At 45.7% G+C, this 213,962-nt stretch overlaps 4 protein-coding genes across 5 annotated transcripts; 3 read left to right on the top strand and 1 right to left on the bottom strand.

Moving 5' to 3' along the window:
• Positions 1-25,283: 25,283 nt before the first annotated feature.
• On the top strand, positions 25,284-49,116 carry snrnp70 (small nuclear ribonucleoprotein 70 (U1)). The gene is made up of 9 exons (XM_072271940.1): positions 25,284-25,557; positions 27,063-27,125; positions 27,606-27,660; positions 29,334-29,398; positions 31,336-31,398; positions 34,239-34,320; positions 43,944-44,045; positions 46,398-46,485; positions 48,119-49,116. Exons 1-9 carry the CDS (start codon positions 25,411-25,413, stop codon positions 48,846-48,848), a joined length of 1,395 nt encoding a protein of 464 aa, XP_072128041.1. The 5' UTR covers positions 25,284-25,410; the 3' UTR covers positions 48,849-49,116.
• A 15,318-nt stretch (positions 49,117-64,434) lies between these two features.
• On the top strand, positions 64,435-72,238 carry saxo3 (stabilizer of axonemal microtubules 3). The gene is made up of 5 exons (XM_072271936.1): positions 64,435-64,561; positions 65,872-66,072; positions 67,673-67,834; positions 68,851-68,978; positions 71,343-72,238. Exons 1-5 carry the CDS (start codon positions 64,463-64,465, stop codon positions 71,749-71,751), a joined length of 999 nt encoding a protein of 332 aa, XP_072128037.1. The 5' UTR covers positions 64,435-64,462; the 3' UTR covers positions 71,752-72,238.
• A 795-nt stretch (positions 72,239-73,033) lies between these two features.
• LOC140204945 (gonadotropin subunit beta-like) lies at positions 73,034-90,291 on the top strand. 2 transcript variants are annotated; one of them, XM_072271938.1, is made up of 3 exons: positions 73,034-73,416; positions 85,538-85,700; positions 89,495-90,291. In XM_072271938.1, the coding sequence occupies exons 2-3, from the start codon at positions 85,539-85,541 to the stop codon at positions 89,723-89,725; spliced, it is 393 nt and encodes a 130-aa protein (XP_072128039.1). In that variant the 5' UTR covers positions 73,034-73,416; position 85,538; the 3' UTR covers positions 89,726-90,291. The 2 variants fall into 2 exon arrangements, with proteins under 2 accessions (XP_072128039.1, XP_072128038.1); XM_072271937.1 differs by lacking the exon at positions 73,034-73,416 and having other exon boundaries at positions 85,301-85,700.
• Positions 90,292-94,304: 4,013 nt separating this feature from the next.
• ruvbl2 (RuvB-like AAA ATPase 2) lies at positions 94,305-135,750 on the bottom strand. The gene is made up of 15 exons (XM_072271935.1): positions 135,693-135,750; positions 133,985-134,039; positions 133,237-133,292; positions 128,680-128,821; positions 127,145-127,274; positions 125,233-125,299; positions 123,030-123,136; positions 122,524-122,617; positions 121,747-121,870; positions 116,738-116,832; positions 116,512-116,630; positions 114,820-114,939; positions 101,858-101,987; positions 99,512-99,626; positions 94,305-94,465 (listed from the first exon to the last, which is right to left on the bottom strand). Exons 1-15 carry the CDS (start codon positions 135,699-135,701, stop codon positions 94,440-94,442), a joined length of 1,389 nt encoding a protein of 462 aa, XP_072128036.1. The 5' UTR covers positions 135,702-135,750; the 3' UTR covers positions 94,305-94,439.
• Between the last annotated feature and the right edge of the window lie 78,212 nt (positions 135,751-213,962).

The raw sequence follows: 213,962 nt of genomic DNA, 5'->3' as shown, positions 1-213,962 counted from the left end.
CAAGATTTTCCCTTAAGAAAACCATGCTGACTTTGTCCTATCTTGTCCTGTGTCACCAAGTACTCCATAACCTCTTTCTTAACAATTGACTCCAACATCTTCCCCACCACTGAGGTCAGAGTAACTGGACTATAATTTCCATTTTGCTGCCTCCCTCCCTCCTTTCTTAAAGAGTGGAGTAACATTTGCAATTTTCCAGTCCTCCAGAACCATGTCAGAATCCAATGATTTATAAAAGATCATTACTAATGCCTCCATGATCTCTACCACTACCTCTTTTAGAACCCTATCTGGTCTGGGTGACTTGTGTACCTCTAGGTCTTCCAGTTTTTTAAGCACTTTCTCGCTTGTAATTGTAACTGTACTCACTTCTCTTCCCTCACACCCTTCAACACCTGGCACACTGCCACCATTATTCACCATTGTCCCTCTACCAAAAAAGACCAAGGTAACATGCCTGAACGACGCGTCCTGTCATATTCACCTCAATGAAGAGCAAATGCTTTGAGAGGCTGGTCAAGGACTACATCTGCAGCATGCTACCACCCAAACTGGACCCCCTACAATTCACTTACCGATCAACAGATGCAATAGCCACTGCTCTACATACTGTCCTTACACATGTGGAGAAGAAGGATGTTCTTGGACTACAGTTCAGCATTCAACACCATAATTCCATCCAGCTGGACAGAAAGCTCAGCGACCTCAGCTTTGACCCTGCCTTGTGCAGCTGGATCCTGGACTTCCAGTCAGATTGCTGCCAGGTGGAAAGAGTGCACTCCCTCACCTCCACCCCTTTGACTCTCAACACAGGAGCTCCTCAGGGCTGTATACTAAGTCCCCTCCTTTACTCCCTGTATACCCATGACTTTGTTGTCAGCCACAGCTCTAATCTGCGAATTAAATTTGCCGACGACACTGATTGGCCTAATCTCAAACAATACTGAGGTGGCCTACTGGGAAGAAGTCATCCCTGTGACGGTGTCAAGAAAACAACCTCTCCCTCGATGTCGCAAAAACAAAAGCGCTGGTTGTGGATTATAGGAGGAATGGAGATGACTAACCCCAATTGACATCAATGGATCAGGGGTTGAGAAGGTAAACAGCTTTAAGTTCCTCGGTGTCCACATTACCGAGGAACTCACGTGGTCTGTACATTAGCTGTGTGGTGAAAAAGGCACAAAAGCGCCTCTTGAGGAAGTTTGGTATGGGCACCCAAATCCTACAGGGACACAATTGAGAGCATCCTGACTGGCTGCATCACTGCCTGGCATGGGAACTGTACTTTCCTCAATTGCAGGGTTCTGTAGAGAGTGGTGCGGACAGCCCGGTGCATCTGTAGTTATGAACTTCCCATGATTCAGGACATCTACAAAGACAAGTGTGAAAAAAAGGGCTCGAAGGGTCACTGGGGACCCAAGTCACCCCAAACATGGTCTATTCCAGATACCATCTGGGAAGCGGTACCGCAGCATGAAAGCCAGGACCATCCAGCTTCAGGGCAGCTTCTTCCAACAGGCCATCAGACTGATTAACTCGCGCCGATTTGAGTGTATTTCTATATTACATTGATTGTCCTATTTATCATAAATTATTATAAATTACTATGATTGCACATTTAGATGGAGATGTAACGTAAAGATTTTTACTCATGTATGTGAAGGATGTAAGAAATAAAGGCAATTCAATTCAATTGTGTCTCCCACAGCGAAGACTGACGCAAAATACTGTACTCATTTAGTTCATCTGCCATCTCCTTGTCCCCTATTATTATATCTGCAACCTCATTTCCTAGCAGTTCTATATCCACTCTCATCTCTCTTTTTTGATATTTGAAAAAGCTTTTACTATCCGTTTTGATATTGTTTGCTGGCTTGTTTTCATATTTCATCTTTTCCCTCCCCAATGATTCTTTTAGTTGCTTTCTGTGGGTTTTTAAAGCTTCCTACTAATCTTTGCTTTATTGTATGCCCTCTTTTGCTTTTACATTAGCTTTGACTTCCCTTGTCAGCTACGTTTGTACTATTTAAATACATTACATCTACAGTCTTATAGGATTTGAACAAATTTCCCAAACGTAATTTGCCTTTCATTAAACATGTTGACTGGATTTGATTATATTGTATCAGCAAACGATAAGTTGTTCCTTCTTTGATCACTGCCTTGAGCATCTTGCCAGCAATGAATTAACTGACTTGTAGTTCCCTGCCTTCAGCTTACCCCCATTTCAACAAAAGTGTCATATTGCCTGACTTCCAGTCCTCTAACACTGCCACCATCACTCTCCAAACCACCCCCCCCCCCCGCACAACACTTAATGAGTTTTTTTTCCAGCCAACCTCTGCATTCTGCAACTTTAAGGCTTTGGAGAGGGTGCAGAAGAGGTTTACCAGGATACTGCCTGGATTAGAGGCATGAATGACAAAAAGGGGCTGGACAAGCTTGAGTTGTTTCCTCTGGAGCAGCGGGTGCCGAGGGGAGATCTGATAGAGGCTTATAAACTTATGAGAGGCATAGATAGTGTCCTGTAGATGGTATCTTTTCCCAGGGTTGAAATGTCTAATACCAGAGGAGGTATGCATTTAAGGTGAGAGGAGATATGTGCAGGGTAGGTTTTTTTAATGCAGAGTGGTGGGTGCCTGAATGCAATGCTAGGGGTGGTGATGGAGCCAGGTACGATATGAAGAGGCTCTTGGTCAGGCACATCACTGTGCAGGAAATGGAAGGATAGACACTGTGTGGGCAGGAGGGATTAGTTGAGCATTTGAATTAATTGGTTTGGCACAACATCTTGGGCTGGAGGGCCCATTCCTGTGCAGTACTCTTCAAGGCTGCATGAATCTGTGGCCGAAGTGCTGGTGCAGGAAGTAGGGCTTTAGGTTTTCTTCTAGGACAGGATGGGTTGTGCCTGAACTGGAGGAGACCAATATCCTTGCAGGGAGGTTTGCTGGTGCTGCCCAGGAGGATTTCAGTTAGTGAGGTAAAGGGTGGGATGCAGGACGGCTCGTATGGAACAGGCAAGTCCAGTGAGGAGCAGAGATGGGAGGGAGGATATGGCCAGTGTGTCCGACTGCATTTACTTCAATGCAAGGAGCCTCACGGGTCATTTGGATGAGCTGAGATTATGGACTGCTGCAGTCATGGAAAAGTGGTTGAAGGAAGTTCTGGGGTAGAGAAGGTTCAGGTGTGGTAGAGGGGTGCAGACGTGTTGTGAAACTGATTGGAGAGGATATTCTGGAGGGATCAGACAATGACAAGATAGATTGGGATAAAAACAGCATTCTCACCTTACTGGAGTTTAAGATTGAAATCTTCAGGTTAGCTTTCTTGGTTGCGTACATCGAAACGTGGAACCATACAGTGAAATGTATCATTTGCATCAAACGCCAACAGTCTGCAAGTGCCGCCATGCTTCCGGCGGCACCATAGTAACCCGAACCTGTACGTCTTTGGAATGTGGGAGGAAATTCCAAAGGGATACCCAGAGGAAATCCACATGGTCACGGGGAGAATGTACAAACTTTGCAAGTGGTGCTATTAAATGTTACGGTAACTGCTACGCTATTATGCCACCTGTAGGCCTCTCCATAGTCAGTGGGAATTAGAAGAACAAATATGTTGGAAGATCACACTAGGATGTGAAACAATAAGGCTGCAGTGGTGTGGATTTTTACTCTCCTGGTACTGACTGAGACTGCCTTAGTGCCAGGGGCTTTAAGGATGAATTTATAAAATAAATTGAAAAACATTTTGTAGAAATTGAAGAAACTGTCCTTGCCCATTATCATTCTCAAGGTCCTTTGGGAACAGGGACTATAGTTCGGTAAGCTTCACAGTAGTCATGGAAAATTATTAGGTTGGTCTTCAAATTGCGTGAGAGAGAAGAAAATTAAAAGAGATCTCAGAGTAAGGTTTTCAACATGGACTGGTGAATATCTGTAGCTACCAAGGGACCTGGAAGCAGGTATGATGACAATGTATAAGTATTTGGCTGATCTGCTCCAAGCTTCATCCCTTCAGTTCTTAATCCCCATTGCCATCAGAGGTGAGAGAGCGTTGTAAGTTAGCGCCTTGTATGGAAAGTGACATCACGTCGGTACTTGTGCAGAAAGAGAGAGAAAGATCAGATTTTGAATTCACAGAACGCGGAACAGTATAGCAGAGTACAGGCCCTTTGGCCCATGGTGTTAGGCTAACCTTTTAACCTACTTCAAGATCGATCTAACCCTTCCCTCCCACATAGCCCTCCATTTTTCTTTCATCCATATGCCTATCCAGAAGTCTCTTAAGTGCCCCTAATGTATCTGTCACTACCGCTATCCACTGTTGAGGCAAACCCCTAATCAACAAGCTCCAAAATCTGGGCCTCTGCAACTGGATCCTTGACTTCCTCACTGGGAGCTCACAGTCAGTGCAGATCAGAAATAACATCTCCTCCTTGCTGATAATCAACACTGGGACACCTCACCTCAAAGATGCAAGCTTAGCCCACTACTCTACTTTCTCTACAGCCACAACTGTGCGGCTAGGCAGGGCTTAAATGCCATCTATAAATTTGACAATGACACAACTAAATTTCAGATGGTGATGATGAAGCGTACAGGAGTGAGACAGATCACCTGGCTGAGTGGTGTTGCAACAACAGACTTCCACTCAGTGCCAGTAAGACCAAGGAATTGACTCTGCATTTCAGCAAGGGGAAGTCGGGGGAACACACACACCCTCATCGAGGGATCAGCAGCGGAACGAGTGAGCAATTTCAAGTTCCTAGATGCCATCATCTCTGAAGATCTATCATGGGCCCAGCATAGCGGTGCAATTAACAAAGAAAGTGCAAGAGTGGCTATACTACACTAGGAGTTTGGTGAGACTTGGTATAACACCAAGAACTCTTGCAAATTTCTCCAGATGTACCGTGGAGAGCGTTCTAACTGGTTGCATCACCATCCAGAATGGAGGAGCCACTGCACAGGATCAGAAAAAGCTGAAGAAAGCTGCAAACTCAGCCAAGGTCCATTACGGGCACTAGTCTCCCCAGCACTGAAGACATCCTCAAAAGGCGGTGCCTCAAAAAGGTTGCATCCATCATTAAAGACCCCGAGGCTGTGTTCCCAGGGCTAGTAGGTTTATACTTGAGCTGTGTATTTGCATTGAATCTGATCAACCATTTTACATGCTGCCTTCTCATTTAGGAGGAAGTATAGGAGCCTGAAAACATAAATTCAGTGTTTTAGGAACAGTTTTAAACCCCCACCATCAGATTTCTGAATAGACAATGAACCCATGTACACTAGCTCGGTATCTTTCTGCTCTTTTTGCACTACTTATTTAATTTTTTAATGTGTTTCTTATTGAAAAGTATAGTTTTTCAGCAAGGGGAAGTCGGGGGAACACACACACACACACACCCACCCTCATGGAGGGATCAGCAGCGGAACAAGTGAGCAATTTCAAGTATATATATTTCAAGTGTATATATGTGTGCGTGTATGTGTATATATATATATATATATATATATATATATATATGTGTGTGTGTGTGTGTATATATATGTATGTATATTAATATACATGTACATATATGTATGTACAAACCCCATTTCCAGAAAAGTTGGGATATTTTCCAAAATGCAATAAAAACAAAAATCTGTGATATGTTAATTCATGTGAACCTTTATTTAACTGACAAAAGTACAAAGAAAAGATTTTCAATAGTTTTACTGACCAACTTAATTGTATTTTGTAAATATACATAAATTTAGAATTTGATGGCTGCAACACACTCAACAAAAGTTGGGACAGAGGCATGGTTACCATTGTGTTACATCACCTTTCCTTTTAATAACAGTTTTTAATCATTTTGGAACTGATACTAATTGTAGTAGATTTGCAATTGGAAATTTTGTCCATTCTTGCTTGATATAAAACTTCAGATGCTGAACAGTCCGTGGTCTCCGTTGTCTGATTCTCCTCTTCATGATGCGCCATACATTTTCAATAGGAGATAGATCTGGACTGGCAGCAAGCCAGTCAAGCACACGCACTCTGTGTCTACAAAGCCACGCTGCTGTAGCCCGTGCAGAATGTGGTCTGGCATTGTCCTGCTGAAATAAGCATGAACATCCCAGGAAGAGACATCGCCTTGATGCAACATATGTCTCTCTAAGATCCTAATATACGCCTTTTGCTGATAACAATCTAGATGGTCATTTTCATCTTCGGCACAGAGAACTCGGCCCCAGTTTTTTCCGAAAACTAGCTGAAATGTGGACTCATCTGACCACAGCACACGGTTCCACAGTCTTTCGGTCCATCTGAGATGAACTCGAGCCCAGAGAACTCGCCGGCGTTTCTGCATAGGGTTGATGTATGGCTTCCTCCTTGCGTAATACAGTTTCAAGTTGCATTTCTGGATGCAGCGGCGGACTGTATTGAGTGACAATGGTTTTCCGAAGTACTCCCGAGCCCAGGTGGCTATAATTATCACAGTAGCATGACGGTTTCTTAGGCAGTGCCACCTGAGGGCTCGAAGATCACGCGCATTCAACAGTGGTTTCCCACCTTGCCCTTTACGCACTGAGATGTCTCTGAATTCTCTGAATCTTTTCACAGTATTATGTACTGTAGATGTTGAAAGACCTAAATTCTCTGCAATCTTGCGTTGAGAAATGTTCCTTTTGAACTGACTAACAATTCTCTGACGAATTTTGGCACAAAGGGATGAGCCACGACCCATCCCTGCTTGCAAAGACTGAGCCTTTGATGGACGCTACTTTTATACCCTGTCATGATACCTCACCTGCTACCAATTAGCCTGCTTAATGTGAAGTCTTCCAAACCGGTGTTACTTGAATATTCTGTGCACTTTTCAATCTTATTTTAACTCTGTCCCAACTTTTGTTGAGTGTGTTGCAGCCATCAAATTCTAAATTTGTGTATAATTAAGTTGGTCAGTAAAACTATTGAAAATCTTTTCTTTGTACTTTCGTCAGTTAAATAAAGGTTCACGTGAATTAACATATCACAGATTTTTGCTTTTATTGCATTTTGGAAAATATCCCAACTTTTCTGGAGATGAGGTTTGTGTATTAAATAGTTAAAAGAAAAATTGTGCAAAAACAGAAGTAATAAAAAAAGAGATGTAGAGCTCATGGGTTGAATGTCCGTTTAGGAATTGTATGGCAGAGGAGAAGAAGCTGTTTCTGAATCGCTGTGTGTGTGCCTTCAAGCTTCTGTATCTCCTTCCTGATGGTAGCAGTGAGAAGAGGGTGATGGGGATCCTTAATAATGGATGCTGCCTTTCTGACGGCCTTGAAGATATCTTGGCTACTACAGAGGCCAGTGCTCGTGATGGAGATGACGAAGTTCGCAATTGACTGTAGTTTTTTATCCTGTGCAGTAGCGCCCCCACCCCCTTACCAGGCGGTGTTGCAGCCTGCCAGAATGCTCTCCATGCGACACCTGTAGAAATTTTCAAGTTTTTTTTGTTATTATGTATTGCATTGTACTGCTGCTGTAAAAAAAAATCACAAGATATGTCAGTGATATTAAACTTGATTCTAATTCCTGCACAGTGCTAAGAGTCCTGCCAGTAATCCTGTATTCTGCCTTCAAGTTCGATCTTCCAAAGTGAGCTGCTTCATACTTTTTTCGAATTGAACACCATCTTAAACTTCTCAGTCCAGTTCTGCATTCTTTAATCCATTTTTTATTAATTCTGTGGTCTCTTGTTACTTCAAGAGTTCTAATATTAATTGTGGAATCTTACAACACAGAAATGGCCCCTTTCACCCCCTCATCAATGCCAGCTCTCGTGCCACAATAATCCTGATCTCTCACATTCAGCCAGCGTTTCTCTGCACCTCACAACCAGTGCTCCACCGATCTTCTATTCTCCAGCTAAACACAAAGGGTCTCGGGGCTGCCCCCCCCCCCAAGGGCAGAGGGTTCTCACTGTTGCCTCGTTGTCCTTAGATTCAGTTCTGATGAATAAATGGTGATCTGAAACATTACGTCTGCTTTTCTTTCCCCTGTTGAGAATTTCCTGCAGCTTCTATTTACGTAGCTAGTCATAAGACTAGAAGACAGAGGCCATTCAGCCCATCGAGTCTGCTTCACCATTCAATCATGGCTGATTTATTTTCACTCTCAACCCAATTCTCCTGCCTTCTACCTGTAGCCATTGACACCCTGACTAATCAAGAACCTCATTATCCTACTTCTCATTTGCTGAAGCCTAACACAATCCAGAATGTAACTAGTTAGTTATAAAGGGCTTTGGGATGTCCTGAGGTTGTGAAAGGAACCAGATAAGACCATACAACATAGGAACAGAATTAGACCTTTGTCCCATCATGTCTGCTCTGCCATTTCATCATGGCCACTTTAATATCCCTCTCAACCCTATTCTCCTATCTTATAACTTTTAACATCATGTCTAATCAAAAATCTATCAACCGCCACTTTAAATATACTTAACGACTTGGCCTCCACATTCATCTGTGACAATGAATTCCACAGATTCCTCCTCAACTCCATTCTAGATGGACATCCCTCTAATCTGAGGCTGGGCCCTCGAGTCATAGACTCACCCACTATAGAAAACATCCTCCCCACATCAACTCTATACAAACCTTTCAATATTTGATAGGTTTCAATAGCTATCATCTCATTCTTCTGAACTCCAGAAAGTACAGGTGCAGAGCTATCAAATGTTTCTCTTATGTTAACCCTTTCATTATCAGAATCATTCTTGTGCACCTCCTCTGGACTCTCTCTAATACCAGCACATATCTTCTTAGATAAGAGGCCCAATACTGTTTCTGAGTGCAATCTGACCAATGTCTTATAAAACCTCAGCATTACATCCTTGCTCTTATATTCTAGTCCTCTCGAAATGAATGCTGTCAGTTCATTTGCTTTCCTTACTACAGGCTCAACCTGCAGGTTAATCTTCAGGGAATCCTGCACAAGAATTCCCAGGTCACTTTGTGTTGTTTATTTAATATTTCAGTATTTTTGAGTAATTTTGTATGTATATTCTTTGTTGTTTAAATAATTCATTATGGACTATATGTAAATGTTCATGGTGACAATGGCATATGTCACCACATGGCCACGTCATACGTTTGCGCTTCGCTTCAAGGGAAAATGAAGTTAGACTCGTATTCCCGGCTCTCTTGTTTTCCTTTCAGTTAGTTTAATGTTTTGAACATACAGTGGTGATGAGGAAGTCTTAAACAAACCTGAGACAACTACTTTCCTGTTGATGCCCAGTGAGACAGCAGAGTTTTTTTTAAAAAGCACAGCGAGATACAGATAACTTTTTAAAAAACAGCTTGCCCCATGCCTTTTCAGAAGGGAGAGAGAGAAGATGGTCAAGTTTAGAAAAAAGGTAAAAAAAAACGGGCAAATTCACAGGTTCATAAAAGGTGAGTACTGTCTGATGATAATCATAAATAGAATAAAGGCGAGCAGAAATAAATGGCTACATTGGAAAGATAGATGAGTTTGATTGCACAAGATAACTGGACATTGTATATGGAGCCAACTGAGCAGTATTTTAAGACAAATGTAACAGTCGGTGAGAACCAAGTGACAGTTTTGTTGATTGCATTGGGTTTAAAGGCATGCAGTTTGATTTGAGGATTGACTGCTCCAAACAAACCACCTGAAAAGAGTTTTGCTGGCAGTAATGCAGGAACATTTAGAATTGAAACCATTGTTGAATGCAGAACCCTTTAGGTTCCATAAGCAGAATGGAAAGGAAGGAGAGTCCATTGCAGCATACATGGCTGAATTGAAGTAATTGTTTGAACATTGTCAATTCAGTGATGGGCTTAAAGGCACTGAGAGTTCCTTTTGTTTGTGGAATCTTACAAAAAAGCTTTCAAATACAGCTCCTAACAGAAGCAAAACTTACATTTAAAAGAGCAGTTAAAATAGCTGTATCAATGGAAACAACAGACAGAGATGCAATTGCATTGTAGTCAGGAATGAAAGAGTGTGACCAAAATTGCAATGTCAAAACAGAAGCTGGCCTGGCAGAACAAATTGTATTACTATTGTGACAGGTGTTCGCATATGCCAGAACAATGCAGGTTTAAAGACGAAACTTGCAGAAAATGCAACAAGGCAGGATGCGTATGAAGAGCATGTCAGGCAGACGGAAGTAAATGGACTGCAATAACTGAGGCGTGCATATATCCAATGAAGAATTTATACTAGAGGAAAGATAACTTCTGTGCAAATGACTTTTGCAACAGTGAAATACAACAAACGACAAGCTACATTGGGCTTGTAGGTGGTAAAAACAAGAAGGCCAGCATTGTGAGGACGTGAGTGGCTGAGACAAACACAACTTCATTGGAGATCCATACACCATTTGCATGCCACATCCCCATGAAACAGAGTCAACGGAAAGTGAATTACGAAGGGTATTGGATGATGCCACAGCAGTGTTCAAGGATGGCATTGGAAAACTCAAACGTATCAAGGGTAAAATAGTATCAAATGAAAATGCCTCGCCCAAGTTTCACAAAACCTGATAGTTTCCTTACATCATCTGTGATAAAGTAGCCAGTGAACTAAATCGCATGGAGGCTGAAGAAATGTTTCCAAAGTTGAGTGGAGCCCATGGACAATGCCAGTGGTCCCAGCAGCCAAGAAGTATAGGACTGTCAGGACCTGTGGTTATTTTAAGGTCACATCAACCCAGTACTGAAAGTAAATAAATACCTTCTCCCCAGGATAGAGGATCTCTTTGCAAACCTGTCTGGAGATAAGCACTTCGGCAAAGTGGACTTAGCTGAGGCCTACCTACAGATGGAGATTGAAGAAGAGTCCAAAATGTTTCTCACCATAAACACTCACAGAGGGCTTTATTGCTATAATAGGTTTATTTTTGGAGTGGCATCTGCACCCGCACTCTGGCGGAAAACCAGCAGAGATGATCCACAGGGAAACCAGGTGAGACCCCACACTGTCTCTGGTCTACATGGCCACCCAAAATGACTGGAAGGTGGAGCTGAAATTCCAGTTCCCCCAATTTTACCAGCACCTGGATGAACACTCTTGATAGGGGTTTGCTTTGTGTGGGATTGGGAGCTGTTTTACCATCCAAGCTGAGAGCTAAAGCATTGGGGGAGATGCATGACAGTCATCGAGGCGCTGGCTCGAAGTTTTGTCTGGTGGCCTGAGATAGATCAGCAGGTCAAACAACTTGTCATGAACTGCTTGGGAGGCCAACACATCCAGAAGATGCTGAGCGGTGCGTCTCGATCCATGGGGATGGCCTGGATTGCCCTGTATTGGGATGGACCATTCATGGCACTGTATTGTTTTGTAAGTCCAAAACACAGAGCTAGGAATAATGTGTCTAACTTCATTTTTACTTTAAGCAAGGCCGCACCTTTATGATGTGGTGACGTGATGACATGTGCCATTTACATATAATCTGTAAAGAATCATTTAAACAAAGAATGCTTAATGAAGCAAAATATTTACAATATTACTGAAATATTAGGTAAACAAAACTCCTCCCTGCAACTCAAATCAAATATTTAATATATTACCTTCTAGTTATATATACATTATACATTATAGCCATCCACAGTCCTGGGCATGACTCTAAACTGCAACCAGTGATGAGGCTCTGATTGAGGACTTTCAGAGCTTTGGGGAAAGTGGAGTTACCCCTTAGTTATTCATTGCTCCCAGGGCCACTCTAACCCAGAACAGTGGCACCTGCAAGGGTTCCTGCTCAGGATACGAGCGAAGGCCAACGGCAGATCCAGCAGGTTCAGTAACTGAACTTAATGACGGGGAAGGCGGTTGAGCTAGGACATCAAATGTCAACGGCTATAGAATAGGCAGATGAACATTTGGAAAGAGAAATGGCAATTTCTTTAGTTCGCCCAATGGTAGGCAATAGCAAACCACCGTTGCTATTTGCTAAGAAAACCATGGTCAAACTCACAAAACGTATCACACAACAACAGCGTAAAGAGGATCTTCAAGACAATTCTGAAGATGCTTCGCTTAGTAGGGTTGATTCTGGTCAGCAGGGGATCCCCGACCGTCATCAAGCTACTGCTCATAAAATTCAAGTAACACAAAAGAAAATTATTGCCACTTGGAATGTAAGAACCCTATATCAAGCAGGAAGATTGGACAATGTGATAAATGAAATGGAAAGACTAAAGATTAACATCATGGGAATTAGCAAAGTTCGTTGGATAGGTGCTGGAACATGTCAGATTAGAAATAAAACACTGGTTTATTCTTGTGGAACATCCCATACTAATGGAGTAGGAATTCTTCTGGATGAAACCATGGCAAAAAGTGTTTTAGGACATTGGGCAATATCAGAAAGAGTGCTCCTTGTTAGATTCAGAGGACAACCATTTGATTTAGCAATTATACAGGTATATGCACCAACAACAGATGGAACAAATGAAGATATAGATAAATTCTATGAAGAGCTTGTACAAGCAAAGAATGGATGCAAATCTCAGGATATTGTTATTGACCTGGGAAATCTAAGTGCTAAAGTAGGACAAGGTGCTGATGGAAATACCATAGGAAAATTTGGACTAGGGGAAAGAAATGAAAGAGGTGAGAAATGGGTAGAATGGTGCAAGATAAATAATCAGGTCATTATGAATACCTACTTTAAAAACCATCCAAGACACTTGTGGACCTGGAAAAGTCCAGGTGATAACACTAGAAATCAAATTGACTTTACTACTATAAATCAAAGATTTACAAACTCAGTGATTCAATGCAAACCGTATCCAGGTGCAGACTGTAATAGTGACCATAACCCATGTTGTGGTATGTCATGTAAAAGTAAAACTTAAAAAGCTAAAGAAACAAAAACCTGAACAATCCCTTGACTACTTGCAATTAATTAAAGAAGAAAACTTAAGACAAACATTTACAATTGAAGTAAGGAATAGATTTCAAAGTCTAGAGATAGAATCTGTGAAGATGATAGCAATCATGTAGAAATGAAATTTAACTCTCTAAAGGATATCTTGGTAGAATCAGCAAAATCAGTGATTCCTAAAAAAGAAAAAAGCACAAAGAATAAATGGATGACAGATGAAATCAAAAATCTAATGAAAGAAACGAGACGGAAGAAAGCAAATCCTATAGAATATAAGTCCTTAGATAAAAAAGTTAAAAGCTTATGTCAAAAAGCCAAAGAAGAGTGGTTAAACCAGGAATGTCAGCAAATAGAAAGAATCCCTATTACTGATCCAAAAAGGCTACATCAACAAATCAAAATTATCTCTGGTAAAAAGCTCCTCTGTTCTTCAGGTGGATGTTTGAAAGCAAAAGACGGTACCATTATCATGGAAAAAGATGAGATTATGAACAGATGGACTGAGTATATTCAGGAATTGTTTGAAGACGATCGAGGTGAAAAACCAGAAACTGAAAAAAACATTGAAGGTCCAAGTATTTTAAAACCTGAAATTCGTAATGCAATAAGTAAGATGAAGAAAGGAAAGGAAAGCAGGGTCCTGATGAATTAGTAATAGAACAAATTATCACCCTTGAAGATTATGGAATTGAAAAACTTACTGATTTAATCAATGACATTTATGAGACTGGAATAATACCAGAAGAGTTGAAAAAATCAGTGTTTATCACTCTTCCTAAGAAAGCTGGAGCAATAGAATGTGAATTACATAGGACCATAAGTTTAATGAGTCATATCACCAAGATACTTCTAAGAATTTTGATGACAAGAGCTAAAAGTAAGATACAAACTGATATAGGCAAAGAACAATGTGGTTTTGTGAAAGACAAAGGTACAAGAAACGCAATATTGATGTTAAGGATACTATCAGAACAAGCTATTCAAGTGCAAAAAGATTTCTTTGTTTGTTTTATTGACTACACAAAAGCATTTGATAAAGTGAAGCACAATAAGTTATTTGAAATATTACAGAAAACTCTAGATCTAGATTTGAAAGACCTCCACCTAATCAGAAATCTGTACTGGGAACAAACTGCCGCTGTAAGAATAGATGGAGAAGTGAGTCAGTTTACGAAAATCAAGACAGGCGTTAGACAAGGGTGTGTTTTCTCCCCTGATTTATTTAATGTGTACAGTGAAGCAATATTACAAAAAATAAGAGACATCTTGGGAATCAAAGTTGGCGGTGAAAACATCAATAATTTCAGATACGCAGATGACACTGTGTTAATTGCAAGTACGGAGGAAGAGCTACAAAACTTAATTGATATAATTGTTGAAGAAAGTGCAAAAATGGGTCTATCTATCAATTGCAAAAAGGCAGAATGTATGGTGATATCCAAAAAGAAGGAGAATCCTATCTGCAGGCTGAGAATAAACGGGGAAGACATAAAACAAGTACAGAACTTTTGCTACTTAGGAGGCTGGATGACATCAGATGGCAGGTGCGACTTGGACATCAAAAGAAGAATAGGGATGGCAAAAGACACCTTTATGAGAATGAAGAGTATACTGACCAATACTAAACTAGACATGACAACCCGCCTCAGAGTACAGAAATGTTTCGTTTATCCAGTTAGTCATAGTCATGGTCATAGTCATACTTTATTGATCCCGGGGGAAATTGGTTTTCGTTACAGTTGCACCATAAATAATAAATAGCAATAGAACCATAAATAGTTAAATAGTAATATGTAAATTATGCCAGTAAATTATGAAGTAAGTCCAGGACCAGCCTATAGGTTCAGGCTCAGAATGTTGGACAATATCTAGTAACCTGAGGAAACAAATTGTAGCAGCAGAGATGTGGTTTTTGATGAGGATGCAAAGAATATCATGGATGAAATGAATATCTAATGAGGATGTCATGAACAGAGCAAACACAAAAAGAGAAATAATGTATGAGATCATGAAAAGGCAACGTAACTTCATTGGACATGTGATTAGGAAAGAGGAGTTAGAATGCATGGTAATTATGGGAAAGATTGAAGGGAAGAAAGCAAGAGGAAGACGAAGACAAATGATGTTGGAGACAGCAGCCAGAGAATTGGAAATGAATACCAATGAATTGATCCACTTGACCCGAAACAGGAGTGTGTGGGCCATGGCAGTCAAAGCTCAAACCGGGCATGGCACCTGATGATGGTGATAGCCATCCACAGTGTATTAAATTTTAAATTGTCCCATTCATATTGAAATATTTAATCACTGTGGAGGATTTCTTACTCTTAAGGGTTACCATCTTTCTTGATGATTGCTGGGGGTGGTCACTCTGCTAGGCAAGTGAGACTTGTAGCTGTGAAACAATCTCAGTTTCTGGGGCCACCTCGGGGGTGGTTGTAGGAATTGACCAGCCCTGGACACATTTCTTCTACAAGTGTTGGTATTTTGAACAGTGCATGGCAAGCTACACAGGACAATGTGGATCATAATGTGTGAGTACAGTGTCTGACGTCATCAGTTCCTTTACATTCTGAGAAACCACCTCACACTGCTTTGTCTAATGCCGTTTCTTCCCAATCCGTAGCAATGAGCTCAAGAGTGGAACACAGTAGCCAGAGCAGTGGCAACCTGTTATAGTAATTGACAAATCCTGAAAAGGATTGCTGCTGTGACATGTCTCTTGGCCTTGGGGCATCCACCATCACCTGAATTTTCTCAGCACACCTGTGTGATCCATGTGCATTGATGGTGTGACCATGTTAAGTGGTGCTTGGTGTAAAGAATTCATACTTGTATCATGTTCTGAGCCCATAATCTTCTAATCTTTTTAACACAGTCTTGAGATTTTGGAGAAGTCCCTTGTCATCCTTACCAGTAACATTGATGTTATCCAGGTAACACTGAGTGCCTGGGCAGCTTTGCAGCACCTGGTCTATAACTTTCTGCCAGAGTGCAGGTGCAGATGCTGCTCCAAAAATAAGCCTATTATAGCGATAAAGCCCTTCATGAGTGCTTATGGTGAAAAACACTTCAGACTCTTCCATCTCCATCTGTAGGAAGGTCTCAGCTAAGCCCACTTCACTGAATTGTTTCCCTCCAGAAAGATTTGCAAAGATATCCTCTATCCTGGGCAGAGGGTATTGATCTTCTTTCAGTACTGGGTTGATTGTGACCTTAAAGTTACCACAGATCCTGACAGACCAATCCTTCTTGGCTACCGGGTTCACTGGCATTGCTCATTGGCTGCACTCAACCTTGGAAAGAGTTCCTTCACCCTCTATGCAATCTAGCTCACTGGCTACTTTACCACGGATGGTATAAGGAACTGGATGGACTGTGTAAAACATTAGTGTGGTATTTTCATTTAACCCTTGATATTTTTGAGTTTTCCAGTGCCATCCTGTGGCATCATCCAGTTTTTTTTTGTGTGCCATACTCTGCCTGAGCCTTGGCAACCACTTTTTCAAGTGGTTGTCTTGGAGGAAAGATCTGTGAGTGGTCCCCCACATCCTTCTCACAGCACAGTTTTTTTTTACGAGGTTGAGTTGCGAGCTCAACACTCAACCCGGCACGGATGGAAAGCATGCCCAGGAGCGGCCCGACTGGATTCGAACTTCGGAACCTTCGCTCCGGAGTCCGGCGCTAATGTCACTGCGCCACCAGCCGGTGCATCATCCAGTACTTTTCTTAATTCACTTTCAGTTGACTCTTTTGAAGGTGATGTGGCATGGAAATGGTGGATGGATCTCCAATGAAGTTATATTTGTCTCGGCCACTCATGTTCTCACAATGCTGGCCCTCCTGTTTTTACCACATACAAGTCCAATGTGGCTTGTTGATTGCTGTATTTCACTGTTATGAATGTCATTCCCACAGGAGTTATCTTTTCTCCAGTATAGGTTCTTAGCTGGATATCTACAGGCTCCAGTTCAGTATCTTCAAAATGCCATTCAAACTCATTTTGTGGAATGACTGAAACAGCTGAGCTAGTGTCCAATTCCATTTTAATTAATTTACCATTCACTTCTGGTGATACCATCGTGCTTGTCTCTAGTTAATGTTCAAGTTACAAATTTCAACACAATTTGTTCAGCCAGGCAGGTTTCTGTTTCGATGTTGCAATTTTGTTCACACTCACTTTCATTCCTGCCTGCAACCCACATGGTGCCTGCTGTTTCCATTGACACAGCAATTTCCACTGCTCTTTTAAATGTAAGTTGTGTTTCAGTATGGAGCTGTTTCAGAATGTTTTCATGTAAAATTCCTCAAACTAATTGATCTCTCAGTGCATCATTAAGCCCGTCACTGGACAATGCTCAGACAATCTCTTCAAATCAGACACACAGGCTGATATGGACTCCCCTTCCTTTTGATTTCACTTATGAAACCTAATGTGCTCGGCAATCAACTGTAGCTTCAGATCTAAGTGTTCCTGCATTACTTTTGCAATATCAATCCCTCATTTCAGCCGGTTTGGTTAGAGCAGTCAAACCTCTAAGCAAACTGTATGCCTTTAAACCCAAAGCACTGAACAAAATTGGCACTTGTTTCTCATTGTCTACTTCATTAGCTTCAATGTACAGATCAATTCACTCTGTATGCAGCAGCCAGTTATCTCTTGTGCAATCGAACACATCTGTCTTTCTAATCTATCCAGCTATTTCTGCTCTTTTATTATTTATGATTATTATCACCAGGTACTCACTGTTTATGAACCCATGAATTTGTCCATTTTCTGCTTTTTTTAAAACTTGAATCGCTCCTCCTCTTGTGAAGAAAGCTGTGCTTTTTTAAAATTCAAACCTCTGCTGCACTTTTTTTTAACTCGCATGTCTCGCTGCACTTCATCAGGTAGATAGCAGCCTGAAGTTTGTTTAAAAACTCAGAGTCTGGAAAAATGTGTCTAACTTTGTTTTTACTTTAAGTGAGGTGCGTGCATATATAACATGGTGGCGCAATGCCGTATGCCATTCACGTACTCTTATATAAAACCCATAATGAATTATTTAAACAAAGAATGCTTTATCAAGCAATACATTTATAATATTACTCAATGTTACTGAAGTATTAAATACACAACAGGCACAAATGTCTTGGTAGTAGTGGGAAGAGCTCAAAGTGCCAGAAGTGTTCCCAATAGCCTCACTACAGCCTCACACATCAAGAAGCCTCTTCTCAAGGACTGGTGGTCCAGAACACTTAGTCAGTGACAATGGACAACAGTATTTTGTGGAACAGTTTCAGTCATTCCTGAAAATTAATGGTATAAGACATATTACATCTGCACCACAAATGGCTTGGGAGAGATTTTTGTCCAGAGTCTAGAGAACGCACTGCAAACAATGTCCGCAGAACACAGTATGTTAACACTGAATCAGAAGCTCACCAATCTTCTCCTTGCATATCACAATACAGCGCACTCCACAACCGGCAACTCACCAGCTACGCTGTTCCTGGGTTGTCCCTTGGATCTTCTCAAGCCCAATCTCAGAAGGAGCATGCAAGACAAACAACTGAGGGCTCCTCAACCAAGGAGGTTTGATGTTTCACTCCTGGGCAAGCTGTACTGGTGAGGGGCTACAGAGGAGATCAGAAGTAGGTACTTGGAAAGATTACGGACAGAACTGGACCATCCCACACAGTGGAGATTACATCTGATGTCATCTGGAGATGACACATTGGTCAGTTGAAGAGAGCAGAATCTATTGAGGAGGAGAAGGGAGGAAAAGATGGCGGCGCGACACAGCGCGCACGGCCGTTCTGAATGATATCGCATGTGTAACTAGGGGCTGTGCACAATTCAGATTTGATGGAGACAGCCGTGAGGAGCACGGAGCAACATCTGGAGTAACTTCTGAAATGCCTGCTTCGCTGTCACCGCTACTGTGCGATCGAGAATCTCCGGAGACGAAGGCCCCAAATCCTGGGCTTTGCGTATGGCCTGTTGCCAGGGCCAGGGTCGAAGCGCTCGGCAGAGATGGTGCTCGGTGTCGAATAGGTGGTCGGAGGCTCGGAGTTTTTCAGATGGACTCAGAGTTGGACTGTGGTCGGATGCTTCCAGGATGCTGCACCGGCAAGTTGGCGGAGCTGGAGGCTTACCATCTGCGTGAGATGATGGGACTTTCGAGAGACTTTGAAACTTTTACTGTGCCATGGTCTGTTCTTATCAAATTATGGTATTGCTTTGCACTGTTGTAACTATGTGTTATAATTATGTGGTTCTTGTTAGTTTTTAAGTCGCTTTGTCATGTGTTTTTCATGATATCATTCTGGAAAAACATTTTTATCATTTCTTAATGCATGCATTACTAAATAACAATAAAAGGGGACTGCATGTCCTCATAATCATAAATCATATTGTTAGAGAAGAAAGGTGTTGAGACCTGTCAGAAATATTTCCCGCAGTCCCAGAGTCAACTGCCACAACCACCGTGGAGGAGGCCTCAGACCTGAGATTGTTTCACAGACGCAGGTCTCATCTGCCAAACAAAGTGATTCCCCTTACGTATAAATGATAACTAGAGAGCAATACATTACATAAATTACATTATGTTACAATATATTACATCCTGAATGTGACCAAAACCAGGGAGATGGTGATTGATTTTAGGAGGAGGAGGACTGTGATGAGTCCTGTATACATTCTGGAAGAAGAAGTTGTGGTGGTGGAGGAGTACAGATATTTGGGTGTGAGCTCGACAACAGACTTGACTGGAAAACCAACAACCAAGGCATCAGGGGAGCAGCATCGGTGCTGGTGGTGCAAAAAGACTAAATAAACTCATCAAGGAGGATGGATCCGTCCTTGGCTACAACCCGGACTCTTTTGAGTTAGTGGTGGAGAGGAGGTTACTCAAACTGTTATCTGTTATCGACAATCTGGCACATCCTTTCCATGACCTACTGAATAATCAGCGGAGCACCCTTTGGAACAGAGTCATTCAGCTCTGCCGTCACAAGGATCATTACAGAAAATCTTTCCTACCAAATGCAGTAAAAATATACAACGGTTCATCCTGTGTGACGGAACACACATCATAGTACAATAGTCTCTGTTTTATTATTTTGTACATTATTATTGCACATTGCTAAATTATTATTGTGTATATTATAATTCTGTACTTTATTATTAGTTAAGTTTGCACACTGCTAAGTGTGTTTGTAGATGTTGCTGCAGTAATGAAAGAATTTCCCACTTGGGATCAATAAAGTACTTTATTATTATTATATTTTGTGTTGAGATGCATTCTGTATTAAGATGGAGTTTCTAGCTAAACAGAGAGTCGTGTATTTAATATCTCAATAATGTTTGAGTGATATTGTAAATATATTGATTGATCAAGCATTGTGTGCTTTCATTGTTCATTACAGGTTATATGTCGTGGCTATCCCTCGAGGTTGAGGATGATGGTCTTTGTTCTGAAGAAGTGGCCCACAGAGCGAAGATGCCTGTGTGTGTATTTGTTTAACATGTACTTGATGTTGCACTCCAAGAAGCACACAATACTTCACAAATCAACCAACTAATTCCAATGGCGTGGAAACCAGGATGATTGAAGCTGATGGATTTGTTGCAGCCTTCATCCGCCTTCACAGCCATTGAGTTTGAAGTAACTTTGTCCACCTGTTCCACCGTTGAGGTCTTGGTTGGATTGTTCTTTGTCAGGGACCTCACCCTCGACCTTACCGCCATGGGTGACCCTACCAGGAGCATAGCTCCAGATGGCATCGCTCTCAGATCACAAGACCACACAAGCTTCTCCACCGCAACAAGGTCACAATCCACGGAGAAGACAGGTTATATGTAAAAGTATGTGAATGGCATACGTCATTACACCACCATGTCATATGCACTTGCCTCACTAAAGCAGAACAAATTGGACACGTTATCCCCAACTCCCCTTTTTTTTCTTTCAATTAGTTTCTGAAGTTACGAAACATGTCTCTAAAGGCCCTAGCAAATGTCTACAGCTATACCATGGGGAGCATTCTGACTGGTTGCATTACCGTCTGGTATGGAGATGCCAATGCACGGGATCAGAAGGTTGATGGCCAGCTCCATGTTGGGCACTAGCCTCCCCACCATTGAGGACAACTTCAAAAAGGTGTTGCTCAAAAAGACAACATCCATCTTAAAGGACCCTTGCCATTCAGGGCATGTCCTTTTCTTATTAGTAACATCAGGGAGAAGGTACAGGAGCCTGAAGGCACACACTTAACTTTTTAGCTTTTTCTCCTCCACCATCAGATTTGTGAACATTGCACGAACACAACTTCATTGTTCTTTTTATTTTGCATTCCTTACTTTGTAGTTTGGAGTAACTACGTGCCTTTGCACCAAGCAGGTGCCACAGAACAACACAATTCATGTCATATAAGCCGGTGATAATTAACCTGATTCCAATTCTCCTCTGAAACTTGTTGGAAAGGTAGAGAAAACTGGAGTGGGTTGCAAAACTAAAGCTGTAAAATCCTCGGCCAGGTTAAAAACAGAAAATGCTGGAGATGTTCAGTAGATCAGGTGACATCTATGAAGGATCCAGATCAACTTTATTTGCGAAATACATTTACAACCATGTACTCGGACTTTGCTGTGCTGGTTAGGAACAGCATGCTACAAAAACAACTGAAAAAATTGTAAAGAATTATATAAAGTTAGAAGTACGGGGTATGAAATAATAAGTGCATAAATACTAGCATGTATTTACAATGTAAACAGCTTTGTACAAAGTGGTTTTAAGTGTTTAGAGTGCAGTGATGGAGTAATAGATAGAGGGGGTAGGGAGGGCTAATTAGAATTGTCGATCGGTTAACTACCTGAGGATCAGAGGTGGAGAGGGTCAGTAACTTCAAATTCCTAGGTGTCACTGTCTCACAGGACTTGTCCTGGACCCATCATAGAAATATTATGATACATCTCCCTACTGTGATAGGTGTAACAATGGAGAAGCTTCATTTATTCATATGTTTTGGACGTGCCCAAGTCTTGGAAAATATTATAAGGAAGTATTCCAAACTTTTTCTGTACTCCTTAAAGTAAATTTTAAGCCTAATCCTTTGACTGCCCTGTTTGGTATTGTTGGAAGGAAAGATATCATTTTGAAGATATCTGGTCTGCACATTCTGGCTTTTATCTCTCTTATGGCTAGGAGGGCGCTTTTGTTTGAATGGAAGGATGCTGTTCCACCTAATCATGCTCAGTGGTTGCGGGATGTTGTGGCATGCCTAAATTTAGCAAAGATTCGTCGTTCAATTTCTGAATATAACCAAGATTTTCAAAATTTGTGGGGGCCGTTTTTAAATTAGTTTCATAATCTTTGACTTCTTGTTAAAGTACAGAAGTTGGTTAATAGTATATTTTATTATCTGATAAGTTTTTTTTTTCTTTTTTTTCCCAAACAGCTTCGACTGTGGTAGTGGGTGTAGATTGTTTTTTAATAAAATTGTTTATATTCTAATATATGAATTAATCTAATCTATATGAATATAGAGTAAGGAGTTTGTTAATGTGATTCAATATACTGTATCTAGTATTATTATATTTTTTCTTTTGTTTTATAATATGTATTCTCTTGGTCTCTGTATTCTTCTATATAGAAATCAATAAAATTATTGGAAAAAGAAAGAAAGAATGCAATTATCAGCCTATATATAAAAAAAATTAAGGAAAAAATATTATTGTGAAGAAAGCACGACAGCACCTCTACTTCTTCGGGAGTCTGAAGAGATCCGGCATGTCATCAGAAACCTTGCCAAATTTCTATCGGTGTGTGTGGAAAGTGTGCTGACTGGCTGCATTATGGCCTGATACGGGAACACCAATGCCTTTGAGTGGGAAATCCTACAAAAGGTAATGCATTCAGCCCAGTACATCACAGGTAAAACCCTCCCCACCACTGACCACATCTTCATGAAACATTGCTGTGTAAAAGCAACATCTATCACTGCTGTCAGCAGGTAGAAGGTACAGGTGCCTCAGGACCCGCACTACCAGGTTCAAGAACAACCACTACCCCTCAACCATCTGACTGTTGAACAAAAAGGGTAACTACACTCACTTAAAGACATTTTCATCTTGTTAGTTCATGCTCATTATTTATTGCTATTTATTTATTAACTGCATTTGCACAGTTTGTTTACAGTTTACAGTTCCTGATGTTTACACTTTACAGATCCTGTTTACAGTTACTGTTCTATAGATTTGCTAAGTATGCCCGCAGAAAAAGAATCTCAGGGTTGTGTGTGATGACATGTATGTACGCTGATAATAAATTTACTTTGAACTTTGGAAGGAAACTTTTAGGATGGTCTGAAGTTTTTTGTTTTAATGACCCAAAAGCACCCTCTGGAAGGGAGCTTTTGGAAAAGGCGGTTTGCAGGGCAGGCAGTGTCTGCAATAAGTTTTCTTGCTCATTTCTTTGTCCTGGACCCAGACAAGTCCTACAGTGATGGTAGACTGCAGCCAATGACCTTTTCTCCCGCCTGGACAGTTTGCTCGAGTTTGTGTATGTTGTGAGAGGACGCTGTACCAAACCAGACGGTAATGGCTGATGTGAGGAGATTCGCCATGATGGCAGTGTAGAATTGCACCAGTCTCCCTTTCAGGGACTCAACAATATAAATATTTATTATTTGAATTGAATTGAATTGACTTTATTTCTTACATCTTTCACATGCATGAGGAGTAAAAATCTTCACGTTAAGTCTCTGTCTAAATGTGCAATTTATAGTCATTTGTAGTAAATAGTATGTAGAACAGGACAGTCAAAATAGCATAGAAATACAATTGTGCCAGAGTGTTAATCAGTCTGATGGCCTGGTGGAAGAAGCTGTCCCGGAGCCTGTTGGTCCTGGCTTTAATGCTGCGGTACCGTTTCCTGGATGGTAGCAGCTGGAACAGTTTGTGGTTGAGGTGACTCGAATCCCCAATGATCCTTCGGGCCCTTTTTACACACCCGTCACTGTAAATGTCCTGAGTAGTGGGAAGTTCACAACTACAGATGTGCTGGGCTGTCTGCACCACTCTCTGCAGAGCCCCGCGATTAAGGGAAGTACAGTTCCCATACCAGGCAGTGATGCAGCCAGTCAGGATGCCCTCAGTTGTGCCCCCATAGAAAGTTCTTAGGACTTAGGGGCCCATACCAAACTTCTTCAACTGTCTGAGGTGAAAGAGGCACTGTTGTGCGTTTTTCACCACATAGCTAGTATGTACAGACCACGTGAGATCCTCAGTGATTATTTGTTGTATTTTTGTATTTGCACAATTTGTCATCTTTTGCACATTGGTTTCTTGTCTTTGTCATTGATTCTGTTGTGTTCCTTTGTATCATCTGTGAATGCCCACAAGAAAATATATCTCACGGTGACGTATGCTTTTGTGCTTAGGTGCGGCACAAAAGGTGCGGTAGCATAGTGGTTAACACATTGCTTGTCAGCAAACCAGACTTAATTCCTGCCGCAGTCTCTAAGGAGTTTCCTAATCTGTTCAGCTTCAGAATGTGAGGGGAAACTGGAGCACCCGGAGGAAACCGACCTGGTCACAGAGGAAATTTAATAAGCGCCTTACAGACAGTGTTGTGGGAATTGAACCTAAGTAGCTGGTGGTATAATAGCCCTGACCCGCAAAGCAAGATTTCACTGAAACGCGGTACACGGGACAATAATAACCAACTCCACCATCTAAAAGTGTGCGAGTTGTTCTCAGGTTGTGACCAATGATTGATTTATTTGGTTTGTGAGCCCTGCTTTTTGCAACTTAGCTGCTAATTACGCCTATACACTACTGTCGATTGGATTGACCTGCAGGACGCTTTTTTAAAATGAAAAATGTCTCTTTAATTCCAAAACCACGTTGTGGACTTTCCCTTTAATGACTGGAGCTGAAACAAAGGAACAGGTGACGACCTGTCAATCAATACTGCAGACCAATTAACAACCAGGGCGCGATCCGCTAGTAATGGACACGGAAAACAGCCAATCATAGTACTACGTATGCAACGTTATGCGATTGGTATGCACTTTATCCAATCGTCAAGCAAGGGAGGACGGCTTTTCTACTGTAACCAATCAACTGTGGGGAAAGGCGGGCTTTCCGGTTGATCACGCGCGCCATACTGGAGAGGTTGATTTTCAAAGCGAAAGGGGTTGTGCTCTTCCGCATCCCAGGAGGAAAAATATAGTTCCCAACTAATTAAGGGAAATTAAGCGAAGAAAAGTCTTTGACTGAAAGTCGTGTTATATATACGCACACTGGCAGTAAATCTAGATTTAATGCAGTGTCTATAAAAAGAGAGGGTCAATGGCTGAAGATTGTTGCTGTGAGGCGCAGTGATACGGCGGCTGCGTGCGGTGTAGCGGAGCGCCGCCATTTTGTTTCCCCGAGGTCAGGCGGTGCTCGGGTTGGCGGATTATACTAGTTAGCTGTGATTACCTGGGCCCTGATTAGCGGCGGGGTTACCGGCCCCGGTGTGTGAGGCACCATGACCCAGTTCCTGCCGCCGAACCTGCTGGCGCTGTTCGCGCCGCGGGACCCGGTGCCCTACCTGCCGCCGCTCGAGAAGCTGCCGCACGAGAAGCAGCACAGCCAGCCGTACTCGGGCATTGCGCGGTTCGTCCGCCACTTCGAGGTAGGGAAACTGAGGGGAGGGGGCCACGGGGATGGGAATGTGGAGCCGGGGTGGGGGTGCGAAGGAGGGGGATGGATGGGGACATGGGGGGAGGGGAGAACGGAATAGGGGTTGGGGCAATAAGAGGAGGATGAGTGCTGGGGAGAGGGTAGGGAGTGGGAGGGGACAATGGGGAGGAATAGAATTGGGGAAGGGGTGATGGGAGGAGGGGTTGGGTATAGTGAAAGAGGTGTGGTTTGGGAGAGGGTGAGGTGGGCCTCGGGGTAGTGGATGGGGGTGGGGACATTGAGGTGTCATGGTGAGAGCAAGGGAAATGGAATGTAGGGAATAGGGGGTGGGGTTGTTATGGGTGGGTGCATTGGGCTTGGGGGGGAATCGTGGGGTTTTGAATGCTGGTGTATTGGGTGAGGTTGAACCTGGGAGAAGGGGTGTCTGTGAGGGTGGGAATTGTGATAGAGGAGGGAGGGCATCATGAGAGGGAGAAGCACTACTGCTGTGGTGGCGGAGGGGGTACCATTAGAAGAATGGGGCTAGAGGGTTGGGGCCAGGATGGGGTGTTGTAGCAACACACATCAAAGTTGCTGGTGAACGCAGCAGGCCAGGCAGCATCTGTAGGAAGAGGTGCAGTCGATGCTGCCTGGCCTGCTGCGTTCACCAGCAACTTTGATGTGTGTTGCTTGAATTTCTAGCATCTGCAGAATTCCTGTTGTTTGGGGTGTTGTAGGCTGCTCATGGTGGAACTGGCTCTGGATTGCCCATTAGGTATGGGTAGAATCTGGTAGATTCACTTTGGGCTTGGTAAGCATACTGAGATGGTGAAATGGCATTTGGTAAGGTTATGAATTAGACATAAGCAGTTTGCACAGAAATACAGAAAAGTGAATGGGTAAAAGTTGAGAGATGGAATATAGCGTCATAGGAAGTCATTCCTATGGCCATCAAAGTTTACAACTCCTCCCTTGGAGGGTCAGACACCCTGAGCCAATAGGTTGGTCCTGGACTTATTTCCATCTGGCAATAATTTACATTATTATTTAATTATTTATGTTTTATATTGCTATATTTATACTCTATTCTTGCTTGGTGCAACTGTAACGAAACCCAGTTTCCCTCGGGATCAATAAAGTATGGCTATGACTATTATGGCAGGAAGAATTTTAAAAAGCTCTGAATAATGAGTGATTACATATGTAAGGTGTATTAGAATCTTGGTCCTGTGTGTAAATGCTGGGTATTGTGCTCTTGGGGCAGTATCAATCTCCATGTTTAATCCAGGGCATTGCTACTTTGGAAGCCATTTGTTTGTTTATTAGCCATGTCTACCTGGAATAGGTGGGTTGTGAGGCTTTTGAACTGTTCCTCAAAAGTGGGTCAGAGGCAGACGGTCACAATTGGGACAAAATGCAGTGTGTTGATGTTGCAAAGCAGGCTCCTGAGCTATGTGGACAACTGCTTTTAATTTGCCAGTTGATATGGGTGTAATCTGCTCATTTTCCATCCTGTAGGACCCCAGAGATGCCCCACCTCCAACCAGAGCTGAAACGCGTGAGGAACGCATGGAAAGGAAGGTAAGTTTGTGTTCATCCTAATTGTAGATTGAATGCAGTGGCAGTGAATGGACTGTCAGTGACCTTCAACAACGCCACCTTCAAAAATGCCTTGGTTGTAGTTATTTTGGTTGCCACTCTTATTTCATCTTGTTTATTTTCCAGTGATACTAGCTCGTGATGCCACAGACTTCAACATTTGTTCAAGTAGCCCTTTGCATAGCCGCCTTAGAGACTTGTTTCACGTAGCATCATCGTTACTGAGCCATTACAAGTAGATTGGCATTAGTTTCAGTCATTGCTAGAAAATTTTTATGACCATTTTATACTTCTGGAGATAAACCTGAACAAACTTCCACATAATTGAGTAGTCTCAGTTTAAAAGAATATGATGAACACTTACTGATTCCTAAAAGTGCTTTTAAGTACTTGAGTTAAATTTCCTGCGTGTTATGATTAATATGACATTTCGTATCTTTTATGGCTATTTTCCTTCTGCAGAGACGTGAGAAGATTGAGAGAAGACAACAGGAAGTTGAAAATGAGCTTAAGATGTGTAAGTATATTGAGTGTGGAACTAAAAAAGGCAATCCGAGTAATACAGTATGTAGTAAACCCATGGTGCCTTTTACTGACAAAATTGATCTTGCCCTTGATATGTTAGCGCTCTTCAGAGGTTTGGTTTTCATGCTGCATGGTGCATTAATCTTATTCCACTCTTATCAATTTGATTTGTGGATGGTTGTATTGAAGTGAAAAATGTTTTGCAAATAAAATTTTAACAGTACGCTCAGACCCCGCGTAGCAATGATTCATTACAGCACAGATATTCAATTCTTTATTGAAGTTTTCTTAAATAACAAAAATTCATTCTAAGCAACACTTAAAACTTCTTGAGCAGCCACCAATACAGTAAACATTCAATCAATGAATGAGAGCGCTTTACATACGATCTGAACCATTCACAGCGGATTGCATATTAGTTCATACTCTGCCTCCCCCGCATGTATAAATGTTCTTGCTCCCTCGCCAGTTTATTCTGTTTTTTTCAACCATAATGTCTGGAAGATGGCCTGCAACCTCCAGTGAGGTTCCAGAGACACCAAAGGTGTTAAGGAAAAGTATTAGCATGGATGTGAGACTCCTAGGATTTCAGGCAGAACCAGTTATCCAAATCATTGTTGAACTGGCCAGTGAAGCGGGATTAGAGGATGTTAAGGGTAACGATGTTGGAGTTACTCCATTCTCATAGTGAGAGCCTTAATAATGAAGAGCTTCGAGAATTGGCAGATCATAAACACAAAATAATCTGCGGATGCTGGGGTCAAAGCAACACTCACAAAACGCTGGAGGAACTCAGCAGGTCGGGCAGCATCAGTGGAAATGATGAGTCGACGTTTCGGGCCGGAACCCTTGTGAGTGAGAATTGGCAGAGCAGTGCATTCTGGGTAAGTCTGAGGACATGGATGGAGAAGGGGAAGCACCAGCAAGAAACCAAACCACAAAATTCCTCAGCACTAGAATCACCATGATCACACAAATCACAGAGCAGTTAGTTCATCAATAATGACCCTGACTGAGAGCAGAGCAATAAGGCAAAGAGAGGTGTTCTCAACATGATTTCCTGCTACCAAGAACTGCTTCGTGAGAGGAAATTTAAGAAAAGGCAGTCAAATCTCGACTCCTACTAACAAAGTTAGAGAGGACCCACAACCTGGTCCCTCTAAGATGTAACCACCACCTGCTTCCCTCAGCTGCTGCAGTGATGTGTTGCTGCTCCTCTGATGTACAGATTGGGCCTATTTGCGTGTTTGTCACTCCACGAATTACTGTGCATACATAAAATAAGATGTCTTAGGTTTGATTTTTTTAAAAAATCAGGCGCACATGTCCATTTACATGATGCTGTAATGACCCTGCATAGTGCTGATTTACCTAGCACTCCACCTCCAAGGAATGCATTCTCAGCATTAAGCTGTGTCTGAATGTAATTTTAATACAGGGTGAGTTGAACTTGATTACTTTTTAGCTAGGGTGTTTCCTTAAAGCCTTTATTACAGTAAAAGGTCCCAAGCCATGAGGTTTTTGGCCAGGTGACCAAATGCCTATTTGAAGAGGTAGAGCTGCTTGGAGAAAAACTGTGTGAGGAGGGAATCTGGAGCTTAAGTGTCCCAAGTAAGGTGTATGATTTCTTACTGCATCAACTAAGCCAATGTTTTTGGTTGACAGGGGATCCGCATAATGATCCAAATGCACAAGGTGATGCTTTCAAGACACTGTTTGTTGCCAGAGTGGTGAGTTTTCTACTTGTATTCTGTTTTCTGGTGGGGGTGTTGAGTGGTGGAATGCTGCATGAATGTAGACACAAATCTAGGTTTACTTTTCAATGATTATTGGCTTATGGCTCTACCCAAACTTCTTGTTGTGCAGTATAATGTTTACTTAGTTAAAAGTGATAGTGCATTCTGAATTTGTTAAAGATGTCTCAAGGCAAATAAAAAGGTGGTTTCTGCCAAGAATCTTTTGGTGCATAGGAAAGTACCCATTTTAGAATAAGTTGTCTAATACTTAGTTTCAGAAAGCATTATGAGATGAATTATATCGTAGAAGAACATGCTTGATAGTATTTGGGACAGGGTGCAATAGTTATCAGACAAGTAATTGCCCAGATTATCGATCGAGACAAATTCTAATTCCCTTGTGGGACCTGATAAATTCAATGTAATTAGAGCATAGAACGGTATAGCACAGTACACCTTCGGCCCATGATGTTGTGCCGACCTGTATAAAGCTACTCTAAGATCAATGTAATCCCTCCTACACAGCCCATCACCCTCCATTTTTCTTTTATCCATGTGCATATCTAAGAATCTCTTAAATGTCCCTGTTGTAACAGCCTTTACCACAATCCCCAAATGTGTTCCATTACAAACCACCATTTAGAAAAAAGCACTACCTCTGACATTTCCGCTTAAACTTTCCTCCATTCACCGTAAGTTGATTGGCTATTGCTGTCCTAGGAAAATATGCTAGCTGTCCAATTTATCTATACCTCTCATAATCTTGTACGTCTCTATCTAGTTTCCTGTAATTCTCTTTCACTCTAAAGAGAAAAGCCTTTGCTTGCTCATAAGACCTGTTCTCCAATCGAGGTAGCATCTTGGTAAATCTCTGCACCCTCTCTATAGCTTTCACATCCTTCCAGTAATATGACCAGAACTGAATACAATACTCCAAGTGTGGTCTGACCAGAACTTTATAGAGCTGGACATAACCTCGTTTCTCTTGAATTCCATCACCCAATTAATGAAGGTCAACACATAAGCCATCTTATCCATCCTATCAACTTGCACAGCAGCTTTGAGGGATCTACAGACTGGGACCCCAATATCCCCCTGTTCCTCCATACTGCTTAGAATCCTGCCATTAACCTTGAACTTCATCTTTAAGTTTGATCTTCCAAATTGTATCATTCACATTTTTTTGCCATTTCTTTACCCAGCTCTACATCCTATCCACAGCACCACCATCCCTTGTGTCATCTGTAATGCATAAACTTGGATTATAAAACTGAAATTATTAACAGTATCAATGAAACCTACAGCATTATAAAATAGTCATCTTGTTCCAAAGAAATGTACTGGTGCTGTTTGTGTGACTCCATTGGTGCCCACATTCAGAAGCAAGATAAAATTACACCTGTAAACTCATCTTGTGTACATCCAAAGTCCATGTTCCTCCTTTTTGTTGCTGTTGTGCATGCTATGTTTAGTAGTTACTTTATTTTGGGTACTAATGTTTGAATTTGCCTAGTTTTAATATTTGCAATCTCAAGGTTACACGTAAGACATCTGAGAAGAAGTTACATCTTAATTACCTTGATTGTACACTGGTGTTCTATTCTTACTTAGTTGGTGCTGGATTGAATTATCACCATATGGTGTCATTTAGGCCTAGAGTGACCTTAGAGAATGAATATGGTTTTTCTCTGAGACACTGCAGGAGATCTGCCACACTGACAATAGTGGTGGAGTAAAGAGTAATGCTGTAGCTTCATTGGTACTTCTTGTAATTTCAGTTTTATAATACAAAGATCATTTGGAATGATCAATGGCATTTATCAAATATGGGCACTTTTGAATTAATAGCTATTTAGAGCTAATGTACTGTTTAGTTTGAAGACTTTTTTAGATGTAATTAAGTTGCTCTTTACATTTGCTCTTCATTTCAGAACTATGACACAACAGAGTCCAAGTTGAGACGTGAATTTGAGGTCTATGGTCCTATTAAAAGAGTATGTATTGTGATACAATAATGCTTTAAACCATAGAATTGGGCTGATTAAAGGTGTCCTAACTTTTTTTTCTTAAATTTGCATGTTGCATATGTCCTGACATCCACGAGAGTTCAACAGGACCCTTGAACAGGATATGAACACGCAAATAAGTATATAACTTCTCTGCAACAGACTGCAATTTGCTTGTGAACATGGTTGTCATACAAGTCTATTATTGTTTGGCTGGTAGATTGTAGGCTGCAATTGGTTTTTAAAAACTTTATCTTGCTTATGCTAAAATAAGGCTGAAATGCTCAGCAACTAATTTTTACAGGAACAACATTCCTGTTGCCTATGTCCTGAGCAGCTGCATCACTCACTAGTACAGGAATTAGGCTATAAGACATAGGAGCAGAATTAGGCCATCTGGTCATCGAGTCTGCTCCGCCATTCAATCATAGCTGATCCTCTCTTCCCCCCCCCCCCGCCCCCCCAACCTCAACACCAGTTCCTGGTCTTCTCCCCATAACCTTTAATGTCATGTCCAATCAAGAACCTTTCAATCTCTGCCTTAAATAGACCTCCACAACTGCATGTGGCAACAAATTCCACAAATTCACCGCCCTCTGGCTAAAGGAGTTTCTCCGCATCTGTTTTGAAAGGGTGCTCCTGTATCCAGAGGCTGTTGTCCTGGGCTCTCCCACCATGGGAAACATACTTTCCACATCTACTCTGTCTAGGCCTTTCAATATTCAAAAGGTTTCAATGAGATCCCCCATCATCCTTGTGAACCACCTCTGGGCCCTCTCCAATGCCAGCACATCTTTTCTAAGATGAGGGGCCCAAAACTGTTCACAGTACTCAAGGTGAGTCCTCACCAGTGCCTTATAAAGCCTCAGCATCACAACCTTGCTCTTGTATTCCAGACCTCTTGAAATGAATGCTAACATGGCATTTGCCTTATGCCCCACCAACTTGACCTACAAGTTAACCTTTAGGGTAGTCTGCACAAAGACTCCCAAGTGCCTTTGCATCTCAGATTTTTGGATTTTCTCCCCGTTTAGAAAGTAGACTTCACATTTGTTTCTGCTACCGAAGTGCATGACCATGCTTTCTCCAACATTGTATTTCATTTGCCACTTACTTGCCCATTCTCCTAATCTAAGTCCTTCTGCAGCCTACCTGTTTCCTCAGCACTACCTGCCCCTCCACCCCCTCCACCAATCTTAGTATCATCTGCAAACTTGGCAACAAACCCATTTATTCCACCATCTAAGTCATTTATGTACAGCATAAAAAGAAGTGGTCCCAACACCAACCCCTGAGGAACACCACTAGTTACTGGCAGCCAACCAGGAAAGGATCCTTTTATTACCACTCGCTGCATCCTACCAATCAGCCAATGCTCTAACCATGTTAGTAACTTTCCTGTAATACCATGGGCTATTAACTTGGTAAGCAGCCTCGTGTGGCACCCTGTCAAAGTCCAGATATACAACATCTACTGCGTCCCCTTTATCTATCCTACTTGTAATCTCCTCAAGGAATTCCAACAGGTTTGTCAGGCAGGATTTTCCCTGAAGGAAACCATGCTGACTTTGTACTATCTTGTCCTGTGTCACCATGTACTCCATTACCTCATCTTTAACATTGACTCCCAACATCTTACCAACCAGAGGTCAGGCTAACTGGTCTATAATTTTCTTTCTGCTGCCTTTCCCTTTTCTTAAAGAGTGGAGTGACATTTGCAATTTTCCAGTCCTCTGGCACCATGCCAGAGTCTAATGACTTTTGAAAGATCATTTCTAATGTCACTACAATCTTTCATGCTACCTCTTTCAGAACCCTAGGGTGCAGTTCATCTGTTCTGGGTGACTTGTGTACCTTTGGGTCTTTTAGCTTTTTGAGCACCTTCTCTCTTGTAATGGTAACTGCACCCACTGCTCTTCCTTCACACTACATCAGCCATACTGCTAGTGTCTTCCACAGTGAAGACCGATGCAAAATACTCATTTAGTTCATCGGCCATCTCCTTGTCCCCCGTTATTATTTCTCCTGCCTCATTTACTTGCAGTCTTATGTCTACTCTCATTTCTCTTTTAGTTTTAACATACTTGAAAAAACCTTTACTATCCACTTTGATATTATTTGCTAGCTTGCTTTCATATTTCATCTTTTCCCTTCTAATTTTTTTAGTCATTCTTGTATTTTTTAAAAACTTCTATCCTCTATCTTCCCACTAAATTTTGCATTGTTGTATGCCCCTTCTTTTGCTTTTACAATAGCTTTGACTTCCCTTGTCAGGCATGGTTGTACTATTTTATCATTTGAGTATTTCTTCAAGGCATTTGACCGCAAGTCCCTTCAAGGATTGTGAGACCTGCTGAGAGGATCATCAGGATCTCTCTTGCAGTCATCAGAGTTATTTATCAGGAGTGCTGCATACGCAGGCCCTCAGTATTATCATTGGTCCCTCCCGTCTGTCCAAACATCTCTTTGAGCCCCCCACCACCATCACCAAAAGACAATAGTACTGTAGCATTAGAACAAGAACTGTTAAGGTGGGGAAGCAGCTTCTTCCTCATGTCATAAGACTACTGAACTCCCTGCCACCACTCAGCTCTCAACACACATGAAGAATCAATAACATTATACCGTTTACTTTTTAACTGTTGTAAATTAATTCTTTGTAATTTACTAGCGATAATACTACTTTATTGTTATTTGTGTGAGTTATATGTACTGTTGTATACCTTGGTCCGGAGGAACATTGTTTCATTTGGCGGTATACACGTATATAGTTGAATGACAATAAATAGAACTTGAATTTACTGTGTTTTTTTGGTTCCTTCCTTAAGATCTACATGGTATATAATAAACGGACTGGAAAGCCCCGTGGTTACGCTTTTATCGAATATGAACATGAGCGAGATATGCATTGTAAGTAATTTGTTTTTGTATGGGGAGGGGTGGGTTTTAGATAGCTTGGCGTCTGTTCTGCTGCAGCCATATGTAGTACACATTCTGGTTGTGCAACATTAAGCTGTGTGCTGAGTACAGACTTGAGCCTTTTTTTGCATCCCATTGCATTCCCTAGCTGGTTTAAACTTGATGTATGCTGGGATCTGCTCCAGGGTGGGATTAGGTTAGAGAAAAATTATGCTTGAGTCGAGTGGTTACTGGAAACATTATGGTGGTCCCAGATGTATATACTACAAAACTTCATGAAAGTTTCTTTTGGTACATCAACCTGTATGCACTGTGGCTCTTACAAAGAAAGTCCATGATAAGTGGTGGACAGTTGGCAGTGGAGTCCAAGTCATTGGGTGTAGTTAAAGCAGAGGTTGTTGATTAGTAAGGGCATCAAAAGATTCTGGGGGGAAGGCAAGAAAATAGGTTTGGGGTGGGGGGGGGGGTTTCAACCATGTTCAAACAGCAGAGCATACTTTATGGGCAATTGGCTTCTGCTCCCGTGACTTAAGGAAATGTTTAATGTGCAGAAAGTTTACTCCACTTAAATATGTTTAGATATGCAAGAACCCTTTTAAAGATGGCACCAGGTTTTCTGATTTATTAATGTAGTCTTCTGCTTTACCCTAGGATTCAAACCAGTTTTAAGTGTCAATGTAAGTACAATTGAACCCTGCTAGTGTATGGCAGAATCACTCACGGTAGGCACCTCTTGGGTTGGTAGGAAGCGAGGCTCATTTCCCTCATTTAGATCATGCTGGGGCCCAGCTGAGAGGCTAAGTTATTACCAAGTGGGTTTAAGTAATGAGACTCTGGTTTATTTTGATCTAGGGAAGTGTACCAAACATGAATAGAGCTATCAACAAGTTGAAATCAGCTTTGCCTTGTTAGTGTAGACAGAATCCTTCAGTTAGTTTATATATGTTAATTTTCAAATTAATCTCTGCTGGGTAAATTAAACAGAAGCCAAGAATAAGTCCAGTTAAACCAGTATATTGAAAGCGGTGCTTGCAGACATCACTATGCTGTCATCAAGAGTTGTCTGATGTTTAATTGAACTTTGAAAAGCATTATATTATGAGCACAGCATTGCAGTGATTAAAGTGATCGATTTCTCTACCTGAGAGGACCATAGGGTATTAACCTCACTTTGGGTAATGGGCCTTTTTGCTTGATGTCCATAAAGTAACTTTTGAGAAGAAAAATATAACCATAAGTTTTTTCTAAACCCTAAATATAAGTATCATGGGACTCCCATGTATTTGAGATAGCACCTTCAGGTTTTCTGTACTGAGATAATAGAAAAACATTTCTTCAAAAAAAGGTTACAGATCAGCCTGCCACTGCATTCCACAAACCAAGGCATGGTGCAAAGCCTCACCACTGCTTAGAAAATGAAAGATATCCTTCAGATGTTTGGAGCAGATTTTTGTAATGGTTAAGTACAGCTGAATCCTGATAGACACTCTCATGTGCCTATAAATGCTGCAGTTCAGCTTTGTAGTTATACTTAATATAGTACAGTGAGATTAAGTTAATCTAAGTAGTGTTTGGCACTAGTATGTTTATCAAGACTCAGCTGTATTTACTCATGGGTGGTTTTGCTGATTGTAGCGGGCTGTTGAGCACTGCTACTTTAGTGATGGTGTGGTAAGTATATGGTTTCTTCTGGTATATTGGAAGTCATGTAGTAATACAATACATGTTAAAGATTTATCATACTGAGGACTTGGTTCACAATTCCTGCTTAACCATGGGAGTTTATTTTTTGTTGAGCAGCTGGAATCATGTCCTCCTGTTACTGTTCTCAGTGGGGAGAAATGCAAGAATTGTGAAAAATATAGGTGCTGCTGAGTGCATTTGGAATTCTGGCCCTATAAGTTCCTGTATTTGAAGTTATTTTGGGAAATAATTATAGGACCTGTGCCAGGGTGAAATAACTACCTGGTTGCCCAAAACTATAGTTCTTTAAATTGTTAAGTTATTGGGGTCTGTATTCCTTTGTGCTCTGTTGCTGTTTTCCTTTCCTGATGGGAAGGGCTCAAGTTACTTGCTGTCTTAAGTGAAACAGCAGCGTAAAGGACATTTTCCCCTTCATGTAATTGAAGGTATACATGTCCTCATCATACTAAGCATTCACACATTCAAAATTAATTTGTGTGAAGAACAAAGGCATGCTCCCAATTGCCAATCACAGTGGGGGATTTTTTTGCATTTTAAAAGTGGAGACCTTTTGCATCGTTGTGCCCCTTTCACTGTTCTAAAAGTTTATGGAAACTTTGTCATTGACTTTTTAAATGCAGTGTCAAAATAAATGGCACTTCAAAAGTTATTAGCTGGGTGTGTGTAAAAATGCTCCTTTCATCAGAGCCTGCGTTAAGCAGGCAACAGTTCAGTATGGGTCATAATTTGTAAATTCAGATCATCTTGTTATATAATAAAACAGCTAATTGATAGTAATTAAAATAAATCTTAAATATTATGTTTTGGCTATATGATATATTTGCTGCTTTGCAAATCTCCAAACACTTAAATTGTGCTCTATCTTTAAGATTGTCTACTTAACACAGGCTTCACTGGGCTGGAGAAATTTTGCCTCGGTTTACTTAAATTTTGTTTGGCTCTTATTAAGAACAAAATAGTTCTGTGAAAGGGGTCTCGGTGCTATATTTTTTAAAATAAAATAGTTTGTTTGTGAATTGTGTACTGTTTGCAAGCAGGGGTATATATTAATTCTGTGTTATTTCTGTTGTCACTGCAGCCACCATTCTGATGGCAAATGCCACTGCTGGCTTGCAGCTGATGCTAATGCTCCCCTTACATCTCATTGTATGGTTGGTATATGGGTTTGTATGATGGGTAAGAACTCGCAATACATCACCACAGTGAGAGGAAAGAGAGATTAAAAAACAAGTAGATTAACTGATGCAGTGTGCAGCATAGGTCAAGTAACACAAAACACAAGGTAATATAGGAAAGTAAGTACTCTTAGGGGGAGGGATACTGGCTCTTTTGCGACTCATTAAGAATTGGCCCTTTGGAGTAGAGAAACTTGGTGCCTTGTCTTTAGGATCTGCACCCTTAAAGGCTTTTTATTAAAGTGGTTGCGTTGTGTTACTGTGGGAAAGAATGGTACCGCAGAATGAGAATATCTAGTCCTGAGAATTCCATTCCAAGATGGTCAGTGTAGTTGTATGTTTTTTCAAGTAAACTGTTCTAAATGAGCTACCTAGTTTGCTAATTTCATTTTGTACATGTGGTAGATTTGTAGACTGGTGGCAGGAGTTGTGTGTTTTGCTGTTGACAATCCTTGAAGAATTATTTGGAGAAATCAAAATCATTATTCAGGTGGGAAAGTGTTTAGAGGAGAGAGGGGTGAATTTGAGACTTTTGCAGGGAGAGTCTGTTTCTTCACTTAAACTTTTGTTATTTTAAGGGATAATTAAATGAAAATGAAAAATGGCATTAGTATTTTAGCCTGCATGTTGATCCAGAAAAATGGTGAAAGAGTTACACAGCTTTAGATTTGATAATCCTTTGTGCAGTATTGGTAACCCTGGGAAGCTTGTTTGTGAAAGTGGGAATCCAAAGAGTGCTAAGTGTGAGTTTAAAGCTGTCTTTGACTTGTATATAGCTCATGGCAGGATTTGGAGAGATGCTATGTACATCTAAAGGTTTGGAAATTAGGTTGTCTCAGACTTGGGTTCAAATTTACCAGGAATGCTCTGTTGAGATTGTCTTGTGAATTTTGTGAGAAAGTGTACTTAAAGAAAACAAATTATGCAGACCCTAGAGGCAGCCATGATCAAGTCACTGCACACCGCTACAGTGGATTTGTTTAATTAGTTTTAACTATTATAGCACTTTATCATTTTCCATTTCTGGGGGGTGGGGGGGTGTGGTACTTGAGTCGTGATTAAGGGCTATACTATATAGGCATAGTTTAAGGAAGATAAGTTTGAAACTTGAGCTTTAATTATTCACCTAGATTAAGTTTACATTCTTCTCTATAAAATCCCCAAACATTTAACACAATCACACTTTTGTGTGCACATATGAATTTAATTTTCCAAATATTTTGCCTTGGGTTGAGAAATTTAAGTGTAGCTTTTCATCACAGAGTGGAAAATCAATATTGCAAAAGCACTTGTGCAGCATCCATTTTATTTTACTTATGTTGGGGTTGTAAGATTTGACAAGCCCCTCTAACTTCCTGAGTTGAAAGTCTAGAAGGTTTACAGTTTGTGTAGGTAGTAAGCCGGGCTGTAACTTTGCAAGTTTGTCAGTTTGAACTGCAGTTGTGAGAGCCTGACCAAAGCTACTTATTTTCACATTTTTTTATATAAAAGTTGCCTGTCTTGAACTTTAATGGCACTAATTCCTAACTGATTTTTGTAAGTGCTTCAGATGTCACTATCTCCTCGGTTTGTTGCCGTATGTTCTTACTAGACTGTCAATTGTAACAAGAAGAGGGTAGCTAGAGAAAACTTCAGCTTCCTTGTAGCTCCCGAACCTGTACTAAAACAACTGCCTATTTCAGTTGTTCGAATATTAAATTACAGTAATGCTTTTCATCTCTAGTTTTAGTTTGCTTCTGCTGGCAAAAAAACTGAAGCCAGCTTGGTGTGCCTGATGGCAACCATCTGTATTCCTTCAAGCTGAATTTGTTATATACACAAGCACTTTGATTCTATGTAGAAAGTAATTGCATGAGTTGCATGAATTGTATTGTGTTTGGTATCTATAGCATTTTTGGATTTGGTTTGCTCTACTATTGCATCCTTATAGATACAATAGTGAACCATATAATTCTGTTCCAGTTGATTTGGATTAGAGGCAGGCCAAGATCAGAGGACAGATGAGGTTTAGGAAGGGTTGCCCTTTGAACATTCTTATTCTCTCTTGTCTCTGAACCTAAGTATTTCCTTGACAATCAGTGGTATTATACAGATTGATGCTAGATTGGAATTTAGCTTTAAGGGCCAGCTACATCTGTTTTAATTGGGCAGATAGTTGGAGCTTTCAACTTGAGGGAACTCTACACTTTCCTTAGGAATTTAAAGGGGCTTTCACCAACTTTTTGGAAGGAGAGGTGGTTTGGAATTAAATTTGTGGATAACACTGCAGAAATTACAACTGTATAACTTTGGGAAATATTTAGGAAATTAAAGTGAGATAGTAGAGGCAAAATAAGGAGGCCAGGTTGTTAACTGTAGTAATACTGTTTCAATTCCTACTTTTTGGGATCAAATCACAACATCTGGGCATTTACTAAAATTCTATAGTGGCTAGTTTCCAAAAAAAACATGACACTCACAGATCTTGTTGGAAGCTAATCATGTACAATAATATTTCTGAATTCATGATTATCAGAATTGTCAAAGTACTGTCATCACATTGGTCATCAAGAACATACTCCACTTTTCACACAGATGAAGTGCTGAAAAATAATTGAAATTTAACCAAAGTTACAATTGGTCTGTAAAAGGATCAGGCCACTAATAATTTAGCAGCAGCATTTTCATTTTGGAGCTGCAACATCTTCTTTGGCTGGGGTTTACTTTTTAAGCTGTTTAAAACCTCCCTCATTGTCCTGAAAGATATTCCCAGGTCGGAGTGTGATAGAACTTGCTCTCCGAGTAATATCTTGATTTCTATCTGAATATGAAGTACTCGTTTTTATGTGTTTCCTGTCTTCTACTCTCTTCTGGATGTTCACTTCAATGCTAAAGAAAATGTTTTGAGGAATCCACTAATGACCACGTTTCTGGGAAACATCAAAAAAAACAATGCCATTGTTTGCACTGTGGGGAATAATATGCCTATTCTTACGATGTGATCTAAATGAATAAAACGTTATTTTTTGAAACCCCACTTTTATAGCACGTTTTCATCCTCTGCCTCTGTCGTAATTTAAAATTTATAAAGCTCTAATCTATGAAGATTGTAGGCCGCCAAAGGGGATTCTGCAGCTCAATTCCCATTCATGTGTACCTTAAACATTTACAAAGATTTTTTTTAACATAAAGAACCATTTTAAAAATTGTTCAGAGAAAAAATGGTTGGCGAGTAAATTTGAGCCAAGTGCTCAGGTAAGCTGTGTGAAGGGATCCCCTGTCTACATCGCGGAGGCCTTTGATACTCCAAGCAAATGGAGGCTTGCGAGAGCACAGAAGCAATGATGGATTGGTAAAACAAGATACTTTAACTACATTGGTAAAACATGGTAAAAGGTTTCCTTTTTTTTCTAAAAAAAAACACAACGGATTGTCTGGCTTGTGTTGAATTTTTTCATTATAGCTCGAACGTTCAAAGAATACTTTATTAAAGAAGGAGACTTGCCATCTCTACTCCTTGGTTTGGCAGGAAACTGGGCATTTGAGAAAATGTTTTGTATATAATAACTGGGATCTGAGTATAATTTGGACTACTTTCCATGTCGATGGTAAGCTGAGATGTACTGTGAAAATGATGCATTAACTTTACACCTGGTTTAGGATCCAGATGTTTTGTCTGCATATGTTAAACTATATCCTTCAAGTTCCCTGAATTGAATTTCCAGAAATTGATATTTGTCTGTGCCTATCTTTAAATTAATTGTCTTGATATTTGGAGAAGAAAACAGCTGAGCAAGTAAATGTTCCTGCTGCATTTTGGCTGTTGAGCAAGCTCTGATCATCACCACTGTATACCTTTATAAATATTTTGATACAAAAAGATTGGTACCCTAAAACCTGTTTGTGTTAATGGTTTCCCCCCTCTGATTTGGATAGAAATTCCAGAAATCTCAGATTTGTCCACTTGTTAATATGTTTATTTTATTCAAGCTTTTGAACCAGTGGAACAATTTTCCCTTATTGCTGGCAAATACAACATGCCTTGGATAATCAACTGCCAGACTTGTGACTGTATTGCAGTCTGAATATTTTTGGTTTACATTAGATAATTCTAGTCATCTTCAGTTGTGGAGACTTCTGGTACTCCTAAGTTTTGGTAGTTACTAGGAGCACAACATCCTGTAGAATTAAGATTTTATCTCCCAGAAGTGAGAGATTTCCTTCCACATTTTCAGATATCATGGATACACGCCAGCAGCTGTGATTTTTGCCCTTCAGGTAAATGGAAACGTGGTTCTTGGAAGAGTCTTTGAATAAACAGCAAGCGTGCCATATGTTAACATGAGTCTCCTCGGTTTCTCTATTTTGTTACAATGACGGTGCTGTAATGAGCTTGGTTGTCTGCAGAATATTGTGTAACCTTGTGTCCTGATGAGAGGAAACTAAATTGGAATTCAACAATTGGGGTTGTTACTTACTCACCCAGTGTCAGATTTCATCTGTTACAAGCTGTATGCAGCATGGACCAAAGTACCACACGCAATTACAGTTTCTGGATAGTTTATCCTGTTCAAGTGTCATGTAAATATGCTGTAATCTAAAATTTTATAAATCCAACAGGTGGTGGTGGCAAAATGGTATTTGGCATCTTTCTAATTGGTCTGGTTATATTTTGAGAATGTGGTTAAATGTTGCTGCATAAAGGATCATTACACTTGGCCTTTTTAAAATGAACCACCTGATACCTTGAGCTGTTTTTTAATCCAAGTGGCAGTTGTTTGTTTCAAATAATGAAAACGATTCCATTTAATGAGTGTTGAAGGAAAAAGGCAGAATCAGTCATTTTAATGTACTAGTACAAACGTCCAATGGTAAGAGAAACAAAAACCCACTTAATTTATGTTGTGGATCAATTCTGTAGACGTTGGTATTCTTTGAACATTCGAATTGCAGTGACAGCAAAGTAAATTTGAAGGAGGAAAAAAAACACAAGTCAGACATTTTTCGCTGATACCGATTTTTTTTAAAAAAAATATTATCCTTTGAATATGCTTGTTAAAGTAATCAAACGCCCGATGTAGAAAATTCTTTAAAAACCCAATCGCTGCTGAAAGCAGGTAAGATGCAGTAAGTAAAGGGTAAATCCTCAGCAGCAGAAAGTTACAAACAGTGGAAGTCGAAACACTGAACATTGTATCATCTGTTGGCGAGATAGCGCATCCCGATTTTCATGAGTGCAGGGGGCTAAAGTGCAGTTTTTGTAAGTAAACTTACAGGTAAAATCTCTTTTCTTTTGTTAGTGGTGCTGTGTAGTGCTTAATCAATTCATTTTTTCCCCTCTTTGTCCCTCCAATTCCTGTTTTTATCCATTTTTCTTTCTCCCTGGTGGTGTATAGCGGATGGAACCCAAAATAAATTAACACAGGTTCTTGCAACCCTGGTCAAATGGCCCAGTTTTAGTGTAACTGAGAGCATGATTCCATAATTTCTTTAGATATGAATAATGCAATGAATGAAATTAAGCTAGACTTTAAAATAAGTACAAATTGCAATTTATCCTCCTGAAAATGCACTAATTCTGAAGGAGTAGTTTATCCTCTTTCAGAAGATTTTAGTCTTTAAATCAAATTCAGCAATGCAATAGTAATGTAGCCCTGAAGGGTAAGGGTCTGGTTAGATCAAGATGAAGGTTTACCAAGCTCATTCAAAGATGTTACATTGTGAAATTTTTCCTTGTCTAGTATAACAAGATTGCATCAATTACAATGATTCTAAGGACTAGAATTGGGGAAATAACTTTTACGGGATTTAACTTAGGTAGTATATAAAGATTGCTTGAAGACACCACATCAAAGTGAAATTGTCAACTCTTTGGGGTGGGGGGCTAGAAACTGGAAATATTTTTCAGATTTGATTCCTTCCTTTCCCATCTCATTGATTTGCTTGCCATAGTGGTTAGTCCCTGTTTTAAGGCCATGAGTGCATTTAACTGTGTTTATGAAACTAAACTCCTGTTCCTTTTTAATTTGGGCCTGGTTGAAAGTCATCAGCTTGGGGTCTTGGGCACTCTTGGTTCTCTCTTGAATTAATAGTGCACTGTGAATTATTTTGGCTGGGATGTCCTGACACTCTTGTGGTTGAATACAGTTACAGTTAAGTACTGTGTGAGAATTTTCAGCCATTCAAAATCTGTCCTGTTCTCAGTGCTTACAGAATTGGTTGGATTCCATTTTCTGTTGCAAGACAACCAGTGATTTTTTTTCTGGTTTTTATATTTGGGGCTTAAATTCCCTCCTTATCTAGACAATGTTGTTTGAGTGAGTAAGAGTGCTTGAGTTTGAGTGATGAATTCAATTAACAGTTGTTCTAATAGATGTTCTTTCCCTTTCCAGGATGAGATCTCAATGGTTCAATGTTGTATACTAGCTAGGGTTGGCTCTTCCCTTTTCTAATGAAACTGCATATGTCAAAATTGAGTGTCTAAAGCTAATTGTCATAAGTGAAAACACTAAAACCGGTTTACTTGAATCCAGTGATGTATTGAGAAAATGAGGAGCCAGCCCTGGATTTTGCATTTAATTTAACAGTCTACTTCCAAGTATTGAAGGAGGAGGGAGGCACGAAACAGAACTCTTTCCCAAGAGGTTTTGTTTCTGCGTGGATAGTTGATTTTTTGATAAGGGGAGGGTTTGGGAGGGGGTTATCGTGTTGAATCTCACTGACTTTGGTTGCTGTTCTGGGCACGCTCTATTGCAGCTGCATACAAACACGCAGATGGCAAGAAGATTGATGGGAGGAGAGTTCTGGTTGATGTGGAGAGAGGCCGCACTGTCAAAGGATGGCGCCCAAGGAGGCTTGGTAAGTTCGAGCTCTCAGTTAAAGAGCTGCTTAATAGGTTTTGTGCAGTGGTGTCCAGACTCCTCCCCAGTCGCAGGAGTTTGGTGTCTCTTGGGGCTTGTCCCAAAAATTCAGAGCATTTGGTTTGAAATTTGAAGAGCTGTTACATTTGCAGATTTATCTGACTTGCTGGGAGGCTCCGATTTCAAGGCAGCGCTTGCCTGAAAGGGGAAGCTGGAGATCGAGTAATTCCTGTAAAAGTAAGGTCTATTTAGAGCTGTTGTATTGACTTAGTCAGAAAATGTTTCAACATTGATACTTCCTTAAGGTAGTTGAGATTCCTCAAGATTATTAGTTGCTGTTTCGAAGGAAAACTGTACAAGCACATTGTGTTTTCAGTCAGTTACTTGAATCCAGACACTACATTTTATCATATCATCTTGATTTGAACTTTTGATTGGACTCACTTTTGAATTATCCACACTGAACATGTAATCAAAGCTAAATTGGGAGAGGTCCTTTAGAATCAGGTTTATTAATACTGGCATGTATCGTGATTTTTTTAAAACTTAGCAGCAGTAAAATACAATACATGATAATATAGAAAAAAATAGTGTAAGTAAATCAATCATAGTAAGTATATATGTAAAATAGATTAAAAATAGTGTAAAACATATAATATATTTTATAAAATATATTTTTTAAAAGTGAGGTAGTGCCAATGGGTTCAATGTCCATTTGGGAATCAGGGGGCTGAGGGCAAGAAGCTATTTCTGAATTGCTGAGTGTGTGCTTTCAGGCTTCTGTACCTCCTTCCTGATAGTAACAATGAGAAGGGGGCATGTCCTGAGTGATAAGTGTCCTTAATAATGGCCACTGCTTTTCTGATGCACTGCTACTTGAAGATGTCTTGCTAGTACCCAAGATGGAGCTGACTAATTTTACAACTCTGTAGCTTTTTTGTCCTGTGCAGTAGCCTGTTCCCTCCTCCACCACCACCCCCACCCTATACCAGACAGTGATGCAGTCTGTCGGAATGCTCTTCACATTACATCTGTAGTAGTTTACTTGACTTCTTAACTGTAAGACCACAATTTGTGTACAAATTGGTGGTAATATCTCCTCCTCGCTGATAATCAACACAGGCGCAGTGCAGGGGTGTGTGCTTAGCTTATTGCTCTACCCCCTCTATGCCCATGACTGTGTGGCTAGGTATAGCTGGAATGCAATCTATAAATTTGCTGATGATACAACCATTGTTGGTAGAATCTCAGATGGAGACAAGAGGATGTACAGGAGCAAGATATATCAGTTATTTGAATGTGTCACAGCAACAACCTTGCATTCAACATCAGTAAGACCAAAGAGCTGATTGAGGACTTCAGTAAGGATAAAATGAGGGAACATGAACCAATCCTCAGAGGCATCGGAAGTGGAGAGAGTGAACAGTTTCAAGTTTCCGGGGTGTCAAGATTGGAGGATTTAACCTGGTCACAACATATCTATGTGGCTATAGAGAAGGCAAGACTTCTCTATAGCCACATAGTTTCTCTATAGTTTGAAGAGATTTGCTTGTCACCTGTAACACTTGTAAGTCGAGGATCCAATTGCAGAGGGAGATACAGAGGCCCAGATTCTGTAGCTCATCATTCAGGACTGTGGGAATAATGGTGTTAAACCCTCAGCTATTGTCAATGAACAGCATCCTGACGTAATGTTTGTATTGTCCTAGTGATCTAAGGTCACATGAGGAACCATTGAGATTGTGTCTGCCGTAGACCTATTGTGACGATAGGTAAATTGCAGTCGGTCCAGGTCCTTGCTGAGGCAGTTGTTGATTCTAGCTACGACCAACCTGTCAGAGTATTTCATCACTGTGGATGAGAGTGCTATTGGACAATAGTCTTTAAGGCAGCTCACACTACTCTTAGGCAAAATATAATCAAAGCTAAATTGGTAGAGATCCTTCACATCATTCTTGGTGATTCAGTGCATTGGGGTTTGAGAGGAGACTTGGTTACCAATGCTAGTCCTGCTGATGCAGAGTATTGTGTCGATAGTGGCCATGCTTTTGTACCAGTTCTTGGTATAATCTCCATAAAGGTACTTGGAAGTGATTTTCCTCTGTGCTCACTCCGTTTTTATGAAGTTGAGCATTTTCTACAGTGCAGTTCTCAATACTTCCACCACTGCCCCACCGTCTTTTGTTAATTGAAGCACATAAAGGAATTTCTGCATGATGTTTAGGAGTACGATATGTGCCATGCTTTAAGTGCTGAAGCTTGGTGGTTCTGTTAGAAGTGGTGAACCATAAAGAGCAGTGACACTGAACTTGATTACTTCATGCAGTTGACATTTGCTTTGTTTTTGCAGGTGGTGGGCTTGGGGGGACTCGCAGAGGTGGTGCAGATGTTAATATTAAACATTCAGGTCGTGATGATGCACCACGATATGATGAGAGGTGAGGAATGTAACAGTACAGTAACTATTTGACTTTGCGCAGGGGTATAGTATTGCGTGAACTTGCAAGTCAGACCAGCCTACTCTGTATCAAACTTGGAAGTATTTTTGCACTTGTGTTTTTTTTTTGACATTTGGGTGAAAATGCTATTTTTCTAGAATCTCTTTACCTTCCAGAGTTGGAGAACAAGTTATTTTAGTCTTCTTTCCCCTTCCTTTCCAATCCTCAGAATCATAGAAAAGTACAACGCAGAAACATGCACCTCTAGTCTGTGCTGTTTAAACTGTCTAATCCGATTGGCCTGCACCTGGACCGTAGCTCTCCTAACTCTTGTCATGCATGTACCTATCCATACTTCTCAATTGTTGAAATGAAGCTTGCATGTACCACTTAACGCTGGCAGCTTATTCCACACTCTCAGACCCTATAAGTGTCCCCTCATGTTCCCCTTAAACATTTCACCTTTCACCCTTAACCCATGACCTCTAGTTGTGTAGTTCCACCCAACCTCAGTGGAAAAGGCCTGCTGCATTTACCCTATCTGTACCCCTCATAATTTCAAATTCCCCCTCAATCTTTTACGTTCCATGGAATAAAGTCCTGCCCTATTCAATCTTTCTTTATTACTCAGGTGCTCCAGTTCCAGCAACATCCTTGTAAATTTTCTCTGTACTCTTTCAATCTTATTGACATCTTTCCTGTAGTTAGGTGACCAAAACTGCAAACAATACTAAAAATTAGGCCTCAGCAGCATCTTGTACATAACATCCCATCTCCAAAGCCAGGAAGTCTGGCCATTCTTTACGTATATGAAGCTGAGCTTGTTTATATTTGCAGCCGCAAATAATTGCTCTTTGGAAGAGAAGATTGGGTTTTGCTGTTGTAGCGTTGCAATGGGAAGGAGAGGGCTGTGCTGAGACTTCAGGTTTATGAGAAACCATCTTAGATGGCTATTCAATATCATTCTGAAATTCCATCACATGCAAGTGTAGCTTCCTCTGTATTATGCTGATCGCTAGCTAGGCTCAGTGAGGAAGTTTTGTACAGTAAAACCAATACTGCACTCTTGGGGCTTGGGTTGCAGATTTTTTTTTTCCATATCTTGTGCTGTTATAAACTTTTTCAGTGTATTTGAGTTTAAGGAGTGCAGGAAAATATATAAACCTACCTGTGTTCCTTCGTTGTTGCACCCTGGATCCCTCTCTTGCATTTCAAGCTAATGAATCTGGATTACCAGAGTTTCACTGTACTGGATTGTGCAAATCTCAGCAAACAATATTACATGGCTGGGTTCAGTTTTTTTTTACAAGAGTCGTAAACAAGGGGTGAGAATGCAAATTGTCTTGCATTTCTGTAATTGTATGAAAACCAATTGTTGCTGAACCTTGGGAGCCATTGCGACCAATTTGGATGGAGGTTCTTTAGTTTTCATATAGTGTAATTAATTTGCTTCCATATAACATTATTTGTCATTGAAGCAATTCTGATCTGTAGAATGATCCCTGTGAGTTCTAGCAGTGATTGCACTTTTCTGACTTGTCCTTTTCCAAGGATGTGTGCTGGATGGGAAGATTGGTCTGAACTGATGCTGGAGATCGTAGTGGCTTTGACTAACTTTGATTTCTACCTGCAGAGACAGAGATCGAGAACGAGATCGGGATCGTCGTGAATGCAGTGAGCGCAGCCGTGAAAGGGATAAAGAGCGTGAGCGGCGTAGAAGTCGTTCCAGAGAACGCAGGCGTCCCCGGTCACGCAGTCGAGATAAGGAGGAGAGGAAGGGGCGTGGTAGCCGTGAGCGAAGCAGAGAGAAGGACAAGGATAAGGATCGAGATCGCAAGCGGCGCAGCCGTAGCCGTGACCGTAAGAGAGAGCGAGATCGTGACAGGGATAAGGATAAGAAGGAAGAACGTACAGATGTAGAACAGCCTGAGACAGGTGATGGGCCCCATAATGATGCACAGCAAGTGGATGCGGCTGGTGAGCCAGTTGAACCAAAGCCTGATTCAGAAGAGAAGAATAGGGAGCGAGGAGACAGGGATAGAGATCGGGATAGGGATAAGGAGAGAGATAGAGACCGGGATCGTGACCGTAGGCGGAGTCACAGGGACCGGGACAAGGATCGAGACCGCGATAGGAGGAGAGACAGGGACCGAGACCGTGATAGAGATCACAAGCGAGACAGAGACCGGGACAGGGATAGAGACAGGAATAAGGAGCCTGACAAGCTGCAAGATAATGGGGCGCCAGAGCAATACGAGGAAAGTAGTCTGGACTTGTATATTGACATGGAGTCACAGCCTGCGGAAGGATACATGTTGCCTGAAAATGGGTATCAAATGGAGCCCCCTGCAGAGGGTTACTGATGAGGCCCGTTCAAAGTGAACTTTTTAAAGTGGACCAATATTTTCATTTTCCTGTTTAACAGAAATCTGCAGCTTTTTTGTTGGCTTATGCTGTAGTGAAGGAAGTTTTCTGCACGAGGGGTACTCATTTTTTCTTAAGATGGGTAAGTTTTAGTGACTCTATCATAGATGGTTTGAAATCCTTCTCGAGCTTTGTGAAATTCAGTTGGTGAATATTATGAAATTCCTTTTTATGGTGTAATACACAATAAACCTAATTCTAAAGCTGTGTGATTCATTTGTGTAATTTTATAGAGGTGTCCAACACTGAGGTCTTGGCCAGGGTGAACATTTGCCCTATTCACCAGTGATTTCAATTGCTTCTAGTGAGTGTAAGACCCTCAGGCAAGGGCTCCCATTAGCATGTGCTGTATTCTGCATTGCAGCCTTTACAAGTATTGGATTGGGAGAAAATGGACACTTTTGCTGCTGAGATGGCTACATCATCCTTTTTTTAAAAAAAAAAAAAATCTAATTCAAATTTGTCAATAAACCTTTACATGTCACAAGCGTTTGCCATTTCTTTGGTTTTGCTTTTCTGCCAATAGTATTTCATAATTCATGTTTTGGAATTTTGTCCAACCGAAGGACTTGTATGCCAAGAGTCTTTTGTCTTTGAGCCTTGGTCGAAATGCGGACTGCAGAGCTGAATATTCCAACACTTGGATGAGATTGCTGCCTTTGAAATGTGTTTTGCTTGCTAAGTGGCAATGATAGTCATGAAAATGCAAAGATATGGTAATGCAAGTCTTGTATTTGCACCTCGGCAGGTGGCCGAGTCCAGTGCTCCCTTGGTGCAAAACCAGGACCAAAGTGCAAGTAAATATGTTCCTGGTGCTTCCTTAATATTCAACAAGATTGCCATATCAGAATTTCCCAGAGTAACATGGAGATCATTTTTGACTAGAAATTTGTTCCTTGCCCACAAGTATTACAGATTTAATGGTAGGTCAGTTAATGGTGTTCTGCAGCAAGTGACTTGCATCCATGCTTCTTAAGGGCTGTCACTGACAATCCAGTTTATGCCCACAGTGTAATAACAGAATCTATTTTGATACAAGAATCCTGACCATTTAAGGTAGGTGAGCTCAGCAGATAACTGAAAGGGAAAATGGTAGATTTTTAAATTCTCGAACATTGCACAGCCATAAATGGCTTGAATATGGTGGAATTTGTGTGCCAAGGATATGTACCAGAGGCAACACTGGACCTCCTATTGGAAAATGGGGCTTAAGAGGGAAATTGGGAGAAGAAAAAGACTGCCTTGGTAGACAAGGGTTAGAATAGGTCCCTTTAAGGGAATTCTTGGGAAATTAGTTCCAGCCTATCCATGTCCTATAGAAATGATCTATATGGCAATGGTCTTGATTGTCATTCCTGTGGCCCAATCAGCAGCAGGGACAGTGGAGAGGTTACTGGCAGGTCAGTGGCACTGGTTTAAAAGGAGAGCGCAGGTGTTTGGTGTCATTCTGGTGATGGTAGCAGTGCAGGGAGGAGTAACAGGACAAACAGAGTGGCCATTTTGGAGTGGGCTGGTGGTGAGAGTGAATTCAGGCTTTTGCTCAGAAGAGATGTTGGTTCTGGGTAAGTTAAGTTTCTCTTTTTTTTTCTTACTGTGTTAGGGGTACTAAGTGTACCTTAAATAGCCATTGTGAGTTCTTCATGCCGGATGTTGGGGTCCATGTTAGGGATATGGAGCAGCAGCTGTATGACCTTTGGTTTGTACAGAAGAGTGAGAAGGTAACTGATTAGTCATAGTCATACTTTATTGATCCCAAGGGAAATTGGGTTTTGTTACAGTTGCACCAACCAAGAATAGGGTATAAATATAGCAATATAAAAACCATAAATAATTAAATAATATATAAACTATGCCAGGAAATAAGTCCAGGACCAGCCTATTGGCTCAGGGTGTCTGACCTAAGGGAGGAGTTGTAAAGTTTGATGGCCACAGGCAGGAATGACACTCAGTGTTGCATCTCGGTGGAATGAATCCCCAGCTGAATGTACTCCTGTGCCCAACCAGTACATTATGTAGTGGATGGGAGACATTGTCCAAGATGGCATGCAACTTGGACAGCATCCTCTTTTTCAGACACCACTGTCAAGAGAGTCCAGTTCCATCCCCACAACATCGCTGGCCTTACAAATGAGTTTGTTGATTCTGTTGGTGTCTGCTACCCTCAGCCTGCTGCCCCAGTGCACAACAGCAAACATGATAGCACTGGCCACCACAGACTCTCAGAACATCCTCAGCATCGTCTGGCAGAAGTTAAAGGACCTAGTTACAGGGAAGTGGTCGCCCTGAAGTTGCAGGAGGTGTGTAGTTGGGTGACATCAGAAGAAGGAATGGGAAAGTGAATAGGCAGCGCAGAGCACCCCAGTGGCCATTCCCTTTAATAAGTATACTGTTGTGAGGGATAACCTCCCAGGGGAATGCCATAGAGACCGGGTTACTGGCACTGAGCATAGGTCCATGGCGCAGAAGGGAAAGGGAGATGAGGTGAGTGGTAGTGACTGGGGACTCAATAGATGAACAGACCGGAGAATCTGTGGATGGGAATGGGACATTTGGATGGTATGTGCCTGTCAGGGTCAGGGATGTCTTTGCGTCCACAGCATTTTGGAGAGTTAAGGAGAGCAGCCAGATGTTTTGGTACATACTGGTACCAATGACAGGAAGGAAAAGCAGAGGTTTTGGAGAGAATTTAGAGGGCTAGGCAGAAAGCTGAGAAGCAGGAGCAGGATAGTAAATTTCTGGATTGCTACCTGTGCCACGTGCCAGTGAGGGTAGAAACAAGATGATTTGGTAGATAAATGTGTGGCTGAGAAACTGGTGTAGGGCTTCAGGTTCTTGAATCATTGGGGTCCTTCTAGGTGAAGTATGACCTGTAAAAATGGCACGGGGTTGCTCTTGAACCCGAGGGCTCCAATATTCTCGCAGGCAGGTTTGTTAGAGCTGTTTTTGGCAGGAGATTTGGGAATTAGAGTGAAGGGACTCCGAATAGGATGAATGGTTAAAAATGCAAAGATAGCATGCAGTCAGACTGTCAGAAAGGGCAGGCAGATGAGATGACAAAATTGCAGCCATCAGAGTGAGTATCAAACAGGGTAGCAAATACAGTACATAGTGTTATCTGAATGCATGGGGATAAAGAAATGAAGTAGATGGTCTTGTTGCATTTTTTCAGATTGTTGGGTGTGATGTGACCATCACTGAATCGTAGCTGAAGGATGGTTGTAGTTGGGAGCTGAATGTTTAATGTTACACATTGAGGGATAGGAAGGTAGGCAGAGGGGTTGGTGTGGTTCTGCTGGTAACGAATGGCATCAAATCATTAGAAATATGTGACAGGATTGAAAGATGTTGAATCCTTGTGAGTTGAGTTAAGAAACCAACAGTTGAAGGACCCTGATGGCTTTTATATACTGGCCTCCAAACGGTAGTTGGATGTGGACTACAGATTACAACAGAAAATAGAAAAGGTGTGTCAAAGAGGAAATGTTATGATGGCCATGGGAGATTTTAACATGCAGGAAGATTGGGAAAATCAGGTTGGTAATGGAACTCGAGAGTGAATTTGTTAAATGCTTATGAGATGGCTTTTTAGAGCTCTTAGTTGAGCCCTCTAGGGAATCAGCCGTACTGGATTGGGTGTTATGTAATAAACTAGAAGCGATTAGGAAACTTAAGGGAAAAGAAACCCTTGGGAGGCAGTGATCACAATATGATTGATTTCAACTTGCAATTTGATAGGGAGAAAGTAAGGGCTGACGTAGCAGTATTTTAATGGAGTAAAGGAATTTACAGTGGTATGAGAGAGGAGTTGGCTAAACTACATTGAAAGGAAATAGTGGCAGAAATGGCTCGAGTTTGGGGGGGGGGTGGGGGTGGTGGGAATGAAGGTGCAGGATAGATGTATTCCAGAAAACATACTCCAATGAATGGCAAAATAGTACAACTGTGGCTAACAAGGGAAATCAAAGCTAATGTCAAAGCAAAAGAGAGGGCATACAATAAGGCAAACATTAGTTGGAATATAGAAGATTGGGAAGCTTTTAAAAACCTGCACTAAGCAACTAAAGAATCATTGAGGGAGATGAAATATGAAAGCAGGCTAGCAAAATATAAAGGTGGATAGAAAGTGTTTTCAAGTATGTAAAACAAAAAAGACATGAGAGTGGATAATGGACCACTAGAAAATGAGGCCAGAGAAGTAACGGGACAAGGAGATGGCAGATGAACTAAATTAGTATTTTGCTTCAGTCTTCTCTGTGGGGCCAGGTGTTGAAAGCTGTGAGAGAAGAGAAGTGAGTACAGTTACTATTACAAGGGAGAAGGTGCTCAAAAAGCTGAAAGAGGTAGCAATAGAGATCGTGGAGGCATTAATAATGATCTTTCAAAAATCATTGGATTGTGGCTTGGTTCCAGAGGAAATTGCAAATGTCACTCCACTCTTTAAGAAAGGAGGAAGGCCATAGAAAGGAAATTTATAGACCAGTTAGCTTGACCTCAGTGGTTGGGAAGATGTTGGAGTCAATTGTTAAGGATGAGGTTATGGAGTACTTGGTGACACATGACAAGATAGGACAAAGTCAGCATGGGTTTCCTTGAGGAAAAATCTTGTCTGATAAATCTATTGGAATTCTTTAAGTGGCCAGTGAAGGAGTGGAGCTTTGAGGCTTTGACTCGAGAGATTCTGGCAGTTTTGGCAGTTGGTCTGTGCAATCAAGTCAATCAAGATTTGAATAGATCAGCAGAAAGCTGTTGATTAGACAATCAAGATGTGAATAGCTCAGACTCAGCAGAAAGCAGCTGATTGGGCAGTCGAGGTCAGGTGACCAAACATTTTGAAAAGCTGAAACAGATAAAAAGGGATAGCTCAGCGAAGCGGCCAGTGAGTGAGTGGGCCAGTGAAGGAGTGGAGCTTTGAGGCTTTGACTCGAGAGGCTTCGACGAGAAGAGGCGGAGGACAAGCTAGCTCGCAGTTAGCCTTTACAATGTCTCCTGAGACGGTGATGTGCCTCTCATGTGAGATGTGGCAGTCTTGGGGGAACTCCCCTCTCCCGCAGAGTCACATCTGCCAGAAGTGCATATGGCTGGGCGACCTGGGAGATGGTGTAAGGAATCTGGAGCAGCAGCTGGATGACCTTCGACTCATAAGGGAGAATGAGGCAGTCATAGATGAGAGTTACAGGGAGGTAGTCACACCTAGGCTGTCGGAAGCAGGTCGTTGGGTGACAGTCAGAGGGGGGAAAGCGAAGGTGAGCAGACAGGTAGTGCAGAGCACCCCTGTAGCCATTCCACTGAATAATAAGTTTACCGTCCTGGATACTGTTGGCGGGGACGACAGACCAGGTGTGAGCCACGGTGGCAGGGCCTCCAGCACTAAGTCTGACCCTGTGGTGCAGAAGGGTGGGACAGAGAAGAGGAGAGCTGTCGTCATTGGAGACTCTATAGTCAGGGGAGCAGACAGGAGATTTTGTGGATGTGAGAAGGACACCCGTATTGTTTGTTGCCTCCCGGGTGCCAGGGTCCAGGATGTCTCTGACCGGGTGCACGACATCCTGGTACGAGAGGGAAAGCAACCAGAAGTCGTGATACATGTTGGGACCAACGACAGAAAGAGGGATGAAGTCCTGAAGTGTGAGTTTCGGGAACTAGGCAGAAGGCTGAAGAACGGGACCTCAAGGGTGGCGTTCTCAGTATTGCTGCCAGTGCTATGTGACAGTGATGTTAAGAATTGGAGGAGATGGCAGTTGAATGCGTGGCTGAGGAGTTGGTGCAGGGAGCAGGGTTTTAGATTTTTAGATCATTGGGATCTCTTCTGGGGAAGGTGGGACCTCTACAGATTGGATGGGTTGCACCTGAACTCGAGGGGGAGCAAAATCCTTGCAGGTAAGTTTGCTAGCATGGTTTGGGAGGGTTTAAACTAATTTGTGAGGGGGATGGGACCCAGAGTGATAGAGCAGTGAAAGAAGTGCATGGAGTAAAGCCAGATCTAACATACAGAGAGGCTTTGAGGAAAGAGAAGCAAAATAAACGGAGTAAAGATAGTAAGGTAGAAGAGCTGAAATGTGCGTACATCAATGCAAGAAGCATCAGGAATAAAGGTGATGAACTGAGAGATTGGATACCAACATGGAATTATGATGTAGTGGCCATTACAGAGACTTGGCTGGCACCAGGGCAGGAATGGATTCTCAATATTCCTGGATTTCAGTGCTTTAAAAGGGATAGAGAGGGCAGAAAAAGGGGAGGAGGGGTGGCATTACTGGTCAGGGATACTATTACAGCTACAGAAAGGGTGGGTAATGTAGCAGGATGCTCTTTTGAGTCAATATGGGTGGAAGTCGGGAACAGAAAGGGAGCAGTTACTCTATTGGGGGTATTCTATAGGCCCCCTGGTAGCAGCAGAGATACAGAGGAGCAGATTGGGAGGCAGATTTTGGAAAGGTGCAAAAATAACAGGGTTGTTATCATGGGTGACTTTAACTTTCCTAATATTGATTGTCCCCTGATTAGTTCCAAGGGTTTAGATGGGGCAGAGTTTGTTAAGTGTGTCCAGGACGGATTCCTGTCACAGTATGTGGACAGGCCGACCAGGGAGAATGCCATACCAGATCTAGTACTAGGTAATGAACTGGGTCAGGTCACAGATCTCTCAGTGGGTGAGCATCTGGGGGATAGTGACCACCACTCCCTGGCCTTTAGCATTATCATGGAAAAGGATAGAATCAGAGAGGACAGGAAAATTTTTAATTGGGGAAAGGCAAATTATAAGGCTATAAGGCTAGAACTTGTGAGTGTGAATTGGGATGATGTTTTTGCAGGGAAATGTACTATGGACATGTGGTTGATGTTTTGAGATCTCTTGCGGGATGTTAGGGATAAATTTGTCCCGGCGAGGAAGATAAAGAATGGTAGGGTGAAGGAACCATGGGTGACAAGTGAGGTGGAAAATCTAGTCAGGTGGAAGAAGGCAGCATACATGAGGTTTAGGAAGCAAGGATCAGATGGGGCTATTGAGGAATATAGGGAAGCAAGAAAGGAGCTTAAGAAGGGGCTAAGAAGAGCAAGAAGGGGGCATGAGAAGGCCTTGGTGAGTAGGGTAAAGGAAAACCCCAAGGCATTCTTCAATTATGTGAAGAAGAAAAGGATGACAGGAGTGAAGGTAGGACCGATTAGAGATAAAGGTGGGAAGATATGCCTGGAGGCTGTGGAAGTGAGTGAGGTCCTCAATGAATACTTCTCTTCGGTATTCACCAATGAGAGGGAACTTGATGATGGTGGGGACAATATGACTGAGGTTGATGTTCTGGAGCATGTTGATATTAAGGTGTTGGAGTTGTTAAAATACATTAGGACAGATAAGTCCCCGGGGCCTGACGGAATATTCCCCAGACTGCTCCACGAGGCGAGAGAAGAGATTGCTGAGCCTCTGGCTAGGATCTTTATGTCCTCATTATCCACGGGAATGGTACCGGAGGATTGGAGGGAGGCGAATGTTGTCCCCTTGTTCAAAAAAGGTAGTAGGAATAGTCTGGGTAATTATAGACCAGTGAGCCTTACGTCTGTGGCGGGAAAGCTGTTGGAAAAGATTCTTAGAGATAGGATCTATAGGCATTTAAAGAATCATAGTCTGATCAGGGACAGTCAGCACGGCTTTATGAAGGGCAGATCGTGTCTAACAAGCCTGATAAGAGTTCTTTGAGGAGGTGACCAGGCATATAGATGAGGGTGGTGCAGTGGATGTGATCTATATGGATTTTAGTAAGGCATTTGACAAGGTTCCACGGTAGGCTTATTCAGAAAATTAGAAGGCATGGGATCCAGGGAAGTTTGGCCAGGTGAATTCAGAATTGGCTTGCCTGCAGAAGGCAGAGGGTGGTGGTGGAGGGAGTACATTCACATTGGAGGATTGTGACTAGTGGTGTCCCACAAGGATCTGTTCTGGGACCTCTACTTTTCATGATTTTTATTAACGACCTGGATGTTGGGGTAGAAGGATGGGTTGGCAAGTTTGCAGATGACACAAAGGTTGGTGGTGTTGTAGATAGTGTAGAGGATTGTCAAAGATTGCAGAGAGACATTGATAGGATGCAGAAGTGGGCTGAGAAGTGGCAGATGGAGTTCAACCCGGAGAAGTGTGAGGTGGTACACTTTGGAAGGACAAACTCCAAGGCAGAGTACAAAGTAAATGGCAGGATACTTGGTAGTGTGGAGGAGCAGAGGGATGTGGGGGTACATGTTCACAGATCCCTGAAAGTTGTGTCACAGGTGGATAGGGTAGTTAAGAAAGCTTATGGGGTGTTAGCTTTCATAAGTCGAGGGATAGAGTTTAAGAGTCGTGATGTAATGATGCAGCTCTATAAAACTCTGGTTAGGCCACACTTGGAGTACTGTGTCCAGTTCTGGTCACCTCACTATAGGAAGGATGTGGAAGCATTGGAAAGGGTACAGAGGAGATTTACCAGGATGCTGCCTGGTTTAGAAAGTATGCATTATGATCAGAGATTAAGGGAGCTAGGGCTTTACTCTTTGGAGAGAAGGAGGATGAGAGGAGACATGATAGATGTGTACAAGATAATAAGAGGAATAGATAGAGTGAATAGCCAGCGCCTCTTCCCTAGGGCACCACTGGTCAATACAAGAGGACATGGCTTTAAGGTAAGGGGTGGGAAGTTCAAGGGGGATATTAGAGGAAGGTTTTTTACTTAGAGAGTGGTTGGTGCGTGGAATGCACTGCCTGAGTCAGTGGTGGAGGCAGATACACTAGTGAAGTTTAAGAGACTACTAGACAGGTATATGGAGGAATTTAAGATGGGGGCTTATATGGGAGGCAGGGTTTGAGGGTCGGCACAACATTGTGGGCTGAAGGGCCTGTACTGTGCTGTACTATTCTATGTTCCTATGTTCTATATCATGTCTGATGGATAACATGTCTGATGGATAAAGGGGATATGATGGATGTATATTTGGACTTTCAAGGTGCCACACATGAGCTGCTTACCACATTAAGAGCCCATGGCATTACAGGAAAGTTACAGGCATGGTTAGAGCATTGGCTGATTGATAGGAGGCAGCGAGTGGAATAAAAGGATCCTTTTCTGTTTGGTTGCCAGTGACTAGTGGCATTCCACAGGGGTCAGTGTTTGGACCACTTCTTTTTATGGTGTATATTAATGATTTAGATGATGGCATATATGGCTTTGCCAAGTTTACAGATGATACAAAGATTGGCAGAGAGGCAAAGATTGATAGACAGGAAGGCTGCTGAAGGACTTGGACAGATTAGAAGAAAGTGGCAAATGAAATACAATGCTGGAAAAAAATGTGTGGTCATGTACTTTGGTAGTAAAAATAAATGTGCAGACTATTTTCTTAATGGGGAGAAAATCCAAATATCTGAGGTGCAAAGGGAGCTGGGAGTCCTTCTAAAGAATCTCATAAAGGTTAACTTGCAGGTTGAGTCGGTGGTGAGGAAGGCAAATGCAATACTAGCATTCATTTCAAGAGGTCTGGAAAACAAGAGCAGGGATGTGATGCTGAGGCTTTATAAGGCAGTGGTAAGGCCTCACCTTGAGTATTGTGAACAGTTTTGGACTCCTCATCTTCGAAAAGGTGTGCTGGCATTGGAGAGAGTTCACAAGGATGATTCTGGGAATGAAAGGGTTATCATGTGAGGAATGTTAACATAGGAACGTAGAAAACCGACAGCACAATACAGGCTCATCAGCCCACAGATCTCTGCTGAACATGTGCTTATCTTAGAAATTACATAGGGTTACCCATAGCCCTCATTCTACGCTCCATGTACCTATCCAGGAGTCTCTTGAAAGACCCTATCATATCTGCCTCCAGCCCCGTCACCGGCAGCCCATTCCATGCACTCGCCACTCTCTGCGTTCTTTTTAAAAAAACTAACAACTTACCCCTGACATCTCCTCTGTACCTACTTCCAAGCACCTTAAAACTGTGCCCTCTTGTGCTAGCCATTTCAGCTCTGGGGGAAAAAAAACTCTGACCATCCACATGATCAATGCCTCTCATCATCTTGTTCACCTCTATCAGGTCACCTCTCATCTTCTGTCGCTCCAAGGAAAAAAGGCCGAGTTCACTCAACCTTTTCTCATAACGCATGCTCCCCAATCCAGGCAACATCCTTGCAAATCTCCTCTGCATCCTTTCTATGGTTTTCACATCCTTCTTGTAGTGAGGCAACCAGAACTGAGCACGGTACTCCAAGTGGGGTCTGACCAGGGTCCTATAAGGCTGCAACATTACCTCTCGGCCCTTAAACTCAATCCCACAACTGATGAAGGCCAATGCACCGTATGCCACCTTAACCATAGAGCTGACCTGCACAGCTTTGAGTGTCTTATGGACTCAGACCCCAAGATCCCTCCGATCCTCCACACTGCCAAGAGTCTTACCGTTAATACTATATTCTGCCATCATATTTGACCTACCAAAATGAACCACTTCACAATTAACTGGGTTGAATTCCATCTGCCACTACTCAGCCCAGTTTTGCATCCTATCAGTGTCCTGCTGTAACCTCCGACAGCCCTCCACACTATCCACAACACCCCCAACCTTTGTGTCATCGGCAAATTTATTAACCCAACCTCCACTTCCTCATCCAGGTCATTTATAAAAATCACGAAGAGCAGGGGTCCTAGAACAGATCCCTGAGGCACACCACTGGTCACTAATCTCCATGCGGAATATGACCCGTCTACAATCACTCTGCCTTCTGTGGGCAAGCCAGATCTGGATTCACAAAGCAATGTATCCTTGGATCCCATGCCTCCTTACTTTCTCAATAAGCCTTGCATGGGGTACCTTATCAAATGCCTTGCTGGAATACATATACACTACATCTACTGCTCTAACTTCATCAATGTGTTTCATCACATCCTCAAGGAATTCAATCAGGCTCAACCTGCCTTTGACAAAGCCATGCTGACTATTCCTATATTATATTATGCCTCTCCAAGCGTTCATAAATCCTGCCTCTCAGGATCTTCTCCATCAACTTACCAACCACTGAAGTAAGACTCACTGGTCTATAATTTCCTGGGCTATCTCTACTCCCTTTCTTGAACAAGGGAACAACATCAGCAACCTTCCAATCCTCTGGAACCTCTCCCATCTCCATTGATGATGCAAAGATCATCGCCTCCCACAGTAGCCTGGGGTACATCTCGTCCGGTCTCAGTGACTTATCCAACTTGATGCTTTTCAAAAGCTCCAGCACATCCTCTTCCTACATGCTCAAACTTTTCAGTCTGCTGCAAGTCATCCCTACAATCGCCAAGATCCCTTTCCCTAGTGAATACTGAAACAAAGTATTCATTAAGTACCTCTGCTATCTCCTCTGGTTCCATACACACTTTTCCACTGTCGCACTTGATTGGTCCTATTCTTTCACGTTTTATCCTCTTGCTCTTCACATACTTGTAGAATGCCTTGGGGTTTTCCTTAATCCTGTCTGCCAAGGCCTTCTTGTAGCCCCCTCTGGCTCTCCTAATTTCTCTTTCCTGCTAGCCTTATAATCTTCTAGATCTTTATCATTATCCAGTTTTTTGAACCTTTCATAAGCTCTTCTTTTCTTCTTGACTAGATTTACAACAGCTTTTGTACACTACGGTTCCTGTACCCTACCATCCTTTCCCTGTCTCATTGGAATGCTTCTACGCAGAACAAATATCCCCTGAACATTTGCCACATTTGCCACATTTCTTCCGTACATTGCCCTGAGAATATATGTTTCCAATTTATGCTTCCAAGTTCCTGCCTGATAGCCCCATATTTCCCCTTACTCCATTTAAACGTTTCCCTAACTTGTCTATTCCTATTCCTCTTGAATGCTATGGTAAAGGAGATAGAATTGTGATCACTATCTCTCCCAGTGAGAGATCTGACACTTGATCGGGTTCATTTCCCAATACCAGATCAAGTACAGCCTCTCCTCTTGTAGGCTTATCTACATATTGTGTCAAGAAACTTTCCTGAAAACACATAACAAACTCCACCCCATCTAAACCACTTGCTCTAGGGAAATGCCAATCGATATTTGGGAAATTAAAATCTCCCACCACAACAGCCCTTGTTCGATGGCTCTGAGTCTGTACTTGTTGGAATTTAGAAGGATGGGGCTGGGGGAGAGTGAGAATCTCACTGAAACCTTTCAAATGTTGAAAGGCCTAGGTAGAGTAGATGTGGAAAGGATGTTTCCCATGATGGGGGAGTCTAGGACAAGAGGGCACAGCCTCAGGATAGAGGGAAGTCCATTTAAAACAAATTTCTTTAGCCAGAGGGCGGTGAATTTGAGGAATTGGTTACCACAGGCAGCTGTGGTGGTCAGGTGGTTGGGTGTATTTAAGGTGGAGATTGATAGGTTCTTAAATGACCACAGTATCAAGGGTTAATGGGAGAAGGCTGGGGAATAAGGCAGAGGAGGGGAGAAGGATCAGCAATGATCTCATTGCGGAACAGTCTCTATCAGCCAAATGGCCTAATTCTGCTCCTATGTCTCATGGTCTTGTCCATTGGATTAAGTGACAGGTACTTTGCCTCCTGTACGTTCAAGAATGACACGTATAGAACTTGGCCACAATAGATCATGTTACAGCACATGCTCGCTGGCCACAAAAACGTGACAATCTTAACTTACTCCTTCTTCAGAAAGGGTAAGACAGGGGAACACTCACCAGTCGACAGAGGGATCGGAAGTAGAAAGAGTGAGCAAATTCATGTTCCTCTATCGTGGGTCCTGACATATAGACGCAGCTACAAAGAAGGAATGACATCGGCTATATTCATTTAGGAGTTTGAGGAGATTTGGTATATCCCCAAAGACGCTCGCAAATTACAGATATACGGTAGAGAGCATTGTAACTGGCTGCTTCATCGCCTGGGATGGGGGGGGGGGGGGTGCGCGGGGCGGGGTGCTATTCCATTAGATCGAAATTTGCCGCAGAGGATTGCAAATTCAGCCAGCTCCATCATGGCTACTAGCCTCCCCAGCATCCAGAACATCTTCAAGGAGCGATACCTCAAAAATTTGCGCCAATCATAAAGGCCCCATCACGCAGGGCTTGCCTTGTTCTCATTGTTACCATCAGGAAAGAGGTTCGGGCGGCTGGGACACACACTCAATAATCCAGGAACAGCTTCTTCCCCTCTGCCACCCGATTTCTGAATGGACATTGAACCCATCACAGTACCTCAGGACTGATTTTATTTAGCACTGCTTATATAATTTAACGTGTATGTACTTACTGTGAGTCACCTTTTCCTCTCATACTGCTGCTGCAAAGACAAATTTCACGACATGTGCTGGTGGTTTAAACCTGATTCTGATGAACGTTATGCCCCTTCATATTAGCCATTTCTGCCCTGGTGGAGAAGTTTCTAGCTATCCACTCCATCTATGCCTCTTATCATCTCCTACACCTCTACCAAGTCATCCCTGGCCCTCTTCCATTTAGAAAGTGAAAAGCTCTAGCTCGCTCAACACACCCTCATAAGACATGCTCTTTAATCTGGGTAACATTCTGATAAATCTATCACCCTCTCTGAAGTGTCCACGTCCTGCCTATAATGATGAAATCGGAACTGAACACAATATTCCAGATTCAGGTTCATGTATTGCATTTAGAGTGAAAGGCGTCGTTTGCGTTAAACAACCAACATAAGCTTAAGGGCGGGGAGGCAGCCGGCAAGTGAATGGAATGCATTTGCTATTAATTGCTATATTACAATATTATGAAAGCGAAGTTTCATAGAACTGCAACATTACTTCGCGCTCTTGAACTCAATGCCCGACTAGTGAAGACGAACACTCCACATTCCTCCTTAACCACGCCATCAACTTGCGCGGCAACTTCGAGAGATCTCTGGACTTGGACCACAAGATCCCTCTGCCCCTCCATACTGTTACGAATCCTGCCATTAACATTATACTCTGTCTTAAAGTTCGACCTTCATGTTTTTTGAGTCTGCCACATTTTTGAACCCTTAACTCCACCTCCCCTTATTATCACGTTAACTTTTCTTTTTGCAGTAGTTCAGGTTGCAATGAGTAACTTTGCGCCATTCTCCTGTTTAGCGCTTGCTGTAATTTATTATTACCATGTACACTGCGAGCTTCCAAGTTCAAAGTAAAATTTATTATCGGAGTACATACACGTCATCACGAACAACCCTGAAATTATTTTTCCCGGCGGGCATACTTAGCAAATCTATAAAACAGTAATTGTAAACAGAATTAATAAACAACAAACAGTACAAATGCAAATAAAATAAATAGCAATAAATATTGAACCGGAAATAAAAAGATAAAAAGTCCTTAACGTGAGACCATCAGTTATGGGAACACCAGAAATAGAGTGAGTGTCATGGTTGAGGGGTGGTAACTGTTCTTGGACCTGGTGGTGCGAATCCTGAGGCTCTTGTACCTTCTATCTGATGGCAGCAGCGAGAAAAGAGCATCGCCTGGGTGGTGAGGATCTTTAATGGTGGATGCTGCTTTTCTGCGGCAACGTTTCATGTAGAAGTGCTCAACGGTTGGGAGGCTTTTACCCATGATGTACTGGGCCGAATTCACTATCTTTTGTAGGAATTTCCGCTGAAAGGCATTGGTGTTCCCATATCAGGCTGTAACGCAGCCAGTCAGCACACTTCCCACCACACATCTAGAGAAGTCAGAGAAGTTTTTGATGACATGCCGAATCTCCACAGACTGAGGAGGGTAGAGGTGTTGTTGTGCTTTCTTCACAATAATATTTATATGTTGGGTCCAGGACAGGTCCTCTGAGATAGTGACACCCAGGAATTTAAAGTTACGGACCCCCTCCACCTCTGATCCTCCGATGATTACTGGCTCATGGACCTCTGGGCTTCCTCTCCTGGAGTCTTCAATCGGACCCTTGGTCTTATTGACACTGAGTGAGAATTTGTTGTTATTACACCACTCAGCCAAGTTTTCAATCCCCCACTGTATGATTCATCACCCCTTTGATACAGCCCACGACAGAGTGTCGTCAGCAAACTTGTATATGGTGTTGAAGCTGTACTTAGCCACACAGTCACTGGTGTAAATCGAGCAGAATGGGGGGATGAGCACGCATCCCTGTGGTGCTCCTGTGCTGATGGCGATTGTAGAGGAGATGTTTTTGCCAATCCGAACTGGCACACGAACCAAGAATCTCATTGCATTCTAGTGTAACCCGCAGTGAACCGATCTGATCTCTCCTTCCACATGGCGAAAACCAACCTAGCCTTTATATTGGGAATTCCGGTGACCGTCCTGACGAAGGGTCTCGGCCCGAAACGTCGACTGTACCTCTTCCTAGAGATGCTGCCTGGCCTGCTGCGTTCACCAGCTGTCGCTTTGTACTGGGAATTATCCGTCGGCGAAGTTTGGGAGCGGGGTCAGCATGTGCAAGCAGCAGGAAGTCGAGGGTGCGCTGGTCTCGGCACCGTACCCAACGTATTGACGTCATCACGGCGCAGTTTCCAGGGAAACCAGATAAACATTCAGTGACCTGAAAGGGACGGAGCTATGGCGCCGCCGGGTAGAAGGCAGGACCTGCGCCGGACGAGCTCGGGCGTTGGCTTGCATCACTGCCCGGGCCGGGACTTCCCGCCCTCGGACCTCAGAGTGAGTGGCACGGTCAGACCGGGCAGGGGGACAGAGAATCACTCCCCACCACCCGGTTCAGGAGATCAGACTCCACACTCCCGTGTTCGGGGTTTCTTCCCGAGGTCACTCCACCCCCATGGTTAGGGGGATACTCGCTCACGGGTACACCCATCGCCCGGGTCAGTGGGGACTCTCACCCCTGGCGGGCAGCGGGCCATTCCCGGGATCACTCAAACACACCCCCCCCCCCAGTAGGTCAGAGGATTACTCCCTCCCCCGGGGGTCTGTAGGTCATTCCCGGGATCACTATCCACTCCCCGAGTCAGGGGACCATCTGGCCAGCAGGTTGGGACAGCGAGAGGAAGGGCCAGAAGCTGTGATCTTGCTGTTCCATTGCTCAAGTGTCCAGTTCAACCAGGGCCGGTGTCCGATGCCAGTGATACGCTGAGGGTCAGAGCTGCGGACACTCCGATCGCTGGAGCGGGGACAGCAGCGGAGAAGCTGGTCCGGTAATTCAGCCAGGGGCTGTTAGCGGTGATGCGACACTAACTCAACGTTTTTGGAACAGCTTCTCCTCCAGCTTTCTGAACCGGACAATTAACCCACCAGCGCGAACTCATTACTCCTTTTTTCACTGTTCATTTATATTGTAATTTATTGTAATTTTACATTTTTGCACCATAATGCTCAAAATTACAAATTCCGCTTCCATATGAAGGAAAGTAAGGAAAACGGGGTCCATGTCTATAGAATACAACAAGCAACAATAGTGTACTGTCTCTTTACATTAGATCTCCCAAAACACAGCTCTGCATATTTGGCTGGGTTAAACTGCATCTGCCACTTCTCTGCCCATATCTGCAATTGACCTCCAAGAGGACCACAATCTCATCGTGGTTCGGAGGCTTGCCTGCCCCAATGACCCGGGGAGCTACGTTGGCTGGAGTCAGGGCTTTATGCTTTGGCTTTTGCTAGGGTCACCCATGCTAAACAGGTCAAAGGGTAGAGGCCAGACTAAATGTGGACAACCAGTCCTCCAGGTTTGGGGGTTCAGCTCAGGGCTAACAACCCTGGCTAGTCAAACAAAATTATTAGGGAAACAGCAATGAAGTATCCTTCTACATGTGAGTGCGACGGTATTCCTGATTTTTCCACCTGGGGCTTGCATGACTGACAGTAGTGAAAAGGACGCAATGAATGAAGCCCAGAACAGCACAATAGAAGATCTTCATTGCTGCCCTAAAGTAGCTGTAACTGATTCCGAAAGAAATCAAGAGGGTATTTCTGTATTAAATATAAATCACCGTGTCAACCTTTGGTTGTTTCAGTCCTTTTTGAAGGAACCTCTCCCCCTGAAGCTGAGGGAATTAGATACCAACCATTCATGCGATGAGGTTTTCAATTACTATGAGACCACAACAGGCTCGACGCACAACCTCAAGACCATCGATGGAATCCTCGGTCACCCTCGGCACGTAAAGGTTCCAAACCACTGGAGCGTTCATTACATGAAGGATCTGACTGAGAAGGTGAGGCCAGCGTAGGTTAATTGTAGCGTTGGGTCTAATTTACTCAGGGTGGGTGCACAGACACCCTTTCTGTCTGTTGGCAAAGAGAATATTCACGTTCCCCAGCATTTTGTACACTCTGATAACAGCTGAGGCAGCGGAGTGAAACGTTAGCTGCTTTGTCCCATCAAACACTTCTCGGACAGGGACAGCACAGCAAGAAAAGTAGAAAAGATGAAAGGTTAGTTTTACTTGTCACAGGTACCTCGAAGCCTTGAAACAAACAGGGAAGTGAATCATTTGTATCAATGACCAATACTGCTGGTGGATATGCCAGGGGATGCCCGCCAGCATTGTCCCGCTTCCAGTGCCCAACGCAGAACGCCCACAGCTTACTAACCCTAACCCGTATGTCTTTGGAATGTGGGAAGAAGCCAACACAGTCACGGGGAGAATGTACAAACTCTTTACAGACAGCGGTGGGAATTGAACCTAGGTTGCCGGTACGGTAAAGCCTTATGCTTGCTGCTACGGTACCACCCGTCCCTTTAAATATAAGGGTAAAGTTCCCTATATCAGCCACTGACCCTCTCTTACCATTCTCCCCTTCCTCTCTATACTGGGTGCTTTTCCTCTCCAATCCCACTGCCGATACAGTGTTTTGACCTGAAGTACCAACAATTCCTTTCCCTCCACAGATTCCTCTCGACCCGCTGAGTTCCTCCAGCAGATTATTTGAACGCCCTTTATATCCTGTTTCAAAAAGCTGTCCCAAACAGGTTAGACGCAGTGTCAAAACAACATAGAAGATAGATCTTTACAGCACAGTACTGTTCCCAACCACATAGCCCTCCATTTTTTCTATCATCCATGAGCCTACCTAAGAGTTTCTTAAATGTCCCTGACATATCTGCCTCTACCACCACCCCTGGCATGCACTCACCATTCTCTGTATAAAATACCAACCTCTGACATCCCCCCATACTTTCCTCCAATCACCTTACAATTATACCCCCTCACATTAGCCATTTACACCCTGGGAAAAAGTCTCTTGCCATCCACTCTATCCATGCCTCTTATCATCTTGTACCTCGATCAGGTCACCTCTCTTCCTCCTTCACTTCAAAGAGAGAAGCCCTGGCTCACTCAAGGTTTCCTCACAAGACCTGCTCTCCAATCCAGGCAGCATCCTGGTAAATCTCCTCTGCACCCTCTCTAAAGCTTCCACATCCTTCCAACAATGAGGTGACCAGAACTGAGCAACATACTCCAAGTTTCCTTACCCCTTCTCAAGAAGCCCTCCCGGGGCAGGTGCAAAGAGATTAGCACTGAGTAAGGTTCTGTCTGTTCCACCAAACCCTCAGTACAGATATCACAGGATCTGATTATACTGTAATTCATTGCTCACTCTCCCCTCCAACATTGCCAGGGCAATGACACAGATGTACAGAGAGAGCTAATTTCACTATGGTCTGTACATTCTGACCTGATATGGATTCACATGAACTAATGCCAGGCATGGGCTGGTCTTCAACTGTTGTCCTTTAGAAACTTAGGCCCATTAACTGTAGTTGTTCCAGCTTCTTTCTCAAGACTCCTTGCTTCTTTATCTGTATCACAGCTGAGCCGGCGAGACTGGAAATCTCCGCTGAGCATGGCCAACCAGACAAGTGAGATGAAGGACAAGTACACGGGGCGGCTCCCATTGTCCATGGACACTGCCTTCCGGGCAGGACCACAACCGTTCACCCTGGAGAACCACCTCAGCAACGGACCGTCTAAAGTAAGGCTGAGGAAGCACGTCAGCTGCCTGTGGAACCCAGCAGCTTCAGTAGTCCCATGGGTTAAACACGGACCCAGTTGTCCATTGGCAAGCAGACAGGGGCACGAACAACACAGGCACACGTGTTCAGTGTGAAGACACGGGCAGTGTATACATGCATATAACATGCATGTGCATACTGCATACCTGCAATGTGAATACACGCTGATGTGGATGCACACGCACACACACACAAAGACACACAACAAATACAGACACATATACACAATATAATTATATACCTGCGTGACCCCTCTCATATCCCTTCTCCTCACCCGCCTATCACCTCCCCCTGGTGTTCCTCCTCCTTCCCCTTCTTCCACGGTCCACTCTCCTCTCTTATCAGATTCCTTATTCTTCAGAAACAAAAGAAAATCTGCAGATTCTGGAAATCCGAGCAACACACTCAGGATGCTGAAGGAACTCAGCAGGCCAGGCAGCATCTATGGAAGAGAGTACAGTCGATGTTTCGGGTCAAGACCCTTTAGCTAGTCTCCTGGATGAGGCCTGATGATGGGTCTTAGCCCAAAATGTCAGCTGTTTATTCCTCTCCATAGATTCTGCCTGACCTGCTGAGTTGCTCCAGCATTTGGTGTGTGTCGCTTTGGATTTCCAGCATCTGTAGAATCTCCTCTGTCTCTGAAAGACTGGGGTCGTTTTCTTTGTAACTGGGAGAGCGAGGAGGGATTTAGTGGGCTGGGTGGAGCATGTGAGAGAGATGGCAGTCGTTCAGGCACAGTGTCTGAAGCTAACAGGAGGATTGGAGGGAGTGTGGTAAGATGGAGGGTGTGTGTGGAGCGTCTGAAACCTGTGGCCTAAGAGGGAGAGGAGGCTGAGTCCTCGCCACGGGTTTGAAAGACCCCAGTGCCGTGGGCTGTGGCGTGTGGTACTTCAATGGCTCTTCATCGTTCAGCATGGATGTGATAGGCTGAACGACTCCACCGCGAGTTGTAACTTTCTATATTTAAACTTCCCAGAACATTGTGGCCAGCACAGAGAACCCGGCGCTGGCCGGGAAGGAGTATTACGTTCGAGATAAGGACGTTCTTCGCCTCACTGACATTTACCTCTCGACCACCAACAAAGATTTCAGAGCCTTTAAAAAGTACGTTCATTTTATTTTTCATCTCCCTCTACTGCTCTGATTCTGAAGCGTATTTTCATCTGGCAGACCTGTCTCAAACACAGAGTGACACACACAAAATGCTAGAGGAACTCAGCAGGTCAGGCAGCTTCTATGGAGAGGAATAAACAGTTGTTGCTTCTGACTCTGGCTTCTGCCCTCTTCCTTTCCAGTCCTGATGAAGGGTCTCAGCCCAAAACAGCAACTCTTTGTTCTTCTCCATAGATGCTGCCTGGCATTCCGACATCATCTGTGTGTCCTCCCCATGGAATACATTTGTTTCCTCCAGGTCCTCTGGTTTCTTCCCACAGGCCAAAGGTGTACCGGTTAGTAGGTTAAGTGGTCATTGTAAATTGTCCCGTGATTAGCTTAGGGTTAAATTGGAGGTTGCTGGGTAGTGTGGCTTGAAGGGCTAGAAGCACCTATTCCGCACTAAAACTAATTTCGTTTTCCTTCTCTTGTCTTCTCCCGCAACCCTTAACTACCACACCCCCGACCCCCTTACCAATCACGAACCTATTGGTCTCTGCCCTAATGACCCAATGCCACCTGTGGCTTTGAGTTCCACAGATTCAGCACCCAACGAGGCAGAGGTTGATTGGTGAGGGGGTTACAGGTTATGGTGAGAAGGCGGAAGAGTGAAGTTGGTAAAGGTATTAACGGGAGGGGCGGACCATGAGCTGGCACAGCACAGTAGTGGTTGGCACAACACTCTACAGCACCAGCAATCAAAGTCCAGTTCCCGCCGCTGTCTGTTCTTCCAATGACCGAGTGGGTTTCATCCGCGTGCTCCAGTTTTCTTCCACATCGCAGAAACTTACGAGTTAGGGTTAGTGAGTTGTGGGCATGCCACGCTGGCATCAGAAGCATGGCAAGACCCTTAGTCATGTTGCTGAGCACAGAGATCTTGGGGTCCAAGTTCATAGCTCCTTGAAAAGTAGCCACACAGATCGACAAGGTGGTTACGGCAGTTTATAGAATGCCTACTTTAATTCATCGAGGCGGATTTCAAAAATCAAGAGGTTATAGAACTCTGGTTAGGCCTAATGTGAGGTATGATTCACTGCTTAGATAATTTAACCACCGGCCCAGATCTGAGGTGAGAGCCGATTTCGCTCGGTCTCTACGATGGTCATCTCCACGGTACTGAGCCAATGAAGACTGCACCAGCTGCTATGCTCTGAGCCCACTAATATGATGAACTGAAATGTGAGGCTTTGGGCCTACCGTGGGCTGCTCTGGGGTTCAGCTCTGAGGACTCAGTTTGGTTTGGAATGCTGTTGTTCGCTTCAATTGTTTGCACGATTTCCAAATTGTTTTTCTTTCTCTTGTACATCAGGTGTTGGTCTTTTATTTTTTTTCATTAATTGGGTTCTTTCGGGGTTTTTGCTTTGTAAGCGGACAAATCTCAAGGTTATGTAATTAGTACATTTTTTGATAATAAATATACTTGAAATGAATTAGGCCAGAGTAGGAGTATTTCTGGTTGTCCCACTATAGGAAGGATATTGAGGTTTTGGAGAGGGTGAAGAAGAGGTTTACTAGGCTACTGCCTGGTTTACAGGGCATGTGCTATCACAATAGGCTGCACAAACTTGGGTTGTTTTCCTTGGAGGGCTGGAGGCTGAAGGGAGATGTGATCAAGGCAGGTTCACCAGATTGCAGAGAATGTCGAAGGAGGAACAATTGAGAGGTTGGGTTTGAGGGAGCTTGTCAGAGTTTGGGACAACTGAGAGGTTGGGTTTGAGGGAGTTTATCAGAGTTTGGGACAATTGAGAGGTTGGGTTTGAGGGAGTTTATCAGAGTTTGGGACAATTGAGAGGTTGGGTTTGAAGGAGTTTGTCAGAATTTGGGAGGGGGAACTTTATGAATCATGAATGACTCTGACAGGCTGTGGCGGGAGAGATGTCAAGGGTTTGCTGCCACTAGTTGGGGCATCATGGAGAAACAGATCACTACAGCACAGAAATAAACTATGGGGGGGGGGGGGGGTAACACTTCCAAATAGGTGGCTGAACATTGAAGAGAGAATTGAGAAGGAAACGCTGTCAGTGTTGAAATTCTCTGTCACTGGGGATGGAGAGGCCGAGTCATTGAATCTATTCGGGGATAAAGCAGATATTTACCTGCTGCACAGCTCTGACACCGAGTCCCTTTCTGCCTCGGTGTTACAGTCCTTTAGCTTGAGCCATTTAACCACATAACACCAGGGACAGTGCCACAGAGTACACGATGTGCGTTTGGCTCTCTGGGTCCGTCTCCCATGACCCACTGAACACAGCTTGGCCGCGGGTAAAATGCCAGTCCGTCTGTCCTCACCCCTCCCACCCCTTCCTTTCACCACAGGGAGGAGCTGGAGGGATATCCAAAGAAGGACGTTGCCACCTTCTGGCAGACAGAGGACTACCCGAAGGCCTGGGGTCATGGGCTGAAGGAGAATCCCCTACCCAAGGAAGCCCAGCACATCATCCGAGACCCCGGGCCGATGATCGACCCAACAGTGTTCACCTCCCAAACCAGGATCCCCCGCCAGCCCAAGCGCCTTCCACCTGTCCCGAACCGGGGCTTCAAGACCCTGTCCCAAGAGTCCTACCAGCCCCCCAACGACGTGAAGCGGACACAAGATGTCTCCTGCCCCCTGCGGGCACCGTGGGTGGTGACTCAGGAGGCGTCCACTCCAGAGATCTTGTCCGTTCCCCTGATGTACAAGACGGAGTATATGGCGTACGGAACCAGGCACCCCGTGGTCATCTGACAAGCCCCAAAGGAACACAGATTGTCTGTTTTACATTGGTCATGATATTAGAATTTTGCATCTCTGCATGAGGTCTTTCAGCCCATCAATGTTAGCTCTACTTTCTGATGGAGCTCTACAGTTAACTCATTTCCCCCTCATTCCTCCATCTCCTTCAGTCTTTGCCTTGTCAAATGTTAAATTCAGGCTTCTGAAAGTAACTAATAGATCTCTTTCCACTTTCTTTCAAGTATTGTATATTCTACCTTACTCCTGATATCTCCCTCTGGTCCTTTAGCCACTGTGCCCTCTGTCTACTGATCGTCTCACCAGTGGCAACAGTCTCTCCTTGTTTAACCTCTACCAGCTCTCCGCAAAACCAAGAATTCATCTCAATTACTGCAAACATTTGCTTGAAAGATCTGTGTTCTAACGAGAATCACAACTTTTTAAAAGACAATGTCTTAATCAGCACATGAAAATTCAGTAATAAATAAGTTTATCTCGGCAGAAGCTATATTTTGAACTGTTTCTCAGAGTGGTTTTTAAACTAATTGGCGTACAATTTGACTACACTGCTCTCGGCAGTGGGAAGTAGATGGGAAACAAAATAGTAAAGTTTTAAATTTTTTATCGAAGTATGGTATGTATGATAGCATCTATCGGTCTTGAAGGACAATAGGGTTTTTTTGGCACTGCAGTGACCTCTCCAGGGCACAAGCCTGGGCGGAAGGTATGGAGATCCTGGGGTGCCCATTCAGCAGTACGTATGTGGCACCATGCATTACAGTAAGATTCATTTTCTTACAGGCATTTACAGGGGAAAATGGAAATACAATAGAAAAGACGAAAAACCTGTACTCATACAGACTAATATTGACAAACAACCGGTTCACAAAACTGTGCAAACTAAAATGTTACTGACAACATGAGTTATAGAGTCCATGAAAGTAGGTTGTGGAAAAAGAGTTGTGGTTAGTGATGTTATCCACGCCAGGTCAGGAGTCTGACGGTTGGAGGGTAATACAGTAGCTGTTTCTGAACCTGGTGGTGTGGGACCTAAGGCTCCTGGACCCCACGCCCAATGGTAGAGGTGAGAAGATGGTTCAGGAGCCTGATGGTTGTAGGGTGATGAAAGGATTTATTACGGTTTGAATTGGCTTCGGTTTACTGAGTGTCAGTCGTACACACAGAGTGATAGAGAACTACAGCACAGAACAACTCTGTCCTGTTTGCGAAATGGAACCGGGGTGCTGTTTCTCGGCTTCTGCTCGGACTTTTAATATGATCATCCCTCAGATGCTTCGCGCCGCTGACACGTGACTGCACTGCTACAGCCAGCTCATACCGAACTAACAAATTGGCTGATGAAACTGCAGTGTTTGGCCTCATTAACAATGCTGACGAGGCGGTGTACAGAGAGGACAGTGGTTCCGGTATCAACGTGGATAAGGCCAAGGCGTGGAGAGCGTTACGAGCACCAAGTATGTCAGAGGGCACGTAGCAGATAGTCTCACCTGGTCCCTCAACAAAACCTCTTTACTCAAGTGTCTCCACTTCCTGAGGAGATTGAAGTGAGTGAGGCTCCCCCACCTCCCTACATTCTAACAGATCTTTACAGGAGCACCGTTGACTTTGGAGCAGCAGTACAATTACAGTATACGATATAGATAAAACTGAATTACAGTAAGTATATATATATATGTTAAATAGTTATATTAAGATAAGTAGTGGAAAATCAGAAATTAAAAAAAATCTGAGGTAGTGTTCATGGGTTCAATGCTCATTTAGGAATCGGATGGCAGAGGGGAAGAAGCTCTTCCTGAATCGCTGTGTGTGTGCCTTCAGGCTTCTGTACCTCCTTCCTGATGGTAACAGTGAGAAGGGGGCATGTCCTGGGTGGTGGGGGTCCTTGATGATGGAAGCTACTTTTCTGAGGTACCGCTCCTTGAAGATGCCTTGATTACTATCGAGGCTAGTACCCAAGATGGAGCTGACTAATTTTTCATCTTTCTGTAACTTTTCTTGATCCTGTGCACTAGTAACCGCACCCCCCCCCCCCCCGAATACCGGACGGTGATACAGCCAGTCAGAATACTCTCCACCGTACATCTATAGAGGATTTCGAGTGTTTTAGATGATAAACCAAATCTCTTCAAACTCCTAGTGAAATAGGGCACTCTCTTCCCTTCTTTATAGCTGCACCAATATGTTGGGATCGGGTTAGATCCTCAGTGATATTGACAGCCAGGAACTTGAAATTACTCACTCTCTCCACTTCTGATCCCTCTGAGAAGACTGCTTTGTGTTCCCTCGTAACACACTTTCTGAAGTCCACAATCAGCTCTTTGATCTTACTGATGTTGAGTGCGAGGTTGTTGCTGTGACACCACTCAACTAACTGGTATAACTCGCTCCTGTGCGCCCTCTCGCCACCAACTGAGATTCTGCCAATGACAGTGGTGTAATTAGTAAATTTATAGATGGCATTTGAGCTGTGCCTAGCCACACAGTCATGGGCATAGAGGAAGTAGAGCAATGGGCTGAGCACACGTCACTGTGGTGCACCAGTGTTGATTGTCAGCGAGATGGAGACATTATTAGATTGTGGTCTTCTGGTTAGGATGTTGAGGATCCAGTTGCAGAAGGAGGTACAGAGGCCCAGGTTCTGTAGCTTTTCAGTCAGGACTGTGGGAATGACGGTGTTAAACACTGAGTTATAGTCGATCAATAGCATCCTGACATAGGTACTTGTAGTGGCCTAGTGATCCAAGGCCGCATGGAGAGCCATTGGGAGCATGTCTGCTGTAGACCTATTGTACCGATAAGCAAATTGCATTTGGCCCAGGTCCTTGCTTAGGCCAGAGTTGACTCTAGCCATAACCAACTTCTCAGAGCACTTCATCACCGTAGACGTGAACGTTACTGGACGATAGCTCTTCCTGGACACTGGTATGATTGTTGTCCCTTCAAACCAGGTGGAAACTTCCAACTGTAGCAGTGAGATATGCAACCCTGAAATTTATTTTCTTGTGGACATACTCAATAAATCTATTTAATAATAACCATAGCAGAAACAATGAAAGACCATTGAACTAGGGTGTTCAATGAGAGAAGACAACAAAAACTGCACAATTACAAAAAGAAGAAAAAATAACAATAAACAAATTTGGTACATGGAGCTCAGAAAAATAGAGGGCTATGGGTAACCCTAGGTAGTTTCTAAAATAAGTACATGTTCAGCACAGCATTGTGGACCAAAGGGCCTGTATTGTGCTGTAGGTTTCCTATGTTTCTAAATAAGAAATAAATATTGAGAACATGAGTTGAAGAGTCCTTGAAAGTGAGTCCATAGGTTGTGGGAACAATTCAATGATGGGGTGAGCGAAGTTGAGTGAAGTTATCCCTTTTGGTTCAAGAGCCTGATGGTTGAGGGGTAACAACTGTTCCTGAGCCTGGTGGTGTGAGTCCTGAGGCTCCTGTGCCTTCTTCCTGATGGCAGCAGTGAGAAGGAGGCATGTCCTGGGAGGTGGTGTCGCTGATGACGGATGCTGCTCATGTGTCTCATGTAGATGTGTTCAATTGTTCGGAGGGCTTTACCCGTGATGGAATTGCAAAGTACCTGAACACATATCCCTACAAAGGATTGTGAGGACTGTTGAGAAGATTATAAGGGTCTCTCTTCCACTCATCTGAGATATGTATCAGGAGTGCTGCGTAAGCAGGACCCGAAGCATTGTCTCCCATACCATCCATCCAACAATCTCTTTGAACCCCCACACCCACCATCAGGCAGGAGGTAAAAAACCTGTTAGGATGGGAAACAGCTTCTTCTCCCAGACCTTGAGACTACTGAACTCCCTGCCTCCTCCCAGGTCTCATCAGGTACAAAGTTCCAGTAGTACTGCACTATTTACTTTTTAGCTTGTGTCATAATGCACCTAGCGCTGAATGTTAGTCTTCTGATATATATTTTATTATTTGTTGATTTATTTGTGGTGATATTACTTTATGTGTTGTGTGTGAGTTACTTGTACTGTTTTGTGCACTTTGATCTGGAGGAATGTTGTTTTATTTGGCGGTAGACATGAGTACAGTTGAATAACAATAAATGTATACTGGAACTTGAAACAATATCTCCAACCCATCCAGTCTGTGCTGAACCCTAGTTCTGTCTAGTCCCATTGACCAGCATCTGAACCATAGACCTCATGCCCCTCTCCTCTATGTGTTTATCCAAACTTCTCTTCAATGCTAAAATCAAATCTACGTTTACCACTTCCATTGGCAGCCCATTCCACACTCTCACCACGTTCTGAGTGAAGAAGTCCCCCCTCATGTTCCCCTTAGCCCATGACCTCTAGTTCTAGTCTCACCCAACCTCAGCAGGAAAGGCCTGCATGCAATTATCCTATCAATACCCCTCATAATTTTGTATACCTCTATCAAATTCCACCCCCCCCCCAATTCTCCTTCACTCTAGGGAACGAAATCCTAACCTATTCAGCTTTTCCATATAACTCAGGTCCTCAAGTCCCGGCAACATCTTTCTAAATTTTCTCTGCACTCTTTCAATCTTGTTGATACCTTTCCTGTTTATAGATACTAGAAATGCACACAATACTCCAAATTAAGTCTAATTCAACTTCAAAATAACATCCTGTACACAATATTTTGATTTATGAAGGCCAATGTGCCAAAAGCTCTCCTTACAGCCCTACTTACCTGTGATAACACTTTCAAGGAATTATGGATCTGCATTCCCAGATCGTCTTCTGTGTGCTGCTTCAGTCTTTAGGGACCTTTTTCAGAATGTGAATAAGTTTGGAAGGTTCTGGCAACTGTCTCTGCAGGCCACTTCTTCCCCGAGCCTGTTGTTAAGCATTTGTGTTTTTGACATGCTCAATGTTGCAGAATAGGAACGTTGCCTGTCTGTCCTGGCAGACCTATTGTCTCAGCTTGCTCCTGCCCCATCGAACTCGTTTCTGTTATCTGCCTGTCCTGGCAGACCTATTGTCTCAGCTTGCTCCTGCCTCACCAAACTCGTTTCTGTTATTCTTCCACTTCCACCCACACCGATGACCCCTTCTCCCATCTTCAACCCTCCTCTTCTTCATGGACACCCCGCTCTGGTCTTCTGCCTGCTCTGGATCTCTTTATCGCTAACTGCCGACGGGACATCAACCGTCTCGACTTCACCGCACCTTGTCCCCATTCCAACCTCACTCCTTCGGAACGCTCTGCTCTCCACTCCCTCTGCACTAATCCTAACCTTATTATTAAACCCGCCGATAAGGGGGGTGCTGTTGTAGTCTGGCGTACTGACCTCTACCTTGCCGAGGCACAGCAACAACTCGCGGATACCTCCTCTTATTTACCCCTCGATCGTGACCCCACTAAGGAGCACCAGGCCATTGTCTCCCACACCATCACCGACTTTATCCGCTCAGGGGATCTCCCATCCACTGCTACCAACCATATAGTTCCCACACCTCGCACTTCCTGTTTCTGCCTCCGACCCAAGATCCACAAACCTGCCTGTCCTGGCCGACCCATTGTCTCAGCTTGCTCCTGCCCCACCGAACTCATCTCTGTTGCGTTTTAGAATAGGAACCTACCCACTTAGACCAAGGAATGCGTTATAGAGGAGAGAATTGTGAGAGCTCATAGCTAGGAACTGTGGATGTGGATTGTGCTAACCACAGACAATGCCTGGAACGAAAGGCATGGAATGCAGCGGTGACGATACCCAGGTTTCAGCACACGCCCAATGTTGTAATAGAGAACTGGATTTGCTGTTAGACCTGTGGATAATCATTTTATTCTGTGATCATTATCTAGTTTGTTGCTTAATTAACTCTTCCTGTAGCCAGCATTCTGTTATCAAGATGTAGTTTTTCTGGTGATCTCGAATGTAAATGAGGGATAAAGGAAGAACAAGGGGTGACCTTGTTGAAACCTAAAGAATGGTGAAAGGCCTTGATAGAGTGGATGTGGAGAGGATGTTTCCTGTGGTGGACGAGTCTGAGACCAGGGGACACAGCCTCAGAATTGAGGGGCATCCTTTTAGAGCAGAATTTCTTTTGCTGGAGATTGGTGAACCTGTGGAATTAATTGCTGTGGAGGCCAAGTCATTGGGTATATTTAAGGATTCTTGATTGGTCAGGGCATTGAGGGATACAGGGAGAAGGCAGGAGACTGGGGCCGAGAGGGAAAATGGATCAGCCATGATGAAATGGTGGAGAAGACACGATGGGCCAAGTGGCCTCATTCTGTTCCTTTATGTTATGGTCTTGTGGTAAAAACTCTACCAAATTTGTACTGAGATAGAACAGGTTTGACAGGTCTCCTGGTGAAACCCAGACTTTAATAAATCACCCGTTATTTCAAACACCAGCTCCTCAGGATCCTTCAGTTTGCTCCTACAGAACGTATCAGCTGAACCTGAGGCATCAGACATACAACTTAGCAATAGTTAACACCGTTTCTTCAGCTAATACTGATCCTGCAGATCATGGACTGGCAGATACACTTAATAGTCATGTGAATGTAGATAAACCAACTTGTACATAAGACCATAAGACATAGGCAAATTAGGCTATTCAGCCCATCGAGTCTGCTCCATCATTCCATCTATTATCCCTCTCAACCCCATTCTCTGGTGTTTAGTGAAGGTTCTCCATCTCTGTCTGCCCTTGGCCATCTTCTCTATTATGCAGAGTCCTCATTTCTATCTCTGTGGTATGGCACCAATTTGTCTCTCATCTCCCACATTTCCTGTGCCCTTCAGAAGTCCAGTGGAGTGCTGTCTTGATGATGGAGTTGGCTTCTCTTCTCATCTTGGTCTTGGCGGCGTTTAGGGCTTCCTTCATTGTGGCAGTAGCTTCCTCTCAGTTTTCACTACTGACAGCCATGCAAGTCCTGAGTGGAGACTTGGGAATATCGTCGCACTCAGAGATAGAACGATTCTTCATTGTTGGTTCTGTAGCAATTTTTTCATGACCAGTCAGGGTTGCTCGCCCTGAGATGAACCACCGAACCTGGCAGACCGGTGGGCCTCTCTATGTCTGGCCTCGACGCTTTGACCTGTTTGGCATGGGAGACCCTACCAAGAGCCAAAGCATAAATCCCTGACTCCAGCTGACATAGCTCTGTGCATCATTGAAGCATGCAAGCCTCCAAGCCATAACAAGGTTGTGGCCCTCTTGAAGGTCTGGTCCCAGACCTTCCTGTTGCAGGAAACATCCGCTCAACATCCACTCTATCTCGGCCTTTCAATATTTGATAGGTTTCAATGAGATCCTGCCCCACCCTTCTTCTAAACTGCAGTGAGTACAGGCCCAGAGCCATCAAATGCTCCTCATACATTAACTCTTTCATTCCCTAGATCATTCTCATGAACCTTCTCTAGACCCTCTTGAGTGACAGCACATCTTTTCTGAAATGAGAGACCCAAAATTGCTCACAGTCTGACCGATGCCTTATAAAATCTCAGCATTACATCCCTGCTTTTATATTCTAGTCCCCTCAAAATGAATATCTGCCTTTAATTTGCTGATTAACTTTGCTTGTGTTTTAAATTCAACTTTCCGTTTTGTGCCTGGATTTTCCATTGCTATTTGCAGAAGGCCTTTGACAAGGTGCCACACATGAGGCTACTTAACAAGGTAAGAGCCCATGGAATTACAGGAAAGTTACATACATGGATAGAGCGTTGGCTGATTGGCAGGAAACAGAGAGTGGGAATAAAGGGATCCTCTTCTGGTTGACTGCCGGTTACCAGTGGTGTTCCACAGGGATCAGTGTTGGGGCTGCTTCTTTTTACATTGTACATCAACGATTTGGATAATGGAATAGATGGCTTTGTGGCTAAGTTTGCTGTCGATATGAAGATAGGTGGAGGGGCCAGTAGTGCTGAGGAAACGGAGAGTCTGCAGAGAGACTTGGATAGATTGGAAGAATGGGCAGAGAAGTGGCAAATGAAATACAATGTTGGAAAGTGTATGGTTATGCACTTTGGCAGAAGAAATAAAGGGGCAGACTATTATTTAAATAGGGAGAGAATTCAAAGTTCTGAGATGCAACGGGACGTGGGAGTCCTCGTACAGGATACCCTTAAGGTTAACCTCCAGGTTGAGTCGGTGGTGAAGAAGGTGAATGCAATGTTGGCATTCATTTCTAGAGGAATAGAGTATAGGAGTAGGGATGTGACGTTGAGGCTCTGTAAGGCGCTAGTGAGACCTCACCTGGAGTACTGTGGGCAGTTTTGGTCTCCTTATTTAAGAAAGGATGTGCTGACATTGGAGAGGGTACAGAGAAGATTCACTAGAATGATTCTGGGAATGAGAGGGTTAACATATGAGGAACGTTTGTCTGCTCTTGGACTGTGTTCCTTGGAGTTTAGAAGAATGAGGGGAGACCTCATAGAAACAATTCAAATGTTGAAAGGCATGGACAGAGTGGATGTGGCAAAGTTGTTTCCCATGATGGGGGAGTCTAGTACGAGAGGGCATGACTTAAGGATTGAAGGGTGCCCATTCAGAACAGAGATGCAAAGACATTTTTTTAGCCAGAGGGTGGTGAATCTATGGAATTTGTTGCCATGGGTGACAGTGGAGGCCAAGTCATTGGGTGATTTAATGCAGAGATTGATAGGTATCTGAGTAGCCAGGGCATCAAGGGTTATGGTGAGAGGGCGGGGCAGTGGGACTAAATGGGAGAATGGATCAGCTCATGATGGGGTGGCAGAGCAGACTCGATGGGCCGAATGGCCGACTTCTGCTCCTTTGTCTTATGGTCTTATGGTCTATGGTCTATTGAGATGTTTATAATATCCTTCATTTGGAGAAAGATACAAAATATTAACTCAAAGTTGTTTCCTTTTGCCATTGTTGATTGGCCAGTCGTGTCTTGTGAGGTACCAAGTTACACTCTTTTACATTCACATGTCTGCTTGAAATTACTTGTACATCATTTTCTCCTCCTTATTTTTTAAACATCGTCTTTTGCTGATTTCCAAAATATTCCCAATCTGCTGTCCTACCACTAATCTTCACCATTCTTTTGCAATGCAGCTGAAATCAGTTATTAATAAACAGCCCAAGGTTGTTACTGAAGGAACCAGCAGCTTCGGAAATGCCATTGATCCACAGAGATTTCCATTAACCCCGTCTGTGTACAACTGGTTCTTACTTGCCGGAAACGCAGCATCTGATAGATCACCGAATGGAGACAGCTGAATTGCAGAAATGCTGCAGGATTAAAGTCAGAGACCCTGAAACTTTCGGCCGCCTAGAGCCCATTGGTTTCAGTTCACGGAACATCTATTTTCTCCTGACCACTAACCGGCCACGAACAACAGATACACGTGTGCTTGCGCACAGACAAACGTGCACGTGTACATACACATGGACCTGCTCGCACACCTACACACACACACACACACACACACACACACACACACACACACACACACACACACACACACACACACACCACACCACACACACACGCACACACACACACACACACACCACACACACACACACACACACACCACACACACGCACACACACACACACACACATATATATATATATATAGACAAGGCATGTGCAGAAGAAAATCAGACCATAAGACACAGGAACAGAACACGTGTATGTACATTTGCACAGAAACACGTGTCCTTAGACATGATTGCAATCTTGGCACATAAAGCATACGGACCACATAAAGCATTGCCACCCAATGCTTACACAGACTGACACATTAAAGCATAATTATTATATGCATAATATAATATATACATTATATGAACACCATTATTTGTGCTGATGTCGATACAACATACCCAGACATTAACAAAATGCACCGTCATCAGTACGACAAGAAAACACACTCTTAAAGAAGACTCTTAAAAGCAAGGATTGCTTTGAGGCTTTATAAATCTAGTGCATCGGTCAGACTGCACTTGGAGTATCGTGGGGTGTTTTGGGCCCCTTATCTAAGAAAGGATATGCTGGCATTGGAGAGGGTCCAGAGGAGGGTCACAAGAATGCTCCCAGGCACGAAAGGGTTAACGCGTGAGGGGTGCTTAATGGCTCCAGAACCTGTACTCGCTGAAGTTTAGAAGAAGGAGAGGAGAGCTCACTGAATATTGAAAGGACCGGATAGAGTGGAGAGGATGTTTCCTACAGTGGGAGAGCGCAGGACCAGAGGGCACAGCCTCAGAATACAAGGATGCCCATTTAGAACAGAGGAGGAGGAGGAATTGAGGAATACAAGGATGCCCATTTAGGAGGAAATTGTTTGGCCAGAGGGTTGTGAATCTGTAGAATTCATTACCACAGAGTGCAGAGGGGGGCACATCTTTGGGTATATTTAAAGCGGAAGTTGATAGGTTCTTGAAGAGTCAGGGTGTCAAAGGTAATGGGGAAGAGCCAGGAGAATGGGGTTGAGAGGATTAATAAATCAGCCTAGATAAAATGGCGGAGCAGGTTTGATGGGTTTAACGGCCTAATTCTGCTCCTATGTCTTATGTTCTTAAGGTCTAACGTACAAACACTATCACAACAAACATAAAACACACAAAGGCAGACTAAAACACAAATACAAATATTACAAGAAAAGTCAGAGTATTTCCTGAATTTTCAGTTTTTATTTTGCATCTGATGCACTTCTGGGGTGTTAAACCAGGACAGGACTCAGACAGAAAGTGGCCCTGGGGTGGGTTGTGGAACGGAGCGTCCCGGGGCCACACGTCGCTGAGGTGGAGTCACAGGTAGGCAGGGTGGTGAAGAAGGTGGCTGGGCACATTTGCCGTTAACCCGCCAGGGAACTGGGTACACGAGGTGGGACAGCATGTTGCAGCCGCATCGGAGGGAGAACTTGTTCCCGGAGCAGTGGTCTGACCACAGCTCTGGTCACCATGCCATAGGACGGATAAGATTAAGCGACAAGGAAGTTGCAAGGACTGGAGGGGTTGAGTTAAAGGAAAGACTGGGGCTGTTCTCCCTGGAGTGGAGGAGGTTGGGGGCTGAGAGATTTATATTTATTGGGGTACAGCGCGGAATAGACCCAGCGACTCGCCAGCCTAATGTACAATGACCAATTCACCTACCAACCGGTACGTCTGTGGGAGGACAGCCTCAGCATCCGGACGAGCCCTACAGAGTCACGGGGAGAACGTGAACACCCCCCCCCCCACCCCGCCCCACAGGTAGCGGCGGGAAGTGAGCGGTGTGCCAACCACTAGACCCAATAAAATCATGATGGGTGTGGATAGACCGGCACAGACCCTTTCCCAGCAGGAGCGCAGGAGTTTTTATGTTGAGAGGAGAATGAAACTGCTATGTCCAGAAGCAGTAATCACCCTGAAACCATCAGGCTCCTGGACCAACGTGGATAACCTCGCCCACCTCAACTCTGAACTGATTCCACAACCTACAGACTTACTTTCAAAGAATCCACCACTCACTTTCCCAGTATCGTTTAATCTTTGATTTGCACAATTTGTCTCTTTTTACACGTTAATTGTCAGACTATGTTTACGTACAGTTTTTCATAAATTCTATTGTATTTCTTTATTTTTCTTGCCAGAAAGTGAATCTCTTGGTCGTATATGGTGACATATATGTACTTTGATAATAAATTTAGTTTGGACTTTGAGGGACAAGTGTTTAATGCAGAGAGCAGTGGGTGTATGGAATGGGCTGGCAGAGAAGAGGCAGTACTGAGTACAATCACTTTTAAAAGGTACATAGATAGAAAAGGTTTAGAGGGCTACGGGCCAAATGTGGGGAAGTAGGATGAGTTTGGGTTTGGGTGAGCATAGGCAAGTTGGGCCGAAGAGCTTGTTCCTCTTCTGCGTTTATCTGTGACTCTGTTTCCGACAGCCATACAGTTGTTTTTAAATTTCCCTTTCTGCTGCCTCGGCTGTTCGTGGCCTCCAGCTCCGGACTTCTCTTCATAAAATTTTCAGCCTCTTTCTCTTGCAAACTCGTTCCTTAAAGCTTCTGCCTTTGACCCATCTCCTACCCTGCCTTACGAGGCCTGAACACTTCGGTAAATGCCTGACTGGCCGTCAGCATCTGCCGTTGCCAGGATCTGAATCGGCGCGCTGAAGCCGGACGAGTCACCAGCCCGAGTTGGTTGTGGGCATGAGGTGGGAACTATCTGATGGCGTTGTGGATAATCCCGGGAAGATGGTCATCGCAACCCCGATCCATTAATATCTGTGTCAGAGCGTGTGTATAAAAGGACGCGAGCACTACCGCTCCCAGACCGTCTCTGTCAGATCTCCAGGACCAAGGAGCCGAGAACAGGTGAAAGGCAACAACAAAATACGTCCTTATTGATTGCAGGGGGCGGGAAGGGTTAAAGTAGAGATAGGAGAAAGGGAAGTGTTGATCATGAAGCTTGACAAACGTAGTGAAAAGAATCAAAACCTAATAGGACCGGGCATAATTTTAAGGTGATTGGAGGAAAGTCTGGGTGGGGGGTGTCAGCGGTAAGTTTTTTTTACACAGAGTGGTGGGTGCATAGAACGAGCTGCCAAGAGTGGTGTTAGATGTGGAAACATTAGGGGGATTTAAGAAACTCTTAGGTAGGCAACGCACACAAAAAAAAACGCTGGTGAACGCAGCAGGCCAGGCAGCATCTCTAGGAAGAGGTACAGTCGACATTTCGGGCCGAGACCCTTCGTCAGGACTAACTGAAAGAAGAGATAGTAAGAGATTTGAAAGTGGGAGGGGGAGGGGAGATCCGAAATGAGGAGAAAAAAGGAGAACACAGGAGGGGGAGGAATGGAGCCAAGAGCTGGACAGTTGATTGGCAAAAGGGATATGAGAGGATCATGGCACAGAAGGCCTAGGGAGAAGGAAAGGGGGAGGGGAGCCTAGAGGATGGGCAAGGAGTTATAGTGAGAGGGATAGAGGGAGAAAAAAGAGAGAGAGAAATTTTTAATAATAATAACAAATAAATAAATAAATAAATAAATAAATAACAGATGGGCTACTGGGTTGGGGGGAGTTTGAGAAGTCAATGTTCATGCCATCAGGTTGGAGGCTACCCAGGAGGAATATGAGGTGTTGTTCCTCCAACCTGAGTGAGGCTTCATCTTTACAGTAGAGGAGGCCGTGGATAGACATGTCAGAATGGGAATGGGATGTGGAATTAAAATGTGTGGCCACTGGGAGATCCTGCTTCCTCTGGCGGACAGAGCGTAGGTGTTCGGCGAAACGATCTCCCAGTCTGCGTCGGGTTTCGCCAATATAGAGAAGGCCGCATCGGGAGCACCGGACACAGTATATCACCCCAGCCGACTCACAGGGGAAGTGTCGCCTCAACTGGAAGGACTGTCTGGGGCCCTGAATGGTGCGAGGGAGGAAGTGTAAGGGCATGTGTAGCACTTGTTCCGCTTACAAGGATAAGTGCCAGGAGGGAGATCGGTGTGGAGGAATGGCGGGGACGAATGGACAAGGAAGTTGTGTAGGGAGCGATCCCTGCGGAAAGCAGAGAGGAGGGAGGGAGGTAGGCGCATGGATGATAGAGGGTAGAAAAATGTGGGAGGGAAGGGTTAGATTGATCACAGAGAAGGTTAAAGCTCTGCAGAGCATTATTAGCCGAAGGGCTTGGCTCTGTGCTGCATTGTTCTGTGTTCTACACTGAGGAGGGCAGAGGAGTCTCTCCTGTACTTGAGGTTCTGCAGAGCTCTTTGATCTGCTCTGTGAAACCAGTTGTGATCGTCGATTCCGATCTGCAGCCTGGAGGAACAAAAGGCGGGGAAATAACCTTTTGTCTGCTGCAGGATGGATTCCAAGCGGCTTCTTCTACTCGGACTGTGTATCTCCTCCGTCCACAGCCGGTCCATCTGCCACCCGACCAACAGCACCATCTCCGCGGAGAAGGACAATTGTCCCTTCTGTGTCGTCCTGACCACCACCGTGTGCAGTGGCTATTGCCTGACCAAGGTAAGGGGGGGTGGGGGTGTTGCCTGTGGCTGTAGTTCTCAGGGCATTCTGCTCTGCTCTGGTCTGGAACCAGTGCCGGACCCAGTTTGAACCCCGCCCAACAACTGCAGCGTTCGATAAAAGGGGAGATGCTGGAGCCACTCAGGATCGTGCAGATAGAAGGCTGTTCATCCAGTCCAGAGCCCTTCATCAGAATGTGTTTCTCTCTCCACAGATGCTGCCTTACCCGGAGAGTTTCCAGCATTTTTCGGTTTTATTTCAGGTTTTTAGCATCTGCAGATTTTTTGGTCTTCATTATGTTTTCCCAACCACTATCGCTCTACACTGCTTTCTGCTCCACGTCCCTCCTCTCTCTCTCTGTCTCTCTCTCTCTCTCTCACACACACACACACACACACAGTGCCTGGGTGTGTGGCAGAAGCTGGGGCTGTTGATGAGGGTGGGAAGGTGGTATCTAATGGTGAATACAGGGGAAGATGGATTCTGGGCTGCCCTGGTAAATTTATTGTAACTGCGAGCTCCCTGCCGGAAATCCGAATGCTGATAGCATGCACAGTAACCCATGGGGGAAGCCATGACCACAGGCCCGAGTGCTCCTCAGTTAAGAAGATAGAACGTTACAGCAAAGTACAGGCCCTTCGCCCCACGATGCAGTGCCAACTCAATCTAACCCTACACAACCCTCCATTTTTCCTTCAGTCGTATGCCCATCTAAGAGTTTCTTAAAGTCATCTAATGTTTCTGCCTTTACCTCTACCGCTGGCAGGGCGTTTCATGCACCCACCACTCTCTGTGTATAAAACACTTATAGTACCACTGACGTCACCCCTAAACTTTTGTCCAATCGCCTTAAAGTTATGCTCCCCCCCCCCTTGTATTAGCCATTTCCATCCTAGGAAAAAGTCTCTGGCTGTCCACTCAATCTATGCCTCTTACCATCTTGTAAACCTCCAACAAGTCGCCTCTCAACCTCCTTCGCTCCAAAGAGAAAAGCTCCAGCTCGCTCAACCGATCCGCCAGTCTAGACCGGTAAACCTTTGTTAGTGGTTGGAGTTGTTATCGGTTGCCGTTGGGTGGGGGTGCGGAGCTGAACAGGAGGTGGGCGCGCGCCAAGTTTGGGATTTGGTATTGCTACCCAGCCTCACACACGAAGTGCACCCAAGGGGGACAGGGACTGGTGGATTGTGGTCCCAAGGGTCCAACGGGGGAAGCGTGTGATCACAGTGTACCGTCAGTTCCCATTACAGAGGTCAAAGATACGCTGTATATGTCACGCGTACATCGAAACAGCCAGTGAAATGTGTCGTTTCCATCAACGACCGAGGGTATGCTGGGGCAGCCTGCAAGCGTCGCCATGCTTCTAGTGACAATATAGCATGCCCACAACTTACTAACCCGAACCCGTACGTCTTTGAAATGCGGGCGGAAAGCAGAGAACCTGGAAGAAACCCACAAGGTCACGGGGATATTATGCAAATTCCCGACAGACTGCGGCAGGAATTGAACACCGATCTCTGACTGCTGGCATAGTAAAGTGATCACGACAATACTGTAGCGCCCTCTACCGGTACCGTACGGACCCCAGCCTTGTCTCTGCCTTTTACTGTCGGGGTGACGCCACCAGTGACCTGTATCCACATTCTGGGCTGGTTCTGCACAACGGGCTGCAGGAGCAGTGTCAATCCCTCCAATCCTACCATCCAGGCCGTGCCTCATTCTCACTACTACCATCGGGTAGGAGGTACAGGAGCCTCAGGTCCTACATCACCAGGTTCAGGAACAGTTATCACTCCATAACCATCAGGCTCCTGAACCAGAGTGGGTAACTTCATTCACCTCAACTCTGAACTGATTTCACAACCTATGGACTCACTTCAAGGATTCTACAGCTCATGTTCTCAGTATTATTTTTTTTACATACGGCACTGTGTAAAACGTTTTAGATATATATATATATATCCATGTGGAGCGGAGAGCGAGTTTGTAAATCTGGCGGGAGCGCAGGATGTTGGGAACGGGAGGGGTGTGGGACAGGTGGCAGAAAAGGGGTGCCAGGGGTGGGGGTTGGCGCGGGTGCAGACACACCCAGCCCCGAGACATCAGGCAAGATCATTTCCTTCCGAACAATTGGTTAATTGATCATTACGGAATGTCTCTTTGGTGCTTCCCGCGACCGTGCTCTTTTCCGTAGATGCTGCCTGTCTTGCTGAGTTCCTCCAGTATTTTGTGTGTGTGCCTCCCCTCTCCCTTCTCCTTTTCCCAATCATAATTCCCCTCTCCCTTCCCCTTTTCCCAACCATGATTCCCGTCTCCCTGCCCCCTTTCCAATCAGTTCACAATAGAGAGCCATATCAGAATCAGGTTTATCATCACTCACATATGTCATGAAATATGATTTTTTTGCGGCAGCGGTGCAGTGCAATACACAAAATTACTATAGTACTTTGCAAAAGTCTTGGGCACCCTGGCTATATATATGTGGCTAAGCATGCATTTTTATTTGCAGCAATTGCCTTCTGTTGCACTTTGGTTGTTTTTCAGTCTATATATTTTTCATAAATTCCATGGTATCTATTTATTTTCCTGCAAATGCCTGCAAGAAGATGAATCTCAGTGCGGTGACATGGCGACACATACGTATATTGATAATAAATTTACTTTAACTTTCTGTCGCTGCCTTTTTATCTCAGAGGTGCCACCAGACGCCACACATCCAAGCCTAACCATCTTCTGTTCATTTGCTCCTTACTCTGTGGGATCCAGCTCACCGGCAGTCAAGTTCCAACGCCAGTTGTTGTAAACAGTTTGGTTTGACGTCTGCTCTGGCATTTTAACGGTTAACTGCTCCCAAGCGGCATAACATGACAGCTACGTATTTGAAGTCTGGAGAAAGAGGCTGGTGGGTTTGAAAGTCTTTATTCAGTGCAGTTATCTAAATAGCTGTCGCCTGATGTTTCCCCGCAAGAAGTTAAAAGTGCCAAAAGTAAAAGCGAAACGCAGCCAGCGCCTTTTCCCTCGGGTGGCAGAAGCTAATGTGAGAGGTGATTGGAGGAAAGTGTAGAGGGATTATCAGAGGAAGTTTTTTTTATATATACACAGAGAATAGTGGGTGCGTGGAAAACTATGCCGGGGTGGTGGTAGAGGACGATACATTAGGGACATTAAAGAGACTGTTAGATAGGCTCTTGGATGAAAGAAAAATGGAGGGCTGTGTGGGAGGGAAGGGTTAAATTGATTTTGGAGTAGGCCGTCAGGCTGATCAACATCTCTGCCCATTAACCCACCCCACTACCACCATTATATACACATCACCTAGCGTCTCTTTACGTACATACAATCAGTCTTTGTGTGTAACAGTTACTTGTACATTGTGTTTTATAGGATTGATTTTATATTTATATTTTGATGTGCTTTTCTTTGTTGTGTTAATGCTGCATCGGATTCTTGTTTTCCTTAGCAGTCGTGTATTGAAAAATGGCAATAAACGATCTTGAATTTAAACTGTCGGCACACCATCGTAGCCTAGGCTGAGGAGTCTGTATTGTGCAAACAACAGGAATTCTGCAGATGCTGGAAATTCAAGCAACACACATCAAAGTTGCTGGTGAACGCAGCAGGCCAGGCAGCATCTGTAGGAAGAGGTGCAGTCGACGTTTCAGGCAGAGGCCTGCTGCGTTCACCAGCAACTTTGATGTGTGTAGTCTGTATTGTGCTGTATTTTTTTAATGTTCTGTTTCCTGAGAGGATTATGAGCAGCCGGGATGCCTGAAACACTTGTTTCTCTTTGATTTCAGGAGTCAGTGTACAAGAGCCCGCTCCTGTCGGTGTACCAGCATGTGTGCACTTACAAGGAGCTGCGGTACGAGACCATCAAATTACCGGGCTGCCCCGAGGGCGTGGACTCCAGCTACACCTACCCCGTGGCGGTCAGCTGCGAATGTAACCTCTGCAGAATGGATTACACCGACTGTACCCGGCAGAGCATCAAGCCCGACTTCTGCAGTGCCAGGAGGCTGCCGCTGTGAGCTCCCTGCCGCTGCCCCCACTGTCCGCTGGCCTCCCCCGGTGCTGCTCCCTCGTTCAGGGCTGGAAATTCTGCTGTCTAGGCAAGTCCGTGTCAGGAACGCTGGATGCCTCTGAACGAAATAGTTCACTCAAGTACTTTATCGCCAAGAAACTATTCTGTAGATGGGGTGTGTGCAGACTGGACGCTGCCATTTTTAGCGAGAGGACTGAGGAGGGAGGAGAGAGGTGGGATTATCTCATTAGTTCTGCTGGTCACTAGTTCTGTCACCTCTTTCACTCAGTCTGGTGCTGGGAGCGAGAAAGCAGTCTAGTGTAGAGAAACAGCTCTGGCTTCTAGTTCCTTGCCTACAGATTCCAGAAAACGCGTTAAAATAGTTCGTACGTGTAGCAAAACTATTCGGCCACTTTGCATCCACGTGGACTTTATTTGTTCTGTGATCTTTATTCTGAAAATTGTGAATAATTGGTTTCAATTTATATTGTGAATGCTGCCTGTATGATGTACGTTGCCTGTAATGCTGCTGTTTTTTCACTACACTTTTGCATGCGTGGACTTGAACACACAATAAACACGACCTTGACTTCCCTTCAAGATGTGCATTCTATAACAGAGTGACTACCGGGAAACACAAGGGATTCTGCAGATGCTGGCAATTTAGAGCAACACACACAACACGTAAGAGAAACTCAGCAGGTCTGGCGGCATCCCTGCACGGGAACGAACAATCGACGTTTCGGGTGGAGGGAGGCCTTCCATCAGGGCTGGAAGGGTGGAAAATCCAGAACAAGAGGGTGGGAGGGGAAGGAGTACAAGTTGGCAAGTGATAGGTGACTCATCGGTCTCATTTGCAGAGGGGTCTGCTTCGTAGGAGCAGAATTAAGTAATTTCACCCACCATTTCACTCTCAGTCCCAAACTCCTAGTATCCCTTCATGCCCTGACCAATCAAAAAGGTAACAACCTCTGCCTTAAATATACCCAATGACTTGGCCTCCACAGCCGTCATGTAGAGTTAAACTCTACCTTTGGCCTCTGCACCTGAAGTTGTGCGTGGGCACGCTATGTGGGTGCTGGAAGCGTGGCGACACTTGCGGGCTGCTGCAGCACATCCTCGGACTGTGCTGGTAGCTGACACCGATGGCATGTGATACACTTACAAATAGAGCTAATCTTTAATAAAGCTAAAACTGTTGGAGCAGAGCCGATGGACTGAACGGCCCAATCTGCTCCTATGTCTTATGGTCTAAACTCTAAGTACTCCTCGCCACACGGGATGCAGGTCGCTCCTACCCTGGATTCCAACGCATACACGAAATGGAACGGGCCAGGTACTGGTGAACGCCTGGTGTTCGAAATGGATGGTAGTGTGGGTATGTTAGACCCCAGGCACACTGGCGGGGTGAAATTTCGCACTGTAATAACTTGCAGTGAACATTGGCTGAGACCACTGTTGTGCTTTATCCAAACATGAAGGGACCGAATACAAAGCAAGATGATCAAATGCCTGTACCATTTGTTCAGTTCTGTACTTCTCGGGGTGGTGGTGGTGGAGAGAAAACGGTGGGAAAACTCGTTGCTCACATTCGGTAAGCAACACAGTGATTAAGGTCGAGCAGCCAGAGCTCAAGGTCACGTCTGGAGACACGAGTTCAAATCACACCACTGTGGGGAATTGAAATTTAATTAACCAGGGATTTAAAATATAGTAAACATCAAAAACACAACCATGAGGTCACCAGGGTCCCGAAACTCATCACCTTCACACTTGCCCTTCAAGGAACAATAAGTGAGGGGATTGTCGGTGATATTCTGAATGAATACAAAGCCAGATCAATGTGTGTGAAACAATCAAGTGAGAAGGGACCCTACAGGAAAATGACTCTCAGGGTAGTATATGGTAGTATATTCGATTAGATTAGATTAGATTATGAGGACACGCAGTCCTCGTTTATTGTCATTTAGAAATGCATGCATTAAAAAATGATACAATGTTCCTCCAGAATGATATCACAAAAAAAAACAGGACAAACCAAGACTAAAACTGACAAAACCACATAATTATAATACGTTTGTATATAGTTACAACAATGCAAAGCAATACCATAAATTTGATAAAAAGCAGACCATGGGCACGGTAAAAAAAAAAGTCTCAAAGTCCTGATCAACTCATCATCTCACGCAGGCGGCAGAAAAGAGAAACTCTCCCTGCCATGAACCTCCAAGCGCCGACAACTTGCCGATGCATTGGAAACACCCGACCGCAGTGGGATCTGAGTCCATCCAAAAATTTTGAGCCTCCGACCAGCCCCTCTGAACACCATCCTCTGCCAAGCTCTTTGACCCTGCCCCGGCCGCCGAGCAACAAGCAAAGCCGAGGACTCGAGGCCTTCTCCTCCGGAGATTCCGGACCACACAGTAGCAGCAGCAGCGAAGCAGGCATTTCAGAAGTTTCTCCAGATGTTCCTCCGTACTCTCACGTCTGTCTCCATCAAATCAGGATTGTGCACGGCACCCTACTTGACAAATAACAGACATGTGGCATGCAAAAGTTTGGGCACCCGGGTCAAAATTTCTGTTACTGTGAATAACTAAGTGAGTAAAAGATGAACTGATTTCCAAAAGGCATAAAGTTAAAGATGACACATTTCTTTAATATTTTAAGCAAGAAAACTTTTTTATTTCCATCTTTTAGTTTCAAAATAACAAAAAAAGTGCCTGAAGGAAAAGTTTGGGCACCCTGCATGGCACTATTTAGTAACACCCCCTTTGGCAAGTATCACAGCTTGTAAACGCTTTTTGTAGCCTGCTAAGAGTCTTTCAATTCTTGTTTTGGGGATTTTTGCCCACTCTTCCTTGCAAAAGGCTTCTAGTTCTGTGAGATTCTTGGGCCGTGTTGCATGCACTCTTTTGATGTCTATCCACAGATTCTCAATGATGTTTAGGTCGGGGGACTGTGAGGGCCATGGCAAAACCTTCAGCTTGCGCCTCTTGAGGTAGTCCATTGGGGATTTTGAGGTGTGTTTAGGATTATTATCCTGTTGTAGAAGCCATCCTCTTTTCATCTTCAACTTTTTTTTACAGACGGTGTGATGTTTGCTTCCAGAATTTGCTGGTATTTAATTGAATTCATTCTTCCCTCTACTAGTAAATGTTCCCCATGCCACTGGCTGCAACACAAGCCCAAAGCATGATCAATCCACCCCCATGCTTAACAGTTGGAGAGGTGTTCTTTTCATGAAATTCTGCACCCTTTTTTCTCCAAACATACCTTTGCTCATTGCGGTCAAAAAGTTCTATTTTAACTTCATCAGTCCACAGGACTTGTTTCCAAAATGCATCAGGCTTGTTTAGACAACACACATCAAAGTAGCTGGTGAACGTAGTAGGCCAGGCAGCATCTCCAGGAAGAGGTACAGTCGACCTTTCAGGCTGAGACCCTTCGTCAGGACAGGGTCTCGATCTGAAACGTCGACTGTACCTCTTCCTAGAGATGCTGCCTGGCCTGCTGCGTTCACCAGCAACTTTGATGTGTGTTGCTTGAATTTCCAGCATCTGCAGAATTCCTCAGGCTTGTTTAGATGTTCCTTTGCAAACTTCAGACGCTGAATTTTGTTGTGAGGACGCAGGAAAGGTTTTCTTCTAATGACTTCCATGAAAGTCATATTTGTGCAGGTGTCACTGCATAGTAGAACAGTGCACCACCACTTCAGAGTCTGCTAAATCTTCCTGAAGGTCTTTTGCAGTCAAACGGGGGTTTTGATTTGCCTTTCTAGCAATCCTACTAGCAGTTCTCAGAAAGTTTTCTTGGTCTTCCAGACCTCAACTTGACCTCCACCATCCCTGTTAACTGCCATTTCTTAATTACATTACGAATTGAGGAAACGGCTACCTGAAAATGCTTTGCTATCTTCTTATAGCCTTCTCCTGCTTTGTGGGCATCATTTATTTTAATTTTCAGAGTGCTAGGCAGCTGCTTAGAGGAGCCCATGGATGCTGATTGTTGGGACAAGGTTTGAGGAGTCAGGGTATTTATAAAGCTTTGAAATTTGCATCACTTGACCTTTCCTAACGATGACTGTGAACAAGCCATAGCCCTAACAAGCTAATTAAGGTCTGAGACCTTGGTAAAAGTTATCTGAGAGTTCAAATCTCTTGGGGTGCCCAATTTTTTGCATGGTGCTCCTTTCCTTTTTCTCACTCTAGAACTGTACAAAACAAAAATAATACACTAATCTCGCTTAAAATGTTGAAAAGAATGTTTCACCTTTAACTTTATGACTTTTGGAGATCAGTTCATCTTCTACTGACTTAACTATTCACAGTAACAGAAATTTTGACCAGGGGTGCCCAAGCTTTTGCATGCCACTGTATATACTCTGATAGTAACTGTGACTTGCAGAGACTCACGCTCTGAGCTTTGATGCTGTTTCAGTAGCTGTGATGGAGGGCTGTGTGAACCCCCTGTGCTTTAGCCTGAGAACACAAGGTATGAGTGTACCGAAGCCCAACCATCGCTAACCAGGTACACTGTGTGTAACTGACCATCGAGAGCAAAACACAGAACATTTCAACCTGCCAAACTTTTCAGAATTTATTACAAAATAACCTGGAAACCATAAAAAATGACAAAAATATTGTTCAAATCAACATGCCAATGGATCTCAGTGGTAACAAACATTGGGGTCTTCACAGCTTTTGCGACATCCTGCTGCGTTAGTTGGTGTCCATCACTTCACCTTCTGCAAAATAAGAGGGTCAGAGTAATAATGAGGAAATGTACAGGAGCAGGTTACTCATCCTATTCCAGAGATCACCCCACTATCAACTCCCCTACCCACAGTGCAGCACCAAGCCACAGAGCACTGGCTCCTGCCTTCAGCCACAGTGCAGCACCAAGCCATAGAGCACTGGCTCCTGCCTTCAGCCACAGTGCAGCACCAAGCCATAGAGCACTGGCTCCTGCCTTCAGCCACAGTGCAGCACCAAGCCATAGAGCACTGGCTCCTGCCTTCAGCCCTGGTGTACCTTTGCTGACCTTAGTCTCGGGAGCATCCAACTGGCCACAAGTATCTCCAGGACTACTGAGTCAAGGCTCTCAATCCCAACAACTGTCTAGTGAACACTGCAGTGATGTGTACAAGTGTGAAGGCAGTATCAAACGTGCAAGATCCCCGTCTTGTCTCGTTACTGATTCCAGTTCTGTCCTTAGTACAGACATGGACGAGCCCTTTACAGTTCCCCATCCCTATGGAGAACGTCCACTAAGGCAAACAAGGTTTTAAGTTATTTTCTGCACAACAATTTCTTACTGAAAACCTAATTGTGTTCAGTTCTAGTTGTCTTATCGGAAGGATGTGGCAGCTTTAGAGAGGACGCAGAAAAGATTAACCAGGATGCTGCCTGGACGAGAGGGCACGCCTTACGAAGAAAGGATAAGTAAGCTAGGGGTTTTCCCTTTGGAGCAAAGGAGGATGTGAGGTGTACAAGAGGCTCAAGTGGAGTGGACAGCCAGAGATTTTTCCCCAGGGAGGCAATGGCTAATAAGAAGGGGCATAATTTTAAGGTGACTGGAGGGAATTATGGGGGGTGGAGGGGGGAGGAGAGAATGTTCTTTACCCAGAGAGCGGTGTGTGGAACATGCTGCCAAGGGTGCTGGTAGAACAGGTACATTAAGGGTACTTAAGAAGCTCTCAGGCACATGGATGAGAGAAAGATGGAAGGTTATGTAGGAGGGAAGGGTGAGAATGATCTTAGAGTAGGTTAAAAGGTCACAACAACACTGCACTGTGCTGTAAAAGCTTTTATAGATATGTAAAAAGGAAAAGACTGGTAAAGACAAATGTAGGTCCCCTACAGACAGAAACAGGTGAATTGATTATGGGGAGCAAGGACATGGCAGACCAATTGAATAATTACTTTGGTTCTGTTTTCACGAAGGAGGACATAAATAATCTTCCAGAAATAGTAGGGGACAGAGGGTCCAGTGAGATGGAGGAACTGAGCGAAATACATGTCAGTAGGGAAGTGGTGTTAGGTAAATTGAAGGGATTGAAGGCAGATAAATCCCCAGGGCCAGATGGTCTGCATCCTAGAGTGCTTAAGGAAGTAGCCCAAGAAATAGTGGATGCATTAGTGATAATTTTTCAAAACTCGTTAGATTCTGGACTAGTTCCTGAGGATTGGAGGGTGGCTAATATAACCCCACTTTTTAAAAAAGGAGGGAGAGAGAATTATAGACCGGTTAGCCTAACGTCGGTGGTGGGGAAACTGCTGGACTCAGTTATCAAAGATGTGATAACAGCACATTTGGAAAGCGGTGAAATGATCGGACAAAGTCAGCATGGATTTGTGAAAGGAAAATCATGTCTGACGAATCTCATAGAATTTTTTGAGGATGTAACTAGTAGAGTGAATAGGGGAGAACCAGTGGATGTGGTATATTTGGATTTTCAAAAGGCTTTTGACAAGGTCCCACACAGGAGATTAGTGTGCAAACTTAAAGCACACGGTATTGGGGGTAAGGTATTGATGTGGATGGAGAATTGGTTAGCAGACAGGAAGCAAAGAGTGGGAATAAACGGGACCTTTTCAGAATGGCAGGCGGTGACTAGTGGGGTACCGCATGGCTCAGTGCTGGGACCCCAGTTGTTTACAATATATATTAATGACTTGGATGAGGGAATTAAATGCAGCATCTCCAAGTTTGCGGATGACACGAAGCTGGGTGGCAGTGTTAGCTGTGAGGAGAATGCTAAGAGGATGCAGAGTGACTTGGATAGGTTGGGTGAGTGGGCAAATTCATGGCAGATGCAATTTAATGTGGATAAATATGAAGTTATCCACTTTGGTGGCAAAAATAGGAAAACAGATTATTATCTGAATGGTGGCCGATTAGGAAAAGGGGAGGTGCAACGAGACCTGGGTGTCATTATACACCAGTCATTGAGAGTGGGCATGCAGGTACAGCAGGCGGTGAAAAAGGCGAATGGTATGCTGGCATTTATAGCGAGAGGATTCGAGTACAGGAGCAGGGAGGTACTACTGCAGTTGTACAAGGCCTTGGTGAGACCACACCTGGAGTATTGTGTGCAGTGTTGGTCCCCTAATCTGAGGAAAGACATCCTTGCCATAGAGGGAGTACAAAGAAGGTTCACCAGATTGATTCCTGGGATGGCAGGACTTTCATATGAAGAAAGACTGGATGAACTGGGCTTGTACTCGTTGGAATTTAGAAGATTGAGGGGGGATCTGATTGAAACATATAAAATCCTAAAGGGATTGGACAGGCTAGATGCAGGAAGATTGTTCCCGATGTTGGGGAAGTCCAGAACGAGGGGTCACAGTTTGAGGATAAAGTGGATGCCTTTTAGGACCGAGATTAGGAAAAACTTCTTCACACAGAGAGTGGTGAATCTGTGGAATTCTCTGCCACAGGAAACAGTTGAGGCCAGTTCATTGGCTGTATTTAAGAGGGAGTTAGATATGGCCCTTGTGGCTACGGGGATCGGGGGTATGGAGGGAAGGCTGGGGCGGGGTTCTGAGTTGGATGATCAGCCATGATCATAATAAATGGCAGTGCAGGCTCGAAGGGCCGAATGGCCTACTCCTGCACCTATTTTCTATGTTTCTTTGTAACGTTCTATATTCTATGTTCCATAGCATCAAATGGAGATGTCGGAGTCCTGAAGAAGGGTCTCAGACTGAAATGCCGACTGTTTATTCGTCTCTATTGATGCTGCCTGACCTGCTGAGTTCCTCCCCAGCATACTGTTTTGTGAAGGAGACTGATGGATAGGTAGAGTCTCTTACCCTACCCCTACTTCCCCAGTGTTGTTCCTCTCCTGACGCTGTTTCCAGCCATAGTTGATTATTTCCTTCTGCTATTCCAACCACACGACATTTATTGTCTGAAGCCTGATCCACCATTCCCCAACAGCCCCTCCCAGACCAGTGGGATCCAGAATCCAGGATAAGTGTGCAAAAATTCTCCTTCTTCAGAGATTCATCTCCCCGCTCCTCGTGCCAGATCATCCCGACCTGGACACGTGCCTCACTGCTTGGGGGGGGATTTATTTAGTTAAGAGATACAGCATAGTAACAAGTCCTTTTGGTGCAATGATCCCATACCACCCAATTGCACTCATATGACCAATTAGCCTACTAACCCGCATACCTTTGGACTGTGGGAAAAGTGGAGCACCCGGAGGAAACCCATGGGTAGAATGTACAAAATCCTCACAGGCAGGGGTGGGATTGAACCCAGATCATCGGCTACCATGCCACCCTAACTTATGGGAGCACCTTCAGCAGCTGGCCCACTGCTGTTTCTCACCATTCAAAATCAGGTTTATTATCACTGAAATCTGTTGTTTTGCGGCAAAACAAAAAATTACTAAGTTTCAACAAGAAACAAAATCATTAAATAATGCAGAAGAGCAATAGTGAGGTCTGTTTATGGACTGCTGCAAAATCTGATGGCTGAGGGGAAGAAGCTGTTCCGGAAACATGGAGTGTGTGTCCTAAGGCTCCTGAACCTCCTCTCTGATGGTAGTAATGGGTGGTGGGGCTCCTTAGTGAGGAATGCCACTTTCAAATCCTCAGACCAACTCGCAGTGTGATATAAATCATAAACAAGAGAAAATATGCAGAGGCTGGAAATCCGAGCAACACACACAAAATGCTGGAGGAACTCAAAAGTCCCGCCGAAGGGTTTTGGCCCAAAACGTCGACTATACTTTACTCCCCATAGCCTGGCCTGCTGAGTTCCTCCAGTATTTTGAGTGTGATATAAACGCAGGTTTTAACCACGTCACAGATGAATAATAATATACAAACATCAGTGAGCAGGTCAGTCATAAAGGGTGACAGCACAGAAATGGGTCCTTCGGCCAATCCAATCCGTGCTGAATTCTGCCTAGTCCTATTGACTCAAAAGTCCCGCCGAAGGGTTTTGACCCAAAACGTCGACTGTACTTTTCATCATCCCCAGCACAGCTTCTGTGTTACTGTTTGCAGTATTTAAGAGAAGTTTGGATGGGAGGGGTATAGAGGACTTCCATCCAAACTTCTCTTAAATGCTGCAATCATATACACATCCATACATCCACTGGCAGCTCATTCCACACTCTCACCATCCTCTGAGTGAAGACCTTGCACCTCAGATACTTGCAGGTCAGCTCGAGTCTCTCACAGTAATTGTGATCACACTCACGGCCTACACGTACCTTACCCTGGAAGTCCCTAGGAAGTACCCAAGTTGGTGCATAGTTTCCATCATCCCCAGCACAGCTACTGTGTTACTGTTGATAACCCAACTTCTGCCCAAGAGATGGGCCAGTTCCGGACAAGTCTGCCTTCACATTTTCCATAATTCCCTTTGAAATTGAAATTACATCCTATCTTTGAGCTCCCTGGGGTCAAACACTAACCATAGCTAGAGGCATTGTAGTTTTACGCTTAGCGTAGCACTTTACAGCACCAGTGATTGGGGTTTCTGCCGCTTACTGTAAGGAGTTTGTATGTTCTCCCCATGACCGTGTGGGTTTCCTCCAGGCACTCAGATTTCCTCCCACATTCCAAAGACATACAAGTTAGCGTTAGTAAGTTGTGGGCGTTCTATGTTGGCACCGGAAGCGTAGCAACACTGTGGGCAGCCCCCAGCACAGCCTTAGGCTGTGTTGGTCATTGACGAAATGACGCATTTCACCGTCACCGGACTTCATGCACGCATCACTGTCCCTGTTATGGTATACGTGATCTGGTTTCTGCAGCCGGGATAAACTCACTTATTTCATTGAACATGAAGGCGTCCTGGTATTCCTTCATGTACTGCGTTGATCGGGACTCATCCAGGAAGAGGGAGTAAACACGTTTAATGTCATCCACTTGTACCTCTGTCCCCTGAAACAAAACAGGAAACAACTGTGGTTGGGATCAAGGAAAGAGATAAAATGGGAGAAGGGTAAAGAAAGGGAAATGTATATGTACATGGGTGGGTTGGTGGGAGGAATGGGGCTTGTTTTGCTGTTGTTGTTTTGTCACTTGTTGTGTGCTGTATTGTTCTGTTGAGTATGGTATATTGGCGCTGGAATGTGTGACCACACTTGTGGGCTGCCCCAGCACATCCTTGGGCTGTGTCGGTAGTTGACACAATCAACACATTTCACTGTATGCTTCTGTGTACGTGTGGAGTAAAGGGAATTATAGGGGCATGAGAGAGGAGCCAGCCAAAATTGACTGGAAGGGGACACCAGCAGGGATGATGGCAGAACAGCAACGGCTGGAGTTTCTGGAGGCAATTTGGAAGGTGCAGAATAGATACATCCCAAAGATGAAGTAGTATTCTAAAAGGAAGAAGAGGTAACTATGGTTGACAAAGGAAGTCAAGGACAGCATAAAATCAAAAGACCAACAGATGGCAACTGAAAAAAACCAGGAGAGAAAAGATGAAACATGAAGGTAAGCTAACCAAAAATAGAGGATACCAAAAGTTTTTTTCAGGTATACTGTATAAAGATTAAAAGAGGTGAGAGTAGACATCAGATCACTAGAAAATGGCACTGGAGAGATAGGAAAGGAGGACAAAGAAATTGTGGACGAACTCCACCATTTCATCATGGCTGATTCAAATTTTCTCTCAGCCCCAATCTCCTCCCTTACCCCTTCATGCCCTGATCAATCATGAATCTATCAACCTCTGCATTAAAGACCTGGCTTCCATAGCTGCCTGTGGCGAAGAACTCCACAGATTCACCACTCTCTGGCTAAGGAAATTTCTCCTCTTCTCCATTCTAAAAGGACGCCCCTCTATTCTGAGGCTAGGTTCTCTGGTCTTAGACTCTCCCACCACTGGAAGCATCCACTCTATCAAGGCATTTCATCATTTGATAGGTTTCCATTAGATCATCTCTCATTCTTCAGAATTCTAGTGAATACAGGCCCAGAGCCATCAAATGCTCCTCATATGACAAACCATTCAATCCTGGAATCATTTTCATGAACTTTGAACCCTCTCCATTTTCAGCACATGCTTTCTAAAATAGGGGGCCAAAACGGGCTCACAATACTCCAAGTGAGGCCTTACCAATGCTTTATAAAGTTTCAACATTACATCCTTGCTTTTATATTCCAATCTTCTTGAAATGAATGCTAACATCCCATTTACCTTCTCACTACTATTTTCAAAATGGAGAGAAAACTGGAAGGTAAACTTGCAGGTTGAATTGGTGGTAAGGAAGGCAAATACAACGTTAGCATTCATTTTGTGAGGACTAGAATACAAGAGCAAGGACGTGATGCTGAGGCTTTATAGGGCATTGGTCAGACTGTACTTGGGGTATTGTGAGCAGTATTGGGCTCTTTATCTAAAAACAGAGATGTACTGTCATTGGAGAGGGTCTAGAGGTGGTTCATGAGAATGTTTCTGGGAATGAAAGGGTTAATGTATGAGGAGTGCTTGATGGCTCTGGACCTTTACTTGCCTAAGCTCAGAAGAATGAAGGGGGATCTCATTGAAACCTACAGAGTACTGAAAGGCCTGGCTAGAGTGGATGTGAAGAGGATGTTTACTATAATGGGTGGGTCTAGGACCAGAAGGCACAGCCTTAAAATAAGAGGGTGGTGAATCTGTGGAAATCATTGCTAGGGGTGGCTGTGGTGGCCAAGTCATTAAGTATATTTAAAGCAGAGGGTGATAAGTCCTTGATTAGTCACAGCATTAAAGGTTACAGGAAAATGGGGTTGAGAGGGATATCGGCCATGATGGAATGGTAGAACAGACTTGATGGGCCGAGTGGCCTAATTCTGCTCCTTTATCTTACGGACAAATAAATTTGATTCTGAATCAGAACTCTGCTCTCTGCAGGCTAGTGGGCCCAGTTGAATTTTACAATATCGTAGCACCAATTGCCCATCATTGTGGGGATTGGATAAGGCTGTGAGACATGGAAAATGTGAACTTTGAAAGGGCACTGAGATACACTGGTGGAGGAGAAGCATGGGAGCTTTATATTGCATCTGTAGGTGATGCATAGCTCAAAGTGAGGAACACCATTTGCCAGCAAGGAGATATTTGGTCTCAGGGACGGAACTGACAGCAGGATGGACCCAGACCGGCAGGAAGTGTGGTCTACCTTGCGCTTCTTACAGACGAGGTTGGCAGCAGTGATCAACTGAATGGAGTAACGGAGAGACGTTTCCAAGCCGATCCGGGTGAGTACTGTGTATGCATCCTCACTCATCTCCACGTCCTCCTCTTCACACCTACACATAACAAGGGAAGATCTTTAAAGGGAAGATCATGGTAGCATGGAAGACTCAGAAGTCTATACACCTCACTTGAGTTATGCAAAAGTGGCTGCTTATATATTAAAAAAGTTCTCTCAAACAGCTAATAAAACAATTCAGTTCACTGCATTACAAACAAGATATGTACCCAAACTCCAGTGCAATTAATCTGAAGGCAAACTGCTGGGTTAACAGGTTATAGTGAACAGCAATAGAGCCAAAGGACAACATAGTTCAGAAAAAGGCCTTTCGGCTCACCTAGTTCACACTGACCCATTATTTTGCCTAGTCCCATCAATCTGCACCTGGACCTTAGCCCACCATGCCCCTCCCAACAATGTACTTATCCAAACTTCTCTTAAATGTTGCATTCGAATCTGCATCCACCACTCCGCTAGGGTCTGTCATTCAACAGAAAGGCAACTACTTCCGTAGCTACTTCTCCTGGAAAACTGGTTGAGAATTACAATTCTCAGAGACAAAGGAGTGACCGCAGAGAGGCTTATAAAGTGAACGTTTTTCCCCCCGAGGTAGAGAAGTGTAAAATTAGAGGATATATGCTTAATAATAAGAATAGTAACCATCTGGATATAATAATACAGGATAAACAAGCAATAACAACTTACTTAATAGATATAGCCATTCCAAACATCGCTTACAAAAATCAATTAGTGAAAAACATCAGAAATATGCCGAATTAAAAGAGGAAATTGAAAGACTATGGAACATGAACAGAATATACATTGTCCCATTAAGAATATCTACAACTGGTATCATCCCAAAGTCACTACACAGTCGCATTAAACAATTAGACCTACACAGCAATATTCATGTAAATCTCCAGAAAGCCACAATACTAAACTTCACCAGAATAGTCTGAAAGTTCCTAGCAACTAAGAAATGAGCGTGCTTGGTTTTGCTTGCATCTCAGGATTTACCAACTTGAGCTGAGGAAAAAATAAAAATACAACGACAGTAACTATACAGCATTTTTCATACAGATGAGTAGTTGTTGGTGCATGGCCAAGTGGCTATGGCATTCGCCTAGTGATCTGAAGGTCACTAGTTCGAGCCTTGGCTGAGGCATCGTGTTGTGTCCTTGAACAAGGCACTTAACCACACATTGCTCTGCGACGACACGGGTGCCAATCTGTATTGGTCCCAATGCCCTTCCCTTGGACAACATCGGTGTCGTAGAGACGGGAGACTTGCAGCATGGGCAACTGCTGGTCTTCCATACAACCTTGCCCAGGCCTGCGCCCTGGAAACCTTCCAAGACACAAATCCATGGTCTCACGAGACTAACGGATGCCTATTATTATGATGTAGTTTGAAGTGCTTTAGAATAGGATAAAGAGCAAACATGAAAATAAAATATAAATAAAAATAAACATGAAAATAAAAGACAAAAACAATGTTAGTAAAAGCAAGGTTAAATAAGTTTTGAACTGATGTTTGAAAGTGTCAACCAAGTCTGAGTCTGCATCCTTATTTGATATTCAATTCCAGAGTTTAGGAGTGTAATTCAAAAAAAGCTGACCTGCCAATGATCTTTTGAAGGAGATTGTTTAAATTTAAGAGATCGGTGGAAGAAGACCTGAAAGCATGAGCAGGATTATAAAAATGAAACAATTCTGTGCCGTACTCTGGTCCCTTCATGTCTGTGTGGAATGACTGAACTATCCCGAGGAGCCTCAGGGGACAACCAATCCTGGCGAGGATTTTGAACAGGCCGTCTCTGCTCACAAGGTGAAGGCCTTCGTAAGGTCAACGAAAGTGACGTAGGATGGTTGTCTTTGCTCTCTGCATTTCTCTTGTAGCTGTCGAAGGGAGAAAACCTCCCAGGAGGGGGGAGAAAATGGCGATGCAACGACACTTCGGTGATGAATCTCTGTTATTTGTCAAGTAGGGGACCGTGCACAATCCTGATTTGATGGAGATAGACGTGACAGCAAGGAGGAACATCTGGAAAATTTCTGAAATGCCTGCTTCACTGCCGCTGCTACTGTGTGGTAACTGGAATCTCCAAAGCTGAAGGCCTCGAGATCCTCGGCTTTGCGTGTTTCTGCAGCTGGGGCGAGGTCGAAGGCACTTGGCAGAGGATGGCACTTGGGAGGCTGTATCGGAGAGGCTGGTCGGAAGCTCAAAGTTTTCAGACGGATGGACTCAGTGTCGGCTGTGGTCGGGTGCTTTCAAGGTATCAGCAAGTTGACAGTGCCTGGAGGTTTATGGCAGGGGGTTTCTCCCTTTTGCCGCCTGCTATCAGGGACTCGGGAGTAGATCGACTCGGGACTTTGAGACTTTTTTTTTACTGTGCCTATGATCTGTTCTTTGTCAAATTATGGTATTGTTTTGCACTGCTGTAACTATATGTTATAATTATGTGGTTCTGTCAGTGTTAGTCTTTGGTCTGTCCTGATTTCTGTGATATCACTCCGGAGAAACATTGTGTCATTTCGTAATGCATGTATGCATTTCTAAATGACAATAAAAGAGGACTGAGTGTTCTCATAATCTAAAGATCATGTCGATTGTGGAGTGTTCTGACCTGAAACCGCACTGAGACTCGGGATATACCCTTTCTGCTATTTTCTGCAGTCTGTTCAGGACCACACGGGTGAAGACCTTTCCAACGATGCTCAGCAAAGAGATTCCCCTGTAGCTGCTACAGTCGCTTCTGTCCCCTTTGAGGGCGTCGTTCAGTTCGACGGCTCTTCTTCGGAGGCCTTCAACATCCGCAGCGGTGTGAAGCAGGGCTGCGTGCTTCCCCCCCACCCTGTTTGGCATCTTCTTCGCAGTCATGCTGAAGCACGCCTTTGGAACATCAACTGATGGTGTCTACCTCCACACCAGATCAGATGGAAGCTGTTCAGTCTGTCCCAGCTGAGGGCAAAAACCAAGTTTCGTGAAGTACTCATCAGGGACATGTTGTTTGCAGACGATGTGGCACTGGCAACACACTCTGAAGAGCAACTGCAACGCCTCATGGACAGCTTCTCAAGAGCCTGCCAGGAGTTCAGCTTGACCATCAGCCTGAAGAAAACCAACGTGCTGGGCCAAGGCGTTGAGCACACCCCGGCCATTACCATCAACAACTACGAGCTGGAGGTAGTTCACGAGTTTACATACCTTGGCTCCACCATCACGTTCAGCCTCTCCCTAGACCCCGAGATCAACAGACAGATCGGACGAGCAGCCTCAACATTCGCCAGGCTGACAAAGAGAGTCTGGGAGAACAGAAAGCTGATGATGCACACCAAAGTTGCAGTCTACAGGGCCTGCATCCTCAGCACACTGCTTTACGGCAGCAAGACCTGGAGCCTCTACTACAGACAACAGCGGCGTCTCAACACCTTCCACCTTCGCAGCCGGAGACACTGCCTGGATATCAAGTGGACTGATCGACAGTGAGGTCCTGGCCTGCGTCCAGATACCCAGCCTCTTCACCCTGCTCCAACAACGCTGTCTCCGCTGGCTGGGCCACGTACACTGCATGTCAGATGGGAGGATCCCGAAAGACCTGCTGCACGGGGAACTGGCCTCCGGCAAGAGAGCACAAGGGTGGCCCCATCCTTGTTTCAAAGACGTTTGCAAGAGAGACATGAAGTCACTGAAAATGAACGTCGAGAGGTGGGAGGACATCGCAAATGATCGCTCTCACTGGAAGCTGGAACTACACAGAGGTCTAAAAAGAGGAGAAGAGAAGCTGAGGCTGGCTGCTGAAGAAAAGCGCATTCGTCGTTAAAACAGCACCAAGACAACAATGGAGGACAGTGCCTTCAAGTGCAGTCGCTGCAGCCGAGACTGTCACTCCCGTGTGGGACTCTACAACCACAACAGACGCTGCTCTAACACAGACTGAAGCAAGACTTTCCAGGCGCAGATCCATGGTCCCGCGAGACTAACGGTCCCGGACCATTAAGAGCTTTAAGAATAAGAGAACTTTAAGATCAAATCTAAAAGCTACAGAAAGCCCATGCAGAGTAGTTAGGACGAGAGTGACACGTTCCCTCATTCTGGAAAGTCTAGCAGCAGCATTCTGAATGAGTTGAAGTTTGTCAATAGATTACTTTGGAAGGCCAGAAAAAAATGCACTGGAGTAATCTAGTCCATTCATGATAAAGGCAGGAATTAATTTTTCAGCATCATTATGTGATAGAAATAGGCATAACTTTGCAATACTTCTTCAGTGTAGAAATGGTACTCTGGTCACTTTATGTGTGATTTATGTGCCAGACTCGTCACTTCTGATTTTACAAAGAGAGCCAAGTTCCCAAGTTTATCAAGAAGTCGGCTTCATTAAGCACCTCCGCTCCATCCGCCACAAGTGGAGCTTCCTGGTGGCCAAACATATTAATTCCAATTCCCATTCCAATATGTGCCAAGACAAGACAACCTTCATGGTGGAGGAGCAACACCTTATATTCTGCCTGGGTAGCCTCCAACCTGATGATGAATATTGATTTCTCCTTCTGGTTAAAAAAAAAATCTCCCCCACCCTCCTCTATTCCCTACGGACATTTTACCTTTCACAAAGGCAGACTTTGTTTACTTGAGGTTTAGAAGGGACATGTATCCTCAACAGTTTGGAGAATCACAGATAATCTGATTCGAGTAGTTGGCTGGGTGGAGAGTTTTCAAGGGAATGAAAGTTTCAGATAAGGGGTGCAAGTTTAAAAATGGGGCCAGACCATGACAGGACAGGCTAGGAAATACTTTGCTAACTCCCAGAAAAAGCAAAACCCAGGTTGATGATTTGAAATTTTAGATCAACATACTTTTATCAACAAAGGGTAAACAATTAAGTTGGCCAAGTTGCATCAAGGTCATGGTGAATAGTTGAACAGTGGAACAAGTTCAAGTGCTTCAATCAAACTTAAAGCTGAGAAGGAATCAGTGCTGGGGAAACTTGCTGCCTTCATCAAATTCACAGCAAAAGTGGAATTGTTATCTTGGATTGCTCCTCATACAAAACTGCTTTTTCTAAAAGGCAATCTCATGGAAGTTCATAAGGTTGTTAAGGCAGCCTTCTTAACAACCCTGTCATTGGGTTGGCCTTCATTTGTTGGGGGGATTGAATTCAATGTTGCAGTTCTATAAAACCCTGGTTAAATCACACTTGAAATACTGTGTTCAACTCTAGTTGCCTCATCATTGAGAGGATGTGGAAGTTTTAGAGAGGGTGCGAAGGAGATTTATCGGGATTTGAGAGAATGTCTTATGAGGATAGGTTGAGTGAACTAGGGCTTTTATCTTTGGAGTGAAGGAGAATGAGAGGTAATTTGATTGGGGAGTATAAACAAACACAGAGCTATGATGGCACTGAAGAGCAGTGTCTTTGAGCTCATCTGTGGAAACAGCTTAATTTCCCCCCTTAATGTCTCTTTTTTTTCCCTTTTCAATGTGGACGGGTCCTGTAAGTGCCCTTGACCGGCAGCTGCATTCAAACTACGTTCTTTACGGCAATGGTTCCCATTCCTGGGGCTCACCAACTGGCCATTTTTCAATATCCCAAGGATGCGGCCTAGAAGATGAGCACAACTTCGGGGCTCTGAGGCTTTGCGGCCTTCGGGAGAAGTGTCGCGGGAGAAAACAGAGAATCGGGAACAGCAGGTACTTGGTGAACTACTCTCTCTCTCTCATTGGTGCGGGAGAGTTTGCTGTCAATTCTCGAGTCAGAAAACTTGGAAAAAGTGACATGGCAGACTTTAACACCATAAATGAGTTTTTTGTTTTTGTTGGTCTCCCCTCTCGCTGTGTGACATCTTTTTATTAGGGAGGGGCAGAGGTAGCGTGCCTGTGGTATCTTGAATTGCTCGGATGTACGTTGAGTTTTTCTGTGCTGCAGATGGTCTCTCTGAGGGGCTTTGGTGTTGCTTGTTTGGTGGGTGGTGGGTTCTCATGCTGTTTGCTAAAATAAGGGGGGGGGATTGATGCTTTTACTGCTGCTTGTGTGTGGGAGGGGTTTTAACATTTTTACTGTCACTCATTTTTTGGGGTACTTTTCTGCTTTCGTGCGAAGAGCAACAATTTCAAGTTGTATACATTCTCTGATATGAAATGGAACCATTGAACTATAGGCTGGTGAGTCTAACATTAGTTGTGGGAAAGTTATTGGAAGGTATGCTAAGGGACTGGATATACAAGTATTTGGACAGACACGGACTGATTAAGGATAGTCAGCATGGCTTCGTGCGTGGTAGATCATGTCTCACCAACATGATTCATCAATCACTAATGATTTAGATGAGGGAATTAAAAGTAACATTAGCAAATTTGCCAATGACACAAAGCTGGGTGGCAGTGTGAAATGTGAGGAGGATGTTATGAGAATGCAGGGTGACCTGGACAGGCTGGGTGAGTGGGCAGATGCATGGCAGATGCAGTTTAATGTGGATAAATGTGAGGTTATCTACTTTGGTGGTAAGAACAGGAAGTCAGATTATTATCTAAATGGAGTCAAGTTAGGAAAAGGGGAAGCACAACGAAATCTAGGTGTTCTTGTTCATCAGTCACTGAAAGCAAGCATGCAGGTACAGCAGGCAGTGAAGAAAGCTAATGGCATGCTGGCCTTCATAACAAGGGGAATTGAGTATAGGAGCAAAGAGGTCCTTCTGCAACTGTACAGGGCCCTGGTGAGACCACACCTGGAGTATTGTGTGCAGATTTGTTCTTCAAATTTGAGGAGGGACATTCTTGCTACTGAGGGAGTGCAGCGGAGGTTCACAAAGTTAATTCCCAGGATGGCGGGATTGTCATATGTTGAAAGATTGGAGCGACTGGGCTTGTATACACTGGAATTTAGAAGGATGAGAGGGGATCTGATTGAAACATATAAGATTATTAAGGGATTGGACACGCTGGAGGCAGGAAGCATGTTCCTGCTGATGGGCGAGTCCAGAACCCGGAGGCCACAGTTTGAGAATAAGGGGTAGGCCATTTAGAACAGAATTGAGGAAAAACGTTTTCACCCAGAGAGTGGTGGATATGTGGAATGCTCTGCCCTAGAAGGCAGTGGAGGCCAAGTCTCTGGATGTTTTCAAGAAAGAGATGGAGAGAGCTCTTAAAGATAGCGGAATGAAAGGTTATGGGGATAAGGCAGGATCTGGATACTGATTGTGGATGATCAGCCATGATCACAGTGAATGGCGGTGCTGGCTCGAAGGGCCAAATGGCCTACTCCCGCACCTATTGTCTATTAACCTTAAAAGACTTTTTTTGAGGACGTTACGAGGAAAGTGGATGAAGACAAGGCAGTGGATGTTGTCTACGTGGACTTTAGTAAGGCATTTGACAAGGTCCCGCATGGGAGGCTGATCAGAAGGTTCAGTCGCTTGATATTCAGGATGAGGTAGCAAATTGGATTAGACATTGGCTTTGGGTGAGAAGCCAGAGAGTGGTAGTAGAGGGTTGCCTCTGACTGGAAACCTGTGATTAGTGGAGTGCCGTAGGGATTGGTACCAGGTCTGTTGTTGTTTGCCATCTATATCAATGATTTGGATGATAACTGGATCAGCAAATTTATGGATGAGGTCATGCTTGGTGTTGTAGTGGACAGTGACGAAAACAATCATGGCTTGCAGAGGGATCTGCATCAGCTGGAAAAATGGGCTGAAAAATGGCAGATGGAATTTAATGCAGACAATTATGAGGTTTTGCATTTTGGTAGGACCAATCAGGGTAGTTCTTACACAGTGAACAATAGGGCATCGAGGAGTGCGGTAGAACAAAGGGACTTAGGAATACAAGTCCATAGTTTGTTGAAAGTGGCGTCACATGTAGAAAGCTTGGCACATTGGCCTTCGTAAATCAAAGTACTGAGTACAAGAAATAGGATGTTATATTGAGGTTGTATAAGATGTAGGTGAGGCCTCCTTTGATGTATTGCGTGCAGTTTTGATCACCTACATACAGGAAAGATCTAGTAAACAAGGTTGAAAGAGTACAGAGAAAATTTACAAGGATGTTGCTGGGTCTGGAGGACCTGAATACAAGGTAAGATTGAATAGGTTAGGAGTGTACCCTTTAGAACGTAAAACACTGAGAAGTACACAAAATTATGAGGGGTATAGATAGGGTAAATGAGGTTGGATGGGAATACAACCAGAGGTCATGAGTTAAGGGTGAAAGGTGAGAAGTTTAAAGGGAACACAAGGGGAAACTTCTTCACTTAGAGGGTCATGAGCGTGAAATGAGTGGCCAGCACAAGTAGTGCTTACGAGCTTGATTTGAACACTTAAGAGAAGCTTGGATAGGTACATGGATAGCAGAGGTATGGAGGGCTAATGTTCCCAGTGCATGTCGATAGGAGTAGGCAGTTTAAGTGGTTTTGGCATGGACTAGATGGGCTGAAGGGTCTGTTTCTGTGCTGTTCTGTATGACTCTGTAACATAAGAGGCATGGATCGAATGGACAGTCAGATATTTCTCCCCAGGAAGGAAATACAAAAGAGGATAATTTTAAGGCAGTAGGTGGAAAGTACAAGGGGGATATCAGAGCCAAGCTTTAAAAAAATATACAGAGTGGTAGGTGTGTAGAATGCACAACAGGGGTAGTGGTAGAGGCAAATACATTCTGGACATTTAAGAGACTCTTAGATGGGCACATGGATGAAAGAAAAGTGGAAGGGTATGTGGGAGGGAAGCGCTAGATTGATTTTAGAGTAGCTTAAGAAGTCAGCACAGCATTGTGGGCCGTAGGGCTTGAACTGTGCTTCACTGTTCTGTATTTTAAAACTTCATCCCAATGAGCATAACAACTACTGACCTACCAGGAACAAGTTGCAGTGGTTCTGTCTCTGGCACTGAGGTTGGAGCCTCGACTCAGAAGGGGAGGAGGGAAGAGAGGACAGCGGTAGTGATAAGGGATTCTATAGTCAGGGGGGCAGATAGGAGATTTTGTGGGGGAGATCGGGAGTCTCAGATGGTATGTTGCCTCCCTGGTGCCAGGGTCCGGGACATCTCAGGTCGGGTGCAGGTTATTCTCGAGAGGGAGGGCAAGAATCCAGATGTTGTGGTCCATGTAGGGACCAACGACGTGGGTAGGAAGAGTGAGGGGGTCCTGCGTAGTGAGTTCAGGGAGTTAGGTGCGAAGCTGAAGGGCAGGACCTCCAGGGTAACAATCTCAGGATTGCTACCTGTGCTACATGCGAGTGAGGCGAAAAGGATTATACAGATCAATACGTGGCTGAGAGGATGGTGCAGGAGGGAGGGCTTCAGGTTTTTAGATAATTGGGCTTTGTTCCAGGGAAGGTGGGGGGACGGTTTACACCTGAACTGGAGGGGTACTAACATTCTTGCAGGAAAGTTTGCTAGTGCTGCTTGGGGGGGTTTAAACTAAATTTGCAGGGGGCAGGGATCCAGAATGTGAGAGAGGATAGCGAGATGGAGTATAAAGGACAGGTGGGGACTACACAGTTCCGGAATATTAAGTGTGAAGTAGAGAAAGGTGAGGCGGAATGAGTGATAAGGAGAATACATGTGCAGAGGGATGGTCTGACGGAGCATGGAGTTAAATGTGCAGAAAGAGTAAGTAAATTTAAGAAGGACAACAAAATTCAAGGGGCGTATAGCCTGGTGAGAGTCCGGGGAGCTGGGTTGTGCACAATAGGCAGCGATTTAAACAGAGAAAGGAGAAATGGGTTAAAAGTTCTATATCTGAATGCACGAAGTGTCAGAAATAAGGCGGATGAGCTTGAAGCTCAGGTGCGAATGGGTAACTATGATGTTGTTGGGATAACAGAGACATGGCTGCAGGGGGATCAGACCTGGGAATTGAATGTACAAGGGTATACGTGCTATCGAAGGGACAGAAAGGTGGGCAGAGGGGGTGGGGTGGGCCCTGTTGGTGAGGAATGAGATTCAGTCCCTTGCAAGGGGGAACATAGAATCAGGAGAAGTAGAGTCAGTGTGGATAGAACCGAGGAAAAGTAAGGGCAAAAAGACCCTAATAGGTGTTATCTACAGGCCCCCAAACAGTAGCATGGATATTGGGTGCAAGTTGAATAGGGAGTTAACAATGGCATGTGGCAAACGAAATGTTGCAGTAGTTCTGGGGGACTTCAACACGCAGGTGAACTGGGAAAATCAGGTTGGTACTGGACCCCAGGATAGGGTGTTTGTAGAGTGCCTACGGGATGCATTTTTGGAGCAGCTTGTACGAGAGCCGACCAGGTATAAGGCTGTTCTGGATTTAGTGTTGTGCAATGAACAGGATTTGATAAGTGATCTTGAAGTAAAGGAGCCATTAGGAGGTAGTGACCATAATATGATAAGTTTTTATCTGCAAGTTGAGAGGGATAAGGGCAGATGAGAAGTGTCAGTATTGCAGTTGAACAAAGGAGACTATGGAGCCATGAGGGAGTTGCTGGCCAAAGTTGACTGGTCGGATATCCTAGCAGAAAAGACAGTGGAACAGCAATGGCAGGTATTCTTGGGAATAATGCACAAGCTGCAAAATCAGTTCATCCCCCGGAGAAGAAAGGATTCAAAGGGGGGGAAAAGTGGCCACAGTGGTTGACAAAGGAAGTCAGAGATAGCATAGCATTAAAAAAGTATAACAGAGCTAAGGTGGGTGGGAAGACGGATGATTGGGAAATTTTTAAGGAGCAACAGAACTTAACTAAAAGGGCAATACGGGGAGAAAAAATGAGGTATGAACGCAAGCTAGCTAGGAATATAAAGGAGGATAGCAAAAGTTTTTTTAGGTATGTGAAGAGAAGGAAGATAGTTAAGACCAATGTTGGGCCCTTGAAGAATGAATTGGGAGAAATTGTTATGGGAAACAGAGAAATGGCAGATGAATTTAATAAGTACTTTGGATCTGTCTTCACTAGGGAAGACATAAGCAATCTCCCAGGATGTATGGATGGGCCAAGGACATAGGGTAACAGAGGAACTGAAACAGATTGACATTAGGAAGGAAAAACAGTGATGAGGAGACTGATGGGACTGAAGGCTAACAAATCCCCAGGTCCAGATGGTCTGCATCCTAGGGTACTAATGGAGGTGGCTCTGGAAATTGCAGATGCATTGGTGATCATTTTCCAATGTCCCTTAGATTCAGGATCAGTTCCTGACGATTGGCGAATGGCTAATGTTATCCCACTTTTTAAGAAAGGAGGGAGGGAGAAAACAGAGAACTATCGCCCTGTTAGCTTAACATCAGTAGTGGGGAAGATGCTAGAGTCCATTATTAAAGATGAAATAGCGGCATATCTTGATAGCAGTGATAAGATTGGGCCGAGCCAGCATGGATTTACCAAGGGCAAATCATGCTTGACTAATCTATTGGAGTTTTTCGAGGATGTAACCAGGAAGATAGATGCGGGAGATCCAGTGGATGTGGTGTACCTTGACTTTCAGAAGGCATTCGATAAGGTACCACATAGGAGATTGGTGGGTAAAATCAGAGCTCATGGCATTGGGGGGAGGATATTGACATGGATAGAAAACTGGTTGGCAGATAGAAAGCGAAGGGTAGCAGTGAATGGGTGTTTCTCAGAATGGCAGGTGGTGACTAGTGGGGTGCCACAGGGCTCGGTATTGGGACCACAGCTGTTTACAATTTACGTCAATGATTTAGAGGAAGGCATTGTGAATAACATCAGCAGGTTTGCTGATGATAGTAAGCTGGGTGGCAGTGTGACATGTGATGAGGATGTTAGGAGAATTCAAGGTGACTTGGATAGGCTGGGTGAGTGGGCAGAAACTTGGCAGATGGCATTTAATGTGAATAAGTGTGAGGTTATTCACTTCGGGAGCAAGAACAGGAAGGCAGATTATTATCTGAACGGTGTGGAGTTAGGTAAGGGAGAAATACAAAGAGATCTAGGAGTACTTGTTCATCAGTCTCTGAAGGTGAATGAGCAAGTGCAGCAGGCAGTGAAGAAGGCTAATGGAATGTTGGCCTTTATTACAAAGGGGATTGAGTACAAGAGCAAGGAAATCCTTTTGCATTTGTACAGGGCCCTGGTGAGGCCACACCTGGAGTATTGTGTGCAGTTTTGGTCTCCAGGGTTAAGGAAGGACATCCTGGCTGTGGAGGAGGTCAGCGTAGGTTCACTAGGTTAATTCCTGGGATGTCCGGACTGTCTTACGCAGAGAGGTTAGAGAGACTGGGCTTGTACATGCTGGAATCAAGGAGATTGAGGGAGGATCTGATTGAGACATATAAGATTATTAAGGGATTGGACAAGATAGAGGCAGGAAATATGTTCCAGATGCTGGGAGAGTCCAGTACCAGAGGGCATGGTTTAAGAATAAGGGGTAGGTCATTTAGGACAGAGTTGAGGAGGAACTTCTTGTCCCAGAGAGTTGTGGAGGTGTGGAACGTGCTGCCTCAGAAGGCAGTGGCGGCCCATTCTCTGGATGCTTTCAAGAAGGAGCTAGATAGGTATCTTATGGATAGGGGAATCAAGGATTATGGGGACAAGGCAGGAACCGGGTATTGATAGTAGATGATCAGCCATGATCTCAGAATGGCGGTGCGGGCTCGAAGGGCCGAATGGTCTACTTCTGCACCAATTGTCTATTGTCTACTTCCTGAACCACTCCAACGTGGGAAGAAGTTATAGAAGAGTTTTCATTTAATTTGTGAATAGTATTTATAACACTATATCCACCTTGCACATGGTCTGGTAACCCAGGGAGACTGTTAGTTCTTGCACTTTTAACCAGAGGTACTAAGAGTTACAGTTCCGGGACAACTTAAAAAAAATCAATGACTGAACAGTACAGGAGCCTCAGCCACCTGTGTTCAAGTTACTCCAACTGAACTTCCTCTGAGATCCATACTCCAGGTACCTCACCTGATCTTCAGAATCTGTTTGGTTTCCTTCTCGTTGTAGGGAGAGGTCGAGATGATCACCAGTCGATCCAGTAAGTCGATTGGAATTCCGTGAGGGCTTTTGTAGCTTGTACCGCGAATCCTGAGACACAGAAGGTGTTAAGTTAGTGTGTTCTTTTCCCCTCATAGCTTTTAAAATATCAAAGATTGTCAGCCCAAGACAATCTGAGTGTGGTGTGCTTCACTCAGCTTTCTCTCTCGATGTCCTTGTCTCCATATCCAACCCTTAGATTCCCCTTTGCACAAAGTGCCCCTTTTTATACCCAAGATCCCTTCAAAACTCCAACATAACTCTTACCCCAGTACTTTCCCCAATGGTAAGGCACCATTTGGTACAATAACCGTATACTCAATTTCAGCAAGACCAAGGAGCTGATTATTGACTTCAGGAGGAGGAAACCGGAGGTCCACAAACCAGTCCTCATCGGGGATCAGAGGTGGGGATGGTCAGCAACTTTAAATCCCTTGGTGCTATCATTTCAGAGGACTTACTGTGGGCCCAGCACATAAGTGCAACTACGAAGAAAGCACAGCAACTCCTCTACTTCCTTAGGAGTCTGAAAATGTTTGGCATAACATCTAAAACTTTTACTAACTCTTATAGATGCGTGATGGAGAGTATACGGACTGGCTGCATCACAGTCTGGTATGGAAACACCAATACCCTTGAACATAAAATTCTACAAATCGTAGCGGATACAGCCACTCCATCATAGGAAAAGCCCACCCCACTATTGAGCACATGTACAAGGAGTATTGCCAAAGGAAAGCAGCATTCATCAGGGACTCCCACCACCCAGGCCATGCTGTAGCCATCAGGGAGGTGGTACAGGAGCCTCAGGACTCACACCACCAGACTCAGGAATAGTTATTACCCCTCAACCAGCAGCCCCTTGAACCAAAGGGGATAACTTCAGTCGCCCCATTACTGAAATTGTTCCACAACCTATAGACTCACTTTCAAGGACTCATCTCATGTTCTTGATATTTATTGCTTATTTATTATTTCTTTCTTTTTGTATTTGCACAGTTTGCATACTGGCTGTACACCCAGTTGGTGCGGAGAAGCTATTACAGTTATTCGAATTATTGAGTATGCAAGCAAGGAAATGAATCTCAGGGTTGTATGTGGTGACATAGATGTACCTTGATAATAAATTTACTTTGAACTTTGTTACCTGTAACTGTACAATGACCTCACCTTCCCCAAAGACATATTCATCATTATCTACTCTTGACTTGTACTCCTTTTATTTTCTCAACACAATCCCACTCCTGGCTAACACCATTTTGTCTTACAGGTTTCCATTTTATTGTATTCACATCAAGGAGGAATCACACTTAACTCTTTCCTGACAGGTGGTTTGTCTTTTTAAGTGAGTTACTACCCACCCATCTCTTCCCACCCGAGTGTGCAGACTGTACAGGGTTACAGGTGGCTGCACCAGGAGCTCACAAGGCCACCCCAACCAGAGTACGCAGGTCATGCGTGGTTGCAACCATGACATTTACCAATTTAATCCAACATTGCAAACTGCAGTATAAATCTTAAATCAGAACATCATCAAGTTAAGATGCCTTCAAATTAAAAATGTTAAAGTTAACTCTTGGTAGTCTCCCTGAATAAGAGGTGTGGACAGAGGGGCCTGTATACCTGGTTATTCCTCGGTTAGTTGCCATGATCAGGACTGGAGCCATGTCACTTTCTAGGCCACGGTTTAGGAAGGAGAAACACTCAATGTCCAGCATGTGAACTTCATCAATGAACAGCACCTGCAGAAGTCCAACACATGGGAAGTAAGTGGTTACATTAGCCCACACTAAGCTCTCCAGTCCTGGAGTGGAACTTCAGCATGTGGAGCTGAAGTCTGGACACTTACCCCAGGGATTATCTCTGCCTTTCCTTCTTCCCTCCACTCTGCGACCTTGGCGTTGATCTGCTCACGCACTTCAGACTTGATTTCCCCAGTGTCACCTGCGAGGACAACCCACAAGAACAATGAGTGACACTTTCTGTTTAAAGGGTGAACTAGCTTTCCATCCACTGCTCCCTGACAGTGACTGCACAGGTTTATAGGGTGATAGAGAAAGTATTTGGCATACTAAACAAGATATGAGCCCATCATGTTACAGGAAAAATACTGGCATGGATAGAAGACTGGCTGACGACATAGAGAAGGAATGAATAGGCTTTTCCTGGTTGGCTGCCAGTGACTAGTAGCGTTCCACAAGGGTCGGTATTGGGATTGTTTCTTTTAACGTTATATGTCAATGATTTGGATGACTGAATTGATAGCTTTGCGTCCAAGTTTGATGATATGAAGATAGGTGGAGGGGGCAGGTAGTGTTTCTAAATCTTTCTGCAGAGAGTATGCAGAAAGACTTAAGACAGATTAGGAGATGGGCAAAGAAGTGATAGGTGGAATACAGTGTAGGGAAGTGTATGTTCATGCACTTTGGTAGAAGGAATAAAGGCGTAGACTATTTTTGAAATGGAGAAAATTCAAAAATCAGAAGTGCAAAGAGGCTCGGGAGTCTGTTTTGTAGGATTTCCTAAAAGTTAACTTCCAGGTTGAGTCTGTGGTAAGGAAGGCAAATGCAAAGTTAACATTCATTTTGAGAGAACTGGAATATAAGAGCAAGGATGCGATGCTGAGGCTTTATAAGGCATTGGTCAGCCCACACTTGGAAGAATTGTGAGCAGCTTTGGGTCTTTTATCCAGATAAGGATGTGCTGACATTGGAGAGGGTCCAGAGGAGGTTCATGAGAATGATTCCGGGAATGTAAGGGTTAACATAGGAGGAGTTTTTGACGACTCTGGGCCTGTACTCACTGGAATTTAGAAGAATGATGGGAATCTCAATGAAACCTATCGAATACTGAAAGGTCTAAATATAGTGGAGAGGATGTTTCCCATGGTGGGGGAGTTTAGGACTGGGGGGGGGGGCACAGCCTCAGAATAGAACATCCACTTAGAACAGAGATGAGGAGAATTTCTTTAGCCAGTGCATTGTGTATCTGTGAAATTTTATTGCCACAGTTGGCTGTGGAGGCCACGTTATTGGGTTTATTTAATGCAGAGGATGATCAGTTCTTGATTCGTTAGGGCATCAAAAGTTACGGGGTGGAGGTAGGGGAATGGTATTAAGAGGGAGAATAAATCAGCCATGATAGAATGGCAGAGCAGACTCGATGGGCTGAATGGCCTAATTCAGCTCCTATGTCTTATGGACACTTGTGGGCTACCACCAGCACATCCTGTGTGTTGGTTGTTGACGGATTGCCACATTTCACTGTATGATTCAATCTACATTTGATAAATAAAGCTCATCTTTATTTTTAGAGACCACAAAACAGTACAACATATCAGCCCTCATCGTTGTGATGACCTTTTAACCTCATCCATGTTCAATCTGACCCTCCCTTCCCATATAGCCCTCCACTTTTCTATCATCAAAATGCCTGTCTAAGAGACTCTTAAATGTGTCATTACCATCACCCCTGGCTGCTTGTTCCACGCACCCACCACTCTGTGTATAAAAACATACTTCTGACATAACTCCCATACTCTCCTCCAATCACTTTAAAATTATGCCCCCTGTATTAGTCATTTCTGCCCTGGGTAAAAGACTCTGGCTGTCCACTGGATCTATACTTCTTAACATTCTGTACACTTCTATTAAGTCACCTCATATCTTGCTTTGCTCCAAAGAGAAAAGCCCTAGCTCCCTCAACCCATCTTCATAAGACACGCACCACGCAAGGGTCATCCTGGTAAATCACCTTTGCACCCTTTCTAAAGCTTCCACATCCTTCCTATAATGAGACAATCAGACTGAACACAATACTCCAAGTGCGGTCTAATCGAAGTTTTATAGAGCTGCTACATTACCTTGTACCTCTTGAACTCATTCCTATGACTAATGAAGGCTAACGTACCATACACCTTCTTAAGCACCCTATCAACCTATACAGCAACTTTGAGGGATCTATGGATGTGTACCAAGATCTCTCTGTTCCTCCACACTGCTAAAAATCTTGTAACCTTCAAGTTTGACACTTATCTCAGGATCCATAGTCACAACCCTTAAGGAATATATTATGTCTCCATAAGATTACCCTACATTCTTCTAAATGCTACTGAATACAAGTACTGATTTTCCTCACGGGGCAACTCCTACACTCCTCTGAACCACTTCCAAACCAAGTATATCTCTCCGTAAAAGGTCAAAATGTACACAGATACAGTATCACCAGAGCAGTATCTGTAGGACCACTGATCTCTCTTGTAGCAATTGACAATCAGAGGTTATCATTCTCCTCATCTCCATCCCAGATCTATTTCTCTGAATCTCCAGGCACATGCCCCCTAATACTAGCGTGGGTACAACTTTGCTGTCTCTCAGTGTATTATGGTCTCCCTGATTTCAAACCCAAAAGCCTCCTTAAAGTGGCTGGCTGACCAGGAGTAGGTAGGAGGTCCAACTGTGACAGACGTTGGCCACTATGATGGCATAGACATCTGCTATTCCACAAGCAACTGAAAACCAGCAGAGTACTGACCGTTGGGTTCCCACCCCGTGTCCTGCAGAGGGACAGCCTTACAGTGACAACATGATCCTGTGAGGCCAGAGCCAAAGCAGCATTGCGATGACCTACATTAACAACAGAACAGCAGACGGGTTTGGAATGTATTCACAGTGACTTAACAATTCAGGAACAGCTTCTTTCCCTCCACCATCAGATTCCTGAATGGACAATGAACCTGCAGACACTTCCTCAGTATTTCTTTCCCCCTTTCTAAACACATTGATGAAGGTAGAGCCGTAGATGTAGTGTATATGGATATCAGCAAGGCATTTGATAAGGTACCCCATGCAAGGTTTATTGAGAAAGTAAGGAGGCATGGGATCCAAGGGGTTATTGCTTTGTGTAACCAGAACTGGCTTGCCCACAGAAGGCAAAGAGTGGTTGTAGACAGGTCATATTCTGCATGGAGGCCGGTGACCAGTAGTGTGCCTCAAGGATCTGTTCTGGGACCCCTACTCTTTGTGATTTTTATAAATGACCTGGATGAGGAAGTAGAGGGATTAGTTAGTAAATTTGCTGATGACACAAAGGTTGGGGGTGTTGTGGATAGTGTGGAGGGCTGTCAGAGGTTACGGCGGGACATTGATAGGATGCAAAACTGGGCTGAGAAGTGGCAGATGGAATTCAATCCAGATAAGTGTGAGGTGGTTCATTTCGGTAGGTCAAATATGATGGCAGAATATAGCAGCCTTGATGGCAAGACTCTTGGCAGTGTGGAGGATCAGAAGGATCTTGGGGTCCCAGTCCATAGGACACTCAAAGCTGTTACGCAGGTTGACTCTATGGTTAAGAAGGCATACCGTGCATTGGCCTTCAACAATCGTGGGATTGAGTTTAAGAGCTGAGAGGTAATGTTGCAGCTATATAGGATCCTGGTCAGACCTCACGTGGAGTACCGTGCTCAGTTCTGGTCGCCTCACTATAGAAAGGACGAGGAAGCCATAGAAAGGGTGCAGAGGAGATTTACAAGAATACTGCCTGGATTGGGGAGCACGCCTCATGAGAAAAGGTTGAGTGAACTCGGCCTTTTCTCCTTGGAGCGACGGAAGATGAGAGGTGACCTGATAGAGGTGTACAAGATAATGAGAGGCATTGATTGTCAAGAGGCTTTTCCCCAGGGCTGAAATGGCTAGGACGAGAGGGCATAGTTTTAAGGTGCTTGGAAGTAGGTACAGAGGAGATATCAGGGGTAAGTTTTTTTACACAAAGTGGTGAGTGCGTGGAATGGGCTGCCGGCAGCAGTGGTGGAGGCAGAAACGATAGGGTCTTTTAAGAGACTCCTGGATGGATACATGGAGCTTAGAAAAATAGAGGGCTATGGGTAAGCCTAGGTAGTTCTAAAGTAAGGACATATTTGGCACAGCTTTGTGGGCCAAAGGGCCTGTAGTGTGCTGTAGGTTTTCTGTATTTCTCTTTGCTCTCCTTATTTAAGTTTTAATATAAATTTCTCATTGTAACGTATATTTTTTATTATATCTACTAGAATGTATTGCTGCCGCAAAACAGCAAATATATATCATGACATATGCTGGTGATATTAAACCTGATCCTGATTGTATTTCCTATCAAGAATCAATGCTATTCGCCATATAGATTTACATGTATTGGGACTTACTGTGGTGTGTTGGTCAGGGTGCGACGTGCAACAAATAAAACAACATTCAACAAAAATAAAGGAGTTATAGAAAAGTAAAATTAGAGGTTAAAGTACTGATACAGAATAAAATATGCATGAATACCACCATGTAGCTTTATAAAAGTGGATTAAAATACAGTGCAGTGACAGAGATAATAGATAGAGGGGGGTAGGGGTTAACTGGAAAGGTTGATCAGATTAATTGCCTGGGGGAAGAAGCTTTTTGATGGTTTGAGGTTTTCGTTTTAATACTTCTATAATACTTTCCAGAAGGGAGCTTTTGGAAAAGGCAGTTTGCTGGGTGGTTGCGTACGCAGTGATCTGATCTATTTTGTCCCTGCAGTTACTAGGAAGTGCCACAGAATTTAATTTTCTGCTTTATTAAAGATGCAATGGAATGGAAGCCATTGCTGTCCACTGAAATTTGCAAAACTTCCCAGAAGGACAGCACGAGGTGTCCAGGTGCAATCCTGGGTTAACTTACTTCCCACCCTCTTCTTAGCCCGAAGGCCTTCAGGTAGTTTCAGTGCTGAGACTGTCTAACTCTTTTGGGATAGGACCCCCAGTTCTTAATGGGGTGAGGTTAGGGAAATGCCAGACCTTCAATCTTCCACTGTCATTATTTGCTGCTGGTGATCTCTGGCTTGATGTGTTGGTCCTACCTGAGAACAAAGCAAGGAAGCCCTGTGTCCTGCTGTTGATCACATCGATCTCATGCAACGTCACAGTGTGAACCACTTCCTTGCGTTTCTGCAGCTCTCCATCCGGGCACTGCACAAATTTTGTCTGCAAGAAGAAACATTTTCAGCAAGTTACTCCTTCCCCAATCTAACTTTAAGCCCTGTCACCCCAGAATACAGCAAACCTCTGGAACAACCTCACAGAAAAGCAAGAGACAGACATATGAGGAAGCTGATCAGAACCTTGAGGTTGCTCCACCATTCGATATCTCTACTGACCCTGTTTATACATACCCACCCTCCTACCCAACCCTTCAAAATCTACTGACTGGTCGACTACTGCAGTTCTACAGGATCACAGAGCACAGAAACGGGATTTCTGGCCCATCTAGCCTGTTCCTAGTCCTATCGGCACACAGCTGGACATAACCCTTCATAACTTTCTCATCTATGTACCTACCTGAACTTCTCTGAAATGTTACAATCAAATCCGCATCCACCGCTTCCACTGGCAGCATGCTCCACGCTCACACCATTGTCTGAGTGAAGAAGTTCCCCATCAGGTTCCCCTTAAATATTTCACCCTTAACCCATGACTTCTAGTTCTAGTCTCACAACCTCAGAGGAGAAAGCCTGCTTGCATTAACAAGCCTCCCCCCTCCCTCACAGAAACCCTTCCATTATTGAGGCCCGTATTTGCAGTCAGTTTGTGGAGAGATTTTCCAGGGTAGACATCTACACCCAGTAAACGAGACTTACTTGGGCTCCCATAGCGTCGTAATCGCGAGCTCGAGTAAAAGATCGTCCTAGTTTGCTGATTTTACCCGTTGCTTTATCAATGGTAATGACATCTCTGTAAAAATAGAAACACTTCACTCACTTTGCAGTCTCCCTCCACTTAATAAAGGATCATCTTTATTAGCCACATACATTTACGTGCATTAGGGATTTGCTATGCAATGTTGGTGTGACATGCAATAAGAACAATATTTACTGGTTATAAAGAGAAAAGAATTACATAAAAATAAAGTTAGAGGTAAAAGCATAGATTCCACCCTCCACCATTCTTCTAAACTCCAGCAAGTACAAGCCCAGAGCCATCAATCATTAGATAGGGCAAATGTAAGCAGATATTTTTGGCTAGCTTACCTTCACATTTCATTTGTTCTCTCATTATGTTTTGTTTCAGTTGCCTTGTTGGTTTTTAAAATCTACTGAATAAAATGCACTTTCCTACTGCTGGTTGCACCTCTGTAAATACTCACCCAGCCTGCACTTTCTCTTTTGTTAAGCATTCAATCATTTTTGTTCCCAAATCATAGATTGTCTCCATCTCTGTAGTTTTCAAGGTTAACTTCCCAACCTTTGCACCCTTCAAGAAAGAAAACACACATGAGCACTCTACAGCAAATCTAGATGAGCAATGCCCAAACTGTCGGGCCAGCACCGAGCACCCCAGACCAGGGCTCGCAAGGTTTGATGTCACTAGAGTGCACTTGTTCAGATGATCTACTTTCCCGCAACATCAGATAAATCCTTGCTGACTTGGTGTGACCTTCAATTTTCACTGACTCCTTCCAAATGGCTGTGCCAGTTGTATTACAGAGTGTAGAACGTAGAACACTACAGTACCATGCAGGCCCTTTGGCCCTGATGTTGTGCCAACTCTAAGGTCAATCTAACCCTTCATCCCCCAGCCCCCACATAGCCCTCCATTTTTCTTTCACATGTGCTATTTGAGAGTCTCTTAAATGTCCCTAATATATCTTGAACGAATACGATGAACTGATAAGTGAGGCTTTGGGTATACACTGGGGGTTGGATCTGAGGACTAAACTGTGGTCCAGAATGCTGTTATTCACTTCAACTGCTGGCATGATTTGTATTTTTTTTTTCTTTCTCTTGTGGATCAAGCATTACTCTTTATTCTTTTAATTGGGCTCTTTCGGGTTTCTTGCTTTGTGGCTACCAGTGAGCAAGCAAATCTCAAGGCTGTATAAGTTACACATTCTTTGACAATAAATGTACTTGAATCTTGAATATCTGCCTCTACTGCCAGACTTGGCAGCACATTCCACACACGTACCGCTCTGCAAAAATCCGACCTCCAACGTCCACCCAATACCTTCTTCCAATCACCTGAAAATTATGCCCACTCGGATTAGCCATTTCCATCCTAGAAAAAAGTCATACTGTACTGCAGACCCATACCCAAATGGCCCCAGACAATGTCATACACACTTCAGGTACAACTTGTACAGCGAGGAGACTGGAGCACTGAGGGAGACATGCTGCTTGATTTGTTGGCTGCTGCAAGTTATTTTTTAATTAGGTGGTCAAGCAATCAAAGAGGTGTTGATGGACCTGAGAGAGGATACATTTCAGGGTTACAGAGAAGCAAGGAGGAAATGGGATGTTCCACAGGGAACGTATACCTGCAGACCAACTGGATGAAGTCCCAGGGATAAACTCACTGCATCATATACCCCATTTAATCAGACTGTTTAGCAAACAAAAATCTTGGAATAAATTATTCCAGAATGACAGTATGATTCAATGTCACCATCAAAACCTGCAAATCTGCAATGTATTCAGAAGGTCCCTTCTGCCTTTAACAGTGTTTTCTTATTTTCCAGTCCTCTCACTCAACTCCATTTGCCAGACCTGCCTTCATAGCCATTTACAGTGTCCAATGCAGCAACAAAGGAGAGCACAACCAAATGTACAGGATTTCTCTGTGAACTTTACACATCACAGAAATGTCAAAGACAAAAATGTGCATAATTACATAAATACCAACATGTATTTACAATGTAAACAGCTTTATAAAAGGTGGTTTAGTGTTTACAGTGCTGTGATGGGGTAATAAATGTGCGGAGGGGGTAGAGGTTTCACTTGTATTTACAAAGAACATTGTCTTTTCTCTATTAGTAACTCTCTTTTCCTTCTGCCCCTGATTTTGATATGACCCTTGGATAACACAGATGACATGGGAGTTAGCTCTTCAATGGTCTTAGATACCATGATTCTACTCACAGGAGACGCTGGCAAGTAAAGGCCTTTTAGTCAGAAGGTAAAGGGACAACTATTTAAAGGAGGTGTGTAGAAGCTTCTTTTCTCAGAGATTTCTCTGGAATTCTCCATCACAGCAGGCTCATTAGAAGTGTTCAAAATCGAGGTAGTTACATTTCTGAAAGATTTGGGGACTCAAGGGTGATGGCGAACTGGTACAGAAGAGGAGGTAAGTCTTGGGGCAGATCAGCTATGATCATATTGACTGAGAGGGAACGATTGAGGAGCCGAGCAACCAACTACCCTCCTCCTGTTTTCTTGTCCTCGCCCAGAGGCACTAAAGCTCCATAACCGGGGAGAATGCAAGGCAATAAAGAACGAGGATTCATATGAACCCTTCAGTTTAAGTGTGACACCTTAATACAAAGTGACAAAATCAGAACCTTCTGAACTTACCGTCCCAGTCGCTGGTCGATCAATCTGAATTTCCACAACTTCTCCTTCTATAATTTCAGTTTCCTCTCTGTTTTGGAAGAAAGAAAATCCTAACTTAGCAAAAGATAAAGCTCCTGGTCATATAATCACAACTTCCATAACTTCACAAGCTTCAGATTTTCAAAGCTACAGCAAGAGCCTCGCTAATGTACCACTGAGTGGAAGTCATTCTGTCCTGAAGCCAAATCTCAGCACCTGATATCAAGGAACTGCTGATGGGTGGATTATATTGCTGCATTACTGAATTATTATTGCTTGCTCTTCAGAAACAAAAGCCAAGATTACAGAACAAATGTCCAAAGTTGGTGAAGTCAAAAGATGAGCAGTTAACAAGTAATGCCATGGTCTTAAAGTCTCAGTGACACAATAAGGAAAGAGGGAACAGGAACAAGGCAATATATTTATAGTTTAGGAACAGGCTGGTTAAAGTCTGGAAGAAATGTCTGTTTGGGCCATGAACTTTCTAGCAGTTCTGTGTAGAGATAGGACCTAACTCCATTCACAACTCCTGTACTTGCATACAGCAATGCAAGACTCAGAAATGGTCCACAGGCACATCTGAGCTCTGCTCTGCTGCTGAGGATGCCAATTGTAACACAAGTCCTTGATCCAAAGGGTTTCAACAACCTTGACTGGAAAGGCAGGCGTGGGAAACGATTTGATATTTTCTCTAACAATTTAAAATGTTTAAAATTAATTTCTAGTTATTTTTCAAGTAATTTACTTCCAGCTTTATTTTTGTAAGTATTTATTTAGAGGTACAGCACAGTCAAATGTGCCTGTGCTACCCAATTACACGCATATGACTAATTAACCTACTCACCAGTGTGTCTTTGGAATGCCAGGGGTAACCAGAGTGCCCAGAAGAAACCCACAGAGTCACTGGGAGAACGCACAAACTCCTTACTGGCAGTGACAGAATTGAACCTGGGTTGCTGGTGCTGTAATAGCATTACACTAATCACTATGTTCTGTGCCACACTAAAATTCAAATACATTTGAACGGGCCTCTGACAGAAGCCAGGTATCAAAAGCCAACAGGGCGGTTGAGGGAGACAGGTGTTGGAATCTGGAGCAACGCACACAAAAAGCTGGATGAACTCAGTAACTCAGGCAGCATCTATGGAGGGAAACGGACAGCTGACTTTGGGGTTGAGATTATTCATCTTGAGCCCAGACCCAGCGTGGCTGAGAGGCAGAGTTTATAATGCACTGGAGAAGTTGCAGTAAGGTAAGGGTTGAAGTAATATACAGGCAAAGGTAGTTTACAGATAGCATGAAGTCAACCCAGGCAAGACTGTGTGTGTGTGTGTGTGTGTGTGTGTGTGTGTGTGTGTGTGTGTGTGTGTGTGTGCGTGTGTTTGTGTGTGTGTGTTTGTGGTTTGCGTATTTGTTTGTTTAAAACACTAGGGCTGGGAGCAGGTGCTGGGCTTGATCAAACCCAAAGTGGCTGAAGCAGTCAGATGAGCCAGGCCAGGCTGAATTAGTTGAGTGGTAAGTTGACTATTCTACCTCAACACTGAACGTTGAGTACAAGGGTGGGACAGCAGTGTGACAGTCAGCACAACACCTTACAGCGGTGGCAATCACCCACTGGGGTTCCGTTTCTGCTGCCCCCTGTACGAGTTTGTGTGTTCTCCCTGTGACTACGGTTTCCTCCCACATTCCAAAGACGTACGGTTAGGGCTAGTGAGATATGGGCATACTATGTTGGCACCCGAAGTGTGGTGACACTTGCGGGCTGTCCCCAGCACATCCTCAGTGATTTGATTTGATGCAGACAATGCATTTGACTGTATGTTTCAATGCACGTGACAAATAAAGCTTAAAAATCTTCATCTTAATCTTAGAAAGAGCAACCACGAATGCTTACTTGATGCGGACTCCGATGGACCGACGGAAAGCTTGAGTCAGTGCTTCGGTTTTGCTCATTTCCAGAGAGAATATCTCACTGCCGGCAATAGCTGTGAATGGTGTGTCCTGCCCTAGGGCCTGAGCCATCCCTGAGGAAGCACAACACGTTTCAATTAAACACCAAGGACAAGTTACTGCTTTACAACAGCAGTTCCCAATTTTTTTTAATGCCATGGACCAATACCATTAAATGTGGACCCCAGGTTAGGAACCCCTGTTTTAGATGGATACTCTAAGGTTAAATGGAATTCTGAGTAGCATTGGAAATGATGATTCCAAGGCACAAAACAGATAAAACACAAGTTCAAGGATGTCAGAATATTCCTTTAGACAGAGATCAAGAATCACAAAGTAACGCTGCAGCTCAATAAAAACTCTGGTTAAACCGCACTTGGAATATCGGGTTCATTTTTGGTCAACTCATTATAGGAAGGATGTGGAAGCCTTAGAGAGGGTGCAGAGAAGATGCAGGATGATGCTTGGATTAGAGAGCATGTTCTATGGAGAAGAGGTTGAGTGAGCTAGGGCTTTTCTCTTTGGAGCAAAGGAGGATGAGAGGTGACTCGATATAGGTGATAAAAGACATAGATAAAGTAAACAGCCAGAGACTTTTTTGCATGGGCAGAAATGACTAACACAAGGGGGCATAATTTTAAGGTGAATGGATGGAAAGTATGGGGGGGGAGGGTGGGAATGTTAAAAAAAAAGACGGTTATGTGAGAAGGAATTGTTAGATTGATCTTGGAGTAGTTTAAAAGGTCGGTACAACACTGCGCTGAAAGGCCTGTACTGTGCAGTAATGTCCTATGATATGGTGGTGCAGTGATTAAACACTGGACTAATAAGCTGGAGACCTTGAGAGAAAACTTTAAATCATTAAACGCCAGTTTAAAGAGTCAGAGCACTACAGCACAGAAACAGGCCTTTCGACTCATCTAGTACATGCCGGACTATCATTCTGTCTAGTGACATCGACCTGCATCTATACCACAGCCTTCCATATTCTAAATCAATTCATTATTTAAATTGGGTGGCATCTGCTGGTAAAGCATTTCATTGAAACTATTTGGTTTGCTAATCTGTTCCAGGGGAGTGAATCTGCCTCTTATCAGTCTAGCCAACATGTAATGCCACTTTTAATGCCTTCTGTACAGCTGAGCCAGTTGCTTAGCTCAAGGACTATTAAACAGTGCTGAGCTTAATCCACAGTCCATGAAATAATATAGAGAGATAGCTTGTGAGGTTGCATGTTATATGGAAAGAGCAATTAACTGAATGGAACAATTTCCATTTCTATTTATATCCATAATTAATATTACATTCACCTTACCATTTATACCTGCAGTGAAGATTGCATTTTAATAAAACTTATTGCATGCTCTGGATTTGAAAAAATGACGCTTTTAAATGGAAGTGTTCCTTATGCACTGTTAATATACATTAAATTCCCATGTCACTACTGTGCACCAATAGCAATGGAGAGGCATTCCTTACCCATAGCAATTGCTGTTTTCCCCGTTCCTGGCTGGCCAGCGATGAGAATGGCTCTCCCAGCAATCTTCCCCTCCTTGATCATCTCCAGAATGACTCCAGCGGCACGCCGAGCACTGAGCTGTCCCACCATGCCCTGAGACACCTGCACAGGAACAGCCAACACTCAGCAGGAGAGATGCCGACAGCAGGAAACCAGTAAACAAGTTTCAACCTTCAGGAAATAAAAATCTAACTGGAGGTTAATGGTGTCTCTTGGGATATAGCAATACATCAGGTCTTAGGACCCCTCCAACTGAGAGAAGGGGCTTGTCTGCACAACGGCCAGAGTTTTGCAGCAGTAAGACTCCAGCTAAAGATTTAATTTCCGATAGCCTGGGATTTCCGGATGGTTCAGTGCCTGTTTCACTAGGTGACGTTTCCTCAGATTCCCAACCTCTTTCATGCCATGGACCAGTACCATTAAGTCAAGTCGCTTTTATTGTCATTTCGACCATAAACTGTTGGTACAGTACACAGTAAAAACGAAACAACGTTCCTCCAGGACCATGGTGCTACATGAAACAACACAAAACTACACTAGACTAAATGAGACAACATAAGACTACACTAGACTACGTAAGACAACACAAAAACTACACTAAACCTACACAGGACTACATAAAGTGCACAAAACAGTGCAGGGCAGTACACTAAATAATAAACAAGACAATAGGCACAGTAGAGGACAAATCACAATATAATAATAAATGATGTAGATGTCAAGTCTAGACTCTGGGTATTAAGGAGTCTGATGGCTTGGGGGAAGAAACTGTTGCACAGTCTGGTTGTGAGAGCCCAAATGCTTCGGTACCTTTTGCCAGATGGCAGGAGGGAAAAGAGTTTGTATGAGGGGTGTGTGTCTATGGACCCCAGGCTGGGAACCACTACTTCAAACTCACTGGGCTTTGTTCTTACACATCTATTAAACCCACTGGGTGATGTCCACATTCTTTTTTACTTTAGATTCCGAATCAGGTTAATTATCACTGACGTACATTAGTGGCCACTTTATTAACTCATGCACATAATAATGCAGCCACTGAGTGGATGTTCATGGTCTTCTGCTGCTGTAGCCCATCCACTTCAAAGTTCAACACGTTATAAATGCAGAGATTCTCTTCTACAACACCACTGTTGTAACATGTGGTTACTTGAGTTACTGTCACCTTCCTGTCAGTTTCAGCCAGTCCGGCCATTCTCCTCTGACCTCTCTCATTAACAAGGCGTTTCCACCCACAGAACTGCCACTCACTGGATTTTTCCTTTTTGCTTATTGCACCATCCTCTATAAACGCTAGAGACCTGCGTGTGAAAATCCCAAGAGATCATGAGTTTCTGAGATACTCAACCACCCCATCTGGCACCAATAATCAGTCCATGGTCAAAGTCACTTAGATCACATCTCTTCCGCATTCTGATGTTTGGTCTGAACCAACGGCGTGCTTTTATACATTGAGTTGCCACACGATTGGCTGATCATATATTTGCATTAATGCAAACACCTATGACTGTGTGGCTAAGTACATCTCCAACACCATATACAAGTTTGCTGATGACACCACTGTTGTGGGCTGTATCCAAGGTGGTGATGAATCAGCATACACGAGGGAGATTGAAAACTTGGCTGAGTGGTGTAATAACAATAACCTCTCACTCAATGTCAATAAGGCTAAAGAATTGATTGTAGACTCCAGGAGAGGGAACCAGAGGTCCATGAGCCAGTAATCATCGGAGGATCAGAGGTGCAGAGTCAGTAGCTTTAAATTCCTGGGTGTCACTATCTCAGAGGACCTGTCCTGGACCCAACATATAAATATAATTGCAAAGAAAGCACAACAGCACCTCAACTTCCTCTGGAGTCTGTGGAAATTCAGCATGTCATCAAAAACCTTCACAAACTTCTGTAGATGTGTAGTGGAAAGTGTGCTGACTGACTGAATCACGGCCTGATATGGGAACACCAATGGTTTTGAGCGGAATATCCTACAAAAGTAGTGGATTTGGTCCAGTACATCACAGGTAAAACCTTCCCAACCATCCAGCGTATCCACGTGAAACGTTGCTGTGGAAAAGCAGCATCCATCATCAAAGATCCTCACCACCCAGGCCATGCTCTATTCTCACTGCTGCCATCAGGCAGAAGGTACAGGAGCCTCAGGACCCGAACCACCAGATTCAAGAACAGTTACCATTCCTCAACCAACAGGTTCCTGAAAAATGGGGAATAGAAACATAGAAAATAGGTGCAGGAGTAGGCCATTCGGCCCTTCGAGCCTGCACCGCCATTTATTATGATCATGGCTGATCATCCAACTCAGAACCCCGCCCCAGCCTTCCCTCCATACCCCCTGACCCCCGTAGCCACAAGGGCCATATCTAACTCCCTCTTAAATATAGCCAATGAACTGGCCTCAACTGTTTCCTGTGGCAGACAATTCCACAGATTCACCACTCTCTGTGTGAAGAAGTTTTTCCTAATCTCGGTCCTAAAAGGCTTCCCCGCTATCCTCAAACTGTGGCCCCTCGTTCTGGACTTCCCCAACATCGGGAACAATCTTCCTGCATCTAGCCTGTCCAATCCCTTTAGGATCTTATACGTTTCAATCAGATCCCCCCCTCAATCTTCTAAATTCCAACGAGTACAAGCCCAGTTCATCCAGTCTTTCTTCATATGAAAGTCCTGCCATCCCAGGAATCAATCTGGTGAACCTTCTTTGTACTCCCTCTATGGCAAGGATGTCTTTCCTCAGATTAGGGGACCAAAACTGCACACAATACTCCAGGTGTGGTCTCACCAAGGCCTTGTACAACTGCAGTAGTACCTCCCTGCTCCTGTACTCGAATCCTCTCGCTATAAATGCCAGCATATCATTCGCCTTTTTCACCGCCTGCTGTACCTGCATGCCCACTTTCAATGACTGGTGTAGAATGACACCCAGGTCTCGTAGCACCTCTCCTCTTCCTAATCGGCCACCATTCAGATAATAATCTGTTTTCCTATTTTTGCCACCAAAGTGGATAACTTCACATTTATCCACATTAAATTGCATCTGCCATGAATTTGCCCACTCACCCAACCTATCCAAGTCACCCTGCATCCTCTTAGCATCCTCCTCACAGCTAACACTGCCACCCAGCTTCGTGTCATCCGCAAACTTGGAGATGCTGCATTTAATTCCCTCATCCAAGTCATTAATATATATTGTAAACAACTGGGGTCCCAGCACTGAGCCTTGCGGTACCCCACTAGTCACCGCCTGCCATTCTGAAAAGGTCCCGTTTATTCCCACTCTTTGCTTCCTGTCTGCTAACCAACTCTCCACCCACACCAATACCTTACCCCCAATACCGTGTGCTTTAAGTTTGCACACTAATCTCCTGTGTGGGACCTTGTCAAAAGTCTTCTGAAAATTCAAATATACCACATCCACTGGTTCTCCCCTATCCACTCTACTAGTTACATCCTCAAAAAATTCTATGAGATTCGTCAGACATGATTTTCCTTTCACAAATCCATGCTGACTTAATAACGACACTCATTCTGTTTCTGGTGTTCCCACATCCGAAGGCCTCACTTTTAAAGACTCTATCTTGTTATTTCATGCTCTCTTATTTATTGCTATTTATTTATAATTGCAATTTCACAGTTTGTTGTTCATTGATCCTGTTTATAGTTACTGTTCTATCGATTTGCGAAGTATGCCGACAGGACAAAGAATCTCAGGGTTTCATGTGGTGGCATGTATGCACTCCGATAGTAAAGTTTTACTTTGAACTTTTGAATGAGCAGGTATGCAGGTGTACATAATAAAGTGTATGTCATGAAATTTGTTGTTTTGCAGCAGAATAGTGCAGTGCATAAAAAAATTACTACAAGTTACAGTAAAATATATTTTAAGTAGTGCATAAAGAGAGTACCTGGTGCACAGAAAAATTTATCATATTACCGTGTAACATTTGAAATAAAATGTGAACTAGGTACAGTACTCGAACGAATAACATCCAATTGGCCAGATAGTCTACTGAGCCAGAACCACCGAAGCCCAATCGAACTCGTTATATATACAGCAAAGCTCTGAGGATCTGGCTCTGGCACTTTCATGGGCAATGACAGTAACAGCCAAGTATGTAAGGACAAATCCCAGGCTAACCCTAATGTGAAGAAATGAATGAAACATTCCAGTTCTAACCCTAACCCCTCAAGGCTCAAGGACAACTTCCACCCCACTGGTTTCAGACTCCTGAACGAACCTCTTGTATATAAGACTCTTGACCTCATAATCTATCTCATTATGATTTTACACTTTATCATTTACCTGCACTGCACTTTCTCAATAGCTTTTACACTTCATTGTTATAGCTTTACCTTATTCCAGCTCAATGCACTGTGTAATGATTTGATCTGTAAGAACAGTAAACTGGACAAACTTTTCATTGTATCTTGGTATGCGTGACAATTAAAAACCAATACACCTAACACTACCAAACTCACTGCCTCTGCGTGGGCCAAGTCCATACCTGTCGGGGTTCCAAGGCATCATCGAGTCCTAAACCACGGATGTGTGAATGGGCACCTGTGAGAAGTAGACAGACACCAGTTAGCTTAACTTTGCCCTGATGCTAATTTCACCTCAAAGGAAATTAACATAATATTACCCTTATCTGTCACATACACATCAAAACATATAGTGAAATGTGTCGTTTTTGTCAACAACCAACACAGTTTGAGGATGTGCCCACAAATGTCACCAAGCTTCTGGCACCAACCTGGCATGCCTACAACTTACTGACCCTGAACCATATGCCTTTTTTGGAATGTGGGAGGAAACCGGAGCACCCGGAAGAAGCCCATGCAGTCACAGGGAGAACGCACAAACAGCAGCGGAAATTGAACCTAGATAGCTGGCGCCATAATAGCGTTACACTAATCAGTATCCCACTATGCTGTATAATTCACAAATTTAAGATGGATTAAGTATTGCTCCCCCCAGAATCTCAGTGGGTGGCAAGGCCACCCAATGAGGGACTGAACCAAAATAAAAACTAAGAGTCTCTAGATTCAGTTGAAGCCTTCTGCCAGGGCAGATCGGATACTAAAGGTCAATGCAGACTTGCAAGGGGAAAATTATAACTGAATCCTTGTCTGGGTCAGAGGCCAGCGAGTGCTCCCATGTCAGGAAGACAACATTAAGTGTTAGGTGCCTTGAACAAATAACATATTGATGAGGCCATTTAGTAATGTTGTGCCCAGTGGAGGAAAACCTACCAATTCTCTCTATCCTGGTGACATCCCTCACTTCAGGAACCTTTGTTGTGGTGGTCTGAAAAAGAAAACAAAATTTATGCAACATAGTTAAAAAGGTCACGTTTTAAATAAACACGGTATTTTCAATGTAACTACAACAAATAAATCACAAAATAAACACAGCCACAATCCATTGTGCCCATAAGCATTCTTCCTGGAAATTTTGACTGGGTGTTTTTAATAAACAGCCATGCACATATCCTGTACTCAGCTGCCTTTCCGAGCTGAGAATACATCGGTGTTTGTTGTGGTACTGATGGCAAACAGACCATTCCTCTGGCCCCTGCTTGAAAAAGCTGGTTTGGCACTCTCTGCACCCACTCCCAGAGTATGTCGAGTAGCACATTGTTAAGAGAACTGATTCATTCAAGATCAAGACATTACAAACACAAGAGAGTCAGCAGATGCTGGCAATCCAGAGCAACTCACACAAAATGCAAGAAAAACTCAGCATGTCAGGCAACGTCTATGAAGGGGAACTGAGATTTCAGGCCGAGATCCTTTGTCAGGTCCAGATGGAATATTCCAACATCTTGTATTACAGCACAGAAACAAGTCTTTCAGCCTATTTAGTCTGTGCCAGCCTGGTCTTCCACTGAATCCCATCTGTCTGCACCCAGAACATAACTCACTATGCCTCTCTCATCCCTGAGCCTATCCAAACTCCTCATAAATGTTACCGCTGAACTTGCATCTACCACTTCCGCTGGCAGTTCATTCCACACTTGTACTACCCTCTGACTGAAGAAGTGCCCCCCCCCAAATAGCGTCATAGCAAACCACAGCACAAAAGCAGACCCTGAGCAAGTCCTACTGTTTTCTGTCCTCCCAAAGTGCATCACCTCACACTTGTCTGCAGTAAGTTCCATCTATCATTTTTCCTGCTGGTCCAAATCACATTGCACGTTTTTACACCCATTACAAACCACCCCCCCCCCCCAAATTTTGGTGTCCTCTGCAAATGTTGATCCAGTTATCACATTATCATTGAGATTGTTGATGTAGATGACAAACAACAATGGACACAGCACTGATCCCTGTGACACACCACTAGTTACAGGCCTCCAGTCAGAGAGGCAACCATCTACTACCACTCTCTGGCTTCTCCCATGAAGCTAATATCTAGTCCAATTTACTACCTCATCCTGAATGCCAAAGGACTGAACCTTCTAGACCAGCCCTTCCACGCTTGTCAGCTTTCCTGGTAACCTCATAAATCATACATAAATTATGAGGTGGGGGTGGGTGAAGTAGGGTAGGGGAGAGAGAGGAGAGGGAAGAGGGATGAGAGGAAGGATAAGGGGAAAGATATGGTGGGAACGAAGCTTGTCCGTCCTATTTGGAGCAGTCTTTCAATGATTCTATTATAGTTATTGGATTCATTGAGTGTGTCCTCAAGGAAACGAATCACAGGTTCGTATATGGTGACATATACACTTCGAAAATAAATTTACTTTGAACTTTGATATGGGGGAGGGGGAGAAGGGGAGAGAGTATGACCGTGCCCCCGGGCCCGCGAAGACTCCCACCGACAGTTTTTTTGCGTTAATGGGACGGTGCCCGGTCTCCATCCCCGTTACCGAATTCCCGTCCCCACCACCCTCTCCCGCCTTCTCTCTCTCTCTCTCTTTCCGACCCACACAGACACACGCACAGGCTCTGCCCTCACCGTTGCCATGTTGCCGCAGTCCCTGGTTTCCAACGGCAGACCGGGTTACCAGACACACTTCCTGTCCGACCAGACCCGTCATCCTGCACCAAGGTTCCGCCCTGCACAAAGTGTCCCCCCCCCCGTCCCTCAGATGCTCGGCGGATGATAAACGTCCCTTCCGAAAAATAACAAAGGTGTTTTCCCATCATCGAAGGCCTGACTCTCCCCCTTCAGTGACAATTAACCCACTTCCTGTCTTTGGATGTTGGCAATTTGATTGTTCCCTTTTATCTACATCAACATTACCGACCCATGAGATGTGAAATGGTTGGCATTTACTGAGATACTATAAGTTTTATATCAATTCTTTCTTCTCTCTTTCCTTAAGTTATTATTTCTTTTTAGAATGTGAAAGTCATTGACAAAACCATCACTTACTGTCTTCAACTGGCATCATTGCTCTGGTGAAGGTCATTTGTGTGATATGAAGTGGTTAAGGATTTAGACCCGGCATTTACAGTGATACATTTCCAAGCCAGGATAGTCTGTGGATTATTACATCGACCTGCTACTCTCCCCTTTCTCGCTATAGAGGTGTTGGAGTGTCTTCCCAATGGCTGATCTGCCTTTGGTTTCGTCACCTCTCCTATGCCTGTTCACCAGCAGCCTCAATTCCCTCATCTTTCAGAAAATTATCTACTTCCTCCTTAAATACTCCCAGGGATTCTGCCTCTAAAACCCTCCAGGATTCTCCTCCTTCTGCCAGAAGAAATTCCAAAACCACCCCAGTTTTAAACAGATTTAGATTAATTTATCTGTCATAAATACATTGCAAATATTGTGTATTTAATATTTCAGTAATATTTGAGTAAACTTGTATACATATTGGTTGATTAAGCATTCTTGTTAATTTAAATAATTCATTGAGTTTTATGTATAAATATGTTATTGATTGCATACATCACCGCACTACCATGCGATACGTGCGCGCCTCACTTAAAGTAAACACGAAGTTAGACTCACATTTTGGACTCCTGTGTCTTCCTTTGGATGAGTTTGATGTTTTGAAGTTAAAAAACATGACATCAACGATTAGTAAAATGCGCCATTTGTGCCGACTCTTTATTCCTCTCCATTGATAGTTCCTGACCTGCTGAGTTCCTCCAGCAATTTATATGTGTTACTCTGGATTTCCAGCATCTGCAGAATTTCTTGTGTTTAAAACAAGCACCTTTCCTCCCTTCTACCAAAGCACTCACGCAGGCCAACTGTCTTCCAACTCAGAACAGGCTGCCTCCAGGCCTCCAGCCTTCAGTGGACTTGCGGACCTGCAGGCCTTGGTCCTCTGACTTGCCCAGTAGATTTCCTCAGTCTTGTTGTTGTATCCGCTTGCTCAAAACTCTCCCACTGGTGCAGTAGCACAAGTCATCTACACTAACAACAGAGCGGACTAGAATTAGCCAAAGAGGATGGAATGCAGAAGGAAATGACTCCATTCTGGCGACTGGAGGTTCCAGAGTGCCCGAAGAAGGCAAGACAGGGAACATGGCTTTGACCGCCATCCCTTCCATTCAAACGTTTTGCTGATTGGCATCTCGGCTTGGACAGAATCAGCATAACTGCGGGGAGGCAAGAAGGTAGGGGAAAGACAAATCTCCAATAAAAAAATCATTGCAAAGATACCTAAAATTTTACACATTGGGTCCAGGTGAAGGGTCCTGGCCCGAAACATTGACTGCTTATTCATCTCTGCCTGACACGTTGAGATCCTCTAGGATTTATCCATGTAGATAAGATTAGCTTTGTTTGTGACATGCTCATTGAAACGTACAGTGAAATGTGTGTTTCCATTAACAACCAACACACCTAAGGATATGCTGGGGGCAGCCCGCAAGCATTATCCATTCTGTGGCTGCAAACTAGTGACTCATGGGTCTTGGCAAAACTTCTAGGTCTTAAAAATAGTTTTTCTTACAGGTTGTCATTGTAAAAGATCTTGCCCCGCAGAATATTATCAATACAAAGATACGAAGTACATACATGATCAGGCAGTATACAACCCTGAGATTCCCCTTCCCCACAGACAGCTGTGAAACAAAGAAAACTTCAAAGAAAAATGTCACAAACCTCCCCCAGGCAAAAACAAAACAAATTGTGCAAACAGCCACAATAAAAATGAGCGAAAAACACAGAATGTAAAACACAAAATTGAGAGAATCCAGGCATTTTCAGTTCAGCTCAGTCTTCATTATCTGCAGGCTGCCCCGATTCAAAGTTGCCCAAAATAGCAACTAAAAAAAGGAGCGAACAGGAACCAGAAGCACATCATAGCGTGAACTATTGGGTCCCATCCACAACCCGCATCGATTAAAGCTTGCCCAAGACCCAGGGCTCCGGGTACCACCCTCCGAGACCATCGAGAGAGAGAGAGCCTATTCAAACACAGGGACCTTCCTTTGGGAGTAGTGAGCGAGAGGAAGGGAGAGACCGTTACACACAGTCACCTGTCTTCAGTGGCAGTGAGCGAGAGCCTGATAGGCAGCGCCAGACACCCACTTGCGTTCCGCTCTTGCCCGGATGATTTCAATATTCCTTGTCGGTTTAAGCGGCAAGAAATGGAGTTGATCACGGGCTCGCACCCCGTCTCCAGGCTCCTTGGCCTCGAGGCCGCACACATCTCAGAACCGCCTTCGGAGATGGTAAAGCACTAGGTTGCTCAGTCGGCCAGAAAACACACCACTGAAATGTAGATCACAGGCTCCAACAGTAGCGGAAGTACCCCTGAAAGAAAAGGAAGATGTAAAAGAGGTGTAAGAAGTTGTTCTGTGAACCAACTGAAGGATGTCGTCCTTGGTCGCGTTGTTTGCTGGCGCCATCTTTGGAAGAGATTTGGAGATAATTGTTAAAAAGACTCCTACATATCTCACTTGTAAAAATAAATGAGTTTAAAATTATGTTTACAATACTAGAATTATAGAGCTGTATGAGATGGATAAAGGCCATTCAGCCCAGATATGTCCATGTTGATCGAAATGATCAAAAAGCAAATCCCATTTCCCAGCTCTTGTCCCGTATCCCCCTAAACTCCTGAAGTAGTCTTGAAGTGCTCTTGAAATACTGACATGGCAACTTACAGATCCCAGGCACTTGTTTCCATTAGCTGCGAGTTTTAATTGGAATTGATTATGAGTAACTGGGACTGGGACAAAGCTGGGCCTTGAAGGGTTAATGCTGAGGGAACGATGCAAAGGATTAATGATGTGAGCCGACTGCACGAACAAATCTCTGGGCGGGGTTGCCATGACGATTGTTGTGCCTCAGAATGAAGGAGGAACAAGGGCCGCTCTGTGATCACCTGAGTTGTGTGTTTCTCTTTACGGTATTGGGCGTCACAGCTGTCTGCCCCATGCCTCTGGTGTTCCAGGTTTGATCCCAACCTCTGGCATTGTCTGTGTGGTGTTTGCACGTATCCTCTGTGGCTGCATGCGTTTCCCCTGGGTGTTCCCAAAAGCCTGCAGGTGGGTGGGTAAATTGTCCCGAGTGTGTGGGTGAGGTGTGGAATCTAGGGTCGAGCCGAAGTGAATGTGGGGTGAGTGAAATGGAATGATTGTGTGATAGCTAGCACAGACTTGATGGGCCGAAGGGTTTGCTTCTGCTCCCCCATGACCATAACCCTGCCCTCTTCCTAGTTCCCTTTCCGATAATCTGTCTTCTCTCTTTTCAGCTCTCCTGTCTCATTAAGGATTAGCTTTATTTGTCACACGCCCATCGAAACATCGAAGCATACAGTGGGACACGCCATTTGTGTCAACGGCCGACGCAGGGGATGGTCTGGGGGGCAGCTGGCAAGTGTTGCCGTGCTTCTGGCACCAACGTAGCATGCCCACAACTCACTAACCCCAGCCCCCATATCTTTGGAATGTGGGAGGAAACTGGAGCACCCGGAGGAAACCCACGCCGTCACGGGGAGAACAGGCCGTGGCAAGAATTGAATTTCGATCGCTGGCACTGCAAAGTGTTGCACTAAGTACTACGCTACTGAGCCACCCCATCTCACTACGACTGACAATTCAGTATTTGCAGAGTTGGGCTATCATGTATTACCGAAACGCAATGCCCCTAACCCTAAACTCAGTGACCTGACTGAATGAAGGCCAGCATGCTAAATGCTTTCTTCACTACACTTGTATTCCCAGCTCCCTCTGTTGTATAACTCTAATGCTGTGGTTAAGATTTCCACTGCTACGCTGTGGGGTAGTTTATATTAGCAGTTTTCTTTAAAAGCGGTGTGGCAAGCTGGAATATGTGTTTTGGTTTTGGCCATGTTGTCCACCTTAGGATTGTCAGCCAATCAGGATTGTGGGATGCGAGAGAAGGTTCACGGAGCAGTGGGGAAGAGTTTTCTTCAGGACAGCAGACTGGTTTGGGGTCTTTTGGCAGGAGCTGCAGAGCGTGACACCAGGAAAGATGCCGCAGAATGCCGTTGGAAGGAGAGTCCCCGTTGCAAGAAGTGCCTTGTGCAGATGAATGGCTCCAAGGAGGAAGGGCTAATGCGAGTGAGTGAGTGAGTGAGTGAGTGAGTGAGAGAGAGCGAGAGAGTGAGTGAGAGAGAGAGAGAGAGAGATATTGATTGATTGATTGTTGGAGATGGTCTTTGAGGGAAATTCGGACTGTGGCGGGTGTTTTCACGCAGACTGTGGGTCCAGCGCGAGTAAGAGATACACCCCCAAATACTCCAGTACAAGCTCCAACATTTGTGTGCACACCAGACAGGTTTAACTGTAATCAGCCCTTTTATTTCTCTTTTCTTTTTCTGTAACTGTTTGTAAAAGGTGAAAATTTGGGAAATATACTATCTTTATATAATTTCATGTGCTGATGTATGATGTGTCATTTCTGGGCTACCGACAATTGTGTACGGGCAGTACTTACACAGCATTCACTCAGATCGAGGTTCCTTGAATCGGAATATCACCACGTTCCTGTTTGGTTGAACCCCAAGTTATACTGACCCTCGATGTATATTGCTTATGAAAGGTGGCCTTCTCATTGGTGAGCCACGTGGCTGTTAGCAGAGTTAGCTGACGAGCCGAGTCTGTATAAGAGCCCCTGTGAGAGGGTTACACAGCGCTCACCAGCACCCTGCCATCCACTCTATAGGTCGCACAGTCCTACCCCGGTCTGACTGTCCAAAATTCATCACCTCACGCTTATCTAAATTGAATTGCATTTGCCACTCTTCAGCCCATCTCCCTAACTGATCAAGATCTCACTGTAGTTCAATGTAATTGGCCTAACTATCAGTAAGACCCACCAATTTAGTATCATTGCCGTACTTCCACTCTGGTTCTGGGAGTTCAGTGGTGACTGATGAAGCCACTATGAGAATTACAGACACGTCTACAAACGGAGACACAGGAGACAGCAAGTGTTGGAATCCGGAGCACCCCATAAGATACCGGAGGATCTCAGCGGGTCAGGCAAGTGTACGGCCATGTCTTTATGAATAGAGAGTGAAATCAGAAATTGGAGCTGCAAAGGGAATCCAAGTGCAGAATTCCCTGAAGGTTAACCTGCAGGTTGAGTTGGTGGTCAGGAAGGCAAATGCAAAGTCAGCATTCATTTTGAGAGGGCTGAAATATAAAAGCAAGGAAGTAATGTCAAGGCTTTATAAGGCACTGGTCAGACTGACGAACTTCGGACAGTATTGTGAGCAGTTTTGTTCCCCTTATCTAAAAGAAGAGATGTGCCGGCATTGGAGAAGGTCCTGAGAAGGTTCACAAGAACAATTCTGGGAATGAAAGAATTAACATACGCGGACCTCTTGATGGCTCTGGGCCTGTACTCACTAGAGTTTAGAAGAATGAGGGGGGGATCTCATTGAAACATTGAACATCAAATATTGAAAGGCTTGGACAGAATGGACACAGAAGGAGGTTGTTTTTGGTACTGGGAGAATCTATGACCAGAGGAATGAAGAGGAATTTCTTGAGCCAGAAGGTGGTGAATCTGTGGAATTCATTGCCACAGGCGCTGATGGAGGCCTAGTCACTTGATATATTTAAAGCAGCGGTTAACATGTTCTTGATCAGTAGGGGTGTCAAAGGTTACTGGAAGAAGGCAGGAGAATGAGACTGAGAGGGATAATAAATCAGCTATGATCAAATGGCAGAGCAGGGTCAAGTGCCTGAATAGCCCAGTTCTGCTCCTATCTCCTATAGGCTTACGGCAGCATCTGTGGAGGCAGAGGGATGCAGAGTCTCAAGTGGAAACTCTGTGTAAAACCAGGGTCCCAGTACCGGGATGTCGCTCTGGGAGGGAGGGCGCAGATGTTAGAATGCAACGACAACTGTGAACAGGAGCAGGAGTAGGCAACTCAGCCCCTGTGACCTACCCCCACTGCCTCAGTATGATCACAGCTGATCCACCCCAGGGCCACTTGTCCTCTCCAGTGACAGTTCCACATAGTCCTCCATTCCCTGATCTTTCCAAAGTATATGTTGGTCCACTGGACCCCCCCACCCCCCACGATCCAAACTCTACATGTTTATAGAACGTAGAATAGAAACCTCTTCCCACCCTGTCACTTGTGTATCTACTGAAATCTTTTACAAACCCACTGATTTTCACAGCTACTCATGGGTGGGGTGACTGTACCTCATCCCACCCTGTCACTTATAAAAATGCCATCCCCTTCTCTCAATTCCAATGTCTCCGCAGCATCTGCTCTCAGGATGAGACTTTTCATTCCAGAACTAATGACATGTCTTCCTATCTTCAAAGAAAGAGGACATGCTGCCTTCACCTGCACATGTCTGGCCTCACTCTGTCCACCCGCTACCCCACCAGGGATAGGGTTCATCTTGTTCTCACCTACCACCCCACCAGCCTCCGTGTCCAGCACATAATTCTCCATAACTTCGGCCATCTCAGTGGGATCCCACCACCAAGCATTCTTTCCCTCCCCCCACTTTCTGCTTTCCGCTCCCTACGTGACTCCCTTGTCCATTCGTTCCTCCCCACTGATCTCCTTCCTGGTACTTATCCTTGTAAGTGGAACAAGTGAAACACCTGCCCCTACACCTCCTCCCTCACTACCATTTAGGGCCCCAAAACAGTCCTTCCAGGTGAAATCGACACTTCACCTGTGAGTCTGTTGGAGTCATTTACTGTATCCGGTACACCTGGTGTGGCCTCCTGTGTATTGGTGAGACCTGATCTAGATTGGGAGACTGCTACACTCCATCTGCCAGAGAAAGCAGGATCTCCCAGTGGCCACCCATTTCAATTCTACTTCCCATTCCCATTCCAACATGTCAGTCCATGGCCTCCTCTACTGGTGTGATGAGGCCAATCTCCATCTGGAGGAGCAATACCTTAAATTCCATCTGTGTAGCTTTCGACCTGATGGCATGAATATTGATTTTGTGAATTTCTGGTAATTGCCCCCTCCCCCTTTACCATTTCCCTCTCTCAGCTTATCTCCTTACCTGCCCATCACCTCCCTCTGGTGCCTCTCCCCGCTTCCTTTGCTTCCATAGCCTTCTGTCCCCTCCCCTCAAATTCTCCCTTTAATTCTTTCACTAATCAACTCCCCAGCTCTTCACACTCCCCCTCTCCCGGTTTCACCTATCACCTATTTCCTTGTATTTCTTCCTCCCCTCCCCCAACCTTCTTAGTCTGACCTTGCCTTTTTTCTCCAGTCCTGATGAAGGGTCTCGGCCCGAAACGCCGACTGTTTACTCTTTTCCATAGATGCTGCCTGGCCTGATAGGTCTTCTGGCATTTTGTGTGTGTTGCTTTGATTTCCGTTGTCTGCAGATTTTCTCTTGTTTAGGAACTGTAAAGCCCTGGCCAGGCTGTTCGGCCCACAATATTGTGCTGACCTTGATGCCAATTGACAGTAAGTATCCCCCTCCTGTGTAGCATACATATTCTTCCATTCCCTTCATATTAATGTGTCTATTAAAAATCTTAAACTCCCTCAAACTGCCTGATTCCACTACTCCCCGTAGTAGCCCATTCCATGCATCACCACTTCCTACATAAAAAAGTTTGCCCTTCACATCACCTTTAACCTTTCCCTTCTAACCTTAAAAGCATGTTGTCTGGTGTTTGTCATTTTCACCCTGGAGAAAAGATTATTTATTATTTCTCAGAACTGAGAGTTTATACCCTATGTCCTGCCCAACATTCATATTTCAATCCTGAAACCAAAACAGCTTATCCACCTGTGGCCAAGGTGCCTATCCTGAGAACTGTCAATGTTTCAGGACTGATGTAGGGTTTTAACCCAAAATGTCGGCAATTCCTCAGATGCTGTTCGACCTGCTGAGCTCTTCCAGCAGATATTTATTGCCTCAGATTCCAGCGTCAGTAATCTCTTGCATCTTCATTTATGAGGTCTTGCTGTGCGTGGTTCCCATATTGTGTACTGTAATTCAGAAAGAGCCCAGCTGGCCCCAAAGCAAAGAAAGGCATCAAAGATCAAGGATCAAGTTTATTCACGAGATACATTTACTCATATTAGAGATTTGCTGTGGTGCATTGGTCAAGGCACGACATGCAACAAAAAACAAGTCAACAACACAGGACAACAAATTTTTTTGAAAGTGTTGCTTACTCAGATTTTTTTTTATGATAGACAGTTTGAAGCTGAACACAAATATAATTTCAGGCTAATAGTATCATGTAGGAATTTGGAGAAAGAAGAAATTAACTTTTATTGAATATAATGTCTTTAATTGCATAACAGTGCTGATGCTTTGCAATTGTTCAACTAAGCTAAAAATGTTTTGTTGATGATTTTCATTCGTACTCCGTGTCTGAGGGTTCTCACTTAAGTGTCCAGCAATAATCAGCCAGCATTGATGGATTCCAGTTGCCCTGAAACCATTTCTCCATAACTGCAATGTTCTGGTGAAACCTTTCACCATGCTCATCATAGACAGCACCAAGATCTGCAGGGAAGAAGTCTAAATGGGAATGCAGAAAATGAATCTTTAGTGGCATGTTGCACTTCATGGCTTTGTATGCATGAAGCACATTGTCAACAAGCTGCCCATAGTTTGGTGCTCTGTAGTTGCCAAGAAAATTGTCAACAACATCCTTGAATGCTTTCCATGCAATTTTAGTCTGTCCCACTAGAAGTTCTTCAATTTGCCCGTCAATAATGACTGTCTGATTTGTGGACCAACAAAAATGCCTTCCTTAATCTTGTCATCAGTTATTCTGACTTGAATTATGAATGAAAATAACAAATATAGGCAATTTCAAAAAAAACAGCGCGTGATAGAGTAATTTCATGGTGATTTTCATGACCAGCAGCCCAAACTCCATAAGATATACCCAGAAGTATTCAGGGAGCAAAACCTTTGTTGTCCAGTGCAATAATAAAGTATAAATAATTATATAAAAATAAAGTTGGAAGTTAAAGTACAGATATGGAATAAAATGTGCATAATTCATAAAAAGCAGCATGTATTTACAAATGGTTGATCAGCTGAAGGAAGTTTTAAGATGGCTTGGTTTTTGTTTTAGTAGCCCTAAAGGACAGTTTGCAGGGCGGGGAGTGTCTGCGATGACTTTTTTTCTGCCCACTTCTTTGTCCTGGACACATACAGATAAAGGTCACTGATCCAGCATTGACGATCTCTACAACCCGTGACCTTCTCTGCTGTCCTGACTGTTTGCTGTAGTGCAAGGAATAGCAAAATTAAAAAATCTGTAAAACGAAGTCTTTTATTCACATCTTTACTTAGGCATCAAAGTCTATCACTTTCTAGAAAATTCTATGCTTATGAAATATCTATTGTATTTTTATAAATTTTATAAGACAGCTGGACAGAGCAGTGTGATTTCGCCCACAGATGGGTTTGATGCAATGTAAAGTTCTCACATGCTGATCCTGGATTTTGCTGCAGCCCGGGTTAACTTGGGTGAAAGTATCTCCAGCTCCAGGGATTCCACCTGAGAGGAGTTCTTTTATCGATTGCGTCAACCGCTCTGGCATCAATTCCTCCGTGACCCATGACCTTGCTCCTTCACCTCTTCCAGAGTTGCTGAAGGCTTAAAAGCAATGTTTGAGTTGGGCACTGTTCAAAATGGGTTCCCTGAATGTCCTTTCCATCGATGCTGTCTGACCTGCTGATCTCCCCCAGCGAGAAACCTGCCTCTCGGTTTTTTTGCACTACCTTACTTCCCATTTTTCTATTTTCTATTTATGATTTATAATTTAAATTTTTATTATTTACTAATTTTAACTATTTTTAGTATCTTTAATATTTAATATCTGTAATCCAGGGAGTGTGAAGCACAGAATCAAATATCGCTGTGATGATTGTACGTTCTAGTACCAATTGTTTGGCGACAATAAAGTGTAAGTACAATTTTTGTGTGTTACTATGAAAATGTAGAGTTTTGTGAAATCTCGAGATACATACATAAACACACACACACACACACACACACACACACACACACACACACACACACTCATTCTCTCTCTCTAGAGGCCCTTTGTTTGTTGTGTGGCTGTTTCCTGGATCTCTCCTGCCCTGACACAGCTCATCTCAGGTCACCTGGGAGGTAACAAGTTGTGTGTGATCTCATCTGTGCCCAGGTGCTGGGAGGGGCTGAGATACAGAGGAGAAAGAGCTGCTGCGCCACTCTGCACCCTGCACCGTAAGTACTGGCACTTGTGTGGCTCGGGAGCCGATTACAAATCTCAGGTCCAAGCGGAAACTGATACCAAATCCTCAGAAGGTCTGTGAGAGTGTGAAGGGGGGTGGGGGGGAGTCAGAAAGATAGTGGTGGGTGGGTGGGTGTGTGTGTGTGTGTGTGTGAGAGAGAGAAAAGAGGGAGAGAGAGGGAGGAGAGGGAGAGAGAAAGAGAAGGAGAGAGAGAAAAAGAAGAGAGGTGGAGGGAGAGAGAGAGAGAGAGATAAAGTAAATTCTGTCGTTCATCTTGTTGCTCTTTCATTAGAACCCACTCACCTTAGTGTTCCAGGTATATTGGGAATTTCCGAGGGATGAAGGACTTTGATTACATGGTCAAGCTGGGCTGTTGTCCTTGAGCAAAGAAGGTTAAGGGAAAATTTGATAATGTGTTTAAAATCATGGCAATAGGAGTAAATGAGGCATCTCCATTGGCAGTAGACTTGCTGACAAGAGGACAGAAATTTAAAATAATTGGCTAAACCATTGGGGTGGATAAGAAGCATATTATTACCCAGAGGGAGTGATTTGGAATGAAATGTCAGAGCAATGGAACCTGATGCAACTGGAGGTTTTGATAGTCAGCAGGATGGACACTCGATGCACACTGGGACTCGAATAGCAACACAGGACCTAATGGGCAGATGTATTTTCATTGGAATCACTCACCATCTCCTGAGCCCTTATAAGACATGAGTCCTGTTGTAATGTGAGCATTATTAAAAGTAAGATAATACTAATCTGGAAGCTGTTCTTAAAGAGGGGCTGGTTCTGGGGTTGGGTGGGTTCTACTTCCATTCTTTTCACTTCCGGTGTGCTGTATATTGTGTTCCTGCCATGCCGTACGGGTTGTGAAAGCCTCTGTATATAAATACCAGTTTTGACGTTCGAGATAAAGTTGTTCCTTTGGGCATTAAGTTATCGAGTGTGCCTTTTTCAAAATAGAAGTTACCACAGGTCCGAGCACAGGTGGACTATTGTGATCAGTTTTGGGCTCCATGTCTAAGGAAGGATATTCATGAGAATGATATCAGGAATGAATGGATTAGTGTATGAGGAGCACTTGATGGCTCTGGGCCTGTACTTGCTGGAGATTAGCCACACACCAGGAGCTGGTGGAGCAGTGTCCGAGGGCATGCTGTGAGCCTACAGAGGTGGTGTGTGGAGGTTTTGCTGGCTACTTGTGCAGAACCTGTCATCTTGGCATTACAAGGGCTGCACAGAAGTGAGCCAATTGGACCATGCCAGAGGCTGCTGAGCGGGCCTCCAAATGGCTATGGTTCAAGAGATGTGACCCATTGACCAGTGCTGCTGGGACACAAGTTGGGGTCTGATCAACCCCGACTGGGTCAGCTGGGCGAGTATATCTGATGCTGAAAGACCTAAAACACCCAGTGACCCCAGACTACATCTCTGATGCTGTGCCACAGTGTATCCTAGGATGCACGTCAGCATCAGAGGAATGAGGAAGGATCTCATTGAAGCCTAGAGTGGATGCGGAGGGAAAATAAATCAGCCATGATGGAATGGCGGAGCAGACACAATGGGCCGCATCCTATGCCTTATGGCCCAATGGTCCAACCCATGGACTTGCAAGGAGACAGGAGAGAGCAGGTGCAAGAGAATGCCACCACCTGCAGGTTCCCCACAGCAAACCACCCTAACTTGGAAATCTGTTCACCGCTTTTTCTCTTCCGCCGGTCAAACTTTCAGAAATGCCACCCGGCAGCACTGCGGGAGCATCTTCACCATACACAGAAATTGAGAAGACACACTTCCACATCCCATGGGCAGCTAGGGGTGGATATTCCAACCTAGCCTTGTCAACAACACCCACGTCACAGGCAACGAATCAACAAGAACGTAAGTAGCTGACAGGGGATCTCTTGGGGTTATGCCTCAATGACTATCATCTAGTAGCACTTACATCCACTGTGATGAAGTGTTTTGAGGAACATATCAATGGATGCCTGAGAAGTGACCTGGATCCACTCCAATTTCCCTACTGTCACAACAGGTCAGCAGCAGATGCCATTTCATTGGCTCATCACTCAAGCTTGGGACATCTGGACAGCGAAGATTCTCTTCATCGACTACAACTCAGCACCCAATACTATCATCCCCTCAAAACTAATCAATAAGCTTCTAGTCCGAGGCCTCAATACCTCCTTGTGGGACTGGATTCTCACTTGCAGACCCCAATCAGTTTAGATTGGCAACAACATCTCCTCTGCGGTCTCCATCACCACAAGGCTGTGTGCTTAGCCCCCTGCTTTATATTTATGTCTGTGAGGCTAAGCACAGCTCCAATGCCATACTTAAGTTTGCAGACGACACCAGTGTTGTTGGCTGAATCAGAGGTGGTGACGAATCAGCATACAGGAGGGAAGATGAAAATCTGACCGAGTGGTACCACAAAAACAACCTCTCACACAATGTCAGCAAGACCCAGGAGATGATTATTGACTTCAGGAGGAAACCAGAGGTCCCTAAGCCAGTCCTCATCAGGGGATCAGAGGTGGAGAGGGTCAGTAACTTTAAATTCCCCAGAGTTATCATTTCAAAGGACCTGTCCTGGACCCAGCACATCAGTGCAATTACGAACCCCTTGTCTAAGTTTTAGAAGACATGCTGACTCTTTACATACTCCTTAAGAGCTTGTGAAGAGTCAGTATGTCTTCTAAAACTTTGACAAACTTCTATAGATGTCCAGTGCAGCATATATTGATGGTTTGCATCACAGCCTGGTATGGAAACACCAGTGCCTTTGAACGGAAAATTCTACAAAAAGTAGCGGAAACAGCCCAGTCCATCATGGGTAAAGCCCCCCCCCCCACCTTCAGCACATCTCTATGGAGTGTTGCCACAGGAAGGCAGCATCCATTGTCAGGGACCCCCACCATCCAGGCCACGCTCTCTTCTCACCGCTGCCATCAGGAAGGTACAGGGGCCTTAGGACTCACATCAACAGGTTCAGGAACAGTTACTACCTCTCAATCATCAGGCTCCTGAACCAGAGGACATAACTCCACTCAACTTCACTCACCCCATCACCGAACTGTTCCCAAAACCTATGGACTTACTTCCAACAACTCTTCATCTCATGTTCTCGATGTTTTTTGCTTATTTTTAATTATCGTTATTTTTTTTCTCTTTTGTATTTGCATAGTTTGTTGAGTTCTTTTTTGCACGTTGGTTGTTTGTGAATCATGTTGGGTGTGGTCTTCCATTGATTCTATTGTGTTTCTTGTATTTACTGTGAATGCCCGTAAGAAAATGAACCTCAGGGTTGGACATGGTGACATGTTCTGTATGTACTTTGATAATAAATTTGCTTTGAACTTTGAACATAAATTTAAATGTTTCTTTAGCAACTTAGTCTAAAAGCCTGGCAGTGTTGTAGAGAGAGATAGCACAGGCCCTTTGGCCCATTGTATCCATGCAAACCATCCGTTTACACTTATCCCACCCTAACCCTTTTTAATTCCCCAACATTCCCATTATCTCACTCAGATTCCACCCCACACTCACACACCGGGGGCAATTTACCCACAATCTCCCTCCACCCCATCTTTGGGACGTGGGTTGAAACCTACATGATCACAGGTTGCACATGCAAACTCCACACAGACAGCGCCAGTGGTCAGGGTTGAACTTGGGTCTCCAGAGCTATGGGCGGCAGATTTACCCTCTGTGCTACCATTCTGCTCCGGGGTAGGGGACTCAGGTTCTGGTTAAGAGCTTCAGCGTTGCCTCATTTGTCCAGATACTCCAGCTGGTTAATTTTCTCCCTCCCTCTTCCTTTTCTTCTCAAGGCAGCGAGGAGCCTGAGACCTGGGACATAGTGCCGTGGGAGCCAATGAATCCTCTGTTGCATTTCCCCACCATCGTTCTCTTATGTGGTCTCTTCCATCCATCCGTGGCCCCGTCCACGGACCGATCCACCCTGGTGACATCCTGCAACATCTGCGTTGGCAGCTATCCTATCCCAGGAATACTGGAGGACACGAACGGAACACTGGACCAGAGCCTGGAGGGTAACTCCGAAGTGGACTCCTTCTCCAACACAAGCATCTCCCTCAATGGCTCCTTCACCACTCTCAACGTGACAGAAGATCAGGATGGAGAAGGGGTTGCTAGCTCAGCGGGAAAGCCAGGCATATTGGTGACCAGCTCACCACAGGCTGTGAATCTGACCACCAAGCCTTGGCCTGGCATGGATCATGACAGCCCCAACAAGACCCAACCATCTGTGGCCCCCTCGGTCATGGCTTCCCCATCAGAGGAACACCTGACATCCCTGTTGTCAGGACCAACTGCTGTACGAAGTGACGGCTCCAGAAACCTTCCCACCAAACTAGGTAAGGACAATCTTCCTTGGTTCCGCTACTTTTTGTCACTTTTCTCCTAGTCCCCATTCAACCACTTTCATCCCCTTCCCTCTACCTACCACCCCCAGACTTTCATCCATCGGCTCTCTCCTCTCCCCCATCTTGTCTTGGTTCCACCTGCTGTCCCCTTCCCCCCTAGTGGTCCCCATTCTCACCTTCCACAGTCTGGAGTCCAGGACTGCCAACCTTCATGTTCCCGCTTTTCTCCCTCTGGCAGCTGACTCCATCTGCGCACCCCCTGTCCGCACCCCCCCCCGCCGTCACACCCCACAGATATTTGTTGCTGCTTTGTTTTTACCCACGTACATTTATGAGTAACCTGCCCCTGTCTGCTAGCTTCAACCCTGCCCTACCCGGCTCAACCTGGTGTCACCTTTCTCCTCTCCTCAGTCCACCAGTTACTCCTAGACTCTACTCTGGCGACGGAAACAATAGGGTCTTTTAAGAGACTCTTAGACAGGTACATGGAGCTTAGTAAAACAGAGGGCTATGCGGTAGGGTACTTCTAGGCAGTTTCTAGAGTAGGTTACATGGTCGGTACAACATTGTGGGCTGAAGGGCCTGTAATGTGCTGTAGATTTCTGTGTTTTACGTTTTTCTATGTTCTATATCCTGATGTAGGGTTTTGAGCTGAAACATTGACGGTTCCTACAAACTACCACCCCCCCCCCAGAATTCTAGAGTAGATTGCTGCTAAAAATAACAGCAGCAAAACAACGCAAACACGAGGAATTCTGCAGATACTGGAAATTCAAGCAACACACATCAAAATTGCTGGTGAATATGGCGGCCAGGCAGCACCTGGCCTGCTCCGTTCACCAGCAACTTTGATGTGAGCAGCAAAACAAGCCTCTTTTCCACCCTGAGCTCCCCCCACCCAATCCCCCTCACACAGTCAGGCCTCCACCCCAGGACAGACCACCGCTGGGTCTCCAGCCCTTGGACCCGGACTCTCAGAATGGCAGTCAGCACATCTCCAACTTCTAGCCCCTGGCCTGGGCTCGCAGGCTCAACTCAACGCAGGTCTGTATCTCTCTAAACCTTTCCTGTCCAAATGCCTTTTAAATGTTGTTAATGCACCTGCTTCAGCCACTTCCTCTGGCAGCTCATTCCACACAAGGACCACCCCCTGTGCGAAGAAGCTGCCCCCTCAGATTCCCATTAAATCTCACGTCTCACTTTCAAATGATGCCCTCTAATTTTACGCTCCTTTTCCCTGAGAAAAATTACTATGTGCATTCACCCCAACAATGCTGCTTGTGATTTTGCACACATCTATAAGATCACCCCTCAGTTTGCTACACTCAAAAACAGTCACTTCCCCCAAGCCATCAGGCTCCACCCATTAACCCACCGAGTGTCACTTTATGTACATATAACCAGCTTATGTATATAACATTGTGGATGTTAAAACATTCCTTAGCTATATTCTGGATAGAGCTAAGAAACTGCAAGAGTAAAAAGACCCTGATAGGAGTTGTATACAGACCTCCAAATAGTAGTAAGAATATGGCCTACAAATTACGATGGGAGATAGAAAATGCATGTCCAAAGGGCAATGTTACAATAGTCATGGGGGATTTCAATATTAGATTATGAGGACACTCAGTCCTCGTTTATTGTTATTTAGAAATGCATGCATTAAAAAATGATACAATGGTATTGCTTGTTAGGGAAAATATTACAGCAGTGCTCAGGCAGGACAGATTAGAGGGCTTGTCTACTGAGTCCTTATGGGTGGAGCTGAGAAACAGGAAAGGTATGGCCACATTAGTGGGATTGTATTACAGACCACCCAATAGTCAACGAGACTTGGAAGAGCAAATCTGCAGAGAGATAGCAGGCAACTGCAGGAAACATAAAGTTGTGGTGGTAGGGGATTTTAATTTTCCATACATTGATTGGAACTCCCATACTGTTAGGGGTCTAGATGGTTTAGAGTTTGGAAAATGTGTTCCGGAAAGTTTTCTAAATCAATATATAGAGGGACCAACTAGAGGGGATGCAATATTGGATCTCCTGTTAGGAAACGAATTAGGGCAAGTGACAGAAGTTTGTGTAGGGGAGCACTTTGGTTCCAGTGATCATAACACCATTAGTTTCAATTTGATCATGGACAAGGATAGACCTGGTCCTAGGGTTGAGGTTCTGAACTGGAAGAAGGCCAAATTTGAAGAAATGAGAAAGGATCTAAAAAGCGTGGATTGGGACAGATTGTTCTCTGGCAAAGATGTGATTGGTAGGTGGGCAGCCTTCAAAGGGGAAATTTTGAGAGTGCAGAGTTTGTATGTTCCTGTCAGGATTAAAGGCAAATTGAATAGGAATAAGGAACCTTGGTTCTCAAGGGATATTGCAACTCTGATAAAGAAGAGGGAGTTGTATGAAATGTATAGGAAACAGGGGGTAAATCAGGTGCTTGAGGAGTATAAGAAGTGCAAGAAAATACTTAAGAAAGAAATCAGGAGGGCTAAAAGAAGACATGAGGTTGCCTTGTCGGTCAAAGTGAAGGATAATCCAAAGAGCTTTAACAAGTATATTAAGAGCAAAAGGATTGTAAGGGATAAAATTGGTCCTCTTGAAGATCAGAGTGGTCGGCTTTGTGCGGAATCAAAGGAAATGGGGGAGATCTTAAATAGGATTTTTGCGTCTGTATTTACTAAGGAAGCTGGCATGAAATCTATGGAATTGAGGGAATCAAGTAGTGAGACCATGGAAACTGTACAGATTGAAAAGGAGGAGGTGCTTGCTGTCTTGAGGAAAATTAAAGTGGATAAATCCCCGGGACCTGACAGAGTGTTCCCCTGGACCTTGAAGGAGACTAGTGTTGAAATTGCGGGGGCCCTGGCAGAAATATTCAAAATGTCGCTGTCCACGGGTGAAGTGCCGGAGGATTGGAGAGTGGCTCATGTTGTTCCGCTGTTTAAAAAAGGATCGAAAAGTAATCCGGGAAATTATAGGCTGGTGAGTTTAACGTCAGTAGTAGGTAAGTTATTGGAGGGAGTACTGAGAGACAGAATCTACAAGCATTTGGATAGACAGGGGCTTATTAGGGAGAGTCAACATGGCTTTGTGTGTGGTAGGTCATGTTTGACCAATCTGTTGGAGTTTTTCGAGGAGGTTACCAGGAAAGTGGATGAAGGGAAGGCAGTGGATATTGTCTACATGGACTTCAGTAAGGCCTTTGACAAGGTCCCGCATGGGAGGTTAGTTAGGAAAATTCAGTTGCTATACATGGAGAGGTGGTAAATTGGATTAGACATTGGCTCGATGGAAGAAGCCAGAGAGTGGTGGTAGAGAATTGCTTCTCTGAGTGGAGGCCTGTGACTAGTGGTGTGCCACAGGGATCAGTGCTGGGTCCATTGTTATTTGTCATCTATATCAATGATCTGGATGATAATGTGGTAAATTGGATCAGCAAGTTTGCTGATGATACAAAAATTGGAGGTGTAGTGGACAGCGAGGAAGGTTTTCAGAGCCTGCAGAGGGACTTGGACCAGCTGGAAAAATGGGCTGAAAAATGGTAGATGGAGTTTAATACTGACAAGTGTGAGGTATTGCACGTTGGAAGGACAAACCAACGTAGAACATACAGGGTTAATGGTAAGGCACTGAGGAGTGCAGTGGAACAGAGGGATCTGGGAATACAGATACAAAATTCCCTAAAAGTGTCGTTACAGGTGGATAGGGTGGTAAAGAGAGCTTTTGGTACATTGGCCTTTATTAATCGAAGTATTGAGTATAAGAGCTGGAATGTTATGATGAGGTTGTATAAGGCATTGGTGAGGCCGAATCTGGAGTATTGTGTTCAGTTTTGGTCACCAAATTACAGGAAGGATATAAATAAGATTGAAAGAGTGCAGAGAAGGTTTACAAGGATGTTGCCGGGACTTGAGAAACTCAGTTACAGAGAAAGGTTGAATAAGTTAGGACTTTATTCCCTGGAGTGTAGAAGAATGAGGGGAGATTTGATAGAGGTATATAAAATTATGATGGGTATAGATAGAGTGAATGCAAGCAGGTTTTTTCCACTGAGGCAAGGGGAGAAAAAAACCAGAGGACATGGGTTAAGGGTGAGGGGGGAAAAGTTTAAAGGGAATATTAGGGGGGGCTTCTTCACACAGAGAGTGGTGGGAGTATGGAATGAGCTGCCAGACGAGGTGGTAAATGTGGGGTTTTTTTAACATTTAAGAATAAATTGGACAGATACATCGATGGGAGGTGTATGGAGGGATATGGTCCGTGTGCAGGTCAGTGGGACTAGGCAGAAAATGGTTCGGCACAGCCAAGAAGGGCCAAAGGGCCTGTTTCTGTGCTGTAGTTTCTATGGTTCTATGGTTCCTCCACAATGATATCACAGAAACACAAGACAAACCAAGACTAAAACTGACAAAACCACATAATTATAACATATAGTTACAACAGTGCAAAGCAATACCGTAATTTGATAAAGAACAGACCAAGGGCACGGAAAAAGAAAGTCTCAAAGTCCCGATAGCCTCATCATCCCACGCAGGTGGCAGAAGGGAGGAACTCTCCCCGCCATGAACCTCCAAGCGCCGCAAACTTGCCGATGCAGCACCATTGGAAGCGCCCGACGGCAGCAGACTCTGAGTCCATCCGAAAACTTCGAGCCTCCGACTAGCCCTCCAACACCGAGCACCGAGTGCCATCCTCAGCCGAGCGCTTCGACCCGCCCCAGCCGCCGAGCAACAAGCAAAGCCGAGGACTCAGGGCCTTCCCCTCCGGAGATTCTGGATCACACAGTAGCAGTGGCAGTGAAGCAGGCATTTCAGAAGTTTCACCAGATGTTCCTCTGTGCTCTCACGTCTCCATCAAATCAGGATTGTGCACAGCCCCCTACTTGACAGATAACAGATATCACCACCGGAGTGGCCACTGTGAGCTGTGTCGCGCCGCCATCTTCTCCTCCCACCATCTTTATGTAGGTAGATTGGGAAAATCATGTTGGTGCTGGATTCCAGGAGGGGGATTTTCTAGAGTGTCTACAAGATGGCTTTTTAGAGCAGTTCGTAGTTAGGCCTACTAGAGAATTGGCTATTCTGGGTTGGGCGTTGTGCAATGAACCAGAATTGATTCGAGAGCTTAAGGTAAAAGAACTCTTAGAGGAAAGTGATCATAATATGATCAAATTCACCCTGAAATTTGAGATGGAGAAGCTAAAGTCAGAGGTATCTATATTACAGTGGAGAAAAGGGAATTACAGAGGCATGAGAGAGGAGTTGGCCAGAATTGATTGCAAAAGAACACTGGCAGGGATGACGGCAGAGTAGCAATGCCTGGAATTTCTGGAGGTAATTCGGAAGGCGCAGGATATATACATCCCAAAGAGGACGAAGTATTCTAAAGGAAAGATAACACAACCGTGGCTAACATGAGAAGTCAAAGCCAATAAAAAAGCCAAAGAGTGGACATATAATAGAACAAAAATTAGTGGAACATTAGAGGATTGCAAATATTTTAAAAACCAACAGAAGGCAACTAAAAAAGTCATTAAGGTAATGATTGAATATGAAAGTAAGCTAGCCAATAATATTAAAGAGAATACCAAAAGTTTCTTCAATACATAAAGTATGAAAGAGAGGCGAGAGTGGATATTGGACCATTGGAAAACGATGCAGGAGAGGTAGCAATGAGGGACAATGAAATGGCATACAAACTGAATAAGTATTTTGCATCAGTCTTCACTGTGGAAGACACTAACAGTGTGGTGCAAGTTCCAGGTGTCAGAGGACATGTAGTGTGTGAAGTTACCATAACTAGAGAGAAGGTTCTTGTGAAACTGAAAGGTCTGAAAGTAGATAAGTGGTGATACAGCATCAAGGTATTTGGGTTTAATGCGAATTATCTGCAGGACAGCTACATGAAATACTTTGGAGAGAAGATTTGGGGAATGATAGTAGAGGGAATGGGCTGGTGGTGGAGGGTGATTGTACACAATGTGCTGTGCATTAATCTTTCCTGATTAACTTACAGTTCTTCATTGGAATGTGAGAAGTCTGCTAGCCAACGGACAGGAAGTTAAAGCATACTTTTTAGATTTTGGTGTTCCCTTGAGTATTACTTGAGTACAAGAAACTTTATTGTGACAATATTAATTGTATAAGATTCCAGGTTATGAGGTTCTGAGATATGATGGGGGGAGGCTGTGCTACCTTTGTGAAGGAGGGTTTATTGAGCGGAATTCTGCCTTTTCCAGAGAACGCTGAATGTGTAATTATTGAATTGCTATATTTACAGGGAGGAATCAAAATTGTGAACTTGTATCATCCAGGTCAGGAAATGTCTGTGGAAGGGTCAGGAAGAACAGTGGGAAATTATACTAGTAAAATTATTTTTTGTGGTGGCTTTAATGCACATAGTAGTTCATGGGGCAGTAAGACTACAGATGCTAATGGGACTGTAATAGAGGATTTTCTGGAAGAATATGATTTAGTTTGTTCAAATGATGGAAGAGAGACAAGGGTGGATATTGCCAAAGGTGGGGCTTTTGTCTGGATTTGACTCTTATCTCTGCACCATTTGCTAGACAGTAGTTGGGATGCAATGACTGATTGAATGGGGAGTGATCATTTCCCAGTTTTGTGTATTGTAGGGGTTAAAGTTCATTGTCCAACTTTGGGCTCCGGTGCTAAATGGTGCTGTAAGAGGGCAAACTGGAGAAAATTTTCTGTTGACTGTGATAAATCATTTGACAAGCTGTCTTTTGGCAGTACCATAGAAGAAGACTATCAGAGTATAATTTCTGGTTTGTATGTCAAGCCATTCCTTTGGTGTCTAGGAGAGCTGGTAAGAAATGTGTTCCTTGGTGGACACAGGAATGTACTGAGGCCTTCAGAGCCCAGAGATGGGTGTTTTGTGTTTTGAAACATAGATTAATGCAACAAGTTTTGCTGAATTTTCAAAAGAAAAGAGCGATAGCCAGGAGAGCTACTAACAATTCTGAAAGGGCAGCTTGGAGGGGATTTTGCTCATCAATTGGGAGGGAAATTGGTCTGAGAGTGGTCTGGGGAATGCTAAAGAAAATAAATCGTGACTGAGGTTATAACCAGATTCCACTGTTAGTGGAGAATGGAAATTTGGCTACAATGGAATGTCTAGGAAACTCATTTGCAAAGATACATGGATAGACAATTTAGGGGATGAGTATATTAAGAGACGACACTGTACTTTGATGGATGATGGGAAGATTTGGGAGAAACAAGAGACTTTTGAGAGTGCCATACATGATGACTTTAGGTTGGCTGAACTGAAATTTGCTGCCGATTGTGCGAGTACTACAGCCCCAGGACAGGATATGGTGAGCTATCATATGCTCCAGCACTTACCTGAGGCAGTCCTGGAGAAGTTGCTTGGGTGTTACCATAAAGCCTGGAAGCAAGGAATGCTCCCAGGAGACTGGAAAAGGGCTGCGGCGCTGCTTCATGTTAAACCTGGGTATGATCCAACACTGCCAAGTAGCTATAAACCTATTGCTCTCAACTCTCCACTATGTAAAATAATGCAGAAGATTATAGTAATTCGGCTGATGTTTGTTTTGGAGGAGAGTGAATTACTTAGTCATAACCAATGTGGGTTTTGTAAAGGGGGATCTACATATGATGCCTTTGTACTACTGGGAAATAATATTTGGAAAGCTTTTACAGTGAAAGAAACAGTAGTTGCAGTGTTTTTGGACATTGAAAAAGTTTATGATACGCTATAGAGGGAGGGGATTTTGATTAAACTCGGTAAGCATGGTTTTACAACAGGGCGTTGGATTTTTTTTTTTTGGCCGGTTGATTTGAGTGAGGGTGGGTGAAGAAGGTTCATCAGGGTTTGTGGTGGATAATGGAACCCCCAAGGTGGTGTTATTAGTCCAATATTGTTTTTTAGATTATGAGAACACTCAGTCTTCTTTTATTGTCATTTAGAAATGCATACGTGCATTAAGAAATGATACAATGTTTCTCCGGAGTGATATCACAGAAAACAGGACAAACCAAAGACTAACACTGACAGAACCACATAATTATAACATATAGTTATAGCAGTGCAAAACAATACCATAATCTGATGAAGAACAAACCATGGGCACGGTAAAAAAAGTCTCAAAGTCCCGAGTCGATCGACTCCCGAGTCCCCGATAGCAGGCGGCAAAAGGGAGAAACTCCCTGCCATAAACCTCCAGGCACCGTCAACTTGCCGATGCCTTGGAAGCAGCCGACCCCAGCCGACACTGAGTCTATCCATCCGAAAACTTCGAGCCTCCGACCAGCCCCTCCGATACAGCCTCCCGAGCGCCATCCTCTGCCGAGCGCCTTCGACCTAGCCCCGGCCGCTGAAACAAGCAAAGCCAAGGATTTCGGGGCCTTCAGCTCCGGAGATTCCGGTTACCACACAGTAGCAGCGGCAGCGAAGCGGGCATTTCAGAAGTTTTCCAGATGTTCCTCCGTACTCTCACGTCCGTCTCCATCAAATCAGAATTTTGCAAGGTCCTCTACTTGACAGATTACAGATATTCATCACCGGAGAGGCCGCGCGCACTGCCGTCGCGCCACCATCTTCTTCTCCTCCTCTGATAATTAGTGATATTTCTTCTTGTCTTGGGCCTGAGTTTGGATTGGCTTTCTATGCTGATGATGGGGCTCTGTGGAAAAGGGGCTATAATACTGCCTATATAGTCAGGATTGTGCCAACAGCATTATCAGCAATGGAAGAATGGGCTTTGGACTGGGGTTTAAAATTTTCAGCTTCTAAATCAAAATATATATGGTTTATAGTGGGAAACATAGGTTGGATAATAATCACCCTACTCTGTATGGGTGTTCGCTGTCTAGGGTTCCCGTGTTTAAATATTTGGAGCTACAGCTGGATGTGAGACTGACTTGGCAAACACATATAACGTTTTTGGAGGATAAGTGGAAGCGGGTTATTATCTTTATGCGCTCTGTGGCTGGTTATGACTGGGGGAGCTTCTAGCTGTGTTCCATTGACAATTTATCACGCTTTAATGCACTCTTGTCTGGATTATGGCTGTATGATTTATGGAGAGGCAGCTCACTCAGTTTTATATAGATCAGATGTCCTACAGACCAGGACATTTAGAATCTGTAGTGGAGCTTTCCGGACCACACCAAGAGATGCACTGGGGGCTGAAATTGGCAAGGCGCCTTTTGTCCTGCAGAGAGAAAAATTGAACCTTGCATTCTGGTCTTCCGCAGTAGAGTGGAGGATGTCCCATTTGACATAATCAGTCTTAACGGATACTAACAGAGTTAATAAATGTCTTGGGCAGATAATTAGGGAATATATTTGCGGGAGTATGGTCTGGGGGATTTGCAGATTAGCCTGGCCAGGAGTTCCTCCGTGGAAATTTCCAGGTGTGGGAATAGATTTGGCGTTACTGGGGATAGGCAGGATCTTGTAAGTGGTGAGAGGGTGTCTGGTTATTAACAGCAGCAGTAGTTTTTCCTTTTTGCCTATCTTTACAGATGATTCTCATGACCCAGTTAGTAACTGGGTGGACTCTGGGATATTTATCCCTTGGTTTAATGCTGAGGCGGGGGAAAAAGCTGACAGATGGGTTGTCCGCCTGAACAGCAGAATTTATGGCCAGTATCATGAGTCTGCAATGGGTTGAACAAGTTAAGCCAAACAGGGTAGTGATCTGCTCAGATTCTGGAATCAAAGTATTCAAGGAGACCTGATCTGTTGATAGAGGTGCATTATGTTTTGGTACGCATGGGAATAACTGCACTGTTTTGTTGGGTACTTGTACATGTGGGTGTACTAGGTAATGATAGAAATGTTATAGCAAAGCAGGCACCCACTAATTCAGAGCTAAATATTATATTTAATGTTGGAAAGTCTGAAGGCAAGTCTTGTATTAGGTTAGTTGGGATTGGGAAATGGCAGAAATCGTGGGATAGGAGTGGGATGGGGAGGTGGCATTTTGATTTGTTTCCATCAGGGGAGGTGAATTTTTGGAAGGAATAGGAGGGAAGGTGTGTGGTTGGCGAGACTGAGGTTGGGACTCCACTTTGCCGCATGGGAGCGGGAGGTGTGATTTTTGTGAGGTCCCAGAGACAGTGGAGCACGTGATCATGGTGTGCCACAGTTATTCGTCGGAACGCAGGAAGCAGTTTGGGCAATTACTGGGTAGATGTGGGGTGGCAAGGCTGCAGGCTATCCTGGCACCTGAAGCAGGGTTGGTTAAGTCGCGCAGGACCCAGGTGAACTTTTTAATGAAAACCGGTTTGGGAGGCAGGATCTGATCCCCGTTATGGCTCCTGTCATGTCATACTGTCATTACAATAGGCGGCCAATGCACCTTCCTGATAGGTGCGAGTCACAATTAGCGCAACAGAAGAAGAAAGTTGTTGGCGGGGTGTGGCTGGCGGTCAGTCTCTCTCTGTTCTCAGCTGTAGTTGGATTTTCGTTCCCCGTGCTGGGCAGTGAGGTGAAAGAGCGGCGGGATCGCGAGTCTTTCGCCGTGATTTAGAGTTCGGAGCAGTTTTCTCCCCGCTTTTCTTCTTCCTCCGTGGCTTTGATCGGTGGGTGCGGACCTGTCGGTGGCCGGGCTGTGTTGAGGGAGGGGTCTGATGTCGAGGTTCACTCCGCGTAAGGCCGCTTTGTGAGCTCACAGGGAGCCCGCTGTGATGCGAACGGGCGAGCCGGTGCTATCAGATCCAGTCCTCGCTTCCTCCGAGACAGGTGCAGCCGAGGAAAGGCATCGCCAGCGGGTCTCCGTGGGACACAGGAGGTGGGGGCTTTCGGACCGGTGTTGTGGGATACCAGAGGGCGGCGAATCTGTGGAATTCATTGCCACCGACGGCTGTGGAGGTCGCCCCCCACAAGTCATTGTGTACATTTAAAGTGGAGATTGATCGGTTCTCGATTAGCGGCGGCGTCAAAAGTTCCGAGGTGAAGGGAGGAGAAGGGGGATGAGAGGGATAGTAAATCAACCACCATCGAGCCGACTCGATGGGCGGAATGGCCTAATTCTGCTCCTTTGTCTTATGGGAGTGAATCAAGAGAAGCTGTGTTTACATAGCGCCTTTCACGACCCTTTCGGTGTGTCCCAGAGCGCTCTGCTCCAATGGAATAGCACTGCGGGGGCCAGGGATGCTGGCATGTGCACAGCAAGCTCCCACAAGCAGTGAGAGGGACCGGATGATTTGTTTTGATTTCGGCATAACTGATTGACTGAGGGTTAAGTGTTGCTCTCCTGTTATTTGTGCCGAGCTTCCCATCCGTCACGCTGGGCGGACGAGGCCTCGTTTACCCCAGCCGACGGTGACCGCTAACGCAGTCCCTCCTGGCTGCCTCACGCCTGCACTTGTCAGACCGGAGAGCGACCTACCAAGGAGGGGGAGGGAGGAGGAGGAGAGTGTCGGCCACTCAGTCCCTCTAGCCGGCCTCACTATAGAGCACCATCCCCGCTGATGGGTCTGTAACTGCCTCCCCCTGTAACCCCCACCCTCTGTCATCTGCTCCGCCTTTGGGGAAAAAAAACCCAAAAAGGCCCCCTGCCCCCTTTCCGCTTTACTTTGGGGCAGCCAACAAAGTCTCACCTCCTCTCTCTCATCTGGATGACTGCTTTACACAGTAGTGTGGCGGCTGTACAACACTTCACAGTGCCATCGATCTTCGATCGGGGTTTGATTCCCATCACTGTCTGTAAGGAGTTTGTACATTCTCCCCGTGACCCTGTGCTCCCGATTTCCTCCCACATGATCCCCAAAACACGGAGATAGTAGGATTAATGGTCACGTGGGTAATTGGGCCTGTTACCAATCTGTATCTCTGAAAATAAACTCTGTGGCAGGTATGGAAGGCTGATGGGTCAAATTCACCTCAGCTCTGAGATCCACCGGATAACAGCCACCAGCAGGAATTGAGATCGTGCCCTCCATTGAGAAAACAGATCCCTCCTACGAACCGGGGTGGGGTGGGGGGGGGGAACTGACAGAAGCCGGAGGTGAGAGGTCAAGGGTCAGTATCTCCGCTACTGAGCAGGAGGCTGAGGTCACACACCACCAAAGCTCCTGTGTCTCCTTTTGTTACCTTACAACCATCAGGCTCCAGAAGCAGTGTGGGTAACTGTACTCACCTCAACACTGAACTGATTCCACCCCCTACCAACACACTCTCCAGGACTCTACAACTCATGTTCTCAGTATTATTTATTTACTTATTTATTATTATTTGTGCGATTTGCCTTTTCATATGGGTTGTTTGTCAGGCTTTATGTATGGTTTTGCACAAACTCTATCTCATTTCTTTATTTTCCTGTGAATGCTTGGAAGAAAATGAAACTCATGGCGACTTTGATAAGAACATAAGAAATAGGAGCAGGAGTCGGCCATCCAGCCCGTCGAGCCTGCTCCGCCATTCAATAAGATCATAGCTGATCGGGCCATGGACTCATCTCCACCTACCTGCCTTTAATTCCCCTACTCTGCAAAAATCTATCCACCTTTGTCTTAAATATACTCACTGAGGTAGCCTCCATTGCTTCATTGGGCAGGGAATTCCACAGATTCTTCACCCTCTGGGAAAAACAGTTCCTCCTCATCTCCGTCCCAGATCTAATCCCCTAAATCTTGAGGCTATATCCCCTAGTTCTAGTCTACAGTAGAAACAACTTTCCTGCTTCTAGCTTATCTACCCCTTTCATAATTTTATACGTTTCTATAAGATCTCTTTGATAATAACTTTATTTTGACTTTGACTGTTGAAACGGGTTAACTGAAGGCACGGTCATAGGTTGTGGAGTAATTCCATTCAGAGACAGTCAGGACAGGAGGATCTTAGTAACCCTGAGGTGAGTACTGACTAGTTGAGGGTACTGACACAGGGTAGGGTGAGGCAATGCAATGGCCTTGGTTAAGAACAAGGGGAGTTTTAAATCTGACTGTTTCTCATACAGGAATCAATGATCAGTGAACAGAGGGTGGGAAGGGGCTGAGGAGATGAGAGAGAGAGAGGATGCTGAGGGAAAAAATTTTCAGAACACCAGCGATGGGAGTAGGTGTAGTCTATCCAGCTCCTCAAGAATGATCAGCCACTCAGTAAGACTATGGCTGATGTGACCTTGATGTCATTTTCTTGTCGCTTGCCTCCAGAGATCTACCTGCCTTGGCTTCGAATGAATTCGACTGTGCCTTCACCTGTTCTCTGGGACCGCGATTCATCCCCTTCTGATGGGAGCGTGTCCTCTTGTAGTGAGGCCATGCCTCCTAGTTTCAGGTCTCCCTGTTCGGGAAACATCCTCTCAGCATCTCCCAGAAAGACATGCTCAGATAGTATGGTGGAAGTTCCAGGTGTCAGGGGTCATGAAGTGTATGAAGTTACCGTTACTAGGAAGAAGGTCTGCAGGTAGATAAGTCACCTGGACAAGACGGTGTACACTCAGGGTTCTGAAGAAGGTGGCTGAAGAGATTGTGGAGGCATTAGTAATGATCTTACATGAATCACTAGATTCCGGAATGGTTCTGTAATACTGGAAAATTGCAAATGTCACTCCTGTGTTCAACAAAGGAGAGAGGCAGAAGAAAGGAAACTATAGGCGGGACTGCGCAGGCGTGTGACGTCGGGCTGTGCAGCGTGGCAGATTTAAAAGGAACAGAGCCTCATAGAGCGGGCAGCGTAGTTTGCGGGCTGCAGAGTGAGCCGGGAGCAGAGTGAAGGCTTAAGGGCTTCGGCGAAACGGGCTTAGGCGGAAACAGGCGAGGAAGGTTTGGCATTCATTTTCTGTTGTTATTTGAGGAGAGGGACAGTATGAGTGTGAGGGCAGTTTGCTGTTCTCGGTGTCGGATGTGGGAGGCCCTGGAGTCTCCAAGCCTCCCGGACGTCTACATCTGCGCCAAGTGCATCGAGATGCAGCTCCTAAGGGACCGTGTTACGGAACTGGAGCTGCAGCTCGATGACCTTCGTCTGGTCAGGGAGAGTGAGGAGGTGATAGAGAGGAGTTGCAGGCAGGTGGTCACGCCGGGGCCACGGGAGGCAGGCAAGTGGGTCACGGTTAGGAGGGGGAAGGGGAAAAGTCAGGTAATAGGGAGTACCCCGGTGGCTGTGCCCCTTAACAACAGGTACTGCTGTTTGAGTACTGTTGGGGGGGGACAGCTTACCCGGGGGAAGCGACAGTGGCCGTGCCTCCGGCACAGAGATCGGCCCTGTAGCTCAGAAGGGTAGGGCAAGGAAGAGGAGGGCAGTTGTGATAGGGGCCTCGATAGTAAGGGGGTCAGATAGGCGATTCTGTGGATGCAGTCCAGAGACCCGGATGGTAGTTTGCCTCCCTGGTGCCAGGGTCCGGGATATTTCTGATCGTGTCCAAGATATCCTGAAGTGGGAGGGTGAGGAGCCAGAGGTCGTGGTACATATAGGTACCAATGACATAGGTAGGAAAAGGGATGAGGTCCTGAAAGGAGAATATAGGGAGCTAGGAAGGGAGTTGAGAAAAAGGATCGCAAAGGTAGTAATCTCGGGAATACTGCCTGTGCCACGCGACAGTGAGAGTAGGAATGCGATGAGGTGGAGGATAAATGCGTGGCTGAGGGATTGGAGCAGGGGGCAGGGATTCAAGTTTTTGGATCATTGGGACCTCTTTTGGCGCAGGCGTGACCTGTACAAAAAGGACGGGTTACACTTGAATCCTAGGGGGACCAATATCCTGGCAGGGAGATTAGCGGGGGCTACTGAGGTGACTTTAAACTAGAATGGTTGGGGGGTGGGAATCAAATTAAAGAGGCTGGGCGTGAGGAGGTTAGTTCACAACAGGGGGATGGGAACCAGTGCAGAGAGACAGAGGGGTGTAAAGTGAGGGTAGAAGCAAAAAGTACTAAGGAGAAAAGTAAAAGTGGCAGGCCGACAAATCCAGGGCAAGCATTAAAAAGGGCCACTTTTCAGCATAATTGTATAAGGGCTAAGAGAGTTGTAAAAGAGCGCCTGAAGGCTTTGTGTGTCAATGCAAGGAGCATTCGTAATAAGGTGGATGAATTGAAAGTGCAGATTGTTATTAATGATTATGATATAGTTGGGATCACAGAGACATGGCTCCAGGGTGACCAGGGATGGGAGCTCAACGTTCAGGTATATTCAATATTCAGGAGGGATAGACAAGAAGGAAGGAGAGGTGGGGTGGCATTGCTGGTTAAAGAAGAGATTAACACAATAGAAAGGAAGAACATAAACCGGGAAGATGTGGAATCGATATGGGAAGAGCTGCATAACACTAAGGGACAGAAGACGTTGGTGGGAGTTGTATACAGGCCACCTAACAGTAGTAGTGAGGTTGGAGATGGTATTAAACAGGAAATTAGAAATGTGTGCAATAAAGGAACAGCAGTTATAATGGGTGACTTCAATCTACATGTAGATTGGGTGAACCAAATTGGTAAAGGTGCTGAGGAAGAGGATTTCTTGGAATGTATGCGGGATGGTTTTTTGAACCAACATGTCGGGGAACCAACAAGAGAGCAGGCTATTCTGGACTGGGTTTTGAGCAATGAGGAAGGGTTAATTAGCAATCTTGTCGTGAGAGGCCCCTTGGGTAAGAGTGACCATAATATGGTGGAATTCTTCATTAAGATGGAGAGTGACATAGTTAATTCAGAAACAAAGGTTCTGAACTTAAAGAGGGGTAACTTTGAAGGTATGAGACGTGAATTAGCTAAGATAGACTGGCAAATGACACTTAAAGGATTGATGGTGGATATGCAAAGGCAAGCATTTAAAGGTTGCATGGATGAACTGCAACAAATGTTCATCCCAGTTTGGCAAAAGAATAAATCAAGGAAGGTAGTGCACCCGTGGCTGACAAGAGAAATTAGGGATAGTATCAATTCCAAAGAAGAAGCATACAAATTAGCCAGAGAAAGTGGCTCACCTGAGGACTGGGAGAAATTCAGAGTTCAGCAGAGGAGGACAAAGGGCTTAATTAGGAAGGGGAAAAAAGATTATGAGAGAAAACTGGCAGGCAACATAAAAACTGACTGTAAAAGCTTTTATAGATATGTAAAAAGGAAAAGACTGGTAAAGACAAATGTAGGTCCCTGCAGGCAGAAACAGGTGAATTGATTATGGGGAGCAAGGACATGGCAGACCAATTGAATAATTACTTTGGTTCTGTCTTCACTAAGGAGGACATAAATAATTTTCCAGAAATAGTAGGGGACAGAGGGTCCAGTGAGATGGAGGAACTGAGCGAAATACATGTTAGTAGGGAAGTGGTGTTAGGTAAATTGAAGGGATTGAAGGCAGATAAATCCCCAGGGCCAGATGGTCTGCATGCCAGGGTGCTTAAGGAAGTAGCCCAAGAAATAGTGGATGCATTAGTGATAATTTTTCAAAACTCGTTAGATTCTGGACTAGTTCCTGAGGATTGGAGGGTGGCTAATGTAACTCCACTTTTTAAAAAAGGAGGGAGAGAGAAACCGGGGAATTATAGACCGGTTAGCCTAACGTCGGTGGTGGGGAAACTGCTGGAGTCAGTTATCAAGGATGTGATAACAGCACATTTGGAAAGCGGTGAAATGATCGGACAAAGTCAGCATGGATTTGTGAAAGGAAAATCATGTCTGAGGAATCTCATAGAATTTTTTGAGGATGTAACTAGTAGAGTGGATAGGGGAGAACCAGTGGATGTGGTATATTTGGATTTTCAGAAGGCTTTTGACAAGGTCCCACACAGGAGATTAGTGTGCAAACTTAAAGCACACGGTATTGGGGGTAAGGTATTGGTGTGGGTGGAGAGTTGGTTAGCAGACAGGAAGCAAAGAGTGGGAATAAACGGGACCTTTTCAGAATGGCAGGCGGTGACTAGTGGGGTACCGCAAGGCTCAGTGCTGGGACCCCAGTTGTTTACAATATATATTAATGACTTGGATGAGGGAATTAAATGCAGCATCTCCAAGTTTGCGGATGACACGAAGCTGGGTGGCAGTGTTAGCTGTGAGGAGGATGCTAAGAGGATGCAGGGTGACTTGGATAGGTTGGGTGAGTGGGCAAATTCATGGCAGATGCAATTTAATGTGGATAAATGTGAAGTTATCCACTTTGGTGGCAAAAATAGGAAAACAGATTATTATCTGAATGGTGGCCGATTAGGAAAAGGGGAGGTGCAACGTGACCTGGGTGTCATTATACACCAGTCATTGAAAGTGGGCATGCAGGTACAGCAGGCGGTGAAAAAGGCGAATGGTATGCTGGCATTTATAGCGAGAGGATTCGAGTACAGGAGCAGGGAGGTACTACTGCAGTTGTACAAGGCCTTGGTGAGACCACACCTGGAGTATTGTGTGCAGTTTTGGTCCCCTAATCTGAGGAAAGACATCCTTGCCATAGAGGGAGTACAAAGAAGGTTCACCAGATTGATTCCTGGGATGGCAGGACTTTCATATGAAGAAAGACTGGATGAACTGGGCTTGTACTCGTTGGAATTTAGAAGATTGAGGGGGGATCTGATTGAAACGTATAAAATCCTAAAGGGATTGGACAGGCTAGATGCAGGAAGATTGTTCCTGATGTTGGGGAATTCCAGAACGAGGGGTCACAGTTTGAGGATAGAGGGGAAGCCTTTTAGGACCGAGATTAGGAAAAACTTCTTCACACAGAGAGTGGTGAATCTGTGGAATTGTCTGCCACAGGAAACAGTTGAGGCCAGTTCATTGGCTATATTTAAGAGGGAGTTATATATGGCCCTTGTGGCTACGGGGGTCAGGGGGTATGGAGAGAAGGCTGGGGCGGTGTTCTGAGTTGGATGATCAGCCATGATCATAATAAATGGCGGTGCAGTCTCGAAGGGCCGAATGGCCTATTCCTGCACCTATTTTCTATGTTTCTATGTTTCTATGATGGTCTGACCTCTGTATTTGGGAAGATATTAGAGTTGATTATCAAGGAAAAGATCTCACGGTACTTGGAGGCACATGATAAAATTGGCTGTAGACAGCATGGTTTCCTCAAGGGAAAATCTTGCCAGGCAAATCTGTTGGAATTCTTTGTAAAAAATAACAAGCAAGATAGACAAAGGAGAATCAGTTGATGTGTGTACTTGAATTTTCAGAAGGCCTTTGACAAGTTGCTTCATGCGAGATTGTTTAACCATCTACAACCTACGGTATTACTGGAAAGATTCTAGCATGGATAAAGCAGTGGCTGATTGGCAGGAGGCAAAGAGTGGGAATAAAGGGGGACTTTTCTGGTTGGCTGCCAGTGACTAGTGGTGTTCCACAAGGGTCTGTGTTGGGACTGATTCTTTTTATGTTATATGTTAATAATTTGGATGATGGAATTGATGGCTTTGCTGTAAAGTTTGCAGACAATATAAAGATAGGTGGGGAGGGAGGGAACGTCGACTCAGACCATGAGAGGCCTGCATCAGGCATTTTCATGCCTTACAAGGCACAGATTGGAAGTCTGTGTGGGGCGCCACTCCTCGTACAGAAGATAGGTGGAGGGGCAGGTAGTTTTGACAAGTAGAGAGACTACAGAAGAATTTAGATTAGGAAAATAGACAAAGAAGTGGCAAATGGAATACAGTGTTGGAAAGTGTATGGTCATGTGCTTTGGTAGAAGAAATGAAAAAGTTGACTATTTTCGAAATGGACAGAAAATACAAAACACTGAGATGTAAAGGGACTTGGGGATGCTTGTACAGGATTCCCTAAAGGTTAATTAGCAGGCTGAGTCTGTGGTGAGGAAGGTAAATGCGATGTTAGCAGTCATTTCAAGAGGACTAGAATTTAGAAGTAATGATGTAATTTTGAGATTTTATGAAGCACTGGTGAGGCCTCATTTGGAGTATTGTGAGCACTTTTGGGCCATTTATCTTAGAAAGGATGTGCTGAAACTGGAGAGGGTTCAAAGGAGGTACATGAAAATGATTCTGGGTTTGAATGGCTTTTTATATGAAGAGTGTTTGATGGCTCTGGGCCTGTATTCACTGGAATTCAGAAGAATGAGGGGTGACCTCATTGAAACCTACCAAATGATGAAAGGCATTGATAGAGTGAATGTGGAGTGGATGTTTCCTGTGGTTGGGAGAGTCTAAGACCAGAGGACACTACCTCAGGATAGAGGGGTGTCCTTTTAGAATGGGGATGTGGAGGAATTTCTTTAGTGAGAGAATGGGGTATCTATGGAATTCATTGCCACAGGCAGCCTTGGAGGCCAAACTGTATGTATATTTAACGGAATGGTTGATAGTTTTTTTTTTTGGTCAGAGCATGAAGGGATATGGGGAGAAGGCAGGGGATTGGGGCTGAGAGGAAAATTGGATCAGCCAGGATGAAATGGTGGAGCAGACTCAATGGGCCAAATGGCATAAATCTGCTCCTATATCTTGTCTTATAACATTAGAATCTATCTGGAACTCTATTCCCCCACTGCCACTGCCCGATTGCTAGTATTATAACTTTTACCCATCTCCAACTCAACGCTCCCTTCACTGTAAGTACAATATTCTCACCATTGTCCTGCTTGTGGATGAAACCATACTCTGGGCGACAGCTGGAACTTCAGGGTCTAGTTCAAGTTCTGGAATGGGACACCATAGCCTTACCTGACCTCAAGCTCAATGCTTTACTGGAATATAGTATACACAGATTGGATGGGAACCCAACAGTTTGGTCCCATCAGACCTGGGTCAGGTGATCCAAGTTCTGATCGAGCCTGTTTCTCAGTATGAGAATGTTCCAATAAGATCTCCTTTCACTCTTCTAGACTCAGCTTGGGTCTATGAGAGGTAAATGGAGAGGAATTTAATAGGGACTTAAGGGGCAACTTTTTCTCCAGAGTGTGCCCAGTATATGGAACGAGCTGCCAGAGGAAGTGGTTGAGGCAGGTCCATTAACAACATGTTAAAGGCACTTGTATGATATTGTATTTATTTTTACATCTAAAGGAGTAAAAATCTTCATGTTGCGTCTCCATCACAATGTACAAGCAATAAAGAGGGGAAATGTGGAAGGATTTTGCCCAAACACTGCGATTGTATACACAATTGTTTTGTATACATGCATGCGCAGTCAGATACAATGTACAGTCAGATATGCAATCAGATCAATGTGTATTGATCAATCTGACGGCCTGGTGAAAGAAGCTGTCCGGAGCTTGTTGGTCTTCGCCTTAATGCTGCGATACCATTTGCCAGACGGTAACAGCTGAAACAGTTTGTGGTTGGGGTGGCTGGGGTCCCTGGGTTCCTTCTCCGGGCCCTTTTTACGCACCTGCTGCTGTAAATGTCCTGAATAGTGGAAAGTTCACATCCACAGATGCGCTGGGCTGTCCGCACCACTCTCTGCAGTGCCCTGCGGTTGACGGTGGTACAGTTCCCACACCAGTCAGTGATGCAGCCAGCCGGGATGCTCTCGATGGTGCCCCTGTAGAAGGTCCTGAGGATTTGGGGACTCATGCCGAACTTCTTCAGCCGTCTGAGGACAGGTACTTGGTGTTGGATCCTGATACTTTTGCGATCCAAAGGTTTTTCAGAAGTCAAGAATGAAGCATAAAACCTGTTGCTTGGCTATTCTATTCAACGTTACTAGTGCAAAGAAGAAGAGGTGCAGAGAGAACAAGGAAGCAAGCAGTCGTGGTCATTTCATACTCTTGACTAGAGATAACAAAAATACCAGTGATAATTATTAACTTAGAAAATAGCCAGGTTCAAGCGGCATGACACCTGTTACTGAAAACTAAGAAGTTTCTAGTAAAATACAGAAGCAACTGTACTGGAATTAATGGAAAATTCACTGAACAAATACATGTACTTACATACACTCAGTGGCCACTTTATTAGGTACACCTGTACACCTGCTCATTAATGCAAATATCTCATCAGCCAATCTTGTGGCAGCAACTCAATGCCTAAAAGCATGCAAACCTGGTCAAGAGGTTCAGTTGTGGTTCAGACCAAACATCAGAATGGGCAAGAGGTGTGACTTTGACCTTGGAATGATTGTTGGTGCCGTATGGGTGGTTTGAGTGTCTCAGAAACTGGTGATTTCCTGGGATTTTCATGTGCTAGTCTACAGTTTGCAGAGAATGATGCAAAAAACGTCAAAACCATGCAGTGAATGGCAGTTCTGTGGGTTAATGAGAGAGGTCAGAGGAGAATGGCCAGAGTGGTTCAAGTTGACAGGAAGGCGACAGTAACACAAATAACCACAGCTACAATAGTAGTGTGCAGAAGAGCATCTCTGATTGCACAACATGTTGAACCTTGAAGTGGATAGGGCTACAGCAGAAGAAGACCATGAACATATATTCAGTGGCCACTTTGTTAGGTATTGGAGGGACAGTATCTAAAAATACAAGCAAGCACAGGAAAGTTAAACAACAAGAAAAATAACAAATCTATGGTCCAACAATGGACAGGAAAAGTTTAGAGAGATATGGACCAAATGTGAGCAAATGGGACTGGTTGGATGGGAACCTTGATTGACATAGATGAGTTGGGTTAAAGAGTCCGTCTCTATGCTGTATGACTCTATGATTTTCTCATTTTTTTCTCATAAGGAATCTCTTTCATTGTGGATATCAACCTTCTCTGACAAATACACAGTTGGGAGTGGGTTGGCTCAATTGACCCATGCTGTATTTCTGGTTTCAGGTCAGAGATATTTCAAACCAGAGGAGGCCAAGCCACGAGGGAAAACCCTGGGGATCTTTGTCGGCCTGCTGGTGGTCCTGATCCTGGTCCTGGGACTGGTCTACCTCATCTATAATAAGTCTCAGAAGAATGACCCCTTCTCACACCAAAGGCTCTACAACACTGATCCAGGTAGGAGGGACCTCTTTACTCAGGCTTTACAGCTTGTTGAAAACCTCATTTTGCCTGGGAAGGCCCAGAAATTTATGACAATCTTTGACAGAGCAGCACTGGGCAAACACTCAAGAGATAAAACAAAAGCAACCAATTAGATTTAAGGAAAAGCTTGAATAAAAAGAGTTTATTTGTGGATTTTGTTCATCATGAAGTTCCAGCAGGTGAGATAAAAAGGTCGTTTGACCAATTATCTGTGATACATTTGGAGAATTAGAAAACTTCCAAAGAATCTGAGAGATTTATGTCCCTAGAAGTGGCCACTTGGCCTTTTTGTTCCTGCACTGAAACAACAGTCAGGTCTGTTGCTCTTGGATGAAGGTACTTTAGGAATAATTTTTCCCTCCCCTCCCCTCTTCTATTCTCCACTCTGCCCTTTACTTATTCTCACTTGCCGACCCCGAATCTCCTTCTCCTTCCCTTTCTCCAATGGTCCGCTCTCTTCTGAGATCAGATTCCTTCCTCTCCAGCCTGTACTGTTCCTATCCACCTGATTCACCTTTCACCTTCCAGCTATCTCCCTCACCCCCTCACCTTTTGCTTTTGTCATCTTCCCCTTTCCAGTACTGAAGAAGGGTCTCGGCCTGAAATGTTGACCGTTTATCCATTTCCATAGATGCTGCCTGGTCTGCTGAGCTCCTCCAGCACTTTGTGAATGTTGCATTCAGTATAGTTGACATGTTGTGAGACCAGTGGTAACCTAAAAGGTGATATAAGGGGAAATGACCTGATTTAAATCTGTCCTCAATAGCCTTCACCTGCCCATTCTTCAGTCCCTCCACAGCATCCCCTGCATCACAGGATAGTGGAGAGCTCTCTGGACAAGGAGCTGGTAGGGTAGACCTGGAATCACAATGATAAGGGGAAGGTGTTCTCCTCCTGTCTGTTTAAGGGAAAGAGCAATTTGCTGTGCCATTATATATGCCAAACCTACATCTCCTCATCCAATTCACCCTCACCTCCTCATCTAACTCAGACCCACCATTCCTCAGCTCTTTGACCTGCAATGTCCATTGAGGGTTATGAATTAAATTTAGTTTTTTTTAACGTTTAGGGATGTTTTTGGGGGCAGAGTAGAGAATTATGGGTCAGGTTCGGGTGTAGAGACAGGGATGAGCTGGTGTCGGAGTCACTGGCAGTAAATAAAGTGTCTGTACAGGAGTTCGAATTCAGTTTGGTGCTTTCTCTGGTTGAAGGTCAGCAAACTTGGAGGTTGTGTCTCAGGTGCTGAGGAGATTCGCATTCCCCTGGTCAGAATCTAGTCCTGTGTGAGAGGTCTGTCTGAGCTGGCAGTTCCCAGGGCAGGAGTCAAGAGGGTCTCTGACCTCCCCTTTCCCCCAGGGTCAGAGATCTGTGCCTGTCCCTAAGTCAAGGACTGAAGGTCAAACTCTGTGTGGTCCGGACGGCAAAGCTGTAAGTTGAAGTCCAGAGGAGAGCGAGATTGGAAGTAGAAGCCAGGAGATGCAACACCAGAGGAGTAACGAGGGTGCAGAGGAGTCAGGGGGCGAAGTCTGAAGTTGGAGGCCCAACATCTGTAGGTCTGAGAATCCGTGGACAAGAACTGAAGGCCCAGGGGTGTCCTGTCTTGGGTTTGGAAGCCTGTCTCTCTGTACGTGTGAATGGAAGGGATGGAAGAGGGGCTTGTTTGGCCATTGTTGTTCTGTTAAACATTGTGGGCTCGTTATTGGTGCCAGAATGTATGGTGACTCTTGCGGGCTGCCCCCAACGCATCCTTGGACTGTGTTGGTCGTTAACGCGAACAACACATTTCACTGTGTGTTTCTATGTATGTACACAGAGTCATAGAGCACGACAGACCGGAAACAGGCCCTTTGGCCCATCTAGTCTGTGCCAAGCTGTTACTTTGCAGAGTCCCATTGACCTGCACCTGGGCCATGCCCCTCCTTATCCTTCCCATCCACCATAAACGAAAGCTGAATCTGAATCGTAAGCACCCCCTGGAACGTAGAATTGGCAGAGTCTGGATCCCAGTGTGATCCGAGGGGAGAGTTCCATGTTTTTGGTGGGACCCATGACCTGTGACCTTCCCAGGCTCCCAATGTGATTGGTGGTGGGGAAGGGGGAAGGAAAGGGTGCTGTATACCCCAGCCTTCACTGCCAACCTCGTTCTCCCAGCCGTATATATTCCTGTGGCTGGGACCTAGCCACATCAAAGGCCTTACAGCGTCATCTGAAAAGGCGAAATCCCATTCTAAGGAAGTTAGTGGGGACATGGAGGTAACTCACATCTGTGGTTGCAGTATTTTGGGTGGGGGGGCTATCAGTCAAGTGTCAGAGGTTGAAAACAGTCCCTACGGTTACAGTAGGTCAGATTGTGATGTACGTCAGGGGTCAGGTTTGTGAGCTGGGACCTGTCTGGGTGACAGATTAACCCCTGAGACTGTGTATATCAGGTGGAGTGTGTTAGTCAGGGGTCGGATACTGAGACAGGTTCTTGAGGATGTGGAGGCTCTGGGGTCAAACAGCGAGATGGCCGAGTGTCATACAGCGTGGAAAAGGCCCTTCAGCCCATCCTACCATACTGACCATCGAGCACCCATTTCCATTGTTTATTACCATCAGCTCCCCCCAGGCTCTACCACTCACCTATAGTGGCTAGCAAACTCTGTCTTCTGATCTTACAGAGAAGGATCAACTACTTTCTGACACCCTCTTCACCTTTTCCTTTTGGAAAAGTCTGCAGAAAGTGGCGTACGCAGCCCAGTCCATCACAGGCAAAGCCCTCCCCACCATTGAGCACACTTACAAGGAGCCATAAGAAAGCAGCATCTGACATCAAGAACCCCCACTATCCAGGCCATGTTCTCTTCTTGCTGTGATCATCGGAAAGGAGGTACAGTAGTCTTGGGTCCCACATCACTAGGTTTAGGAATGCCTGACCGTCAGGCTCCTAAACTGTCGTGGATAACTTCACTCACCTCAACTCTGAACTAACTGCACAACCTATGGACTCGCTTTCAAATACTCTGCTACTCATCTTCTTAGTATTATTTTGTATTTCTTGGCAGAATTTGACTTCATTTGCACATTAGTTGTCTGTCAGTCTTTGATTATGCATAGTTTTTCATAAGTTCCTTTATTCCTTTATTTTCCTTCAAATGCCTGCAAGTAAATGAATCTCAGGTTTGTATATGGTGACGTATATGTACTTTGATAATAAATTTACTTTGACCTTGAACTTTACAGCTTTGTGCTTTATTCCCAGTTCTCAGCCTGGATGTATCCATGGAGCCGCCGGATGGATTCTACGGTAGCTTGGGCCCCGCGTTTGGCAGCGGGTGTCCGGGGGATCATGTGGCATCACCGAGAACCTTGAACCAGGCACCGGGGGGTGCTGGAGACCCACCGTCCAAAGCACAAACCAGCGGCGGGATTCAGCTCAAGCCCGTGCCCGATAGCTCAGTGAAAATCTATCTCTGAAACCCTTCCTTGTTTCTTTCATTTAGAAGTATATGCAAATAAACGCAATGTTAACGCTTGCCTGGAGTGTCATCTGTAAAGTTCTGGTCCCGGGGAATTCGAAACTCCCTGTCCTTTGTTCCCTTGAGATGGGATCTGATTCTTTCTTTATTAATCTTTTTATTGATTTAAAAGGAGCATAAATACAACAAGAGGAGAATTATCTCAAATATATATATCAATAACTATACAAACAGAGATTAAAATAGACATTATCAAAATCATACATAGTGTTAAGCTAGTGTATAATGTATAACCCACTGGTGATATCACAGGACAGTTAACATCTTAGTCCAAGTGTATTTTCAATTCTAATAAAAAAGAAAACTGTAATTCTCCTCTTATTGGTTCATAAAGGGATCTGATTGAAACTAAAAAGATACTGAGGGGGATTACGCTGGGTTAAAACTGCAAAGATGTTCCCCCTCGATGGGAAGCCTGCTAGGAGACATAGAGTAGATACAGAGAATTTAAAAGTAATTATTTATTGAGATACAGTGTGGAATAGGCCCACCTTGCCCTTCAAGATGCATCACCCAGCAATCCCAACCGTACCCTAATTACCGGACAATTTACAATGATTAATTAATCTACCAACCACTTCTGCCAGTTTTATCAGCTTTTCCGCCCAGGGCAATGCTCTGTCTGAGTCTGAGCTTGTGGGTTCGAAACACCGCCCAGACAGTCAGTGCAGGGCAGCACTGAGACGTGTGCTTCTGCCTTTGAGATTAAATGTTACCCACTCTCAGGAGGGCATAAAGAGACCAGTGGTTGCTGCTTTGAAAGAAAATCAGTGGGACTTTTGTGGCCCTACTTTGGGAAAGATGTGGAGGTCCAGAGAGGAGCTGGAGTGATCGGTTAGGCTGGTTCCACTGGTGATGGTTTCAGCCGTTCCACTAGATGGGGGACTTTGGCGGGGGTGGGGTGAGTGAGGAGGTTCTCCCTGAGTAAGGAGATGAGGCGAGCTCTGATAGAGGCGGACGAGATTATGACAGGGTTAGACGAGAAGGATGATCGGCTCAAGAACAAAGAGTCAGGATTTTGGGCAAGAGGTACACACAGTGAAGGATAATCTTGTTTAACTTGGAGAGTTACCAAGGGATTTCAAGGACTCCACAACTCATGTTCTCAGTATAATTAATTAAATAATTGTAGTCTCTGTAGATTTTCATTGATTCTATTGTATTTCTTCGTTTTACTGTCAACGCCTGCAAGAAAATGAATCTTGGTGTGGTATGTGGAGACATTATACATACCGTCAGGCCTGCTCAGGCAGGCTACAGAGGTTCTTGGGATTATCCATCTCCTGCCACTGTTTCATCAGGAACTACAGCCAAATCACTGCTCCTTTCCCCTTCCTCACCAAATCACAAACCTCAGGAATAACCTGGTCCCCAACTGCAGACTACGCTTTTCGAGGAACTCAAGACACACTTCACCGTCACTCTGATTTTTCTCCATCTGAACCCCGCTGGACCTTTTGCGGTAGTAGTAGACGCACTTCATGGGCGCTGGGACCATCCTCTCCCGGCGAGAACCGAATGGGAAGATACACCCTTGTGCCGCCTTCTTGCGCAAGTTCTATTCTACACAGCGCTGTTGTGGAGCAGGAGACGGGGAGCTACATACCATCGAATTGGGCTTGGAGGAATGATGCCATTTGGGGATGGGGAACACTGAACCCTTCCTGATCTGGACTGACCACAAGAACCACATATCTATTCAGCAGGTCCGCCAACTCAACCCACATCAGGCCTGCTGGTCCCTCTTCTTCCAATAATTCAACTTCACCATCTCCTACCGACCCAGCTCCAAGAATACTAATGCCCTGTCATGACAGTTGGACCCAGCTGAAATGGAGACCGACCCTCAGCCCATCATTCCATTCTCTCAGATCCTTGCCTTGATCATCTGGGATCTTGAGAACCAGCTTCGCCAAGTCCTGCAGCACATGTCCGTTCCAGCCAATGCACCTGACAACCACTCTGAGGCATTCCAGTAGGCCCACTCCACACCCCTCTCCGGCCATCCAGGTGCACGACAGAACCTGGATTTTCTGCGATGCTAGCCCACCCTGATCACAGATGTACGTCAGTTTATCACTGTCTCCCCTCAGTGTGCTCAGTCCAATTCCTCCAAACAGTGTCCTCTGGGCTCCTGTGACCCCTTCTGGTCTCCCAATACCTGTGGTCCCACATCACCATGGATTTCGTGAGAACATATATAAGAACATTAAAAACAGGAGCAGGAGTAGACCATCTGGCCTGTCGAGCCTGCTCTGCCATACAATCTCCACCCACCTGCCTTTTCTCCATAACTCATAGTTCCCCTACTATGTAAAGATCTATCCAACCTTGTCTTAAATATATTTATTGAGGTAACCTCCACTGCTTCATGGGCAGAGAATTCCACAGATTCACCATTCTCTGGGAAAAGCAGTTCCTCCTCATCTCCGACCTAAATTTATCCCTTCGAATCTTGAGGCTATGTCCCCTAGTTCTAGTCTCAAATATCAGTGGAAACAACTTTCCTACCTCCATCTTATCTATCCCTTTCATAATTTTGTATGTTTCTGTAAGACCTCCTTTCATCCTTCTCAATTCCAGCGAATACAGCGACTCAATCTCTCCTCATAGTCTAACACCCTCATCTCTGAAATCAAATGGTGAACCTCCTCTGCACCGCCTCCAAAGCCAGGTTATCCTTCGTCAAGTAAGGAGACCAGAACTGCACACAGTACTCCAGGAGCAGCCTCACCAGTACCCTGTACAGTTGCAGCATGACCTACCTGCTTTTAAAAATTCAATCCCTCTAGCAATGAAGGCCAACATCCTATATGCCTTATTGATAGCTTGCTGCACCTGCAAACCAACCTCTTGTGATTCGTGCACAGGCACTTCCAAGTCCCTCTGCACTGCAGCATGCTGCAATTTTTTACCATTTAAATAATAATCTGCTCTTCCATTTTTTTTCATTATGGGTTTGCCAACTTCTGATGGGGTTACAGTGATTATGACAGTCGTGGGCTGCTTCTCCAAGTCGGCTCACTCCATTGCCCTCCCCGAACTTCCACCTGCTGCTGAGACAGCAGGACTGGTTCTCCAACATGTAGTTCACCTCCATGGTTTCCCTCAGGACATTGTGTGGGAGCAGGGCCCACAGTTTGTGTCAAGTTTCTGGCAAGACCTCTGCTCCCTCCTCCGCACCTCCGTGAGTTTCTGCTCTATCAACCACAGACTAACGATCAATCAGAAAGAGCCAATCAAGTCAAGTCACTTTTTATTGTCGTTTCGACCATAACTGCTGGTATAGTACACAGTAAAAACGAGACATCATTTTTCAGGACCATGGTGCTACATGAAACAATACAAAAACTACACTGAACTACGTAAAACAACACAAAAACTACACTAGAATACAGACCTATCCAGGACTGCATAAAGTGCACAAAACAGTGCAGGCATTACAATAAATAATAAACAGGACAATAGGCACAGTAGAGGGCAGTAGGTTGGTGTCAGTCCAGGCTCTGGGCATTGAGGAGTCTGATGACTTTGGGGAAGAAGCTGTTACATAGTCTGGATGTGAGAGCCCAAATACTTTGGTGCCTTTTGCCAGATGGCAGGAGGTAGAAGAGTTTGTATAAGGGGTACGTGGGGTCCTTCATAATGCTGTTTGGTTTACGGATGCAGCGTATGGTGTAAATGTCTGTAATGGCGGGAAGAGAGACCCCGATGATCTTCTCAGCTGACCTCACTATCCGCTGCAGGGTCTTGCGATCCGAGATGGTGCAATTTCCAAACCAGGCAGTAATGCAGCTGCTCAGGATGCTCTCAATACAACCTCTGTAGAATGTGGTGAGGATGGAGGGTGGGAGATGGACTTTTCTCAGCCTTTGCAGAAAGTAGAGATGCTGCTGGGCTTTCTTTGCTATGGGGCTGGTGTTGAGGGACCAGGTGAAATTCTCTGCCAGGTGAACACCAAGAAATTTGGTGCTCTTAACGATCTCTACGGAGGAGTCGTCAATGTTCAGCAGAGAGTGGTCGCTCCGTGTCCTCCTGAAGTCAACAACCATCTCTTTTGTTTTGTTCACATTCAGAGACAGGTTGTTGGCTCTGCACCAGTCTGTCAGCCGCTGCACCTCCTCTCTGTATGCTGACTCATCGTTCTTGCTGATGAGACCCACCACGGTCGTGTCATCGGCGAACTTGATGATGTGATTCGAGCTGTGTGTTGCAGCACAGTCGTGAGTCAGCAGAGTGAACAGCAGTGGACTGAGCACACAGCCCTGGGAGGCCCCTGTGCTCAGTGTGATGGTGTTGGAGATGCTGCTTCCAATCCGGACTGACTGAGGTCTCCCAGTCAGGAAGTCTAGGATCCAGTTCCAGAGGGAGGTGCTCAGGCCCAGTAGCTGGAGCAACTGGAGAAGTTTCTGCAGTGCTTCGCCACCTGAAACCCTTCCACATGGAAGACAGATCTGCTCTGGGCCGAGCTGTCCCACTGTCTACACACCTCCTCTATTATACCCTTTGAATTGCGTCACAGCTACCGACCGCTGTTGTTTTCTGCAGAGGAGCCGGTAGTGGAGGTCCTGCTTCTGGCATCAGGGTCCTGGTTTGCCGCCGCTGGAATGCTTGGAAGAAGGCACAGAGGGTGACCCTAGCTGCCAACCGCACCTCCTGGTGCCAGGACGACTGCCGGTGGGGCTCAGACAGATTACTCTGGCCTGAGTATCGTGTCTGGCTCTGCCACTCTAAGCCCTCGCCCTGGTTCATTGGTCCCTTCAAGATTACCCTACTGAATCAATCTTACCATCTCCAGCTGTGACCATCCCTCAGGCTTACGTTGAACTTCCACATGTCCTGTCTCAAGCCCGTTGTCCAAGGACCGCTCAACCCACCTGAGCCTGCAGCTCTGGAACCTGGGATGGTGGAAGGTGGTCCAGTGTACAGGGTTAACCGGTTGACAGACTCATGTCGTTGTGCAGAGGATGTGCAGTACCTGGTCAACTGGGATGGGCACGGCCCTGAGCGGATGATGGTTTCAGTAAAGAAGAAAAAGGAAAAGTATGTAAAGCTTTGGAAGTTACAATCAAATGGAACACATGAGGCTCATAAAACAGCCAGAAAAGAACTCAAGAAAGGAATTGGAAAAGCCAGGAGTGGCCATGAAAAGCCCTTGGATTAAGGTGAATCCCAAGGCATTCTATACATACATCAAGAGCAAAAGGACACTTAGGGTGCGGATGGGACCATTCAAGGATAAAGGTGGGGAGGCGGGGGAATCATCTAATCGGCTGCTTGGATGCAGAGAATGTGAGTGAGGTACTTAATGAGTACTTTGCTTCAGTAAGGAAAATCATGTCTGACGAATCTCATAGAATTTTTTGAGGATGTAACTAGTAGAGTGGATAGGGGAGAACCAGTGGATGTGGTATATTTGGATTTTCAGAAGGCTTTTGACAAGGTCCCACACAGGAGATTAGTGTGCAAACTTAAAGCACACGGTATTGGGGGTAAGGTATTGGTGTGGGTGGAGAGTTGGTTAGCAGACAGGAAGCAAAGAGTGGGAATAAACGGGACCTTTTCAGAATGGCAGGCGGTGACTAGTGGGGTACCGCAATGCTCAGTGCTGGGACCCCAGTTGTTTACAATATATATTAATGACTTGGATGAGGGAATTAAATGCAGCATCTCCAAGTTTGCGGATGACACGAAGCTGGGTGGCAGTGTTAGCTGTGAGGAGGATGCTAAGAGGATGCAGGGTGACTTGGATAGGTTGGGTGAGTGGGCAAATTCATGGCAGATGCAATTTAATGTGGATAAATGTGAAGTTATCCACTTTGGTGGCAAAAATAGGAAAACAGATTATTATCTGAATGGTGGCCGATTTGGAAAAGGGGAGGTGCAACGTGACCTGGGTGTCATTATACACCAGTCATTGAAAGTGGGCATGCAGGTACAGCAGGCGGTGAAAAAGGCGAATGGTATGCTGGCATTTATAGCGAGAGGATTTGAGTACAGGAGCAGGGAGGTACTACTGCAGTTGTACAAGGCCTTGGTGAGACCACACCTGGAGTATTGTGTGCAGTTTTGGTCCCCTAATCTGAGGAAAGACATCCTTGCCATAGAGGGAGTACAGAGAAGGTTCACCAGATTGATTCCTGGGATGGCAGGACTTTCATATGAAGAAAGAATGGATGAACTGGGCTTGTACTCGTTGGAATTTAGAAGATTGAGGGGGGATCTGATTGAAACGTATAAAATCCTAAAGGGATTGGACAGGCTAGATGCAGGAAGATTGTTCCCGATGTTGGGGAAGTCCAGAATGAGGGGTCACAGTCTGAGGATAGAGGGGAAGCCTTTTAGGACCGAGATTAGGAAAAACTTCTTCACACAGAGAGTGGTGAATCTGTGGAATTGTCTGCCACAGGAAACAGTTGAGGCCAGTTCATTGGCTATATTTAAGAGGGAGTTAGATATGGCCCTTGTGGCTACGGGGGTCAGGGGGTATGGAGGGAAGGCTGGGGCGGGGTTCTGAGTTGGATGATCAGCCATGATCATAATAAATGGCGGTGCAAGCTCGAAGGGCCGAATGGCCTACTCCTGCACCTATTTTCTATGTTTCTATGTTTCTATGTATTTACCAAAGAAAAGGACATGGAGGTCCAGGGGATCAGTGCTGAGTGTGGAAATCTGTTAGGGTGTTTCGAGGTCAAGGAGGATGAAGTGTTATATCTCCTCATGTGTATTAAGGTGGATAAGTTCCCAGGGATGAATGGGATTTACCCTAGGTTATTGAGGGAGACAACAGAGAAAGGAGGGAAGAGAAGATGGCAGCACGACGCAGCGCGCGCGGCCGTTCTGAATGAATATCGATATGTGTAACTAGGGGCCGTGCATCAATCTAGATTTGACGGGGGAGAGCCGTGAAGCACGGAGGAACATCTGGAGAAACTTCTGAAATGCCTGCTTTGCTGCCGCTGCTACTGTGCGATCGAGAATCTCCGGAGACGAAGGCCCCAAATCCTTGGCTTTGCGTATCGCCTGTTGCCAGAGCTGGGGTTGAAGCGCTCGGCAGAGATGGTGCTCGGTTCTCAGTGTTGGAGAGCTGGTCGGAGGCTCGGAGTTTTCGGACAGACTCGGAGCCGGACTGTGGTCGGATGCTTCCGGGATGCTGCATTGGCAAGTTTGCGGCGCTGGAGGTTTACCGTCTGCGTGAGATGATGGGACTTTCGAGAGACTTTGAGACTTTACCGTGGTCTGTTCTTATCAAATTATGGTATTGCTTTGCACTGTAGTAACTATATGTTACAATTATGTGGTTTTTGTTAGTTTTTAAGTCGGTTTGTTATGTGTTTTCGTGATACCATTCTGGAAAAACATTTTTATCATTTCTTAATGCATGCATTACTAAATGACAATAAAAGGGGACTGCGTGTCCTCATAATCATAGAAACATAGAAACATAGAAAATAGGTGCAGGAGTAGGCCATTAGGCCCTTCGAGCCTGCATCGCCATTTATTATGATCATGGCTGATCATCCAACTCAGAACACCGCCCCAGCCTTCCCTCCATACCCCCTGACCCCCGTAGCCACAAGGGCCATATCTAACTCCCTCTTAAATATAGCCAATGAACTGGCCTCAACTGTTTCCTGTGGCAGACAATTCCACAGATTCACCACTCTCTGTGTGAAGAAGTTTTTCCTAATCTCGGTCCTAAAAGGCTTCCCCTCTATCCTCAAACTGTGACCCCTCGTTCTGGACTTCCCCAACATCGGGAACAATCTTCCTGCATCTAGCCTGTCCAATCCCTTTAGGATCTTATACGTTTCAATCAGATCCCCCCTCAATCTTCTAAATTCCAACGAGTACAAGCCTAGTTCATCCAGTCTTTCTTCATATGAAAGTCCTGCCATCCCAGGAATCAATCTGGTGAACCTTCTTTGTACTCCCTCTATGGCAAGGATGTCTTTCCTCAGATTAGGGGACCAAAACTGCACACAATACTCCAGGTGTGGTCTCACCAAGGCCTTGTACAACTGCAGTAGTACCTCCCTGCTCCTGTACTCGAATCCTCTCGCTATAAATGCCAGCATACCATTCGCCTTTTTCACCGCCTGCTGTACCTGTATGCCCACTTTCAATGACTGGTGTATAATGGCACCCAGGTCACGTTGCACCTCCCCTTTTCCTAATCGGCCACCATTCAGATAATAATCTGTTTTCCTATTTTTGCCACCAAAGTGGATAACTTCACATTTATCCACATTAAATTGCATCTGCCATGAATTTGCCCACTCACCCAACCTATCCAAGTCACCCTGCATCCTCTTAGCATCTTCCTCACAGCTAACACTGCCACCCAGCTTCATGTCATCCGCAAACTTGGAGATGCTGCATTTAATTCCCTCATCCAAGTCATTAATATATATTGTAAACAACTGGGGTCCCAGCACTGAGCCTTGCGGTACCCCACTAGTCACCGCCTGCCATTCTGAAAAGGTCCCGTTTATTCCCACTCTTTGCTTCCTGTCTGCTAACCAACTCTCCACCCACACCAATACCTTACCCCCAATACCGTGTGCTTTAAGTTTGCACGCTAATCTCCTGATACTAATCATAATAAGATTGCTGGCACCTTAACCTGTGTCTTTGTGTCCTCTCTAGCCACAGGTGAGGTCCCATAGGACTGGCAAGTGGCTAATGTTGTACCTATATTTAGGAAGAGAACAAGGGAAAATCCTGGGAACTGAAAACCAATGAGTCTCACATCAGTTGTAGGGAAATTGCGGGAGAAAGTTCTTAGGGATAGGATATATGAGCATTTGGAAGCTCACAGCCTAATTAGGGAGAGTCAGCATGGCTTTGTGCGGGACAAGTCATGTCTTACCAACTTGATTGAGTTTTTGACAAAGTGAAGAAAGAGAATGATGAAGGTAGGGCAGTGGATGTTTTCAACATGGATCTTAGTAAGGATTTTGACAAACACCCTCATGGGAGGCTAATCCAGAAGATTAAGATGCAAGAGGTCTGCAGCAAATTGGCTGTTTGGATTCAGAACCAACTTGCACATAGAAGGCAGAGGGTGGTTGTCAAAGGGACTTACTCGAGCTGTAATTAGTGGTGTTCCACAGAACTCTGTGCTGGGACCTCTGCTGTTTTTGATGTATATAAATGACCAGGATGAAAATGTAGATGAGTGGGTTATTAAGTTTGTGGATGAAACCAAGATTGGTGGAGTTGTTGATAGTGTATAAGACAGGTAAAGAATACTGAGTGATATATTGTAGATCATTTGCAGAGAAATGACAGACGGAGATTAACCTGCGGAGCATGAAGAAACCTCACCTCTGTCCCAGGATACTGACGGACTTTTACCGCTGTACCATTGAGAACATACTCACCAACTGCATCTCAGTGTGGTATGGCAATTGTCCCATATTGGACTGCAAAGCACTCCAGTGTGTGGTGAAAACTGCCCAGCAGATTATTGGCACCCAATTGCCCACCATTGAGAACATCTACCATAAACGCTGCCTGGGCAGGGCAAAAAGCATTATCAGGGATGCATCTCACCCTAACCATGGACTTTTTACTCTCCTCCCATCCGGTAGATGCTACAGGAGCCTCCGCTCCCACACCAGCAGGCACAGGAAGAGCTTCTTCCCTGAGGCTGTGACCCTGCTGAACCTCTCATCACAGCACTAAGCAGTATTGCATCTGTATTGTACTGTCTCAGTACTTTTATATTTATATTTGTGCGCTGTAGCACTTTTTTTATTTGCAGTTATTTTGTAAGTAACACTATTCTTTGCATTTCTGGTCAGATGCTAAATGCATTTCATTGGCTTTGTATCTGTACTCGGCACAATGACAATAAAGTTGAATCTAATCTAATCTAATGTGAGGTGTTGCACCCTGGCAGGGCAAATGCAAGGAGACAGTCGCCTGTTAAGGGCAAGATCTTTAACAATGTTGCAGAGCAGAGAAATCTTGGGACCCAAGTTCATAGCTCCTTGAAAGTGGCCACCCAGGTCGATAAGGTGGTTAAGAAGGCTTATGGAATGCTTGCTTTTATTAGTCGAGGCACTGAGTTCAAAAGTCAAGAGGTTATGTTGTAACTCTATAGAAGTCTGGTTAGGCCACATCTAGAGTGCTGCATACAGTGGGTCGCCCTGCTATAGGAAAGATGTTGAGGCTTTGAAGACAGTGCAGAAGAGGTTTACCAGGATGCTGCCTGGTTTGGAGAACATGTGGTATCATGAGGGGCTGAACAAACTTGGGATGTTTTCTTTGGAGCAGTGGAGGCTGTGAAGAGATCTGCTAGTGGTTTATAATTATGTGAGGCATAGACAGAGTGGGCAGGGAGTATCTTTTTCCCAGGGTAGAAATGCCTGATACCAGAGGACATGCATTGAAGGTGAGAGGGGGTAGGTTCACAGAGGATGTGAGGGGTAAGTTTTTTTTACTCAGAGAGTGGTGGATGCCTGGAATGAGCTGCCTGGTATGGTGGTAGAGACTTTAAAGAGATGTTTAGATAGGCACATAGATATGAGGAAGACAGAGGGATATTGACATGTGTAGGTAGGAGGGATTAGTTTTTGGGTTTTTTTGGGTTCTATGTTAAAGCTAATCTCTTCTGTCTTTCCCTTCCCTGACATGTAATGACTCAGTATAGACACCAGGTGGTGCCAGCTGCCCAGCCATCACTTCACTGAGTTCCCATTGCATTCGGTGATGCTTTTTGGGGTTTGCCGGTTCCAATCCCCAAATGTATTTTATTCTCTACAATTTAACAATTGGGGTTTCTGGGGTTTCTAAATATTTACAGTAGGGATACAGTAGAGAACAAAGTTTGAGACACTGAAGAATATATAAATAGAGTGTTTTATGGCTCTGGGCCTGTACTCGCTGGAGTTTAGAAGAATGAAGTGGGAGGGAAGGATCTCATTGAAAGCCCTAAATAGGGTGTTTCCAACAGTGTGGGGAATCTAAGACTAGAGGAACGGCCTTAGAACAGAACTTCCCTTCAGAATAGAGACGAGGAGGGATTTTTTTAGCCAGAGTGTGGTGAATCTGTCGAATTCATTGCCATGGATGTCTGTGGAGGCCAAGTCATTGGATAAATTTAAAGTGGAGGTTTATAGGCTCTCGATTAGTCAAGGTGTCAAAAGTTATGGGGAGAGAGCAAGAGAATAGTGTTGAGAAGGATAGTAAATCAGCCATGATTGAATGTCGGAGCAGACTTGATGGGCTGAATGGTCTAATTCTGCTCCTTTGTTATGTTTTGTGCCTAAGAGCAACATTTGTCAAACTCTTAGTCCACCTTTGGCCCCCACCTGGCACTCAGCTCTCACCTGTGGCTCCCCGTAGCTGTTTGCATGCGACAGCGGCCACATCCCGGGCAACGGCTTCGACAAGCCGGCTAAACCAGGTGAGGGTAGCCGACGGGTCTCAAACCCTCGGTGAGATAGGGAGTTGTCTATCCCAGCATGTGAAGACAGACTCCGGCGGATTGAGCGGACGAGACCTATGGAAGGTCCAACAGTCAAGAAGACGGTCTCAGCAAGCGTCGTGGAACGTGTAGAGCTGGACAAGACACAGAAGACGTCCTGGTCATCCACTGCACCTAGTCCCCTTTCCAGCCGTCTCGACTCTGTCTTGCCACTGGATCCAGATGGGAATTGGGAAGCGAGAGTGAGGCTGATGCTGCACAACCCTCCCTCACTTGAATCCAAATCACACATTAGTCTCGACACCATCATAATGGTGTCGAGGTCCTCATCGACGTCGATGGACGAACACACACACTATCAGAAGCCTGAAGTCCCACATCACCAGGATCAGGCACAGCTACTTCCCTTCAACCATTCAGTTCTTGAACCAACTGACACAACCCTAATCACTACAATTTAGCAACACTGTGAACACTTTGCAATAAGCCAGACTTTGATTATTTTTGTTCTAATGGTGATCTTTCTTGTAAAAATTGTGCAGAAGCTACGTTTATTTATGCTTTTCTTGTGAATGCTGCTTATCTGACATTGTGCCAGTGATGTTGCTGCAAGTAAGTTTTTCATTGTACTTGTGCAAATGACAGTAAACTCCAATTTGACATTGAATGGGTAACTGTGGCTTCTGTCACCGAAAGGCTGATTTTACCATCTCCTCAGACGCACTTTCCCGCCTGTTCCCTTAATACCTGAAGTCTAGAGATCCTAGCTTGAAACGTATGGGCTCAGTTCTCTGGGGTAGAGCGCTCTAGGCACTGAAGAACCCCTGACAGAAGAAAATCCTCCTCATCTTTAATAGACAACTCCTTATATGAGACCATGTCCCACCAGGGAAAACATCATCGCAGCATCTAATTCGTCAGAATTTTAGAGGCAATTGCCTCCCATTCTTCTAAACTTCAGAGAATTTGGGCCCAAACTGCTCAGCCATTCCTGATTGGACACTCAAAGGAGACAGCCAAACAGCAAACGAACCTGCATGATATTGTCCTCAGTGTGCGGGCCGAGTTTGGGATTTGTTTTACAATTTTGGTGTCCAGGAACCTGGGCTATTGATTAGCAAAGGAGTAAGGGGAGTGCAGAGAGGCCAGGCTAGGGTGAGGACGATAAGCTCCGTCCTGGAGAGGATTGACTGAAATTACAAAAGTCTTGGTAATGGCGAATGTGAAATGAGTGGATTGTTCCTCCCCCAACTCCCCCACTCTCTACTCCCCACCCCGACTCCCTCGCTCCCTGATGAGTGCACACAGACTGCTGACCAGGGCACACAGAGTGACAACAGGACACTGACCAGGACACACGGGGAGATACCAGGCCACTGACCAGTACACACAGGGAGATACCAGGACACTGGTCAGGACACACAGGGAGATACCAGGACACTGGTGAGGACACACTGGGAGATACCAGGACAGTGACCAGGACACACACGGAGATACCAGGACACCGGTCAGGACACATAGAGAGATACCAGGACACTGGTCAGGACACACAGGGAGATAACAGGACACTGACCAGTACACACTGGGAGATACCAGGACACTGGTCAGGACACACAGGGAGATACCAGGACACTGGTCAGTACACACAGGGAGATACCAGGACACTGGTCAGGACACACAGGGAGATACCAGGACACTGGTCAGGACACACAGAGAGATACCAGGACACTGGTCAGGACACACAGGGAGATACCAGGGCACTGGTCAGGACACACAGGGAGATACCAGGACACTGGTCAGGACACACAGGGAGATATCAGGAGACTGGTCATGGCACACAGGGAGATACCACAACACTGGTCAGGACACACAGGGAGATACCAGGACACACAGGGAGATACCAGGACACTGGTCAGTACACACAGGGAGATACCAGGACACTGACCAGGACACACAGGGAGATAGCAGAACACTGACCAGTACACACAGGGAGATACCAGGACACTGGTCAGGACACACAGGGAGATACCAGGACACTGACCAGTACACACAGGGAGATACCAGGACACTGGTCAGTTCACACAAAGAGATACCAGGACACTGGTCAGGACACAGAGGGAGATACCAGGAGACTAGTCAGGGCACACAGGGAGATACCAGAACACCGGTCAGGACACACAGAGATTTACCAGGACCCTGACCAGGACACACAGGGAGATAGAAGGACACTGACCAGGACACACAGGGAGATACCAGGACACTGACCAGGACACACAGGGAGATACCAGGACACGGGTCAGGGCACACAGGGAGATACCAGGACACGGGTCAGGGCACACAGGGAGATTACATGACACTGTTCAGTACAGACAGGGAGATACTAGGACACTGGTCAGGAAACACAGGGAGATAGCAGGACAATGACTAGGACATACAGGGAGATAACAGGACACTGTCCAGGACACACAGGGAGAAACCCGAATACCAGTCAGTACACTCAGGGAGATACCAGGAGACTGGTCAGGGCACACAGGAAGATACCAGGACTCTGGTCAGGACACACAGGGAGATACCAGGAAACTGACCAGGACACACGGGGAGATACCAGGACTCTGACCAAGACACAGAGGGAGATACCAGGACACTGACCAGGACACACAGGGAGATACCAGGAGACTGGTCAGGGCAGACAGGGAGATACAAGAACACTGGTTTAGGACACACAGGGAGATACCAGGACACTGGTCAGGACACACAGGGAGATACCAGGAGACTGCTCAGGACACACAGGGAGATGCCAGGACACTGGTGAGGACACATAGGGAGATACCAGGACACTGACCAGTACACACATGGAGTTACCAGGACACTGGTCAGGACACACAGAGAGATACCAGGACACCGGTCAGGACACACACGGAGATACCAGGACACTGGTCAGGGCACACAGGGAGATACCAGGACACTGGTCAAGACACACAGGGAGATACCAGCAGACTGGTCAGGGCACACAGGGAGATACCAGGACACTGGTCAGGGCACAGAGGGAGATACCAGGACACTGGTCAGGACACACAGGGAGATACCAGGAGACTGGTCAGGGCACACAGGGAGATACCAGGACACTGGTCAGGACACCCAGGGAGATACCAGGACACTGGTCAGGACACACAGGGAGATACCAGGACACTGACCAGGACACACAGGGAGATAACAGGATACCAGTCAGGACACACAGGGAGATACCAGGACACTGACTAGGACACACAGGGAGATAGCAGAACACTGGTCAGGGCAGACAGCGAGATACCAGGACAATGGTCAGTACAGACAGGGAGATACCAGGACACTGACCAGGACACACAGGGAGACACCAGGACACTGGTCAGGACAGACAGGGAGAAACCAGGATACTGACCAGGACACACAGGGAGATACTAGGACACTGACCAGGACCCACAGGGAGATATCAGGACACTGGTCAGGACACACAGGGAGAAACCAGGATACTGACCAGGACACACAGGGAGATACTAGGACACTGACCAGGACACACAGGGAGATACCAGGACACTGACCAGGACACACCAGGAGACTGCTCAGGACACACAGGGAGATACCAGGACACTGGTCAGGACACACAGGGAGATACCAGGACACTGGTCAGGAAACACAGGGAGATAGCAGGACAATGACCAGGACATACAGGGAGATAACAGGACACTGTCCAGAACACACAGGGAGATACCGAATACCAGTCAGTACACTAAGGGAGATACCAGGAGACTGGTCAGGGCACACAGGAAGATACCAGGACACTGGTCAGGACACAGAGGGAGATACCAGGACACTGACCAGGACACACGGGGAGATACCAGGACTCTGACCAGGACACAGAGGGAGATACCAGGAAACTGACCAGGACACACAGGGAGATACCAGGACACTGACCAGGACACACAGGGAGATACCAGGAGACTGGTCAGGGCAGACAGGGAGATACCAGGACACTGACCAGTACACACAGGGAGATACCAGGACACTGGTCAGTTCACACAGAGAGATACCAGGACACTGGTCAGGACACACAGGGAGATAGGACACTGACCAGGATACACAGGGAGATACCAGGACACTGTCCAGGACACACAGGGAGATACCCGAACACCGGTAAGTACACACAGGGAGATACCAGGAGACTGGTCAGGGCACACAGGGAGATACCAGGACACTGACCAGAACACACAGGGAGATACCAGGACACTGGTCAGGACACACATGGAGATACCAGGACACTGACCAGGACACACAGGGAGATACCAGGGCACTGACCAGGACACATAGGGAGGTACCAGAACACCTGTCAGGACACACAGAGAGATACCAGGACACTGGTCAGGACAGACAGGGAGATACCAGGACACTGGTCAGGACACACATGGAGATACCAGGACACTGACCAGGACACACAGGGAGATACCAGGGCACTGACCAGGACACATAGGGAGGTACCAGAACACCTGTCAGGACACACAGAGAGATACCAGGACACTGGTCAGGACAGACAGGGAGATACCAGGACACTGGTCAGTACACACAAGGAGATGCCAGGACACCGGTCAGGACATGCAGGGAGATACCAGGACACTGGTCAGGGCACACAGGGAGATACCAGGAGACAGGTCAGGGCACACAGAGAGATACCAGGACACTGGTCAGGACACACAGGGAGATACCAGGACACTGACCAGGACACACAGGGAGATAACAGGATACCAGTCAGGACACACAGGGAGATACCAGGACACTGACCAGGACACACAGGGAGATAGCAGAACACTGGTCAGGGCAGACAGCGAGATACCAGGACAATGGTCAGTACAGACAGGGAGATACCAGGACACTGACCAGGACACACAGGGAGACACCAGGACACTGGTCAGGACAGACAGGGAGAAACCAGGATACTGACCAGGACACACAGGGAGATACTAGGACACTGACCAGGACCCACAGGGAGATACCAGGACACTGGTCAGGACACACAGGGAGAAACCAGGATACTGACCAGGACACACAGGGAGATACTAGGACACTGACCAGGACACACAGGGAGATACCAGGACACTGACCAGGACACACCAGGAGACTGCTCATGACACGCAGGGAGATACCAGGACACTGGTCAGGACACACAGGGAGATACCAGGACACTGGTCAGGAAATACAGGGAGATAGCAGGACAATGACCAGGACATACAGGGAGATAACAGGACACTGTCCAGAACACACAGGGAGATACCGAATACCAGTCAGTACACTAAGGGAGATACCAGGAGACTGGTCAGGGCACACAGGAAGATACCAGGACACTGGTCAGGACACAGAGGGAGATACCAGGACACTGACCAGGACACACGGGGAGATACCAGGACTCTGACCAGGACACAGAGGGAGATACCAGGAAACTGACCAGGACACACAGGGAGATACCAGGACACTGACCAGGACACACAGGGAGATACCAGGAGACTGGTCAGGGCAGACAGGGAGATACCAGGACACTGACCAGTACACACAGGGAGATACCAGGACACTGGTCAGTTCACACAGAGAGATACCAGGACACTGGTCAGGACACACAGGGAGATAGGACACTGACCAGGATACACAGGGAGATACCAGGACACTGTCCAGGACACACAGGGAGATACCCGAACACCGGTAAGTACACACAGGGAGATACCAGGAGACTGGTCAGGGCACACAGGGAGATACCAGGACACTGACCAGAACACACAGGGAGATACCAGGACACTGGTCAGGACACACATGGAGATACCAGGACACTGACCAGGACACACAGGGAGATACCAGGGCACTGACCAGGACACATAGGGAGGTACCAGAACACCTGTCAGGACACACAGAGAGATACCAGGACACTGGTCAGGACAGACAGGGAGATCCCAGGACACTGGTCAGGGCACACAGGGAGGTACCAGGACACTGACCAGGACACACAGGGAGATACCAGGACACTGGTCAGGACACACATGGAGATACCAGGACACTGACCAGGACACACAGGGAGATACCAGGGCACTGACCAGGACACATAGGGAGGTACCAGAACACCTGTCAGGACACACAGAGAGATACCAGGACACTGGTCAGGACAGACAGGGAGATACCAGGACACTGGTCAGTACACACAAGGAGATGCCAGGACACCGGTCAGGACATGCAGGGAGATACCAGGACACTGGTCAGGGCACACAGGGAGATACCAGGAGACAGGTCAGGGCACACAGGGAGATACCAGAACACCGGTCAGGACACACAGAGAGATACCAGGACACTGGCCAGGACACACAGTGAGATACTAGGACACTGGTCAGTACACACAGGGAGATACCAGGACACCGGTCAGGACACAAAGGGAGATACCAGAACACCGGTCAGGACACAGAGAGAGATACCAGGACACTGGCAGGACACACAGTGAGATACCAGGACACTGGTCAGTACACACAGGGAGATACCAGAACACTGGTCAGGACACACAGGGAGATACCAGGACACTGGTTAGGACACACAGGGAGATACCAGGACACTGACCAGTACACACAGGGAGATACCAGGACACTGGTCAGTTCACACAGAGAGATACCAGGACACTGGTCAGGACACACAGGGAGATACCAGGAGACTAGTCAGGGCACACAGAGAGATACCAGAACACCGGTCAGGACACACAGAGAGATACCAGGACCCTGACCAGGACACACAGGGAGATACCAGGACACTGACCAGGACACACAGGGAGATACCAGGACACTGACCAGGACACACAGGGCGATACCAGGACACTGGTCAGGACACACAGGGAGATACCAGGAGACTGGTCAGGGCACACAGGGAGATACCAGGACACTGGCCAGGGCACACAGGGAGATACCATGACACTGTTCAGTACACAGAGGGAGATACGAGGACACTGGTCAGGAAACACAGGGAGATAGCAGGACAATGACCTGGACATACAGGGAGATAACAGGACACTGTCCAGGACACACAGGGAGAAACCCGAATACCAGTCAGTACACTCATGGAGATACCAGGAGACTGGTCAGGGCACACAGGAAGATACCAGGACACTGGTCAGGACACACAGGGAGATACCAGGAGACTGCTCAGGACACGCAGGGAGATACCAGGACACTGGTCAGGGCACACAGGGAGATACCAGGAGACTGACCAGGATACACAGGGAGATACCAGCACACTGACCAGGACACACAGGGAGATACCAGAACACTGGTCAGGACACACAGGGAGATACCAGGACACTGACCAGGAGACACAGAGACATACCAGGACACCGGTCAGGACTCACAGAGACATACCAGGACACCGGTCAGGACACACAGAGACGTACCAGAACACTGGTCAGGACACACAGAGAGACACCAGGACACTGGTGAGGATGCACAGAGAGATACCAGGACACTGGTCAGGACACACAGGGAGATACCAGGACACTGGTCAGGACACACAGGGATATACCAGGACACTGGTGAGGAGACATAGGGAGATACCAGGACACTGACCAGTACACACAGGGAGATACAAGGACACAGGTCAGGACACACAGAGGGATACCAGGACAGTGGTCAGGACACACAGGGAGATGCCAGGAGACAGGTCAGGGCACATAGGAAGACAGCAGGACACTGGTCAGTACACACATGTAGATACCAGGACACTGGTCAGGATACACAGGTAGATGCCAGGACACTGGTGAGGATGCAAAGAGAGATACCAGGACACTGGTCAGGACACACAGGGAGATACCAGGACACTGGTCAGGACACACAAGGAGATACCAGGACACTGGTGAGGACACATAGGGAGATACCAGGACACTGACCAGTACACACAGGGAGATACAAGGACACAGGTCAGGACACACAGAGAGATACCCGGACAGTGGTCAGGACACACAGTGAGATGCCAGGAGACAGGTCAGGGCACACAGGAAGATAGCAGGACACTGGCCAGGACACACAGTGAGATACCAGGACACTGGTTAGGGCACACAGGGAGATACCAGGACACTGGTCAAGATACACAGGGAGATACCAGGAGACTTGCCAGGGCAAACAGGGAGATACCAGAACACTGGTCAGGGCACACTGGGAGATACCAGGACACTGGTGAGGACATACAGGGAGATACCAGGACACTGACCAGGACACACAGGGAGATACCAGCACACTGGTCAGGACACAATGGGAGATACCAGGAGACAGGTCAGGGCACACAGGGAGATACCAGATCACCGGTCAGGACACACAGAGAGATACCAGGACACTGGCCAGGACACACAGTGAGATACTAGGACACTGGTCAGTACACACAGGGAGATACCAGAACACCGGTCAGGACACAGAGAGAGATACCAGGACACTGGCAGGACACACAGTGAGATACCAGGACACTGGTCAGTACACACAGGGAGATACCAGAACACTGGTCAGGACACACAGGGAGATACCAGGACACTGGTTAGGACACACAGGGAGATACCAGGACACTGACCAGTACACACAGGGAGATACCAGGACACTGGTCAGTTCACACAGAGAGATACCAGGACACTGGTCAGGACACACAGGGAGATACCAGGAGACTAGTCAGGGCACACAGAGAGATACCAGAACACCGGTCAGGACACACAGAGAGATACCAGGACCCTGACCAGGACACACAGGGAGATACCAGGACACTGACCAGGACACACAAGGAGATACCAGGACACTGACCAGGACACACAGGGAGATACCAGGACACGGGTCAGGGCAGACAGGGAGATACCAGGACACGGGTCAGGGCACACAGGGAGATACCAGGACACTGGCCAGGGCACACAGGGAGATACCATGACACTGTTCAGTACACACAGGGAGATACTAGGACACTGGTCAGGAAACACAGGGAGATAGCAGGACAATGACCAGGACATACAGGGAGATAACAGGACACTGTCCAGGACACACAGGGAGAAACCCGAATACCAGTCAGTACACTCAGGGAGATACCAGGAGACTGGTCAGGGCACACAGGAAGATACCAGGACACTGGTCAGGACACACAGGGAGATACCAGGAGACTGCTCAGGACACGTAGGGAGATACCAGGACACTGGTCAGGGCACACAGGGAGATACCAGGAGACTGGTGAGTACACACAGGGAGATACCAGGACACTGGTCAGGAGACACAGGGAGATACCAGGACACTGACCAGGATACACAGGGAGATACCAGCACACTGACCAGGAGACACAGGGAGATACCAGAACACTGGTCAGGACACACAGAGACATACCAGGACACCGGTCAGGACACACAGAGACATACCAGAACACTGGTCAGGACACACAGAGAGACACCATGACACTGGTGAGGATGCACCGAGAGATACCAGGACACTGGTCAGGACACACAGGGAGATACCAGGACACTGGTCAGGACACACAGGGATATACCAGGACACTGGTGAGGACACATAGGGAGATACCAGGACACTGACCAGTACACACAGGGAGATACAAGGACACAGGTCAGGACACACAGAGGGATACCAGGACAGTGGTCAGGACACACAGGAGGATGCCAGGAGACAGGTCAGGGCACATAGGAAGACAGCAGGACACTGGTCAGGACACACAGGGAGATACCAGAAAACCGGTCAGGACACACAGAGAGATACCAGGACACTGGCAGGACACACAATGAGATACCAGGACACTGGTCAGTACACACAGGGAGATACCAGAACACTGGTCAGGACACACAGGGAGATACCAGGACACTGGTGAGGACACACAGGGAGATACCAGGACACTGACCAGTACACACAGGGAGATACCAGGACACTGGTCAGTTCACACAAAGAGATACCAGGACACTGGTCAGGACACAGAGGGAGATACCAGGAGACTAGTCAGGGCACACAGGGAGATACCAGAACACCGGTCAGGACACACAGAGATTTACCAGGACCCTGACCAGGACACACAGGGAGATAGAAGGACACTGACCAGGACACACAGGGAGATACCAGGACACTGACCAGGACACACAGGGAGATACCAGGACACGGGTCAGGGCAGACAGGGAGATACCAGGACACGGGTCAGGGCACACAGGGAGATTACATGACACTGTTCAGTACAGACAGGGAGATACTAGGACACTGGTCAGGAAACACAGGGAGATAGCAGGACAATGACTAGGACATACAGGGAGATAACAGGACACTGTCCAGGACACACAGGGAGAAACCCGAATACCAGTCAGTACACTCAGGGAGATACCAGGAGACTGGTCAGGGCACACAGGAAGATACCAGGACTCTGGTCAGGACACACAGGGAGATACCAGGAAAATGACCAGGACACACGGGGAGATACCAGGACTCTGACCAAGACACAGAGGGAGATACCAGGACACTGACCAGGACACACAGGGAGATACCAGGAGACTGGTCAGGGCAGACAGGGAGATACAAGAACACTGGTTTAGGACACACAGGGAGATGCCAGGACACTGGTGAGGACACATAGGGAGATACCAGGACACTGACCAGTACACACATGGAGTTACCAGGACACTGGTCAGGACACACAGAGAGATACCAGGACACCGGTCAGGACACACACGGAGATACCAGGACACTGGTCAGGGCACACAGGGAGATACCAGGACACTGGTCAAGACACACAGGGAGATACCAGCAGACTGGTCAGGGCACACAGGGAGATACCAGGACACTGGTCAGGGCACAGAGGGAGATACCAGGACACTGGTCAGGACACACAGGGAGATACCAGGAGACTGGTCAGGGCACACAGGGAGATACCAGGACACTGGTCAGGACACCCAGGGAGATACCAGGACACTGGTCAGGACACACAGGGAGATACCAGGACACTGACGAGGACACACAGGGAGATAACAGGATACCAGTCAGGACACACAGGGAGATACCAGGACACTGACCAGGACACACAGGGAGATAGCAGAACACTGGTCAGGGCAGACAGCGAGATACCAGGACAATGGTCAGTACAGACAGGGAGATACCAGGACACTGACCAGGACACACAGGGAGACACCAGGACACTGGTCAGGACAGACAGGGAGAAACCAGGATACTGACCAGGACACACAGGGAGATACTAGGACACTGACCAGGACCCACAGGGAGATACCAGGACACTGGTCAGGACACACAGGGAGAAACCAGGATACTGACCAGGACACACAGGGAGATACTAGGACACTGACCAGGACACACAGGGAGATACCAGGACACTGACCAGGACACAGCAGGAGACTGCTCAGGACACGCAGGGAGATACCAGGACACTGGTCAGGGCACACAGGGAGATACCAGGACACTGGTGAGGACACACAGGGAGATACCAGGAGACTGCTCAGGACACACAGGGAGATACCAGGAGACTGCTCAGGACACACAGGGAGATACCAGGACACTGGTTACGGCACACAGGGAGATACCAGGAGACTGTTGAGTATACACAGGGAGATACCAGGACACTGGTCAGGACACACAGGGAGATACCAGGACACTGTCCAGGATACACAGGGAGATACCAAAGCACTGACCAGGACACACAGGGAGATACCAGGACAGTGGTCTGGACACACAGGGAGATACCAGGACAATGACCAGGACATACAGGGAGATACCAGGACACTGGTCAGGACACACAGGGAGATACCAGGACACTGGTCAGGAAACACAGGGAGATAGCAGGACAATGACCAGGACATACAGGGAGATAACAGGACACTGTCCAGAACACACAGGGAGATACCGAATACCAGTCAGTACACTAAGGGAGATACCAGGAGACTGGTCAGGGCACACAGGAAGATACCAGGACACTGGTCAGGACACAGAGGGAGATACCAGGACACTGACCAGGACACACGGGGAGATACCAGGACTCTGACCAGGACACAGTGGGAGATACCAGGAAACTGACCAGGACACACAGGGAGATACCAGGACACTGACCAGGACACACAGGGAGATACCAGGAGACTGGTCAGGGCAGACAGGGAGATACCAGGACACTGACCAGTACACACAGGGAGATACCAGGACACTGGTCAGTTCACACAGAGAGATACCAGGACACTGGTCAGGACACACAGGGAGATAGGACACTGACCAGGATACACAGGGAGATACCAGGACACTGTCCAGGACACACAGGGAGATACCCGAACACCGGTAAGTACACACAGGGAGATACCAGGAGACTGGTCAGGGCACACAGGGAGATACCAGAAAACTGGTCAGGACACACCGGGAGATACCAGGACACTGACCAGGACACACAGGGAGATACCAGGACACTGACCAGGACAGAAAGGGAGATACGAAAACACTGACCAGTACACACAGAGAGATACCAGAACACTGGTCAGTACACACAGGGAGATACCAGGACACCGACCAGGACACACAGGGAGTTACCAGGACACTGACCAGGACACACAGGGAGATACCAGAACAATGACCAGTACACACAGGGAGATACCAGGACACTGACCAGTACACACAGGGAGATACTAGAACACTGAGCAGTATACACAGGGAGATACCAGGACACTGGTCAGGACACACAGGGAGATACCAGGACACTGGTCAGGACACACAGGGAGATACCAGGACACTGGTCAGGACACACAGGGATATACCAGGACACTGGTGAGGAGACATAGGGAGATACCAGGACACTGACCAGTACACACAGGGAGATACAAGGACACAGGTCAGGACACACAGAGGGATACCAGGACAGTGGTCAGGACACACAGGGAGATGCCAGGAGACAGGTCAGGGCACATAGGAAGACAGCAGGACACTGGTCAGTACACACATGGAGATACCAGGACACTGGTCAGGATACACAGGTAGATGCCAGGACACTGGTGAGGATGCAAAGAGAGATACCAGGACACTGGTCAGGACACACAGGGAGATACCAGGACACTGGTCAGGACACACAAGGAGATACCAGGACACTGGTGAGGACACATAGGGAGATACCAGGACACTGACCAGTACACACAGGGAGATACAAGGACACAGGTCAGGACACACAGAGAGATACACGGACAGTGGTCAGGACACACAATGAGATGCCAGGAGACAGGTCAGGGCACACAGGAAGATAGCAGGACACTGGCCAGGACACACAGTGAGATACCTGGACACTGGTTAGGGCACACAGGGAGATACCAGGACACTGGTCAAGATACACAGGGAGATACCAGGAGACTTGCCAGGGCAAACAGGGAGATACCAGAACACTGGTCAGGGCACACTGGGAGATACCAGGACACTGGTGAGGACATACAGGGAGATACCAGGACACTGACCAGGACACACAGGGAGATACCAGCACACTGGTCAGGACACAATGGGAGATACCAGGACACAGACCAGGAGAGACACGCAGATACTAGAAGACTGACCAGTACACAGAGGGAGATACCAGGACACTGGTCAGGACAGACAGGGAGAAACCATTACACTGACCAGGACACACAGGGAGATACCAGGACACAGACCAGGACACACAGGGAGATACTAGAACACTAAGCAGTATAGACAGGGAGATACCAGGACACTGGTCAGGGAACACAGGGAGATACCAGAACACTGGTCAGGACACACAGGGTGATACCAGGATACTGGTCAGTACACTCAGGGAGATACCATGACACTGGTCAGGACAGACAGGGAGATCCCAGGACACTGGTCAGGGCACACAGGGAGGTACCAGGACACTGACCAGGACACACAGGGAGATACCAGGACACTGGTCAGGACACACATGGAGATACCAGGACACTGACCAGGACACACAGGGAGATACCAGGGCACTGACCAGGACACATAGGGAGGTACAAGAACACCTGTCAGGACACACAGAGAGATACCAGGACACTGGTCAGGACAGACAGGGAGATACCAGGACACTGGTCAGTGCACACAAGGAGATGCAAGGACACCGGTCAGGACATGCAGGGAGATACCAGGACACTGGTCAGGGCACACAGGGAGATACCAGGAGACAGGTCAGGGCACACAGGGAGATACCAGAACACCGGTCACGACACACAGAGAGATACCAGGACACTGGCCAGGACACACAGTGAGATACTAGGACACTGGTCAGTACACACAGGGAGATACCAGGACACCGGTCAGGACACAAAGGGAGATACCAGAACACCGGTCAGGACACAGAGAGAGATACCAGGACACTGGTCAGTACACACAGGGAGATACCAGAACACTGGTCAGGACACACAGGGAGATACCAGGACACTGGTTAGGACACACAGGGAGATACCAGGACACTGACCAGTACACACAGGGAGATACCAGGACACTGGTCAGTTCACACAGAGAGATACCAGGACACTGGTCAGGACACACAGGGAGATACCAGGAGACTAGTCAGGGCACACAGAGAGATACCAGAACACCGGTCAGGACACACAGAGAGATACCAGGACCCTGACCAGGACACACAGGGAGATACCAGGACACTGACCAGGACACACAGGGAGATACCAGGACACTGGTCAGGACACACAGGGAGATACCAGGAGACTGGTCAGGGCACACAGGGAGATACCAGGACACTGGCCAGGGCACACAGGGAGATACCATGACACTGTTCAGTACACAGAGGGAGATACTAGGACACTGGTCAGGAAACACAGGGAGATAGCAGGACAATGACCTGGACATACAGGGAGATAACAGGACACTGTCCAGGACAGACAGGGAGAAACCCGAATACCAGTCAGTACACTCAGGGAGATACCAGGAGACTGGTCAGGGCACACAGGAAGATACCAGGACACTGGTCAGGACACACAGGGAGATACCAGGAGACTGCTCAGGACACGCAGGGAGATACCAGGACACTGGTCAGGGCACACAGGGAGATACCAGGAGACTGGTGAGTACACACAGGGAGATACCAGGACACTGGTCAGGACACACAGGGAGATACCAGGACACTGACCAGGATACACAGGGAGATACCAGCACACTGACCAGGACACACAGGGAGATACCAGAACACTGGTCAGGACACACAGGGAGATACCAGGACACTGACCAGGAGACACAGAGACATACCAGGACACCGGTCAGGACTCACAGAGACATACCAGGACACCGGTCAGGACACACAGAGACGTACCAGAACACTGGTCAGGACACACAGAGAGACACCAGGACACTGGTGAGGATGCACAGAGAGATACCAGGACACTGGTCAGGACACACAGGGAGATACCAGGACACTGGTCAGGACACACAGGGATATACCAGGACACTGGTGAGGAGACATAGGGAGATACCAGGACACTGACCAGTACACACAGGGAGATACAAGGACACAGGTCAGGACACACAGAGGGATACCAGGACAGTGGTCAGGACACACAGGGAGATGCCAGGAGACAGGTCAGGACACACAAGGAGATACCAGGACACTGGTGAGGACACATAGGGAGATACCAGGACACTGACCAGTACACACAGGGAGATACAAGGACACAGGTCAGGACACACAGAGAGATACCCGGACAGTGGTCAGGACACACAGTGAGATGCCAGGAGACAGGTCAGGGCACACAGGAAGATAGCAGGACACTGGCCAGGACACACAGTGAGATACCAGGACACTGGTTAGGGCACACAGGGAGATACCAGGACACTGGTCAAGATACACAGGGAGATACCAGGAGACTTGCCAGGGCAAACAGGGAGATACCAGAACACTGGTCAGGGCACACTGGGAGATAGCAGGACACTGGTGAGGACATACAGGGAGATACCAGGACACTGACCAGGACACACAGGGAGATACCAGCACACTGGTCAGGACACAATGGGAGATACCAGGAGACAGGTCAGGGCATACAGGGAGATACCAGATCACCGGTCAGGACACACAGAGAGATACCAGGACACTGGCCAGGACACACAGTGAGATACTAGGACACTGGTCAGTACACACAGGGAGATACCAGAACACCGGTCAGGACACAGAGAGAGATACCAGGACACTGGCAGGACACACAGTGAGATACCAGGACACTGGTCAGTACACACAGGGAGATACCAGAACACTGGTCAGGACACACAGGGAGATACCAGGACACTGGTTAGGACACACAGGGAGATACCAGGACACTGACCAGTACACACAGGGAGATACCAGGACACTGGTCAGTTCACACAGAGAGATACCAGGACACTGGTCAGGACAGACAGGGAGATACCAGGAGACTAGTCAGGGCACACAGAGAGATACCAGAACACCGGTCAGGACACACAGAGAGATACCAGGACCCTGACCAGGACACACAGGGAGATACCAGGACACTGACCAGGACACACAAGGAGATACCAGGACACTGACCAGGACACACAGGGAGATACCAGGACACGGGTCAGGGCAGACAGGGAGATACCAGGACACGGGTCAGGGCACACAGGGAGATACCAGGACACTGGCCAGGGCACACAGGGAGATACCATGACACTGTTCAGTACACACAGGGAGATACTAGGACACTGGTCAGGAAACACAGGGAGATAGCAGGACAATGACCAGGACATACAGGGAGATAACAGGACACTGTCCAGGACACACAGGGAGAAACCCGAATACCAGTCAGTACACTCAGGGAGATACCAGGAGACTGGTCAGGGCACACAGGAAGATACCAGGACACTGGTCAGGACACACAGGGAGATACCAGGAGACTGCTCAGGACACGTAGGGAGATACCAGGACACTGGTCAGGGCACACAGGGAGATACCAGGAGACTGGTGAGTACACACAGGGAGATACCAGGACACTGGTCAGGACACACAGGGAGATACCAGGACACTGACCAGGATACACAGGGAGATACCAGCACACTGACCAGGAGACACAGGGAGATACCAGAACACTGGTCAGGACACACAGAGACATACCAGGACACCGGTCAGGACACACAGAGACATACCAGGACACTGGTCAGGAGACACAGGGAGATACCAGGACACTGGTCAGGACACACAGGGATATACCAGGACACTGGTGAGGACACACAGGGAGATGCCAGGACACTGGTCAGGACACACAGGGAGATACCAGGACACTGGTCAGGACACACAGGGATATACCAGGACACTGGTGAGGAGACATAGGGAGATACCAGGACACTGACCAGTACACACAGGGAGATACAAGGACACAGGTCAGGGCACACAGAGGGATACCAGGACAGTGGTCAGGACACACAGGGAGATGCCAGGAGACAGGTCAGGGCACATAGGAAGACAGCAGGACACTGGTCAGTACACACATGGAGATACCAGGACACTGGTCAGGATACACAGGTAGATGCCAGGACACTGGTGAGGATGCAAAGAGAGATACCAGGACACTGGTCAGGACACACAGGGAGATACCAGGACACTGGTCAGGACACACAAGGAGATACCAGGACACTGGTGAGGACACATAGGGAGATACCAGGACACTGACCAGTACACACAGGGAGATACAAGGACACAGGTCAGGACACACAGAGAGATACCCGGACAGTGGTCAGGACACACAGTGAGATGCCAGGAGACAGGTCAGGGCACACAGGAAGATAGCAGGACACTGGCCAGGACACACAGTGAGATACCAGGACACTGGTTAGGGCACACAGGGAGATACCAGGACACTGGTCAAGATACACAGGGAGATACCAGGAGACTTGCCAGGGCAAACAGGGAGATACCAGAACACTGGTCAGGGTACACTGGGAGATACCAGGACACTGGTGAGAACATACAGGGAGATACCAGGACACTGGTTAGGGCACACAGGGAGATACCAGGACACTGGTCAAGATACACAGGGAGATACCAGGAGACTTGCCAGGGCAAACAGGGAGATACCAGAACACTGGTCAGGGTACACTGGGAGATACCAGGACACTGGTGAGGACATACAGGGAGATACCAGGACACTGACCAGGACACACAGGGAGATACCAGCACACTGGCCAGGACACAATGGGAGATACCAGGACACAGACCAGGAGAGACACGCAGATACTAGAAGACTGACCAGTACACAGAGGGAGATACCAGGACACTGGTCAGGACAGACAGGGAGAAACCATTACACTGACCAGGACACACAGGGAGATACCAGGACACAGACCAGGACACACAGGGAGATACCAGAACACTGGTCAGGACACACAGGGTGATACCAGGATACTGGTCAGTACACTCAGGGAGATACCATGACACTGGTCAGGACAGACAGGGAGATCCCAGGACACTGGTCAGGGCACACAGGGAGGTACCAGGACACTGACCAGGACACACAGGGAGATACCAGGACACTGGTCAGGACACACATGGAGATACCAGGACACTGACCAGGACACACAGGGAGATACCAGGGCACTGACCAGGACACATAGGGAGGTACCAGAACACCTGTCAGGACACACAGAGAGATACCAGGACACTGGTCAGGACAGACAGGGAGATACCAGGACACTGGTCAGTACACACAAGGAGATGCCAGGACACCGGTCAGGACATGCAGGGAGATACCAGGACACTGGTCAGGGCACACAGGGAGATACCAGGAGACAGGTCAGGGCACACAGGGAGATACCAGAACACCGGTCAGGACACACAGAGAGATACCAGGACACTGGCCAGGACACACAGTGAGATACTAGGACACTGGTCAGTACACACAGGGAGATACCAGGACACCGGTCAGGACACAAAGGGAGATACCAGAACACCGGTCAGGACACAGAGAGAGATACCAGGACACTGGCAGGACACACAGTGAGATACCAGGACACTGGTCAGTACACACAGGGAGATACCAGAACACTGGTCAGGACACACAGGGAGATACCAGGACACTGGTTAGGACACACAGGGAGATACCAGGACACTGACCAGTACACACAGGGAGATACCAGGACACTGGTCAGTTCACACAGAGAGATACCAGGACACTGGTCAGGACACACAGGGAGATACCAGGAGACTAGTCAGGGCACACAGAGAGATACCAGAACACCGGTCAGGACACACAGAGAGATACCAGGACCCTGACCAGGACACACAGGGAGATACCAGGACACTGACCAGGACACACAGGGAGATACCAGGACACTGACCAGGACACACAGGGAGATACCAGGACACTGGTCAGGACACACAGGGAGATACCAGGAGACTGGTCAGGGCACACAGGGAGATACCAGGACACTGGCCAGGGCACACAGGGAGATACCATGACACTGTTCAGTACACAGAGGGAGATACGAGGACACTGGTCAGGAAACACAGGGAGATAGCAGGACAATGACCTGGACATACAGGGAGATAACAGGACACTGTCCAGGACACACAGGGAGAAACCCGAATACCAGTCAGTACACTCATGGAGATACCAGGAGACTGGTCAGGGCACACAGGAAGATACCAGGACACTGGTCAGGACACACAGGGAGATACCAGGAGACTGCTCAGGACACGCAGGGAGATACCAGGACACTGGTCAGGGCACACAGGGAGATACCAGGAGACTGGTGAGTACACACAGGGAGATACCAGGACACTGGTCAGGACACACAGGGATATACCAGGACACTGACCAGGATACACAGGGAGATACCAGCACACTGACCAGGACACATAGGGAGATACCAGAACACTGGTCAGGACACACAGGGAGATACCAGGACACTGACCAGGAGACACAGAGACATACCAGGACACCGGTCAGGACTCACAGAGACATACCAGGACACCGGTCAGGACACACAGAGACGTACCAGAACACTGGTCAGGACACACAGAGAGACACCAGGACACTGGTGAGGATGCACAGAGAGATACCAGGACACTGGTCAGGACACACAGGGAGATACCAGGACACTGGTCAGGACACACAGGGATATACCAGGACACTGGTGAGGAGACATAGGGAGATACCAGGACACTGACCAGTACACACAGGGAGATACAAGGACACAGGTCAGGACACACAGAGGGATACCAGGACAGTGGTCAGGACACACAGGGAGATGCCAGGAGACAGGTCAGGGCACATAGGAAGACAGCAGGACACTGGTCAGTACACACATGGAGATACCAGGACACTGGTCAGGATACACAGGTAGATGCCAGGACACTGGTGAGGATGCAAAGAGAGATACCAGGACACTGGTCAGGACACACAGGGAGATACCAGGACACTGGTCAGTACACACATGGAGATACCAGGACACTGGTCAGGATACACAGGTAGATGCCAGGACACTGACCAGTACACACAGGGAGATACAAGGACACAGGTCAGGACACACAGAGAGATACCCGGACAGTGGTCAGGACACACAGTGAGATGCCAGGAGACAGGTCAGGGCACACAGGAAGATAGCAGGGCACTGGCCAGGACACACAGTGAGATACCAGGACACTGGTTAGGGCACACAGGGAGATACCAGGACACTGGTCAAGATACACAGGGAGATACCAGGAGACTTGCCAGGGCAAACAGGGAGATAGCAGAACACTGGTCAGGGCACACTGGGAGATACCAGGACACTGGTGAGGACATACAGGGAGATACCAGGACACTGACCAGGACACACAGGGAGATACCAGCACACTGGTCAGGACACAATGGGAGATACCAGGAGATAGGTCAGGGCACACAGGGAGATACCAGATCACCGGTCAGGACACACAGAGAGATACCAGGACACTGGCCAGGACACACAGTGAGATACTAGGACACTGGTCAGTACACACAGGGAGATACCAGAACACCGGTCAGGACACAGAGAGAGATACCAGGACACTGGCAGGACACACAGTGAGATACCAGGACACTGGTCAGTACACACAGGGAGATACCAGAACACTGGTCAGGACACACAGGGAGATACCAGGACACTGGTTAGGACACACAGGGAGATACCAGGACACTGACCAGTACACACAGGGAGATACCAGGACACTGGTCAGTTCACACAGAGAGATACCAGGACACTGGTCAGGACACACAGGGAGATACCAGGAGACTAGTCAGGGCACACAGAGAGATACCAGAACACCGGTCAGGACACACAGAGAGATACCAGGACCCTGACCAGGACACACAGGGAGATACCAGGACACTGACCAGGACACACAAGGAGATACCAGGACACTGACCAGGACACACAGGGAGATACCAGGACACGGGTCAGGGCAGACAGGGAGATACCAGGACACGGGTCAGGGCACACAGGGAGATACCAGGACACTGGCCAGGGCACACAGGGAGATACCATGACACTGTTCAGTACACACAGGGAGATACTAGGACACTGGTCAGGAAACACAGGGAGATAGCAGGACAATGACCAGGACATACAGGGAGATAACAGGACACTGTCCAGGACACACAGGGAGAAACCCGAATACCAGTCAGTACACTCAGGGAGATACCAGGAGACTGGTCAGGGCACACAGGAAGATACCAGGACACTGGTCAGGACACACAGGGAGATACCAGGAGACTGCTCAGGACACGTAGGGAGATACCAGGACACTGGTCAGGGCACACAGGGAGATACCAGGAGACTGGTGAGTACACACAGGGAGATACCAGGACACTGGTCAGGACACACAGGGAGATACCAGGACACTGACCAGGATACACAGGGAGATACCAGCACACTGACAAGGAGACACAGGGAGATACCAGAACACTGGTCAGGACACACAGAGACATACCAGGACACCGGTCAGGACACACAGAGACATACCAGAACACTGGTCAGGACACACAGAGAGACACCATGACACTGGTGAGGATGCACCGAGAGATACCAGGACACTGGTCAGGACACACAGGGAGATACCAGGACACTGGTCAGGACACACAGAGGGATACCAGGACAGTGGTCAGGACACACAGGAGGATGCCAGGAGACAGGTCAGGGCACATAGGAAGACAGCAGGACACTGGTCAGGACACACAGGGAGATACCAGAAAACCGGTCAGGACACACAGAGAGATACCAGGACACTGGCAGGACACACAATGAGATACCAGGACACTGGTCAGTACACACAGGGAGATACCAGAACACTGGTCAGGACACACAGGGAGATACCAGGACACTGGTGAGGACACACAGGGAGATACCAGGACACTGACCAGTACACACAGGGAGATACCAGGACACTGGTCAGTTCACACAAAGAGATACCAGGACACTGGTCAGGACACAGAGGGAGATACCAGGAGACTAGTCAGGGCACACAGGGAGATACCAGAACACCGGTCAGGACACACAGAGATTTACCAGGACCCTGACCAGGACACACAGGGAGATAGAAGGACACTGACCAGGACACACAGGGAGATACCAGGACACTGACCAGGACACACAGGGAGATACCAGGACACGGGTCAGGGCACACAGGGAGATACCAGGACACGGGTCAGGGCACACAGGGAGATTACATGACACTGTTCAGTACAGACAGGGAGATACTAGGACACTGGTCAGGAAACACAGGGAGATAGCAGGACAATGACTAGGACATACAGGGAGATAACAGGACACTGTCCAGGACACACAGGGAGAAACCCGAATACCAGTCAGTACACTCAGGGAGATACCAGGAGACTGGTCAGGGCACACAGGAAGATACCAGGACTCTGGTCAGGACACACAGGGAGATACCAGGAAACTGACCAGGACACACGGGGAGATACCAGGACTCTGACCAAGACACAGAGGGAGATACCAGGACACTGACCAGGACACACAGGGAGATACCAGGAGACTGGTCAGGGCAGACAGGGAGATACAAGAACACTGGTTTAGGACACACAGGGAGATACCAGGACACTGGTCAGGACACACAGGGAGATACCAGGAGACTGCTCAGGACACACAGGGAGATGCCAGGACACTGGTGAGGACACATAGGGAGATACCAGGACACTGACCAGTACACACATGGAGTTACCAGGACACTGGTCAGGACACACAGAGAGATACCAGGACACCGGTCAGGACACACACGGAGATACCAGGACACTGGTCAGGGCACACAGGGAGATACCAGGACACTGGTCAAGACACACAGGGAGATACCAGCAGACTGGTCAGGGCACACAGGGAGATACCAGGACACTGGTCAGGGCACAGAGGGAGATACCAGGACACTGGTCAGGACACACAGGGAGATACCAGGAGACTGGTCAGGGCACACAGGGAGATACCAGGACACTGGTCAGGACACCCAGGGAGATACCAGGACACTGGTCAGGACACACAGGGAGATACCAGGACACTGACGAGGACACACAGGGAGATAACAGGATACCAGTCAGGACACACAGGGAGATACCAGGACACTGACCAGGACACACAGGGAGACACCAGGACACTGGTCAGGACAGACAGGGAGAAACCAGGATACTGACCAGGACACACAGGGAGATACTAGGACACTGACCAGGACCCACAGGGAGATACCAGGACACTGGTCAGGACACACAGGGAGAAACCAGGATACTGACCAGGACACACAGGGAGATACTAGGACACTGACCAGGACACACAGGGAGATACCAGGACACTGACCAGGACACACCAGGAGACTGCTCAGGACACGCAGGGAGATACCAGGACACTGGTCAGGGCACACAGGGAGATACCAGGACACTGGTCAGGACACACAGGGAGATACCAGGATACTGCTCAGGACACACAGGGAGATAACAGGAGACTGCTCAGGACACACAGGGAGATACCAGGACACTGGTTACGGCACACAGGGAGATACCAGGAGACTGGTGAGTATACACAGGGAGATACCAGGACACTGGTCAGGACACACAGGGAGATACCAGGACACTGGTCAGGAAACACAGGGAGATACCAACGCACTGACCAGGACACACAGGGAGATACCAGGACAGTGGTCTGGACACACAGGGAGATACCAGGACAATGACCAGGACATACAGGGAGATACCAGGACTCTGGTCAGGACACACAGGGAGATACCAGGACACTGGTCAGGAAACACAGGGAGATAGCAGGACAATGACCAGGACATACAGGGAGATACCAGGACACTGTCCAGAACACACAGGGAGATACCGAATACCAGTCAGTACACTAAGGGAGATACCAGGAGACTGGTCAGGGCACACAGGAAGATACCAGGACACTGGTTAGGACACACAGGGAGATACCAGGACACTGACCAGTACACACAGGGAGATACCAGGACACTGGTCAGTTCACACAGAGAGATACCAGGACGCTGGTCAGGACACACAGGGAGATACCAGGAGACTAGTCAGGGCACACAGAGAGATACCAGAACACCGGTCAGGACACACAGAGAGATACCAGGACCCTGACCAGGACACACAGGGAGATACCAGGACACTGACCAGGACACACAGGGAGATACCAGGACACTGACCAGGACACACAGGGAGATACCAGGACACTGACCAGTACACACAGGGAGATACCAGGACACTGGTCAGTTCACACAGAGAGATACCAGGACACTGGTCAGGACACACAGGGAGATACCAGGAGACTAGTCAGGGCACACAGAGAGATACCAGAACACCGGTCAGGACACACAGAGAGATACCAGGACCCTGACCAGGACACACAGGGAGATACCAGGACACTGACCAGGACACACAGGGAGATACCAGGACACTGGTCAGGACACATAGGGAGATACCAGGAGACTGGTCAGGGCACACAGGGAGATACAAGGACACAGGTCAGGACACACAGAGAGATACCCGGACAGTGGTCAGGACACACAGTGAGATGCCAGGAGACAGGTCAGGGCACACAGGAAGATAGCAGGACACTGGCCAGGACACACAGTGAGATACCAGGACACTGGTTAGGGCACACAGGGAGATACCAGGACACTGGTCAAGATACACAGGGAGATACCAGGAGACTTGCCAGGGCAAACAGGGAGATACCAGAACACTGGTCAGGGCACACTGGGAGATACCAGGACACTGGTGAGGACATACAGGGAGATACCAGGACACTGACCAGGACACACAGGGAGATACCAGCACACTGGTCAGGACACAATGGGAGATACCAGGAGACAGGTCAGGGCATACAGGGAGATACCAGATCACCGGTCAGGACACACAGAGAGATACCAGGACACTGGCCAGGACACACAGTGAGATACTAGGACACTGGTCAGTACACACAGGGAGATACCAGAACACCGGTCAGGACACAGAGAGAGATACCAGGACACTGGCAGGACACACAGTGAGATACCAGGACACTGGTCAGTACACACAGGGAGATACCAGAACACTGGTCAGGACACACAGGGAGATACCAGGACACTGGTTAGGACACACAGGGAGATACCAGGACACTGACCAGTACACACAGGGAGATACCAGGACACTGGTCAGTTCACACAGAGAGATACCAGGACACTGGTCAGGACAGACAGGGAGATACCAGGAGACTAGTCAGGGCACACAGAGAGATACCAGAACACCGGTCAGGACACACAGAGAGATACCAGGACCCTGACCAGGACACACAGGGAGATACCAGGACACTGACCAGGACACACAAGGAGATACCAGGACACTGACCAGGACACACAGGGAGATACCAGGACACGGGTCAGGGCAGACAGGGAGATACCAGGACACGGGTCAGGGCACACAGGGAGATACCAGGACACTGGCCAGGGCACACAGGGAGATACCATGACACTGTTCAGTACACACAGGGAGATACTAGGACACTGGTCAGGAAACACAGGGAGATAGCAGGACAATGACCAGGACATACAGGGAGATAACAGGACACTGTCCAGGACACACAGGGAGAAACCCGAATACCAGTCAGTACACTCAGGGAGATACCAGGAGACTGGTCAGGGCACACAGGAAGATACCAGGACACTGGTCAGGACACACAGGGAGATACCAGGAGACTGCTCAGGACACGTAGGGAGATACCAGGACACTGGTCAGGGCACACAGGGAGATACCAGGAGACTGGTGAGTACACACAGGGAGATACCAGGACACTGGTCAGGACACACAGGGAGATACCAGGACACTGACCAGGATACACAGGGAGATACCAGCACACTGACCAGGAGACACAGGGAGATACCAGAACACTGGTCAGGACACACAGAGACA

This window comes from Mobula birostris, chromosome 11 (genome assembly GCF_030028105.1).
Source record: "Mobula birostris isolate sMobBir1 chromosome 11, sMobBir1.hap1, whole genome shotgun sequence".
Classification (NCBI taxonomy): domain Eukaryota; kingdom Metazoa; phylum Chordata; class Chondrichthyes; order Myliobatiformes; family Myliobatidae; genus Mobula; species Mobula birostris.
This window is presented reverse-complemented; position numbering and strand designations above follow the sequence as displayed.

Coding starts and splice junctions, on each gene's coding strand:
- LOC140204945 (XM_072271938.1), top strand. CDS start 85,539: ATGGATTCCAAGCGGCTTCTTCTACTCGGACTGTGTATCTCCTCCGTC. Junction 85,701..89,494: donor GTGGCTATTGCCTGACCAAG/GTAAGGGGGGGT, acceptor CTTTGATTTCAG/GAGTCAGTGTACAAGAGCCC.
- ruvbl2 (XM_072271935.1), bottom strand. Junction 128,822..133,236: donor ATGCCTTGGAACCCCGACAG/GTATGGACTTGG, acceptor GTTCCTGTGCAG/GTGTCTCAGGGCATGGTGGG. Junction 114,940..116,511: donor ACTAACCGAGGAATAACCAG/GTATACAGGCCC, acceptor TCTGTGTCTCAG/GATTCGCGGTACAAGCTACA.
- saxo3 (XM_072271936.1), top strand. CDS start 64,463: ATGGCGCCGCCGGGTAGAAGGCAGGACCTGCGCCGGACGAGCTCGGGC. Junction 67,835..68,850: donor TCAGCAACGGACCGTCTAAA/GTAAGGCTGAGG, acceptor TAAACTTCCCAG/AACATTGTGGCCAGCACAGA. Junction 68,979..71,342: donor GATTTCAGAGCCTTTAAAAA/GTACGTTCATTT, acceptor CTTTCACCACAG/GGAGGAGCTGGAGGGATATC.
- snrnp70 (XM_072271940.1), top strand. CDS start 25,411: ATGACCCAGTTCCTGCCGCCGAACCTGCTGGCGCTGTTCGCGCCGCGG. Junction 29,399..31,335: donor CACTGTTTGTTGCCAGAGTG/GTGAGTTTTCTA, acceptor TCTTCATTTCAG/AACTATGACACAACAGAGTC. Junction 44,046..46,397: donor ATGGCGCCCAAGGAGGCTTG/GTAAGTTCGAGC, acceptor TTGTTTTTGCAG/GTGGTGGGCTTGGGGGGACT.